General features: G+C 37.6%; 2 protein-coding genes and 1 pseudogene across 4 annotated transcripts; all 3 read right to left on the reverse strand.

Moving 5' to 3' along the window:
• Positions 1-13,785: 13,785 nt before the first annotated feature.
• On the reverse strand, positions 13,786-51,472 carry SAMD13 (sterile alpha motif domain containing 13). Its single transcript, XM_004431545.2, has 3 exons — positions 51,396-51,472; positions 31,884-31,995; positions 13,786-14,916 (listed from the first exon to the last, which is right to left on the reverse strand). Exons 1-3 carry the CDS (start codon positions 51,446-51,448, stop codon positions 14,773-14,775), a joined length of 309 nt encoding a protein of 102 aa, XP_004431602.1. The 5' UTR covers positions 51,449-51,472; the 3' UTR covers positions 13,786-14,772.
• A 32,607-nt stretch (positions 51,473-84,079) lies between these two features.
• On the reverse strand, positions 84,080-84,659 carry LOC101399660 (large ribosomal subunit protein uL6 pseudogene; annotated as a pseudogene).
• A 26,600-nt stretch (positions 84,660-111,259) lies between these two features.
• On the reverse strand, positions 111,260-235,349 carry PRKACB (protein kinase cAMP-activated catalytic subunit beta). Of its 3 annotated transcripts, none has more exons than XM_087448376.1 (10): positions 235,167-235,349; positions 151,691-151,752; positions 149,425-149,553; positions 143,223-143,321; positions 142,133-142,215; positions 139,130-139,256; positions 138,083-138,178; positions 134,775-134,897; positions 121,969-122,133; positions 111,260-114,588 (listed from the first exon to the last, which is right to left on the reverse strand). In XM_087448376.1, exons 1-10 carry the CDS (start codon positions 235,210-235,212, stop codon positions 114,463-114,465), a joined length of 1,056 nt encoding a protein of 351 aa, XP_087304502.1. In that variant the 5' UTR covers positions 235,213-235,349; the 3' UTR covers positions 111,260-114,462. The 3 variants fall into 3 exon arrangements, with proteins under 3 accessions (XP_087304502.1, XP_087304506.1, XP_004431595.1); XM_087448380.1 differs by lacking the exon at positions 235,167-235,349 and adding an exon at positions 212,763-212,781; XM_004431538.3 differs by lacking the exon at positions 235,167-235,349 and adding an exon at positions 180,611-180,809.
• Positions 235,350-273,538: the final 38,189 nt, after the last annotated feature.

Here is a 273,538-nt window from a genome sequence, read left to right on the forward strand (position 1 = left end):
GATACATAGAAATTTCTGTATGTTTGTTAAATGAAATATTCTGCCTTCCTTTCTGTTGTTATTAGATCCAAGTAGAAAGTCATCATTGGATTTTGTGGGTGAGATGAGAGATGGGAGGTCTGAGAGCAGCAAACCCTAGAAGATGCTGGAGGCCATTTACAAGCTAGTCCCTGCTTGGAAAGAACATGAGATAAGAAGAATGAAATAATTTGGTAAAGAGAGTGCTATACTGAGTACTCATGTTACAAAATGTGCTCTACATCGTGTAACTTGCATGGCCAAATGGCTAGTACATTTTATTCCTCTGCTGATTTGGTAATTCCGTTCAAAGAGGAATGTAGAGTCTAATATGATTTTTCCTAAAAAAACAAACAAGCACAACAAAAAACTTACTTAGGCCCTTCTTACCTGACATTCTCTTGGTCATGTAAATTTTAGAAACACTGTGCTTCAGAGAAGAAATCCATGTTAGAGCAGAATCCTTAGCAATTGTGGCTCATTTTATATATATATGCATTTTGCTTCTCCTGAGCTCTTAAAACATTTATTGTAATGGGTTGCAAATGAGCTATTGGATGTTATATCCCAGATGTGTGGCAGGAAAGCTTGTAGTCTGTGAAATTTTGAAGGACAGGTTCCTGTTTTGTGAAGGATGTTTTCTTGTGGTTAGAATTGTAACGATGTGCTGAAAAGCAGGCTTCAGGTTTCGCCTGCTCCTTTCAGGGCTAGCAGAGGAGCAGGCAGGCCTGGTCTGTCAACACCTGTGAGGAATTTGTATGAAAACACTTTGTGGTTTTGTTACGGAAGGCTATGTGGACTCTGTTCCAATCCTCTGGGAAGCAGAGCTGCTCTCACAACACTCGGCCCTCTTCTATCCCCACCCTCACTCCACCCTCATCTCAAAGACTTTCATGGGGGACTAATGCAGGTGATTCCGGCCCATTTACTGCCTGCGAGGCAGTGTGCATGGTACTTCATGGAGCAGCTGTCATTTGGGGCTTGTGGTTTTAGCAGCCAAGATTCTAAAGACTTGTTCCAAATCCTCTAAATTTCATCTCACAATTTTTCATTGAGACGGGCTCAGAAAATGTGTCCTGTCCTTTTTAGAGTGAGACTTAAGCTCATGCCATTCTTTACATTTAGTAACCTGCTTTTTCTCCCTAATATACTAGAAATATTATATTGAGACAGCATTTTACTTGTTTGTCATTGAAACAGAATTTACCTTTTTCAATCACCTGCAAGATTTAACTACAGAAATCTGAACTTCTCTCTAATGTCCTAACACTCTGTCCAGGAAGAGCATTTCCTTTCCTTGAGACTTGGGGCTGAGTAGATTTTGCTTTGTGCAGTCTCCTTTGCAAAACCTTTGTAACTTCTGCTCCCTTACCTGTGTTTATGAGGAAACCAGAGCTTATTTCTAAAGACATGGATTTCCAGCCTTCTAACCAGACACACTGGGTTCTTCCTGCTTCCAAATATTGGAAATCTGTATTTTTCATTGTCTTTGTTCTCATTTCTCTCCGAGTTCAGCTGCCTCTCATTCTTCCCTTTGCCCAGACTCATTCTCAGAAATTCTTAAAGTTTTTGGATCCTATGGAGACCCTATTGAGAATATAATGGCTATGAACCTTCTTCCCAGGAAAATGCTTACTCACATCTCCACAGGTGCCTCAACATCTACTAAGGAAGTAGTTTATACTTAATCCTTAAAGTATGAAGGATTTCAATAGAAATTTAGGATGTAAGGAACATATTCGACCAAACTTAGAAGAAAGATATACTGATCACCTTTACATGAGAAAGGGAAATAAGTGTATTTAGAATAAAAGAGAAAGATTACAGGTATATTAGTTTCCTGAGGCTGCCGTAACAAATCAATACAAACATGGTGGTGTATAATAACCCAAATTTACTCCCTCATTGTTCTGGTGGCTAGACGTCCAAAATCAAGGTGTTGGCAGGGTCGTGCTCCCTTCGAAGGCTCTTAAGGAGATTCTGTTCTTGTTCTTTCAGTTTCTGGTAACTTAAGGGGTTCCTTGGTTATGGCTGTATCACTGCAATCTCTGCCTCTGTTGTCACATTGCCTCTTGGTCGTCTATCAGTTTCCCCTGTGTGACTCTTATAAGGATACTTGTCATTGGATTTAGGGCCCACCTAGATAACCCAAGGTGATCTCCTCATCTTAAGATCCTTGACTTAATGACATCTGCAAAGATCTTTTTTCCACACAAGGTCATATTTACAGGTTCTGGTAATTAGGATATGGACATAGGATCTTGGGAGCCACCATTCAATCCACTGCACCAAGTCAGGGGACAGTGAGCTTTTTGAGGGTAGCTCTTCTGGTCCATATTGGATCTTTAGCTACACACAGGCTACCGTTCCCTTCCCTTCATATCTGGGGAATGGTCACATACCCCTCCCAGTTTGACCAGCTGTCACATAGATGTTTATAAAAGGGTGAAGACCATGGACTTTGGATCTAGATAGCACTAAGTTTTAGATTGGGCTCCACCAATTTCTAGCTGTATGACCTTGGGCAAGTTACCCTAAACTTCATTTCTGTAATTTTGAAATGAGAATAATAATAATACTGCCTACCTCAGAGTAATTGAGGGTTAACTGAGACAATGTGTGCGTGAGTTAGAATGCTCTTGGTTGCAAGTAACTGAATATCCAAGGGAGTCTTAAACTGAAAGGACATCTAATTTACTTAAGAAGTTCAGAGATAAGCTATCTCAGGATTGATTTGGAAACTCAGTGATAGCATCGAGGACTCAGGCTCATTCCATCCTTTGCTCTGCTATCCACACAGTGTGGTACTGTTCCCCCTGTGGCCACAAAATGGGTGGTAAGGCGTCTGTCTGTAGTGCATCACCCAGATCTCCCTTGGGACCAAAGCACTCAGATGCCAGAAGTGTTGGCCTCTGATGGCTTATAGTTGGGTCCCTCTGCAGGAATTGCCCTTGGCTAAAGGACTGTGTCACCCAAGTTTACACCCACTCCTGGGAGCAGCTCACATCCAATGGTAGTCAATGTGGGCAATACAAGGTCCTGACCCCCTGCCTCAATTGGGACAACTCTGCAGGGGGTGTTCCAGCTCCAGAGCTCCTGATTGGCTGAGGCTTCTGCTGCAACTTCATCATAGTTCAACTTCTCCCTCTACCTGGTACTGCTTTCCTCAGTGCTCACAGGCATTGTTCCAGAGAGCAATCCTCAATAAACTTCCTGCATGAAAATCTCAGGGTCTCTCTCACTTTATGTTTCTTAGGGAAGCCAACCTGTGAAACCAGGAGTGATTCTAGAAAGGAGGCTCTAAAGTAGGGTTTTGGGAGCTGAACCACCCACTGGCCAGCTGGTAATGAGCACCTGGAATGTTGTAATCATGTAATTATTAAAAATTACACCAGAGGCTGATTGGGATGGGATACTGGAGGAAGGGAATACAATGGCAGGGGCAATATCTCAGATGCTTGAGCGATTTGGGGAAAATAGTTATTATAAGGACTGTGGAATTTGGATGAGTATTTCTGGGCACCATTAATGCATTAAGAAAGACAATGAAAAGCTGAGGATGATTAATAACCAATATAGCAAGAGGGCCTCCTTGGCAGCATATAAAGAGATTCTACAGCCAGGTGGCAGAAAAAGCTTAGGATCAGGCCCAGGACTTAATTATAGGAATAGCAGTGCTCCAAGGAAGATTGAATTCTCAACCCTGACAGGGTCTGCCACACCAAGGTCGTGGTCCTGATTGATGCCCCTGAAATCTTGAATCCTCAGATTTCCCTGAATTCTCTGGGCCTGCAGAAGTGGCCTACTCTTCACTGTTAAAAGCTAGCACTGCCCCCTTGCTTGAAGATAATGCAGAGGCTTCTGCCTAGCAAGGAAATAGTACCCCCTTGGGAATCTATCCCCACCTCCCCTCCTGACCACCAGACCTATAAATAGGGTCAAGTCACACCACAAACCAGCCAGACACATGCTGGGCCTGCTCAGAGAGGAAGCGGACTACAGACCAAAGGAGTTGCAAAAACTCAGTCAGTATATAGGAGCTGGAGGATTACACGTGGGCCTGGATCCTGAGGGTGCTGGATAAAACCCATCAGATTTTCAAATCAAGGAGGAGGAACAGAGACAGTTTCCATTCACATGGGATGGACTGTTATATACATTTATGGTCTTGCCCTAGGACTAAATTAGCTCTCTGCCCTTTTTGTATATGGGACCTGGACCATCTGGACGTTCTGCAGGACATCACACTGGTCCATTGTATCCGTGATATGTTAATTGGACTGGAAGAGCAAGAAGTGATACTTGTCCTCCGGAGAATGGTAGAGAAATCCCTGAGGGGCCCACCATATTAGTGAGGTTTTTAGGAGTCCAGTGATCTAGGGCAGGGGTTGGCAAACTCTGTCCCACCACTTGTTTTTGCAAATAAAATTTTACTGGAACACAGCCAAGCCATTTGCTTATGTATTGTCTGTGGTTGCCTTCATGCTACAATGGCAGAGTTGAGTAGTTGCAACAGAGACTATTTGGCCCACAAAGCCTAAAATATTTACTCTCTAGTCCTTTATAGAAAAAATTTGATGATCCCTGGTCTAGGGCATTCCAGGAATCTCTTCCAAAATAAAGGACACATTATGTATCTCAAACTTTCTACCACTAAGAAGAAAGCACAATGTCTGGTAGTCTCTAGGTTTTGCAGGCCTCATATTCCACACTTGGGAATACTACTCCAACTCATTTACTGGGTGACAAGGAAGCTTCCAGCTTTGTGTGGGACCAAGAGCAGTAAAAGGCTCTGCAGCAGGCCCAGGCTGGGTGCAAATATTCCTACTGCTTGGAACATATGAATCAGCAAACCCTATGCTATTAGAGGCGTCTCTGATTGGGGAAGATGCTGTGTGGGGCTTATGGCAAGCCCCAATAGGAAAATTAGAACACAGACTCCTAGGGTTCTAAAACAAGGCTGTGCTATCTGTAGCAGAGAATTATTCACCATTTGAAAAATAGCTCCTGGTGTGTTACTGGGTCTTGGTAAAGATAAATGTTTGACTATAGGAAATCAAGGGACTTTGTGGCTGGAGCTGCTCATCATGAGCTGGTTTCTATCAAACCCACCAAGTACTAGAGTCTAGCAGGCCCAGCAGCAATCCACTGTAAGATGGAAATGATAGATCCAGGATCAGGCACAAGTAGGGCTGGAGAGCACAAGAAAGGTACATGGGCTCTGACCTCCATGTTACCCACCACTGTTTCTCCGGCACCTCTCACACTTATGGCCGTAAGAGAAGGGTGGCTCTTATGATGGTGGTGAAGGGAAATCCTCCCAGTGAGGAAAGCTTTAGGAAATGCACCAAAGGGTCATCTACTTTGTGTGGAAACAAAAATAGCCTTAGGTAAGAATATATATAAACTCATGGGCAGTGGCAAATGGCTTGGTTGTTTGGTTAGGCTCCTGGAAAGAGAAAGATTGGCAGATGTGGAGAAGGAAAAGGCTTGTGAGTGGATCTGTGTGTATTAATAATGTTTTTTATTTTCTGTATCTTGTGATGTTTTGACGTCTTGGGAGGCCTTACAGACCCAGGGAGAGACTTCCCTCCCACAGGTAGCTAGTTCCTAAAGATAGAAAACAACTTACTTGGGAGCATGCCTCTCATATGCAAGCCAACCACCTCCTTATCTAACTCTCACACACCAACCCAATATTTCCCCTGCCCTAAGTCAACCCAGGGCCAGGAACCAGACAGTAAGAGACAGGCCCTATGCCCCAAAGCCTGCCAGAATTATTCAAACCAGCTAATCCTAAACTATGTACTCTGCTCTGCCTTGCCTTTCCAGTGGAAACCCCAATAAAGGCTCTGGCCTAGGCTTTCCTCTAGCTTCTGCTTCTGCCTCCTGACCAAACCCTGATGCTTTCCCCTGTGGCTCTGCATGGCACGGTGTGCCCCCTTTTCTCAGGAAATGTAAGTAATTTCTTCTTTCAATGGCATTGATCTCTCTGTGTTGTCACTCAATCATTTTTATAAATTAAGACTTGGGCACAAGTCACTGTGGGAGTGGACATTAAATGTAAATATTATTGTATTGCATAATGTCTACCAAAGGGCATCAACCATGGAAGAGGCACTGACCAATCCAGTAGACAGAATGACTTAGCCACTTGATGTCAGTTACCCTCTGTCATTGGCAATACCAGCACTGCACAATGAGCTCATGAATAGAGTAGCCATGGCGGCAGGGATGGAGGCCATATGTGGGCCCAAAACCATGGGATCCTGTTTTCCATAGCTGATCATAACTGTTGCTAACAGATATCCAACTTTTCAGCAGTAGAGACCAATATCTAGTGAGCCCTTGATACGGCACCAGTCCTTGAGAAGACTAACAGCTACTTGCAAGCAAGTTGAATACATTGGACCCGTTTCACTCTGAAAGAGGCAGTGACTCATCTTAACTAGAACTGATACATATTGTGGGTGTGGGTTTGCCTTTCCTGCTCACAGGGACTCAACTGGCAGCACTGTCCAAGGGTTTACACAATCTTACATAACATTACTGAGACCAAGGGACCAAGAGACCTACTTTAAAGTAAAGGCGATGTGGCAGTCTGTAAATGACCATATGATCCACTGGTCCTATCACATGCTGCACCATCCAGAAGCTGCTGGCCTGATAGAGTGATGGAATGGTTTTTTAAGGGGACAACTGAGGCGCCATCTTGGAGATGATACCATGTGACGATAGGGTACCATCCTCCAGGATGCGGTATATTCCCTAAATACTTAACTCTTATATGGTGCTGTGTCCCCAAAAGGTAGAACACATAAGTCTGGTAACCAAAGGGTAGAAGTAGGAATGGCCCCACTTACCATCATTCCCAGTGACCCACTTGCGAAATTTGTGCTTTTCCATCCCGTTAACTCTAGGCCCTGATTGTGTAGAGGTGTTATTCTTAGAAGGGGGATTCTTCCACCAGAGCACGCAATGAGAGTGATGTAAACTTAAAGCTATAGGGTTGTATAATCAGCAAACTCGATAATTCTCAAAAAACCCCAGCTGTTTCCAGCCTACTGCACAGTCAAGAAAGAATCATAATCAGACTGAAATCTTAGGACATTTATGCAGGGGAAATGACATTGTAGAACACGACAATGTTGTGAGTTATAATTAAATGGGGGAGGGGAGCAGTGACACATATAACTCAAATAATTGAGTTCTTAGAAGATCATAGAAATTCAGCGCTGAAATAAACTTCTAGTTGGATTTGTTTATTTTACATGGGAGGCAGTTAAAACAAGAGAGGTTAAAAGACTTCTACAAGGTCTTACAGATAAATCAGTAGCAGACCTGGGAGTAGAACAGGTCTCCTGACCCCTAGTGCAGTGTCCCTTCCTCCTCCACTGTGGACAAATAGCTCCAGTTTTCCTTTAGACTATGTGTGGATCAGGCCAGTGTTAACTTACTCTGCATTCTGCATGTGCATCATACAGAAGACTGATGAATAACCTACAGGCATTCTGGTGACTGGGAGAAGTCACCTTAGCATTAAAAGTTCATTATGAAATCTGCCAAATAGACAATTAAACAGACTGATGTCAACCTAATTGGCCCAAATTAATGAACGCAGATCTACTCAGATTTTTAAATTTTTATTATTTTATTTTTTGCTGTTTCTGATTGACCCTCACATGTCTTCATTAAAATCACAAAGGTATCAGAGATCTCCCTTTTATTAGTCTCACCATTTTGAACGTCATTGGATGTTCACTTTGGATTAGGGACAGGCTGTATTTAGAATTCACCTAATGCCTCAAACTAACTTCTCTAGGTCTTAGGGGACTAATAAAATTTTTTATGCATTTTGCTCAGCATATTTCCCTTAACTCAGCATAACAGTTTTTCATGGAGTTTAAATAATGCAAGTTTTTTTTCTTTTATGTGCCCTTATGAAGATAAAGCATCTAGAACCACTCAATATCCAAGGACCTAAGAAAGTACATGTTTTATCTTTTAGCAGTATTGTTGTCGTTAGTGCCATTGAGCTGATTCTGACTCCTAGTGACCCTGTGTACAGCAGAGCGGAACTCTGCCTGGTCTTTTTGCCCCATCCTCTCACCTTCTGGTGCTGTATCAGACAATGCTCCCCTGCTATTCACAGGGTTTTCATGGCCAATTTTTTCAGAAGTGGATGGCCAGGTCCTTCTTCCTTGTCTGCCTAGTCTGGAAGCTCTGCTGAAACCTGTGCACCATGAGTGACTCTGCTGGTATTTGAAATACTGGTGGCATGACTTTCAGCATCACAGCAACACATAGTTGCCACAGTATGACAATCAACAGATGGGTGGTGTGATCCCCTGACCAGGAAATGAACCCGTGCCACAGCAGTGAGGACTCCGAATCTTAACCACTAGACCACCAGGCTGGCTCTTAGCAATATTAGAACGCGTCAAATGAGCAGTATTTGGGTTCAGCAGATGTTTGTTAGTTCTGTGACTTGGCTGGACTTGAATCATAGTGATAAAACCATATTTTAATGTACTTTTCATGTTACTGTCATTCAATCCATCAACCTGATGAGCCTGATATTATGGAAGGATTGCTAGCTTCCCTGAAGCATCCATCCTCCTGTCCTTGTTTAGCTGGATACTTGGCTGCCCGAAATAAAATTACAGTTCCGAACATCCCTTGCAGCTAGGAATGGCCAAATGACTAAGTTCTTGTTAAAGGGATGTAAGTGGGAGTGCTGTATGCAACTTCTCATAACAAGTACACTTCTTTCCTTCTTTTTGGCTGGAATACAGTTGTGATAACTGAAGCTTAAGCAGCCATCTTGAACCACATAGGAAGCTATGTGTTGAGGATGGTGGAGCAACATGCTAGGAGAAGACAGGGGCCCAATGATTATGGAGTGGCCATACTAACTCTGATCGACTTACCTTCAGACCTCATGTACATGGCAGAGAAATTCTGTCTTGTCTATGTCACTGTTATTTGGGTTTTTACCTGAAACTAATCCTAACTGATACACTTGAGTGGGACTGTCTTAAGTGAGATGTGCTCTAGGTGTAGATACACAGTGGATTTTGAAGACATATGGAAAAAAGATTGTAAAGCATATCATTAATAATTTTTGTATTGATTAGGTTTTTTTTTTTTTTTTTTAAAGATTTTATTTATTTTATTTTTTCTCCCCAAAGCCCCAGTGGATAGTTGTGTGTCGTAGCTGCACATCCTTCTAGTTGCTGTATGTGGGACTCGGCCTCAGGATGAACGGAGAAGTGGTGCCTCGATGCGCACCCGGGATCCGAACCCGGGCCGCCAGCATCGCAGCGCGCGCACTTAACCGCCAAGCCACAGGGCCGGCCCTATATTGATTAGGTTTTGAAATTGTAATACTTTGGATTTATTGGGTTAAATGTATTATTAAATTTTCCTATTTCTTTTTACTTTTTTAAATGTGACTACCAGAAAATTTTATATTGCATATGGCTCACATTATATTTTGTTTGGACAGTGCCAGGCTAGTGCTGCTTTGCTCTGTCTCTGTATCTACACTAGAGAAGAGATGAGGTGCCTGAGGCTAAGAGGAACCATACAACTTACCCACGTTCCCGTGTGAAGTATATGGTAGACTGGATTCAAGCTCAGATCTATCTGGCACAGCCCCAGTGTTTCCACTCACTGCACCACAGCATATCTCAACTGGTGTCATTGGGTTCTGGCACAGGAGAGAGAATACTGTCCCAAACACTAATGCTTAAAGGTAAGAAATGCTGCTTGCTTGAAGAGTTTTATTGAATTTCCCTCAAAATATGGTTACAATCTCATGAGTTTTATAGTATTACTTTCAAAACGTTTATTTCCCAGCACATAAAAATAGAATGTAATCCACTGAAAAAGAAAAGCAAACAATTTACTCAATGATTCTGCTACGTTTAATTCAGAAAGAACACATTTAACGTGAAAACTTTGCCATAGATACATCCCACAGATGACAGAGCTGGAGACCCTTGTGGCAGATCTTTCCTTGCTTGCTTTATTTGACTCTTCTGGAAGCTTAAGGCCTCTAAGCTCTGTGACCTAAGATGCCCCATGGTGATGCCTGGGTGATAGCATGTGCTACCTTGTGGCATATGTTCCCTTATCTGGTTGTTTGCAGATCTGGCTGCCTGGGCCATGGCCTGCTCCACAGGTAATAAGTATGTTCAGTATTGTTTTCACCTTTACTCCCTGACCTCTTTCCCACCTCTGCTATGATCAAGGTGGTAGGTCTGCCCATGTACTTATTCTGAAGAAGGGGAGCACATTTTCTGTTTGGAGATTGCCTGGCATCCCCAGCTTTCTCGGTTTCTCCCAAAAGACAACTGTAGACAGGAACACCCTGCCTAACTGAGACACAGACATCAACCTAGCTACCTACTGTGGGTAGCCAAAGACCTCTCTTGCTTTACTCGCAGGGTCCTCCATTATTCTGCCCCAGTGCTAGGTTAGATGCAACTTGGATGTGATGATTTTAATCTCTTCCTCTCTGTATAATACTGCCACTACTGGCCAGAAATGGTACCCAGACTACTTAATTGCCTATGGAGCTACAGCATGAAACTAACGAGCTGCTCATTAATGCATCCATTGCTCTCTCCCTCCTTCCTGTGGTTTCTGTTCCTGGTTTAGAAGCACAATTAACAAGTTTTCTCCTCAGAGGCATATCTGTCCTGCAGCCGTCAGCTCTTTGAACATTTAACTTCATCCTCCAAATCATTACAAAAAATACTTAATGGCTCTGTGCCCAGACCTGACCCCTGCAGATCCCATTTGCAATGACCGTCAAAGGCAGATGGATCACCACCAGTAAGTACTTTTTGCATTTGGCTTCCAAATGTGGGAGTGATTGGGCAACTGTGGGTTATTAGGCTTTTCCAAATTAAATTCCTCCAAAGATATATTTCACTAATGGTATGGAAGGACAGTGTGCACCCCTGACAATGTATGCTAAACTCAGAGGGACAAAATCTATGTTCATATAAGATATTTGTTGAGGACAGAATGAAGAGACTGCTATCCGTTGGTCTCTTTTTCCTTCATATTCATCATGTCCACTAAGTATCAAAAATGATGCTCGAATCTGCTGCTCATTCCAATGCGATATACCAGCTTGTTTTCTTTTCAACCTGCAACTCTCGTTCCTGAATTAACTTACTCTAAACAGGCTCTCTGTGTGTTCTTTGCTTTAGATCAGGGGGTCTACAATTCAAATACCTTCAGGGTCCAGACAGCTAATGTAAAAGTGTGAAGTTGCTGGTTGAAAGCTATTAGGGAATGAGAGATTGTAATAAATTAGAGCTTTCGGCCTCACCTGGAAGAATGCAAATGTAGTTATAAAAACACACACATACTGCACTTGCCAAAGGAAAACATGTCAGCTTAGATTCCACTGAAAAGCAACCAGTTTGTGACCTTGCCTTTAAATCAATTCCTTAAACCTCCTTTGTAGAGTCTGAAGCAGAGGTTCAAATGGGGGCTCGGGAGGGGAGGTGGAGTGGCAATTATTGTTTAACATTGCTTGTGATTCTGATATCCTGTCTGCCCCTCTGGTTGAGAATAATCAAATTCAACATTAACCAGTTCTCACATAAAATATATTGGCATGAGGGCATGCTCATTCCCACTTACATTCATGGAGTGCTTCCCCATGTAGCATGTGTATTTGCTACTAGTTGCAGACCCAGATCACATTAATAGAAATCCAGTGTGATCTGAAAAGGAATCAGATGTCTCTGGTTTTTACAGCCGTCTGAAAACAAAGGCTGCCTATCTGCTGAATTTCAAATACTTCCAGCGTCTCTCTAGGGCCTGTTTTGATCACACTGTTTCCCCAGGATTGGGAGTTAGTTGGAGGGGGGAGGACAAAAGTACCTTCAGTTATTGCCATGGCACTCAGGCCTGCCTGTCATAGGCCTTTATTCTGGGTGTAAGAAAGGCGGACTATCTTTAATTTGCTAATTTTGCCTGAAAGCTGTCAACAGAGGGCTGAGGAATGATTTATTCTTCTTGGTTTGATTTTCAATTAAGATATTTTCCTTTCCTTTTTTTTTTTCTTTTTCTGACAAGCATTTGTAGAGCAGTCCAGGTCTAAGGCTTAGTTGAGTTAGGTTGGGGTTAGTCGTGAACAAGGCTTCCAAAGAGTTGTGAAAGGTGACTGTGATAAAACATCCAGAGACCAAAGGGAGTTGGGCCCAAGTTCAAATCTAGAGAAAAACACAATTAAAGACACAGTTTCAGTGTCATTTGCTCCAAGTGTTCAATGATCAGTTGACAGTGGTGACAGGAAGTTGTCCCCTAATATCCCTTCTCCTTTATCTGCAGAATAATGGGACTATTGAGTTTTAGTTGGGCCCATGGGCTCTAAGAAAAAGAACTATTTCAAGCCTCTCTTTCAGCTTAGGTATGGCAATGTGACTGAATTGTGGACAGCAAGATATAAGAGAAAGTAGTACGTACAATTTCTTGGAAGTGTCCTTAAAAAATGGAGGTACGTTCCTCTTTCCTTTTCTTCTCCCCATCAGTTGGAATTCAAGTGGTAATGCCTAAAGCAGCCATCTTGGGCCATGAAATGATGCTGGGAGTGAACAGCATGCATGATGGAGTAAAAGGAAGCATCTGTGTCCCTTACACCATGGAGGGCCATACCATCCCTGGTCCCCCTATCTGGACATGTAAATGAAGACTAGAAAGTTTCTGTCTTATTTACATTGCCTGTCAGAGCGGGGGTGAGGGTGGGGGAGGCAGTTTTTCATCACTCACAGCCAAATCTTTTCCAAAAGGCATCAGGTGGAGGCCAGGGCCAGGGCTTGGACATTCCCCATGCTATCTCTTTGAGGCAGAGAGGCTTCAAACATCATTACTATCTCCCTTGTGGGAAACTCCTCCAGGGAGGTGGATGAAGTTCTTCATTTCATCTTCCTTCTATTGGATCTCCTGTCCCTTCTTTCCCAGCCAGGTCTCCAGCAGGCGCAGTTCTCCCCTTTCATCACCATCACTCCTCACAGTACTTAACTATATTCTGCCTTTTAGTCTTCTTATATGTTTTGTAGACTGTGATAACTTGGGGATGGAAAATGTCTCTTTTGTAACCCCTTCTCCCACTTATCATGCAAAACAAAGCATTACTTAAATTTCAGACACTCCATAAACTCCATAACTGAATTAATTTGGAATGCATTTTTAACCCCACTCATACCGTTTCCTATGTTTTTTTCATTCTCATCTTCAGACTTTGTTCTTTAGAGAAATTATCTCCACAGGGGCCTGAATTATAATACTCTCTAAAATAGTGACTCTTAACTTGAGGAGGAGGAAGAGGAACTTCAGGGAATCCATCAACTCTGCCAAGTTTTGTATGTGGGAAGCCGAGCTTTTGTCTAAAGTGAAGTCCACAGCTTTCATCAGAATTTCAAACAAAAACAAAAACACATAACTTCCACTAGCCTAAAGCATATTAAAAATCTTTGGCTGAAATAATACCTAAAAATGGTTGTTGTGTGGGGGTAAGGGAAGGAACAAGGCCTACTTGGACAATTCAGTTTATAAAGAAGATAAATCCACATATAGATCTATATATTTTCTGTATCTAATGTTTCATTTTGTTTTGTTTTGTTTTTTAAAAGGTTTAACTTTGTCTTCATGGTGTTAAGGAGAGACCTTAATTCTTAATCCTAGCTAAAGACACAACAAAACAGAAAAGATCAAAGATGCACTGGGAATAAACTGAAGCAATGTTTTATTGCGACCACAAAGCACCAATTCAACACGGCATTGACACACAGAGATTGAACAAATGTCTCTTTGAACAGAGATGTAGTAAGCCCACTTTTTCAAGTTCTTAAAAACAAGTACTCAAACCAGGAATCAAACAAAGCATCAGAGCAATTAAAAAAATATTACACCATCATGAAGGAATATATATAAAAATATTCTGTACTAGTAACAAGGCTTTTTGATCTGCAACTCTTGGCAAATTTCTTCAGAAACAAATTATTATAAATACAAACCATGAAGGTGAAAAAATGCTTTCTTCGGAAACAAAGAACCAATTTAAAAGCAAATCTATGCAGAATATACCATCACCCCCTGTGAAATGAATGTGGATGGATATCCCCAATATGCAACAGAGTTTTTCTTTTCAGAGCTACCCTTCTGCTCCTGAAGGGGCCGTGATGCACGTTCATTTCAACCATCGCAGCATATCCCAGTGAAACCTTAATAAGGTCAAGTGAAGGACCCTCTATAAAAAGGGTGTTGGCAATTCCATCCAAACAACACAAGCTCTAGGGAGCAGAAGAATTCAAGGGAGACAGCGGTCCCCTTCTCTTTCCTCCCCCTCCCCAAGTTTTCTTGTTTTTAATCTTCCTACATCTGTAACCAAAAGATGCTCATTCCATTCAATTCTTTTTTAAGGATTTTGGAAAAGCAATCTATGAAAAAAATCCCCTTGGTAGGGAGGGGTGTCTTATCATGTCAAAGATCATTCTATTTGACAAATTCCACAAGGAAAATAATCCCGTCCACATGCTGTCCTTGCTCCTCCTGGCTGAATTCAGGTCAGCCGATGGATTGCCTAGACTATCCAATAGGATAACGTTTCATTTGATTGAAATTCTTTACATATACACATGTATGTATTCTGTTTGCAAAGTTTCATCACATGAAACTAAATTATGTCATTATGTATTTTTTGAGATCTAAGACCCCAATGTGACTGTACTATGAAGAGCTGTTCTTTAAATGCTTTGTCTGCAGAGGTTTTACATGATACTCATAGATTTTCAGAGCAGGCCCCAATTTTAACTGAAGTCCTGTCAACACATCATTTCTTGTCATCAATAGCAGGGATTTTCCATCAATTTCCTATAATGGAAGCAGAGGGTAAAGCCAATGTGTAAGTCCAAAATCTCAAGGATAATGAAGAAAAAAGGAAGTTCAAAGGAAAAAGTCATATTGATTGTCCCCAAGCTAAAAACATTACTTTTTTATTTGTGCCAAAATGGGAAAAATGGAATCTTCTATTTTTATCTTCCATCTTTTACTTTTATTTTTGGATTAGATACAATCTATAGCTGATCTTGTTTTCAAGATCACATCTTAAAAAACTGACAGCAAGCTTGGAGTATGTACCCTTAAGGATCAAAGATGTTGCTTCTGAAAGGAATGATGACACTTTCAATTTATAAAATATATTAAAGTTTATGCAGAATTTTTGTGTACTTAATTCCTAAAACAACTATAAATTAGGATGAGCAGGGATTATCATGTTAATGTTACAGGGAAACCAAGGATCAAGGCAAGAAGTTAACCTGGCCAAAATCAAGAAGTTAGGAAAGGGTGGCAGAGGACTTGAACTCTTATCTGCCTACAGCCAAAGCTGATGTTCTTTTCATAACCCCCTTCTGTTTCTCTTGACACGCAGAAGTAAATATGTGTTGTCTAGATGAACCAATGAGGACTACAGTCTTGGGTTTTCTGAAATCTTGTCAATCACAACGATGGACATTGGCAAAATGACTCACTCTCTGTGAACGTCTTTCCTGCCTTTTAAAAGGAGAACCATCCTGCCATAACTCAAAAATCGACCTCTCACGCTGAGGGCCCTACCACACTTACTCTCAATGGATCCTCAAGATTCCAAATAAGCTAGTGAAAGGCAGAGCTTTGCCCACTGAAAATTCCCTCCCCTGTTCTCCTCAGAGTCCACTCCCTACACCCTTCAGGTAGCCAACCAGGTACGTCACTCCACATACCCTGGAGACTACAAAGCTTTGGGGTGAAATAAAAATGGGCTTCTCATGAAAGAGATAAGGACCCCAAATACAGAAAGTAGTCGGAAACCTTTAGAAAAGAAGCACTGAAGATAATGCTGAATACCACCTTATTTTTGTTATTGTTTATTGTGGGGACAAGCTGAGCTGGTTCTTAGGGAACTTGGGTTCAAGAGATGGACCAGCTGTGCATGCTTGGTAAGCCTCAACACATCTGTTCATGACTTTACCCACATATGTCTATGCCTACCTCCCCCACTGATGGACAGACAAGGGGACCCAGTGTGCAACTGCAGCTACATAAAACTGTGACTCCCTCCCACACCATCCCCAAGAGGGCCATTGCTCCAAACTCTCTCATGTAGTTTGCCAGGCTGTGAAGAAAATGCGCTTTGAATGTCTGAGTATGTGGGAGAAATAGCACTGGGCTAGGGGCTGAAAAAACACCCACTTTGTGGCCTCAGGCAAGTCCCTTCTTCCTCTGTCTGCTCGGTTGGTAATGTGGGGATATTGAGTTTCCGACAGGATTCCATGAGATACCACTCTTGCAAATGCTCCTTGAGCTATAAGTTGTACAATCACTTGTCGTTATTCCTCGACAGGACCATGGCCCTCATTTCACTTGTCAACCACCCTACACGAACCAGAGCAGGAAAAGGAATTACTTCTAATCAGTCTATGTTGTTTTTGAGTTTTAGAAGCCTTTATTTTGTCGACTACTGGAAAACAGAATGGCTCACATTAATTTGTGAGAGACAACTATTCAAAACCATAGCACATAAAAAAGCAGTTGGTTGATATGGCAAGAGTGGGAAATTATTTAAGGACATAGGAATTGACTTTCCAATTCTAAAGTGTCTTTTTCTATTTAGGCAGCTAGTAACCCCAAAGATTGCGCATCATTAAAATCTGTTAAGTATGAGAGTTGGCAAAGGAGCTTTTGACACCTGGCAACCGCAGTAGTAGTTCTGAAGGCATTGTGAGGTCACAGGAATCTGAGTCATAGGTTATTTCAAAGCTCATGCTCTATCTTACCCACTGAGATGAATATTGAGTCACTTGGAATGCCTTAAAAAACAGCAAAGCCCTTCATGCTCCCTCTCTTTCCTTTGCTGTTGTTTGCTTGTACCTAACTTACTACATGTTTTAAACTGGCCTCAGGAAGAGATGACACTGCTTTCATTTCAATACAAGAAAACTTCCTTGACTAACTGAAAGTGAATTTTTTTTTATCTCTGCTGGCAAAAAGTCATTCTATAACTCAGCACTTCTGTCAAAAGCCAAGTAGTCTAGGAAAAATGCTGAAATTCGGATTTTATTTAAGACAAAATGGAAAATCATGTTTCATGCTGCAATTTGATTTTCCCTTTGTTCAGTAGCCACACTGCCATTCACCTCAGACTAGGGTTGGGAAAAAGAAAGCTCCATCTGGAAATCCTCATTTTAAACATTTTGAAATGAATATAATTCATAGATACAACAAAACTTTGCTCTTAACCCATGACTATAGCAACTCAGATGACTGGGAGTGGATATGGCATAACGTGAGCTTCCAAGCTGAGCAAACCGCAGACTGAACTCTGTCTCCACAATGTATTGTGTGACCCTGGGTAAGGGACTTAACTTCCCTGAGCCTCAGTTTCCTCATTTGTAAAATGGAAATAAACCTCTGAAGGATTTTGGAGATTGGAAACGATTCATTCATGTAAGGCACCTAGCACAGTGCCTGACATCTAGGAGGTTCTCAATGACTACTAAGTGGAAATGTATAGGCTCTGAAAGAAACGGGATGTGTTCCAATTCCAAATCCATCTTCTGCTTCCTTTCTGGAAGTGTGCTCCCTGCCCGAATGCTATCCTTTGCCAGAGGGATACAGGTATATTTCTGTTCAAGTTCAGAAAATTCACTGAGATTAAAAAAGTTCAAAGACTACATAAAACATTTATTTCATAAAAATCGCAAACACAGGAAAGTTCTTTAAGAAAGCTAATCATTCGTTATATAACTTCTATAAAAGATTGAGAGGCAAATGAAATGCAAATTTTGCCAGTAGGCATAGTATACTAGAATGGGCAAGAGACTGGAAACTGGAAGACAGGGGTTCTAATGCAGACTCCATCAAGTAACTTTCCACAAGGAACCACCCTCTGGATTCCAGTCTGATTATTAGTATAAATGAAGGGGTTGGAGTGTGACCATATCCAGTCAAACAAACAAAAAAATCCCATGATTTTGTAAGTACATCATGATTAAAGCCAAAACAAAAAAATAATTCACATCTTGGGATCTTGTTTACATTTCTGTGTTAAGGGATAATCATTTGTTAGTTTCAGTGAAAGTTTTTACATTGCTTGTATCTTTTGTCTTCAAGTAAGAGTAACCAAGTACCTGTTGGGCAATAATATTCAAATGTTTGCATACTTAATAAGTTCCAGCAAGTACTCATGCATAGAAGTAAGGTTTACAGATGACAAGTATAAATATCCAATGAGGGTGAGACCCTAGATCTAGAAATAAATGAGTCGTATCCATAGATGTTACAGCTCAGTAGATAAGCATGTGTTTTAGAGTAAGACGCTATTTTACTGCTTATTAGGTGAGGCCTGGGGCAAGTTTCTTAATCTCTCTAAGCCTCATTTCCTTATCTAGATGATGGGGGGAAAGTAGCTACTGTATTTCACTGCTGAGAGGATTATTGAGATAACACATGTGAAGTAGAATTCCTGACGTCTACTGAGCACTCAATAAATGCTAGCTATTAAAAAAAGTATATTAAAAAATCTTAACCCATTTACTTTTAACTCTTTCTCTCTGCCAACATTAATCTACACATAGGTAACTCTTTCAAATGAGCCTAATTGTGAAATGGTCCATTGGAAATGTATGGGAAGAAAGAAGATGAAATAGGAAGAGAAAAAGCAAAGAGAAAAGAGGAGATGGGAAGAGGCTACAAAGAGATAAAGAGTGGCCATCAAGAAAGAGATAACTGGATAATAGCAAGGTACAGAAGGAAAAAAGTCAAAGAGAAGTTAATGGGACTTATGATGGAAGGGTCCTGCAACTGATTCAGAAGGCCATATTTGTGGTGTTGGTCTCTACTGTCCCAAATATAGTGCAGGGGAAAAGAAGGCTCAGTTTAGAACCAGAAGACGGGCTGGAAGCCAAACTCTGCTGCTTCCTAGTTCCTTGTACAAGATCTGGCCCATTACTCCCTTCCTCTGTGAAATGAGAAGTTTGGACTAAGCTGACTTCTGTCCATTTCAGTTCAATACACTCTCAGATTCCAATTCTGTCTTTGATAAGCATCAGACTCACCAGCTTCATAGGAAAGTCTCCTGTGAATGAACACAGCAGCAACTCCATATCAATGATGTAGAGGAATCTGATGAAATAGGCTTTCTTTTTTCACTTCAGTCTTCCTTCCCACATTTTCTAGAACTTTCTTTGTAACAATTCTCTTGCCATTCACTATCTGGCTACAAGTGGTGACCAATCTGAAGTTTCCCATTCCACTGCTTACAAAGGGTACAAATGTCCCAGAGGAAGGTGGACTTGGTCTGGAACCCAGAGATACAAAAGTGGAAAATCCTGTGTCCAATATGGGCATCACATCAAAGAAGGAGGAACAGAATCTCCTGGCCCTACCCACACGGCCAGTGGAAAAATAATCTCCTGAGAAGAGGTCTTCATCTTCAAAGACATTTTGAAAGCCACGGTGTGGCCTCTCAAACCACAGTTCCCCCTTCGAATAGTTTTTGTTTCTGTTGTCTCCATAGCGGTTCCCTCTGGACTTGTCATAGTTGTTGCGTTTCTCAGCATCGGACAAGATCTCATAGGCCTCTGCTACTTGTTTGAATTTCTCCTCAGCTGCCTCCTTGTTTTCTGGGTTCTTGTCTGGGTGCACCTGAAGAGCTAACTGGTGATAAGCCTTCTTAATATCAGAAGAGGAAGCATTTTGAGGCACCCCTAGTACTTTGTAGTAATTCGCCATGTTTCTTTAAAGGAAACAGAGTCTATTCTCTGAAGAATTTCCATGTAACTTTGGAAAGGAAGATGGCGAACTACTCAAATTTACACCAAGACCCTTTGAATCTTATCACATGGTTCTTGGGACAAAGTCCCTTCTGGGGGAGAAATTCCTCTTTGGGGTAGGTATCCTCTACTATGCCCCCACCCCCTCCCTGCCCTCTGCAGCTCACTGTGGGTGGAGTGACTATGAGCTCAACACTATCAGCCAATGACTCTCAGCTGATACTGTGCTTGCCTTGCATTCCTATTGGTGGAAAATTGGTGGTGGATAATATACATATTGGGGACACTTCATCTAGTTTAAAAAAACCAACATTGATAAAGTCTCACTTGCTTATGTTTTTTTTTAGTTTCCCTAGTCTGGGTAGGCATGTCATCCGAAAAGATTCCTTTATGACCAATGTCAAATAGTGTGTTGCCTGTATTTTCTTCTATGAGTTTTATAGTTTCAGGTCTCACCTTTAGGTCTTTGATCCATTTTGAGTTAATTTTTGTGAATGGCGATAGCAGATGCTCCACTTTCATTCTTCTGCATGTGGCTGTCCAGTTTTCCCAACACCATTTATTGAAGAGATTTTCCTTGCTCCATTGTATGTTCTTTGCTCCTTTGTCGAAAATTAGCTGTCTGTATATGTGTGGTTTTATTTCTGGGCTTTCAATTCTGCTCCATTGATCTGTGTGTCTGTTTTTGTACCAGTACCATGCTGTTTTGATTACTATTGCTTTGTAGTATGTTTTGAAGTCAGGGGGATTGTGATACCTCCAGCTTTGTTCTTTTACAGATGGCCAATAGGCACACGAAAAGATGTTCAACATCACTAATCATCAGGAAAATGCAAATCAAAACAACACTAAGATATCACCTCACACCCATTAGAATGGCTATAATCACCAAGACAAAAAACAACAAATGTTGGAGAGGATGTGGAGAAATGGGATCCCTCATACACAGCTGGTGGGAATGCAAACTGGTGCAGCCTCTATGGAAAACAGTACGGAGATTCCTCAAAGAATTAAAAATAGAAATACCCTATAATCCAGCTATCCCACTACTGGGAATCTATCCAACAAACCTGAAATCAAGAATCCAAAGAGGCTTATGCACCCCTATGTTCACTGCAGCATTATTCACTATAGCCAAGAAGTGGAAGCAACCTAAGTGTCCCTCAACTGATGATTGGATCAAGAAGATGTGGTGTATATATATATACAATGGAATACTACTCAGCCATAAAAAAAGACAAAATCATCCCATTTGCAACAACATGGATGGGCCTGGAGGGTATTATGTTAAGTGAAGTAAGCCAGAAAGAGAAAGACAAACACCGTATGATCTCACTCATATGTGGAATATAAACCAACACGTGGACAGAGAAAACTGTATTGTGGCTACCAGGGGCACTGGGGGTAGGGGGTGGGCACAAGGGGTGAAGGGAGACATATATATGGTGATGGACAAACAAAAACGTACAACCCAAAATTTCACGTTATAAACTATTAAAACATCAATTAAAAAAAAACCCAACATTGAGCAGCTTGTTTATAGAGAAACTATTTGTGTTGCTCAAAAAGAAGGCTTTACCTTGTTTGTTAAAGTAACAGAAGAGGGGCCAGCCCAGTGGTGTCACAGTTGGGTTCGTGCATACTGCTTTGGCGGCCCAGGGTTCACCGGTTCGGATCCTGGGCGCAGACCTACTCATTGCCCATCAATCCATGCTGAGGCACGGTCCCATATAGAAGAGCTACAAGTCTACAACTATGATACACAACTATGTACTGGGGCTTTGGGGAGAAAAAAGAAAAAGAGGAAGATTGGCAACAGATGTTAGCGCAGGGCCAACCTCCCTCAAAAAAAAAAAAAAAGTAACAGAAGAAATGGGTCTTGCACTTAAATCAGACAGAAAATCTGTTTTTGGCCCATTGTGGGGGCTAATGCCTTTGGTGATTTAATGGGTATCTCCCCGTGTTATTTAATATTTGCTGCTGGCACAAAGTGGGTAATAAAGGGGTTCTATTACAAAAATAATCTTGTACACATCTCTAAGGAAGGAAAAAGAATGAAAGTCACTTCATCAAATGAAGAAACTGGGTTAGAGATGTCTGCCTAGATTTAAAAAAAGCACAGATTTAAGGAGCAGAATTAGAAATGAAAGCTTTCCATGTACAGTCAGATAAAGCTTCTTCACTTCAGTTGATCTTTTCAAGTTAGCCTTTTTGAAACTCATCTCTGGACTTAAGAACAAAACGAAGTAGTAGCATCACAACAGCAAATGCTTTAAAAAATGGCTTTAAATCTCAAGTGTAGCAAGGGCTGCTGGCTGCTCTTTTTCCAGGACACACAACGACACACTTCCCAGACTTCCTTGCAGTTTGGTGTGGCCATGTGACCATGTTCTGGCCAAGGACATGTGGAGGGACGACGTGCATCTCTTTCAGGTCTGACTCATAAAACCACCAATGTGTGCTCCTCCTTGCTCTTTATCCTTACACCAACCGGATGTCAATGCCCAGATGATTTGAAAGCCTCTGGCTGAAGATGACAGAGTCTCCATCAGGCTGGGTTCTTGAATTACAGTGAAGCAGAACACCGTCACCAACCACCTCGGACTATTTATATGAGAAATAAACTTTTACTGTAATGAAGCCATTATACATGTTTTCATCTACTGTGAGAGCAGGTAGCCTACTCAAATACACCAACAACCATTTCTACAACTTCACCTTCACTTTTAGAACCTACTCCTATAATGCCATCAACCAGAAGAGTCCTCCCTCTACAACACTGAAGCCCAACATCTTATCTTTCACTCCTCACTCCCATTACAGCCACTGTTTTATTTCAACTTCACTTTCTCCAGGGTTATGAGTCCTCTTCAGACTCTTCTTTTGTAGAGTCTGTACCCCCTGGTTGGCCCTGGGAACCATTCTTTTACATGTCCTCTCAAATTGCCCTCTTAGGCTATTAGCTCTCTACTGTGCCCATGCCATAAACACCCATCCAGGAACAGTCTAGCAATCCAGCTTTTCTGACTTCTATACCTGGTGTAGCTGGGAAAAAAATCAAGAAACCATGAAGATGAAGCACTATACATGAGCAGTGTTCCAGTCTCAGCTGGGTCGGTAGAATACCTCAACAGTTCTTTTATTTATCCTGGGTCAGCTGCCTCTCCCATTCCCCTTGGTGGCTATTCTTAACCTTCACTCTCCTCTAGTTCCTTATTAAACCTCTACCCATCCCTGTCCACTCCAAGCAGAAGAGCTTGCCTCTTGTTCAGCAAAGGAAATGGAGGCTGTCAGGAACTCCCTTCACGTCCCTGAGGACAAGGACAATCTTAGCTATATCTGTACACATCCTCACCTATGCCCCCAGAGCATAGGAAGGATAGAGGAAAGACAGGAAAACAGAGAAAGATATCCCTGTCTTGCTCAGAACTAATCCCTTTATATTTTTTTAAAATAAAATAGTTGAATTTTTTTATTCACCAACTTGAAACATCATGTACTTTATGGCTGACATTAAATTTTTAAATTTTATCATGGTAAAATATATATAACATAAAGTAGGCTATATTAACTATTATTAAGTGTACAATTCAGTGGCATTAATTACATTCACAATGTTGTGCAGTCATCGCCACTATCTATTTTTTAAACTCTTCCATCATCCCAAACAGAAATCCCATTAAGCAATAACTCTCCCCTCTCCCTTAGCCCTTGATAACCTCTAATCTACTTTGTACTTCTATGAATTTGCTTATTTTAGATATTTCACATAAATGGAATCATACAATATTTGACTGGCTTATTTCACGTAGCATAATGTTTTCAAGGTTCATCCATGTTATAGCGTGTGTCAGAACTTCATTCCTTTTTATGGCTGAATAATATTCCATTATATACATATGCCACATTTTGTTTATCCATTTATCTGTTCACAGACACTTGAGTTGTTTCCACCTTTTGGTTATTGTGAATAATGCTGCAATGAACATTTGTGTACAAGTATCTGCTTGAGTCCTTCTTTTCAATTCTTTTGTGTGGAATTGCTGGGTCATATGGTAATTCTGTGCTTAACTTTTTGAAGGACTGCCACACTGTTTTCTACAGTGGCTGCACCATTTTACATTCCCACCAGCAATGCGTGAGGGTTCTAATTACTCCTTATCCTCACCCCTCCATACTCTTTTGATATCATTCCTTTCCTTATCCTCAGGGAGTTTGCTTCATTTAACTGTGCTCAATTTCAGTCAATTTTAACCTGTCCAATTCTTCTGGCTACTTTCCTGCATGTAAATAAATTTGAGTGTCTCCTCTCTTAGAAAAGAGCCCTCATCCCTACATGACCCTCCAGCTACTGGTTCTCCCTCCACTTGCCTGCCTCCCACTCATTCGTCAACTTGGAGGAAGGGGTTCTCCACCCCCCACACAGTCATCTATACTCCTCCCCCCACTCCACTGAAATTCCACCGGCATTCACAGACCCCATCGAGCTGCACCTTTTTGAAGTATTTGACCTTGTTGATCATTTCATTCTTCTTGAAGCTCTCCCCTTCATTGTTTCTATACAACCTCTCATTACTGGTTCTCTGCCCACTTCCCTGAATGCTCTTTCTCAGTCGCTTTTGCTCGTTGCCTTTCTTCTCCTAACAATTAAAACTGTGGTGTTCTGCAGGGTGCTGTCCTTGGCCTTTTCCCCTGAAAAGGTGCTGTCCTAAAGGCCTCTCTCATTCCCACCCTCTCCTATGACTGCTGATGATTCTCACATCTCTGTTCCCAGGCCTCAATCTTCCCCTGAGCTGTCTGCTAGATAAATCCGCTTAGATGTATTACAGGCCCTCAAATTTAAGGTGTCCCAAACTGCGCTCATTGTACCCCTTTTAAAACTTACCTCCCTGTTAAACAGACATGCTGGTTGATGGCACTACTTTACAACCACTCAACCTGGAGACTTAGCAGTCACCAAAGCCTCCTCCCGTTCCCACCCGTGAGCAATGAGCTCAGTGGTAGGGCTACAGGAGAGAACTGAGACTGGACAGATCTTCACGCTCCATTGCCAATGATCCACTAAATTCTTTTGACCGTCTTCCCCAGACTTTCTAGTCGATCTCTCCCTTTCCATCTCCAATGGAACGATCACAAAAGCTTTCCTGCCTTCCGTCTCCTTGTCCTCCAAGCCACTCTCCACATGGCCACTAGATCGATCTTTCAAAACCACATCTCATCCTGGCGCTCCCCACTTACTATCTTTCAGTGGCTTCCTAGGGCCTCTCAGGTAAAGTCTCTTTTCTGCCAGCAAACCAGACTGTTATCTGGACCCCTGTTTACCTTTCAGTTGTATCCCTTGGCATTCTCTGCACCACACCTCTTACTCTGAGGTACTTAGAGTTCTCAAGATAAACCATGTTTTTTCATGTCCCCATGCCTTTGTATTTGATCCTCCTTCTGCCTGGAATCTTCTGTGTTTCCTTCAAATGGTTCTCATATCAACAGTGGTTTCAGGTGGTTTTATTAAAGCAAAATAATATTCGTAATAATGAGCATCATTTTACTTTCAGAGTTTTATATTTATCCTAATGAGCATCAGAAAAAGCTGTAACAACTATGGAAACAACTAATCAAGTGAATAAGCCAAAGAAGCACCACATACCTGGCTACCTTATAACTCTTCTCATTCCAACTGAAAGACTTAACCATTTGGGATTTTTGGTTTATATAGAAATCTATTCTACTTCAGTCAAAAATTCAAAAGGTTCTTTCCTTACCGGTTTTGCTTTCAATTCTCTTGGCTATTTTCTCATTGTTAGTATTACCCACTTGCTTTTTAACTCTTTTCTAAATTTTTATGGGCTGGAAGGACACGTTAGCAGAATTTGAGTTGCCACTTCCACTGCTCATTATGCTATAAAATATTTTAAGCATTTCAGAAGCTTTCAACCGTTAAGAAACACCAGATGTCAATGCACTTTGGATAGTTTCAGTACTTGGTATTATAAAATGCTGATAAAGTAATAAAAGTTATTTCCAATTTGTGGGGTTTTAACTCGTCTAATTCAGAGCTGGATTTACCATGAAGCTAATAAAACTCAGGTTTTGCCTTAGCAATATTGTATTCATCATTTTGTAATGTTTTTTCCCCAAGCAGGGCTCTTAGAATTGCATAAGCTTTAGGACCCCCAAAACCTAGATTTGTCCCGGGTCTAATTAGAAATAGCCATCCAGAATGACTACAGTTGAAATCCATCTGACCATGATTTGGGACACATGCTCGGGGCTGCTCTGACTGGCCTCCCCACTTTACTACTCCGTTTGAGGTGGTTAGTGTTACCTGGCAATTTGTAGCACTAAGAAATTTTATTTATATTTATTAAGTCAGTGGATTCAGAAATGTATCAGAAGTTAGCAATAAGCCATCTAAAAAGAAATGCCAAGCTTTGTGTTTCAAATGAATGGCTTAAACAACCAGTTGGTCATTTCAGAGTAAAATACTGTTCTTATACATGTGGTTTGGGGAAAGTGAGAAGATAGAGTAAAATTAATTTGTCACCATGAGTTGCATATTATTTTGTCATGATACTCTGAGAAAAAAATTAACTTAGTGATACATATTGTTCTAGAAACAGAATCACTGATGTCACTCACTTGTAAGTTTGAGGAATCTGAACAATATGAATTATATGACATTGAATGGCAGATCTCTATCTTCCATCTTCTTCATATATATTCTGTGTATATGAGTCAGACAGATAATGACGCAGAAATGAAGTGACTACACTACAATGGGCAGAACTGTCTTTTGACCTGTAGTTAGGGTGAAGTTTGAGTGGTGAAGTTGCTGTACTGGACTGCCAGAATTCCTTAACGGGCAACTAATAGCATTGTCAATAGAGATAGCTTTACACCAGAGAATGATGCTCATTTAGCCTTCAGAGTTTGACAAAATAAACCTCATCCTAAATGTTCTGTGTGAGGAAGGTGGAGATGATTTGAATGAGTTAGTCAAAAGGTTCCCTTTTAAAACTAAAGCTCTTAGGAAAGTAAAATTCCTAAGTACCTTTGATTCTTGAAAACCAGGCAATCCATATTCCTGGGCAAGTGCCAATTTTTTATCATCCAGTTACAAAAATTCAACAGTATATGTACAACATCTCAAGTGGTTTTGTGTCCTATGCTGTGCATTGAAAGCATACTTCATGAGGGCCAGTTCCAAGATATCTCTTGCCTCAAAGCAGGAGCTTGTGCAACATTCTACTTGTTTAACTCAATATTCACTTTATAGAAATCTGAGCCCTAGAAAGGCAAACTCTCCAGGATCATCCAGTGACCATGAGTCAATCAAGAGAAAAGAAGTCACGACTCTCACTCATGCCTTTCACCACAGCCTAAGAGGTCTGTCTGCTAGAGGACACTCGGGAAAACAGCCACCACACCATGGGTCTGTGGGAAAGACAGACAGTACCGACAGTGCTGTAATCACTGCCTCCTGCTCTTATGGGCCAGTGAACCCTCTGGAGCAGGATGTTAATGAGGCCAAGGGGCTGAGGGAGAGCAACATCACTGGTCACAAAAGGGGAATGGCCCGAACAGTAATACAACCCCAAACGTACACACTAAGACACTGGATCACTGCAGGAGTGGGAGGGAGCTGGGCAGGGGCCTAGGCCTTCCCTCTTGACAGTTCTTTTGGCTTGTAGTTGTGGCTCACAGGGAAGGCTCAAAAGAGGTTTGTCAGAAGAAAACTTGGTGGAGATAATTGCACCAGTGGGAAACAATGGAGATAATTGTTATGTGGCAGTGTGCCTGCACAGGGAAAGGAGGTTATGCAAAGATCATCACCTTAAGCCAGCTGCCTCTCCATACCACAGGAACATGGGGCACCATTCCTGCACTTTGGACAAATCTCACTCAGTAGCCTGACATCTTCCAAGGGAGCATGCTACTAGAAAGCCACATCTGAGTCTGGTTGCCACAGCAATAGAATATCTAAAAACATACTCTGAGACCATACCATGAGGACTGATACTCTCCTGAAAGTCGGCCCATCTGATGGTGGATGTGTCTGGCATCAGTGTCAGTGTCTTAGTAAGCTTAGGCTGCTATAACAAGATACCATAGATTGGGTGGCTTAAACAAAACAGACATTTATTTATCACAGTTCTGGAGGCTGGAAGTTCAAGATCACAGTGCCAACGTGGTCGGGTTCTTGGCAAGGGCCTCTTCCTGGCTTGCAGATGGATGCCCTCTTGCTGTATCCTCACATGGCAAAGAGAGAAAGAGCAAGCTCTCTGGTCCCTTCTTTTCAGGGCACTAATCTCATCATAAGGCTTCCACTCTCATGACCTCACCTAAATCTAATTATCTCCCAAAGCCTCCACCTCCTAATACCATCACACTGGGAGTTAGGATTTCAACATACAAATGTTGCCGGGACACAAGTATTTAGTACATGACAGTCAGCCATGAAACTAAGCTCCCCACATCATTGGCAACTGTGCTCCCCTTTCTGGACCTGCCTTTTCTAAGGTGGTTTAGGGGATGCTCTCCATCCCTGTCTCACTTCCATCAAATGGCAGGGCAAAGCCTTCCCTGAGGAAATTTAAGGATGTGGCCATTCTTATTGTTTCTCAGCTGCTGTGACCTGGAAGATGTGCCTGGAAGGGTCAAGTATTTGGGCTGGGGGTGGCCTGCAGTCTTCCCATCTGGGATGAACTTGGTGAGTGACTGCTTGAGATTGCTAAGAAGATCTTGGGAGGTAAACATCGATGGCCTCTGAAGCACGATGACGGAAGAGGTAGGTTAACATGGTAGAAGATCCTGATCCCCAACCCTCAGGAAAACCACAGCAGCTACTTGTCTTATCAGCCTGAGCCTCGCCAGTGGGTCCCTCCTTGCCCTCTACCTCCTTTAGTGAGAAGAGGAAAGGAGAATTTCACAGCAGGAGGAAGATTTGGATCATTTTCAGAGACTAATTCAAGGCAGACTCTTTCCCCCACCCAACCACCTTTCTAGGAGAATGAAGGAACTCGAGCTTCTAGGCCATGCTTGCAAAACTCCAGTCCCCTGGGAATTCATCTCTCAGGCTCCCAACTTGGTGGGCTCAACACAGTAGCAAGATGATGCTCCTCTCCCCCCTTGAAGGACTTCTGAATGAAATGCTTTGGGAGAATTTGTTCCCTTTTGCATCCCAGTATCACTGGTGCCAGAGTGATGTCATCCCTGGGAGAAAGGGCCTGCTCCTGGGCCAAGCTCAGAGCTGGCTAGTTCCATTCGGAGGTCTTGCACAGAATCCGGAAGGCCCAAAGAATAACCCCCTCCCACCAATCTGGGACATCTGCCTCAGAGGAGTGTGAGCCAAAGCTTGATCTGAAAAATGCTTTGGGCAGCTGGGAATTTGGCCAAGAGACCTTTTAGCTAAGTCCTTTTTTTTTTAACCTTTCACAATATTATTTAAATTTAATTTTTGAAGCAAGTTACTCAACTGCAATGACACAAATGGACATTATACCATTAAAAACCAAAATAAAATATGTTCCAGCTGATCGGCCTTCCACTTTCCAACCTGAGCTATTTTGTCCCCACAATTTTACAAAAATTTTCAAATGTAAAGTTGTTAGAATATTATAGTGAAAACCCATATTCCCACCACTTAGATTCTACAATTAACATTTTCTATACTTACTTTATCATATGTCTATCAATCTGCTCATCTCTCTATCCAATTGTCAATCCATGTTTTGATGCATTTCAAAGTAAGTTATATACATCAGTATACTGCTCCCTTAAATACTTCTGTTTGCATACTATTAATTGTTTAATATTTTTTATAGTTCTTTTCCCTTTGAGGTAAAATTTATAGGCTATGTAATGTACAAATCTGAATCATTTGCATATCCCTGTGCATATGCAGTGAGCAATGCATATACCTATAACCCAAATCCTCATCAAGACAGAGAAGACTACCATCACCCAGAAAGCTCCCTCATGGCCCTTCCCAGTCATTCTCCACTCTCACCTATCCAGAGGCAACCACTGTTCTCATTTTTCTCCTGTTCTCAATCTTTATCTAGTATATCTCAACTGCTATGGTCTGAATGTTTGTGTCCTCCCAAAATTCAAATGTTGAAACCTAACCCCCAAGGAGTATTAGGGGTATTAGTAATGGTGTTAGGAGGTGGGGGCTTTGGGAGGTAATTAGGTCATGAGGGCAGAACCCTCATGAATGGACTTCATGCCCTTATAAAAGACGTGCCGGAGAGTTCTCTCATCCCTTCCTTAATGTAAGGACACAGTGAAAAGATGGCTGTCTAGGAAGTGGGCCCTCACCAGACACCCAATCTGATGGCACCTTAATCTTAGACTCCCCAGCCTCTAGAACTGTGAGAAATAAATGTTCATTGTTTGTAAGCCACCCAGTTTATGGTATTTTTGTTATAGAGGCCCGAATGGACTAAGACAGGAACTATTCAGTATGAACTCCTCCATGTAAGGCTTCTCTCACTCAGCATAATGTTTTGAGACTCATCCAAACTGCTGTACATATCAGTAGTTGATTTCTTTTTATTACCAGGTAGGATTCCATTGTACCACCACACCACAGTTGGTATATTCATTCTTCTCTTGATGGACACTTAGACTTCCAGTTTTGGACCATTATGAATAAAGCTACTAAGAACAATTTTACACAAATATTTTGGGGACATATGTTTTCATTTCCCTTGGGTAAATACTCAGGAATGAAATTGCTGGATCATGGGGTAGACGTATGAGTGTTTATTTCACACTCCCACTAACAATGTAGGCGAGTGTGGTTGCTCCACATCCTCACGAACATTTGGATTTATCAATCTTTCTAATTTTAGCTCTTCTGGTGGGTATAAAGTGATTTAAGCTGCTATTTTGGCAAGTTTTCCAAATTAACAAAAAGTATATATGTACAGGGATCAGGTTGAAGGAAATATCTGTCAAAGGAAATCTAGAGATTGGCATATATGATATTAGAAAAGTTCACCTATCCATCCCAGCCTGACAGAATAAGAACTGGCTAAGGGATGTGGAAGAAGCAGCCAAACACATTCTTTAGTTTATAATTCTCTCAATTAAATGATAATATTAGAAAAGTAAGTTTAATGCTTAGAAAACTGCCGACTTCATTGATAGGGAGATAAGAACTATGTTTCCAGACAGGGCTGGTCTGGTGTGGACCATGGGTTCCCCAATTTGCTTCCTCATGGTCACAGCCCCTTGAGCACCATCCCTAGAGAGGGGCCTAGCCTGAAAAATGGAGTCAGGAATCACTAGATGATTGGGAGAGACCCCTTGCTCCTCTCTCCCTCTTTCCAGTACTAACCCTGTTCCTAAGGGAAGGGAATTAACATTGTTTGGGCATCAACACTGTGCCAGGACCTATCCGAGGCTTTGGGCATACATTGTCCGTTAATCCTCACAACACCACCAGTTAGGCATTGATAGTCTCATGTTAGAGATGTGAAACCAAGACTCAGAGAGATGCAGTAACTTTCCTGGGGTCACACAGGGTTAGAAGAACTAGGATTTGACTCTAAATCCTGTGCTCTTTCCACTCTACTTTGTTAAGCACCCAGAAAGCAAACTGGAGGAGGATTAATAGCTCAGTGCTGAGGCCAGTAGTAGATGGTGCTGCACGTCTCTCAGTCAGATTTGTCCCTCCTTTTTCTTTCTTTTCTGTTTTCTGCTTTCTAGTGTGTCTGTGGTGAAGGTGGGGCTCTTCCCTCTTTCAGAAGATGCAGATGGCGATGAGCGTTAGCCCTCCTCTCTGCAGCTGTGCCTGTGTCTTGGGGCTTGGGTTTGTCTCTTGCAGGAAGGAATCATTAGCTTGGCACTTTCGTTCTCCCCTTCCCCACCCCCCTCAGTTTCTTAAGGCCCGGTATGATCAGGAATTGATGTGAGGACATGCAGAGAGCCTCACTGAGCCCTCACTGCTCTCTAGTCCTCCTCCTCCTCACTGTGGGGAGGAGAGGTACTGTGTTCATCACGTGTTTCTCTAGACCCAGTTACCTGCTCCTGAAAAGCACTAGCTTGCTCCTCAAATCCTGCTGTTCGGAAATAGTTGACGACATCCATCACAGCCCAGTCTGCAGGATCGGGGGGCCTCCCATTCTCCATGGAACTGAAAGACACAAATCCAGACAGTTGTCATGGCAGAGCAGGCAAGAGTGTGCAGCCAGGCTCACTATCCGGTCTCCCAGGGGCAGGAATCAGGGCCCTCCCTTCCCTCAGAGGCCCAGATCCCAGTTTACCTCCCTCAGGACCATAATCATTCTTGTGTTTCTTGGGTTCAGAAGATCATTACTCCCACTGGCTCAGTCACTGCTTTCCTAGTAGACCTTTAATATAAAGTCTCAGTTGGTCTAATATAAAGTCTTTCCCATTAGACCTTTAATATAAAGCATTTCCTCATGTACTGCTTTTTAATGCAGAGATATTAAGAGTGTTTCAGTGATTTCTGGCAGCTCACAGCATGATATTCATACTCCTGAGTTAAGAATACCAGGCCCTTCACAATAAGGTCCCAACATACCTCTCTTTTCCCATCTCTGACCACCTTCCCCATCCCCACCCCCACATATCCAGGGCTAAAGCCATTCCCCAATATGCCATGCCCTTTCACAGCTCTGGGCCTTTGCACATGCCGTTCCAGTCACTTCTAACGCCCCCTCATTTGTCTCTACCTGACAAAATCCTCCCATTGCTACCAGTTCAAATGTCCCTCCTCTGTGAGGCATTTTCTGGCTCCACCAGAGAAGTGTTTTAGTTATAACCTCCTCTGAGTTCGAGAACTCCATTCAAACTCCCATTGTAGCACTTTCCACAGTAGATTATATTCTCTGCTTATTGGACAGTCTCTAGACTTTCCACTTAAGTGGGAGATGAGGGCTAGGGATAACAGATTGGGCCTGGGCCATTTCTCATTTTATTATTCCTAGTATCAAGGATGTAGTTAGGAAGTCAGTCAATGTTCAAATGACTAGGTGACGATCAAGCATTTGTCTGAGAGGGTCTATGAGTAACTGGCCTCACTGGATTTAGAGAGGAGGGATAGGAGAAGTGGAATAAAGAATAAAGTTACTGTGGCTCTGCCTCATTTCTGTCTCGCGAGTGGTTGTCTGGATTTCTCTACACCTCATCCAAGGTGATTCTTCCAGAGTGTACATCTTCCAGAGATCACATTGTTCCCCTGCTTAAAATCCTTCAAAGGCTTCCAACTGCCCTTTGGATAAATTCCAAATAGCTTAACTCTGCTTTAGAGATCCTTCAGGACAAAGCCCCCCCCGGCCCTCCAGCTAGGAATACATTGGTGAGCAAACAGACACAGTCCTTACTCTTGCGGACCTATAGCACTATGGGGTAGACAGTGATCAGTAATCACACAACTAAACATGCAGCTGCACATTGTGGTAAGTGGTATGAAGGACAGGCACACTGTCCTGTGACAGTTTAAGGGGCTAGGGGAGGCTTTCTTATGGGTGTTTCTTTTGAGGTTAAGGTGTAGAAAGCAGCCACAAGTTAACTATATGAAGAAGTCAGGTGAAGATTATTCCAGGCTCTGTGGCAGGAATACATACAGCCAAAGGAGCCATGCAGATCTTGGAGGCCATATTAAGGATTCTGGATTTTTGTCTATGAGCAATGGGGACTTGTTAAATGGCCTTGTAATGGGGGTGACCTGATCAGATTCACATTTTGAAAAAGAGAGTGCTGAAGAGGAGCCACAGGGGAAGAAGGGGTGCCAGTGGGAGTTCTATTGTAGTCATCCAAGCAAGAGATCATGGTGACCTAGACTAGAGTGGTGGCTATGGGAAAGGAGAGAAGAGCATGGATTTAAAGGATATTTAACCAATAAAATCAGCATGACTTAGTGGTGGACTAGATATAGAGAATGAAGGAGATGGAAGTATGATGGAACTGGATGGATGGTGGTAACTTCACTTAAATGGTGCCCCCAGGTTTAGTTGGACACACTGAATTTGGGGTAGCATATATATCCAAGTAGAGATTTAATGTGGGACATGAGTCTGGAGTGCAAGCAGATGAGTGGGCTAGAGGTACATGTTTGGGAGACAGAACCATTTAGATGGTAATTGAAACCTTGGGAGAGGTTGAAAAGAGAACTGGGCCTAGAACTAAGCTTGGGGAGATTCAACACTTAGTGAGAGTTGAAAAGATTCATGTTACATTTAATGGAAATGAAATTACCCAGACTTTGGGGATTTCTGAAAGTCTTCAAACATCTCAAAGTCAAGGGTCTAGCTGTACCTCTAGCTCACTCCCCACATAATGTTTTGTATAGAGTAGGAACTTAAAACATTGGATTATAAAAACAAACTTCCAGGGCTGGCCCGGTGGTGTAGTGGTTAAGTTCGCGCACTCCGCTTCGGCGGCCCGGGGTTCATGGGTTCAGATTCCAGGCACAGACCTACGCACCACTTATCAAGCCATGCTGTGGCAGGGTCCCATATAAAGTAGAGGAAGATGGGCACGGATATTAGCCCAGGGCCAATCTTCCTCACCAAAAAGAGGGGGATTGGCAACAGATGTTAGCTCAGGACTAATCTTCCTCACAAAAAACAAACAGAGAAACAACAAAAAACTTCCGTCCTAGCTAAGGAAAAGGGAGTCACTAATCAATGGCACCATGTGATCAATGATTTATCAACAATGCACTTAATTTAAAAACATTTAGAGTCAATGCTTACTTGTTAGAAGTGTTTTCCCTTTTGGGCTTAGAGAGTGTGAATCTATAAACACTGCAAGCCCATGTACATATGCACTCATGTACACGCACACTCGTGCACACACTAGCACCACACAAACACACATACACCCTTTCCCACCATTTAACAGGCAATATACATGGGGAAAAAAACTATTTTTCACCCTAACATTGTTAAACATTAACTATGTATTTTAAAATCAAAGCTAAATGGGTTTTAAAAAAATTATTCACATGCTGGGATTTTCCATCATCCCAGTAACATAAGCAATTGTGAGCTGACACTGGGGACTCCTTAAGGCACCATTTTCCTTCCTTCTCTTTCTTAAGGTGAGCTTGAAGAATATTTGGAAAGGAGCTCATTGTTCTAACAAACCTTCTAAATTTTCTAATCACCTCACTTCTAGCAGTGAGCACAGAGTCCCATCGGATACACCTTGAAGTGCCCCAGAAAACATCTGAATTCATTCTCCCTGTAGCTGAGTTCAATTAGCTGCTTTCCTCATAAAGAATAGTTATCTAATTGTAATAACAAAGTATGCTACATTGTAATTTTAGGATGGGAGGCTTTCCTGATTCTTATTCTGCTGGCATATGATATCATCACTTCCATAATTCTGTAATATTCTTGAGTACTAGCAATGCAGCAGAGAATAAAGACTCTTCAGAACTGCTGGCAGTGTCCCATGAAGAACAGGAGCAACGTGGAACTGGGGGCTCTCTCATAATTAGGGTGAGGGGATCCACGCAGAAGAAACAAGGGGTTAGAAACCAGTCAATGCATTTAATGATTGATCCATCTAAGCTTAAGTCTGATAGCCCAAAAAACAAAATCACTTAGAAGAAAAATCACAACGGTAGACTACTCACATCCTGGGGGGAGAAACCTGTCTCTCTTCATCTCTGTAGCTCTCCAGCACCTAGCACAGCCCTGACTGGTGCACAGACACACAGCAAAGATCTGTGTAACACCCAGAGAGTACTTAGAGTCTACAACACGCTTTTCACACATTACCTATTATCAGCCTCCCAGCTCCTTGTGAACTGGCTACTGCAACCTGTTTTTTTTTAAAGATTTTATTTATTTATTTTTCCCCCAAAGCCCCAGTACATAGTTGTCTGTCATAGCTGCACATCCTTCTAGTTGCTGTATGTGGGATGCGGCCTCAGCATGGCTGGAGGAGTGGTGCCTCGGTGCGCACCCAGGATCCGAACCCGGGCCGCCGGCAGCGGAGAGCACGCAGTTAACCGCTAAGCCACGGGGCCGGCCCTGCAACCTGTTTTTTAGGAAACTTAGGCTCAGAAAGGTTAAGAAACTCACCCCAAATCACATAGTAGATAAAGCCAGGATTGGATTCCATATATGCTTCCCTCCAAATCTGTGCTTTTTCCACTCTACTTTCTCATTGATACAACAAATTACAAAAAGCCTACTGTGTTCACAGTACTGTACTGGATGCAGGGTGATAAGGATAGGACTGCACAGTTCCTGCCCTCAAGGAGCTGGAATCTGGTGAGGGGAAGCAGACACGTAAACAGCTACCTCTGAGTAATACTAGAATTGAGGGGTGAACAAGTGCTACTGAGGACACGAGCGCTGGAGAGCCTGGGTAGTTCTGCCTGACTAGGACACTTGAAGATTTTCAACGGCAATTCTGAAAGGCACCTATCGCTCCAACACACCCTAAGCTGGGCCCTGAGAGGGGATGGCTTGCAGTGGCAGATATATGCAGGCAAATACCGTCACTTCTAAGTTGTTTATGTTAAAGCATGATGGATGATCTTGCTGCCCTTCCAGTGGTTTCAGCAACAGTTTTAAGGAGAAAACTGGAGATGATCCAAGGCAACATGACTGTGAGGCTTGGGGAGGCCAGAGTGTCAAGGCCGGATAAAATTATGAGAAGGTTTGGAGGACGGATTTAAGTGTTACCTTTCCTCACTGGGAAAGCCATACATCTCAAGGACTATCATTTGTAGCCAAACTGAGACACTTTGTTCCTTGCAAATGGACCATTCTCTCCAAATCTTTCCTTATAACTTGCCCATGTCAAATTCCAGAAGGAATTTAAATGGTGCTGTTTAAAACACCTCCCAGATGGTCGTTCCCAAGGTGGCTGCTAATTTTGTACTGATGAAATGAGATGGCAGATAGAAAAGTTCCATTATCATTTGATATTTATTATTCACTATCATCATAGCAAAATGTTTCTTAGAATATAATGTATAAAAATGATAAATTCATGAATATTTTTCCAAGCATGGGATCTTTAAAAAATATATATGTATTTTACCTTATTACAAAAAATTAGCAAGAAATGAAGGGCAGAATTTGTCTATAATCCAATCACTTAATCAAATCAATGCTTCCATTTAACCCAGTCACCTTTTAGTCCCTGTGCATATGGTTAAGTACATCATGTACTGATAAAAATTATATCATGCATGAATAATTCACACTGGGAAATGATTATCCCTTAATTAAACAATCACCTCACTTTTAAAGAGAGCTAGAGAGACACAATCGTGGGGACAGAAATGCAATAAACAACAAATTTGGCAGATATATGCAGATTGAGACCTTATTATGAGTGTTTTCATGTTGGTATAATCACAGTATAATTTTAAGTGCTGGCAGCAAAAGTCTCCATCTTCTCTTTATATATGAGTGAAAGCATGTGGAAACCAGTTAAAACTCTTGCTCTGAATCTATCATGTGTATATTTTATGATACTTATGATATTATAGATTCTGAGGGTTGATCAGACCAAAAAGAAACTCTGGATTAATACAACCCATATGTGATTTCAGAACCCCATTATACTCACTAATTGCACTTCTGCTTTACAGTTCAGAGCAAAAGTTATTTTAGATACTGGTTAATACATTGTGGTGATATATTTATAACATTATTCCTTTTATAAAGCTAATTCTCAATGTTACTTAAGTTTCCACTCAGAAGTGTACTCTAACTTTGTACCGCCTTGATCTTTATAACTTATTTTCAAAATTAAATTAACCGACTCTTTGTCCGTATCTTAAAACAGCCTTTGGCTAAAAGCAATATAATTCTGATTGTAATAAATTAATATTGATCTATTTGCCTATGACATATCTAAGACCTAAGCAGCTAAATGAGCTTTAGTTTTATCTCCATGCCTTTCTCCCTTTCCTTTCATCCTAACATGAGGGATCTGGCTAAAGCCAGGACCAAAAAGAGAAAGGATGATTCAAAGTTTCTTGACAGGACAGTTTTCATTTTTTAGTGTTCAGATAAATAAGAGTTGACTGCATTTAGCTGCAGCATACCCAAACAATGAAAGCACTGAAAAAGCAAATAATTCTTCAAGCCTTCTGTATATTCCAAATTCCTTAGCTTGGCATCAGGGATTTCATTCAAACATAACTTTCCAGGCTTATTTCCCATTCCAAGTTTGTATTGAAACCCAGCTGAGCAACATCCTGCACTCCCCCATATCCACAGCTTTGTTGTACCACTCAAAGCCCTGTCTGTTCGATTTCCAGAGATTAGAACCCTACTCATTTTTTAAAGGTACTGGTCAAATGTCCCCTTCCTAATATCCCCAATCACTCTTTTAAACCAGTCATTAATTGTTTTTAATGGGCCTACCATGAGCCAGGCATTTGATGAGCTTTGGGAACTCAGTCTAGCAAAGGGGAAAATCTCAAGTCCACTGCATGATGAAGAGGGTCATGCGTGGTCCCTGCCTTATTCCGAAAAGTGGTAAAGGAACAGGAGGAACAGATAGATGGAGGAAGGAAGGCACAGAAGTAAAAGTCAGGCTGTGCTGGGTGTGTGGATAAGAGGCTTGGGAGCTGTGAATCAGCAGCAACACCAGGAGCAGGCCCAGGGACAGATGGGCATCTTCCTGCATCATTTCTGTCCTCTGTAGCTCGATGAATTTCCGTTTTTTATTCACTCTCAAATACAATTCATGCCAAGATTCATGCCAAACACAAACATACGAACGTTTCGTATCCTAATCATTAATACTAAAGACAACTGCCTACAGACCATCTGAAGAGCTTTCCCTTGCTGCTCTGAGCCACAGCACAGTGGTCACTATTCCAAAGGTCTTAGACGCGGCTTTATTGCTTAGACAAACTCGGTTTTCCTTCTGTAACATGTCAAAAACTATGTAGAAAACAGCAACCCTTCAAGGCTGCTAATGTATAAAAGATATATAGTACATGTCTATGAATTCTGCTGGCCTTGAGTGAAACTCCCATTGTTTTCATGCTTAAAATATGATGATATGCTTAGCTGACTCTATGGGTTTACACATTTTACTCTTTTGAAACACTATTTGCAATGGGCATAACGGTATAAATCAAAACAGTAAAAGACTCAATTCTAAACCCAAGTTATCATTTAAGAGAATAATCAAGCATTTATCATAAGATCATCTGATAAGAATGAATTGTGTCCCCTCTAAAATTCACATGTTAAAGCCCTAACTCTCAATGTGATTATTTGGAGATGAGGCTTTTAGGAGATAGGGCAATTAAGGTTAAATGAGGTCATAAGGGTGGGGTCTTAATTCCGTAGGACTGGTGGCCTTATAAGAGCAGTGTGCATGCCCCGAGGAAAGGCCATGTGAGGACACAGTGAGAAGGTGGCCATCTACAAGCCAGGAAGAGAGCTCTCTCCAGAAACTGTATCAGCCAGTATCTCAATCTTGGGCTTCCCAGCCTCCAGAACCATGAGAAATAAATTTCTGTTGTTTAAACTACCCAGTGTACAGTATTTTGTTATGGCAGCCTGAGCTGACTAATACACCATATATCAGAATGAACAGACAGCCATAAATATTAAGGAATGAATTTTAGCTTCACCAAGAGAAATAAAACTGTACCAGTTACAAGTATCACTATTAACTCCTATATATTATCTGTATTCAAGAAACCATACAGCACTCTAACTTATCCCTCCAAACATATCTGCAGAAGGGTTACAACATCAGATCCTGATTAGAAAGGTCATTTTTCAGGTTTGAATTAGTGATTCAGTTTACCTCCCCTCCCCTCCTCTCCTCTCTTACTCTCTCTCTCTTTTCTTCCTCCTCTCTTCCTCTTCCTTCCTTCCTTCCTTACACATTATCTGTTAAGGGGTATCTGGTATTTAGCCACCTAAAATGTCTTAGGAGTTTTATTTTATTTTCCCACACTTTTAGTCTAGAGGTATCTTACTATCATGATCACTCCCTGTTCCAGATTGCTGTTCCCTGGAAAGAAGAGCATCCCAGGAATCATCATCCACTGCGTTCAGGTAAGTTGGGCAGTGCAGTTGTGGGGTATGGGAAAGGTGGACGGAACAGATGAGAGGGGCATGACGGGGAGAGAGTACCCAGGAACTACCTAGCAAGCTGGATACAATTCCCTCATTGCTTTTAAAGAACCTGCATCTAAGGACTGCTGATTATTTACGTGACACCACAAAAGGACAGGATTCGGAGTAAATGAATGAAAGCTGAAGCCAGTGATCAGACACACAATTAAGTTGATCAGTTTCCTCTTCCTCCTTCCCTAAGGAGCCAAGCAAGGCTTCGGGGCAACTAACCAAATATCCTGTGAGGTTACTTATTCAACCCTACATGTGATTGCTTCCCTTAGAGACAAACCGATGTGTGGATTGCTGTATATGTAAACGATACTGGATTTTTTTTATGAGTTAAGTAATAGTAGCCACTGTTAATATTCTTTTATGAAAAGTCTCTTTGATACTTCTACAATGAAGTCAGAGTTTTGAAATTCTAGCAATACCAATAATAATTTCCAACTCTACCCTAACATTTTACTTCTACCATTCACCTCCTGATCCCCTAATTCACGTGGGTAAAAATGATAACTTCTTTAACCCAATACTTAGCTTAATAGGTAATATAGTTAACACTATTCAGAGAGGGCTATTTCAAAAGTTAGTATTAATGCAAATATGGTCAATTAATTTATGACAAAGGAGTCAAGAATATACAATGAGGAAAAGACAGTCTCAACAACAAATGGTGTTGGGAAAACTGGACAGCCACATGCAAAAGAATGAAACTAGACCACCATCTTACATCACACATAAAAATTAACTCAAAATGGATTCAAGACTTGAACCTAAGACCTGAAACCATAAGATTCCTAGAAGAAAACATAGGCGGTAAGCTCCTTGACATCAGTCTTGGAGATGATTTTTTGGAACTGACTCCAAAAGCAAAAGCAAATATCAACAAGCGGGACTACATCAAACTAAAAAGTTTCTGCACATCAAAGGAAACCATCAACAAAATGAAAAGGCAACTTACTGAATGGGAGAAAATATTTGCAAACCATATATCTGATAAGAGGTTAACATCCAAAATAAAGAACTCATACAACACAACAGCAAAAAACAATCCAATTAAAAAATGGACAGAGGATCTGAATAGACAGTTTTCCAAAGAAGACATACAGACGGCCAACAGGCACATGAAAAGGTGCTCAACATCACTAACCATCAGGGAAATGAAAATCAAAACCAGAGTGAGATATCACTTCACACCTGTTAGAATGGCTATTATCAAAAAGATAAGAAATAACAAGTGTTGGCAACGATGTGGAGAAAAGAGAACTCTTGTGTACTGTTGGTGGGAATGTAAATTGGTATAGCCACTATGGAAAACAGTAGGAAGGTTCCTCAAAAAATTAAAAATAGAACTACCATATGATCCAGCTATCCCACTTCTGGGATTTATCTGAAGGAAACGAAAATACTAACTTGAAAAGATAAATGCACTCCCATGTTCATTGCAGCATTATTTACAATAGCCAAGACATGAAAGCAACCTAAGTGCCCACTGATGGATGAATGGATTAAAAAAATGTGGTGTACATATACACAATGGAATATTATTCAGCCATAAAAAGAAGGAAATCTTGCCATTTCTGACAACATGGATGGACCCTGAAGGCAATATGCTAAGTAAAATAAGTCAGAGAGAAAAAGACAAATACCATATGATCTCACTTATATGTTGAATCTGAAAATTAAAAAATTTTTAAAAACTCACACTCCTAGATACAGAGAACAGATTGGTGGTTGCCAGAGGTGGGGGCTGGAGGGTAGGCAAAACGGGTGAACGTGATCAAAAGGTACAAACTTCTAGTTATAAAAATAAATAAGTCATGGGGATGTAATATACAGCTTGGTAACTGTAGTTAATAATATTGTATTATATATTTGAAAGTTGCTAAGACAGTAGATCATAGAATTTCTCATTACAAGAAAAAAAATCTTAACTGTATGGTGATAGATGTTAACTAGACTTATCATGGGGAGCATTTCTCAATACGAAGCATTTTGAAATAACAAATCATTATGTTATACACCTGAAACTAATACAATGTTTTATGTCAATTATATCTTAATTTAAAAGTTAGTGTTATAACATTAAAGTGAGGTTAAAACTTTACAACATTCATTACTAAGAAAAGTATCACTTTACTAATTATAAAAGGAATGTTAGTTTCAAAATAAAAAAAATCTTTGCTTCATAATGAAAGAACACTGAACACAAATGCAAAGGAAAATGGTGAGATATACGTGCAAGAAAAGGCATGGCATTAGTAAGAAATAGCTTCTTGTGAAAGTCCTTGCTAAACTCTGTTGCTGTGAACTTTGTATTACAGTAGAGCCTCTCCACTGGAGGGTGAGGGGCCCTGTGGTGGTGGGGGGGAGATAAACCACTTCCTGTTGAAAAGCTGCTAACTTATTGTAAGCATCTATTGTGTGGGAACACTGGTTCCTCCTCTGTCCTACAAGAAAAGGGAAGGGAAAAAAGACCAACTGATGAAAACGGGAGTAAGACTAAGCAAATGGCAAAATAATAATAACAATTGACATTGAATACTTGTGATTTTCACAGATATGCACATACATATAAAATACTTAGAATTTTTTTTGGTATTTAGTAAAAATTCTAACATGGATTTAACATGTCCATAGATCAATGATAAGAGTGTCATGTACCAAGGTTTATGATTAATCCAAAATCTGTGCATCTGAAATCCACAAAAAGAGAATACTATGATCCCATTTGTTCAATAAAAGCTTATTTTATGTGTCTTTTGAATATATATGTATATTCTTGTGTATGTACCCATATATGTGTATATATTCTTGAATACATGTAAATATATGTGTATGTTCTTATGTGACTATGTCTACACGTATATATGGATACAGAGAGTAACTGTTTAGAAGGATATATTCCAAACTATTAAGATGGCTACCTCTTAGTTATTTAGTTAGTTATTTTTAAATTTAGTAAACACCCATGAACCCACGAGGCAAAATAAAAGCTAGAATCTTGGCAATAACTACATCTATCCCATCCCTACCCCCAAGGTAAACACCATCCTCAATCTCCTGTTCATTTAACCTTTCTCCTGGTGCATGTGTGCAAAAGTTTCTCTTAGCTATAAACTTGTGCTATTCAATATGGTAGCCACTAGTCACATGTGGCTATTGAGCATTTAAAATTTGATTGAGGAACTGAATTTTTAATTTTATTTTTTATTTTAATTAATTTAAATTTAAAAACTTGAACTGGTATAAAATATGTTTCTGTTCAACACAACGTCATTGTTTTGGTGTGACTACACTTCACTTGAATGGTTGCATCACCTAGGATACTATCGTTGAATTGACGTTCTCCTATCAGATGCATGTGTCCTCTCTAGTATTACACATAAACACATGGCCAATCTAGTTGGTGTCAACAGACTGATTCAGTTCAAATAACTTTTTCCTATGTGCCCATGTAAAGTTGTAACGTGTTCGATGCAGACAGTCCAAGTTATGAGGATCTCTTTATATGTTGTAATTGGCAATTAAGTTGACATTCTTCCTGTTTTAATTATAATATAATTAAACAATTTTTAGTTAAAAATAAGTATGCACAAATTTTAATATTTAAAAAGGAGGCGGGGCCAGCCTGGTGGCATAGTGGTTAGGTTCACATGCTCCGCTTCAGTGGAGGACTAGGGTTCACAGGTTCGGATCCTGGGCATGGACATACGCACTGCTTGTCAAGCCATGCTGTGGCAGGCATCCCACATGTAGAGTAGAGGAAGATGGGCATGGATGTTAGCCCAGGGCCAATCTTCCTCAGCAAAAAGAGGAGATTGGCAAAGATATTAGCTCAGGGCTAATCTTCTTCACCAAAAAAAAAGGAGGCATACTACTGATGCAGAATCTAGAGGAGATGCAGAAACTAGCACTAGATCCAGAACAGTAAAGAAAAAAGGAGACTGGCTGAAAGTCTACTGGAAATTTTACGATGAATAGCAATTGCAATTTGTTGGAGCAGAGCAAAAGGAAAAAAGCTGTTTGTTGTGTAAAAAAATGATAAAGATAGTAAAATGGACAATATTAAGAGACATTTTCAACAAATACATAGTGAATTTAGTAACTTTCTTCTCAATAATCAAGAAAGAACTGAAGAAATTAGTCACCTGAAATAAAAATTAAATGTCCAACAAAACATTTTGCAGTCATTTTTAAACAGAATCTGAGCTTATAAGTTTGTCCAGCTATAAACGGTTTGGATTCTTGCACAAAAAAGAAAACAATTCTTTCAATAGACATCTTGTTATATTCAGTTTTGTTAGAATATTATGAGAAAAGACTAAAGAGGTATTTCACAAAAAGTGAAAGATTTTTCAACCAAGCCACCAAACAATTGCCCAAGAATACGGATCTTTTTAACACTAAGATCAATAGATTCAAAATTTGAAAAACACAATTACTTTTCTTTAGCTTTAGATGAACAGTGTAATATAAAAGACACCACCCAAGAAATACTTGGAGTATGCTTTGTCTCAAAAGACTTTCAAATTTATGAAGAAATGGTGTCAATTTATGGCTTGAAAAATTGAACTCATAGTTTAAATATTTTTAAATCTTTTACATCTGTCAAAAAGAGTTTCAGCTAGATATGAAAAGATTAAATTCTATTCTGATGGATAGTACTTCAGCCACATTAGCTAAAAAAACTGGATTTAATGTAATTTTAAAATGAGAGACTGATGTTTCCCTTATTGCTTCAAGACAGAGAGAAATTGTGATTTACTTATTAAATATTCTTCTGCTAGTTAAGAAACAAAATCAAGGTCAAACCCAAGTCTCCTGAACCTGACTTGACTCAAAGTTGAAAGCTCATTCCATTGCTTTTCAACGCCATGCTTAATTTCTCCCTGGTCTCCAAATCCAAGCCAGCTTTGCTTCTTTCCTAAAGGAAGACAAATTTTCCCTTCCAACTAATAAACTGGCTGGATTTTTAAAAAGGTTTTTAAAAAATAATAATTTCAGATTTACAAGAAAGTTGCATGAATAGTACAAAAACCCCACATATCTTTCACCCAGATTTCTCCAAATGTTTACACTTTACCACATTTGCTTTATTCTTCCTCTCTTTACGAGCCCCTCCCTTCTAAATAAAGCAAGATGGGGAAGAAGAAAGGAAGAGGAAGCTCCAGATCGAAATTCATGGACTTTTTAGAGTCCATGACTCTAAAATGACCAGTATAAATGTGTAAACTAGTCTGTGACACCTAGAAGCCACCCTGATACACATTCCTCGGTGGAGCTTAGCCTAGAGCAGTGGTTCTCAAATGGGAATGATTCTGTCCCCCAGGGGACATTTGGCAATGTCTGGAGACATGTTTGATTGTCACAACTGGAGAGGTGGTACTTCTGGTATCTAGTGGGTAGAGGCCAGGTATGCTGGTAAACATCCTACAATACACAGTTCACTCCCCCCTTCCCACCAACAAAGAATCATTTGGCCCCAAATGTCAATAGTGCAGAAGTTGAAAACCTTGACCTAGTGCAGTAGTTCTCAGGGCATCAGCATCAATATCACTGGAGAATGTGCTAGAAATGCAAGTTCTCAGGCCCCATCTGAGACTTACTGAAGGAGAAACTCTGGAGGGTGGCCCAGCAATCTATTTTAACACACCTCCAAGTGATGCAAACTCAAGTTTGAGAAATCACTGGCCCAGTGTACTTAGAACTGACTTTAAAATATTCTGTACTTACAAGAAATATGCCATTTTGGAAAGTGAAGTACTGCCTTTGTTAAGTTGTGGTCACATTATTAAACGTTTGCATCCACCTATAAATCTTAAAGACAAAGAAAGACGGGCTTCCATAGCCTCAAGGCAGGGAGAGCCATGCTTGTGGCAAAAGCCACAGAAAGCCACCTTTGACAATCTAGTCGCCCCAGTGGAGAAGAAAGGACTCAGGCTTCCGAGCCAGATTTAAATCTGAATCCCAAACCCACTCACTTACTAGCTACGAACGCTTAGAAGTTCTTTAACCTCCTGGAGCTTCAGTTTTCTTAACTATAAAATGAGAACAATAATACACACCTCAAAATATGGTTGTGAGGATTAACGAGGCTCACACAAAGTGCTAGACACATAGAAGGGACTCCAAAAATAGTAGCCTCGCAAAACTAAAGCTCTGATCTGGAGCATGTGGCCAGTGAACAAAGGCCATTATTCCAGGTTTCTTTGGAAATGACCCTTTGTGACAGTACATTCCTAGTAAAGCAACTATATTTTCCACGCCTGGACCATAAAACGGAAGCGACCGTAAGTCCCAGTTTTGACAGACCTCAGAAACAGCCTGAAGACCTATGTTTTGGGATTCTGATCATAATCTAACTCTACCCAGTATAACAGGTCAGCCGCTAGCCACTTGTGGCTGTATAAATTAACCAGGACTTCTATTTCTGGTCAAGATGGAGCAATGGGGCCCAGATTTATCCTTCTGCCTAAAACAACTAAAAAAGTAGACAAAATATATGAAAGAATGGTCCTCAAGACATTGGACATAGACCATAAAGGACAGTGATCCCTGAGGATGGGGAACAACCAAGCTAAGCTCTGGCCCCTTACTGCCTGAAGAAAGATTTTAGGCTGAGCACAGGGCGGAGTCCTCAAGAGGAGACAGCTGCAGAGAGTGAGCTCTGGAGATCTGCAGAGCTTCTCCTCAAGCTCTCAGCAGAGTACTGATTGATTATCACATACACGTGAGGAAACTAACTGAAGCTGGGGAAAGAACCACAACAGTCCTCGGAGATCAGGCAGGGATGGGAATAGTGCTGTTTCCATCTGCCAGAGAGGAGAACCTCATAATCAGGAGTATTGGTTAGAGTACAAAGACAGGTCTTGCTTCAGTAAAAGGGTCTTGCCTCAGCACTTGATTGTCCTCATGTGTAACCTGTGTTGTGGACAAGAAGCCACTGTCAGGGGAGAATGTGGAGAGATAGAATGGTTTCCTAAAGGCAAAGGTGTCAGACAAGGGTGCATTTTATCTCCTTATCCGTTTAGTCTGTATGCAGAACATATCATATGAAAAGCTGGGCTAGAATCAGATGAAGGAGGAGTGAAAATTGGTGGAAGAAATATCAACAATCTAAGGTATGCAGAAGATACCATCTTCCTGACAGAAAGCAGCAATGACTTGAAACAACTTCTGACAAAAGTAAAAGAAGAAAGTGCCAAAACAGGACTGCATTTGGACATCAAGAAGACAAAATTATGACTACAAAAGAACTACACAGTTTTAACATAGAGAATAAGACACTGAAATTATTAAAGATTTTGTTTACCTTGGTTCAGTTTTCAATTTAAATGAAGACTGCAGCCAAGAAATCAAGTCTCAGAAATCCAAGTCTCAGAAGACTGAGACTTGGAAAGGCAGCAATAAAGAATTAGGAAAGATCATCAAGTGTAAGGAAATTCATTAGAGACCAAGGCCAAGATTATCCACACCCTCGTATTCCCAATTACTATGCACGGGTGCAAAAGCTGAAGAGTGAAGAAGGCTGTTGGGGAAAAAAATTGATTCATTTGAAATACGTTGTTGGAGGAGAGCTCTATGGGTACCCTGGACTGCCAGAAAGATGAACAAGTGAGTCCTAGAGCAAATTAAGCCTGAACTATTGCTGGAGGCAAAAATGATAAAACTGAGGCTGTCCTACTTTGGGCACATCATGAGAAGGCATGATTCTTTGGAAAAGACAATGATGCTGGGAAAAGTCAAAGGCAGTAGGAAAAGAGGAAGACCAAATCTGAGAAGGACTGACTCCATAAAGGAAGCCATAGGCATGAATCTACAGAAGCTGAGTAGGGCTATTGAGGACAGGACATTGTGGACATCACTCATTCACAGGGTTGCCAGGAATCAGAGCCGACTTCATGGCATGTAACAACTTAACTGCATCCCAGGACAAATATCAAGAATATTTATAGGAATACCAAAATATCCAGTACCCAACAAGGTAAAATTTACAATATTTGACATTCAATAAAAAATTACCAGGCGTGCAAAGAAGCAGAAAAATATAACCCCGGATGAGAAGAAAAATCAATCAACTAAAACTGACTGAGAAATGATAGAATCAGTGGACAAGGACACTAAAACAGTTATTATGACTGTATTTCATATGTTCAGAAGCTAGAGGAAAGACTGAATTGTTAATAGAGACATGGAAGATATAAAAAAAGACCCAAATTAAACTTCTAGAGATGAAAACTACATTTTCTTAAAGAAAAATGCATTGGGTGGGATTAACAAGAAATTACACATTTCAGAAGAAAAGATTAGTGAACTTAAAGGTAAAGCAATAGAAACTACCCAAAATGAAACACAGAGAAAAAAGTCTGAAGAAAAAATTAACAGAAGTAATAAGTGACTTTAGCAAGGTTGTAGGATACAAGCTCATTATACAAAAATCAATTGTATTTTTATATAGCAACAAACTATTGGAAATTTAAAAAACAATATCATTTATAATAGCATAAAATTATGAACTACGTAAGGATATACTGAGAAAAGATGTATTAGACCTGGAGACCGAAAACTACAAAACACTGCTGAGAGAAATTAAAGAAGACCGTAGCAAATTGAGAAAAATATTGTGTTAATGGGTTGGAAGACACAATATTGTTAAGATGTCAGTCCTCCCTAAATTGATCTATAATTCAACACAATGCTATTAAATCACCAGTACCCTTTTTTTTTTTTTGCAGAAATTGACAAACTAATTCTAAAAGTCAATAACCTAAGAGAGCCAATACAAGTTTGAAAAAGAAGAACAAATTTGGATGGATAACACTACCTGATTTCAAGATTTATTATAAAGCTATATTTATCAAAACAGTGTTGTATTGGCATAAATATATACAAAAATATCAATGAAATAAAATAGATAAATAAAATAAAATATATGATCAAATATTCTTCAACAAAGTTGCACAAATGATGCTGGAACAATTGGATATACATAGGCAAAAAAACAATCACCACCACTACCACCATCAACAGAAATACTTTAATCCTTATCTCACACTATAAACAAAAATTAACTCAAAAATCATAGTCCCAAATCTAAGAAAACAGAAGAGAAAATCTTTGTGACCTTGGGTTAGGCAAATATTTCTTAGTTATGACACTAAAAGTATTATCCATAAAATAAAAAATTGAAAAACTGGAGTTCATCAAAATTAAAAACTCCTGCATTTTGAAAGACACTGTAGAAAGAATGAAAAGACCAATCACATACTACAAGAAAATGTTTTCAAATCATGTATATGGTAAAGGATTTGTATCCAGAATATATAAAAACTCTCTACAAAATAACATATAAAAAACTACCCCAATAAAAAGATGGGCAAAAGATTTGAACAATACTTGAAAAGATATATGGATGGCAAATAAGCACATGAAAAGATGCTCAACATCATTAATCATTAGGGAAATGAAAATTAAAACCACACCTAATATAATGTCTAACACAAAAAAGACTGATCATATCAAGTTCATGAGGATATAGAACAACTGGAATGCTCACACATTGCTGGTGGGAATGTAAAATGGGACAACCAGTTTGGAAAACAGTTGGGAAGTTTCTTAAAAAGTTGAATATACACCTATCATATAGCCCAGCCACTCCATTCCTAAATATTTATCCAAGAGAGAAGAAAGCATATGTTTACACATAGATCTGTATACAAACGGTCAAAGCAGCTTCATTTGTAACACCTGAAAAATGGAAGCAACCCAAATGTCTATCAACAAGTGGATGGAAACAGTGAACAAATTGTTGCATATTCACACAATGAAATATAACTCAGTAATAAAATGTAATGAACTACCAACACACACTATGACATGGAGAATCACAAATTAATTATCCTGGGTGAAAGAAATCAGACCCCCTTCCTCCCCCCAAAAAAGTACATTCTAAATAATTCCATTTATATAAAATTCTAGAAAAAGTAAACTAACCTATAGTGACAGATGCATCAGTGGTTGCCTGGGGCTTTGGGGTCAGGGAAGAACAGAAGGAAGAGACTGCAAAGGGTTAAGAGGAAGCTTTGGGGATGATGGATATGTTCATTATCTTAACTGTGGTAATGGTTTCACAGGTGTATATAAATGTCAAAACATCACATTTTATACTTTAAACACATACAGTTTATTATATGTCAATTATATTTCAATAAAGCTGTTAACTTTTAAAATTAGCAGTTCAGTTTGTCAGTTACAATTATCCTATTTCAAGTTTTTTATAGCCACATGTGGCTAGTGGCTACCATTTTGGATAGCACAAGTGTAGAACATTTCCATCACTGCTCAAAGTACTACTGGACAGCATGGATCTAATTCAGACATAAAAAAGCATCTGTTTCTTTTAATTGTTCTATATCTACCTACCCCAAACTTTAAGAATGGGATAGGCATGGCAGCACGGAACTGATACATAAATTGCCTGAGAACTTCAAAAAGCAGGTTTTATTAAGTTTATCTTAATGTAACTTTGCTATGAAGCAAAATATACCTTCTATTCATAACATATAGCACCCTGTTTCCTCATTTAGACATCACAGCTTCTATGGATTACATTTAATTAGTTTCCTCCAAAGCTCAAGTTGAGGGCAATTTTAAACTAAGGGACACGGAAAAATGAAACAGATAACACTCTCTTGGAACTTACTTTCTCCTTGTAATCAAAGTGGTTATAGCTTCCATATAACTACTAAATGAGACTAGACATTTGTTTCATATACTCACGGATATCTTATGACTTAATCTGAAATAGGTAGCATATTTCAAAATATGCTACATAATGCAACTGAATTTTCCTATTTAAAAGAATCAAGCATATAACTTACAACAAATATAATTAGAAGTTTCAAATGTGAGAACAGACGTGAAAATAGAATACTATGGTATGCACTGAAACGTTTCACATTCAACAAATGGTTCATAAAATCAGGACAGAGAAGTTGTTCAACTTAATATCCTTACTGAAGCTATTTCCCCCATTACTATAGCTCTCAGTTTTGAGAGAGGTGATTTTATTTAAAAAGACTCGAACTCTGTTTTCTGCCCCCATCCTTGTAGCCTACGGACTTGGAAGGCAGGGTCTATGTTTGCTCGGGGTTTTTGTTTCTGTGTACAGAATGCAGGGCTGAAACCTCAACCGTCCCTGTTCCAAAGCCGTGTACACTAACCCTTTATGCACAGTTTGATATCTGAGTCATCTCTGTCTTTGAAATGAAATATAGAAAAAGGTAACTGGGGCCAGGGGGAGAAGGGAGGCTGGTAGCCAGTGTAGACCAACCCAGACAACCCCCAAACGGTATATTATAGTAGATAAGCAAGAAGTATAAAACTAGAAACCAAGTCCCTGTGTTAGCTGCAGAAGCAGAACTCAGAAGCCAGTTTCACTTACTTTTTTACACCGACAGAGCCATTTTCCTTGTTTTCCATGTCAACAGATAGCATGGGAAGGCTGCAGGGTTCCTTTACTTCAGCAACTAATCAATAAGGGAGAAAAGCTTGTGTTTAATTCTTAGAAAGTGAGAAGAATATATAATCTGAGTCGAACACATAATGGTCCCTTTTACAGCTTCACACCAGTTCACGCATGTTTGTTTAAATCTCCAGTTCCCTCAGCGATTGGAGAGATGTGATTAAACCTAAAGGACTGGAGGAGACGGATTGGGGTACTTTCATCTGTACTGGCACTCCCTGGCTCGACAATAAGCATTTGCAAATGAAGTTGAATCCCCGTTCAAAACAAGTGCTGTGTGAACTGGCACAGCTTTCTCTGGGTGCCAAGCTCTCAAGACATTGCAACTCATAAATGAGTCAAAGTAAAGCAAAACAATCCCCGTTTTCCTGCCCCTTCCCACCACGGGCTGTGATTTCTTTTTTCTTAGTGCATTTGTTTTTCTGTCCACTCCCACTCCTATTATTTTTCCATCACAAAGCAAAAGAGCACTTTAAGCTTTTGTCAGTAAGTATCCCCCTACCTCACATATTCTCAACGAAAACCTCAAAAACCTGTCTGTGAGATGGCCATTCTGAGGTAAAGCTGGAAGCTCACAAAAATGTCAGATAGCCCTTAGCACAGAAAGGTGGTGCTGGGGTGTGTGTGTGTGTGTGTGTGTCTGTGTGTGTGTGTGTGTGTGTGTGTGTGTAACAGAGGGTAGGCAGCTCATTAGATTTACGTAAAAATCACCAAAACATTCAAGGAGATATAGTAGCATCCATCACTTTGTTTTTTGTTTAGTATGATGAGGACTGTAAAAAAATAAAAACCCTCCACAATTAATATACAATTAGCAAGATGAAAAAGCTATCAACAAAACTGCTTTAAAAAACTAGTTCTGAACCGTGCTTGTTCTTCTACAGCTGAAGCCATAAATTAAATACATTTCCTCTCAAATCACTTTCTACTCCGGCACTCCTTCTCTAGGGATTACTCTGACATGACAAGTGCATCATTTAGTATATTCACAAGATTTTATCACTGTTAGAGAAGTAGATGATTAACAAATAATACTGTAAGTGTGGGATAATCTTCACTCCTGATCCACGCACACACACACAAACTTCCAGTTGCTAGACCACTTAGATCATTCATAGAGAAAGCCAACATTTAATAGATAGATAGATATTAACATACATTCGCACACCGTTACAGAGTAGACAGAAGCTAGTGCTGCTGCCCCATGCCAAAAGAATGATTTCACTTCAGTTGGAAACTGTTACACATTCACCATTTTCTAAGCATCTCAGAAAAAACAAAACAAAACAAAACACAATGATACTCTGTAACACCACACTACATTGTCCTATTATTAGTATTATTTTCTTTTTTGTGGAAGAGTAAAAAGAAAACCTACCTAGAAGCAACTAAAACATGTCATATTTTATAGGCTTATCAAGAACAGCCAAAGAAACCCCAATGTTTTCTTTCACAAAGTAGGCTGGCAAAGGAATTCAATAAGGAGGTACAATTTGACACAGTGAAATAAAATCAGGCTGGCTCTCAGCCAACATGACGTTCGGAATCACACACAGGCTGCACCAACTGCCTTCTGGTTCATGGCTGACTTTTTAAAGCTACAGTGTGCCTGTTCACTTTGGCTAACTACCTTCAGAACAATTAATGGAAGTGAATGAATCACAAGTCCCAAACTGCAGAATTCTCCCTGCATCTGTCTTGTACAAAGAAAAACAAGCTGCTATCAATAGCCTCTTATTTTCTCCCTCCCCTTCGTTGTTGCTGCATGATACGTCTTGGCTGTTGTTCTGAGCATGAATGTCATGCTTCAAACTATTTCTTTTTCTCCCCTGTGGGAGAAAAAATAAGAGAAAATAAGAGAAAGAACCCAGTGCTCTTGGGCTACAAACAGCGAACACACAGAAGCTGCAGTTACTCTTTCTTCCTAATAGAGACTTGAGGACAAAGTTCCCAGGGCTGGCTTTTAAGTAATCTCTTTGTGAGAATAAGGAAAACACTGCCCAGCAGAAAATCCTTTTACTTCATTATGCAGGAAGTAACATATTTCAGAGAGGATGCAAAGTAGATGACCAGATCTCCTGAGAACACCCACATTCTTTTATTTTGGCATTCATCCTACCAAAGTCAGCAAAAATTCAAAATGAAACAAATCTTATTTTACAAAACAATTAGTTCTGATTTTAACTGTTTATCCCAGTTGCACAAATAGCATAATTCAACAGATTCAACTAACACTTATTATCTATGAGCACCTGGTACTATATTAGTTACGTATGACAAAGAAGATATTGTGCCAACTCCCAAATTCATAGTATCTCCCACCCACCACCATCCCAAATCCCAATTCAGGAAATTGGGAGGTGGAGTAGAGAGACTGGGCATGATCTTTTAATTGTGACCCTGGTCAATGTCACAGTTCTTTTGCTTGGCTGGGAACCACTGCTGGAGGGAAACATTCGCATTCCACAAACTTGCTGCAGATGCACAGGAAACATACATAGTTGTCATTGAAATAAACACCAATCAACACAGGGCAGAGAATATAGGTCCCCAAGAAGGATCCTAGAAAAAGTCATCTGCTGCTGTAACACTGTGTAGATTTCAGGCAGAATTGAGGAGAAAGCTGCCGGTCTCTCTTTTCTTTAGTAACTTTTAAGGGCACTAGAAGATCAGCAACTATGATTTAAATTTGCAACCTTAATTTCAGTCAAAATTTTTTTCCTTACTTATTCCAGGAATATTAGAAATTTTCAAGTTCTCGAAAGATCATCACTGAGAAAGATTTCAAGTGTTCTCCCTGCCTGGCTTTGCCATTACACCTTGAAAAAGCAAACAATAATAATTTAGGGACAAATTCTAAGTGTTCATATATTTTTGAGCACCATTTTTTGAGCATGAGTCAAACAGGTGGGTCTTTTACAATTGTTGATCAAAATGATGAACTCTTCTGGAGATAGAGAGCTCTTTCACCAACAGATTTCAAACGTTTTTGGACTTAATCTGAAATTTCTGAACTGTTCTCCAATAAAATTCAAATGGAAGGGGGCTGGGCTGTGAGTCCTGGGGGCAAGGGAGGTGGGGGGAGGGTGTCCTGACAGCACTTGTCACACTACCGCTCAGAACAAAATTAGGTTCAGCTCACCACTCTTGAAAGAAGAGGCAAAGGAAATGTAGTTACACCCAACTCTTCCTTAGACACTCACAGGAGGAAGGATTCTGTGAAGTTTCTCCAAGAATTTCTTTCTACATATAGAAAAGGACATCCCCTCCTGTCTTGCCTGCTGTGATCAAAAGTCTGCCTATTAGACAAGGATAAGGGTTTCAGAAGGTGTGTAGGAAATCAATTTCATTTTATAAAAAATGAGCCATAAAGGCATTCTAAATTCTGACAACAGGAGGTTTCACTTATCAGCTAGCTTCTAACTTGGGAATTAATTGACTTCTGTGGGTATAAGTATATACATTAGTACTCACTTCCTCCTCACTCCCTCCAACAAACTATTAACCCTCTTCTCTAATAAAAAAGATGTGTATTTGTGTGTAGCATGTGTATGGTATGTTTGTAGTGTGTAGCATAAATGAAGTATGCGTGTTATGTTTGTGTGAGTGTAATGTGTGTGCTATGTGTGATGTATGTGTGCTTTGTGCGTGTGTTTGTGGTGTGTGTAGTATATGGTATGTGTGTGTTTGTAGAATGTGTAGTGTGCACGGTTGTGTGTGTAGTGTGTAAGTGTAGGGTGAGAGAGAGAGATGCAAACAAACAAGACCTTCTGATCCAGGGTATTATGTGATGTGCTACCACAACTTGGGAAACCCTCGTGTTGGGATTTTGGGGCAAGAATTTCGGGCACACTGAGGAATGGGCTCAGACAGGAGGGGAGATGACGGGTCAGGACGAGTAGGAAACTGGTCAACTGGTGCCTCCGTTCGGCCTCTTTTATTGATCAGCACTCATTCCCCTGAGAAAGCAGACTCGCTCAAAGAGGGCGCCGTCCCCAAACAACCCCCCACTCCTGCCTCCCCATCGGCAATCGCTCCCTAGGAGTGTCCAGCCCGCGTCGCAGAGCAGAGCGCAGACCTGGGTCCACCTGGCTGCAGAAGAAATCTCGAGAAGTAGCCCGAGGGCAGGGCAGCGCTCAATGGGTCCCCTAGGGTGTCTCAAGGGAAAGTGAGGAGTGGAGCCTGGAGAGGGAGCGCTGGAGGCAGGACAGACGACAGGAGAGGGGACACCGGGAAGCCTCTTGACCAGCGGCGCCGTCCGAGAACCAAACGACTCGCTTGTGGCACCGGCGACAGAGGGGAAAGTTTTTGGCTCAGACTTTCAAGAAGAAACCGTTCGACTTCTAGTTTGGGGCTCCCTGAGGGAAGCAGTCTGTGGGAAGGAGAGCGGGGGTCTGGCGCTCGCTGTGCGCCCAGCTGAGCCGTGCCACCACCTCGTCCCATCCTGCAGGCTCCGCCTCGCAGCCCCCGGGGAGCCCCAGCTCCACGCGGGGCCGGGCACGCTTCTGCCCCCAGTTCTACTCTGCGGTGGCAGATTCCACGCTCGTGGTGCAACAAGCTGCAGGGACACAGGACACAGCAGAGACGAGGGAGGGCAGGGTGGTTTTTACTGTGGTTTGCTTCGTTTCCTTTCATCCTGGAGAGGGGAGAGGGCGAGCGCGTTCCTACAGCCCTCGCAGCACGAGCGAACCACTTACCTCCCCGCATGGCCGGCGCCGGGGGCTGTCCCCCGCGCAGCGCTCGGCGGCGCCACGCGCCCAGCCCCAGTGCGGCCGGCGGGCGGGCGCGCGGCACGCCGGGACTTGTAGTCCTCCGCGGGCGGGCGGGGGTCCGAGAGCTGGGGCCAGAAGGGAGAGAGGGAAGCCAGGAAGAGAAGAGAAGGGACCCGGGCAGGGGCCTTGTGAATATAAGGGAGGACGTTTGCAAGAACTTATAACCTCCAGGGAGCCAGAGGGAAGGGATCACTCCAAGAGAGACTTTTAAATTGGGGATTTTCAGGCTAACACCATTTTCTTCCTGTCTTACTGGCTCATGGCAACCCTGATGAAGTTTTAAGCTGGATTTTGGCAGTAACGACAAGTAGAGATTTCCCAGGCCAAGTACATATTTAGGGCCTTACTTCCCTTCGCCCCAAAACACATGGGGCTTTCTCTGCTTGGAGCACCTATTCTGTCGCTCACAGAATAACTCGGTTGAAGCCCCGGGCATGCAAAGGAAGGGTGAATGATACACCTGACATTTGTAGAGCACTCTACAGTTAACAAAGCACTTTTTACTTAATTGCTTCATTATAGTAGAACCATAAAGCCACACTTAGTTAGGCAGAGAAAGACTCAAGATGCACGGAGTTTTTTGTAGCACCCGCGGAGGCTGGAGCCACTCCTCCCTATTCTTGTCCTTCTCCAACCCTTCCCTCAGCAGCTGGGAAGAGATAGTGAGGAGAAGGCGGGCTGAGGACAGATGTGGTGGGCACAGTGAAGGAAGAGGAGCCTGCTGTGAAGGAGTTTCTTGAAATAGCTGATGAATAAGTCCTTACTAAATAGGGAGATAAGTAAAACCAAAAGAAGAGCCTGGGGATTGGAAGAATGAAGTGGGAAGGAAACAGCAGGTGGGATAGGGATAGAGACTGAATTAAAAAGCAAAAACAAACAGAGATTTTAGAAGCCAGATAGACCTGGAATCCTGGTGTTGTCACTTCGAAGCTAGCTCTGTGACCTTAGGTAAATTATTTAAACTCCCCAAACCTCTTTTGCCTCATCTTTAAAATTTAAATAATAATAGTTCCTACTTTATGATGTGGCTGTGCAGATTAAAAGAGATGGGAATCACTTAGTATAAATAATATCATTTATAAATACTATTATTATCTGCAGAAGCTCCTTTTGTGGAAGTATCAAAAGATAAATTGGAGTAAAAGTACCAGTTAGGAGGTTGTGACAATATTCTAAGTTACAGGTGATGATGGCTTGAACTACAGCGATAGAAAGGAAGCAGATCTGAGACACTTCAGAGGGAAAACGGCCAGAGCAGTGCAATCAGTTGGATGTGGGAGTTGAGGAAGAGGGATCAAAGATGGTTGTCAGGTCTAGATTGAGTGAGTGGATGTCATTCACATAAATAGGTATAACTGATGGAATAATAGGTTTTGGAGGAAGATGACTAGTTTGATTTTGAACATATATAACTTGAGGCTTTCTGGGTATGAATGACAAAGTGGCAGCTGGGAGTGTGGATTTTGGATATCATGTGTAGAAATGGAAATTTGAGAGTCAATTACTTAGGAGAGGTAGTTGAAAAATGGAGAGCAAGAGGGAAGGGCAGCAGAGGTGGGCAGGGGGAAATGAGGAGTTAGACAATGACACCAGGCAGGAATTGGGGAAGGGGGAAAAGGAAAGGTACAGGAGTGCAGTGACATGGAAACCAAGGGAGGAAAGAGAAATGAGAAGCTTGTCAATGGGTCAAATACTATAGAGAGGTAGCCAATGGCAACAGAAATGAGGCCACTGGATTTACAGATCAAGAGTCTATTGGGATGGAACTGCCTCCAGGAGTTGTTTTGGCAATTTACCAAAGTGATTTTGCTTGTCCCAGTGATTGCGGAGGGGCAACTACTGGAATGTAGTTGGTGGGGCAGAAGATGCTAGACATCTTGCAATGCCCAGGGCAGTCCTGTGCAGCAAAGAATTGTTTTGCATCCCGTGTGACTTGACTGTCCCACTGCTCATTCACGTAGATGAAAAACCTTTTATATTTGCCTGAGCTTAGAATCTATTTTATATATAAACGTAAAGTTTTTATATAAAATATAAAACTGTTTTTCACACAGTTTTAAGATAGATTGAATTTTCCTATAATGTGGTAAATCAGATGGCAATGCCATTCCTGGAATTTGAATAACCAATACGTCCATTTTGTGGCTGTCCATTTCATGGTGGTTCTACAGACGGGTGCAAGCATCTGACTACTTCATTGTGTCTTTTGGTTTAGGGAAGACTGAGCAGTTCTATATTGAATCACACATTTACTTTTTCCTTTATATTGCAGTTAAGGCATTGCTTTGAATTTTTGTTTTAATTACATGTGTAGGTAACTTATGACTTTCCCTTCACAATGTTAAATAGCATATTACCCCATATTTGTTATTAAAAGGGGAATTAGGATAGACAAGGCTGAGAACCATTTATTCAGTCAGTCAACAAATATCTTTTGAGTGCCTACTCTGTGCTAGGCACTAATCTAGGTCCTTGAGCTACATCAATAAATAAAGCAGAAAAAGTTTACTGCCATCGTGGCGCTTACATTCTAATGTGTGTGTGGGAGAGGCAGACGATAAATAATAAACACTAAGTAAGTAAATTCTATGGTGTATTAGAAGGTGATAAGTATTATGAAAAAATAAAGCAGGATAAAGGAGATTGGGCATGCAGGAGAGAGTGTGGGTTTAAATGTTAAATGTAATGATCAGGGTAAATTTCATTGAGAAGGTGACATTCAAGGAAAGATCTGGAGTTGGTAAGAGAATGGCTTTGTGGACTTCTGAGAGAAGAACATTCCAGGGAGAGAGAACAGGTAGGCATAGACCACAAGGCAAATGTGTGCCTGGAGTTTTCAAGAAACAGCCAGAGTGCCAGTGTGGCTGGATTGGAGAGAGGGGAGGTGAGAAGTAGGAGGAGTGATGATAACCACTGGGTTGGGACGGGTGGGGCAGGGCTTGTAGGGCATTGCAAGGACTTGGCTTTCACGCCAAATGAAGTGGGCAGCTGCTGGAGAGACAGAGGAGTCTCTCTGCTCTTTTTGAGCTGAGGAGTGACATGGTCAGGCATATTTTTAAAGGATTATTCTGGCTGCTCTATTGAGGATAGATCTTAGAGAGCAATAGTGGAAGCCGAATAGGCATGAAGCTATTGCAGTAATCCAGGCAAGAAATAATAGTGGCTTGACCCAGAGTGGTAGCAATGAAATTGATGTGGGAGAGGAATCACAAATTCCAGAGGGCACAGGGGAAGAGCTTCAGGGGTTGGGGAGGACTGGAAGATAGAGACAGATCAGGGGATGTTCGGAGCCTTGTTGGAATGAGACTGCCAGAGAGACCTGGGAGTCTGGGACTTCTTGTGGTGACTGACATAAACAGGGATAAAGGGGATATTGAAATCAGTTCCAGAGGAGGCAAGAAATAAAATTGTAGGGAGGCCATGAGTGTGGGGAGTAGGGGTAAGTGTTTGCGTTCCCTGACACTGTGGATGGAGGTGAAGAGGTCTGAGAATCAGGTGGACTCTTGGTCCATGTTGATGGGATGTTGAAGGCCATGGGAGGGGAGCACACAGTCCCAGGGCAATGCACATTCATGACTCCTGCCAGGAGAGGGGCAGACTTGTTCATGATGCACAGTCTTCTCCCCCTCTGCCCTTGATCTTTTTGATGGAGTTAACTCTTTCAATGGAGCTGAGGATTTGGGGGCAAACTGGTAATTACTCTAAAGTACAAAGGCCCGTAAACAATACTGATTCAATAAAATTTTATCTAGAAAAGGTGGACTTGTAATTGTGGAAATGGAGGATGCGGTAGAGAATTTTGGCAAAGAAGGCCAGGAGAAAGCTGCCCTTAATGTGAAGGGATGCTCTAAGATTGGGGACGGGAAACAACTGTTTGTAAAGTGAAGGGAGGAAGCCATAAGAAACAGAAACATGAAAACTCAGAACAGAGGGGATAGTTGATGGAACAACATTTTAGAGAAGATGGAACTATGAACTGTTTGTTCTTGGAAAGAAGGCAGAACAGTTTTTCCTGTAAGAAAGGAAAGATAATGGAATGATTCAGGAAAATTCTAAAGACATAAGGAGATGGAACATTTAAAAATCTTATTTTTTATTATGAAAACAAACTATGTGGTAACAAATTAAAAGAATGGCAAATTAATAATGAAAAGTGAAAATTCCCAATAAATCCATTCCTGGAATAATCCCTATTAGATGTTTGGTATATATTGTCTAAATTATTTTCCTGTACATATGATTTCTTTTTGTAAATGTTACATGAGTACTTAAAATATTAGTATTTTTTTCTTTGCAGGCTATAAGATTTATATAATAAGCATTTATTGAGCATCTCTTATATAGCAGATATTATCATCAATCTTTTTGATCATACTATTCACATCCTCTATATCCATGTATCTTTTTTCTCTTCTTGATTTTTCAAGAATTGAAAAATATTTACTAAAATCTCCTAACATTTCTTTTATTTTTTCTCTTATTTATTGAAGTTTTGCTTTATGTGTTTTAGTGGTATATTATTTGGCTCATGAAGATTCATACTAGCAATAACTTTATTGTGAGTTGTATTCATGCTATCATAAAGTGACTCTCTGTTCTACTTTTAATCATTTTTTAAAATAGTTTATTTTATCCCACTTGAAATTGTTTTAATTAGATATACTTAATCTTATCTATTATGTCTGTTTACATTTTTATTTATTTATTTATTTATTTTTTGTGAGGAAGATCAGACCTGAGCTAACATCCGTGCTAATCCTCCTCTTTTTGCTGAGGAAGACCGGCTCTGAGCTAACATCTATTGCCAATCCTCCTCCTTTATTTTTTTCCCCAAAGCCCCAGTAGATAGTTGTATGTCATAGTTGCAGATCCTTCTAGTTGCTGTACGTCAGACGTGGCCTCAGCATGGCCGGAGAAGCAGTGTGTCGGTGCGCGCCTGGGATCCGAACCCGGGCCACCAGTAGTGGAGCGCGCGCACTTAACAGCTAAGCCACGGGGCCGGCCCTCTGTTTACATTTTGAATCCTTATTGTTTCTTTGTTTTCTCTTTTGCTTTATAATCTGTTTTCTTTGTTTTTGTTTTATTTTGTTTTTACTTTTATCTTCCTCTGTGTTTTAGTTATCTATTGCTGTGTAACAAACGACCCCAAAACTTAGCAGCTTGAAACAACACGTGTTTTTTATCTCACGCTTTCTGCAGGTCAGGAATCCTGGCATGGCTTAGCTGAGTCTTCTGCTTCAGGATTTTCACGGGGTATAGTCAAGGTGTTGGATTTTTTCAGCTGAAGGCTTGACTTGGGGGGGATCTGCTTTCAAGCTCATCCACATGGTAGTTGGCAAGGTTTAGTTCCAAGAGCCTCAGCTTCCTGCCACATGGGCCTCTCCATAGGGCAACTCACAACGTGGCGGCTGGCTTCCTGGAAGAAAGTATGTGAGAAGAGTCAGAGAAAGAATGCAAGCAAAATATAAGTCAGCCTTTAGCAACCTAATTTTAGAAGTGAAATCCATCATTTTGCCACATTCTCTTTGTTAGAGGCAAGTCATTATGTCCAGCCTACTCATAAGAGCATTGATACTAAGAGGTGGGGACCGTTGGGAGCCACTTTAGAAGGCCACCTACCACACTCTGGCAGGTTGGAAGTTGTAAAATGTATTAAATAGTATGCTTACATTTGTATTTCTCAATTTACCTTTGAAATGAGATAATGATGAAAGATGATGCAATTAATCTACTTAGACTATCTTTTCCTCTCCTCATCTTTCTATTAGTTTGGAGAGAAAATATGACTCTTGTTCCAGTCTATCATCATTAAAATATTATTCTTTATATTATGTTATTTTTATTTTAAGCATTATAACAATTATATTTAGTTTTTATGACTTAGACTACCAGTTATTTAAATATAATTTTACATATAAATAGATTCAAAGCTCATGGTGAAACCTTTTGTACCTCATGACTTTCTCATTTGAATTCATTATTATTACTCATCTGTTCTTTGTCTTGAATTTTTTTCCTGACGGATTTTTCAGAAGTGCATAAATGTTATGTTTCTTGAGTTCTTGCATATTTGAGAAGTTCTTTGTCTTACCATTACACATGAAAGGTGGTTAGACCAAGTGTAGAATTTTTTCCCCTTCAATGTTCATTAACCATTGTTTCATTTTCTTCTCGCATCTACAGTTGCTTGGAATATGTCTAATTTCTTTGTTTTTGAAGATAACCTTTTTCCCTCTGCCTAGATGACTGTAGGATTTTTTTTTTTTTTACAATCCTTGAAGTTATAGAAACAAGTCTTTTTTACATTTTCTTGGAATGTAGTGAGCCCTTTCAAAATGTGATTTTAAGATCTGTTTTATTTCAGAAAATTCCTCTATTATGTAAATTTTTTCAGTCCCATTTATTCATTCACATCTTCAAAGACAGCAGTCATTCATGTCAGTTTTCCATTGTCCACATCTTTCGTCTTTTCTCTGATCACGTTCATTCTCTGTCATTTTCCATTAAATTCTATGTGATTTTTTTTCAGTAGCTTGCCCTCCACATCCAATTTTCTTCAGTTTAAGTTCTACTCCTTGGTGGTTTTAGTGTGATTTTCAGTGATTTAATTTCTTCTCCGTGTTTATTTCCTCTGCTTTTCCAGATTTCTTTTACTGTTGCATGGGTCCCATGCTATTTTTTTCTGACTTTTTTTTTTTAATCTTTGAAGGAAGTCAGTGAAATCTAGTTGATTTGCTCAAGAATAAAGTGAGCGACTGTCTTGCCTCCTCCTCCCTGTTTACCTGCAAAATGTTTGAATCATCCACTTAAAATGTAAACTGGAGACTGGAGTACTAATTGTTGATGGCTCAACAATTAATCAATTAAACAATTATTAACAATTAATAATCTTTGGTCAGTTATTCAGTGATGGATGAGCTGGGACAGGAGGAAAATCTGCTGTGAATGAAGAAATGAGAGAAAAAGAAAGAAAGAGAGGGAGAGGGAGAGAGAGATTTACTTATTTCTTTTTTTTTCCTACTTATTACCTACATTTTTTAACAAAGTATTCGAGTGACTTGTAATAATATAAGAAGCAATTTTAAAAACTATTTAACATCCAAATGAAAATAAAATATCAACACCAGAGGAGAAATAAAACTGCACATATATAGCTGCAGCATTCTACAAAGTTATTAAAATTAAGTTATGGCTGAATTTTTAAGCTTCCTGGCAACCAAAGCAAGAAAAAACACATAATTAGACATATGATTCTCCTTGACTCTATAAGAAAACCTGTAAGTTATTCAGGGGGGAAATTTTTGTAATATTTAGTTCTGAAAAAAAAAACACTAAATGAGGCAGAGTTCTTAATGAATTTGATTAGTTAAGTACAAAAGCGGCATTCATTAAACTATTTCTTATAGCATTGCCTAATGAAACGTGAAAGCCTGCCATCCAATCCTAGTCCAGAGAAAGCAAACTCCTGTGGTTCTAAAACAGTATAACTCAAGCCTATTTGGAAGATAAAAATCTTCTCTTTGGAAGAATACGTAGTATTATTGGGTTGAATTGTGTCCCCCCCAAAAACATGTTGAAGTCTTAATCCCCAGTAGAATAGTATCCCCTTATCTATGGTTTTGCTTTCTGAGATTTCAGTTACCCACGGTCAACTGCAGTCTGAAAATATTACATGGACAATTCCAGAAATAATTCATAAGTTTTAAATTGTGCGTCGTTCTGAGTAGCGTGATGAAATCTTGTGCCATCCCACTCTGTCTGGCTTGGGACATGAATCATCCCTCTGTCCAGTGTATCCACGCTGTATATGCTACCCACCTGTTAGTCACTTAGTAGTCATCTTGGTTATCAGATCGACTGTTATGCTATGTGTTCAAGTAACCCTTATTTTACTTAATAATGGCCCTAAAGTGCAAGAGTAGTGATGCTAGCAATTTGGATATGCCAAAGAGACATTATTGTTGTTAATCTCTTACTATTCCTAATTTATAAATTAAACTTTATCAGGTATGTATATATAGGGAAGAACATAGTATATATAGGGTTCGGTACTATTCGTAGTTTCAGGTACCCACTAGGGGTCTTGAATCGTATCCACTGTGGATAAGGGGGGACTACTGTACCTTAGAATGTAATCTTATTTAGAAATAAAGTCATTGCAGATGTAATTAGTTAAGATGAGGTCATACTGGAGTAGGGGGAGGGCCCTGATCCTATATGACTGGTGTCCTTGTAAGAAGAAGTGAGACACAGAGAGGAAGATGCTATGTGAGGACACAGACACACAGAGGGAAGGTGGAGGTAAAGATTGGAGTTATGCTGCCTCAAGCCAGGTAACATCTGGGGCAACAGGAAGCTGGAAGAGGCAAGGAAGGATCCTCCTATAGACGCGTCACAGGGAGCTTGGCTCTGCCAATGCCTTGATTTCAGACTTCTGGCCTCCGAACTGTGAGATCATAAATTTCTGTTGTTTTAAGGCACCTGGTTTGTGGTACTTTATTCAACAGGCTTAGGAAACTAATACATATAGACTGCATTTCGTTCAACAATGTTTTATAATTGTTAGTTCTCTCAACCAAGATTTGATATGAGTTGGACAGTAGAAAGTTTGATAAGGACCTAAAGTAGGTTTTATGTGCTGATATTGAGAATGGATCCATATGCTTTAAATGAAAAACCTGTAAATATTGGTAATTTAAACATTCCTTGTGAACATTGCCATACCTAAGATTCACACCTGGAATGCTGGCCATCACACCTACATGTAGGAAGGGACAAATATCTACTTGAAAACAAATCCAGATTTGTTGTTGTTGTTTTCTTTTAACAATGTGGGATCTGTTTTGTCACATGAAATAAATGAACATCGCTGAGATGATTTAGTTTAGAAAGTTTACAAAACAGGTGATACCTGTCCCTTACCGCAGGAATTGGACTAACATATGATTACAAGCCATAAATTACTTAGAAAATGCAGGATAATTTTAGTATAGTTGATAAGCCAGGATTTATAACAGTGAATGGTTAGCATATCAAATTGTTGAAACTGCCCCTAATCATTGAAAATTCATCATTGGAATACAGGATACCTACCCGTATGTTCTCTAGAGTGGGAAGGATGTATATACAGATTTTCCAAAAATTGCCTTCCTTCCTTTCTTTATTTATTCCTGTCCAGAGATTTTTGTTTCCAGGTAGATGGTGTTAATAAGCAGAAGTTTGTACAGTCTCATCCCCTTATCCAAAGGTCAAACTTTTGGACATTCTCCAAACACAGCAGCAGTGTAGAGATATGGAAAGGAGGAAGTAGGTCTCCAAGAGTTAGGAATAATCATAAACTCCTTAATTAAAATCATGAAGTTTGCAGTAGAAATATGGCCAACTGGAGACAGATTCACTGACAGGAGAAAGACACACTAAACAGCAGACGTAGGGTGATATTGGTGTACCTACAATAATGGGTGTTATATAGTGAGAGCTTGGCCCATACTGATTGCTGGACCCAGAATCAGACATCTAGGGGCCGGGAAGGATCCAGTGGTAAGTTTCTTATATCCTAAGGTATAAGCAATTTGAAATAATAAAAATATGAAGTAAAAATATGTAGAGGACTTCTCTTACTCTGAAGTGCTTAACATAAGTGATAAAATATATAAATCATCTTTTAAATATGCCGACAAATTTAAAAGTAAAATCTGTGTTTAATATGTTAAAATAAATTATAAAGAAAATAAAAGTGTGAGGAAGGAGAAAGACACTATAAAAATATCTATCATATTTGAAAAAGAACAAAATAGAACTAGAAATGAACAATGAAAATGTTGAAATTAAAAACCCAGTGAAAGAATAACAGCAGAGAAGACCACAGCCGAAGAGAGAATTAGAGAGTGGTAAGTATGGATTGGAGGACCTTACACAGAATCCAGCACAGAGATACAATTGCTGGAAAACATGACAGAGAGGTTAAGAGTCATGGAGGATAGAGTGAGAAGGTTCAATATGTCTCTAATCAGAATTTCAAGAGGAAATAGTAGACGAGAGGACAAAACAATATTTGAAGAGACAATGAATAAGATATTTGTAGAATTGATGGAAAATAACAACCTCGGATTTTAAAATCCAAAGTATCCCCAGTGAGATAAATTGAAACAGACACACAGACACATATGTAAACACGTTATAAAACTTCAGAATGCCAAAGACAAAGAGAAGATATTAAAATTAGCCAAAGAAAAATTTTTACCAATTTACCAAAGAAAAAAATTACCAATAAAGGAATGTTAATGAGACAGCCAAATTCTCAGCAACAAAAATGGAAGACAAAAGATTGTGGAAAAATATGTTTAATGTGCTGAGGGATAGTAACACTCAAATAGAATTATTTACCCACTAAGACTCTTGGTCAGAATAAGTTAGATTATGCTATGGTAACAAATTAACTCTGAAGCCTCCTGACTTAACAAAAGTTTATCTCTCACATTACGTATCCAGTATAAGTCAGAGGGTGCTCTGCTCCACGCACTCACTCAGGGACTCAGGCTGACAGAAACTCTGCTCTTTGTAGCTGCATTACCCAGAGCTACATGACCAATGAGGTCATTTCAGGAGGGAAAGAGGGACATAGAGTAACACAGATTCTAACTGTTTTTGTCTAGAAGTGAAGCATGTCACTTCTAGTCATGGTCCATTGGCCAGAATGAGTCACAAAATTCCAAAGTAACTGCAAGAGATATTGAAAAACGAAGAGAATGACGTGGATATTTGGCAAGTACTAACTTTCCCCACCACAACTATTTTTCAAAATGGGGATGAAAGAGAGGTAGTTTAGATAAACAAACACTGATAAAGTTTAACATCAATAAAGTCTTAATAAAGGAACTTCTAAGGATGTCTTCAAGAAGAAAGATGATCTGAGAAGGAAAGTCTGAGTGACAAAAACTAGTGTTGAGTAAAGAAAAAGGCAAACTGTTGGGTAAATCTGAACAATACAGAATAGCACAAATAATAAAGTAGAACTTGTAGAGTTAAAAAATAATAACTTTTGGGCTAGGCTGGTGGCGGAGTGGTGAAGTTCGTACACTCCGCTTCGGCGGCCCAGGGTTCATGGGTTCAGATCCCGGGTGCGGACATACACGCCGCTCATCAAGACATACTGTGGTGGTGTCCCACATACAAAAAAATGGAGGATGATTGGTACAGATGTTAGCTCAGGGCCAATCTTCCTCACCAAAAATAAAAAATAAAAAAAATAATAGCTTTTTAGGCGGAAATGATGATGGGGGTTAAAACATTCTTAGATCCTTGCATATTTGAGAAAGTTGTAAAGAGTAGAATTTCTTAGGCTAAGTATGCATGTTTTGATTTCAAAGGAACTAGTTAAAGAATAGAAGTAAAGCCTATAATTCCAAAACCAGAGGAGGGAAAAATTTGGAATTAAGAAATTGAGTCAATTAAAAAAGGCAAAAAGGAGAAAAAAGAAAGAGAAAAGTCAGAATAGAAAATTTAAAAATTGATGATAAAAGTAAATTAAAATTTATCAAAAAAGTAAAATGGACTAAACTTCCATTGAAAGGGAGGTTGTGAGATTGGATTCAAAAAATCAAAATCTGTGTATGTGCTGTTTACAAGAGACACACTTAAAACATAAATAAAGAAGAGTTGAAAGTAAAAGGATAAAAAAGATATTTTAGGCAAATGTTAACCAAAAAAAGTTGGAGTATATATATCATATAAAATAGATTTTAGGGCAAAACATCTTGATAGACAAAGGAGATCATTGAATAATGACAAAAGGTTTAATTCACCAGGAGGAAAAAATGATTCTAAATTTTTCATACCTGATAACGTAGCTTCAATATCATAAAAGGAAATTTGACATAATTACAAGAAGAAATTGTCAAATTCTCCACTACAAGGAATCATTTAAATGTATGTATCTCAGTAATTGATATATAAAATATACCAAAAATAAGGATATGATTAATTTAAACAATGTAGAAAGCTTGACCTACTGAATATATAGAACCCTGAACTCCAAATTAAAATATACAAATTAGTTTTGGTCATGCATGGAACATTACAATAACTTATCATGAATTAGGCCATAAAGCAAGGATCAACCAATTTCAAGGAATTTGTTTTTAAGCAGATTATATTTTCTGACCACAATTCAATTAATATAGATATTATTAACTAAAAGATAATATTAGAGAATATTCATTTAGAAAATTGAAAAACACACTTCCAAATAACTCATTAATCAAGGAGTAAGTCACAATGGAAAATAGAAAATCTTTAAATTTGAACAATAATAAAACTCAAAAACTTTACAAACTTTACCAAAACTTAAATGCAGTTAAAGAGAGCTTAGAGGGAAATGTAAGCCGTGAGTGCTTATATTAAAAACTAAGAAAGGCTGAAAATTATTGAGCTAAGCATCCATTAGAAATTATAAAAAATAACAATAGAATGAATTTAAAGAGGGCAGAAGAGAGGAAATAATAAGGATAAGTACAGAAATTAATGTAAGAGAAAACAAAGATAAAATAAGGAAAATTAACAGTGCTGAAAGTTAGGTTTTTGAAGAGGTGAATAAAATCAACAAACCTCTAGCCTGATTAATCTAGGGGGAAATAAAAGAAAGCAGAAATAAAAAATTCTAGGAATTTTAAAAGTGCAGAGATGGGGGCTGGCCCCATGTCTGAGTGGTTAAAGTTCCACACGTTCCGCTTCGTTGGCCCAGGTTTACAGGTTTAGATCCCAGGCTCGGACCTACACCACTCGTCAGCCATGCTGTGGCAGTGACCCATATACAAAATAGAGGAAGATTGGCGCAAATGTTAGCTCAGGGCTAATATTCCTCAAGCAAAAAAAAAAAAGGGGAAGATTGGCAACGGATGTTAGCTCGGGGCTAATCTTCCTCAGCAAAAAAAAAGTAGCGATGTAAAAAATTGGTAAACTCCTAAAGTTTTAGACAAAAACATCAAATTACTAGAAAAATGCAACTTACCAAAACTGACTCAGGAAGAAATAGAGACTCTGAATAGTTTTAAAGCCTTTAAAAATATTGTTTCAGCAATTTTCAAATCTTATCACAAAGAAAAGCCTAGGCCTCGGTGGCTTTATGAGTGAATATTATTAACAAACATTTGAGGAACATAATTTCAATCTAAGACATACTCTTTCAAAGAATAGAAAAGTAAAAAAATATCCCAATAAAGAATATGTTGGCTTCATTATATGGAAAAAAAAAACCTATATGTTTTATGTAATAAACCATACAAAGATAATATGAGTGATAAAAATTATAAATCAATATGACTTATGAACATAGATGCAAAACCTGCTAAAAAATTTTTAAAAATTAATCTAGCAATGCATAAAAGATAATACATTATGACAAATTGAGTTTATTCTCAGAATACAGAGTAGTTTAACTTTAGAAAAATCAGTTAATGTAATTCACAAAATTACAGATTAACGGAGAATAAACACATGGTCATCTCAATAGTTGCAGACAAATCGTTCTATAAAATTTAATATTTATTTATTTTAAAACAAACAAGCAAACAAACAAAATCTCTTAGCTAACTAGGAATAAAAGTTAAATTCCTTAAGATAATAAAGAATATTTACCAAAAACTCACAATAACAATTTTACTCACTGATGAAAGATTAGAAGCATTCCTTTAGTAATCAGTAAGAAGTCAGGAATGCCTGCTAAGGCTCCATCTAGCCAACACACACTGGAAGTCTTAGCTACACAGTAAAAAAAGAAAAGGAACAACAAGTTTAAGAAAAACATTGCCATTACTTATAGATGATGTGATTATCCACATAAAAAAGTCAAAAATCTATGGAAAATTATTAAAGTTAATCATAGAATTTGGTAGATACAAGATTACTATCAATTACATTTGTACTCACCATCAAAAGAGTAAGAAAATGTACTTGTGACAGTATATCATTTGCAAGTACAACAAAAATGCACAGTACCTAGGAGTAGATCTCAACAAATATATGCAAGACTTTTATGAAACAATTATATAATTTTATTGAAAGACATTTAAAAAAAATTCTATATAAATATATACCATGTTCATGAACAGGGGTATTTATTATCGTAAAGATTTCAATTCTACCACAAATAATGTGTGCAGTCACAGTGTAGTTCTAATAAAAATCTCAACAGGGTATTTTAAGAAACTTGTCAGCTGAGTCTGAAATGTATGGAGACATAAAGGATAAAGAATATCTAAGATACTCTGGAAGAAGAACAAGGATAATAGAGATTTGTCTTCTCAAATGTCAGGATGTATTACAAAGGTATTGCAGTGAAGACACTGTGATATTGGCATAGGGAAAGATAAATGGGCCAACAGAACGTAACAGAGAGCCCCAAAACAGAGCTGGCATGTGTGAGAACTTGATATGCGATAGAAATGGCATTGCAGATAAGTGTAATTGGCACTGGGACAATTGGTTTTCCTTGTGGGGGAAAAATGCCATATAATTGGTTCTTTGCCTGACGTGATACCAAAAAGCATCTATATCAGGTGGATTAAAGACATAATGTGAAAGGAAAAACTTTTTTGGAAGAAAATATAGGAGACTTTCTTTCTGCCAACAGCATAAGAAACAATTTTCTAAACAAGACACAAAAATGTGATTTATAAAGAAAAGTATGTGAGAAATTTGAGCACAATAAAATCAGAAACGTTGGTTCATCAGAAAATACCACAAATGAGGAGAAAATATTTGTAGGACACTTAACTGACAAAATACTAATATTCAGAAGAATAAAGAATCTCTACAAATTTCGAGAAAAAAGCTAGCAACCAAATAGAAAAAGAAGCATTTCACAGAAGAGGAAACCCATATGGCCAACAGACATACTGAACTATTCAATCTCAATATTGGGAATATAGAAATTCAAACTCTGAGATACAGTTTTATACCCACCAGATTGGCAAAATCTTAGAAGTCTGAGCAGGCTGTGTTGGAGCAATCGGAACTCTTTTATTTGGAGTGAGTGTAAATTTTATGATTATTTTGGAAAATAATTTGGCATTATCAATTAAAGTTGAAAACCCACATACCCTATTATTCAGTAATTCCACACCTAGTTTTATCCCTGTGGTAGACAGAATAACGTCCCCCCCACCCCAAGATGCCCACATCCTAATCCTCAGAACTGGTGAATGCCGTTACATGGCAAAGGAGAAGTAAGGTTGAAGATGGAATGAAGGTTGCTCATCAGCTGATCTTAAAATGAGGAGATTATCCTAGATTATCCAGGTGGGACCAATAATCACAAGGGTCCTTAAAAGTGGAAGAGGGAGGCAGAAGAGTCAGAACCAAAAGACGGCATCATAAGAAAGACTTGACCAGCCATTGCTGGCTTTGAAGATGGAAGGGGCTATGAACCAAGGAATGTGGGCAGTAGCTAGAAGCCAGAAAAGGCAAGAAAATAGATTCTCCCCTAGAGCCCCCAGAAAGGAATACAGCCCTGCCGACACCTTGATTTTAGCCCAGTGAGACCCATTTCAGACTTCTGACCTCCAGAACTGTAAGATAACAATTTTTTTGTTGTTTCAAGCCACTGAACAACTAAATTTGAGGTTATTTGTTACAACAGCAATAGGAAACTAATACAGTATTCTAGAGAAACTCTTGCATAATGACGACAGGAGGCAGAAGCCAGACTATATATAGCAGCATTGTTCAAAGTTACAAAAAAACTGGAAATAACCCAAATCTTCATGGTTAAGAGAGCAGATCCATAGGTACTATGGAATAGTAGTACAATGGAGTAATATACATCAGAGAAATAAAAATAAACCACAGGCACATGGATCAACATAACATTGAGTGAAAAAGCAAGTGGCAGGGAAACACATGTATTGGAATATCATTCATATAAAATTCAAAAAATTAAAAGCCCAATATGCTGCTTAAAGATACATAATGATTCATGCCATATAAATGAAAGTAAAGGAGTGATATTATCATCGTGGTTGCCTCTGCTGGGGAAGGAAGGGTGTGCAGAGTGGAAAGGGGCACTGTCTTAGTCGTTTGGGCTGCTATAACAAAATACCATAACCTAGGTGGCTTTCTCACAGTTCGGGAGGCTATAAGTCCAAGATCAACGGCTGGCAAACTGGGTGTCTGCTGAGGGCCCATTCCTGGTTCCTAAACAGCTGTCTTCTGGCTTTGTCCTCACATGGCAGAAGGGAAGGGAGCTCTCTTGGCCCTCTTGCTCTTTATAAGGGCATTAATCACCTCCCAAAGGCCCTACCTCCAAATACCATCACCTTCAGGCTTAGGATTTCAATATGTGAATTTTGGGGAGACACAAATATTCGGACCCTAGCAGGCACATAGGGAGCTACAGTGGCGTTGGCAATGCTCTGGAATGGTGATTTCACTGGGTTTGTCATTATGCTTAGTAACATACATATATATTGCATTTGTTATTTTTGTAAGCATCAAATATTTCATATTTTAAGAAATAGATGGGAATAAAAAGAAAAAAACTCTAAATGGGACCAGAATGTGGCTTTGTCTTACAGTGCTTGAAATAATTAGCTGAGCTCTCCAAGGTATTACAATTGACCTTGATGCTCAAGTGAGTGATAAATATGTTATTTTTACATAAACTCTGTAACTAGGAATTACTATGAGCCCATTTGACTTAACGACAGCTGATTCCTGTCCATAGAGTCAGAGCCAAGAAGTCAATAAAGGTGGCCATCTCATGGAGAGTGGCTTGGAAGCCAAATAGCCTTCCTAGCACCAACTCCACTCATCAATACTGGTCAACAGTAATGAGTGATTGATCTGTCCAGGCACTTTCTAACCACATACCATCCTCATAGCAATGCTTTGAGGCAGGTACTATTATTATTCCAATTTTACAGATGGGCAAACTGAGGTCCACAGTGGTTGAATACCTTGCCCAAGATCACCCAGCTAGGAGGTAGTAGAGTTCTGATTCAAACACAGACAGTGTGAGTCCAGAGCCAAGGCTCTTATCCATCACTCTATTCTTCATCTCAATTGTTCTTCAACTTTATTGTATATAAGAATTTACAGAGGCACTGGATTAGAATGTAAGTTCTTCTGACCTAATTGCTCTGAAGTTGGTCTTTAAATGAGCCCTGAAATTCACCTTATCAGCTGGCACCTTAAGCGTTTGAAACTAGTTTGACTTCTGTCCAATTTACCCTTCTCAAAAATCTGATCATACCTCTCCTCTGCTGGTTGCTTATGTGGGATGTGGCCTCAGCATGGCCGGAGAAGTGGTGCATCGGTGCGCACCCGGGATCCGAACCCGGGCCGCCAGTAGTGGAGCGCGCGCACTTAACCATTAAGTCACAGGGCCGGCCCTACACACAATGTTTCTAATTCCCCATATGAGTCCAGAAGATACCTATTCAGCTGCATTAAGGTTGAGGAAACTGAGGTTTAGAGAGTGAGTTGGCAAGTCTGTGGTCATATCATTATAACGGCAGCATCACACTCAAATCTTATTTGGTTCTGTCTCCCCAGCACTTGGCATTAGTGATGACACTTTCCTGGTTAAATGGATGTGGATGGACGGATGGCCTGGCTTGCCACAGAACCAGGTTTAGAAGAAAGAAAAACAAAGCCAAATTTGTAGTCAGAGTGCAAAGACTTGCACTCGAGCTCTGCCTCTGCCTCTGCCTCTGCCTAGCTGCTAAGATAGGCGAGTTCCTGAACGCTGTGCGTGTCCAGAGGTGATTAGTATGGCAAGTGGGCTTCTGGGTGGGGGAAGAACTTGGCACTAGAAGCTGCAGATCAACAGGGAAGACAGAAAGAGAGCCTTAACCCAGAGGCAGGGTACCCAGTGGTGCAAGTTTCTTTGCAGAGGAACTATGCTGTCGTGCAATCTTTATCTTAGTTCCTCAGATGGGGAGATAGCGATTCGCTATCTCTGTGTGCAGCTGTGACCAGAGATTGATGTGGCCTTGGTCTCAGTGAGTGGCATGCACACCACCTGACCTTTGGTTCGTGTCCAAGGCTACTGTTTTCTGAAAATAGAAGCTGATACTGCCTCTGACTCAGTCCATTTCACCTCATGTTTTTTCTGGTATATTTGTCCTAACCCGTCTCTGATTCCTTGCTACATGCCAGATTTGCAAAATTTGTAAAATTTGTTTTGTTACTGAGAGATTTAAACTTTCTTTTATTAATTCCTGGAAGTTGGTGTCATGTGAACCAGAGGAAATATATATCTTGTTTATCTTGCCTCTCTAATGGTAGACAGGTTACGGGGCCTCCTTTACTCTCAGTCCTTTGAATAAGGTAACTAAAGCCATTCCCTTGGGGTCCAACCACCTCAGTTGTGGGGGGTGAGGGTCTACTTCTGGATTCGGCTTCTTAACTTTCTGTGACTTGCTGAGCCCCTCTTAACTCCCCCCCAAGAGCTCCTCTCCACCCTCTTTCCTTTACTAGCTTCTCTTTAAGCGACTGCTTCACGAGGCCTTCTCTGTAGCCCACGTAACCGGAAGTGGTAATGCTGCAAATTCTGAGCTCCTGCAAAGGCTCCTTCTGTGTTCTGGCCAGGTGGTCCCCAGTCTCCACCTAGCACCTCTACAGAGAAGCCCTGAGTAGGATTCTGCTTCCCCATCCTCCACCCACCTTCTCCACCCCCAAACTTGACAATGAGACTTAAACAGTGGGATGATCACTTTTCAGCTCTTTTTGTATTTTCATCAACTGGTTAGGCTCTGGGCATTGAATTCTCTATGACACAAACTCTCTTATTTGTATGTAAGTCTGTCTCCTTCTCCCTGACTTACTGTCTCAATCACTATTGTGTTGATTGGCTTAACAGTGGAACCTGTTCTATTGTCGGCCTCTAACTCTCTTTTCTCTCTGACAAGAAAATCAGGGAGATGCGGCAGGCAGGTACCTGGTACATTCAGTGACTAACTTTATTCTCTCTCCTCTTTTACATTTAGTGTTTTTATTATGAAAGTAATACACGCTCAACATCAGTAAAGAATCCAGACCTGTAAGAATTTCCCAGTCTCATCTCCCACTAAGAGTGTGGTAAGTATTCTTCCAGTTATTCTCTAGGCACTAAAAATAAAATGAAATAAGATAAAATAAAAGAAAAATCACACAAACATACACACAAAATGCACTTTATATAGACATATAGAAGGCTCCCAACTATACTATTCTGCAATTTGACTTTTCTCATTAAATAATCTCTGTGATCATTTTCTATGCCAGTATATTTGTTTATCTATCATTCTTGGTCTATCATACTTACAGAACACTTTTATTAGTCAGAACACTCTGGCTGCAAGTTACAGAAACCCAACTCAAACTATCTCAAAAAAGACAATTTACTGGTTCACAAGAGTGGGGGGAAGGAAGGTAAGACTGGCCTCAAGAAGGGATGTGTCCAGGGACCCAATGGTGTCATCAGGATACCTTCTCCTTCCATTGCTCAGCACAGACGCTCTCTTTTGGCCTCATTCTTTCCTAGAGCAAAGTGAACTTTCTGGCTTACATCATCCCAGATCTGCTGATTGAGTAACCTGAGCATATTACTCTGCCCCTGTAACCTGCAGCTCTGTCGTGTGAGCAGACGTGCCTGGGATCACTCTCTCAGCATCCCCCTGTGGTCCAGACAGACTCATGCCAGGTGTGGAATCTGGAGGTCCAGGCAGCAGAGTTTCCCACTGCTCCAATGCAGGTCCCTGCAGGTGCAGAAGGCGTACTCCTCCCGGGAGAGGAACACCAACACATCCTTGAAGGCCCCCTGAGGGCAGCATCTTGGAGTCCATCTCCTCTTACCTGGGCCTGCTCCCAGGGAGCTGATGCTGGGCCTTCATTTTATTGAGTGCACTTTTGAGGGTAGAGGAAGAGCTACCTGGACTACAAATCCTTGACTGAGTGTCTCTCTCAACAACGAGCAGCTCAGGACTCTCCCACCCTGTTTCTGGGACCGAGGCTTCTCTTCCTCCCAGGAATCCCCAGAGTTATGACTCCTTATTCCAAAATTATGGTTCAGAAGCCCTAACACACTAGTGCCCACGGGTGGATCTTTCTTAAAATAAAGATTCCTGGGCCCTAACCCCTGAGACAGAACCAGTAGATCTAGAGTAAGGCCCAGGAATCTATACTTTTTAAAAGCAACACAGTTGATTTTATGATCAGACAGGTGTGGGAAGGACAGACATGTAAATCATCTGGCATAATTCTCTTTGTTTGACTTCACCTTTCCACAGGGCGGCAGCTGGGTAGGTGTTGGCCCCTTTTCTGTGGCATACATGACCAGCCTTGGCCCAGGGTGTCCCAGTGCCCCCCTGACTTTTACCCAAGTCACTTATTTTTAGTTCTAAGAGAGGTCTACGATGGAATGTTCTTCCTAAGTAGGGGGAGATCTAGGTTTTGCTAGTCCTGAAGCTTATACAGTTTGGAGAGGCCCTCCTTCAGGAAAGGAGCATAAGTATGAAAACAAAATTCAGTACGGCACATTGGAAGAGTTCCCCGCAAGTGAAGGACCCTACAGCTTAGACTTCATCACCTTCACGGCAGTTCTGCCTCTGAGCAGTGTTCTCATTCGGGAGCAAATCAAAAGAGCTCTGTTGCTCAAATTATCGACACTTTCCATATATATTAGATGAATTGAATTTCTGAAAAGAAAAAGAAAGCCCACAAAAATAGATCAATTTGGCCTGGAAGAGTCTCAAGCTGAGTTTTTCACCACGACACGGTCCATAGTGTTTGTTCGTTGCTGAGTTTACTTATTTCCTATATTCCCTGAAATTGTGGGAAGAGCAACATGGTTCCTGTACAGCCCGCCTCCCATGACCTTTCTGACCACACGTCTTACATTTTCCTCCTCGTTGGCTCCTCTTCAACCACCCTGGGTTTCCCTGAGCGGGCCTAGCATGCTCTCGCCTTAGGGTCTCTGCATTGGGCTTCCTCTTCCTGAAATGTTTTTTTTTCCATTCCTGAATTCACGGAGCCCCTTTACCAAGTTATTTTTCTCCATAGCATATGTCACCGTGTAACATACTATATATGTTTTGTATTTATTTATTTACTTACTTATTTATTTATTTTGCTGAGGGAGATTCACCCTGAGCTAACATCTGCCGCCAATCTTCCTCTTTTTTGTATGTGAGCCACAGCCACAGTATGGCCACTGACATACAAGTGGTGCATGTCCACACCTGGGAACCGAACCTGGGCCACCGAAGTGGAGTGCACCAAACTTAACCACCTGGCCACTGGGGCTGGCCCTGTGTTTATTTTGTTTATTGTCTAACTTCCTCTCTATAATCCACGAGGGCAGGGGATTTTGTTTAAAGCTGTGCTCCCAGCTTCTAGAACTATGCTTGGAACCTAGTGGGTGCTCAAAAAATGTTGAGCGAGATACTGAATAAATTTTAACCAGCCATTTAATTTTACAGGTGAACAAGCGGAGGATAAGTGGCTCTTCCAGGGTCTCGCAGCAGGTTAGGGGCAGAGCAGATGTAGCATCAGTAAGATCAAATCCTATTGGCCAGAAATGCAGGTGCCATCACTCAGGTCACAGCCCTTCCCTTATATTTGTGTTTCTTCGCTGGACTCTGACCATATTTTTATGCCTCTTTTAAGCCCTGTACTTAAGGAAAGTTGCATCCACTCCAGAAATGTATTCCACCTTAGTCATCACACCCGGGAGATGACCTGCAACATTCTTTGTTGCTCCGAGGATAAGCCTTTGCAATTTTTTTTTTCTAGACAGGAATTCTAGATCTGCCTGGATCTATGGAAACTAATGACATTTCATCAGGAAAAAAGATTGCTTGAAGGAAGCCATTACCTTTGATTATTTAAAAAAAATGTTTACATTATAGCCTAAAGAATTTAAACTAGTTCATTTACTTGACTAACCAACACATATTCATTGAGCACCAAAATATGCCAGGCATTGTTTTAGCCCTGGGAACAAACAGATGAATGTGACATGATTTTCAAGTGTGTATGTATTGGGGGGCAGGAGGGGGCAAGGTTAACAAACAAATACAGGGTGTATTAGTTTCCCATTGCTGCTGTAACCAGTGAACACAAACTTAGTGGCTTAAAATAATAAGCATTTTTTCTCTTACATTGGGAGATCAGAAATCCAAAATGGATCTTATTTGGCTAAAATCAAGATACCAGGAGGCTGTGTCCCTTCTGGATGCTCTAGAGGAGTATCCATTTGGCTGCCTTTTTCAGCTTTTAGTGGCTGTCTGTATTCCTGGCTTGTGGCCTCTTCATCCATCTTCAGAGTACATCATTCCAGTCTCTGTTCCCATCATCACATCACCTTCTCCCCTCACTCTGACTCCTCCTGGGTCCCTCTTATATGATTTTAGTGATGATATTAACCCATACAGATAATCCAGGATTGTCTCCCCATCTCAAGATCCTTAACTTAATCACACTTGCAAAGTCCCTTTTGCCATATAAGGTAACATTTAAGGTTCTGGGGATTAGGACATGGACATCTTTGGGGGACCATTATTCAGACTACCACACAGGACAATGTGTCAAGAGTTACAATGGAGATAAGTACCAGATGCTACGTAAGACAATGTAAGACAAATGACAGATCAGACAGGGTGTGGAGGAGGAGTGGGACAACCTTATAGAGTAAGTGACTTTTTAGCTGAGGCTTACATGGTGGCAATGGATGGTAGGTATGTACTGTGTATAAAGGAATGTGCAAGGGAAAGGTGGTATAGATGAAGATGACTTTGCATTACTTATCTTTTGCTGCATAACAAATTACTCGAAAATTTAGCAATTTACAATAAATGCCTGAGATCTCACACAGTTCCTGAAGGTCATAAATCTGGGAGATTAACTGGACAGTCCTGCCTATGGTGTCTCATGAAGTTGCTCTCAAGTGTTGGCTGGGGCTGCAGTCATCTGAAGGGGCTGGAGAAGCAGCATCCAAACTCACTCACAGGACTGTCAGCAGGAGGTGTCTGTCCCTCACCCTACGGGCCTCTCCATACTGTTACTCGCCTGACATGGCAGCTGGCTTCCCGGAGGGTGAGTAATCCAGGAGAGAGAGACAGTCCAAGAGAGAAGCCTCAGTCATTTATAACCTAATCTTGGAAGTGACATACCACCACTTCTGCCATTCTGTTTGTCACCCAGACCAACTCTGGTACAATGTGGGAGAAAACTACACAAGGGTATGAACACCACTAGATGGGGATCACTGGGGACCATCTTGAAGTCTGGCTTCCACAATATTCTTGAGATTACAAGAGTTTCCATTGCTGGAATGCAGGGCAATCATGAAAGATTGGCAGGGATGAGGTTGGCATGGGAAGGGAGAGCTAGAGCATAGAGGGCCCATATACTTGGCCAGGGAATTTGAAGATAATCCTTTTATTGATAGAGACCTATTGCAGGGGCTTAGTCAGAGAAGTGATATAACCAAATTGCTCTTTAGAATGATCACTGTGTGTGTGGTAAGGGTGGAGCAGAGGGCAAAGAGTTTAGGGAGAAAAAGCAGCTAAGAAGCTATTGCATTAGTGTGGGAGAGAGAGGATGAGGCTTGACATAAGGCAATAGTGGTCAAGGAGTGCCGAGGATGACGGGTTCAGGGCACATTCAGGAGGTGAAGGTTAGGGAGGCGGAGGGTGGGGGAAGGCCTCAGGGTGAGTCAGGCTGCTGCTTTGCAGGAGGGATAGGCAACATTAGATGAACAAAGAAAGAGGGACATGATTGACATGAGAGTCAAAAAGAGTTAAGATGCTTAAATTTGAATATATTGAGTTTGAGCTGCCTATGGACATTCAGGTGTAGAGACAACTAATGAGTAGTTAGAATGTAATAAGTTTAGACCAACTACAGCCAATCCTTTTAAGCATTTCTCAGGAGATACTGTGCACTCTGGCCAGAGGACAGCTCTTTTCAGTCTGTGTGGTGATACGGCCCAGCCTAAGCTAAGGCATTTTCTAGATGCCATCTTATTATCTTCATCCTTGTAGCTACTGTTTTTGAATGCCACGCTCTGAGCTGTATACCACACTCTGTGCTATGCACCTTGCATTCAGTTATATCATTTCATCTTCACACTAACCCAGTGAGATATGTAATGCTGTTATTTCCCTTATACAGATGAAGAAACTGAAGTAGGTACTGCTATGATCTCATTTTACAGATGAGGAAACAATCTTAGTGTCAATAACATTGCTCAAGGTTATGTAGTGAGTACGTGGTGGACATAGGTCTCAAATCCAGATTTTTTGACTGCAGGCCCTGTGCCCTCAATTGAACAGCCACCTCCAGTGTGCTTTATAGAATTAGAGACACTTTCCCTCAGGGCTGGGGTGACGTGGAGGATGGTTTATGACATGACGTGTGGGAAACAGCAAATAAGGCAGGAAGAAGATCAGGAATCCACATAGGCAGTGTGTGAGAAAGGATCAAATACCCTCTTCCTGGCAAATAGAGACTTTGGCACATTCGCCATGTTTGCTAGCTTTTTACTGGAACTCTCTTCCAGTTTTTTGCTGTTTCTGAAAAATATGTAAGGAATTGCTTTCATTCACTTAAAAAATTGTTCATTTTCTTATCACAGGAAAGTACAGTGTCCTACGTTAGCCAGATGGCCTTTGAAACCTAAGACGGGTGCAGAGGGAGCTTTACTGCAGTGCATTTTCATTAGGAAGGAGAAAGGGGTGGGTGGATAAAGGATGTCAGACAGATCATGTCTTCCCCTTAAAGAGGGTTCCCATAACAGCAGCTAATTGATCTGGAAATAGCTACCAGTCATTTCTTTATGTAAAACTCTAACTGAAAAAAAAAAAGGTTCCCACGTCTAACGTTATACCACGGAATTTAAGAGGAGATAAAGGGAATGGCAGTCACGCCCAGCTTTGAAATGCTCCTAGGCCGTTCAATGTCCTAGAGAAGATCCGACCTCTGGATCTCAGGCTTCCTGCACTTCAGTGTGAGAGCACGGAATCCCACCCACAGCAAGAGAAACTTCACAGCTTCTGTGCAGTTGTGTGGAATTTCCCCAAGAAAGCAAAAGACAAGCCTAAATATAGGCCTTCACCTTGAAATGCCATAAAGCTAATAAAATCAGGGCATGGTGGGTTATGATAGGTTGGTTTGCAATGCTCCCACGTCACGTTTTACGTGAGTTTCCAAGCAACAGAGCTTATTGAAACTACAGATGTAAGGAAGTGAGTGATGAGCCCAGAGGGCTGGGCTGTGGAAATGCCCAGAGAATTGCTTGTCCCATCTCCCTGACCTGGCTCCCTCCCCACCTTCCTGCCTCTCCACCCCACCCCCTCAGAACCTGGTGAAATCCGAGGCACATGGTAGCTGTTCACTCAGGACTCATGTTCTTGCCTTCCTTGATACCTGGTCATACCTCATACCTTTCTGTCTTGATTTATCTAGAACCATCCAATGTTAGTAGGAAAATAGGTTCCATCCTAATTTCCTTTGATATTTGTTAGTTAGCTAAATGAAGCAGCTCAGTATTTGGGGGAGTCGTAAGTCATTATCCAACTTTTGGGGCACAACTCTCCCTGTTGAGTATAGAATCTTAGAATCTCTGGTTCTAGTCTTGGGTTTCAAAACATTAGCATTCAATTAAAACTAATTTAATTACAATTCATCAACTGAGTTTTCTTTCTCAACTCATTTTAATACGTAATGCTTTTTACTTCTAATTTTTATTTTTCTGTTCTATGAAATGTATATTAAATAAAGAAAAGAAAATTATGAAACTTCTCCAGTCTGGGTTAACAATTAATATGGTACTTAGGTGCCTATCAATATAATTTTTTGTATTGATGTTATAAAAACGCGTAACTTCACACAAATGGGCTAAGGAAAGCAAAAGCTCTCTAAAGACTGCCCAACAGGAAACTAATCCACAGCCCAGAGGGCCCCACAATAATAAAGTCAAATGCTGACTATATGAAGATTTATATGACATGTTAGCACAATATTATGACAAACTGTATTACTAAGTCAGTCACGGGACATCAGAAGGAAGTCAGACCACGGACAAATTCAGCCTTCAGTCTGAAACTCCTCCACCTGCCACAATCCACAGAAACCTTTCAGGTGCTGGATGGTCAGTGCGTACTGGACGTTAAGATTGGGACATGAGCAAATGTTGGCTGAATAAGACCTTAGTAACAATTTTCTGTTTTCACAGCTTGTTCGAGTTCTCTATGATTGTCTTCGTAATTCCATTGTCATAAATTTTGCCCATTGAAGAAATCATGTTATGATATTACTGAAATGGACATTGTTCAAGAGGTTTTCAGAGAACTAAAATTCCAAAAATGTATTTTAGGGTAGAATCTGATGTGTTTGGTGTTCTGACCCCTTCTCAGGGATGCATCTAGCTGTCTCTAGGGAGAGGAGGTACCCCATACCCACATGTGGTAGGAATACTCAGGCTAGTGCTCCGTGCTTCTGACAAGCCCCAGCACCTTACTCTGACTCCAGTTTAACTCCTATCTTCTCCCCTTGGTTTGTCTTCTTATTAGTTCTTCCAATTTAGGAGCTCTATTCCAACTGATGGGCTCCCTTCTTCTTCCTTCTTCCACAGCCTCTGTCTATTTTGTCTCCTATTCTTTGATCTGGTGCTTGTTTCAAACACCAATCTTGGTAACTGACCTCTCCTGCTCAGCCCAGGATCCCTCCTGCAGTATACCCCTAGGGACACTGCTGCAGTGGGCTGCTGGCCCTGCCCCATGAGGCCCACCTCAGTGTATCAGGGAGACCTCAGCTGGCTCCTGAATTTCTTTAAAGACTTTTCATTTTTTCAGAGTAGTTTCAGGTTCACAGCAACATTTAGAGCAAGGTACAGAGATTTCCCATATACCTTTCTGCCTCCATGTATACACAGCCTCCCCTATTGTCAACATCCTCCACCAGAGAGGTGCATTTGTTACAATTGACGAATGTACACTGACACATCAGAATCGCTCAAAGTCCGTGGTTTACATGAGGGTTTACTTTTGGTGTTGTACACTCTACAGGTTTGGACAAACGTATAACGACATGTATTGCACAGAGTGTTTTCACTGCCCTAAAAATCCTCCATGATCTACCTATTCATCCCTTTCTCCTCACTAACCTTTGGCAAGTACCGTATCCATCACTTTGCCTTTTCCAGAATGTCATATAGTCGGAATCATACAGTATGTAGCCTTTTCAGATTGGCTTCTTTCACTTAGCAATATGCATGTAAGTTTCCTCCATGTCTTTTCATAGCTTGATAGCTCATTTCTTTTTAGTGCTCAATAGCATTCCACTGTCTGGATGTACCACAGTTTATTTATCCATTCACCTACTGCAGGACATCTTGGTTGCTTCCAAGTTTTGGCAATTATGACAAAAACTGCCATAAAATCCACGTGCAGGTTTTTGTGTGGACATAAGTTTACAATACCTTTGGGTAAACACCAAGGAGCATGATTGCTGGATCATATGGTAAGAGGATGTTTAGTTTTGCAAGAAATTGCCAAACTGTATTCCAAAGTGACTGTACGTTTTGCATTCCCACCCACAATGTATGAGAGTTCCTGTTGCTCTACATCCTTGTCAGCATTTGGTGTTGTCAGTGTTGTGGATTTTTGCCATTCTAACAGGTGTATGGTGGTATCTCATTGTGGTTTTAATTTGCATTTCCCTGATGACGTATGATGTGGAGCATCTTGTCATGTGCTTTTTGTTTTCAATACAGGGCTTTTATTTCATCTTTAAAATATTACTGATAGGTCTTAGGAATCATCCAGCATCTTGTTTTTGCAGCCGGACAATTTAGAACTTATCAGCTTGCTAAACTGTTCCTTTTTCGGATTCACAGATGCCATCCAAAATTTTTCTGATGTCCTTGTTTTTAACTGTTGTGGCTTGCTGATCAAAGCAACTGAATTTAATGTAAGTTCAATGTCATTTCCTTCAAGAATTAACTCATCTTTCTGGGTTTGAGATACCGAACAAGCAACACCTGGCCTCATCCAAACCCTGTAGATGTATTTTTCACCCAAGAAAATTTTGCATTTCAACAACAGACCTGTTCTCTGGAATAACAACATTGATGGGGAAGTGAGCATACACAGACCTCATCTTATCATGGAAGCCCAGTGTAACACCCTGGATCGTGTTCTGTACATGACACAGATGGTGATGGCGCTACCCAGTTCCTTTGTATTTCGCCACCATTTGTCAACCCAGAGCCTCTCTTTTTCTTTCCAAGGAGACTGAGATCTACCTTGATGCGACTGAAGTCCTTCTGCAGGGTTCTTCTGGGGCCCTTCACAATATCTGTGTGTCCCTTCAGAGTGATGCGGACGTAGTCTTGAATGTCAACAGTCTGATTGCTGAGAACGGTTTTCATTCTCACAGTAGATACAACAAAGAGCTTATGTGCTTGTTTGCCATCTGTATATCTTTGGTGAGATGTCTGTTAAGGTCTTTGGCTCATTTGTAATTGGGCTGTTCATTTCCTTATCGTTAGATTTTAAGAGTTCTCTGTATATTTTGGATAACAGTCTTTTATCAGATGTGTTTTTTGCAAAGATATGCTCCCAGTCTCTGCATTCTCTTCTCATTCTCTTGACACTGTCTTTCACAGAGCAGAAGTTTTTAATTCTAATGAAGTGCAGCTTATCAATTATTTCTTTCATGGATTGTGCCTTTGGTTTGTATCTGAGTCATTGCCAAACCCTGGGTCATCTAGATTTTCTCCTATGTTATCTTCTAGGAGTTTTATAGTTTCGTGTTTTACATTTAGGTCTATGATCTATTTTAAGTTAATTTTTTGAAGGGTGTAAGGTCTGTGTCTAGATTAATTTCCGGGTAGTGCAAGTACCTTATAACAACAAAATAATCCCAATTCCTCCCTCTCTTCCCTTGTGTCATTGTTGTCATTCATTTTACTTATATATAAACATACCTAAGCATATATATGTACACATATACACGTCCATAGGTAAATACATAAGTATATATAATCAAATACATTGTTGTTATTATTTTGAACAAACTATATTGTTAGATCAATTAAAAATAAGAAAAATAAAAGTTTTTATTTTACCTTCCCTATCCCTTCTTCAATGCTCTTTCTTTCTTTATGTAGAGTTTCTGACCTATCTTATTTTCCTTCTCTCTAAAGAACTTCTTTTAACATTTCTTGCAAGGCAGGTCTACTGGCAACACATTCTCTCAATTTCTGTTTGTCTGAGAAAATCCTTATTTCTCCTTCAGTTTTGAAGGATAATTTTAAAGCGTACAGAATTCTAGGATGGTGGATTTTTCTTTCGATATTTCACTCCACTCTCCTCTTTCTTGCATGATTTCTGAGAAGTCAAATATAATTCTTATCTTTGTTCCTCTGTAGGTAAGATGTTTTTTGCCTCTGACTTCTTTCAAGATTTTTTCTTTTTTTAATTTTATTTATCTATTTTTTTCCCCCAAAGCCCCAGTAGATAGTTTATGTCATAGCTGCACATCCTTCTAGTTGCTGTATGTGGGACACAGCCTCAGCATGGCCTGAGAAGCAGTGTGTTGGTGCGCGCCCGGGATCTGAACCCGGGCCGCCAGCAGCGGAGTGCACGCACTTAACCGCTAAGCCACGGGGCCGGCCCTCAAGATTTTTTCTTCATTTTTGATTTTCTGTCAATTAAAAATGGTAGGTCCAGGTGTATTTTTTTTTTCTTTTTCATTTATCCTGCTTAGTGTTCTCTGAGTTTCCTGGATCTGTGGTTTGGTGTCTGACATTAACTTGAGAACTTCTCAGTCATTATTGTTTCAAATGTTTCTTCTGTTCCTTTCTCAATTTCTTCTCCTTCTGGTATGCCCATTACATGTATGTTACACGTTTTATAATTGTCCCACAGTCCTTGGGTGTTCTCTTCTATTTTTTTTTTTTCAGTCTTTGTTCTTTGTTTTTCAGTTTTGGAAGTTTCTATTGAGATATCCTTAAGTTCAGAGATTCTTTCCTCAGCTATATCCAGTCTACTAACAAGCCCCTCAAAGGCATTCTTCATTTCTGTTACAGTGTTTTTGATCTCTAGTATTTCTTTTTGGTTCTTTCTTAGGATTTCCTTCTCTGCTTACATTGCCCATCTGTTCTTGCATACTGTCTACTTTACCCATTACAGCCCTTAGCCTATTAATCATAGTTGTTTTAAATTCCTGGTCTGATAATTCCAACATCCCTGCCATATCTGATTCTGATGTTTGCTCTGTCTCTTCAAAAACAATTATTTTTTGCCTTTTAGAATGCCTTGTAATTTTTTCTTGATAACTGGACATGATGTACCAGGTAAAAGGAACTTCTGTAAATGGGCCTTTAGTGATGTGGTGGTGAGGTGTGGGGAGAGGGGGAGAGTTCTGGAGTCCTATGATTAGGTCTCAGTCTCTTAGTGAGCCTATGCCTCTGGACTTTGAATTTGACAAGTATTTCTCAGATTTTTTTTCTCCCCCCTTAGGTGGGACAGGATGGGCTGGAGTTGGGTATTTCCCTTCTCCCAGGCCAGGTAGGCTCAGATAATACCTCAGCAGGTTAGGCTATGGTTAACTAGTTTCCCCTGAGGGCAGGCCTTGTTAAGAACAGAGTACTCTGGAGTATTTCAAATGGTTCCTTTTCCCCTCCGCCTGCCAGAAGCCAGTGGGGATGCTTCTTAGATATTTACTATGAGAACCCCGTCAAGTTCTTGGAGGTAAAACTCACAAAAGATTGGGACCCTCCCCAAGACTGGGTGCCCCTGGAGTTTTTAACTCTCAGGCTTGTCCACATTGAGTCTTTTTTTTAATTCGTTAATTACAGTTCAGGTTTTCCTACCCCAGCACTGGTTCCCGCAGCAGCTGCCACTGAAGAGCCTCTGCTTTGCTAAGCTGTATTTGCCTTACTTGACTCCCTGTATCTGCCTGTCTGTTTCTCCAACATTAGGGGCAGTAGTTTGCCCTGTGTCCTCCCCTCTCTTATGAATCCAAGAAAAGTTGTTTATTTTTTAGTCCATTCAGCTTATTACTTGTGGTTAGGACCACGTGACGATTTCTAAGCTCCTTACATGTGGAACTGGAAACCATGCTCCTGAGTTTCTTGTCTGGCTCTAGGCATTTATGAATCTCCAGATTATCTGGGTTCCCAGATGAGACATAGCATGTGCTGTAAGTGGTCTTCCACCTAACCAGCCAGGCCCAGGAAAAGCACACATATGCAAGACAGTGTTCCCTGCTCGGAAAATAGGATGAGGTCCTGCCTGCAACAATACCTATGTATATACAGTATGGTCCAGACAATGAATGCTCACCTGGCCAGTCACCAGTTCTGTGAGCCTTGATAAAGAAACTCACATTCCCAGAAAACTCCCAAGCTTTGTCATTTATATTCCCCTTTACTCCCCATAGGTCCTTTTAATCTTAATCCTTTTAAGATTTCACTGCTCGTGGGCTTCTTGGGTGACACAGGAGTCAACTGCTTGGATACGTGATCCCTGATCAGATGCCTCCTCTGTTGTCATGAGCATGCTGACCGAGAGAATGCGAGAATGCGGGCCCAGTACTGCTGCATATTCTTATTCTATTTTTTTCCCAAGAAAAAATGGAAAAATGATTATTTTTTATTGTGGTAAAATACACATAACATAAAATGACCAGCTTAACCATTTAAGTGTACAGTTCAGTGGCATTAAGTACATTCACTTTGTTATGCAATCATCACCACCATCCATCTCCAGAACTTTTTCATCTTCCCTAACTCAAACTCCATATCCATTAAACATCAATTCCTCATTCCTGCCTCTCCCCAGCTCCTGGTAACCACCATTCTACTTTCTGTCTCTATGAATTTACTACTCTAAGAACCTCGTATAGGTGGAATCATACCGTATTTGGCATTTTTGTGACTGGCTTGTTTCAACTCAGCATAATGTCTTCCAAGTTCATCCCTGTTGTAGCATGTGTCAGAATTTCCTTCCTTTTTAAGGCTAATATTCCATTGTATGTATATACCACACTTATCTCTTTATATCTCTCATTAGACATTTGAGTTGCTTCCACTTTTTGGCTGTTGTGAATAATGCTCTGTGAACATGGGTGTACAAATATCTGTTCAAGTCCTTGCTTTCAGTTATTTTGGGTATACACCCAGGATTGGAATTACTGTATCATATGGTAATTCTATTTTAAATTTTTCTGAGGAATTGCCATGCTGTTACCTCAATGGCATTTTTATTACCCTATTTTACGTTCCCTTCAGCAGTGCACAAGGGCTCCAATTTCTTCACCTGCTAACCAACACCTGTTCTTTTCGTCTCTTTCTTTCTTTTATTTTTTTTGATAATAGCTATCCTAATGGGTGTGAAGTGGTATCTCGTGGTTTTGATTTGCATTTCCCTCATGATTAGTGATGTTGAGCATCTTTTCATGTGCTTATTGACCATTTGTATATCTTCTTTGGAGAAATGTCTATTCAAGTCTTTTGCCCATTTTCTGATTGGGTTGTTTTTGAGTTGGGTCAGAAATATGATTTTCTTAATGGTCTTAACCAAATGTTAAATATTTGTTGCTAGGTAAACATTGTTAAGAATACCATGGGGAAAAAAGAACTATGGAGGTCAAACAAATCCCATCAGCTGGGTGGCTCTGGCCCAAGTGCTCTAGTTCACCGCCTCTGAGTGGATGGTACGGGTGGTTCTAAGGGTGTTGCCCAGAAAACAAAGCATGATGGGAAGGACCAAATGAAGGGCATTCAGTGTTTAACGCATGTAGTGCTTTCCAAAGTCCCATTTTCTTCCCTTTTATTACCAAAGCCAAAATTCATATGCCTTACCTGTACTCACCATAGCAATGAAAGCAAATTACATATTTGACTTTATCTAAGGGAGGGCCTCGCCTGGTGAGGAGTCAGAGGAAACTTCCCCGTAACTGAATGTGAGGCGGTAAAGACCTTTGTCCCATTGTACAAGTTTTCACCGAAGAATAATCCTTTGTAAAATGTCTGTTGACTCACTCAGTTTACAGGAGGAGAAAACGGCACATTGATATGAAAGTATATTAACTAGATAACTCAAGGAGACGGCGACTGACCTTCATGCTGGTCTCTTCCGGGACTGCTGGGAAAGGTGCTGGAGTGGGCTCAGTGGAAACATCCTGGACTATCTCGCTGTGTGACCTTCTGCTCTGAGCTCTGTTTCTTCCCCTATAAAATGGGCTTAATGCCTCCCTGGAGGGGCTTTTGGAAGGAGCAAAAGATTTTTTTTTTTAAAGTGGAAGTGCTTTTTAATGTAATGTTCTATGCAGCACTAACTTTTAAACTCTCATTTTTCTGGGTCCTCCTAGTCCTGGGGACAAGCGTGGGAGTGGATGATGCTCGCAATGGTGTTTGGTCTGGGCCTCCCTGAGTGCTATAACTGAAGCACCAAGCCCCCTGGACCTTGCCCTTTGAAGGCCAATGATGTTTTTTCCTGCTGTAATCATTATTGTCTTTGACACTTTCCACTTGGCAGCCTGCGTGACTCCCCCTGACTTCCTTGGAGGCCACAGCTGTCCCTCTCCAACACATCCCTGGCAAAGACACTGCTGTGGTGAGCCAGGGTGGCCCCTGTGCCCTGTGACCCACACCACGGCAAGCTCAGTACTTGCTCCTGAACCTCCTGTCTTCACCTGCTTGGGGTTGAGAAGTATTCCCCCATCAAGCTAGCGAGGGTCCTCCAAGCCAAAGTCTCAGAAACTCAGGCAGATTACAGGCTCTTTAAAGGAGGAAAACAATCTCACAGCCCCTGAGAATACATCTGAGGACCTCCAGGAATCTTTGGATGCCAGTTTGGGGAGCAGCATTCTAGGATACCCAGTGATGAGAAACAGGAGGGCATGTGACAGACAAATACATGGCCTTTACACACCCCAGACCCTCTCCTCGCTAGCTGTGTCACCTTGGGCAAGTTTATCAGTGTCTTGAGGTTCAATATTGTCTTCTATAAAATTAGGGTAGTAATACCCATCTTATCAACATGATAAGAGGGCTAAATGAGATATTAAGCTTAAAGTGACTGGCATTTGGGGGGAGCTTAACAAAAGTTAGTTCTTCAACAGCTTAGAGGTAAAGAAAAGTAGCAGGGACAAGGCCATGAAGCGTTTACCAGGTGCCAGCCAGAGCTGCAGTCACACATTCTTCATCTCCAAGGAGCCAGGGTCCAGGAGGGGTCCAAGACAGGGCATCCTCGTGCCACCCAGTGAGTTTCCTGTTCTTAGTGGGTGGTTTCCTGAGATATGGGAGGATTGTGTCGCCTAATGTCAGTGTCATACAGGCCCACCCTCTGTCCTTCTTCAGCTCATCTCCTGAGAGGCTTAGGAGCCCTTGTACAAACACAACTCCTGGGGGGCTGCCTGATAGCTGACTTATCCCCAAATGGGTAGGAAGATTGGGGTCCTCACTGTGCCTTTCTACACAAAGGCCATAGCTATCATTGTTCAGGGCTGAACCTGTGGAGAAAATTGTATAACTGCAGATTAAGGCCATGACAAATTCACAGTTTTCAAAATCTGTTAATTCTTAACGATCCTTTTGTCATGGGTCAGCTCCTTCTCCTATTTCTCTCAGCTGCTCTTCCAAACCTTAACCTTCTCCACAAGTCTCCTAACTTAGCTCTGCACCCACCCCCTCTGCACATGCACTGGCCTCCACTTTCCGAGAAAACCCAGGCTGCTAGGTATGGACTTTCCCATTCTCACTCTTCATCTTCAGAGTTGTCTCCTTTGGCACCTATCCTTCCCCACTCCCCTCCAGCCTGACAGATGAGAAGCATTTCCTTCTATCTAGGGGCAGTCCCTCTGGAGTGGACTCCTGTTCCTTATGCCCCCCAAGTGTCCCTTCTTCTGGCCAAGAAGCCCAAATTGCCTTGTTGGAACCATCCTCTTCCATTCGTAGTCCATGTGGTTGAGTTGACATCAACCCCACCCCAACTCCTGCTCCAGAGGTGGACATGTGACCAGTTTGGGCCAATCGAAATACCCCATCTCCCTGACCACAGTTAACCGGTCAGAATGGACACATGACTGAAACCTGGGTCAATCAGAGTCAATCCAGAGACTCTCGGCAGAGCCATTGATAAGTAGGCTATTTATTTATTTATTTATTTATTTATTTTGAGGAAGATCAGCCCTGAGCTAACATCCATGCTAATCCTCCTCTTTTTGCTGAGGAAGACCAGCCCTGAGCTAACATCTATTGCCAATCCTCCTCCTTTTTTTCCTCAAAGCCCCAGCAGATAGTTGTATGTCATAGCTGCACATCCTTCTAGTTGCTGTATGTGGGATGCGGCCTCAGCATGGCCGGAGAAGCGGTGCGTGGTGCATGGCCGGGATCCGAACCCTGGGCAGCCAGTAGCAGGGCATGCGCACTTAACCGCTAAGCCACGGGGCCGGCCCTGTAGGCTATTTATTTTACTGAGACTGTGGGCCTCAAGGACCATAGAATGATGGAGATAGTGAGCACCATCTTTGCGACCACATGGGTGCAGACTGCCTGAGAAAAGTGAAACTGAGAGAGAGAGAGAGAGAGAGAGAGAGAATCCTGACAACATTTCGTTGAGTCTTTGGAGGCAACAAAGCCTGGATTTTTTTCGGTTGCATAAGTTAGTCAGTTCTCTTTTTCTCTTAAGCTTGTTGGGTTTCTGTCACTCACAACCTAAGAGGACTGAAAATACAGTCTCTTCTAGACTGTAAATATCACTAGGACAGGACTGTGTCTGTGTCTATGTTGTTCATTCCCAGCGCTTAGGACTGTCCCTGGCACATAGGAGTCCTTGATGAATCTTGATGACCAGCTCGACCTGTGACTAACGTTGATGATCCCGTCTCTTCACCTCACCTCCATCTTTGTTCCTTTATCATGTTCTTTCCTGTGTTTTAAGCCTCTCCATTCCTCAGAGAGTATATACATTCAACTCCCCCTAGTCCTAAAAACTAAAACCAAGCACGTAACAACAAAACAAAAATCTTCCTTCATTATAGCCTTTCTTTCTAGCACCTTGACCTACTTTCCTATCTCTTTTGCGCTTTTCAAAAGCATGTTCTTAACTCATTGCACCTAGCTTCTGTCCCAACTATTTCAGTGTTGTCACAGTCGTTCCTGACATCACTGACGTGAAAGCACAGAGTCAGCACTCTCCGTCAACCGCTCTGATTACTGTAGACACAGTCCATTGATCCCTCTCCTTTCTAGGAGGTAGGACGTCCCTCAGAATCTCCCAGACTCCACCCTCTGGATATCAGCTTGTGGTTCTTCCTTTTGCCCAAAAGTCCTGCTTGAATTCTAGCCTTCCATTAACAGAGCATTGGGAATTCTTTTCTTGCATTGGAACTGCAGCAGCACAACACTCTCTCTCCTGGGCCTTGGTAATTTGCCCCAGGTGTCAAAGTAGATCAGGCCTCTGTCTTCCAGTGTCCAGGGCCCACATCAATGTCATGTTTTGACATTCAGGGTTATACCAAGTGGAGGATGGTCATCGTGGCTCAGCCCTCCCCCAAGGCTGGCAATCTTGGCTCAGTAATTTTCAGAGGCCAGTCTAACTAGGTCAGCCCTTTAGGTATTGAACTGGGAATATTCTCTGCAACATCCATGATTAGGTTTGAGATGGAGTTCATTTTTTCTGGACTAGTGTACTATTACCAAAGGCCATTTCAGGAAAGGGACCCTGAAAGGAAGTGCCTGTCACAACCATCTAGGAGTCCCTCTGGGGATTAATCCTGGCTGGTTCTGATGACCTGAGAAGTAATGGAGGATTCCAGGTATCTAAGTAGAAAATTACGACTTCACCCATTTAACAAGTGAATGTGCATAAATGACCTGAATTATTTAATTTATAGAGGCTTAGGGATAAATGGTCTCTGCCCATCCTGCTAGCTTTGGAAAACCACAGAGTCCTGCAGTGGCTACATCCATTTCATTTATCCATTCAGCAAATATTTGGCAAGCACCTACCGCCTGCAAGGAGTTTATTATCCACATAGGGACAAAAATCATGCAGATAAATAGCTTTAATAAAATGTGCCATTAAATTTCAAATGGGTTTTCTTCTGTTAAAAGGCCATAAGGAGCCTTAAGAGTAAGAGTTAAGTCAACAAATATGAAGTGCTCACTTCATCTAGTCAAACACTGAATGAGATATTCAGTGATGGCAAAACGTGGCTGCATGTCAGAGTCTAGAGCAGTAGCCTGGGGTGGACCCCGGGAACCGGTATTTCTAACAATGTCCCTGAGTGATCCTGATGTGCCCCTAGGTTTGGATACCACTGACACCTTCACCCTTTGCCTTCAGAACTGGACCTGATATCTCGGTGTCATTTGATGGTACCTCCTTCTTGAAAATGGGTCATCTCTTGATTCTCTGACTGTACTCTTTCTGGTTCTTGACCTTTCTGTTTTTTCTCAGTCTATTTCGCTGGCTGCTCCTTTTCTACCAGCCATGTATTAGTTTTCTGTGGTTATCGTAACAAATTACCTCAAACTTAGCTGGCTTGAACTGACACAGATTTATTATCTTATATTTCTGTGGGTCAGAAGTCCAACATGGTCTCACTGGGCTAAAACCTAGGTGCTGGCAGGGCTTCATTCCTTTCTGGAGACTCGAGGGGAGAATGTGTTTCCTTGTTCTTCTACCGTCAAAGCCAACGTGGTCGAGCCTCCCTCGCGTTGCATTATTCTGACCATGCTTCTGTAGTCACGTCTCTCCTTCTGACAGTCCTCTTCTTCCTTCCTCTTCCACTTTTAAGGACTCTTCCATTCCTCCATCTTCAAAACCAGCAACATGGAGCTGAGTCCTCATGCTGCATCTCTCTGACCTCCTCTTCTGTCTCTCTCTCCCACTTTTAAAGACTTTTGTGATTATATTGGGCCCCCCAGGGTAATCCCGGCTACTCTCCCTGTTTTAAGGTCAGCTGATGAGCAAGCTTAATTCCATCAGCTACCACTTTGCCATCTACCCTGACCTCTTCACAGGTCCCAGGGAGTTGTGTGTGGATGTCTTGGGGGCTATAATTCCACCGCTGCAGGCCCCTTTATTGCGGTTGTTCTCCACCCTCTCTTTGCAAACTCAGGCTTTCAGGGGCCAAACAGCCTGTGTAAGGGAGTGAAGCTGGCGGGGGAGACAGAAGTGGAGAGCTGGAGGCCCCTTTTAAAGGGGCTGTGGCTGACCAGCCCTGGCCATTTTTCCTATGTGAGAATGTGGGTCCAGCACTGCCAGATCTTCTGATTTTTCAGAAAAGCCAAAACTTTAGATTTTATTTCTTTGTTATACCCCCCAACTTTTAAATGTTGGCAATGAATTTAAATATTTAAAAGCATTACACAAGCCAAACCAAACACATCTACTGCTGTATTCAGCCTTGAGGTGTCCATTTGTAACCTCTGCTCTGTAGGTTCCTCCTGGAAATAAGCTTGCCATTCCTAAAGATTCAACTACCACCTGTATTATGCACGATGACTCTCAAACTTGTATGTCCATCCAGACCTTTCTGATGAGCTGAAAACAACATTTTCAGTGTTCTCAGTAGCCACACCAACTTATAACCTCCCTACACAAATCTGCTTCTCAAGCCTGAAATCTGGGGGTCCCTCACTTCCCAATCCAATGGTCACCAAGTCCTGCAATCTGTCCGCTCCTTTGCACTTTACTTGGGGCCTTGATTGCCTCTTTACTGGATTATTTTAACACTCTTTTTACTCATCTCTTAGGACCCACTCTTCTTCCTGATTCCAGCCTCAGTTCTAAAATACAATTATGATCACACTGTCTTTCTCTTCTACTTCACATCCTTCAGTGCTTTCCAATTACCTACAGGATGAAGTCCAAAGTCCTTAGTATGGCATTCCACGCCTCTGAGGATATGACCCCACATTATCTCTCCAACCTCATTTCTTACCACTTTCTCCTTGCTGTCTGGTATTCCAGTATCACAGAACATTCATTGTACTTCCCTGAATCCATAATATGGTTTAACACTTGCTGTTCCCTTTGACTGGAATGCCCTTCTGCATTGATATACCTGGAGACCACTCACCCTTAAACCAAAGCTCAGGGCTTACTTTCTTGGCTAAATGTTCCCTGACTCCTTCCCCTCAGCCGTTCGGTGGCCCTTCCTCCTGGCTATCACTGTGCTTTGCTTATGCATTTCTTGCTCCTGTCTCACGTGACTTTATTTATTCACTTATCTGAATCCCATCTTTGTGTCTTATCATCTTTGTGTCACAAATACTTAATACAGGGCCCTCACAGCAGACACGCCTAATAATATTTCTGAATGAACAAATGAATGAATGAAGGAGTCACGCTAGACAGATGGCATCTGTCCTATTTATGATCAAAATTACCCCCAAGGAGTTGTAATTCTTTGATGAGATTCTCATTCCTCTCTCCAAATAAGTTTCTATCTTCCGCCAGCTGCCGAAGCTCTTTGAATGCTTTAAAATGCAGAATTCAAAATTGGCTGCCAAGAAATGCCACTTCGTTTCCTTTCTAGAATAACATAATTTTCCCCATGACCCAGACAAAATAGCAACCCTTGGCTAATGTATCATAAAAAGGGGATTTTTCAGGGAAAAGGGGTTAAGTAGAGCGGAATTTATCTTTGCTCCTTTCCACAGTGTTCTCTAGGCGTTCCTGTCCAGTGTGAAGACTCTTTCCTGTCTAGACACACAGGGGACGGCCACTCCAGGTCAGGCTTTTAATCCCATGGTGACCCCACCTCAGGAAGTGCCAGGACCCTGTGAACCTCGCTGGTTCCTGTAATATAGGCATGGATCCAGGGAAGGACCACAATTTACAAGGCATTTCTCTCTCAGACAGAGAGCAGATTAGTCATCTTTCTAAAAATGGAAGGAGCAGGCACAAAGGGGCACTTATCTTCACCGGGAGCCCAGCCAGCAAAGCCCGTAGACTGACTGGAAGTGTTGGGCTGAAGATCAGCCTCAAGGGCAGTCCCATGGTCTCTAACAATCTGCCCAACTGTAGTAGGACAGACGCCAGGGGCAGAAGAGAGGAACCAGACATCACCTTTTTGATACCTGAGATTTTCTCTCCTCCTGTGTCCCTGGGTACATCACTTCCTCCTGCTCCTTGAATGAAAGGGAGAAGGGGGGACAGAATTAACATCCACTGCATACCTACCGTGAGCTAGGAAGTGTGTCAGATGCCTTTCTTTTTTAACTTGTTTTAATTTTATTTGCATTCTTAAATGTCCATTTTGCAAGTGAGGAGGCTGAGGATCAGCCAGGCCAAGTAACATGCTTGATTCTACACAACTAGTAAATGAGAGAGCTGAGTTGTTATTACGGGTAAATGTTATGAAGCCCATACTTGTTCTGACTATATTGCTGCTGTTATAGAAAAAGAGCTATAAAATCTAGTTTTTGTGCTTGTGTACCAGAATTGACGGCTTATGTTAGCCCATCCAGTTTATGGTCTTCTTGGGCTAATGTGTCCAGAGTGTTCTCAGGCCAACATTCGGGTAATCAATCAACACATATTATGTGAAGGGAACTGCCAGGTTGATCCAAAGAGGCGTAAGATGCAGCTCCTGCCTGCCAGGACTTACAGGCTGTCTGGTGAGATGCAGAAAGCAAGGAGTAATATTAGAGCCCTGTGATGATATAGGAGCTGCTACAAGTAAGCAGGTCAGCAATTCTGGACATTTCTATCACGACACCCACAATGGTGATGAGCTCATGGGTGACACAGTTCCCTGGCTGTTTCTGGGACAATAGCTATCACGTCTCCTCTTTTGCCCACTCAAGAAAGTGTGTTAGACTAAAAGTAATTGGGAGAATGTTGTTAAAGGGATTACTCGAATCAAGGAGGATCTTTGGTATTTTAATTACTAGTAACTAAATACCAGCTGCAGTCTCACAACAGATGACGGTACATCCGTGTGTTCGGAGCTACTGTGCCTGCGAATCAGTGCAGGGGACAATGTCTAATGTGGACAAAACAGGCTGTGAGCTGAGGGGAAGGGGAACTTGACAGGGCTGGAGCAGGCTGGGTGTCTTACAAGAAAGAGCGAATGACAGAGATTCGTGCCTAACGTCGTGCCTGACATGTGGAGGAGCTTAACGAATGGATTGAATTGAAAAATGCAGGGCACGCAAGGGCCTCATGCCAAAGAGATGCAGATGCCGACCAGTCACAGCCAAGGTCCAGCTCAAGGCGGGACCCCATCTCCCCACTGCAAGGAGGACACACAGGTACACCCTCCTCCATCCCACCTGCGGACTCGTCATCTCGGGCAGAGAATCAGGTGGAGAGGGGTACTCTCTGAGAGACTGAATATCTTCTAAAGAAAGCGCTTGATTTATCAGACTGGATTATGCTTTAAATGGAACAGCATAAAAACTATTTCCTCCCTTAGCCAGAGGGCTTGGGAAGGGCTTAATAAGGGGTAAAGTAAAGGAGCTACATATTCCCCATCCTAAGTGGAGTGTGAAATAAATTTTGTGACTCTATTACATTTATATTGCTATTTGCTGCTTTTTCAATTTTAGACAGTATCTTTTACCACCTCATGTCACTTTCACCCTTTTCATCCTAATTTTTGGTAGTTAATAACACTATCTTCAGTTCTTCTATTGGTACCTTTGTGTAACTTCAAATTATATACTTCAAATCTTTCTTTCTTGTTCCATCAACTTTCCACGATGTCCGAGTTCCCATTTTGTAAGATAACGACACTCTTCCATCCACTACTCCCTCTACCTTCTAATTTCGGCCCTGTGGATGGATAATTAACGTTTATTTTCTGTTCTCTAACCAGAATCGAGTCTTATTTTACACTATATGTAGGTTGATTCTAAAAGGTTGAGAATCAAATATAAACTTATGCTACTTTGGCGGCTGGCCTGGTGGCGTAGCGGTTAAGTTTTCTTGCTCCAATTCAGCTGCCTTGGGTTCGCAGGTTCGATCCCCGGTGTGGACCTACACACCGCTTGTCAAGCCATGCTGTGTTGGCGTCCCATATAAAGCAGAGGAAGATGGGCATGGACGTTAGCCCAGGGCCAATCTTCCTCAACAAAAAGAAGAGGATTGGCAAAAGATGTTAGTTCAGGGCTAATCTTCCTCACAAAAATAAATTAATTAATTGATTTATGCTACTTTGACTCTGAACTACTTTTCCCTGCAGAGGCACGTGTTAGTGTCAGGACCCCTGTGTCTCTAGGAGGCCATTAGCACTCTGGAACAAATTACTATAAGCTCAGTGGCCTACCAAACAACACAGTTGCTTAGTGGCTTACTAAAACAATGCAAATCTATAGTTTTGGAAGCCAGAGGTCCTCCATGGGTCTCATTGGGCTAAAATCAAGGTGTCAGCAGGGCTGGTTCCTTCTGGAGGCTCTAGGGGGAGAATTTGTTTCCTTGCCTTTTCCAGCTACTAAAGGTCACCTTCATTCCTTGGCTCATGGCACCTTCCTCCATTTTTAAAGCAGGTACCATTGCATTTCTCTCATCCTTCTTCCATCATCACATTTCTCTCTGACTGTAGCCTGGAAAGGTTCTCTGTTATTAAGGGCTCATATGATTAGGTTGGGCCTACCTGGATAATCCAGGATAATCTCCCCATCTCAAATTCCACAATCTTAATCACATCTGTAAAACCCCTTTTGCTGTGTAAGGTAACATATACACAGGTTCCAAGGATTAGGGCATGGACATCTTTTGAGGAGTCATTATTCTGCTTACTACACAAAATAAAATATTCCTTGTGTTGAGAAAAAATGGATTCTACTTCTTATACTCCATCGATTGCTCAAAATTCACACCACATTTTAATGTGCTTCATTTTTGGACAGCGATTTTCTTATTTAGGTTTTTTGTTGTTTTTAGTGGAGTATTCGTTTTTCTTTTTTAACTTCTTTAGATGAAGTATATTTTCTCTTCACTATGTCCTTAGTATCTTCCTGCTTTTTGCCTCCATCCTATGTATTACTAAGATCCATCAATTTTTTTGTGTGTGTTTGAGGAGATCAGCCCTGCGCTAAAATCTGCCAATTCTCCTCTCTTTTTGCCAAGGAAGACTGGCCCTGTGCTAACATCCGTGTCCATCTTCCTCCACTTTATATGGGACGCCGCCACAGCATGGCTTGACAAGCGGTGCATCCGTGTGCGCCTGGGACCCGAACCGGCCAAGCCCGGACCGCTGCAGCAGAGCGCGCGCACTTAACTGCTTGCACCACCGGGCCAGCCCAATCGATTTTTTTTTATGCCATTTTTTTGGAGCTCACCAAATTCTTGTTCTAGTTTGGGACCAATTGCTTTCTAGGCCTACTGTTCTGTTTTCACCTGGGATTTCTTGTCCTCGAACTCCTGGTTTGATCCCACCATTTCTTATATTCCACAACAACATATTCATTGTTTTTTCACCCTAATTTTCAAGCAACTTCCCATGAAACAACGCATGGGAGATAACCTCTCTGAGTTATTATATGTGAAAAATGACCTTCCCCAATCCTTTACATTGTTTTGTCATCTTGTATTCACTTGCATTACTTTGATTCTGATTTCTAATAGGATTAGGCTTTCTAAAAAAAATTGCCATTTATATTTTTTCTATGAGCTACTCATATATTTTTTCTGACTTTAGTTGGATTGTCTTTCGCTTGAGCTATTTTTATGTACAGTGGAGATTAATCCTTTGTAGCACATATTGCAAAATTTTCTTCTAGAATATTATTTATTTTTTTATTCTGTTTGTGGAGCTTGTTGCTTCATACATTTTAAACTCGTGGCTTAAATTTATATAAAGTATTCAGTCTTTTCCTTTATGCCTTCAGGATTTTGGGTGTTTAGAAAGACTTACATATTCTAAGTTATACAGATGTTAATCTGATTTTTTTCTAATAAACGTACTTCTATTGTTTATGCTTCATTTTGAATCCATCTGGAATTTGATTCTATGTTTGCTATAATTTGTTAAAATTTTCAGATGGATAGCCAGTTGTCTCAACACCATTTATATATTAGTTCATCTTTTCTGTCCCTGCTTTGAAATGTAATCTGCATCAGATTATAAACTCCTGTATATTCTTGCGACTATTTCTGAACTGTTGTTTTCTATTGGTTTATTTGTCTGGCCCCTCACCAGGATCATATCATTTTAATTACAGTAGCTTTATACAGTCTTTAGACATGCAGGACAACTTACCTCTTCTTCTTATTTTACAAAATCGTCTTGCAGAATTTTATATATGTACTTTTTCCTGTACTTTTTCAATCTGAAAACTCATGTTTCTTCAATTCTGGAAAATTCTCAGTCATTGTTTCTCCAAAAATTGAGTATCTACTACACTCTCTTTGATATATTTTGGATCTTTTCATTTTATCCTACAAGTCTCATAAACTTTTACACATTTTTCATCTCTCTGTGCCACATTCTGAATTATTTATTCAGTTCTTTCCAATTTTCGAATTCTCTCTTCATCTGTGTGTAGGTTACTATGCAATAGTCTTCTGTTTCTCTCCGCAATGGCTATATGTTTTGTTTCTAGAATTTTCATTTGGTTCTTCTCCTGATCTTCTCATTTCTTAAAATTTAATTTTTGAAGATAGATTACTTAGTTTTTTGTTTTATTCCTCCAGTTCTTGGAGTGCTAATTCCCATTTTGTTGTATTTGCCAACTCTGCTTCGTGACAGTTGATTTCCTCACCTGATTTGTAACTTTTTGACATCATTTTTAGATTTTTTTCCAGGGAGAATATTGGGTTGTGGAGGTGTCACCATCATATGGCTTTGCATTTGTGTCTGACAAAGGAGTTTAACCAGTCCTGGACAAGTTTCTCTGTTAATTCCTCTGCTTGTGTTTCCACACCACACATTGTGACCTCACATTTGTCACACATTGTGACCTCACATTTGTCACACATTGTGACCTCACATTTGGAGATGTGATATTTCAAAGTGTCTTTTTTTTTTCTAGGTGTCCCCGCAAATGACAAGTTTTCCTCCTCACATTGGCCAGAGATGGAGGTTGGAGTTATTCTAGTCCCTTTTCATAGATGTTTCGTCTTTAGGCTCTAGGTTTAATGCAGAAGTGTCTGCTACTCTCCTTGTATGTGCCCAAGGCCCCACCTCCTCTCCTGACCCTAGTGGGCAATAAAATGCCAACTGCCAGTCCCTAGGCCTCCAGCTAGTCCCCTCTTCCCATGAGAACCATAGCATCAGCTCCTGCAGGCACCAGGCTGTGAGCTCCCTCTTCATTTCCAGCTCCTGGGTATTTCTTTTATTTTATTTTGAAGTTGTCCAAGATTTTGAGCTACTGTTTTATTTTGCTTAACATTTCTATGTGTTTATCAATTAAGAGAGGCATTTCCACATTGGCTCAGTCCAGAAGTGTCATTTCACAGATTTACTATGTACATTTGGTGAGGATTTTCCCAGGAATCTCATGATAGTCTTTGTTTTTTTCCACTAATTATTCTGCAATATTTAAGACATACAAAAATGTATAAAAATGTATAAAAAGGAAACACTGATAATACAGAAGCCCCAGTGTTCGCCTCCTGAGTTTCATCTCCATCCTTTGTGTCATCCCTACCCCAGAGGTAACCGTTGTCCTGAATTTGGTGTTTATCATTTCCATGCACTCTTTCAATTTTATGAATAATAATATTAGCCAATGAGCACACACAATGTTTCAGGCCCTCTTCTAAAGGCTTTAAAAGTGCTAAATTTTCATAAAATCTTCTATGTGATGGGTAATATTATTATAATTATTATCATCCCCATTTTACTACATCCCAGAGGGGTTAGGTAACTCTCCCAGAGACACACAGTTGGTACGGGTGTGTATTTTGAACCCAGTTAGTTAGTCTGGCTTCATAATCTTTGCTATTAACCAGTATGCTGAGATATATATGTATGTAGAACTTTGTGTAAGCTGTATCATACTTACAGACTTTTCTGCAATTACCTTTTTCCACTCAGTTTTATTTTTCTGAAGTTCATCCGTGTTGATGTTTGTAGCTCAAATTCATTTTCTTTCCTGCATAGAATTCAATCATGTGAATTTACCTCTACTTATTTATTCATTCTCATTTTGAGGATACTTAGACTCCTTTCAGTTTTTTTGCTATTACAAGTAATCTTGCAGTGAATATTTTTTATACATATCTTCTAATGAACAAATGAGTTTCTCCAGGCTGTACTGCTGTGAGTGACACTGATGGTCACTGGGCATGCACACAGGCAATTGTACTAGATGTTTCCAGGCTCGCCTTCTATAATGGTTGACCAGTTCACATTTCCATCAGCAGTGTATGAGTTTTGATTGCTTCACATTTTTGCCACAATTATATTTTTAGCTTCTAGTTTTTGCCCAGATGATGTGTACGCAATAGAGTCTTATTGTGATTTTAACCATTACAGTCCTAACACTTTCTGAGGGTGGGCCTGCTCCAGTTATCTATTGTTGCGTAACAAATACCTCCAATTTACCCTCCTAAAACAGTTTATCGAGTTCAGAGATTTCATGGATCACAAATTCAAACAGGTAAGAGCAGAAATGACTTGTGTCCACACCACAATGTCGGGGCCTCAGGTGGGAACACTAAGCAGCCGGGAGTGAGTCTGTGGAGGGGGCTGCTGTCACCTGGAGGCATCTTTACTCACATGTCTGGTCGTGATACTGGCTATTGATTCAGACTTCAGGTGAAGATACTGACTCAATTATCTAAATGTAGCCTCTACAGGTGGCCTGGGCTTTCTCGCTGAGGGCTCTCAGGATAGTTGAGCTTCTTACATGGTGACTCAGGCCTCCAAATTAGAGCATCTCAGTAAACAAGATAGAAGCCGTGTCACCTTTTATGACCCAGCCCTAGAAGTCATACACTGTCACTTCTATTGCACGATGTTTTTTAGAAACAAGTCACTAAAGTCAGGACAGGACTCCTCAATGGGAGGAATGTCAAAGAATTTGTGAACGTGTCTAGAACAGCCGTAATGCCCCACAAGTGCTGTTTGGTCATTTTCTACAAAATAGCATTCAGTTACTAGGGTGTAGCTTGTTTTGAATAATACTTTACATTAATTACATGTTATTGTTAAATTTCACATTTTGTTAGAAATATATTAATGTCTCCAAAAAGTTTATTGAAGGATAAAAGTAGTAATGAAAATGACAAAATAAATACTTTATCTCATAATAATTTTAAAATCTTAAATAGTGAAGTAGATTCCAGTGAGAATACTAATTGTGAATCTATGTATTGGGACAAATAAATCTCTGAATTTGATGATTTCCTACAAGCAGAAGAAAAACAAAAATGGGAAGAAGGAAGAACCAGAAATCTTTGAAAGTAGAGTTTTGTAGGATTGCTCACTCTTTTGCCCCTAGCTCAGGATGTTGTTTATTAGAATAGTTTCTTAATCAGTGGTATGGTACCTGAGACGTTTTTACACTAGCACTCTGATAAATTAATAAAGTTTTTCCAGAACACACAAAATAATTCTTTTCCATACAAAATTGTAGGTTTTTGTTGTTGAAGACGTAGAAGAGATTTCAGTGAACATCAGCTTTTCTCCTGTCTCACCAGCGCAGCTTTCTTTGGAGAACTGCCCCTCCCCCAATCCATGGAATTCCAGTGAGGCTGTCAATCATGTATATATCCCCTTGCCCAGGCACAGAAGTAGGCTCTGACTCAGGCTGGACCAAAGAGCTCCCTTTGGGGATTGACATAGTACACAAGAGACCTTCTCCTTCATCTGGGACCATAATCTCTTTTGAAAGTGCAAGCCCGGAGTGGCTGGTGGTTTTATTTTCTGCCCCATGGAGAGTGCCTATTGAGGATGAAGTCAATTCTGAGGAAAGCAGAGCCAAGAGGGAGAGAGAGAGAGGCAGTTTTGAGGATGTAGTTTGATCTTTTAGACCTTATTATGAAGGAAGTCCACCCTAGGACTTCCTGGTTATAGGAGTTCACTGCTTCCCTCTTTTGCTAAAGCGTTGTGTGGTCCGTCATTTGCTAGTGAGAGAGTCTTGACTGCTACCAATTCCAAAAGTACAAAAGTGAGGTTCTTAGTCTCCTCCTCATAGCAAAAATTGGTACCAGTCACCCTATTATTAAGAAGTGTGCAAACAAGCCCCCAATAAATGACAAGTATGTATGGAGGGAGAGGAAAAGGAGAAAAAAAAGTCAGTGGCATACAATCTAGAACAGCTTAGGTAAGACCACTGAAGAGTAGATTCTACGTTGGGTTTTAGGTGTTGAGTGTGTGTGAAGGAGATGTGCTCAGCAGCTTTTCACTTCTTTACCACATGGTCGAAAACTTCTGTTTGGTTAGTGATTATTTTCTGAGCCACCATATAGACGGGAATGAGGTTATTCACAGGTCAGTAAGCAACAAAGGACACTGCTACTTGAGTGAAAGAGGCTTTTTCTGGAAGCCAGTAACCACGTGATTTATTCCCAGAGTACAGTCTGCACTTAACTCAGCTATGTGCTTCCTGACTTTGACTTAGTGTTACAGAAAATAGTAAAAAGCTTAATAACAAGTTGGTTATGGTCATTGAGTATGAGTTTTCAGCATAGTGTGTGAAGAAATGGGCAGTGAAGGGTCTTTTTTCTACATGACAGTGGTCTGGCTGTTAAAGGGAAGGGCACTCGCTCACGAGCTTGGGAAAAAAGGAATGAGATGAAAACATTTCTTATGATAATGTTGCAGAGGCCATTTCAGTGATATCTGAAATTAACATATCACTTAATATCTTAATTTAATTTGGTGCCTTGTTCAAAAGCATTATCAGTGATCTAATGAGCATCTCATTTTCAATTTTGAAAGGAAGGGATTGGGATTTCTTAAGAAGACTGAACTCTGGTGAAAATGGCTTAATTGCTAAGAGTAAGTCTCATAATATTTTATCATCTTTTTAATAAATAAAGATATCAATGCTCTGTTAGTAGGCATATTTATTTTTGATTAATTACTCTATCATTATAAACAGTGCAAGCAATTCAGTAAAGTACAAAGGAGAAATTATAAAATAACCCCAAATCCCATACCATCAGTAACATTATTCCAGGCTTCTCCCTACGCGCATATTGAGACAGAAGGCTAGAGAGAGAGAGGTACATAATTAGACAGCACTCAATTTATAAAAATTGTGTCATACTTTTTAATAGAAAGTCTTCAATTTAATTTTACTTATATTATAAAATTCAATTTACCAGAAGAAACTGAAATGAAAGTAAATGTAATTGAGTTTAACACAAGAAAAAGAAGTTGAAGTGAAAATGAAAATGATAAATGTTCCTTCCACACGAAAGAATTACAAAATTATAAAAAATCATTGAGAAGTTACTTGAGTCATTATCTTATTTCACCACATGTACTAATTTTAGATTCTATTAGTTGACTTCCTGCCATAAAAAGCAAGAAATTACCAGTCTCACTTCCTTTCCCACCTTCTAATTTTGTTAGTTATCTCAATCTAATTTTGCCAAGGTTTAAAACATTGACATTTGGTTCTATAATTGTAATTACTGTGGTTGCTGATGATTAGCATGACATTTAGACAGATTTGATGTTCACCACAGGATTTTTTTCACTGCTTCTCCATTATTAAGTTCTTTATTTTGATTTATACACCCAGTTGGATCTGAAGGGCACATAGGTTTTCTATTTCTTTTGGTTGTTCAGAGGGACCTGTCTTGTGCCTTTAAATTAAATGCAACTTGGCTGTATAATACTCTGGCTCATACTTTTTTTCCCCTAGAACTTTATAGCCATTGCGTAATTGTCTTTTGGCACTGAGTATTATTGTGGAGACATCTGAGGCCAGCCTGATTCTGCCCTCACCTTGGAGGTGACTTGAATTTTATGCATAAAATTTTAATTATTGAAGTTCAAAACCTTCGCCAGGATATGGCTTGGTGTAGAAAGCTCATGTTAATTTTTCCTGAAAAAACGGTATCTTCTTTTAACAGGAAAATTCAATTTTTCCTTCATTTCAGCAAAAAGTTTCTGTTTGATATATTTGAATAATTTTTCTGTTTCATTCATTAGTTTCTTAATTCAGGGATGCCAATAGTGGATCACCTTTTTTCTCAATATCAATGACCATCTCTGAATTTTCTTTAATCTCTTTTTCTTTTGCGTTCATTGTAATTATCTCACTGTAACAAACATCTTTTCTGTATGTTGGTAAGTCTGTGGCTTCAGCCCACTTGCCACTGTGTATTTCCATTCTTTCTGGTCTGTGGAGATGTTTATCTTGTTTTGAGTGCAATCTATGTCCTTAAAGATATTTCAAAATATATTCTATCATTTCTACGAAATGTTTGGGGAAGGAGTGTGGGAGAAGAAAAAGAGGGTTGCCTGTTTTTCAAGTTCCAGCCTGACCTGAATTCTCTTCTAATTTTTAAAAGCTCTTCTGTGTCTATCTCATTTCTTATTCCTAATGATGTTTATTTATTTAATTATTTTTTTAAAATCTTTTTTTTCTTTCCTTTAGACCTCCCAGAAGCTATTTCTTCTTTCTAGGACCATTTTCCTTCTTCTTGAGATACATTTTTAGAAGTTCCTTAGAGAGTATTTGTGGGTAGAAAATTTACCATCATTGTTTCTTCTCTTACAGTGATTGCTGCATCACCTTTGTTCTTTCCTCTATTACTGTGGCGACTAGGATCCTTCAGTGCAATGTTAAGAGTGGTGATAATGGGAACGACAATCAGGGTGCAGTCAGGAAAATAGAAACCATTCTAGGTATTTCAACGGAGAAAATTTAGTAGAAGAAATTGGTTACACAGGTGATAAAGAATAGAGAGTCAAAAAGCTGCACTTCAAAAACAAAAATAAGTACCAGTTATATTATTACTAAAAAGTTAATAAAACTAGCCAAAAATAAAGACAAATATTAGGATGGTGAGGTGACCCAAAGATGAGCAACAGCAGGGAGCTCTATCAGCCCTAGGACTGGAGGCAAAAAGGAGCTGGGGTTCACAGAGCTCAGGAATGATGGCTACCTGGTGGAACATGGAACCATGACAGTGACCAGGAACTGGGACAATGGAGACTCAGGGGATGGTACAGATCTTAGAGAGAGAGAGAAGGAATGCTCTGATTATACTTTTCTGCTACCCTCCAGTCTTTCACATCACTTCCCACTGGCCAGTCCTATCTGGATGCCAGAGGCTAGGGAGCCTGGGAATCAGAGTCCCCCCTTTACAGTGAAACAGTAGTTTGCCTAGGTATATAAGTCTAAGTTAAAAAAATCATTCATAACTTTGAAGCTGTTACTTTTCCATTTTTCTGTCTCCTCGCTTCAGAAATTTAGACAATAATCCTGTCTCCTGAAGCTAACTTCCCATGTCTCTTAACTTTTCTCTCATGTTTTTCTATCTCTATGTTTTGAATACTAATTTTGAGAGATTTCCTAGACTCTATCTTCCAGGTCACTAACCTTCTAGTATAATCATATCTAGTCTAAAATTTATTTTCTTTTCATAATTGCTTTTTAAAATCATCTTTATGAAAGTATAAATGTACTCATTGTATTTCATACTCAAAGTATGAAATGTACTCTTTTTAAGTATACAGTTCAAATTTTTTTTTTCTTAAGATTTCATAGGGGCCAGCTCAGTGGCATAGTTGTTAAGTTCACACACTCTGCTTTGACAGCCCGGAGTTCACAGGTTCAGATCCTGGACACGGACATACGCACAGCTTATCAAGCCATGCTGCGGCAGGCATCCCATATATAAAGTGGAGGAAGATGGGCACGGGTGTTAGCCCAGGGCCAATCTTCCTCAGCAAAAAAGAGGAAGATTGGCAACAGATGTTAGCTCATGGCTAACCTTCCTCACCAAAAGAAAAAAAATTAAAAAAAGATTTCATAGTTTTTATTTATTTATTTATTTTTGCTGGGAAAGATTTGCCCTAAGCTAACATCTGTTGCCAATCTCCTTTTTTTTTCCCCTCCCCAAAGCCCCAGTATATAGTTGTATATTCTAGTTGTAAGTCCTTCTATTCTTCTATGTGAGCTGCCACCATGGCATGGCTACTGACAGATGAGCGGTGTGGTTCCATGCTTGGGAACCAAATCCAGGCCGCCAAAGCGGAGCATGCCAAACTTTAACCACTAGGCCATCAGGGCTGGCTCCAGTTCAATGAGTTTTGACAAATGTATACAATCAAAATGCTTTTTAGATGCAGTCATGTTGCTACTTGTATCAGTAGCTTGTTCCTTTTTATTGGTGAGTAGTATTCCATTGTATGGATATAGTACCATTTGTTGATCCATTCACCTCTTGCTGGACATTTGAATTGTTTTCACTTTGTAACTGTTATAAAGTTGTTGTGAACATTCATGTCTTTGTGTGGACATATGTTTTCATTATCTTGGGTAAATAACTAGAATGGCTAGTTATATGATAAGTGAACGATTAACTTTATGACAAACTGCCAAACTGTTTTCCAAAGTGGTTGTGCCATTTTATATTTCCACCGGCAATGCATGACAGTTCCAGTTGCTCTACATCCTTACCAACACTTGGTATTATCAGTGTTTTAAATTTTAGTCATTCTATTGGTGTGTAGTACTATCAAATTATGGTTTTAATTTGCAATTTGCTGATGAATAGTGATGTTGAGTATCTTTCAAGGCACTCAGAACTGATATTGCTACTCAAGTTCTGGGACAATGTACTTAAACATTCACTGCATGCTAAGCACTACTCTTCAAGAAAATCTCAGTTTAAGCCTCTGTTCTCTTTGAATTGTGAAAAGATTGCCTCTACTCCCAGGTTTCAGATAATCATATTTTCCACCTAAAATGACATACATTTTAAGTGCGGTAGGCAGAAAACTGTCTTCCCTTGGCCCCAAAGATGTCCATGTCCAAATCCCCAGAACATGTAAATGTGTTACATGGCAAAGGGGAAGTAAGGTTGGAGATGGAATTAAGGTTGCTCCTCTGCTGATCTTAAAATAGGGAAGGCATCCTGGATTACCCAGGTGGGCTCAATATAATCACAAGAGTCTTTAAAAGTGAAAGAAGGAAGCAGAAGAGGAGATCAGAAGGATGCAGCATGAGAAGGACTTGGCCCTAATGTTGCTGGCTTTGAAGATGGAGGAATGGGGTCATGAATCAAGGAAAGTGAGCAGCCTCTAGAAGTTAGAAAAGGCAAGGAAACAGACTCTCCCCTAGAGCCTCTAGAAAGGAATGCAGCCCTGCTGATACCTTGATTTTAACCCAATGAGACTCATTTCTGATGTCAGACTTCCAGAACTGTAAGACAATAAATTTGTGTTGTTTTAAGTCACTAAGTTTGTGGTCATTTGTTACAGTAGCAATAGAAAATTAACATATTAAGGTAATCATTTGCTGTGAGCATTACTAACCCTGAATAATCAGATGACAAACCAACTGGGGTTTCCTCCCCAACCCTTTATCCCCATTCCCACTTTCCTTTGGCCATTTCATTAACATCACCATTAAGAGATGGGCAGACACTCTAAACTCAGTGAGTCTGGTGTGTTCAGTTTTATGCTATGTTAGCACTGCTTCAAGAGGATAGCTTGATGCTAAGGGTAAGTCTGACTGGGAGATAGGAGTGGTTTCAGTTGCCTATGCTTTCCCCTACTTTCAGCAGCTGCTGTTTCCTGTTTCCTGCTTGTATTCCAGGAAAAAATAAAAATAAGATAGCAAGTGCATTGAGGTTTATGACCACACTGACATGCTTTTTTTTTCCCCCCACTCATGGTAAGTTAGTTCAGTTTGGGCCAAGTATAAAGCATTTGAAGGGAGATCAATGCAAGCCTTTCACCATGGGAATACAGTATGCACCATGGGAGTACACTCAGTGGGTACTAGTTTGCTAGGGCTGCCATAACAAAGTACCACAGACTGGGTGACTTAAACAATAAATTTATTTTCTTACAGTTCTGGAGGCTAGAAATCCAAGATCAAGGTGTCAGCAGAGATGCTTTCTGGTGAGGCCTCTCTCCTTGGCTCGTAGATGGCCGTCTTCCTTTTATGTCTTCACATGGTCTTCCCTTGGTCTGTGTGTTCTCTATGATCCTAATCTCCTCTTCTTGTATGTTCACCAGTCATACTGGATTAGGGCCAATCCATATGACCTCATTTTACCTTAATTATCTCTTTTTAAAGGCCATACCTTCACATACAGTCATTTTCTGAGGTACCAGGGGTTAGGACTTCAACATATGAAAGTTGGTGGGACACCAAGCAGAGGGCACACAGGCTATTAAAGACGGTATATAAAAAATGTTCAGGAAAGCTAAAACGAAAGTACTTAACTTCACATCCAATATTTGTGCATAAGAGAAAATTTAAATGGATTTCAAATGATGATAGTTCTGGAGTAAAGATATGCCCAGATTTTTATAATTAGTTATATAAAGAAATGAGAAAGCAGGAATTTATATCAAGCCCTGACAATGATAAAATGAAGCAAGCACTGGTAGAAAAATAGTAAGCACCATGTTATAAAATGCATCAATATTTATGAATGTTTGCAGTAACAATCATAGCAATAAAAAAATGGTAAGCTATTATAAAAATTACCTAAAAAATTATTTCCTGAGGTCAAGGACAACTATAGAAACATACGCTAATCAACCTGGCTAAAACCAGAAGAGATAATGTGAACCCAAAAACGCTTCTGAAGAAACAAGTATAAACGCATAGTGCACTGTTACCACATGAGGATGGGGCTCTTGCAATGTCAATACTTTAAATATGAATATTTTCAACATTATGTTAAGAGTAATTTGGACTGACAGCATGAGGAAGAAGTAGAAACACTTTTTAGAAACTATGGAATGCATCCAGTAGTTTCTCAGTAAACACCCAGTTGGAGCGGACTGGTGGACACTCCTCTTCCTATGGCTCTGTTCTCACTACCAAAAGACCAACCCAAATACATAAAGACTAGGGATCTAGAAGCATCAGTAGTATCTGCAGAAAATAAATCAGGAGAGAAGGGCACCAAATAGAATTCAAGACTCAATAAATTGTTTTATCCTTTGAAGATACTTTAATTTTGCAGTTACTGATTCATTAAAAAACACAGTTGTTTTCAGCATTTCCTAGCTACAGTAGTGCATAGGAAATTCCATTCTAAACAAAGAAGTAATTAATGAAATAACAACACACCTTAACATTTTACATTGATAGGTTACAGTTTACAAGGTGCTTTCACATACATTATTTCACTTGATTCTTACAACAAGCAGAAAAAACAGTCAGTGGGAAAGAAAAATGATTTTTTTTTTAGGCTTACAATGAGTATTTTCAGGCCAATGGGCAGTCAATACAAGAACATATCAAAAACAAGACAGCAATACCCACAAGCCACAATATCTTTTTTGGTAGGCTGACAGTTTGATATCAATTGGAAATTTAGCATCAGTGAAGGAATTAGAACAGACACGAGGTTCTCATGATATTCAAAGAACTGTAAGAACACTGTAAGAGATAAGGAGAAGAAAGATTCCCTAAAATATCGCCTTACCGAGACTTAAAGCTCGTTATCCCTTCAAAATGTCAAATAAAAAGAATCTTGTCTGACATGTGGAAGTTAGAAGGGACCTTAGGAACTAGGAGAACCGAGGCCAAGGTCATGCTGCCAATGACACACCAGGCCTGAACCTCAGACGTCTTGACTTTCAGTCTAGGGCTCCTTCCTCCACAATGCCATCTCCTTATTATTAACTGAGTTAAAACCTAATTTCTTCTGTTTCGAATAATGCAATCTAAGGTTAAATACTGATTCATTCCACTTATTTCTAATTCAAGTTTTTATCTTGTTCTTGGCTAAATTGTGGCTGAAACTGGGAGTTCTATATGATTTTAAGATATTCTAATTCAGTGTACTTGATTGATCGGAAATAGACTCCTTTGATATATTTGAAAGCTTGCTCGTGTCTTTTAAATGCAGAGTAAAATGGAATGGCTAAATAGCCCTCAAAACCAATGTATGCCTAGGAGTCACTTACCTAGGCAGATTCTACAGCAAGTTGTGCTGGGCAGTAGTAGTTTCATAAAAAAAAAAAAACTTTTTCATTACTTTTAAAATTACTTTTTAATTACTGAAAACTAAAATGTAATAATCAAATTGTCATCCCCTTGATTTATTAAAATAATTTTACAATAATATACAACAAAGCTACTATAGAATTTATAGCATACATAAAGAATACAATGATCAGCATGTTCTTGGGTCTAAATGAAATACAAAAAAACTAATTAAAATATTTTATACAAATGATGTTTTAAATTTATTAACATGATCATATATTTTTGTTACATAAAACTTGCTACAGCAAAGTATTTCATATTTTTCTTGCACATTTTAAATATAGGTGGACCAACTGAAATCAGTATCAGCTTTTAAGTGACATAATCATGCAGAAACACTTGACAACTAAAAGAAATACAGATTGATGCAGAGAAAGTCTCAGACAGGCTTTTACAAGGTCTTCAAAGGTTTTACAAAGGTGTGGTACAGATGAAAAGAAGGAGAGTCAGTGACCTACCTGCACCAATAATGAAGCAAATAGAATGCTTATGGACATTAAGATCAGTTTGATTAAAAACAACTCATATGCATGTAAATTGATCATAAAAAAATGAACACAGTTTATTTTCAACTATTTTGGTGTGTTTTTTTAAGATGGGTCACTGACACACAGAGATAAAACCAGATGGGAAAATTTAAAAGAAAGGAAAAAAATATTTAAAAAACTGAGTTAAGCCATAGATTCTCAACAAACACTGAACTAAATGTGCAAAAGTGCTTGAAATTTCCACGACAGCAATGTTGTTAAAAGTCAGTTGGCAAAAAAGTATAAAAAAAACAAACTCAAATACTAAAATTGTATCTGCATGATCATACATTCTGCTTACTGAAAGAAAAGAGGTTAGAAATTATGACATGTCTAAAAATATCACACCTCAAAATTAAAAAGCAGTAGTGGCAGTTTTATAAACTTTGTCCCTTTCCTCTTGATGAGGCATAGGATGAGAGCCGAGGTCACCACAGGGCCTCTCCCTTAGGCTGACAATACAGTACACCAGAATAATAACCTGGCAACAACTTCTTTTGTTCTTAACTGTGACAAAACAAAGTAAAGCAAAACAAACAAAAAACCTTATTTAAATAAGTGTGCGTCTATATTGTTTACAAGAATCAAGCCATTTGCTTGATTTAGCAAAGTATTTGTCCACGTTACTGTTCTTTTTAGTTGGTTTCTTTTCCTTTAAAAAGTTTACAATGAGGACTATTTGAGAAACTTAAAAATTTGCCACTTGTATTAGTCATGTTCTATTAAAATACTGGCTAAAACCCTTAAGGAAGAGTTAAGGTTTAGAAATCTTAGAACTCTTCTCTAATACCTACAGAAATGCTGGTACCAAGTGAGAGAATCGGGGTGATGATGATCCATATCATTAGTTTTTCCTGTGAATGAGACATCTGTCACACTGCACAGGCTGGTCACTTAGCTACTCAAGGGGAGAATGATATAAAAGGAGGTGAAAGGAAATAGAATCTCTGATCTATAGGAATCCAAATTGCTGGGTTTAGCTACTCTATATTAGTCTATCCAAATTTATTGCCAGAACAATGAGTTCTAAGAAACTTATTGTTTTAATCTGTATACATTTCCTTGGTGATAAGACATTCTATCTTCAAAAAGTGTCAAGAGTTTTGGCAAAACTGAGTCTGAGCTACTCAAAGTGAAAATAATTATTAGAAAGTATCCTCAAGCCATTGACCAACATAAATATTGGCAAGAACTACTAAAAGCAACACTTATCCTATCCTTCAAATACCACATAACACTGCCCATCTGAAACACCAACAAAATAAAATGAAGCACTGTCTGGAGAAAAACTAATGAAAATGAAAAAGGAAGAAATAGGTGTGGGAGGAGAGGAGAAAGACAAACCAAAGAGAAGCAGGAAAGTGTCTAGTTCCGTGTTACGACACAGACAACACTTGCTTAGCAGTGCCTGGTGACACAGGTGGATGCAGAGTGCACACAAAGATGGCGGCAGTAAAGACCTCACTCAGTCGTTGGAATGAAGGAACTAGGTAACTGCTTCAACAAGGACGGTCTCAGCTCCACCTTATCTCTCAACAGAGTGCAAAGACTGAGTGTGAGCTCTGATGTCATCTTGTTGCTCATCTTCAAAATTCACAAAATTCTTTTGCACATTTTTCTGTTATAGAGACACGGATATCTTCTTCTTCATAGTCATCAAAGTTGCTGGTATCTCCAGAGCCTCTGAACTTTGGTATGAATGGAGCTTCAACCTATAATTGAGATAGAGAGAAAAATAAGTGTGATATTGTGATTTATAATAGGAAATATATATTTGGTCTTCATCCCAGGCACAGAGCTCCTAAAACCCTTGGATTTCCCAAGTGTTGAGAGTGGTAAAAGTGCCCTTTGTTATATTAATGAGGTGACTTTTGGAAAGTCCCTAGGTAACCTAAGGGGTGGGGGTTGGTTGCCAGGGGAACCAACCATGTGATCAGAGGTTGGAACCATCAGTCCCACCTCCTTATCCCCAGGGAGGAGAGAGGGGCTGGAGATTGAGTTCAACCACCAATAGCCAATGATTTAAATGATCATGCCTACACAGTGAAGCCTCCATAAAACACAAAAGGATGGGGTTTGGAGAGCTTCCAGGTTGTTGAACACATCTGGATTTGGGGAGAATGCCATGCGTGGAGAGAGCAGGAAGCTTTGAGCCCCTTCCCACATACATTGCCCTATGCATCTCCTCCATCTGGTAAACCAGTAATCCAGTATGTAAAGTTTCTCAGTTCTGTGAGCCGCTCTAGCAAATTAATCGAACCCCAGGAGGAGTTTGTGGGAACCTCCAATGATACTGGTTAGTCAGGAGCACAGGTGACAGACTGGACTTGGGACTGGTGTCTGAAGTGGTGGTGATGGGGGAGTAGTCTTGTAGCACTGAGCCCTTAACCTATGGGATCTGATGCTGTCTCCAGGCAGATTGTATCAGAATCGAGTTAGGCACCTGGCGGTGTGCAAAAAAACACACGTATTGAAACAAGAAAAAGAAAAAACAAATGCCTGCAAGTTTCCAAACATTAAGGGAAATAAATTCCCACTACTACTACACGGTGGCATCTTTAAATGCCCTTAATGCCCTTCTAAATTGCTAGAAGCAGCAGCAAACAGTAGGTTTGATATTAATCTCAACATTTTCATTCAAGAAACAGTCAAGCCAACACAATATATTAGAGATTTCTAGGATAATTAATTATTGGTATGAAAGGGCTGGCACTTAAGGTTACAGAACTCCAGTTTTTCCTTTATCCAGTATTTTCTTTATTTCTAAAGCCTTTGTTTTCTATTCCTTTTTCCTTAATTCATTTCTCTTTAGGTTATAAATAACTCTTTGACTTACTTTTAACCTCCTTTTTTAAATTCCCAAGTTTATTTTGTTTAAAATATCTAGGAATCAAAACTTTCTGGGAAGTTGGAAAGAAACATACCTCTTTTAGAATTACAGAATTGTTCAATTCTGAACACCTTTTCCCTTGGATCCTAAAAATAACATGTCTTTCCATTAATTAAAATATGGTCTTTATAAAGATTATGTGCTGTACAGAATACGTTTGAGGAATAGATCTTAAAAACTAAAAAAACAATACCAAAACAGCATTTATACTGTTTACAAACAACTATGCGTATGGTTCTTTCATTTCCTCCTCAATAAAACAGTGTGAGAGAGGCAGGGCAGGTATCCTTATTCCATTTTATAGATTATAAAACAGAAAGTTTACCAAATTCACATGACTAATAAGCGGCTAAAGCAGGTTTCAAATTCATGATTCTCCGTTTCCGGTCCAGAGCTCTTTCTAATACCTACGCCAGTGGTCTCCAAAGTGTTTTGACTTATATGCCTTTTAGTAAAACATTTTTGAGTATACATCACCAATATATGTGTAGTTATTCATTTATAAATTATACATATGACTATACTGTTATACGATATACATAGAAACAAGAAATTTAAAAAGAATAAGGTAAAAAATAAGTAGGAATGGAAAGTCTAATAGCATCTTTTTGTTTGCCAGCTGGTTGCCTGGCAGGCCCTGCTGTTTTTTGCACCATGCAGAAGGATGAGCTAAGCAGACAGTCGCCTCATGCCTAGCCAGGCAGCAATTTAGGATCACCCTATTGGAACAATCATCTCTAGAGAATGACTGTACAGTTTAAGCTGTCCAAACCACTTTCTTCTGGTTCTCGTCTTTCTGCTAGATGCCTTTGGCTATTTTATTGTTCATGAGCACTCAGTTAGAGAACAAAAAAGACTATGAAAGCTATTCACATTTACTATCATTTTTGTACTGCTGTGCACAGTTATAATTGAGATGATATTAAAACAAATGGCTACATTAGAGTACTGAATTTTGCTATTAGTAAATTATCCAGGTATCCCCAAGTCCATTTGTGTTGATAATCAAGATTTGCTGTCGACCAATCTGCCCAATATTACAACCTGTTGATTATAGTGCACTACTTCTTGGCAGATGAGCTATTTACTACCTGGGTTAAGTCAGGCCCTTTGGAAAGCACATGAACTCTAAAGGAGCAGTAGCAGTTCAGTTCGATCCCATTTTAAGAATAATCGTTAAAAATACAATAGATGATATGGATAGATTAGTAAATGTTTGCTAAGTAACAGAAAAAATTTTTATTTCTAAATATAAATATGAAAAGATTCAAAATAGATCATAAATCTTTAAAATACTAATAGAATGAACAAACCTCAGGCAACTCCAATAAATACATCTAAATATAGCATTAATTAACAATAAATATAATAATAAAGATAATATAAACAGTGATCATTACAAAGGGATAAGGATGATTTTATAGAAAAATATAAATTTCTAAAATTGACGTAAGAGGAGGCAGAAACTTGAAAAGACCAATATCCAAAGAAGAATTAGTTTGTTAAAATTTCCAAGGAATAAATATAGTAGTTTCTCCTTATCTGTGGGAGATACCAAGACCCCCAGTGGATGCCTGAAACTGCAGATAGCGCCAAACTCTATATATACAGTGTTTTTCCTGTACATACATACCTATGATAGTTTAACTTACAAATTAGGCATAGTAAGAGATTAACAACAATAATTAATAACAAAATATAAAATATATCTTAGCAACCTCAGCATATGATTTTTTTTTCCTTATTAAGTCGAGAACTTTCACCTTTTCACTTAAAGGAAGCACTTCTCAGCTTCTTTTTGGCATATCTGAATTTCCAGCATCACTGCTCTAGAGCTCTGGGGCCATCATTAAGTAAAATAAGGGTTACTTGAACATAAGCACTGCAATACTGTGACAGTTGATCTGATAACTGAGACGGCTACTAAGTGACTAACGAGCAGGTAGCGTGTATAGTGTGGATCTGCTGGACAACGGGAGGATTCACATCCCTGGGCAGGTGAAGCAAGACAGCTAGAGATTTCATCACGCTACTCAGAATGGCCCGCAATTTAGAACTTATGAACTGTTTATTTCTGGAATATCTTCAGACCACAGTTGATCACAGGTAACTGAAACTGTGGAAAGCAAAACCATGGAGAAGGGGGGACTACTGTACTGTACTACTTGTACTGTACAGTACAAGATAATTCCTATATTTCTTAAATTTCCCAAAGAATAAAAAACATGGAAATTTTCCAGACTCATTTTATGAATTCACATAATCTCAACTCCAGAAAAACAAAAATTACAGGGAAATAGAACTTAAGACTATGGAAGTAAAAATCTTTAAATAAAATTTTAGCAAATTGATTTCAGGCAGATATTAAAATAATAATACCCCATGATTAAATGGTGTTCACTTCAGGCATGTGAGGATATCTCACTGATATAATTCATCATACTAATATGTCAAAGATGATAAAATACAGTATACTGCGAATTAAGGATATTTCCTTAACCCGATCAAGAATATTCATCCAAGACACATAGCTAACTTCATATCTGATGATAAAACATGAAAGCATTCTCATTCAAAACAGGAACAAGACAAGACAACTCAACAGCCCTACTGTTTTGAAATATTATTCGAGACATTCCAGCATGCATAATAAAACAAAACGGAAATAAAAGATATAAATATTGAAAAAGAAGAGGCAAATGATACCTCTGCCCCCTGTGATTATCTGTCAATAAAATTCAAGGGAATCACTGAAAAACCTATGGAAATCGATAACAGAATTTAGTAAGGTGGCCAATTACAATATAAGCATAGAGATCATAGGTTTTCCCCTATGTTCTACTACAATGGGAAAGCAAAGACATTCATAATAGCAACCAAAATATAAATTTAAGGAATAACTTTAAGAAAGAAAGTGGACCTGTATGGGGAAGGGGTCCCTAAAACTTTACTGAATGACAGAAAATATTTGAATAAATGTAGAAACATAACATGCTTATTATGAAGAATTCTCAAGATCTTGGTTCTTTTCTACTTAAGAAATAGAAATATATGTTAATATATATATTAATACAGTATATATAATATATATATACAGTATATAAATATACTGTAATCCCAACTAAGAGCCCCAAATACAACATAAATATTTGGAAAGACCAATAAACAGGGGAGTTATTGTTTAATGGGTACAGAGTTTCAGTTTTGTAAGATGAAAAGATTTCTGGAGATGGATGGTGGTGATGGTTGCACAACAACATGAATATACTTAATACCATGGAACTGTACACTTACAAATGGTCAAGATAGTAAATTTTCTGTTATGTGTATTTTACCACAATAAAAAACTGGAAAAAATATTGAATTATGTATTCTTTTTCATGAATATCTATAAGAATTCCACATATTAAATATATAAGTATTTTGAAAATTGAAAAAAAAATACTTTACAAAGCTACATAAATGGTGTACAGTACAAGAATAGATAAAAAGAACTCATGGGCCAGCCCTGGTGGCCGAGTGGTGAAGTTCAGCGCACTCCACTTCAGCGGCCCGTGTTCAGCTCCCAGGTGTGGCCCTACACCACTCATCTATCAGTGGCCATGCTGTGGTGGCAGCTCACATAAAAAAAATCGAAGAAGACTGGCAACAGATGTTAGCTCAGGGTGAATCTTCCTCAGCAAAAAAAAAAAAAAAAAAAAAAGAACTCATAAAAAATATAGTTCAGAAACAGACTGACGTATACAGCAACTTAGTATTAGTAAAGGTGGAATTTCAAATAAGGGGCCAAATAATTATTATTCAACAAGTACTGAGAGGATAATTGGCTAATTATTAAAACAATGACAACAAAAAGAAGTTGAGATCAAAAAAGCACTAAAAGAAAATATAGATTAAATAAGTCACCCAAACAAAACAGTCAGTAGGTAGTAATTGTGATATAACAGTCGGAAGCTGAGGGGAAAGTGCAGGGTTGGAGGAAGTAGATCTTAGGTGGTTACTGAAGTCACGGAAATGGACTGCAGTGACGGAGAGCACAGAAAATAGAGTTAATATGTCAAATGTTAACAGAGGTGCTATCTGGATGCTGGGATTACGATGATTTCAAATTTATTTACTTAACATATTACCTGATTATAACTACACGAAACATACCTCAACCAGAAAGAAAAATAGAGCCTGGACCAATCTATGTGATCTTTCTTCACAAACTGGTCTTCCTTCTGCACTGTCTGCCTCAATCCAAATTTTAAGGATGAGAAAACTGATGCTTTAAAGGGTTAAATAATTTGCTCAAGATCACACTGCTAATGGTTGGTTGATCTGGGATTCAGACCAATGTCTACCTAACCCCTGCTCTTTCTTTGCTGCCTTTTGAGGCAAAAATGCTCAAAGCATAAAAGTTAAGCAGATGATATGTAAAACCTATGAAAATTTTATGAAACAATGTATTATTGAGTGGTTTGGGGCTTCATTTTAACAACCACGGTAAAAGGTCTTTAAAGGGGTAATGTGATCCTGGAATTGGGAATTTGAAGAACCTGGAACCAAATATAGGCGTTATTTAGCAGCTGTATGATTATGTTTAAAGCAGTTAACCTTTTTCAGCTGATTTTCTTATCAGAAAAGTGCGGAAAATGGTACCACTGATCGATAGGATTACTTCAAAGATTAAAATGAGAAGTTACAGAGTTACTTATATTAATTATAAAGGACTGCATTGGTGCTAGGAAATGTATAAAAATATGAAAATATGAGGTGTTTATTTATGAGATCTAAAAGTCTATTTTAAATTGCTAAGGGCCTTGTTCTTGACTATACAACATATCCAGCATCATGTTTCATGAATTTAATGGTTAGAGAGTTTCTGAAGCCCTCTTAAGAGATACAGAGGCTATAGAACACTCACATTGTTTTGGTCTTGGTATATTTTCTATTTGTTGCATTCTAAAATTCTTTTAATGCTTTGTTTTTATAATCTTTTATAAAAGATATAAATTAGAAAAACTGTCCTATTAATACTTTTAGAGTATTTACATTTTTTTCTCTAAGGAAATTCACTCATATGGCTGCACAGCATTATTAAATATGGCAAGTCTCGGAAACATTAGAAGTTTTGGTTTTATGTAAAAAAAGAAAAAATTAAATATATTCAAGATAAAAACACTTTATTCATACAAATTATTTTTAACTTGGTATTTAAGAAGCAATAGAAGAGATAAAAGTAATTCAGGCACAGCAAAATCTTTTCTTAAATGTCTCAATTTATTACAAAGGTGAAATGATAAAGACTAAAATATATCTGATGAATCTGGCAATTATACATTATTAAACCTGACTTTGTGCCAATTCTGGGTAGGAGAATCGATTTGTTTACATACTGTCTTTCTAATGTGGCTTCACATCAGTTTTGAAATGCAAACCCTTAGGATATTGTCTAATATATAATTACCATGGTATTGTGAAGAGTAACAGGCATAGGTAGGAAAAATTTGACAAGGAAAACATTTTAGATTGATGGTCAAAATAGAAATGCATGCTTTCTCTTTTATGAAGGAGAAAACTTTTTTTTTTGCTAAGGAAGATTGGCCCTGAGCTAACATCTGTTGCCAATCCTCCTCTTTCTGCTTGAGGAAGATTCACCCTGAGCTAATACTTGTGCCAATCTTCCTCTATTTTTTCTTTTTTTTTTTTTTGCGATGAAGGTCTTTTTGCTGAGGAAGATTGACCCTCAGCTAACATCCGTGCCCATCTTCCTCTACTTTATATGGGACGCCGCCACAGCATGGCTTGACAAGCGGTGCGTTGGTCCACACCTGGGATCCGAACCTGCGAACCCTGGGGCCGCTGAAGCAGAGCATGCAAACTTAACTGCTATGCCAGCCCCAATCCTCCTCTATTTTGTATGTGGGTCGCAGCCACAGCATGGCCACGGAGGAATGGTGTAGGTCTGCGCCCAGGAACCAAACCTGGGCTGCCAAAGTGGAGCACGCCAAACTTAACCACTAGGCCATGGGGCTGACCCCGAGAAAACTTATTTTTAAATTGTGGGCTATAAAGGTCCTAAATTTAAGTCCTGCATAGGATCAATTCAAAAGGTAAAAAAATTAAAATCGCGTGTTAACTTGAAAATCTCTCTACTACACGTAATTTAAACACCAACTTTTAAAAAGTTTTGAAATTAAAGAAAGAAAAGGCTCACCTTCCTCTGGTAAATTGCAATCCAATCTGTTGTGGCAAACCACTTGTGAGTTTTTATGTCACTCACACCATTCTTTAGATTGCCAAACCGCTTCGTCAAATCCACCTGCAGCAGGTTCCTTAGAAGGTCCTTGAGATCTGAACTGAAGTGTGATGGGAATCGGACCTGCACAAACACACCACGTGGTAAAACACACATCCCAAGAGTCATGATATTTCTGTTTTTATTTCAGAAAGGGTTATTTTTTAAGGTGATAGGTCATTATATAAACAAAAATACGTAGTGATGACCTTCAAGTATTTTTAACTACACACTTTCGTCCCCATAGTAGTCTTTTTTTTTAATTTTATTTATTTATTTATTTTTTCCCCCAAAGCCCCAGTAGATAGTCGTATGTCACAGCTGCACATCCTTCTAGTTGCTGTATGTGGGACACGGCCTCAGCATGGCCGGAGAAGCGGTGCGTCGGTGCGCGCCCGGGATCCGAACCCCGGCCGCCAGCAGCTGAGCGCGTGCACTAAACCGCTAAGCCATGGGGCCGGCCCCCCCATAGTAGTCTTAAAGAAGAGAATTATTTGGGTCAACGAACTAAAACTGTTCTCTTAGGGCCTTGTTTTGGTCATGAGCCCTCTTTAAGAACATTGATCCCTCTCCAGAAAAATGTGCATACAGACAGAAGTTTTACAGCAATGTCAGAAGGTTCACCCATCTTCTAGAGAGACTCCTTGGATCCCATATTGCAAATCTCTGTCTTAGAGACATACAAATCTAAACTTGTAATTTAAATAGAAAAAGCAGCATATGAAAGATATCAGTATGCACATTTCGAAAAGAGATTATCAAAAAGGAAGTCTAAAAATAATTATAAAAACCCACACTGCCTTCACAGCATAGGAAACCACTTTTCATTTATTAGTGGATTATTTTTAAGCTTAATTCTGCTATTATGTAACAGTATAAAAATGATTTAGATTGGCTTAAAAGCATTTTCCACCCCTCAAATTGTGAAGACTTTACAATTAGTTGACTGGCCTCCAGCCTTAAAAATAAACAAAAAACCCAAAATAACTGAAGATGTTATCTATTAGGCAATCAATAAAATAAAGCACCATTCATAGAGACCTAGGTCTATTTTTTATTTGGTTTTGTTTAAACACATTCTTCTCCTCTAACTCTCTACTCCAACCTAACTCCCAGTTCTCACCCTTTCATTAATATGGATGCTGAAAAATTAAAATGGGTTCCACTAAGAGATGAAATGAGAAGGAATAGCTGCATCTATGCCTCCTTACACTTTTCTCTCATTACTACCACCCTCTCCACGATCCTTTTCAACTCATGTTCAATTATCTCCACTGCCTTCTTCCCCATCACACACACAGGTATGTATGTGCAAATATCTATGTGTGTATGCACATGTGCACTTTCATTCTAACCCCATTTTCCTATTATGTACACCTAGGCGCCACTTCATGTTCCCACCCCCACTAAACACAAACACTATTCTCTGGATTATCACGGCCACAACTTCAAACTGACAATAGACCCCTAAAGAAAAAATGCTTTAAAGGGTTAACACATCCATTTCTGAACTCCTCGCATTCTTAGTTTGGTTCTTTACAAGTGCCACCATCACCTATAACTTGCACAGTGCATCATTACATTATCTCAGTTGATCTTCACAATGCATTCATTCATGTAACTATGCTGTAGTATTCGTGCATATCTGTCTCCCCCAGACTGTGAGCTTCTGGAGGGAAGGTACTGTGTCATTTTTGTGGTTTTATATCCAGAATTTCTGAGATCATTTCAAATAATGTAGTTCATCCATTTGACAATTACTTATTGAGTACCTACTATGTACCAGGCACTGTTCTAGGTGCTGGACATACATCAGCAAGCAAAAACAGACAAAGTCTCTGATTTCATGGAGCTTACATCCTACCTGAATATGACATACTTGGTGAATATGGTATTAACTCTATTCTGAAGACGGAGAAACTAAGATTCAAGGACTTTATATAACTTACCCAACCATTAGACTACAAAGTGGCAGAGCTGGGACTAGAAATCTAGTCTTATGATTCCTAGCCTCATGAATTTTGCTCTTTATTACACTGTCTTCAAACATAGAACTCCTTAATTTACATTCTTTCTGACTTTCAAAAAGCTCAACATACTTGACATACATTTTCATGTTCTCAAAGTAGAAGTTAAATCATTAGCATGCAAAACTAGATTCCATGGCAATTCATAACCATAGTCTTCTGACTGCCACTGTCACACTACTCTGTAAATGAATGTTTCTCAAAGTGTGGTCCTGGGACCCACTTTCATCAGAATCAACTAGGAGAATACAGGATAAAAATGCAGATTCCTGGGGTTTACTTCGGATGATGGGGGCATTGGGCCTGAAAATCTGAGCTTCTAGCTCCAAGTGATTCATATGTACGTGAAAGCTCGAGAAGCACTATTTGCAACTCTACTCACTACTTTATGCAGAAGTTTACATTTCCTGCTAGTGACAGATCAAAAAAATCTTACTGTAAATAATAAGCTAAAATTATCATTATACCAAAGGAAAACTAATACTGTGTCAAGCAACTAAAGACTATTTGAAGGTTGAAATGACCAGGATTTGGGGTCAAGTCATATAAATTAGCAACTAAAAGCCTCATTTGTGCAAAGCCTGGATTGTCACAGATTCTAAGAGGTTTTATGTTCTACAAGAAAGAAGACATGTGAACTACCACCTTCTCTAGTTTTTACTTCTGACACAATGGTTTATTAAAAGTTAGGCACTGTGCTAAACAGTTTATATGCACTGATTCATAAAATCCAAACCAGAACACTGAGGTAAGTACGATTATTGTCTCCATTTTGTAGGTGATGCAACTGACATTGACAGAGGTTAAGTAACATGCCCAAGATTACAGAGCTAATAAGCAGTAGAGCTGTATTCCAAGCCAGGTACTCTGACTCCAAGTAATAAAATTTTAATTATTCTATACTATTTCCATGATCCAATAATCACACCATAGTTATTGTCAGGAACCTTATAAAGACCGAAATTTTCATCTTAAAAATATTTGCTGCACATTTCCTCATTTATCCCAGTTAGAATAAAAACTAGAGAATACGGGGTATTCAAAAGACACATTGTTTACCTGAAAAATAACACAACTTATTTACATAGTGGTTATATTCTAACTTGGTTTAGATTCCAAAGCAATAACTTATTTGAAGTAGACCAGTCTTAGTTTAGAATGAACTAAGAATCAATTATATTGATTATAATCAATATAATGTGTCAGTTATTCTCCCTTTCAGGATGTTCAGAACAGTAGACAGTAATGTACTACATACAAGTTATCTTCTGAATTCAGGTAATGTGCAATGCAATGCATGAAGAATATACATGCTTAAATAAAGTAGCTATTTACTTGGGAATGTAGATAAAGTGATGGTCTTGAATTAGTTAATGTGTGTGTGTATCTGTTTAATCTTCCAAACAGAGATTTTCAAATGGGGAGTGGTAGTGGGGAGTTGTGAAAGTAGAGATCAGAATCATCTGGGAAGCTTTTCAAATTATAGACATATCCTCTTCACTTCCACATCACACCCTCTTCTTCCCCAGAGATTCTGATAGGTAGCCCACTCTCTCATAGTAAGCCTTGTTAAGGATGAGAATTGTCATATCCTTAACGTATACCGCAGGAGAAATAATGAGAATCATTATGAAAGTACTTTTTCCATGACTGTTCTGAAACATAATAAGAAACATAGTTTTTTTTGTTGATTGAACTTTCTAAAGAGCCATGATGATTCATCAAACTGAAATGAGCAAAAACCAGAAAATAAACAAAATTGTGTTGTAAATACCATTGTTTATAGTATATTAACCTATAAACACCAAAGATTTCTATAATGGAAGAAATGACTAATTTTCCCTTCAAAACTATATCAAGAAGGGTAGTCTTTCTATCACTATTATCAGTTATAAGTGCCACAGAATGTGAAATCAGAATCCTAGAATATTGGAGCTAGAGTAAGCTTAATTTAGTCTAAACCTTCATTTTAAAGATAAGGAACCTAAGCTCCAGTGTGGCTACCAACCCAGTCAGTTTCATTTTTGGGAAAATAACTTAATCCTCTTGACTCCTACATCTTTCTGCCAGTCCATGATAGGGCAAATAATGTGAAAGTAGCTATAAATAGCTAAATATGGAAAAGAGACAGTCTAAACCCATTAAACCATTAGATCTGAGAGATAAGGTTATTGGAAACTGGCATTATTTAATGTGAAAAAGGTGTTTCTACAACATGAAAGACGTATTTGTGAATATACACTTCCTAAAATGTTTATTTGGTCTTTTTTCCCCTAATATTTCCTATTTAGGACTCTTTTCCAACTTTTAGAGACCAAGTTACTTTTGAGTTTCCTAATGAATATTCTTGAGAATATATCTATTTCTATAGTATAGATACACAGAACAAGCTTTCACTATATGGTGTGTATCAAAATCATCTGTGATAATTTAAAAAATACAGACGTTTGGAATAAACGAAAGACCAACTGAATCAGTATTTCCGAGAGCAGATATCCACTTCATGAAAGCTTCACAAACACAGACACCACAACTGATTTGCTGTACCCAGCACTGGCCTGGCATATATTATGAGCTCAATAAATATTTAATGAATGCATGAATTCAAATTTGACAAATACTAATTGAACACCTATATGCTAGGCACTGATGTACTTGGGATATACTAGTAGACAAAATAAGATGATTCCTGCCTTCACAGAGTTTACATTCTAGGGAGGAAGACAAATGATAAATAATAATTTATCAACAAGAGTGATCCTTTAAAAATGCTGTCATCCTATCATTCCTCACAAACCCTTGCATTGTAAGGTCTTTGATTTTTACTCCAAAGAAAATGGGGAATCATTGCAAGGTTCTGAAAGGAATATCAGGATCTGATTTAACATTGTGTGTGTGTGTGTGTGTGTGCTGAGGAAGATTCGCCTTGAGCTAACATCTGTTGCCAATCTTCTTCTATTTTGTATGTGAGCCGCAGCCACAGCATGGCCATTGATAGAGGAGTGGTATAGGTCTGTGCCTGGAAACCAAACCCGGGCCGCCAAAGCGGAGCGCACCGAACTTAACCACTAGCCTACTGGGGCTGATTTAACATTTTTAAAGAACCACTCTAGTGACTCAAAAGAGAGCAGGATCAGTGGAGGTGGTAAGAAGTGGCTGAATTCTGCATATATTCTTTTTTTTTTTTTTTTGATCTTCTGAGGAAGGTCAGCCCTGAGCTAACATCCATGCCAATCCTCCTCTTTTTGCTGAGGAAGACCGGCCCTGAGCTAACATCTATTGCCAATCCTCCTCCTTTTTTTTTTCTTCCCCTTTTCTCCCCAAAGCCCCAGTAGATAGTTGTATGTCATAGCTGCACATCCTTCTAGTTGCTGTATATGGGATGCCGCCTCAGCATGGCTGGACAAGCGGTGCGTCGGTGTGCGCCTGGATCCGAACCCGGGCTGCCAGTTCGGAGCATGTGCACTTAACTGCTAAGCCATGGGGCCAGCCCCTTGCATATATTCTAAAGATAGAGCCAAAATGGTTTTCCTGTGCATTAGATGTGGGGTGAGGATTCCAGGGTGTTTCGGCCTGAGTAACTGAAAGGATGGTGTTGTCATCAACTGAGATGAGAAAGGCAGTGGGAGGAACAGACTTGCTAGGGAAGACAAAAATTTGTTAGTTTTAGACAGGTTGAATTTGAGATATTTTTTGACATCTGAGTGGAGATCTCAGCTAGGAAGTTGGATACAAGAGACTGCAACTCAAGAGTCAGATATAGACTGAAAAAATGAATTTGGGAGTTGTCAGCCGGCATTTAAAGTCATGAGACTGGATAAGACCACCAATGGAGGAAGTACAGATAAAGAAAAGAAGAGGACCAAGCCAAGAAGATTGAGAAGGAAAGATCAGTAAAGCAGGAATAAAACTAAGATTGTGAAGAGTCATTGAAGCCAAGTGAAGGAATAATAAATGAACCACTGAACTAGATTCTATTTCTTGCTTTGCCACAAACTGTTTTTTATTTTTGGGCAATTCTGAGTCTTGATTTACCTACATAAGGGATAAAGGAATTAAACTAAATAAAATCGAACATTCTGGCCGTCTCAAAAATTCTACCAAGCTATTTCTTTAAGTAGAAAGAATACCTGGGTTCCAATTCCAACTGCAGTTACATAATACTCTATGCTTTTTACCTTTCTGAGTCTCAGTTACCTCATTTATAAAATGATGAGAGTATATGTCATCCGGCAGGTGTGTAAAGAAATCAGGTAATTTTTATGAAACTGCCTTGCATCATGCCTGGTATCTTGTAGGCATTAATTCAATACCATTTTTATTTTTTCAACCTTTCCATTAGAGTAATATTTTGATGATCTGAAGCTGAATTTCTGAATCCAAGAAGGAACTTGGAAGTTAGCAATATCCATTATTATGTTTCCAGACTACCCAAGGACAGTTTGTGCTAGAAAAGTCATTTGGAGAGTGCAAGAAGTTCCTCCTTTCTTCTTGTATCATGCTCCACCTGTTAAGTTATAGAACAAACACTTTCTTATTTTCTTACGGTACTTAAATTTGATAGAGCAAGGGAGAAAATGGACAACTATAACCGTGTTTTATAAGGACAGCATTGTGGATATAGCTATCTAAAACAACTTTGTCAAATTATGTAATATGTTAAACCAACTATGAAATTCACTCTGAATGAGCAAACTCAACAGAATATTTGTTCTGCTTTCAGTCCCAATTATAAAGTCTTGTACATTTTGGTTTTAGGAATGACTATTTTCTAAAAATTTAAGAGGAAGTTACATCTAATAAGCAAATCTGTTCATGTTGGTATGGTATCCATACTAGGTGATTTAAATTCACTAACTGGTTTTCTGAGTTTTTTTTTTAATTTTAGAAATAAAATAAGATCAAAATCAAATTTGTCTACACTCAGCTTAATCACAGAAACTACAAAGCTGATCTTTGAAGAAGGAAAAATTTTTACTGCTATTCTTCTCTAATTGACAGGGGAAAAGACCATTTAACGAATAACATGATTTCTTATGCATTGGGATAATATTTACTGAGCTTAAATGACTCAAAAGAATTTGCACACAGCCAACAAACAATAATCTGTTAATTTCTGTCCACAGCATGTTAGAATAAATTTTAAGAAATTATGTCTCTAAATTAGGTACAGTTCTAAGAAATCTATAATCCCAGTAAAAAATTTATCTAGCAAAAATGAACATATACATTAGTTAATTTTTCAAAAGGCATAACAACTTTTCATATATTAGGCTTTCTGTAGATATGGTGCCAAGCTCCACACTGCCTCATAGGACCTAGGAAAACTGTAATCAACCTAGATCCTATATATAAAAAGAAAGATCTAGGACATTAAAAAAAAATACTTATAAATATTAGTACCATGACTGTGGGCTCTCTGATCTGTTCTCTTACCTATGTAGAAACAGAGGTAGCTATAACAAATCCAGATGGTTGCAGAGGGCTATTACCCACCCCATCTTCATTCCCTCCCCTGCAAAACAAGTTGCAGTCATTTGCCCATAGGATCGCTAGAGTAAGGACTGTCTCAAAGCAGAGATTAAGAAGAACTTTAAATGATCACAGCAAGGTGTTAAAAAACAGCCATGGGTTTTATGCAAATGGTAAAACTGCTTTTGTATTTTATGAAAATGACTACTGAGTACTCTAAGTCTCTTTAACTATAGCCATAGCTAAACAGAAAATGGCATTTTAATTTTCCCAAAAGGAGTAACAATGGCATTTTAGAAAAAGTGTAGTGGTATATCTGCATACGTGTATGTTATTTAGGAAAGAGAACATATGCAGAAGAGAGATGATGCAGCAGGCCTGAGACTGCTACCCTTAAGGAAGACTGCTACCCTGCTAGCAAGTTTGGCCCTTGACTGGTATCTGGGAACTGAAATGGTAACAGTTCCTCACACTGATATGAAACTTTCCCTAAATGATATGAGTGGCTCACTGTACCTGAACTGTTTGTACAAACAATATGGTTTATGCTAAACATCTACTTTTGTTCTGGGAGTCTGGGATTTTGGTATGTGCTAGGGTACATATGTGATCCCAATAAAATCCTTGGGCATGAGTCTCTAATGAGCTTCCCTGATGAACAACATAGCACCCATGTCGTCACAGTTTGTTGCTGGAGGAATTAAGTACATCCCCTGTGACTCTACTGGGAGGACTCTTGGAAGCTTGTGCCTGGTTTCCTCTGGACATGGCCCCATGTGCCTTCTCCCTTTGCTGATTTTGCTTTACATCCTTCCTTGTAAGGTACCTTACCATGAAGGTACATGTTACAGCATAAGGTATTTGTTCCTTGAGTATCTGCTGAACTCTGTCAGTCTTCCTAGTGAATCACCTAACCTGGGAATGGTCTTGGGGACCCTGGACACAGAGGGGAACATCCATCTGGATGCTAATCAATTACCCTTCATGTGAATGTGAATTTCCCTTCAGGAAAAAAGTAATAGACTCTTTGATCATTCTATGTATATGTATGTTTACAACTTTATATTTTGTATAGTGTCTCAGTGCACAGTTTTGGTGCTCATTAAAAGTGGAATAATATTTACTTTATATATAATGAAGCTAAGACTTTTTTAAATTAAATAAGGACTCTACAGTTATGATTTCCACAACAGCTGTTACTTGACTGCCTTATTTGCAAGTATCATTTTTGAACACAATATTAACTTTTATATTCCCAAGAGTAATGCAGCCAGATAGAGTTGCTGTGGAAACCATAAGCGATTCTTGTCTTAGAGTATATGGCACTGAGGTATGAAATCTAAACACTATATAAAGAAACTCAGCATATGTATTGCTAGGATGAGGCATAGTTAATGCAGGAATTATAAGACTTTTCTGTCAACTATGCATTTCTAAACCTGAACCTTAATACTGCATGAATAATTTGACATTTAAATACCACCTCCTCTGTTTTGTAAAAGGCAAAATATGTGTAGGAGAGAATCTAACAAGCTGATTGATCATCTATCTGTGCATTTGAAAATACCAGCTTGAGTTAAAATACTGTAATAGAGAAAGTACTTAACAATCAAATGTTCAAATATACGTACTTTAGTGAATTAGTAACTTCGTCAAATATTTTATTTTAACTTTGATAAGTCACTGATACCTATAATCTTTACAACATGATCTCAGGATGGAAAATATAATCAATATAAATGTTGTTGCATAAAATAATAACATGCTTTTAAAAAAATCAGAAAAAGCAATTCTGAATGAAAAGTATACTTTTAAATGATATATTGTATCACTAAACCATTAAAAATTTTAAATACAAACATAGCATCTCTAAGACCAAAATTGGACTTCTAATGATTTGAACAACTAAAAAAATTTAAAAACTAGTCAGTCTCCAATTTGGCTTTTGCTACGGATGAGAGAGATAATAATATTTTTATAATGTGGACAGAGATACATTCTAGTTTGGATGTGAGTGTTGAAACAGATGGTTTTATTAAGAAAAGGTGAATATGATTTATGTTCACATAACACAGATCCTAGAGATCACTTAACAGCAATGTTCTGCTTTCATGAGTTACACTTTAAATGAGTAAATGGAACAAGGGATGAAAATAACTTTATATCCAACATGGAAAGAGATAATCTGGCACATTTAGTTAAAAAAAATAATACCTCAAACACTTTATCATATTTCCATACAAATGAAGAAAAAAAGCAGACATCATAATATGATAAAATTTTATGTGTACTTTTCTAAAGTAACTAGGATTTAAACTGTGAAGATTTTAGAATATATGAAGATTTAAATTTTAAGCTAATATTGGATCTAAATGTTAAAGCTTAATATGAAATAAAAATGTTTCATAAACAGCTGAAAAAAATTTTATACAATGTAGAATGACTGGCAAACGAAGGCCAATTCATACAGATAAAGATACATTCATTTTAACCAAAGCAATTTTTCTAAGCAAATGAAATTTAGTTATGACAGCATGCTTGTCAGAAAATTTGATTCCTTTTATGAAATTAACTAAAGATTTAGGTACTTTGTAACTACTTTGTAATTAAATTATTTGAAATTATTACTAGAATTTCTGCATTCTTAGTCTTTGTATTAGTAAAATACTGTAGTCCCCCCTCATCCACAAGGGATACATTTGAAGACCCCCATTGGATGTCTGAAATTGTGGATGGTACTGAATCCTAAATATACTATGTTTTTTCCTATACATACATAACTATGATAAAGTTTAACTTATAAATTGGGCACAGAAAGAGATTAAGTATAATAACCAATAATAAAATAGAACACTTATAACAATATATTGTAATAAAAGTTATGTGAACGTGGTCTCTCTCTCAAAATATCTTACTGTACTGCACTCCCCCTTCTTGTGATATGTGAGACGACACAATGCCTACATGATGAGATGGAGAGAGGTGAGTGATGTAGGCATTGTGGCGTAGTGTTAGGCTACTACTGATCTTCTGACAGGATGTCAGAAGAAAGATCATCTGTTTCCTGACCGTGGTTGACTACAGTAACAGAAACCACAGAAAGTGCAACTGCAGGTAAGGGGGGACTATGTGCTTCTCCCATTCAGTGATTTTAAAGCATTTTAGTCTCTCATCATTCTTCATATGACCTTCCATTCTCATTCTCTCTTGAGATTTTATATAATCACTTCTCAAATTCTTTTTTTTTTTTTTTTTGGTGAGGAAGATCAGCCCTGTGGTAACATCTGCCAATTCTCCTCTTTTTGCTGAGGAAGACTGGCCCTGGGCTAACATCTGTGCCCTTCTTCCCCCACTTTATACGGGATGCCGCCACAGCATGGCTTGCCAAGCAGTGCGTCGGTACGCGCCCGGGATCTGATCCGGCGAACCCCGGGCCGCCGCAGTGGAGCACGCGCACTTAACCGCTTGCGCCACCGGGCCGGCCCCTCAAATTCTTAAAAATGAACCACTGTCTTGTCTATTAATTTTCTTGATGTTTTGTTTTGCTCATCTCAAAAGTTCTTTTACTGTGACTTTAATATCTGCTACGTGAAAACGATTACAATGATAAGAAACCTCAAGCCTAGAGATCTACAAATGTAATGGGGGCAGCAGCAATACCTAATGACTTAAAAATTTCATTCTGCCTTTCTGTATTACCTTAGTGTAAATCTTTCAACACCTGGCTTAGTTATCTGTAAGAGGTATTTATTTTTCACCTTTGACATATATATATTCTTTAGTTAGTCCCCTAATTTGTGAATACTGCCATAACATAAAACTTTCCCCATAAAATGCAGTAAAATGTAACTGAAAATCTTGTGATCCCTGTAGACTGCATATGTACTAGGAGATATGGAACAATACTGTATTGCGATGTGGATTCTAGGTGGCTAAATAGACTCATTCTAATGGTGTCTTGTTCCTACAGCTCAGCTATGCAGCACTCATGATTTAAATTTGGGTGTTGGTAAAAATGCTAAATTACTATATTACGGACCTTTAGGGTACCTTCTGAATAGCTGACAGTATAAATTTTAAGTTCATGGATGCTGAGGGTCAGCTTTCACACAAAATGTAGAGCATGAACATGGATGAAATATAAAGAAAGATTTTTCCTTTATCTCCTTCCAGATTCTTTAGGTTGATTAGGCTAATCCCTGTCAAAGGTCACAAAAGACAAAAAAGTCAGCTACATCACACCTCAGGGTAATGTCATATCAAGACTGATGCTCTATTTTCTGGCCATATTCTAAATGGAGCTGTAAAAAAAAAAAAAAAGACACTAACACAGCGTACAACACGTAGGAATAGGAGAAAGGGAAAATATCCCTTCCTATAAACTCTATCATAAATGCACAGAGGGCCTCTTTGAAATTTTCAAAAGTCTACTCTTTCTTTGCTACACAGTGGGAAGAATTAGACTCATCTCTATTAAATTTGACTGTAGTATTTTTAAAAAAGATTTGAGATATGACTGAAGGAAGAATGAACGGTTGACTTTAAACAAAATACTTTTGGAAACAAAATTAGGGATTATAAATGCAAAAGAAGGAAGGTTTATGGAGTAATTACAAAATGTAAAGTACTGTGATTTATCGTAAATCTGTTCACGTCAGAGAAAAATTAATGTTATTTCCATATTTGCTAAAGATCAATGGCAATTATAATCACAATCAATATGAACAATTGTTTACATCATTTCTACGAATTTCCGTCTTAAAAAGGAATTATCTATTTTATATTTACTTCCAATTTTGTGGCGTTTGACATAATTCAAACAAGAAGTCTCTCCTGAAAAAGCAAGGGCACATAAAAACAGCTCCTAAAACTTCTCTCAAAGAATATATCCACATAAAATAACTAACAATTTTTATTTATTTGAAGGAATACTGAGATTTAGGGCTATGATCCTGTGTTTTGTAAGAGATAAAAAAAGAAAATTGCTTTACTATTTTGCTAATTTGTTTGCAAAACTGCCCTTTTTTCTTAAGAGACTTAATGATTTAATATTTATGCTGTTCTCTTAAATGAATGCTAGATACAAGGGCAGTAACTATAGATATTTCTGTATTTTTCTCAATTTAGGGTACTATTCTGATGACATCAAATGGTTTCAATCTACAAAGCTTAAAATTCATTATAGAAATAAGGAATAATAGAGGAATAATAAAATGTATTACTTACCTTTCCAGAAACAATCTTTTCATAAATTTGAATTGGTTGGTCTGCAAAGAATGGGGGGTAGCCAGCTGCCATTTCATAGATTAACACTCCTAATGCCCACCAATCCACTGCCTTATTGTAACCCTAAGATAAACCAACACCGAATGTCAATTACTACTTAATGGACTCAGAAGAGAATGAAGTCACAGATGATTTGAAAATGATCTTCAAGTATACGAAATTTTTTAAAAAGCAGTTACTAAGCAGCTATTCAGGATAGAATAAAAAATGAACAAAACGTATCAGGTCAGATTTGAATTAGACAAAGGGGAGAATTTCCAGATATTGGAGTAGAATATTAGGAAATATTATTAAATCTTCTTCCTAAAATCATTAAGAATATTATAGACAATAAAATATCCTCTATTTAATCAGGATAATCTAGTTGTTGCTCAATAATAGGAAGGGAGTTGGACCAAATTACCTCTTAAAATCCATTCTAGGTCCATAATCTTATGAATCAAGTTTTCTAGAGCATAGTTAGAAAGGTCAAAAGTTTTGAAACAAAATACTAGATATTGGACTTCATAGTAAATAGTGGAGTTGACGACAAAATACTCTATATCGCTGGTGTTAGGAGGGTGAATATACTAGGGATAATCCTATCCACTTCACAGGATCTTATGAAAGCTAAAAGTTTAATTTGGAACCTAAAAAATGTAAATACTGAATATTTGAAGTATACATATTGTATAATAGTATAAATATTGAAGTATACTTTAGCAATCTACTGTTTTGCTTCTCATGTCTAAAAGGTATACAGGAAAGATAACCAATTCATGGGGATTTGTGAGGACTTTATCAAATGAAAGGAAATAATGTGTATAAAAGGCACATGGCAAACCAAATGTACAATTTTAAGGTTATTTTTAATTGTTTTTTTTTTCACATTAAGCTACTCAAATTAAGATTTAGAAGTATTCATAAGAAAATAAATAAGAATAAAATATTAGCATGTTTAGATAAAGTTTGTTTCCACCTATAATGTGTCAATTGGCACAGAAGATTATAGAAAAGAACAATACCCCACTTGGTCACGGAGAGAAGCAAGCTGAACCTTTGCCAGATCTTTTGGTCTGCCCTCCAGTGTATCCTCTAATTACCTTCACGACTCCCCACATTCCAACCTTCTGTCAAACTTTTAGCTTTGCAAACTATCTCCAAATTGCTAGCTAAAATATAATACTATAATACAGAAATTTTCTTTTTTTCCTGCTTCTGTCTGTTTTTTAAAAGGAAGAGACTAGTATAATAGGAATAGCACTTTGTGCTAATAGAAATGGGCATCAACTTTGCTTTAGTTCTTTTAATTCAACTCATTAGTAATGTCATTCATTACATTATTTTTACTATAACGAAAGCATGTAATGTTGAACCAGATCCTTTTACTAAACTTTGGTTTCTATGTTTCAGATTGTGTGCTAATGTTTATAATAGATATGCCAGATACATTTAATATCCTAGGTACAGACAATTAAAACAAATCAATAAGAAAAACAATTACAATAGATAAATAGGCAAAGGACATGAACTAATAATTCCTACACACACACAATGAAATACCAAATGACTATTAGACATTAAAAAAATAATCTAATAATCAAAGACATGAGACTTAATGAGATATCATTTATTGTCTATTCAAGTAGTAATGATTTTTAAAATAAGAATACCCAATGCTGGAGAGTATAATGAAACAGGTACTCTCCTACACTGCCAACTGCCAGTAGGAGTGTAAAATGTTACAATCTTTTCGGAAAGCACTTTGGGAATATGTATGGAGAGCCTTAAAAAAACATTCATATCCTTTGACCCAGTAATTCCACTTCTGGGAATCTATCCTAAAAAAATTACCTGAAATGCAGAAAAAGCTTACTATACAAAGATGTTTATCACAGTTATTTATAACAGCAAAAAAAAAAAAAAAAAATCTGAATATTCAACAATAGAAGAATAGCAAAATACTTTATTTTGCAAATAAGCCATTACGATGATGTTTGCATGCTTATTATTATTCAAGTGAAAAAAGCTGAATACAAAAATGGTAAAATTCACTATATCTCAACTATGATAACATGCATAAAAATTATATTTAAATGTTAAAAAAAAGGCTGCCTCTAGGTAGTGAGATTGTAGGTGTTTTGGATTATTTCTTTATATTTTTCTACATTTTTCCAAATTTTATACAATGAACATCTATTACTTTTACAATATATATACGTTTTTTAAAGTTTTGGTGCTTATTCTGTCATTAGATTATTTGCTAAGTGTACTTACAGAAGAAGAAATGTGTTAACAGCAATGATATTTACACTGTAAAAGACTAAAAAGTTATAGATGATTTAAATTATGAGACGAAAGCTGAAAGAAATCTTTCATTTTATTCTAACACTGCTATGGGGGTAGTTATCCAGTTTGTAAATACTGAGGCACATGTCCCCCTTTCTCTTTCCTTGCTCCCCTTTGCGCCCAGTTATTGTCAGTTCTGCTTTCTAGCTTTCTCCACCAAGGGATGGCAGTGCAAAGGAAAACAGAAGTGAAACCATCCTTGTAGCTAGGATTACAAATTTCTCTCACTACATTTTCACTGTTTGGAAAAGTAGAACTGTCTTCAATGAAACTAAAACCACTCAATTGCTGTAATATTCCTATTTTTAAACTAAAATTTAAAAAAATCACTACATTTCTTTCATTTAAGTGGTAAAGTTAAAACAAAGGAAGAATTGACAACTAGTACATGACATCTTTAGATTTGCCTCTCAGCATATCCCAGAGTAAGGCTTCCCTACCCTCCCGTTATTGGGCATGATTATGAAAAGGCTATGCTTCTGCCTTCAAAACATGGATCTTTTTTTTTTCTTTTCTTTTTTTTTGTTTCTATATGAGATGAGGGATGTTAACTAAACCTAGTGTGGTAATCATTTCACAATATATGTAAATTAAGCCATCATGCTGTACACCTTAAACTTATACAGTGATGTAAGTCAATTATTTCTCAATAAAACTGAAAGAAACAAAAAACATAGATCTAGAGGTCAGATTTATTCACACTATTTCTCTTAGATCCAGAGTTAAAATTGCCAGAAGTTATGGGATTAGTGGTAGAGTCTAAATAATAATTCTTTTAGTAAAAATGCACAAATAGATTTAAATTCACAATTTAGATGAAATAAAAATATAAAATTAGATCAATAAACTATTTTTATAAAAGTCTTCAATGATGCATGCCTTATATTTCTACTTCCTACATAATGACATCTTAAACATACCTTGCTGAGGATTATTTCTGGAGCCAAATATTCTGGAGTGCCACATAATGTCCAAGTTCTGCCTTTAACTCTTTTGGCAAACCCAAAGTCTGTGACCTATAAAAGAAAAAAAATACTTGTGAACATCTATTATTTCACAATAAATGTATTTATCGTACTAAAGTTGAAAACTAAAAATCAGAGTTAAAATTAAAACTATGAAAAAAATTAAGTCAATGTAACTGAGACTAATCCATGAAAGCCATTATTTAGTGAATGAAGGTTAAAACAACCATGCTGGTGAACCTTTCCCTGACTCAAACAAAGAAACAAATGAACAATAACAAAAAAAGGTAAAAATGAATAGTTTTAATAAAAATGAAGCTATGCTACAAGTGTTCCTTAAGTCCAGCATGTCCTCTGCCATTAATTACATCATCAGAAGTGCAGAAGCATCAACAGGAGAATCTACTGATAGCTGTGTAAGAAGGATGCTCTGACTCTATTAATAGTGGAAATGGAAAGAAAACACCGCCACCAGTCCAGTATTGGTAGCCAGGGCTCCTTTGGCAGCTGCACTGTAATGTTAAGGAGCAAGGACTCTGGGTACAGACTGTCTGGATTCAAATTCTGACTCTTACCATTTACTGCCCATGTGACCTTGCTGTGTCTTAGTTTTATTAGCCTTAAAACGAGGGTAACAACAGTACTTACACTTCATAAGGTTATCAGGATTAAAAGAGATGATAAATGTAAAACACTTAGAATAATGCTTGGCACTAAATGAGAGCTCATAGATTTAGCTATTATATATATTTCTTTATATAGGAGCCCGTGTTCAGTTCACAACTACAGATTATGGGAGATATAAACAGGTTCTACCTTTGATGAGATTTTTGGTTCTCTGTAATAGTGGCAGAACTACAAGCTCAACTGAAACTATTATGAAGAAGTAACTGTCTCCCTCAAAGAAAAAAATCCAATATTGGTAGTTGGGGTTAAATACTCATACAAATTCTTACTTAGTATTTTCTCAAATATATTATACATAATGTGTTCAAGTCATACCTGGATATAACCTTGGTGGTCAATTAGGAGATTTTCAGGTTTTAGATCTCTGTAGATGAGGTCTAGTGAATGGAGGTACTCAAATGTTAGCACTATCTGAGCTGCATAGAACCGCGCGTGGGGTTCACTACAAAGAAACAAAACATTGATTTTCTGTAAAATGGGTTAACACATAGGAATTAGTAGATTATACAAAAAATTTAATATGAGGTAGAGGTATTTGGGGAGCAAAAAATATTTTTCTTTTAAACATATGTAAAGAATCTTGTTAGTTTCCAAATATTTACTAAATTTCTAAATTGTCTTCAAATAATGTTTTGATATGCTTAGGGGGCAGCATATGGTGAAGAAAAACATAACTCTAAAATAGTCATTTTATTTTAAATTATTATTGCCCATATTAGAAAATACTGATGTTTTTATAATTATGTCTGATCTCAAGAATGACTGAAAAGCAAATGTGCCAGGTAGATTGTCTCTTGGGCCATTGTTACTGTTGATAGACTCCATCTACCTTTCTCACAAACTTCAAATGCTTAAAGAATTTCACTACACAAAAGCTCTTTAACTGCATTAATCTGCAAATTAATGCCATTTTACCCAGGCTGTTCCTATTACAAAAATGATATACGCTCATTACAGAAAAAGTATCATAAAATATTGATGAAGAATAAAGAATGGCCATAATCCCATCCAGAAACCAGAGATACAACTCTGGTGTCTGAATTTCCAAATTTTCTACTATGCATGTTTACACAGACACGTGAACATAGATATAATCTATACATCTGTGTAAACATGCACAGTTCTTGCACGCACAGATTAGATCAATCAATAGATCAGTGTAATTCTGATGCCATATTCTGAGTATTGCTCCAAAGAATGTTATGATTTTCTAATTTGAGTTTCTATTTCATCTTCTATTGTATACACTGAATTCTGCTAATCTGCCTGATAAATTGCAATGACTTTCAGATCTGTGTCCTCGATGAACAACATTAACTATGAATAGAATTTCCCTCAAGATGGTTGGCGTGAGTTTGATCTGGTAGCAACAGAAATAGAAATTCCAAAAAAGATTATATCTGCTGCTCCTTTTGCTTGTCACTATATTTCCTAGGTCCTAGTCTGATACACAGCAGATGTTCAGCAAATATTTGTTGAATGAAGGAATATGTAAAGAAAAATACTTTCTGGCGGCAATATTTTATAATACCCTTACAGTTTCAGCCCCATCTGAACGCTGTAAAATCTATACCATATATTGTATGACAAGGAATGAGAGGAACATTGTAAGGGAAGATTGAAAGAATCATCCTGGTCATTGAAACATTTATTCCTAACCTTGGAAATGTTTGACCTGGGAGGTCTCCTCCTATTTTCTCCATGCATCTGTACATATAAGATGCACTTAGCATCTTATAAATAAATAGAAATTTATCATAATACATATAAATATAAATAAATACAAATTTATCATCATAAACATAAGATGCACTCAACATTTTATATTGATTTCCACACTCTGGTGTTTGATTGGAGAAACACAAACATCTATGATTTATGATCAAACTGTTGAAAGGTGAAAGCAAAATACTCTACAGGAAGATTTAATGCTGTAGCAGCTTTAAGTCTAGACAGTTGGTGTTTAAGTAGAGAATCATAATGACTCCACTCATTTTGATTAAAGCCATACTTGACAATAATAGTATTCTTGCTGTCTCAAAGTTTCTAAGATGGGAGTTAGCAACGTTTCAAGTGTACATGTAGTATGTGTGAAAGGTTAGAAAAGACAGTGTCTCTGAATTATTTCAATCAACTCGCTTTCCCCCTAGTACCACGTCAAAAGAAATAGAGTGTGGGGAGTTGCAAAGGAACGAAGTTAGTAATTATAGAAAATGGACAAAATACTTTTTGAAGACAGGTTTAGGTGTAGTAATATAGTGTAAAACTTTGAATTATCATAGGGCAATATGAGGATTCTGGGCATGCTTGGATAAGGGGTGGTAGGAAAGAGGACAATAGGAGGTGAAAGAAAATCATTAAAGATAAACAGAAGTTACTTTGCATTAGTACAGTGCCTGACACATATTAGGTACCCTATACATATTAGGTCAATAAATGAATTTTGGCTTAGGCCTCAGGTAACTAAAATAACTCCAATGTTGGCCAATTACTGAATATGATCTCACGATAATCTATTATCATCTTTTTATGAATCGAATTACCATCATCAGTCCTGTTTGAACTCTTACTTACGTTTTAATTATGCCAATATAGAATGTGCTGAATGAAGCTGGACCTGCTCTTGGTTTCAGCTTCATTCTACTAATGATTATTAATGAATAGTAGTAGCTTACAAACTATTACACACAGTTAATGCTAACAGAATCTATAACCTATTTCAATACCTGTGTGACCTTATTAGTAATAACCTAATGATAAGGTGCAAACTTTTTTTTTTTTGTGAGCAAGATCAGCCCTGAGCTAACATCCATGCTAATCCTCCTCTTTTTGCTGAGGAAGACCAGCCCTGAGCTAACGTCTATTGCCAATCCTCCTCCTTTTTTTTTTCCCTTTTTCTCCCCAAAGCCCCAGTAGATAGTTGTATGTTATAGCTGCACATCCTGCTAGTCGCTGTATGTGGGACGCGGCCTCAGCATGGCCGGAGAAGTCGGTGCTCAGAGTTGTATTATTAATATTTGTTCAATAAATACTAATATGTTTAAATTTAATTAATTTTTGTATTATCTGGAAAGTCTTCAAATTATGGACCCTCACAATACCTACCGATGGTAGAATATTTACGTTGGTATCACGGTACTTTGATTTTTAAAACTCAGTATGGTGTGGCCTCATTAATGTTTCCATGTAATTCTTTGTATAGCTAAAATATTACTAAATTAAGGGAAGTAAATTTTAAGCACTGACAAAAATTTGAAAATTTGGATTAAAACAAATACACAGCATATAAAGATGTGAAGAGGGTAAAGTATTGGTTACCTGAACCTTCCAATTCTTCTTAGATGTGAAAACATTTCACCCCCAGGGACATATTCCATAACCATGTATAAATTAGAATTATCCTATGAACAAATAAAAGGCATAAATAAATAAAAATTATGAAACCTAGATTATTTCTCAAGAAAATATTTTAAGATAATACCATATTCAATTAGAAAAAGACAAATACAAAAATCCATCTGACAGATCACTAACATTGGGAAATAGAGAATAAATGGAAAATGCTCTAACTTTTCTACATTGGGAAACATATTTTTTCTCCTAGTATTCTTGCCACAGATTAGTCTGGGATTTTTGCTATTCCTGCTCTGCAGGGAACACTTAACTCTTGAACAATTAAACACTGCAGCAATGACAATGCTGCCGTGTATGCAAAGGAATAAAAAAGTTAAAAAAAAATATATGTAAGTTAGAATATTTACATTTTATGTACTAAATTAGGTCAGAGAGATTAACGATTTTTAACATCATCCTAAATACACAGGTCTTAATTTGATTTAAAAACAAAGGTTAAAATATTTCATATAGGTCAATATTGCAGAGAGATGCCAAGTATTACTCCAAAGAGCTGAAAAGCTGCCAATTTAAAGAATAAATCTTCTGCAACTGTATGAGACACTTGAGCAGAGGGCCAAAGACTGTTCTGCCTCATATAAATGAAAAGACTAGAGCACAAATTACTGAGTAAAAGAAGATGGTGAGATTGTGGCAAAAAAGGTTCAAGAGAAGAAAAAGGTATGCGGGTGTATTCAAGTGCATGAGTATAAGAACTGCTTAATAAGACATCATTATGGATTTTGACAAAGTGAAATATTTGAATTTATAGTACTATCTCATGAAAAAGTACACATTACCTTTAACAATTTCCCCAGGGAGAACAAAACCTTTTCAAATGTTACCTAAGTTTATAAGTACAATGGGATTTAATTACATAAAATCTAAATGTATTACTTTTTTGTTTATTCATATTCTCCAGGTTTATCATCTGGTTTAGAATACTCTTATAGCTTCGTATTTTAAAAAATATATAAGGTTGAAAAGATTTTATTTGGATATTAGTAAAATTTACCTTAAAAGAATACTCCAGTCGAACAAGAAAAGGAAAATTCACTGCCTGTAATATTCTTTTCTCATTCAAAGTATGCTCTATTTGCTTCAGTTTAACAACCTGTAATTAAAGGAAATATATTTAAGGTATTTGAACAAAACTTAAAAGTTACTATAATTTTAAAAGAAAAAATAAAATGTTTTTCACATAATATTGAACTTGGATAAGCAAAATTGCTAGAGTTAGATAAGGATGATAATAGTAACTACCAACTAGGCTTATCAGATTCAAATGAAAAACCTAACAGAGGATTTAAAACTTGGTCTTAAGAAGGTCAACTATAATTTTCAGTCAAGAAGCAAGAGCTAAGAAGAAATAGACTCATAATAAATTACTTTAAAAATTAATATGTGAAAATACTTAGCTCCTAATAACTTATAGTCCACTAAAGGAGCTGGCACAAATCACTGCAATAAGTAGATATTGATTTTAAATCTTCAGAAGATAAAAAAGGAAATAAAAGATTAAAGAAAAGCCAATAATTGAAAAACAGTGGATAAAAATGAACAATCTGTTCATTTCATAATACCTGAATAAATATAAGAACAAATCCTAAAAATTCAACTTGCATAGCCACAAAAGAGAATACACAAAATATTGGCAAAAAACAACTGTCTTTATAACAAATAGGTCATTTATGATTAACCAAGCTTCCTCTGGATTGTCTACTCAATGAAGTACATAGCAGGGGAAAGCAACTTATCTTGACTTCATCAAGATTGTGATTCTAACCCACATGTGATTTTATTTTTAATTTAAGAAAAGGTGACCTTTCAACTCTCAGGATTTCACTTTTTCTTCTGTAACATGAAATGGTTGGATCACTACTGTCTACATTCTAACTAGTTACAGAACCAATTAGTCCATACCTATCACTGTAAATTAAATAACATTAGCTGGAGAATTACTGTTGCTTTGTGTTTACTTTTTTAAAAATAGACTATTTTTTAGCAGTTTCAGGTTCACAGTAGAATTGAGCAGAAGGTACAGAGACTTCCCATATACCTCCTGTCCCTACACATGCACAGCCTCCCCTATTATCAACATTCCCCACCAGAGTGGTACATTTGTTATAATCAATGAACCTACACTGACACATCGTTATCACTTGGAGTCCATAGTTTACATTAGGGTTTACTCTTGGTGTTGTACATTCTATGGGTTTGGATAAATGTATAATGACATGTACCCACCATTGTAATATCACACAGAGTAGTTTCATTGCCCTAAAAACCCTCTGTGCTCCACTTATTCATCCCTCCCTCCCCACTAACCCCAGGCAACCGCTGATCTTTTCACTGTCTCCACAGCTACGCCTTTTCCAGAATGTCATATAGTTGGAATCACAGAGTATGTAGCTTTTTCAGATTGGCTTCTTTCACTTATTAATATGCATTTAAGTTTCCTCCATGTCTTTTCACAGCTTAGTAGCTCATTCCTTTTTAGTGCTGAATAATACTCCATTGTCTGGATGTACCACAGTATTTACTTTTGCATATTATGACATAGCAGGTTTTTAGTAAGGCATAGACAATGTGTTACCTCATGAAATAAGTAATGAAAACTGCAACAGAGAGGTTTTCTGCATTACAGCCCTAAGCCAACCACTTGTGTGTGGGGGGCATAATAATTAAAAATAGAAATGAATTCAAGATATATGAAGTGGCAAAGCAAATATGCTTAGTTAATTTTTAATTAACTTAATTTAAAATTAATTAATTAAAATCTAATTTACTTTTAAATGTGTATATCTACTACATATAAGGCATAATAATAAGTGCAATAGAGATAAAGACAAGAAAGTGTCCGCCTTCATGCTGTATAAAATCTATTTGGAAGTATGATGTATGAATATGTGAATAGCAATATACGAATAATCGCCAAATGAGAGTTATGATGTCATAAGTGTTAGAGGAGAAAATATTTACATTAGGCTTAGTACATAATCTTTCTGAGGCTCAGATTCTTCATCTATAAAATGCACTGTGTGGCACAATGCATGTCAAGGGATTTACATAGTGCCTGGCACAAAGTAAAACCTCAAAAAACTGTCAACTGTCATTATAATCTATTAAAAAGGTGAGAAATCAGCTGGGTCTTAAAGATGGATAGATAACAAAGGTTAGAAAATGATAGAGGAGACAGTGTAGTCAGGGTTAATATAAAGAACCATTAGCTGAAGTGGGAAAATATACCAAGGTAAATGTGAGTGCTAGTCCCATTTGGCTACAGCTTAGGACAGTGCTTCTCAAAATGTGGTAATGAAGTATTCCTAAATGGCATAAAAAAATTAACAAGTACCCCTGGAGATGTAGTCCATATTTTATTTTCAAAATTCATATATTTTTATATTCTTAATATTTCTGTTGGTTTCAATATATATATTTAAAAGCACTTATAAATGATTAGATATCAGCTGTTTTTTTTTTAGCTAACCACTTGAGGAGTTATTAATTAGGAAGACAGGCCATATATCATCATATACTCCCCTGCACCACCCAACACAGCACTATATACTCCTGTGGGTCAAGTTTCAATCAGAAAAGTAGAGAATAGAGGACATGTAGGGAATCGTGTGAGATAAGACTACAGTGGAGTTTGGAAGAAAATTATGAAGAGTTTGAAAGTAGGCTGCAGAGTTCTGACATCATTGAATAAACATCAGGAAGCTTTCTGAGTGAGTGAGTGAAATGATATGATACGGTAAGAAAAGATGGTGAATTAGGAGAAAGTGAAAGGTCTGGGGCTGTGGAAAATAACTAAGATGTTATTGTGAAAGCCCAGTTGACAAAATGAGAGATCAAACCAGGTGATGGTACAAAGAATCTTAGGGGTAACAATACATTTTAAAGGAAAAATTAACAAAAAATATAGGCACAGAAATCAGACAAACCTGGGTCAATTCTTGGTTCATCTTACCAGCTGCCTGACTTTGGAAAAATTACTTCAGTAGAGAGGTTATTGGCTTAAAAGGAGATTAACGTCACACAAAGTTGCTGTGAAAATTCACTGATACAATAAATATAAAGTGCCTAGCAATGCTTGACACAGAGTATGGAATAAAGAAAAGTGATTTTCTTTAATTTTTTTTTCACTTTCCTTAGTCTCCCAAGGGTTAAAAATTGCAGATGTTATCAGTTATTTAATCCTTAGTGTATATGTGTTTCCCCAGCTAGACAGCAAAATTCTTACAGATAGAGAACATGTCTTATTAATTGCACCAACCCTGACCCTTTCTCTTTCTACCTCCCCTTTCCTCCACTAACCAAGTAGTATACCTGACATATACTACGTGCTCTACAAATGTATACGATTGAATCAAATTCAATGGAATTCAGTTTTTGTTCCTCTTCAGCCAATTTTCATTCAGTACCTCAATAAGGAAGATGTGAAATAGTCTAAAACTTGCTTAGGAGATTAATAATGAAAGAGGTCATCTGGTACACCTTGTTATTACTAGTCATTTCCTTAATTTCTGCACTAATTTTCTTCCTCTCACCCCAAACACTCTAAGACAGGAGAAGCCAAAAAGAGTTAATTGAAAGATTTGTGACTTTATTAACAGAAAAGAAGGTTATTATGGAGTGTTACTACCTAGCTTTAGCAAATTAAAGCAAATAAACTTGAAAAAATTCAGAATATAAAGTCTTAAAGTCTTTGTTCTAATTATGAGTGGATCCAGAACATTGCCATAGTAGAAATGACCTCAAATGGCAGCTATTCTTCGGGAAATACTCTTTTGCCATAACTTACCCATGAGGTAACCTTCTCAGTAACTTATTTAACAAGGCACTGTCTTACCAAAAAAGGAATTTAAAACTTCTTCCCTAAATACTTTAAAGCATAAAATGGCATTTTGTAATCCTTTTGTATTTTATGACTAAAACACATTCTATTAATTCCTTAAGAAAAATAACATGAAATATTAGGGGCTTTTGAGATAATAACATTTTAATGACAGGTTTAATCAAAAATATAAATTTGAAGCATTCTGTTGTTGTTGTGCCACCAACACAAGTATACAAGTCACTTACCCTCTCTGAGACCCAATTACCTCAGCTAGAAAATTGGGGCAGGAAGTAGTTGATCTCTAAGAGCTTCATGCTCAGATTGTACAAATTAGGAGTGTAGAGCTCAAGGGTGTTGAAGGCTGGATAAGCATACACAGGGAGAGGGTACAGAACAATGAAACGAGAAGAGGGGATTATCCAGTGATTGAGACTGGCATTCTTTAAAGAGTAGACAGAAGGAAAAAAATAAAACAAAACAGGAAAAGGCACATAAAAAGGAAGAACCCAAAGAGGCAGGAGCATAATCAGAAGAACATGGGGATCCAGAAGTCCAGGGACAAAACAGTTTCAAGGGAGTGGTCAGCACAGTCAAAGGCTCCAATAAAGTCACATAGGAGGAGCAAAAAGAGTCCACTGAACTTGGTGATTAGGCCACTGGATTGGTAACCCTTGGCAGAGCCATTTCAGTGGACTAGCAAGAGGCTGGAGATAAACAAGGAGGCAGCTAATTTGTGGGATGGAGAATTAATAGGAAGGGAGTTAGTGGACAGAGCGATTATTTTTCAAGAAGCATGGTTAGAAAAGATATATGAAAGAGGGTAGTAGACAAAGATGCACACTTAAATGTGTGTATGAGTGTATTTAATTTTAGAGAGACTTAAGCTATTACTCCTTTTTGTGTTACAGGTTAGTTTTCGTTTTTGTTTTTTTTTTAATGACTTCTCACTTTTTTTTTTTTTAAGGAAGATTAGCCCTGTGCTAACATCTGTTGCCAATCTTTTTTTTTTTTCTCTTCAAAGCCCCAGGACACAGTTGTATATCATAGTTGTAGAGTTGTAGCTCTTCTATATAGGACACCGCCTCAGCACGGCTTGATGAGCAGTGAGTAGGTCCGCGCACAGGATCCAAACTGGCAAACCCCGGGCCACCGAAGCAGAACACGCGAACTTAACTGCTATGCCACTGGGCTGGTCCCTGGTTTTTGTTTTAAAGTAGACATTGGACTGCAACCCCAGGCCATTCTAATGCTATGCTGTCCAATATGGTAGCCACTAGCCACATGTGGTTAACACTTGAAATGTGGCTAATCCAAATGGAGGGGAGTACTGTAAGTGTAAAATATACATCAGATTTTGAAGACTTGGTATGAAAAAAAGGTAAAATATCTCAGTAATTCTTATATTAATTACATGTTGCAATAATATTTTGGATATATTGGGCTAAATAAAATCTATTATTAAAATTAATTTCAACTATATCTTTCTACTTTTTTTAATGTGGTTACTAGAAAATTTAAAATTATATATGTGGTTCACATTATATTTCTATTGGACAGCACTAGTCTAGCCATTATCTATAACCCTGACTACTAGTTTAGTACTGTTTCCTTCACATTTTCCTATCTATATCCCAGTAAGCCCAAATGTCATTCTCGGGAACATAATATCTATAAGATAATAAATCAAGATTTGCCATTTTTCTTTTACTTAACTGTAAGTGATTGCTAGGAAAACAGAAGCTTAATATTTAAAGCATGAATAATTCAGACACTGTGATTCATTAGATACACTAATATGTGATAAATACTTAAATTTTGTTTTTTATTTTAATTAATTTTTTATTGAGATATGTGACATATAACATTATATTAGTTTCAGGTGTACAACATAACGATTTGACATTTTTTATAGTATGTAGGTTTTCAAATTTTTCCCTACTTTAACTGCATTTTAAATGAAGCAAACTCAATCACGTTAAACAAGAGGGCTTCTACAGTCAATTAAATGTCATAAAATAAAATCATTCAATTTCTGTTACCTTAATCTAAGAATCAAGGAATTGATTCCTGTATTTTTCCACAAGGCAGAATGTAGTAGAGAAGCCTATTCTTTATATGTTGAATTCAATATTTTGTTAGTGAACATACACATACCTTTTATGTATAAGTAATTATTGAAATAATAATGTACCTCCATAAACTAAAACTATTAACTATGTATCATATAGTCAACAATAAATAAGAATGCAAATTAAATGCAACAATAAAATTATTTGAAGGTGTCAATGGTAAGTCATTTTATTGCATCTATTTAATAATCTAGCCGATAAAACTGAAGTTTACCCTTCAGGCAAATAACCACAAATACACTGACCTTCTGCTTATCCAAGATCTTCATGGCATAATACTGTTCAGTGGCTTTATGTTTCACCAACATGACTCTTCCAAATGAACCTGTTCCAAGGGTTTTTTTCCTTTCAAAATCCTCCAGCCCGGCATTATTCTACATATACATGAAAAAATAAAATAAATTTTAAAATTAGAATTTCTCATAAGACTATGATAACTGTAATAGATTTAGTGATATATAATGCAAATAGATAATTTAATTTATAATTATCCATTTAAAAACAATACAACAAGACCATTGAGAGTCCAGGTTACTGGCTCTATTTTTCCCTTTGAATAAGAAAAGATCTAATATTTGAGAAGAGAATTATATTGCAAAACAAAGCATAATAGTAATGGGAGGAAATAAAAGCCTCTGTTGAAATATTAAACGTCATATTCCAACATGAATTCCTAGTATTAAACTTCTAATAAATTATTTCCATATTTTAATAATTACAAACTGACCAGAAGTACACTGACAAAGATAATCATGGAAGCCATTCAGTATTAGTGCACTTGCAAATAATTGTAATGAATAGATAAGCTGAGCGATCACAGTCCTTCACTAGAGTTACCTCAGAAGAAAGCACTGTTTTACTTCATTTCTATCTTTATATGAGCTTACAGAACTAGATAATAACAGCATGAGAGATCCTAATGGTTTTCTCTCTCTGATGTTATAATAACCCAGTATTACCTAAAATAATAACAATAAGGAAAGAAGAGTTCCTCGTTCCCACAAAGATAACCAAAGTCAGAGTCCCAGAACAATAATCAGTCTCTTTTTCTTTTTGAACAGATGCTTTGTTATGAACAAACATCTTTGTTTGACTATAATATAGAAGCAAAGAATTGGAGGCATCAATCTATTGAATTTGTTGCTGCCACAACAAAATGAAAATTACTAGGAATAAATTATGTGCTAAATAGTAATTGCTGACCCATTTGTTTAATAAGTTTTCATTACAAAGATCTCCACCAAAATCTTGGAAAAAATATTTCTAAGGGTCAGGCTGTATAGTGTTTAGCTTGAGAAAAATGTAATGCAATATGATTCTTATATAAGTGAGGAATCTGGCTAGCTACTGGAGTTTGCTGTAGTTGGATTTAATCTCTATTGCAAATGAAACCTTGACTTTGGAGACACATCATAGCTTCTTGTTGAACCATACAGAGAGAGCAAGCAATTCTAAGTTTTTACTTATGAAACTCGTTTTCACCATATTTTAATTTCATAGTTCCAATAATTCTAAACTGTCATGAGGTTCTATATTAATGAAGAAAGAAAAAGTCATTATAATTCTAATTGACTTATTTAATTTTATGGATTAATATTTCATTTTTGGTTTTACGAACATAGACGGATTGAATGTTTAATATAGTTGCCAACTAAATAATGGAAACAAACTTTATTAATAGCCAACAGAATATCTCTTTTTGCTTGTCATGGGTTTTTATACAAATATGCCACCTTCCTCACCTCCCTTAATGATTCATGTTAGATGTCTAACTTTTTGTAATCACTAGAGTGACTATGTTTTAAATTACAGGTCATGCTCTAAATCTTGGTAATGATGGCATCTTCATAAAACATAATATTTATTTAGAATTAAATAATTTTTAGTGAAAAAAATACCTGAGATAAAGATTTCTGTGCTAGGAAAAAAGATTTTCAAAATTTAATCTACTATTAAGTTCATTAATTATTTATAACTTCAAAAAGAAATTTTTTGGCAAGTATAGATGGCTCATTTTTTACACAGTTTTTAGATCTTAGTTAAGATCTAAAGTACTTAAATTATATAGAACTTACTCCATCAAAATGTTTATGAATTGATCCCTGTGTACCTGGTATGTTGCCAATAGCCAAGTATTTGTGATTAAGAACTTGAAACTGCATAATAGGATCCCTACTGTTGTAATTAATAAAAATAATAAATATGCTATCAAAGGCATAAATCAAAATTACTATAATATTAGCATCAAGAGTTTGTAGTAGCTTGGAATTACTATCAAAATTTATAATTAGGTATTATACTGAAAATTAGTTCCTTCTCCAACTGAAGTATACATAAAATTATTTATTAATAAATCAAAACAATGTTATGGCAAAATTCTCATGCTAAGCCTACATTTATTAATGCTACTTGAAAATTAAAGTTTCTGAAGTAGTAAATTACTTAGGCAAGAATCATGATTTTACTTAACACAGGATTTTTAAATTGTAAAAAATTTTAAATATTCCTTACCGGAGCAGGATTTTCCCATTTTTTTAAAAAGTCTTCTTTGGCTTTGGCTAGAAACTCTTTCACTGAAAATATATTAAAAAAAACAAATTTTGTCTTGTAAGAACATTTATATTACATATAAATATACTTGCTTAAAAAACACAGACATGTCAACTGTGGTTGCCATGAAACGTGTATTCACAACCATAATACACTAGAGAGCTTTTTAGTTTCTCTAAACAAGAAGCAAACATTTTCTCACATTTCTGAGAATCTCTAATACTGTTCTATATGAAGACCACTTTGATAATTTCAAATCTAATAATAAAAACATTGTTCCTGAAAACATACCTGGAAATAATATTAAAAAAATTTTTTTAAATATAAATAAGCCAGCAGTGATATTAACAGAGCCTTTAAACATAAGAACTGAAAACATCTGGAGAATGTGAATCTGTTGATTTGTGGGGTTTCAAAAATAACTGACTTTGATAAAGGGCTGTTTTCAGGTATAAGGATTTATGTTATTAGATTTGTACCCTCTTTACTAAACATAGAGAGGAAAGGGGAAAAAAAACCCAGATTAACACATAAAGGATATCCACGAAGACTTTAAAACAAAACAGAACAAAACATCACAAACAAAAAACCCAAAGAGCTTAAAATCTCATTCTAAATTGGAGCAAAACTAAATGTCTAAATACCTAATTTAAAATGTACACTAAAGTAAAGCAAGTCAAAACCAGATGTTTATATGGTGATCAATAACAGCCACATTATTTTAAAGAGCTGTGTTTTGAAGTTTTAGATTTGTTAAATGATGAATCATTTAAAAGCATTCCTCTTTTTCATTGTCTTTCACAAAGTTATTAACAATGACTTCTGTTTACAAGACTTCAGGTGTTTAAAAACAAATAATAGGAAAAAAATTCCAGAGACTTTAAATAGCATAAACAAAATGTGTTTTTGTTCCTATAGTTAGGTATGAGAGCAAAACCTGACTATATTTGAAGTAATTATTTTAGTCTTTCTTTTTGCTCAAAGTTCCCAATATTTCTCTGATATCTGAATCTATAAAGAAGAAAATAGGATTTAAATAATGTTAAAATAGTAAAAGGCTAGACAAAGTGAACTTAGAAGGGAACACTGGCATTTATTTCAGAAATATTAAGAGTGATGATGATGATGATGATGAAAAGACAGAATTAAAAGTGGAAGCGAGGGGCTCACAAATTCTTTAATAAGATCATATAATCATGTAGTAGTATTAAAGTGAGGCATTTTAAGATACACATTATTTTTTTCCTCCTTTATCCCTAGTGAAGTACCTTTGGCAAAACACTGTTACTAACCAAAAAGGCTGTTGGCATTCTAAACGTTTTGAGATTTCAAAGTGGTGATGACAGGCACCAAGTGCAGACATCAGTTTTTCAGTAACACTAGAGTGTGCATTTCTGAAGACACTATTTTACTACTTTTATATAAACTGTCACTTGTATTTGCTGTAAAATATTCTCAAAATACCCATTTTAGAAAATTTGAGAGCAACAGTTTTTAAAATTAGAATCTTTCCATTGTAAGAAAATCTCATACACCAAAACAATGAATCAAATAATTGCACATAATTATGCAAATATGATCCAGTTCCTCCCAGGTGGATTTGGAGGTGTAAAATTCTTATATTTTCTTCGAGTTGAGGATAGTTCAAGTCATCTTACTTCTACAAGTTAATGTACTAGTTACAACTGAAGAAGAGTAGTTTTATAAGCAAGATTTTTTTTTTTTTTGCATGGAGCAGACATATCTGTACACGGCATTGACTTAGAAGTGACAGCTATGAAATAAATTTAAAACGTAATTTATTGCTAACTGCAACTGTGGGCTTTAAGAGACAACTTGTGATTTCCAAAATATACCTCTGATTTCTTTTGAAAAATATTTTTAGTTATCTTCTATTTCTAGAATTTGCACATCAAGTTGCAGTATAAACTCCCCAGATGCCTGAATGCATATAGATAATTTGGAGACAATAAAGACAATCAGGGAAAGAAAAAAACATCCCTAACATCCTGTTTCAGCTTCTCTTGTCACTTCCTGCTAAGTGGATCTGGAGTTAAGAAAAAAGTAACTGGTCAAAGGAAGGTTGGCAGTATCTGCCAAAGATGGTAAATTGAAAGAAAATATCCTTTTTCCCACTTGGTGAATGAGCTGGAGGAAAATTTTCAAATGCTAATTTCACTCACTAATAAGATATTCAGGAAATTCTTTGAAATATTCTCTGTACTCATCAATATTCCGAGTTTACTGTCAAGCAACACTGTAGAAAGTAAAGAACAGTTCTCATAAAGGTCTTATCTGAAAATTATCAGAAATGGGTATGAATCAAAGATATTAAATTTTGTGAATTATTTCAACAAATAAAGAGATTCCCTTTTAGAGTAAGGATAAGCATTAATTATAATGTCATTAAATAGTTCCATGAAGAAAATTCTGTTCCTGAAACACTTTTTTGTCATATAAGTATGTGTATATATATATATATATATATATATATATATATATACACACACACCTACACATGAAATCTCTAGTTTATATGTGCACTATTTAGATGCAAAGATGAACATATTTAACTCTTTGTAAAAATATAAGTTAACCAAAATATACATCTTATAAATACATACACCAAAAAAAAATACTTCACAACATGCTAGATTATGAATAATTCTAAAACAACAGATAATCCACAACCACACATATTTGCTTTGAATTTTATTATTTTTAGACAGTAGTGAATTTAACTTTCAAAATGTTTTTCTCTGGTTATTTTAAAATTTTTTATCCACCCACGTAAGGTGTTGGTAGCTAATTAATAAAATAAGTGGTAGGAGAGAGAGCCAAATTCAAACACATCAGCATATTCAATCCAGAGTTCCCTATAAAGCATATACTTGAAGTTCTCAATTTTTTGGTTTTCTTGTTGTGTTCTAGTATATAAGCCATATCTATGTTTAACCATTTAAACCATTGTGATATCCTGAAACAGCCACAGGTTTTGGAGCTTAGCACGTCTGAGTTAGAGTATCGGCTCTAATACTTCTTAGCTATGTGATCATGGGTACCTATCTACAAAGCACCAAAGAGTGATTAGCAACTCTCCTTAGGAAAAAATATCTCAATGAAGGATTTTTCTGCAAATATATTTTGTTCTGTACTGGGCAGTAATGGATCAAACTAGGTACTACAAAAATGAGAAGGACACACCAAAAACTAACTCAATTTCTTCCCAGGTCTATACATTTCAGTTATATTTATTTTCCAAATAAATTTATGTTCTCATCAGTTGGTATCATTTAAAGGGTCTATCACATTGCATTGTAAAGAAATGAGTGTACCAAAGGAATCTATATGTTCACCCAGGATTGGCTTGTAGGAATGTTTATCCACATTTATGAGATGAAGAAAGAAGAAACAAAGTGACAATTTTTATGCATTTCCACAAATACATTAAAAAAAACTTAATTCTTATCAGTCTCAAAATATTTCTGAATATGTTTATACACAGGACATAGTTTAAAAATTAGATTACAAAGTTCATTTTAAACATTACGAAAATTTATTAAAGATTCAAGTATGGCATATCTTTATTCCATGTTATTCAGATAATTCTACAATGAATAAGAATGTTTCACTAATTACATTTAGTAAATTTATTTATTAGCCATTTTTGGGTTTTGTGTTAGGTAAGCTAGATTACTGTTTATTATAAAAAGAGCGTGTTGTTAGTTATAGCATGCCATTATCCATTACTTAAAAGAGGTTATCATTCATGTTTTGTAAGAAGAGGTTAGAAACTATTCCTATACAGATTACAACTACTCCAGATGTTGAGTTCTCCAGTCTCTTTGTAATGAGATAAATGTCACCGCCCACTTTTACACCTCTTTTACAATAAAAGCACAATTTCACTTAACTTTTATTTAATGAATGTCAGAAAAACAGACAGGAAACAAACAGAAAATAGAAGAAAATAGAATATAAACTTCCTAGGGTAAATACCCAATTAAAATATTTGCTGTTTTTATTCAAAATTTACAACAGTATATTTGCTTTCAAAAACCAACCATTAACCTGGATTATCTAACTTAAGTGGTGTGTGTTAATCTGTCTTCCGCTACCCCGTACAACTCCCCCTACTTCACAGTGCTATATTTGTTGTTTCTAAAATATCACACAAGGAACTGCAATATACATCATTTCTATAGATAAAACCCAACGTAAAACTAAACAAGCCATTTCCTCCATCAACTAAAATATTTTATTAACTCAGCCTACTTTATAAAAATATAACTTTATGAGGAGCATAACAACTTGCAAACAACCAAATAAAAAGTTTTAAAGGTAACATTTGTTTTATTAAAAAGTAGTTGGCCTACCAGATACTTCTGAGGAGGAGCAAGCTTGTATCCAAAAAATAAATTAAACAATGATTAAATGACACTCATAAATACAACATATTAGCATGAAATCACGTATACACATTTTCTCAGAATTTTATGTACAGAAATAAAACATTAATGTAGAAACAATTATCTGACTGCACATATACAAATAGGACATTTTAAAATTAAATGGTAAAGAAATAAAATCAATAATTATTGTTTAGTGCCAAAATCAACACCATTCTAATTCTCATTAAAACAACAACTAACAAAAACTTTAACTCCGCATAGCAATAGTGCTAATAATACTAAGTAGCATATATTGAAATATATATCCTATAACTGTTGTAATACCATTTCTGGACTTCTGATGTTTATTCAAAACTCTACTGTAGGAAAGATACTCTGAATTATAGCACTTTGCTAACTCCCTTCTGAAAGACATTAGTGTCTTTCAGGCATTTTACTTCTTTGGTGCTGGTTTAACAATCTTTTCAACAACATTTAGTGAGCACTGTTTAGTAGTGCCAGAAACTGAGCCAGACTTTGGGAACACCACAAAGAACAAATATATCTCCACTAATGGGGAGATGAGAAGCTAATGGGGAGATAGATGAACCATCATAATGGAAAGCGACAAGGACTACAACTAAGGAAATTATAAGGTGCTATGTGAGCTTGAAAGAGAAAATTCTTGGGTAGTAAGGTAAGGCTATTTATAATAGAAGACAGAGCATTTGTGCCAAATCTTTAAGAATTAAGACTTCCTCTGGCAGATGAACTTGAGGAAGGAGACATTCTAGGCTGGGATGATCTTGTATAAAAGGCATAGAGGAAGGAGCATGGTTTATCCAGGAAATGGCAACTGACTTGTAATTGCTGCAGCAAAGGGTATAAGTGTACAGCAGCAGTGGGAGGTGAGGTGTATGGGCAAGAAGGTGTTCAATCATGGACTAATTGTTTGCCATGGTGACACTGTCCCATGTGTGGAAGGCACAGGAGTACACTGAGTTATTCACAATTACTAGACTCTACTTCTTTTGGGAAATAGGAAGCAAGTTCACTTGCTAAGGAGGAGGGGAGCCAGATAGAGTAAGGAGGGATAACGGTAGGGATTAGAGGCCTGAATATTTTAAACTTTGATAGCTATCTATGTAGGGAATAAAAGAGGGGCTATTCCTCTAAAGTTTTCTATTACGGAAAGAGCAAGTATTAGGTACTAAACACAATTAGATGTTTCTTAATAGTACCTTTTTTTGTAATAATAGTTTAAAATGTTTTTACTGAACAGATTATAATTCATGGGCCCCCTAATCTCTTTGTAATTAAACTTTTTCATCTTCCTCCTTTACCTTAATAAAGAAATTATTGTATTTAAGACTTATTTAGTGTGTATCAGAAAGCACAAAACAAGATGGAAACTAAGGTAAAATATCCATGGAAATGCCAAGTTCTATCAACAAATACAACAGAACGGTACAATCACTTCCAAGACTTCTGGAAAGTATAAATCTAGTAGAGTGTAAGAGTCGGTCCTCTGTCACCCCTATGTCAAACACCCACCCCCTTAGAGCTCTATATTTGTTATTTCTAAGAATACTACCCCCTACACATACACACCCTACTACAAATATTTTCAATAAACTAAATATAAAACATTCTACTTGCCACAAAATAACTCATAAAAATCCAACTTATAGCAACAAAGCAACAGAATTATTCTGTAAAAAGTGGTTTCCTACCAGATGCTTCTGATGATTTGCGTGCTTGATCAAAAAGAATAAATTAAACAGATTAAATAACATAAAATAACATACCCCCAAGAAGTTACCCATCCATATATGTTCATTAGTATATTTACACATAGAAACAGAAAGACAAATACTTGAACATACATATTCAACAGTGTTTTATATAAGGATTATAACAAATTCTTTGGATACATATATTTCATAATCAACCAAAACCCTACTCTGGAAATGTTAATGAAATATCATATTCTATCCTCTTAATCTGGAGAGTAATTGCGTTCACTTTGCTGAAGAGACCCTTTATTTGCTTCACCATATTCAAGCTTTGTTCATTGAAAGCAAATTCACTGTAACCTTAAAAATGATAGTGGGTATGAAAAACAACTTTAATTACTACAAATTGTATTTGTGCAAGTACAGTGATGGGACTATGCCTACTTAGATTTTCTAAGGTATCAGTCTTGCACAAAGTCACACATGAATGACTGTTTGGAAATTTAACAGGCAATAAAAGCTACATTTCCTATTGCGATATTTACTTTACTCTTCTTTCCTCTCCTTATGCTTTTTTATTAGTTAATTCTTTATCAAGTCTTGGTTACAAGTGAACAGTATAACTGACTAACTCTTTCACTAAAATGTTAAAAAAATTAAAAATATATTTAAATAATCAAATAATAGAAAGAACACATTAACTTATTTGACTAGTATCTACATGGACAGATGGATACACTATGAATCTACATAGTGGGATCATTCACAACTAATGACATATACTTGCTTTCTCTCCCAACTAGCTCTCTATCTAGGGATGCTGTGGATTTTCTAGGCCGTATAAGCTGTGTTTGACTGGAGATGTTCCCTAGAGGATTTTGTAATAAACCCTTAAACTAAATTTATAGTCATAAAACTAATGACCCAGGCAATCTTTGAAATGCACTTTACTTCCTTAATTGTTCACTGAGGCTTGTTCTTGGAGGAATATTATATCTACCACGATCACATGCTAAAGATTTTCCATTTGATTCTGAACTCAAATATTCTGTCCTGTTACCAGACATGTAGAGCTAGGAGTGGATCCCTAGATGACAGGGTATGAACATTTTCAACTTAACTATATAGTAATAAGTGGCTCAATAAATGGTTGTGCCAATTACACTGCCACCATATCCCTGATGACCCATATCCTTGACAAAATGTGTTACTCTTAGACTTTCTAATTTTTGATAATCTAATGAGTATGAAATCATATTTTCTCGTTAAAGACTAGTAAATATCTCAGAATTTTATAATTTTTTCCCTTAAAAGTCTTAGCACTCTTTTACTAGATTTATTCCTAGGTTCTTTAGAGCTTTGGTTGCTATTGTAAAAGGGATAATTTTAAAACTTACCATTTGTTGCTGATGTATAGCACATAGTTGATATTTACATATTGATCTTATCTGGCAATCTTGCCAGACTCTCTTATTAATTCTAAAATAACACTGGTACATTCTCTTGAATTTTCTATGTAGGCAATCACATATCATCTGTAAATAACGATAATTTTGTTCTCTCCATCTTTTTCTTGTCTTACTGTGCAGGTTATGACTAACAGTGCAATATTGTACAGAAACAGACAATGAGCATCCTTTTCCTGTTCCTAACTTCAGAGAAAATGTTTCTAACTAATTTTCTTTTCCCATACTTTATTTGTAAAGCTATCCTAGACTCAATAAATAAATTTAAGAATATCTCCTCTTTTTCAATTCTTTGGAAGATTTTGTACAAGACTGAAATTTTTATTCTTTGAATATTTCTTAAAACTTGACTGTAAAACTGTCCAGTTCTAATTTTGTTAAGTTTTGAATAAAGATTTTAACTATGATTAAATCTTAAATAGGTATAGTTCTATCAGTTCTTTATAAGTCTTTCCATGAACTAACGTACGGCTCTGAGGTGACTTTATTTTTCTATTTCACTGATTTTTGCTCATGTCTTTATTAGTTTTTCTTCTTTTGATTAACCATGCTGTACTTTCTCTAACTTGTTTACTTGAATGCTCTCATCATGAATGTCTTTCTCCCTGCCTAATATAAGCATTTAAAAATATGTCTCTAAATCCACTTTAGCTGCATCCCACAAGTTTTGATACATATTTGAACTTTTAAATTTATATTAGGAGTTAATTCTTGACCTGAGAGTTATTTGGACTTTTAAAATCCCCAAATATAACACTTGTGTGTTAATTTATTTAATTAGTCTTTTATTATTGACTAAACTTAATTGCTTTGTGGTCAGAGACCACAGCATATATATCAATTCTTTAAAATATTTTGAATATGTTCAGTTGTAAAATCAATTTTCTAACTGTTCCATATATTTGTGTATTCTTTAATTACTAGCTGAGAATTCTCTCTATATATCTATAAATCTTATATATTTACAACTTCTCCTTCTAAATGGGTCAATTTTGTTTTATATACTTTGAGGCTCTGTTAGAGGTGCACACAACTTTTTTCTCTTATTTTATATTTCTTTTAATGTGGTTATTAATTTTAAATGGTAGCCTGTATGTGACAATTCGACTTGCTGACATTCTTGAGAAGGTCTAATTCTGTTGTATCTGCTGAATATCATTTGTAGTAGATTTGTTTGTGTGTGTGCATGTATCTATTGTGATTTTGGATTGTGAACTCCAAGTTCAGTGAGGCTTTATCTGTAAGAAACCTGCAGGGCTTAACTTGAGGATATGTTTTGTATTAGCTTCTGCCTGGCATCCAGTGGATGTTACTAGCCTGGGACTCTTAGCAATAATGTATTTTATCTTATTGGCCATTCATAGACCACACAATTAATATAGATTAAAACCTGAAATCTACTGGAGGAGAAGCAGTTGATTACAAATTCTCAAGAGAGGCATCCCACACACACACACACACCCCTCCCCCATCCCCAGGAACAGAAGCCAAGAAATACAAGCTTCCTTCTTTTCTCCCTGTGTCAGCACAGAGGTTTTATTTTCTAATCTATGCTTTCACTGAGGTTTCAATCCTTTGAGGATTCAGGCTTTATATAGGAGTCTAAGAAATCTCAAATTGCATGGATCAAAAAACTTGTCTTCTGTCTCTGTGAGGCCATTTAAACTGAAAGCCCTTTGGTTACTGAGGTATGGATATCTCCTCAGAGTAGTCAACATTTGCTCCCCCTTACAACCCTGATTTTCATTTACCACTTCACTTTTTGCACACTGAGGATTTCTATTGTATTCTTGTAAGTTCAGGTATTCATTCAAAGGGATGCTTGTCATATTTTATTTAGCATTTGTAGGTGCTGCTGCATCTTCATTAATTTTTGCTTTAGAAGAATTTTCAAATTATCTAGTCTCCAATTTTTGGATTTTTTTTCTTTATAAGACAAGCTTTGTGTTAAGTTGTAAGATGCAAAGAGACCTGGATGTTTGTGGAATTCATTTTTTATCCTTGAAATTCAAAACTTCCATCAGGATATATTTAGGTGTTGGTGTTTTTGTTAATCTTTGTCAAAATACAATGAGCTCTTTCAATCTACAGATTCAGGTTTTCTTCAACTAAGCAGTTTTTCTGAATCATATTTTTTACTATTGCTTTTGTTCTATTAGTCATTATCTGTTCTGAGGGAATGCTATTCATTCAATTTGTAGAGTTTCCTACTTTTATCTAACATACTTTTCACCTCATAATTTTTATCCTGTCCATTTCGCCTACATTCTGGTAGGTTTTATCAAGCTAGTTCTTTACATCATTAATTTACTTTCCTGCAGTGATTATTTTGCTCTTTACTACTTCTAATGCAGCTTTATATTCTGCAAATGCCAGGTTCATTTTCTCATAACCTTTCCTTATCATATCATTGTTGCTTCTTTTCTATTCCTACCTCTCAGCCAGTTCTCTATTCATCCTAGCCTCTTGTTTTATCTTCTTATCTTTTGTTTTATTTCATAGATTCCACGTTCCCTTGAAATTTTTAAGAATTCAACACAGATGCTATCCATAATGGCTTATTTTTAAACCCCCCCGCACTCCCCACACAAATATTTTCTATCAAAAGTTCACTGCCTTCCTCTTGAAGGCTGTGATTTTATCTTGTAATCATGCATAATCTCTTTTATAGGTTCCATGTTGTTGTTTTTCTTGTTTATTCATTCATGAACAATGAGAAGCCTTTCAAAACTTTACAAATGACCCCAAATAAGGTGGATTCTCTCACTTCCTATTTGGGTGTGTTAGAATCAACTTCTCAGATCTTTTAGTTGATACATATTTGCATTATCAGTTAAATAATCTAATCACTTTCACAAATAGGAATAGAGCCAGGACTATGGGGTTTCTTGCTGGTGGTGATGCCCACCACTTCAGGGAAGAGCCCTGTCATATCTGGAAGAAGAAAAGCCACTTTTTCAACTTGAAATAGCCTAACAAATTCTTGGTTGTCCCACTAGAACTGTTTTAGAATGCAAGTAATCAGCAGTGTTGGATGTTCCACTCATCTCCTACACAGTCCTTCTTATAAGCCTCATCCTTCCAAGTTAATGAGGGTGAAACTATTATTTCTTTTCCATGAAGGCAAGCTACTCAAAGTAAAACTGTTAGTTAAACTTTGGAGTCTGATATTCAATCTGACACTGTACATTTCTGGGCAAATACCCTTCCTTAATTCCAGGACTGATACACTGTTTTTCCAGTTTTGTGTTCTTATATTTTCAACCTAGAAAATACAGATCTAGAAAGGGGAATTAATTAAACGCTTGTGCTCAAGACTGTAACTTTCCTGTAACTCATAACAGTTTAATGCCTTCTTTGAAGACTCTCCCTCAACCACAGCTCGGCCAATCAGTGTTCTCATCTGGGATTTTGATATAATGATGCTAGTTATGTTCCGATAAGCAAATGAACCAAAAAAATCAAAACACATGACTGATATTTTTCACTGATAACGTAAGAAAAGCATTCAAATATGTAAAAAATGGATAATTTTTAGTCATTCATTTATTCTACAAGAATTTAAGAGTTCATTACTATGTTTGGGGCACTGGGGTAACTACTGGAAACACACAAATGAACACGGCACTATGTTTGACTTACGGAGTTCAAAGGCTGGAGACTGGCAACTGACATGTCAATATATACTTTCAATATAATATAAATAATTGTTATAGTTTACAAGTTTGCTTTGGGAGTGTGGGGATGGGGGGAATCATCTAATGCTATAGGGTCAATGATGGAGGCACTGAAAAGCATAGCTGGTTTTCAGAATTTTTATAATAAAAGATATAAATATGACAAGGTAGCAAGGAATAATATGTAGTATAGTATGGTTAGATAAGAATTTTATGAGAGATGCAAATAAAGCCAGAAAGGTAGGTCATTAATCTTGTATGCCTACTAAGGAGTTTAACCTTTACCTTAGAGACAATAAGGAGTATCTAAAAGTTTTCATGTTGGGTTAAGAAATGGGCATATTTGCATTTTTAAAATGGTAGCATGGAAAATGGTCTGGAGGAATATAAAACTGGAAGCTGAGAGACCAGTGAAGCAGTTATTGCAATAGGGTTGAGAAGATATACAATGCTTGATCTAAAAGCATTCCCAGTGTCAGTGAGACTGGAGAAAACTGAGTGATTTCTGAGACATTTCTGATGTAGAATCAACAGAAATTAATGACTGTGTGCATGTCTTGGGGGTAAAAGAACAAGTTAGGAATGACTACAAGGTTTCTGTTTTAAGTTCCTGTATGGGCAGTGGGATCATTAACAGAAATGAGAATCATTGAAAAAGGAGCAGATTTGGAATGGAGAGAGAAAATTCACTTTTGAATAGAACGTTCAGGTAACAACTGAAGATGTGGGCATGGATGAGATCATTCAGAGAGAATGTAGCATTAAAGAGGGCCAAAGACAGATTCCCGGACAAAATTCACATTTAATAGGTATGAAGGAGAAAAGGAGTAGCTTTTTAACTAGAAAAGTACCACATACACATAAATACCACATGTATAGCTACAGAGCTAGAAAAAAAGGTCTAGGATTTGCTTACTTTTACAAATAAAACCACAGTTCATTTGTAATTTTCCACATTTTGAAATGGCTAAGGCATTTAAACACTTATGATATGAGTAAAATTAGTTGAAATTGGACAATCTTGAAAAAGTCAGAATGTCTAGTTGGGATTACTATGATTCCGGTGGTATAAAAGGCTAAAAGGGCAGGCTAATACGATCAAATATATCAAATACTATCTGAATAATCCACAGATTTCTTGAAAGAAAAATAAAGCAATAGGGAAGCAGCAACAATTTTCTTCAGCTAAAACCAACACATCCAATTGTAAAACCTCTAGAACACCACAGTGGTTACCTAAAGATTCTGTTATATACCAAACTTCCAAAGAGAAAACACACTTTGGCTGGATTCAAAGAAATCTAATATTTTAAGTATAATAATCGGGTATATTCAGTTTTGATATCCATAGACATCCTAAGGAATGTTAACATGTTGGTTTTGTAATATTAGCCCAAATTTAAAACACTAGATCAGAAAGATGTATCTACTAACAGGAAAATAACAATAACGATTCTTAATATCTTGCACGTAAAAATGTTCTTTTAATGTCTAATATCATCCTACAAACAAATATCTAACAGTGTTGAGGTTTACGTTATATGGCAAGATAAAAAACATTTATTGGCAATAATGAGGTGATATCCAGTTATAGAATAAAGGTTCATCTATTTTGAATTCTATAATTATACAGCAAAAATCCAACGCTCAGGTTCTGAATTCCAATTCCAAATCTTTTAAGTGCAAATTACAGGCTTTTACGTTGTAAGAAAAACCATATAACACTTCTCCTAAAAATGTATCTGATTCAAAGGTTAGCTTATAAACATCCTCATTTCAGTTGAGTAAAAAGATGCTAATGGATTATGCTCTAAGCAAATATTTCTCACTCCAACAACAGGATATCTATTTTTAGCTGCAGGTTTGGCTTAAAGTGAACAGCTTTTACTCTGTGATAAACTGCAGTATATACTGTAGTATATTTTCTCAAAAAACATTTTTGGAAATGTTTATAAAAACTAAATCATATTATAAAAACAAAAGGAAACTAATTATCACAAAAGTACTTACTCCAACAAATTATTTCCCCCCAAATAATTCTTTCTGGAAAATTTTAACAAAGCCTCCAAAACCAAAATGCATGTATTTATTTCATTATTGAATCCTTATTTCTCAATGAATTATAGTTAAAAAAACCAGTAAATCAACAAAATTTTGGCAGCATCTTATTCAAGATTAGTATTTTTTAATACAATTAAAGAGAAGCTAACAAAAATTAATAGTAAAATGACAAAGCCAATAAAAGGAAAGTTTAATTATTTTCAGGATCAGATACTAAAAAAACCTCCTCTCTTATCATGGTGGGTCTTTTACACACTAATTTATAACACAATTAATAACAACAGTATCTAATGAATACAATAAATCAAACCATAAAGAAAATTAGAAGCTGATTATCGGTATTGACTATTAATAGTGGTATTAATTACTCACAGTTCTTAATGGATTTTAAAAGCAAATTACTATGATGCCTAAATGCAAAAGCATCAACAGAAAATGTAATTCACTGCAGCTTTGGCTTTACAACTGCCCCTTTAAAAATATTTTTTCTTCTTATAGTTAAATATTTTTAAAAAATATATAGCTGCAGAGTCTCAGAGAGCATACTTACCACTCATGACGAAAAGCAACCTTTCCAAAACATATTGCTCAAAACAACAATCCAACAGCAAAGGGAGTTATGCTAATCTCTAGAGGTAGAAGAACCGATGGTGTAAACACATACACTGGAACATGCAGCGCACAGAAAATGAGAGCTTTCTTTTGTTTTAAAAAGAAAAGCCCCTAGAAGCAAAGCATAACTGCCCAGCATAAGATATCACTAGTAAACATGAGATTAATGCCAAAGATGTGTATAACTAGATTTAATTTCTTTCAATCTAGTTATCCTAGCTTCCTTCAAATACCACTAGAACAACTCAAAATGGCAGGGATAAAATGTTCGAACCAGGATGTATAAGATGTTCTCAATTATATCAGCATGAGTTGTTACCACGGCAACATTAGACCAGAATTATCGGTTCACTTGTAACCAAGGAGTAGCTTTTCTAAAGGTTTAATCAACCAAGACAAATAAAATACCTTTTTATTTTAGAGCCACATGATTTTAAAATTACCACGTTTCTTAAATTTAAGCACATATTTATCCTTTTAACATCTTTCAAAGATATAAAAAAATTCCTGTTTTCTTCAAATACTCACACAATCCCATGTTGAACCTGGCAAGGAACAAACAGCAGAATGATTGCACCTAAACGTCTTTCAATTACACCAGCTCTTACTGCTAGCTGCGGACCTCACTGATATTAAAATGCTGTGTGCTGTTGCTAGTGACTATTGGCGATGAATCTTATTGCCCAGATCGCTGATAGCTTTCATTTTTCATGAGCCAGAAAGCTATACTGCAGCACAAATGTTAACCATTTAAACATTCTGTATTATGGAAGAGATAAAATACAATACTATATATATCTTTATTTATAAAAGAGAATCACAGAATAACTTATTTATAAAATTCCATTAAATTCAGCATTATAAACAGTAACAGATGCCACTTACGTGGTTTTCAAAAGAGAGGACTACACAAAAAAGTTACTGGCAATCATTGTTGAAGTGTAAAATTCCTTACATCAAACAGGATTAAATGACAGACTGTATAGCAAGGTAGGCAGACTGGATGGCATGGTGAACAGACTGCTTTGATTTCCAGAGACCCCAAATTTGTACCAAAATGATACAAAGGAGCTATAGAATAGTGCCTTGTTAAGTGGAACTTCAGCAAGTGAACTTGCCCTTTTAGAAGTTGCCAGGTGAGATATGATTTCCAGTGATGGGGGAATGAGTAAGTCAGCAAATCTTCTTCTAAAGAAACAACTATGAAGCTGGACAAAACTGTCAAAAACAATGACTTCATGGCTCTGGAAATCTAGCAATCACCAATAACAAATTGAGAAGCATTTATTCATGAAAAAATGTGGAACTTTGCATAAGAAGAGTGGGAGTCTTTGGTGTTCTTGCTTGGTGCTGTTCCTATTCCCCCACAGCTCAGTTAGCGCAGTACTTCCATCAGGGTGGGGCTGGCCATGACAACTAGCAGCTTTGCTGCCAGAAAGGGCTGACTTGATTGGGAGAGGAGGCCCACACAATTGATGCTGTCAACCAAAAAAGCAAACTGTAGGAAATGAACAGGGAAAGTGTCCAGCTTTGCTCATCTAAAGTTGTGGCCTTGGCAGGGGTGAGCAGCAGACTGGTGGTCTAGCAAGAAATTTAACATAGGAAATGGAAATGAGAGAGGCAGAGAGGGTCTAGATAAGCTCTTCGCATATTCCTGGCTGACTAGAAAGCCATTCCCACAGGGGAGACCCAAGAAGACCCAGTGGAAATTTAAACCTGATAGAAACCTGAAAACTGCCTGAACATTGAATGTGGTCCCCAACCCACAAACAGCTCCATCAGTCCAAACTAGCTGAAAGTGTTTGAGCACAAACTCTGATCAATCATGAATAATAACTAAGCTATGCAGACACAGGGTAATTCCTAGCAGAGAAATCAGCAGCCAGACACCATGAGGGATACAGTCCATAGACTAAGGCAAAGGAAGTTATTAAAACAAAACAAAACATAAAGAAAAACAATTTTCAGGGAGGAAAAAAAATTAGAATCCATAGCTGCTACAAAAACATTTTAAAAAGTCCATTTCTTAACAAAAACATTATGTAATCCATAATGAAGAAAAAAGGCAGTCAACAGAAAATGTCTCTGAATGGGCCCAGATACAGGATTTAGCAGACTAAAGACTTCAAAACAGCTATTCCAAGTATATCAAAATAGTAAAAGGAAATTGTGTTTAAAGAATTGAAGGAAAATATAATGGCAATGATACAACAAAAAATTTTCAATATAGAAAGAGAAACTATTTAAAACAGAAAAATTATAGACTTGGCAAGTATGATAACCAAAACTTAAAAACTCACTACATAGGCCCAAGAGCAGATTTGAGGAGGGCAACGTGACGACAGATCAATAGAAATCATCCAATCTGAAGACTACAGAGAACAAAAGATAGGAGAAAAATGAACAGAGCCTTAGAAACCTGTGGGATATCAAGGGTACCAACAAACATGTAATGGGAATCCTAAAAGTAGATGAGAGAGACAAAAGGCAAAGAAAAAATATTTAAAGAAATAATGGTTGAAAATGTCCCAATTTGATGGAAAACATTAACCTGCAGATCCAAGAAGTTCAAGTAATGCCACGCAGAATAAATCCAATGAGATCCATACCTAGACATATCATACTCAAGTTGTTGAAAGACAAAGACAAAATTGTGAAAGCAGCAAGAGAAAAATGACTAATCATGTACAGGGAAAAAGCATACAATTAATGATGACTTCTTACCAAAAATAAGAGAGGCCAGAAGGCAGTGGAATGATATATTCAAAGTGCTAAAGGATAAAGAAACGAACCTCTTCACAACAATTCTCTTTCTTGGAACACTATTCTCCAAAAACAAAGGTGAAATAAAGACATTCCCAAATAAACAACAACTGAGGATACTTCTTGCAAGCAGAAATACTTAAGGACATCCTTCAAGCTGCAAGGAAATGACACTAGACAACACTGAAACTAACAAGAAGAAATGAAGAATACTATAAATGGTAAATACATAAGTAAAAGACTATATAAATACAAATTTTTCTGCTTTTGTCTCTTAATTTCTTTAAAGGACTTAAAATTGTATGAAGCAATAATTATAACACTGCATTGCTGTGTTTATAAAAATATATATGTAATATATGGGAAAATAACACAAAGTTGGAGAAGAAATGGAGCTATATTGGATCAAAGTAGCTATATTTTACTAGAATTAAGTCAGTACCATCCTGAAGTAGATTGTGATTAGATAAAATACATATTATAACCCCTAAATCACTATTAAGAAAATATCTTTTAAAAATTAGGCTACAAAATCAAAGAGGAATTAAAATTGCACTCTATAAATATTTGTTTTACACAAAAGAAGGAAGAAAGGAATAACAATAACAACAAAAACTATAAGACATATAGAAAACAAACAGCACAATGGAAGATCACACAGTAAACCCAATCATATCAATAATTACATTAAATGTGAATGGAATAAACCCAGAGCAAAATGCAGAAATTGCCAGACTGGATAAAAGAGCAAGGTCCAACTACATGCTGTCTACAAGAGCCAAACATTAGACTTAGAGAAATAAATAGGTTGAAAGTAAAAGGAGAGAAAAGGATATATCACACAAACAGTTAACTATGACAGCTGGAGAATCTGTATCAGTGTCAGACAAAATTGACTTTAAGACAATAAATATTACTAGAGACAAAAAAACATTTCATAATGATAAAAGGTTCAATTCATCTGGAAGATTTAACAGTTAGAAACGTATATGCACTGAACAAGAGAGCACCCAAAACACTAAAACAAAAATGATAGAATTGAAAGAACTAGATAATTCAACAATTATAGTTGGAGATTTCAATATTCCTCTCTCAATAATTCAAGGAAAAACTAGACAGAAAATCAGCAAGGATACAGAAAACTTAAATAATACCATCAAAACTTGACATTTATAAAATTCAGCACCTAACATCAAAAGAATGCCCATTCTTTTCAAGCACATGTGGAAATTCTCCATATTAATCATATATGTTAAGCAATATAACAAATATCAATTAATTTGAAAAGATTGAAAAATCATTCAAAATATGTTCTCTGATCACAGCAGAAATAAATTAGGAATCAACAACAGAGAGAAATTTGGGAAATCCTAAAATATTTGGATTTAAATCACAAAGAAATCTCATGGTAAATTACAAAATATTTTGAACTAAAAGGAAACAAACCTACCATAAATCAACATTTATGAGATATAGATAAAGCAGCACTTAGAGAGAAACTCATCACTTTAAACATCTATATTAGAAAAGAAGAAAGGTCTCAAATCAATAATTTAAGCTTCCACCTTAAGAAACTCAAGAAAGAAGAGAAAATTAAACCAAAACCAAAAAAAGAAGATCAGAGAAGAATTCAATGAAATAGAAAATAGAAAAACAATAAAGAAAATGAATGAAAACAAAAATCTTACTGATAAATCTTTAGCTAGACTGCCCCAAAATTAAAACTAAACAAAACAGAGAAGATAGTAATTAAAATCAGGAATAAAAAGATATCACCAATGATGCCAGAGAAAATAAAAGGATTATAAGAGAATACTATAAACAACTTTATGCCAATTATATTTAAGATAACTTAGACGAAATGGACAAATTCATAGAAGACATAAATTACCAAAACTAACTCAAGAAGAAACAGAAAATCTGAAAAGACCTATAAGCAAAGAAAAATATTGAATTAGTAGTTAAAATTTTTCCCACAAAAACTCAGGTCCAGATGGCTTCACTGGGGAATTCTATGAAACATTCAAAGATATAATACCAATCCTACACAAACTTTTTCAGACTATAGAAGAATGATGTAATATTTCCCAACTTATTCTATGAGGCCTGATACCAAAGCTAGACAAAGATCAAAAATTACAGACCAATATCCATCACAATGCAAAAATCTTTATCAAAATATTAGCATATCTAAACCAGCAGTAAATAAAAAAGATTATACACCATGACCATGTAGGATTTATCCCAGGAAGGCAAGGTTGGTTCAACATTGAAAATCAATTAATAAAATATACCATATTAATAAAAGATAAAACTACATAATCATCTCAATATATATAGAAGAAGCATTACACAAAATCCAACACCTTCAACAAACTAGGACTGGAAGGAAACTTCCTCAAGTTGATAAAGGGCATGTGTTGTGAGTTGTGGGTGGTACCCTATAGCTTACATCACATATAATGGTAAAAGACAGAATGCTTTCCCCCTAAGACTGGGAATAAGGCAAGGATGTCTGCACTCACCACTTCTATGCAATTTTGTACTGGGGTTTCTACCCAGTGCAATGAGGCAAGAAAAGGCATACACATTGATAAGAAAGACAGAAAACTGTCTTTATTTGCAGACAAACATGATTCTATATGTAGAAAATTCCAAGGAATCTACCAAGAAAGTACTAGAACTAATAAATAAGTTTATCAACATCATAGGATATGAGATCAATATACAAAAGTCAATAGCATTTTAATACACTAGGAACAAACAATCCAAAAATGAAATTAAGAAATAGCTTCATTCCAAATAGTATTAACAGAAATAAAATGCTTAGGAATCGATTTAACAGGACTTGCTCACTAAAAAATAGAAAACACTGCACAGAAATTAAAGAACATCTAAATGAATGCAGAGATATTTCAGGTTCATGGATTGCAAGACTCAATATTGTTAAGACGGCAATTCTCCAAAAAACTAATCTACAGATTCAATATAATCTCTACGAAAATCTCAGCTCTCCAAAAAACTAATCTACAGATTCAATATAATCTCTATGAAAATTCCAGCAGGGTTTTCTTTAGAAACTGACAAGCTGATGCTAAAATTTATATAGAAATTCAAAGGACCCAGAACAGCCAAAAAAATTTTGGAAAAGAACAAAGTTAGAGGATTTACACTACTTGATTTCAAAACTTATTTTAAAGTTACAGTAACCAAGACAGTGTGGTATTGGCATAAGGATAGACATATAGATTATTGGGCCAAAACTGAGAATTTGGAAGTGAACCCTTACATTTACGGTCAATTGATTTTTGACAAAGGTTCCAAGATAATTCAATGGAGAAAGAAAAGTCTTTTCAACAAATGGTGCAGTAAAAATTGGATATCCATATGAAGGAAAAAATAACTTCACTCCATACCTCACACCATACACAAAACAACGCAAAAAACATATTTCTAGATAAAATATAGAATAAAGACCTTCATTAGCTTGCGTTAGACAAAGATTTCTTAAGATTTGGCACCAAAGTACAATCCATAAAGGAAAAAAATGATAAATTGAACTTCATTAAAATTACAAACTTTTGCTTTTCAAAGACATCATTTAAGAAAATAAGACAAGCCACAGACTGGGAAAAAATTTGCAAATTACATATTTGGTAAAGAACTTGTGTTCAGAATATATGAAGAATTTTTAAGACTTGATAATAAGAAGACCAAAAAAACCTCAATTTTGAAAGTGGACAAAAGATTTGAAAATACATTCCACTCAAGAAAAAATATGATCAACTTATAAAAACATGAAAATATGCTCAACATCATCAATCATTGGGGAAATACAAACTGAAACCACAATGAAATACCAATTCACACATACCAGAATGGCTATAATCAAAAAGACTGATGATACCAACTATTAACAAGGATGTAAAGAAACTGTAACCCTCGTATATTGTTGGTGGGAATGTAAATGCCACAGCCACTGAAGAAAACAATTTGGAAGGTTCTTAAAAAGATAAACATAAACTTACCATACGACCCAGCAATTCTACTCTTAGATATCTATTCAAGTTAAACAAAAGCATATGTCCACTCAGTCTTGTATGCAAATGTTTATGGCAAGATTATCAAAATAACCAAAAACTGGAAACAATTCCAATGTTCACAAATTGCTGAATGGATAAACAGAATGCGTTATATCCATAGAACATAGTATAATTCAGAAATAAAAAAGACCCAACTATTGATATGTTCTGTAACATAGATGAACCTCAAAAATGTTATTCTAAGTGCAAGAAGCCAGAAACAATAGATTACGTATTGTATAATTCCATTTCTATAAAATGTCCAGACAAGGAAATCTGTAGAGATAGAAAACAGATCAGTGTTTGTCTAAGGTTGAAGTGAAAGTGGGGATTGATTGCAAAAGCGTACAGAAGAACTTTTTGGGGTGATGGAAATATTTTAAAACTCAACTGTGGTGATGGCTGCACAACTCTATAAATTTATTTTTTTTTATTTTTATTTTTTATAATTTTATTTATTTATTTTTCCCCCAAAGCCCCAGTAGATAGTTGTATGCCATAGTTGCACATCCTTCTAGTTGCTGTATGTGGGACGCGGCCCCAGCATGGCCGGAGAAGCGGTGCGTCGGTGCGCGCCCGGGATCCGAACCCGGGCCGCCAGCAGCGGAGCGCGCGCACTTAACCCCTAAGCCACGGGGCCGGCCCTATAAATTTATTAATAAACACTGAACTGTACATTTATGAGTGAGTTTTCTGGTACGTAAATTATACTTTGATTTTTAAAAAAGTTGTCAAGTGCTTCTCTACCTAAGTAGAGACAGTCTGCTTGAAGCAGATCTTCTTTGCTTTGGGAGAATCACCTCAGTGGACAACATAATTACGTAAATGTAAGGCTGGTAGGCATCCATTACATTGGGGAAATGATGTTAACAAAAGCCTTTGGAGATTGGTAAAGGCTGTTCCTTCTCAATACCCTATGGTAAACAGAGCTAATTAAAAGCAAGGAGGTATGTAGATCTGCATTAAAAATAAAACAGGAATTCTGAAAGGGAGGGATCAAAACCTAGAACCCATTCTTGCTTGCTAAGGTTCAGAATCACCAGAATTTCTTTCACGAATTTTAGTGACAGTATCTGTGGTCCAAGAGTAGAAAGGCACACTAAAGAAGCTTTACCAAAGAAGAAAGGAGAATCTGGATTGGTGACCTAGGCTCAACATTAGAGGCCAGGAAGGTAAAACAATAAAAGTAGTGAAAGTTACAGCAAATCAGACAGTATAAATCCTGAGTAAAGAGGATAGTTCTTCAGCGCTGCCCATTTGTTCTCATATGGGAATGAGAGGCCACTGAAATGAGTTTTTCTAACAGTTCAAGAATATAAAAGTCCAGATATTAATATGAAATTTCCTGGTTTAAAATCATTATATTTTATATTTATATATAAAATAATGGTATTAAATTTAATTATTTTAAAAATACAATGAGAATTAAACAAAACATATCTGTGAGCTACACTGGGTCACAGACAACCAGTTTCCTATGACTGGACAAGATGTTCAAGAAAGGAAGGCTGCTTTCGGTACAACGTGGGGATGGGCTGAAAGCACCTTCTCACGCATTCAGCCCGGCGTGGAAGCCAGGATTACTACGCATGAGTATACATTAAAGAAACTAAATCCTGTGATATAACACTTGAATGTGCATAACACTGGAAAGGGTGGATCATCCTCCCATTAAGAACTTCTAAAGTCTCCACAGGGATCAATGGCATCACGTCAACAACAAGGATACATCAAATTGTTTGGGACCAGTTTTAAACCATGAAACTGTAGCAATGGCAAAATCAACAGCAGCTGAAAATGAGATCGATTGCTTATATATTAATCAAAATACCCATCTCTTTCTTCATCCAACCTTTGGCAAGAAGGTTAGCCTCTCTGGAATGAGTCAACTTCCAGAAGTTTAGCAATACTTGAAGGCAGCTGGAAGAAGACTCCAAGAAAAGAGCTACTTAGAAGTCCTGCTAATTTGAATAGATGGGTGCAATGTGCTTAGAACAATGCATAGTAAATAAATCTTTTATGTGATAATGTATTTGACAGTTTTCCACCCAGGGAATGTGGGAGTGAAGTGGTAGGAGTCACTGTTATATTGCACAATCAGAATTATGGGATGTACTTTATAATACAACCGAATCTCCAACTCAACTAGATTATATTATGTTGATTACCAAGGAACATCTAAGGATAATGCTTTATTCAGCAACTAAAAAATGTCTCTCAGACCATTTGCTACTACTAATTGATCAATTTTGAAGGGTGGGAAAATTCTGATAAATACTAATAATAAAGGAGAAAATAAAGCATGCTTGCCGTACCAAAAAATTATACTAGGAAATTTAAACATGTCTTCACTTAATAGTGAAACAAATTTAACTCCAAAAGGATATCTTTATATGTATATGTGGGATGCAATTAATTTAATACAAAAGCCCTATAATGGTCACAACAGTTCTTTAAATCTGTCCTATAAAATATAAAAATAATATTAGGCACAAAAATTTAGCTACAAGGATGTTTTTATATAATACCAAAAAGTTAAAAACAATCTAGATGGCCTGTGGGTTAAATAAACAGTGGGGTATCCTTATAACTGAATACAAAACAGCCATCTTAAAAGATATTGTAAAACTCTTTATGATAAGGAAAAATGTTATGAAACACTGTGTACTGGAAGATCTAAATTTAGGGGCTGGTGGAAATTTGTGTATCTATGCACAAAATAGACTATATATACAAAAATGTTAATAGTAGTTATCTTTTAGTAGGATTGTGTGTGATTTTTACTTTTTTCTTTGTTCTTTTCTGTGGATTGCAAATTTTCTTCAATGAAGATAAATTATTTCCTAAACAGATTAAAATGTTATTAGGGAAAAAGTGCTTCTCAAACATTAATGTGCATATGAATCAGCTGGGTAATCTTGTTAAACTACAGATTCTGACTCAGTAGGTCTAGATGGGGTCTGAGATTCTTCCTTTTTAACAAGCTCCCAGGTGATGCTAATGCTGCTGGACTGGGACCACACTTTAAGTAGCAAGATACTACCTGGAGTATATACTTGATCTTCCTTCTTCTCTAACCACGTAGCATGACTATTCTTGCAAAACACAAATAAGTACAAGATCCTCATTATGTTATTACACTTGATATAGTACTTGGCATAGCTAAATAGCCCATGGAAACATTTTCTAACTTCAAATAATTTAATATCCCCAATACTTAGTGTTACTATAAAGTTTGCTGATTACTCAAAATCTTATAAATAATCATGATAAAAATACACAGGTAACCTTGAAAAGTTTAATGCCTCTGAAATGAGGTATTTAGCAGGGTCAGGTCAGCATTTTACTGCTTTTGGTTAACGGCCATAAACCTTTTAAATAAATTGCAAAGATCACAACAGAACAAAAACGTGCTGGGTATTTATCCAAAGAACTTGAAAACAACAATGCGTAAAGATACATGCACCCCTGTGCTCATTGCATCGTTATTCACAATAGCCAAGACTTAGAAGCAACCTAAGTGCCCATCAAGGGATGAATGGATAAAGAAGATGTGGTATATATACACAATGGAATACTACTCAGCCATAAGAAACGATGAAATCCAGCCATTTGTGACAACATGGATGGACAGTGAGGGTATTATGCAAAGTGAAATAAGTCAGAGGGAGAAGGTCAAATACCGTATGATTTCCTTCATTAAGTAGTAGATAATAACAACAATAAACAAACACATAGAGACAGAGATTGGATTGGTGGTTACCAGAGGGGAAGTGGGGAGGGAGGAGGGCAAAAGGGATAATTCGGCATATGTGTGTGGTGATGGGTTGTAATTAGTATTTTGGTGGTGAACATGATGTAATCTATGCAGAAATAGAAGTATAATGTACACCTGAAATTTATACAACGTTATAAACCAATGTTACTGCAATAAACAAAAATTTAAAAATAAAATAAAATAAAAGATGATTTTAGGTCAAAAAAAAAAGTTAGTGTAAGACTGTAGTGATATTTAATGTTAATTTAACAAACAACTCAACATTTAAACATTTATTGAGAACTATGCTGGCAATACCAAAATAAATTGACAGATTCTACGCCTTATAGGAGTTCAAAGTCAAATAGGGGAGATAGGGAACTTAAGGACTAATGTAATATAATTTAATACTATAAAATAAGCCATAATAGAAGTGTGTATATGGTTATATAAGAACATAGGAAGAGATCATGACTTCTCGTAAGGATGAAGAACAGAGGAATACAATGCTTTGGTGATTTTCTCACAAAGATAATATTTGAGCAGAGTCTTAAAGTATGAGCAAATCTCACCCTTGGTAGAAGTAGGGAAAGGGAATTCCAGGCAGAAGGAACATCTTAAATAAGCACTGTTATTATAAAGGGAATCCATTGTCTGACTATTCGTTGCCATGTTCACTTAGTGACCAAAAGTGTTAGTTCCAATCAAGCGCCCAGCTCAAAGAGAAAATGTACAGTAGCTATATATATTTCCCTGTAATAGAATAAGCAAGTTAACTTCTCCTGTATTACGTTAGTTAAAATTCTTTGGGCTCTTTTATCAAAGGTTGCATTATATATTATTTTCCACTTTAAAAAAAAACTGCACTGGCTCCCCACTGTCTATTAGAATACAGTCCAAACTTCTAAATATCTAATAGAAAGCTTTCAAAGATCAGATCCACAGACTACCCTTCCAGACAATATCTTACTATATCTTTTAAGTAAATCCTAAATTCTCTTATTTTCACATATTTTAGTATGTTATTTTCTTATAATAAAGTAACCTTTTCCTCTTTCTCTGTGTTTCAAAATTCAAAATTCTTGAAGACCCCATCTTCTCTTTAGTGTTGATTTCTTCTTATACTGCTCCCACAGCAAGGTACTTTTATACATTTTTAAGCAACCATTTCACTATGCCTTGAATATTACATGTATGTTTGCTCTTCCTACTCTTGTTCTTGAGGGTAAGAACTAGATCTTATTTTTCCCAGAGCCTTGTTTACAGACTATGATATAATAAATCCTCGAAAAAGTTTGCCAAATGAATAAAAACTGATTACTACCAAGAAGTTTATGGAACAGTCGCAGATGGAAAAAGTAGATAAAAAGATAATGTGGAGGGTCTTCTAGCTTAGAAGTTACAATGTAAGATTCAGTGGACTAAGAAACCAAGGAAGTAAACTGTCTTACGGATTGTATGAGCTTTGGAAAGGTAAGACTGACTAGATCAAGTGGTCTATTATAACGACTTTAGCTATATGATTCTACCTGAAGAAATCCATATACAAAATCGCTCATTTCTTCAACATAGTATTTAAATCTACTATTCACTAATATGAATTTGTATCTGCCAAAGAAATAGCCTGTCAATTCATGGGAAAGCAGGATAGGTAAAGTGGTAGTATTCACCTATTCAGTCCTTAAAATGTTATAATTGGACATTCGTTAAGTGTATAAAGTCCAAGATTTAAAACATGTAAAACTTCAACCCAGTTCAGCATTGTATAACTCAACACACCATTTATGATCAAAGAAAGATTTAAAAGCTAACCATAATAAATTTGTCAGAAAGAGAACTCAACGAACTTCAATATTCACATTTATTCCAAGTCAGAACAAAAAGAATTCCTCCATGTTTTTTTTTTAACTTCATGTACTTAAACGTGTATGGAATCAGCTGTTAAATATTTATGTTATCAAACAGGAATTCCTGTTACTTAATTTAGTACTAAAAGATGAAACACATTTAAAGCTCTGGGAACCACTAACTGGCCTTTTTTCTGTATTCCTATATTTAATGTCACTGGAAAAGAAATAAAGTTGGATTAAAACTTGTTACATTTCATACATGCCTAAATTGGTAATTAATCTTTACTCACAGTTCATGAATCTAATTTTTAAAAAATTACATGTGGTTTTTGTGCTTAGTTGATTTCTTAAAATAGCACTTTTGGCACAAGCATATTTAGAGCGTTTATTATTAGGAGATATTACATTCCTTTTTCTTGCTAAACAAGTCATGGAAGTAAACCGCTTTAAGTAGCTTTGAAGAATGTAGGTTGTATGAAAACATATCAAAACTCCTTCCATAACTCAATTTATAAATGAATAAAAATTTGTGTTTTAACCATAAAAATAAACCTTGGAATTCTGAAACAACAGTGTTCCTCTCTTTCTGTTGTATCAGCGTTTTCTCCTGTATATCAACACATTCCGTAATAGGAAACTAGAGCTCCAAGCTTACCATATGTATTACTACATATATAAAATTATTGTGCATATTTTGATATTTTGGGGATATGAAAGAGAGAAGACAGTGGAAGAATACCTGATTAATGTAACATTCAGTTACTCTTTAAGAATTTCTTATATATCATGCCTATTATGCAATGGCTACAAGGGTTGCACCTAATTTTACTTGTGTACAATGATCCTACTTATTTTATTTTCTGATATCACAATAAAGAAAAATGTTAACAGCATTTTATCAGTCTGTTTTTTCCCAAAGAAATCATGGCTCATGATATTATCTTCCATTGCTAGATTTTAAAGTGTTTCAGAAAACATCACAGGCCCCATATATTTTAAAAATGGTGGGCGTATAGTTCAAACATAACTTTTAATTATTAAAAGCCCATGATATTCATTCATTTGAGATATATTTACTAAACACCCACTATGTGGAGGAACAGGTATTAATGAAACAGAAACTAATTCAGTATTGTCTTCATTCCTCACTAAACTTTTAATTAAAAGATCTTTGAAATGCATAAAAACGATTTCCAAAAGGCCTTAAGAGACTGCAATTTAACAGAATAGGGCAAGTAGAATGAATAACAAACTTTTGTTGCAAGGTAAATTTTAATAATGTACTATTACTTCAATATTCAACAGTTCATTAAGTTGAAGATATTTGAGATTCCTCATCCATTAACTTGCTACATAGTTAAGGATTAATTATAAATAATCAAAACCTTTAGAGTAAAAAAAAAATTTGTAGAAGTACACATTCTTTCCTTTCTTCCTAAAATAGCTTGAAGAAGGTAAAAAAATTCTGATGCCGAAAAGAAATAATTCAAATAAGCTTCTATAGAACTATGAAGGTGCTGCATAAAACAAGGAGTAAATTTTGTAAACCATTCTTGTTTGGTTTTGTTTTTTTAAACTGAGTTTTCTTCCTTAACTGCTATGGAATATATAAATGGAAAGAGGCAAAACCTAGTGCAATTTGATAATCAAACACACCATAAAGGGCAAGAGTACCAAGGGTAACTCTATTATTGCTTTCATCAGAGTGACAAAAATATCTTGGGGAGGATCCAAGGTGAGATGTGGAATGGAGGTACTGGTATTGTTTATACGTGAAATTTATCTTTTAAAGGGCATGTCACCAAAAATAATTACATATCACCATTTTAGCAAAGCAGTAAGTCCAAACATCTTAACATGCCTGAAAAGAATGTGATGCATGCATAAACAACTTTTTCCCCCTTTAACCATAATTATAAATAATATAAAATATAATTATAAAAGCTTTTGTTATTTATAATGTTACAAATATAAGATTTCCCATAGAATAATCATACTATGCTTTTATATTAGAAAATTCTGCTTGTAAAACTAAAGTAACTTTCAAACATAAATTTAAAAATAAAAGATGGCAAACAAAAATTTAATTATAAATTCAAGAGTCTTCTCGCCCCTTTTGAATTTTAAGGCTTATAAATCCAAGACATTTTAAAAAGTAAACTGATCATTGTTTCTAAAATTTAGGCTGTTTTATATAAAAACAAAAAACAGTAACACACTAGAAATGATATAAGAATTTTGTAGAAAATTTTCCTACTGATATTCAACTTAGTCATGATATAAAACAAAACAATGAACTACATGATTCAGCTCAACTTATAACCAAGTTTTTGCAGAATTTTTTCAACTTCATCTTGCAAAATGTCCTTGTGCAAATCATAAAAAGACAAACAAAACACAGTTCTTTATGTTTGATTCTAAAACTCCAATTAGCATTTGAGCTTCTAGTTATAACATATCATTTAAAAAAAAAAAAAACAACTTACTTGATCTGTCCCATAAGGCAGTATGTTCAGAGAAATGAAAGCTGTCATTTTCCAGAGCTGTTTTCTGATCATGTACAAAACTTTTAGAGTGTCTATGAAATAATCGGTTAGCAAAACCTTCCAATTTCTGAAGAGCAGTTGTACCTGTATACTGGTTACAGGGTAGTTCTCTGTAAGTTGCCATTCATGTGCATTTACACTTTATTTAAAGCAACTGAAAATATTTCCAGAAGGAGCGCAACAACTTCTTACACAGAAGCTAAGAGCTATGCATGTGTCAAACTTCCTGTTTGCAGAGTATTCAAACCACTACTGCTGTTCTGTTTCCTGTTAATATAAAACAGCACATTGCTAAGCCTGTCTTAGCAAAACTCTTCATCTCAACTAGAGATGGGATTTTAAAGACTTGCAGTATCAGCCTAAAAGGCTCTATGTTTAAGAGTGTTTTAATATTAATATACAGGTTAATGAGGGACTTAAATATAAAGCTTTATATATATAGTAGGCTGAAAATTAAAAAAAAGGAAAACTAGTTAAACGTATTACAATCCTATGCAAACAACTGAAGGCCAAACCACTCTCCAAATATGTTAAAAAGGTGTTTTTTCCAGGAAATTAGCTAATATATAGTTTTTATGAATCCTTATAAGAAGGCAACATTTCATCAAAAACTCTTGCAAAACAAATTCATAACACATATGTTTTAACTAAGAAAAAAATCTGAACTACCCTATCTTAAAAAAAAGAACTGAATGTTGCTAACTCACTGACTTCAGTCTAATATATACAGGAACTTCAAAAATTTAGCATGTCAGTATTGCTTATCAAATTTATAATCTGCTGACAAGTGCCTATCAGCAGTACCTTTTAAAACATTCTAAAATTTGAAAAAAAGAATAAAAAGTAAGATTTAAAATTATATAAAATCAGCTACGGCAAGAAATTTCAATTGAGAGGAAAAAAAATCCTTCTAGTTGACTGAGACATGTTAATTTTTCAAACTTAACATTCAGGACTACTTCTTACCTGATCCTTGATTTAGGGGTCTCAAAAACAGCTCCTTTGATTAAAAGTAAGTAAAATTTGCCATTGTCCTTTTGGAGGAAAAAAGTAACTCATGACATTTAACAATGATTGACTACTTGCCTTTTGACACTAATTAAAGGATAATCTTTTAAAGGGCATGTCCCAAAAATATGTGGTTTTCTCTTTGGAAGTTCTAAATAAAAAAATAAAAGGAAGGGAGGGAGGGAGGGAGGGAGGAAGGAAGGAAGGATTTTTTTAAAAAAATCTATCAAAAAAATATCTCAGTCTAAATTTCCTGCCAAATGCTTGACAAATACAAGAAATAGGAACAAGAAGGACAAATAGAATCAATAGGAATGATAATGTAATCAAATTAGGACAACACACACATACACACACACACAAAGGAAACACTAATGAATTTTGCCAAGTAACAGCTCATTTGTATACACTTTCTTTTGTGTAATAAAATTAATATCAATCTAAACAAATAGGCAACAGTATCTATAAGACTAAACTTCTTAAATTTGTAGTTTTCTGTATAAATGTGTATATAATAATAGGTAATTTGTTTATTAACATCTGACAGTGCTTTATACAAAACAGACAAGTGTGTGCAGTCTTTAATAAACATCTACAGAGCATGGACTGACTCTGTATGGGCAAAAGTGGATAAAATTCCTAAATTCTTTGACTTGCTCTCTTGGGAGAAATTCTATTCATCCTCAAGGTTCACTGCAAATGTCACCTCTTCACTCAAGTTTCCCACATACTTCCTAGAAAAATAAACTGTTCTCTCCTGTTTTCATTTGTAGTCACAGTTATAATTTTATGTTAAAATTTGCTGTTTGTAAATTTATGTCTCAAATTGTGAGTTACTTGCATTTACAAATGCAATGTGTGTATTACATACTCAATAAATATATGTTGAAGAAAGCATTCATTTTTAACAAAGGTCTAAGTAGAATCATCAAACACTTGAAAATGTTTTAATTTTATGATAGGACCATAATTGTAAATTATCCAACAAGCACCAAGTTGTTCATATATAGAGACAACAGTAATAGAAGTAATGTCATTGAACTCCTTTTTCTCTATATTCAGTTACTAGATTTTATTCATCTTTGAGTTTCATTTTTATTAATGCAAATGTAGATTTCTAAAATAACTTGTTTTCCCTGCTTCTAGTCACTCCTTTCAATCACTCATCTCTGATATATTAATCTCCCCGAATATTATACTCATGGTATTCCCTTGCCAAATGCACCAACTAATCCTAACATTTCAGCCCCACCATTTTCATTTTTAACACGTCTAGCCAACTTGTATTCAATGTTGCTTGAGTTTAGTACAGATATTCCAGATTCCTAACTAGAACACTAAGATTAATTTATTTAAAATAATGCATAAGCCTTACAACAAAATTACTAAAGCAAAAAAAGAGAGAGAGAGAAAAAAAAGTAAGCTTCACTAGATGAGTATCTAGAAAACATCACATTTGAAATCTGTACTTTTTTCAATAAAAAATTTGTTACAAAGTCCTTATAAGAAGGAGAATCTTTCTACTTTCCTCAGAGCAATGTTTCTATACATGGTAATGTGACCAGGAAGCTGTTGCTATGGAATTACTTAGGCGATTTGATTTTTATTAAAAAGAACTCTACTGGCATCTACTGCTAGAAAGAAACAACTACAGCTTCAACTAAAACTACGAATTCCTTCACAATTCAAATTCATCTTAAGAAGTATACTGCTTGTTATTCTTCCTGATGGTATTTTCAGAATTTGAATTTACATTAAGACGTCTAGCCATGTACCCAAAATTTGCTATAATAGCATATCTTATATACTATTAATAGTTTAATTAATGTATGATAAAACTAGAAAGTAATCAACTTTGAGGTTATCAAGTCCTTACTATTCATTCTGCATTAATTTTAGAAATTATAACAATTTTCTGAGTTGAACCTCCTTTGATTGCCATAAGATACCACAAAATTGTGGTTTATTTCTTATATTTAATAACAGTAATGATACCTTACATTTACCAAGCACTTTACAAGACATAAAATGATTTCCATTGGCTCATCAGATCTTTACAAATGAAGCAAACAGGACAGGTATTATTATCCCCTACTTTAAGATGAGAAAACAAACTCATAAACATTAAATGACTTGTCCAAAGTCACCTAGGTCTTCCAGCTTCTGGATCAGGGCTCCTTTGTACTGCACAACGATTTACCACAAGAAGTAAAGATTTTTTCAAATGCAGTATTTTCCAAACAAGGGTGGGGAGGTGGGGATACAAGGAAAGTTGGAGGTGGGATTGGTTCTTGGATACACTGTGGAGAGTCTGAGAATCTGCTACGAGAATGGTTTCGTTCAGATGGTCACTTTATAGCCACGCAATTTCACTGTCCACATTTATGTTTACAATCATGTTAGGGTCAAGTAGAACTATGTACTTTAGAGTTTGAAGGTTAAATAAAAGAAAAACATGGATGTATATTTGATACGTAAATGATGCATTTGCTTCATGTGGAGGGTAAATGATATGACCATGACCCCTACTATTCAAATAAAGGTTTTAGGGTAATAATTCTGCCTTTCCCAAAATGTTATAAATGGATTCATACCTTTTATAAACGGATTCAACCTTTTAAGACTGGCTTCTTTCATTTAGTATAGTGTAGCAATTGGGGTTCATCCATGCTGTGTGTTTCAACAGTTCACTCATTTTTATTGCTTAATAGTATTCCACTGTATGGATCTACCACAATTTATATATTCACTCATAATTGAATTGCCTTCGCACCTTTTTAAAAAATCAATTAACCATATTTGTGTAGGTCTATTCTGGACTCTCTATTCTGTTACACTAATCCATCTGTTTGCTGTGCCAATTCTCTCATCAATACTATACTGTGTTGGCTACTGGTTTTCTAGTAAGTCTTAAATCTGATAATATAAATCTTAATTTTTTTTTCTAAATTGTTTTGGCTATTATAGTTTCTCTACTTTTCCATTTAATTTTAAAAGTTTGTCTGTGTCTACAAAAATAATCTTGTTGAAACTTGACTGAGATTATTGGGAAAAATGACATCTTAACTACATTGAGTCTTTCAATCCACGATCATAGTATGTCTCTTCATTTACTTGGGTCTCTGATTTCTTTCAACAGTGCTTTACAGTTTTCAGCATACAGATCCTGCACATATTAGACTTACACCTAAGTATTTATTATTTTTTAATTGGAGCTATTGTAAATGGTACTTTAAAAGATGTTTACAATTGCTCATTGCTAGTATATAGAAATATGACTTATTTTTATATATTAACCTTGTATACTGCAACCTTGCTAAACTCACTTATTAGTTTTAGGAGTCTTTTTTTTTTCTTTTTTTTTTTTTTGTGAGGAAGATTAGCCCTGAGCTAACATCTGTTGCCAATCCTCCTCTTTTTGCTGAGGAAGATTGGCCCTGGGCTAACATCCGTGCCCATCTTCCTCTACTTTATATGGGAGGCTGCCACAGCATGGCTTGACAAGCGGTGTGTCAGTGCCCGCCTGGGATCCGAACCTGCGAACCCTTGCAGTGGAGCACGCACACTTAACAGCAATGCCACCGGGCTGGCCCCAGGAGTCTTTTCCTTTTTATACATTTCTTGGGATTTTCTATGTAGACAATCATGTCAGCTTTCAACAGATACAGTTTATTTCTTCCTTTTTAATCTCTTTTATTAGCTTTTCTTGCCACATTGCACTGGCTAGGACTGCCAGTAACATGTTGAACAAGAGTGGTGAGAGTAGACATCCTTGACTTATTCCCAATCTTAGGAAGAAAGTGTTCAGGTTTTCATCATTAATTATGATGTCAGCTGTAGACATTTTTTTGTATATGCATCTTATTGAGATAAGGAAGTTTCCTTGTATTCCTAGTTAGCTGAACATTTTTATCTTAGAGGGATGTTGAATTTTATCTAATAGTTTTTCAGCATCTGTTGATATGACCATATGGTTTTACTTCTTTAGTCTGTTAATATGGTAGATTACAGTCACTGATTAATTTTCAAATATTGAACCAGCCTTGAATTCCCAGGATAAATACTTCTTGGTCTTGATGGACTCTTCTTTTTATATATTGCTGGATTCAACTTACTAATATTTTATTGAAGACTTCTGTGTATATATTTACAAGAGATATTGTTTGAAGTTTTATTTTCATGTACTGTCTTTGCATGATTTTGATATCAGGTTAAGGATGGTCTCATAAAATAAGTTGGGAAGTATTCTGTCTTTTATTTTCTGAAAGAGATTTCAGAGAACTGGTATGATTTCTTCCTTCAATATTTGGTAGAATTTGTCAGGAAAACTATCTGGGCTAGGCGTTCTTTTTTGGAAGGCTACAAATACTAATTCAATTTCTTCAATCGATATAGTACTATTCAGTTATTTATTTCATCTTTAATAAATATTGGTAGTTTATGTCACTCAAGAAATGGTCTATTTCAACTAAATTGCCAAATTTATGTAAATAGAGTTGCTTCTAATATCCCCTTATTACCCTTTTAATGTTTGTGGCATCTGTAGTTATATCTCTTCTTTCATTCCTGATATTGGTAATTTTGTCTTTTCTCATTTTTCTTGGTCAGTCTGGCTAAAGGATTCTAAGTTTTACTTACTTTTTCAAAGAACCACCTTTTGTTTTCATTGATTTTCCATATGATTTTTTGTTTTTTGTTTTTCTTTTTGAGGAAGATTAACTCTGAGCTAACATCTGTTGCCAATCCTCCTCTTTTTTGCTGAGGAAGATTGGTCCTGGGCTAACTTCCGTGCCCATCTTCCTCTAGTTTATATGGGACGCCGCCACAGCACAGCTTGATAAGCGGTGCATAGATCCGTGCCCGAGATCCAAACCTGCAAACTCCGGGCTGCTGAAGCAGGGCATGCAAACTTAACTGCTATGCCACCAGGCCAACGACTTTTCTGTTTTTTTATTGATGCCTGCTCTTATCTTTTTTTTTCTTCCCTCTACTTTCTTTGGATTTATTTTGCTGTTTTTCTAGTTTCATAATGTGAGAACTTAGATCACTACATTAAGACTTTTCTTCTTTTCTAATACTTTCTAATAATTTCTAATTCTTCTGAACAATGATTTAGGTTCATCTGACAAATTCTGACATACTGTATTTTCATTTTCATTCAGTTCAAAATATTTTCTAATTTCCCTTAAGACTTTATATTTGATCATATATTTAGAAGTGTGTTGTTTAAATTTCCAAGTATCTGAGGTTTTCCCAATATCATTGTTATTGATTTGTATTTAATTCCACTATAGTCAGAGAACATATTTTGTATGATTTTTAATTCTTTTAAACTTAAGGTTGGTCTTATGACCCAGGATATGGTCTTTGATAGTGAATGTGCCATGTACATTTGAAAAGAGTGTCTTCTGTTGTTGTTAAGTAGAGTATACCATAAATGTCAATTAGGTCTATTTGGTTGATGGTATTGTTCAGGTCTTCCATATCCTTCTGGATTTTCTGTTTAATTGTTCTACAGATTACTGAGAGATGATTATAGAAGTCTTCAAGTTTGTAAGTTTTTCTATTTCTCTCTTTTCAGCTACATCACAGTTTTTGCTTCATGCATTTTGAAGCTCTGTTATTAGGTTCATATGCATTTAGGACTGTTCTGTCTTCTGACTGAATTGACAGTTTTAGTATTATAAATGTCCCTCTTAATCCTGGCTAATCTTCCTTATTCTGAAGCTGACTTTGTATGATATTAATACAGCCACTACAGCTTTCATTTGATAATGTTTGTATGGCATATCTGCCCTCCTCTCCATTCTTTTGCTTTTAAACACTCTATATCAGTGTATTTAAAATAGACTTCTTATACACAGCACATAGCTGGGTCTTGTTTAGACCATTTATACTTGTTAATGTAGTTATTGATATAATTGGATTTAGGTCTATTATTTTATTTTTTTTATGTTTGTCCCCTACTTTTTAAAAGGGCTTTAATGAATACAGTTAACTACAATAAACCAAAAATATTTGAAGTGTAGAATTTGATGTTTTGATATATGAATGCAATTGTGAAACCATCACCCCATCATGATAATGAACACATCCATCACACCCAAAACTTTTCTCATGCTCTTCATAATCTCTCCCTCCTGCCATTCTAAATCCCCAGGCAACTGATACTTTCTGACAATACAGATAATCTGCATTTTCAAGATTTTTATATAAAATGGAACTCTTTTTGTTAAAATAAACTTTATTTTAGAAAAGTTTTAGAATTACAGAAAATTTGCAAAGATAGTACAGAGTTGCCATATACCCAACACCCACTTTCCACTATATTAACATCTTACATTAGTATGGTAGATTTGTACAATTAATGAACCAATCAATATTATATTATTGTTAACTAAAGTCTATTTATTCAGAGTTCTTTAGTTTTTACCTAATGTCCTTTTTCTGTTCCAGGATCCCATCCACGATACCACATTACATTTAGTACTCATGCCTCCTTAGGCTCTTCTTGGCTGTGATGGTTTCGCAGGTTTTCCTCGTTTTGATGACCTTGACAATTTTGAGGAGTATTGGTCAGGTATGTTGTAGAGTGTCCCTCAACTGGTATTTCTGAGGTGTTTGTTTCATGATTAGATGGGGTTAGGGGGTTACTGAGAAGAGGTCAACAGAAGTAAAGTATCATTTATTTATCACATTATATCAAGGGTATATCCTGTCAACATGACATCACTGTGGATGCCAACTTTGATCACCTGGTTGAGGTAGTTTGTCAGGTGTCTCCACTGTAGAGTTACTCCCCCCCCCCCTCTATACTGTACTCTTTGGAATGAAGCCAGTATGCCCAGTGCACACTTAAGGTATGGGGAGTAAGAGTGGACTTCCTCTGCCTGGGCAATGTGTCTCTTTTCTCCCATTTATTTATTTATTCAATTATTTATTTACATCTATTCTATTGGAAACTCTTTCAATTGCTTCCTATGTCCCTCTGATATACAATTCTGTGTATGTGTGTGCGTGTGCATGCACGTGCATACATGTGTGTTTGAGCACTTCCTTTCTAGCACTATAAAATGGCGCAAGCTCATTTTCTATACTTCCTGCCCCAGTTCTAGAATCAGCCATTTCTCCAAGGAGCCCTAGTTCCTTTTATTGGAGAATGGTATTAGAAACCAAGACACAGGAACTAGGTGTGCTTACTGCTACCAGGTGTTGTTGCTTCTAGGCCCTCTCAGCTGACAGAGCAAAGAAATGTATGTGTATACATACCCATATCCATTAAGTATTTCTATATGTAAGCACCTGTGTCTATTATAAGGCAAATATGAGTTCTTCCTGGTATCTCCAACTCTGATTTATTACTGCATGATTCATTTTAGCTTCCTCCCCTTGCTAATCTGAAAATTCCCACTCAACAGTGAGAAACCTGGCTTCCACCATCTACCATCCACTTACTTACTTGTTCAATTTCAGTATACACATATAGCAATAACAGAATTGTTAACCTGGTACATTTAACAATTTTATCCCTGTGGGAAACAACTTTATCAACTAGAGTACAATACTATGTAGTTTCTTTTGCCTCTAGTCTTACAGACCCCACTTATTTCCAAATTTACTTAGGTCAGCACCTTCTGCCTTATCTTCAGTGAGATTGTTTCATACATTTGTAATACAGTTAGATTGTTTTGTCACATTCTGCATTTCATTCTGGGATCCCTCAACCTTCCAAATGATTTTTTTGGAAATTAAGCTTCACTCTTTGTACCACAGTGTTTGAACAAATGCATAATGTCATGTATGCACAATTATGTATCATACAGAATAGTTTACCACCTTAGTAAATCCCCTGTGCTTCCCTGATCCTTGACACCTACTGACCTTTTTACCATTGCTAGAGTTTTGCCTTTTCCAGAATGTCACATAATTGGAATCACAGTACACAGACTTTTCAGACTGTGTCTATCACTTAGCAATATGCATTTAAAAATCATGCATGTCTTTTTGTGGCTTTATAGCTCATTTCTTTTTATCACTGAATAATATTCCATTGTATTCCACTGTACCACAGTTTGTTTATCCATTCACCTACTGAAGGACATTTTGGTTGCTTCTAATTTTTGGCAATTAAGAATAAAGCTGCTGGGCCGGCCCTGTGGCTTAGCGGTTAAGTGCACGCGCTCCGCTACTGGCGGCCCGGGTTCGGATCCCGGGCGCGCACGGACGCACCGCTTCTCCGGCCACGCTGAGGCCGCGTCGCACATACAGCAACTAGAAGGATGTGCAACTACGGCATACAACTATCTACTGGGGCTTTGGGGGGAAAAAGAAAGGAAGGAGGGAAGAAGGGAAGGAGGGAAGGAGGGAAGGAAGGAAGGAAGGAAGGAAGGAAGGAAGGAAGGAAGGAAGGAAGGAAAGAATAAAGCTGCTATAAACTTTCATGTGCAGATTTTTGTATGGACATAGTTTTTAAACCAGTGGAGTAAATTCCCAGAAATGTGATTACTGGATTGTATGGCAAGACTATGTTTAGCTTTGCAAGAAATTGCCAATATGTCTTCTAAAGTGGCTGTACCATTTTTTACTACCACCAGCAATAAAAAAGAGTTCCTGTGGCTCTGCATCCTTTTTAGCAATTGACAGTTTTTTGTGTGTTTTAATTTTAGCCATTCTAAAATATGTACAGATTTTCCCCAATAGCCAAAAGTTCACTTTACGCCACTTTGCTTTTACAAAAGAACTACATTAGTACCTGTTTTTGCTAATCCAAAGAAATCAAAAGAGGAATTTTGCTTTTACAAAAAAAAGGTGAGAAGTGAAAATAGTGTTCAGCATTTGTTTCGCAGCAAGCCATTACAGGGGCTAAACAATCAAGCATGCTGTCATATTTCAAGCCTTCCACATCAGCCACAGCAGCAACCAAACTTCGATCTTTGACACTGAGGCAGGCAGACATAGGAGAAGGTGTAGACGTTGGTGACCCGCCTGCCCTGATGGATTCAGACGACGACGATGAGATGTTAATAGGTGACCCTCTTCCTCTCTCTCCTACACTCGTCTCCTGTACCTCCCAGCATCCCAACCTCCGATGACTCAGCCTAAGACTCCATCATCACCACGACCACCTCTCAGCCTTCCAGTGTGCTCGCTGTCTTCCCAATTCTGGTAAGTGAAACTACACTGTGCAGGCACTATTTCTACTTTATATAGGCTGTGTATTTATCATACCTTTCCTGCTTTTACTATATGTTAGTGTTATTTTTCATTTGTGTGTTATCTGGTATGATTCAGTAGGTTACTTTTTGGGTCTGAGAATGCTCAAAAAATTTTCCCATACAAATTAATGGTAATGGCTTCTTAGCTTCATGCCATTTTGGCTTAAAAAAGTTTTCATAGGAACACTCTACTTTTGGATAGTGGGGGAAATCTGTATAGAAGTATCTCATTGTTGTTTAAATTTGCAATTCCCTTATGACAAATGATATTGAGCATCTTTTCATATGCCTATTTGCCATCAGTATCTTTAGCAAGATGTCTGTTCAGATCTTTTGCTCACTTTTTAATTGGATTGTTTGTTATCTTATAATTGAGTTTTATTTGGTAGAATTCACCAGTGAATTCATCTGGTAATGACACTTCATCTTTTGGAAATTATTTATTAACTATAATTTTCAAATTGATTCATTTTTTAATAGATTTACACCTATTCAGATTATCTACTTCTACTTGTGTGAGTTTTGATAATTTATGTCTTTCAAGAAATTGGTCCATTCATCTAAGTATCAAATTTGTGGGTCTAGAGTTTTTCATAGTATTCCTTTATTACGTATTTTTGTGTGTGTGTGTGATGAAGATCAGCCCTGAGCTAACATCCATGCTAATCCTCCTCTTTTTGCTGAGGAAGACCAGCTCTGAGCTAACATCTATTGCCAATCCTCCTCCTTTTTTTTTCCCCCAAAGCCCCAGTAGATAGTTGTATGTCCTAGCTGCACATGCTTCTAGTTGCTGTATGTGGGACACGGCCTCAGCGTGGCCGGAGAAGCGGTGCATCGGTGCGCGCCCGGGGTCCGAACCCGGGCTGCCAGTAGCAGAGCGCATGTACTTAACCGCTAAGCCATGGGGCCAGCCCCTCCTTTATTACCTTTTAATGCCCATAGGGGCTATAGTGATGGTCTAGCTTTCATTTCGGATAGTGGTAATTTATGTCTTCTATCTTTTTTTCTTGATTAGCCTGGCTAGATGTTTATCAATTTCATCGATCTTTTCATATAACAAACTTCTGGGGTTTTTTTGATTTTCTTATTGTTTTCCTATTTTCAGTTTCATTAATTTCTGCTCTAACTTGCGTTCTTTTCTTTCACTTACATTGAGCTTAAATTGCTTTTCTTCCTCTAGTTTCCTAAGGCAGAACCTTATGTTACTGATTTTAGATATTTCTTCTTGTCCAGTGCATGCATTTAAGGTAATAAATTGCCCTCTCAGCAGTGCTTTTACTAAATTACAAAAATTGAGATAAATTGTATTTTCATTATCATTTAGTTCAAAGTATTTTTAAATTTCTCGAGACTTCTTCTTTGACTCATGTGTTATCTAGAAGTGTGTTTAATTAATTTCCAAATATTTGGGGATTTTTCCAGTTTACTTTCTGTTATTATTTCTAATTTAATTCCATTGTGATCTGTGAATATACTTTGCATGAGTACTATTTTTTTTAACTTAAGTTGTGGCTTATGGCCCATAATGTGATCCATCTTGGTGAAAGTTCCATGCAAGTTGCAAAAATGTATATTCTGCTGTTGTTTGTTGAATAGAATATTCTATAAATGTTAACTAGATCAAGTTGACTGATAGTGTTGTTCAGGTCATCTACATACTTACTGATTTTCTGCCTGCTTGATCGATCAGTTATTGAAAGAGGAGTGTTGAAGTCTCCAACTATAATAGTGGATTTGACTATTTCTCCTTTCAATTCTATCAGCTTTTGCGTCATGTGTTTTGACACTCTGTTGTTAAGTGCATATGTTTAGGATTGTTAAGTCTTCTTGGAGAACTGACCACCAAATCATTATGTAAAGTCCCTTTTTATCACTCATAATTTTCATTGTTCTGAAATCTGCTTTGTCTGAAATTAATACAGCTACTCCAGCCTCCTCTTGGTTAGTGATAGCATGGTATATCTTTCTCCATCCCTTTCCTTTTTACTTTTTTTTTTTAACACCTTATTTATTTATTTATTTTTTTCCCCCAAAGCCCCAGTAGATAGTTGTATGTCATAGCTGCACATCCTTCTAGTTGCTGTATGTGGGACGCGGCCTCAGCATGGCCGGAGAAGCGGTGCGTTGGTGCACGCCTGGGATCCGAACCCGGGCCGCCAGCAGCGGAGCGCGTGCACTTAACCGCTAAGCCATGGGGCCGGCCCCTTACCTGATTCTTCATATTTAAAGTGGGTTTCTTACAGACAACACATAGCTAGGTCTTTTTTTTTTTTCCACTCTGACTATCTCTGTCTTTTAATTGGTGTATTTACACCATTCACATTTAAATTGACTATTGACACCGATTAATATCCACCATGTCTGTTACTGTTTTCTACTCATTGCATTTATTTTCTTTTTTCCCCTATTTTTCTGCCTCTTCTGATTTTGACATTTTATATGATCCTATTTAATATCCTCTCAACGTATCAATTATACTTCTTTTTAGAAATTTTTTCATGGTTTTCCTGTTTTATTTCTAACTAATCTAAGTCCACCTTTAAACAGCACTATACTGCTTCACTTGCAGTGCAGGTACCTTATAACAGAGTATTCCCAAGAGGTTCTCTCTGCTTACATTACTCATGTATTCTGGCATATTGCCTATTTTTTCATTATAGTCCTTAACATATTAATCATAGTTACTTAAAATTCCCTGACTGATAATTCCAATATCTGTAATATCTGAGCTTAGTTTTGATGCTTGGCTTGTCTCGACTGTTTTTTCTTGCCTTTAGGCATAACTTCTAATTTTTTGTTGAAAGTTCACTGTGTAGCATTAAGTAATAGGAACAGAGGTAAATAGGCATTTACTGCGTGAATTTGTTAATCTGGCCAGGAGGTGGGCTGTGTTTAATGTTTGCTACAGGTGGCAGAACCTTCAAGTTCCTCTGGTATCCTTGTTTTGTCTCCCTTATTGACTCTGGGCTGCCCTCAGTACTCCTCCTCAGAGGCCAAGCAGCTCTTTCAGCTGTAATTCATTGTTATTATACTGGAGCCCTGTCATATATCTGCATATTTGCATACTGGTTTTTTCTCTTTTGGTGTTGGTATGAGGGTAAGATGTGGGGGAGTAAAAGCATTCTATACTTTTAGGATTAAATCTCAACTTTTTACTTGGCCTATTTCTCTGGGCTGTGCCCCTCACAGCCAGTGGTATAGCTTCTTTCTTCCTTAAGTTGACTAGAGGGGGTTGGAGTAGGAGGGATGCCCTCCCCAAACTGGGATAGGGCTCTGGTAATATCTTTTCTCCCATAGAGCAGACCTTTGCTGGAGAACGCTCTGGGCATATTTCACAACAATTACCCTTCCCTCCTCACAAGGGGACCTTTCCCAGTATCTTCATCTTGAGAACCTACTGGGGTTCCTGGAGGTAAAAACCATGAAAGTATGGGGGCCTCCCTAAGACTGTCGCTCCCAGGAGTTTCACACACTCATGCAAGTGCATACTCAGCCTCCAGCAACTTGTCAAAATTATCATTTAAATATTCCTACTAATTTATGGCTCCAATGGCTTCCACTGTAGGTAAGCAGATCTCTGCTGTGACTCTGGATTTGCCTGTTTCTCCAGATTTCAGGCTAGCGGTTGCTCTTGTAAGAACAGGAGTGATGACTTCTAGGTTTGTTTTACGTCACAGCTGAAACCGGAAGTCTCTTCCCTCTGTTTTTCATTCCTCTGTTTCCCAATTCCTGCCTTCTTTTAGATTACCTGAATATCTGCATATTTGTATAGTGGATTTTTTCTTCTTTGTTGTTGTTTTAGAGATTATGATATACAGATGTCACTTTTCACAGTCTTAGAATTAAAATTTTACCACTTCAAGTGAAATTTATAAACCTTACAAACATTTGGTTCCCTTTAAATTCTTTCCCCTTTATATTGTAGCTGTTATGTATATATATCTACATACATTGGAAACCCCACGAGCCAATGTTATAATTTTTTATTTCAACCATCATACATATTTTAATGAACCTAAGAGGAGAAAAATAGCCTGTTATATTTACCCAGATATTTACCATTTCTGTTGCTCTTCTTTCCTTTATGAAGTTCCAGATTTCACTCTGGTATCATTTATTTTCTGCCTGAATAACTTCCTTTAGCATTTCTTTTAGAGCAGGACTGCTGGTGATTGATTATCTTTGGTTTTCAGTAATTTAATTATGATGTATTTGGGTGTGGTTTTCTTGGGATTCACTGAGCTTCCTGAATTTGCAAATTTATATGTTTTGCCAAATTTGGGGAGTTTCCAGCCATTATGTCTTCCTTTTTTTTTCCTGCATTAATCTCTTTCCTCTCATACTATGATGTCAATGACATTTATATTAGATGTTTTTATATTGTCCCACAGGTTTCTAAGGATCGGTTCTTTTTTTTTATTATTGTTTTTCTGTTGTTTATATTAGAAAATTTCTTCTGATCTTCTATATTAATTCACTAACTCTGTTCTCTGTCATCTCATTCACAGAGTTTTAGGTACCTGTACAGTCCCTGATGCTCCCACCACGGCCATAAGAGCACAGTTTCAGGAGTGTGTCTTACCTGAGGCAGGACCAGGAGAGAAAAAAAAATAGGATTTCCCTCACTTTTTCCTTCCTGCAGGGGCTTCTCTTCCAGGGCCTCTAATCAGAAAAAGATGGCTTCTCTTACGGCACTTTCTATCTATATCCATTGCCCAGATCTGGGATTCAGACTGCTTTGAGGCTAAGCTGAATTGTGAATCCCACTGGAGATGTGGGAGGAGACAGAAAAACAAGGAAATTCACTACTGTATCTTCCTTCGAGTCTGGATTTCCATGCCCAATTTGCTTGCTATTATTTACTTTTCAAATTCTTCCCACGGCTACTTCATGTGTTCTGTTCAAGGATTTTAGGTGTAATGAGTGGAAGATATAGGGTGATGTGCACTTACTCCATCCTAATTGGAACGAGAAACCTATTTCACTATTTTTTATTTTAACAATTTCATGATAGATTTATAAATAAAAATTTTAAAAGATATGACTTTCAATATGCTCCACCTTGATCTGTGTAAAATTGATACGTCTCTAAATAAATCCACAGTAATGTTGTAGTACTTTTGTCACAGTACTTTATGTGACAAAAAAGTTATATGCACACATTTCTTTGAAAAACATAATTTTTATATAAAATATAATGGTTACTACTAATAAAAATGGTACCATTATTAATATGAAATTGACTTTCACACTTGGTAAAGTGATACATTTTCAAACATATAAACAAATTTTCATAATCACACTCCATATTTTTATCCTTAGACTCTCCATAATGCCTAAAATAATACATAGTAATAAATCTCAAAGTATAACAATCTAAAAAAGTTTATAATCTTGCTAAGTATTAAGGAATAAGTTAAATTAATACAAGATACAAAAATAGTATTTTACTATTCCACATCGAAAGAGAAATGAAAGTTTATTTCAATCTTAAAATTCTACTGTAAGAATATACAATTGCTCAAAACATATGTTCCACATCGAAAAATAAATATTCTGTAATTTTTTCTTTCAAGATTTTAAACTGCTTTATTCAGACGTTTGAGTCTGGAGTACACTGTCCAATATGGTACTCACTGGCAACATGTGGTTATTCAAATTAAAACTTGACAAAATTGGAAATTCTATTTCTTAATCACATTAGCCATATTTCAGGTGCTCAACAGCCACATGTGGCTAGTGGCTACCTTTTAGGCAGCACAGATACAGAACATTTCCATTATCACAGAAAGTTCTATTGGACAGAACTAGGCAATAGGAGCATCCAAAATTTTACGGAAGCACAGTCCCTGAGATATCTATGGGCCATAACTGTGTTAGCTCTTATTAGTTTATGCTTATGGTAAAAAAAAAAAAAAAAAAAAAAAAGAAATTTTTTTTTTTTAAAAATATAAACTTCTTATTTTAAATTTCCCAGTTACAACTATTTTTAGAAGTTACTGTATATTATTACTTATTAAATCTGTGATTTCATCAAGCCATACATTTGATTCAGGGCTTATCAAGGAGATACAAAATGATTTAAATTTTAAAAATACTAGGGGAAAAAACCCATAATGACAGAGGCTTGCTTGATAAATACCCAGGATCCAAACAGATAGGAAAAAAATGTTGTTGAAGGTTGTATTATCTTGGCTGATTATCCATTTAATAACTGAATGATGATACGTATATTGATAATACAAAACTGCTGACAGATATTACTTGTCTTAAAACAGTGTTGAGTAGATGACTTGAAGAGAATACTGTAGATGGGAAGAACTGTGGAGATTGGTATTCAAGTTAGTTATTTCTATGACTTAACTGGCTCCTTGTGCAGTGAGTACTTTAAAGAACCTAGGATTTGTTATGCTTGCTGATAGATGGGTTTATGACACTTTTTAACTAATCAGTTATCTCATTATATAATCCCTGGTTTTCTCTTCTGCAAAATAAGATCATTATACCTTCCCTAACTATATCACTGGTTTCATGTGTAACTCAAATAAGATGATGTAAGTGAAACTGCTTTGTAAATTATAAATATTATGAAAATGCAGACTGGCATTACATTAACATATCTGATTATTAACAACAGGGTTATTATTTATTTAAATCAGATTAAAGAAATTCAAAGTATACTTCAATATCATTTTTTAAAGTCTAAACACTGGAAGCATCCAAACAACCAAATTCTTCAAACAAGATTTTTTTAAATTACTCTGTTGTAATATTTGAGTGTGTCTATGAGAAAGTGCTGGGTGTGCCATAACAGTCCATTTATGCAATTTGGACAGAATGCTATAGATCTGAATGGACGATTCCACTGACATCAAGGCAATATTGCTCTTAAAGTATGAAAGATGTCAGTCCTGTGTCCCACACTGTCTAATAAACCTTGTATGCCAAAACATTTTTTAAAATTGTACTTTTTAACAGGTAAAGTACTTACATTATGGAAACAATTTTAATGAAAAATAGATTAGATTATGAACAGTCCTGGGCAAAGCCTTTTTTTTGCATAATGAAAAATTTTGCAAATCAGTTTTCTTTAAATAAAAAATTCCAATTTAATATATATTTGTCTTTAACATAATTTGATGATATAAGAATAGGAAATATTAAATTTTATTCAAAACATAAAATGTATTCACTGGAAGCACCTTTAACAAACTAGTAAATCTCCAGATAGGAAAATAGTCAATACAGACAATTCAATGTGTTATTAAAACAACTTTTCAAAAGTCAGACTCCAACAAGGAATAAGAACTAAATTTGCTGTCCATAGCTATCAAATATAAGAAAAACAAAATGAAAAAAACCACAAAATTATCATTTATATCATAGTCAGACACAGTAAACTAGTTTAGTAAGACATTAGAAATAATTAAACATTTATGGCAAATGAATAATTGTTCTGAACTCATGCTGTTTACCTAATTAAATGCAACTACTGGTAATACTAGTAGGTAAATTAATATCATTCTGGAAAGATAGATTTTTAAATACTTATACAGTTGAGCATACTTCCTCCAGAGTTTCATACAACAGCATTTTTGTGTTCAGTTTTTGTTCTTCCTTCCAACAAATAAAGGCTTTAGAATACCTAGCTCCATGTCTTACAGGTATTTTTAAGAGACAGGGGAAAATTAGCATGCTTACTAATGACATGTTTAAACCAACAATGCGCCTGGTTTCACATTTGTTTGATGGATCACTATTTTCTAATTGTTCAACTTAGCAGCTTAGTCTACTCTTTTGGTTTTCCTCCCTTACATGTCTTCATCTCATGTGTGAAAAGTACACATTCTATGATGGATCTGCGATAACATACACAGTGGAATTTATTCCACTTCTCCACATTCACTCAAATAGGACATATTGGTCATGTATTGAACAGCGAATATTTTATTCCTTAGAAGAATGGTAGATATTTCCAAAAATGAATTAGCTTTATTAACTTTCCAGAAAATGTTTTTGGTATTGGTGCAATACACTCATTTAGAGGCTTGACTTAAGCAAGTTACGTTCCAAAGAACTTAACATATTCCAACGGACCTGGATTTGTTTTTACCTAGTCAACAAAGAAATAGAGAATATACAACCACCTATAAATATGTACTGAGTATCTGTATGTCCAAGTATTGAATTATAGAGAATATAAAATAACTACGTAAAAGAAACTACCCGAGGAATTTAAAAGTCAAGAAAAATCTAGTAATATTTACTATCTGTAAAACTCAAGATTTATATGGCATATAATTATATACATAACTATAGAATAGAGGCAAAATTTTCCATATAGTTAACTTTTTACAGCTTAAGATAACAATTTTTTAACAAAATAACCCTTCTGATACATTAACCCAAACATGTTTGTGAAATACTTCTCACATACCAAGGAACTCCAGCCACCTGATCTATATGGAAGACACCACAGCAAATATAAAAATAAAGTTCGACCACTTTAGAACTCTAACATCCCTATTAGTATTTTCTGCTTAAGGGACTTTAAAGGGCTAAAGGGACTTTAAAGCACCAAAAGACCATAAAGAACAGAAAGGGGAGTTCAACGTATACTAGGTATTGAGGAAATGGAATGGAATATGTGAAAGTTGGGACGGGTCTTGGAGGACAGGTAGTATTTAGATAGACCAGAAAAAATAACATGGTAATTCAAGAAGATAAAACTAGATGAATGAAGATTTAGAGGTAAAGATAAATATGACATTTTCTATTCTCCCCATTCACTCTCCTTTTCAGATTAAGAAATGTAACAAAGGAAATAAGAGAAGATATGATAGCAAGTAACTTGCAGGGAGAGGGCTATTTTATATATAGGGTGGTCAAAAATGTCTGAGAAACATGTTTTTTTTTTTGAGTTGTCAAGACCTGAAGTATAAAGAAAAGGAGCAAGTTGAGGGATGATGGAAGAAGAGTATGCCAGGCAGAAGGAACAGTGAATTAAAGACCTTGAGAAAGGAATGAGGCAGAAACAATATGACAACTGGGCAGAAAATGGATTTGGAAATGGTCTGAGTAGGTTCAGGGTAAGAGTGGAAGAAGGGAAAACAGTTGAGACTACTGGAACAGTGCAGGCAAGAGACAGTTGCCACTTGAATTAGATGGTAGAGAGAGAGAGAAATCGACAAATTTCATATATATTTTGGAGATTTGCTGATAGATTGAACCTAGAGAATGAAGAAAAGAAAGTTATCAAAAATAATACCTATGTTTTTGGCTTGAGCATCTGGATAAACAGTGATGCCAATTACCAAATGGGAGAAGGGTAAAGAAGGAAGAGGTTGGAAGGATGTTGTAATAAAGAAAGATTTTGTTGGACATATTTATTAGACATCATATTGGAGATTTCAAAAAGAGAGGTGGATACGAATCGGGAACATATCATTGCATTCTAAATTTTATTTTAATCATACGCATATCTGTTATCAACTGTTTTATATTTCTGGTTGTCCAGGGGAAGAAAGAATGGCCTAAATTTATTTTAAATATTAAATAAATCCCCTCAGCAGTTACTGTGAGTCTGATATGCAAAACAAAGGTCATAGTCTCTCCGTACTTCCTCTTCTCTCCAAACTCCCAATGTCTTAGTTCCGACTCTCATCACATTTGTCATATTACTAAAACATAATATTTCTAAAACACAATCCTATGTAATTCTAAAGAAAAATTCAAGTGACTTCCCATGGCCTACAAAGTCCAAACCCTTAGCACAGTAATCAAGGACCTTTGCCAACCTTAAACAGGCCTCCATTTAGCTCCATTTCACTAATTTATATCAAAAACAGTAATAATACTAACTTAACTGCCACTTGTTGAGTACAACACGCCCTTTCTTCACTCTATGCCTTTGCACGTACAATCTCCCACTTTGGTTCAAAACCCTACTTGAAAGTTAAACAACGGATTTGTGATAGGCAGAATGCCCACTCCTTCAATTTGTTCTATCTATTCCCTGGAACCTGTATATATGTTACAATATATGGCTAACGGGATTCTGCAGATATAATTAAGGTTACTAATTAAAGACCTTAAGATAGATTCTTGTGGATTATCTAGGTGGACCCAATCTAATCACATTAGCTCTTAAAAGCAAAGAACTTTTTCCAGTTTGAAGCAGGAGAACCAGGGCAAGAGGTTGTCAGATTCCAAGCAGGAAAAGAAATCAACGCATGATTGCTGGCTCTGAGAATATAGAGTCCACTTGAAAGGACCAGAGAGACGCATCTAGGAGCTAAGGGCGGACCCCAGATGACAGCCAGCAAGAAAACAGAGACCTCAGTCCTATAACCACAAGGAACTGAATTCTGCCAAAAATATGAATGAGCTTGGAAATGGATTCTGCCCCAGAAACTCAAGGTAAGAGCCTGCAAGAATTCTGACCTATAAAATTGTGAGATAATAAATGAGTGTTGTTTTAAATTGCTTAATTTATGGTAATTTGTTATGGCAGCAATAGAAAATTAATACAAGACTTAAATGTAATAAGATGACAGGGGTGGCGAAAGTAGGATTCTATTTCCAGAGTACTAAAATATACGAAATATGAAAATATGAAACTTTTAATCATGGTTGATGCAGGCACTCTCTCCCTCTAGTCCTTTATGTTGATAAGAACCTTCCCATTGACTCACTAGCCAGGATGATAGCCAGGCAGCCCGATATCTAAATCTCCATGGAGGGACTTTCTAAAGACCTGAAACAGAAGTGAAGAAGATGAAACTTATCCCTCAACTCCCACTACCACTGCACTCACATGAGAGTCCTCATCAGTGTAGATAAGGACAAGCTCCAGGCCTCAGGTATCTGACTGCCAGTGTGGTAGGTCTGGCTCCACAGAATAGCGAGGTGAATGTAGGGGGCTATAGACTCAGATAGCAACATTGCAAATACCCACCCAGAAAAAGAGTTTACCTTCACCCAGAATTACCATGGTGGAAGCCTAGTCTTCCCCGCTAAAATACAAACACTTGAAAACCTCATTCTTCAGGCGATATGTGACAAAACATTCTGGTAATACAGTAATACAGTAGTACTAATACGAAATGTGAGAATAAAAGGTAATACAGTAGTACTAATACGAAATGTGAGAATGTATAGATAAACCAGTAGCCAAAAAGCAAGCATAAAAGTTCCATTTATGTAAGATGACTTTCTCCTGGTAAATTCCTACTTGTGACTCAAAGTCTTGCTCGATGTTATTCTCTGCTCTTGCTCCTAAAATATATTAACACCCATTTATTGTACTGACCACACTGTAAAATAATTACATGCTTATACTTCTAACTCTTCTTGTGAGCTTCTCCCATTATTTTCCACCTCTAAAATCTAACACAATGGAGATCATATAATAAGCACTCAATAAATGTTTTTGAATTAATTTTTCAGAGACATAGCTCTTTTATGAAATAATTTTAGGTTCCTCAAGTCAAAGATGAGTCACAGACAGAAACAGAGGGCCTTCAGTAGGCTCCAGGATATCACATATATTTCTACACTACTTTAGGAGGCTCTGCATTTCCACTATCTTCAATTTCTCTATTTTAATTTAATATTGGATATAAAACTGTAAGAAAAATATAAAACCTATGGTCTAGGATATTTTGGAATCTATTTACTTATAAAATATATAAAAACATGTAATATATTCTAAATGTTGTAAGATTGATGATAGTGCTAATTTATTATATGTCGGATATTATTCCAAGTGTTTTACATGAAGTAAATACATTTATTTCTCACAACAACCTACCTTTAAAATGAGTATTCTTATCTCATCTTCCAAAGGCACAGAGAGGTAAAGTATGTTGTAAAAGTTCACAAAATTTCAATATTCTATGTTCTATTTTAATTCCTTCTCCCTACCTCCCTGCAAGAAGTATATCACGCTTACTTTAAATGAATTACATTTTCAGAAGTTTTAAGCCTTTACCAAAATCTTTTTTGAATAAATAAAAATACACTGAAGAGTCACAAAACCAAGGATATAAAGTACTAAGATGTCATTAACATACATATGGTTTCTCCTTTTGTTTTAGAGCTCCAATTAGTGATTATTGAACCCAACATTAGTTTCTCTATAAGAACTTAGCAGTTATTGCAGAAACTTTCATTTCTGTATAACTCTCCAAATAATTTTCTTATTGTGACTGTGATAAATAGCTAACAAACTTGATATAGTTTTAATATCAAGTAATATCTGAAGAAACTTTAGTATCGTGGAAAAGCCAAAAGTAGTTATAACCACATACTGTTAGAGGAAACAATCCCACACATCATCATGTGGTATCCATTTCAACAAACTCTGACACATTCTAGAACCAAGAAATAAATGTGAGCCTAAGGCACTAGAATTACATTATAGCTTAAACTGACTCCATCTGAAATCTCCCAGGCCCCAAAATAAATGATCCGATGCGAACCACAGCAGGAAGTTAGATGACACTTAGTTCATAGCACTATAAGATATAGAGTCAGCCAGAAGGTGGCAGAATGGGGCTATTTAGGCTTCACATACAAATCCAGAAAAATCTTTTATTGTCATTACCTTAGATTTTAGCATTATACAAAAAACACAATTTTAGATCCTTATACAAATAATATTTTTATGTACTAGATATATGCAAGAGCATTATTTCATGTATACAAATCAAACTATAAAATTCCCACATAAACCACCACATTAGAAACTAATCCCCATTCTCCTTCTCTGATAAATCTTCCCTATTTACACAAACCTATGAAAAAAAATGAAGTCCTCCAAAGTCCCCCATCCTATTCCAATATTACATTTGAATTCACTAACAATTTAATGAAGAATTACTGTAAATGTCACATTATGTAATATATTTAATTTCCTAAGTTCAATCATAGTTACTATATACTAATGGCAAAGTAAAATCTTTCGTAAAATCTCATATAACTTTAAAGAAAACAGTTGTTTTTATATTGGGTTTTAAAATGGGGTTTAGACACTATGGTTTAATATATGGCAGAGTAACCATATTATTCTTCATATTACATTTGAATGTTTACAATGGATCTGTTTACTTTTGCACTCCTGGTACCTCTCATAGGACCTAAAACACATAAATCCTCAAAAACCATTTGCTCAACTGAGTAAAGGATTTCAAGGAGAAAACTGAGGGTTAAAAGCAATTAAGCAGATACCTAAGACACCATCTGTATTAAATGGTTCTCTTTATTTTTCCACCAGGTAAACAGCACCCTCAAACTGAACACAAAACATCAGGGGCTAATTCCCCGCAAGTAGGGACTAGGCCACCTACAGAGACAAACTAAGAGATCCAGATCATAATGCCAGATGTGCCAACATTAGCCAATTTACATCAGAGGCAGAGCTTGAAGAGTCCTGGAGAGAAATGCTGTGGAGCGAGCAGTGAGGTGGGCAACACCATTTAAGGGAGGAGATGCTTCACCCTCACTTCACATCAAATGAGGGGCTTCTAGGAAACCACTCAGAGATTTGACATGTATCCTACCCTCTAGAGTCCGCAGGAGTTAGAGGCTGTTTCAGGGGACTCACCAAATGTAGGTACTAAATAGTGCATGAAGCCACCTCGGCCCAGTGGCAGACTAGAGCTGTATGGAGAGGGAGCTCCACTTGCAGTGGCAGGGAAAATGCATCTATATCCTATGGACCCCAGGAAAAGGAGTGTGGACAAGGGAGTCATAAGTGGCCAGCCAGAGGAGAGGCATTCCCTCATAAGGAGAACTGAAATCCGAGGTCCACAGCAGATTTACCGTGAAGCTAAAGAGAAGCTTAAATTTCAGAAACCCTCAGGTACTGGGGAAAATTCTAACACCCTGGGAGAGACTCTAGAATTGTGTTCACAAGGATATATGCCTTTGTAAGATTTGCAAAAGTAAGATATTTTAACTACAATTGGTTAAAACTGCTGTCTCTTTCCATTCCAACTTCCCCTCCTTCACACTTCCCATTATGTCAGATGTTAAGGGAGTGGCTGCAGGCATTTTAGAGACTTTGCTAAGGGGAAATTGAGATAGGAATATGCCACTTTAGCTGCAATTGGGAGGAAGTTTTGAAATCTGTCAATAAAAAAGAAATTACAGACTCCTGATTTAAACCTATATGAAGAATACCTTTTTCATCTTTAAATTTATGTATTAAAAAACCATCATAAATTTAGATAAAAACATAATGGAATATGAATCAGAGATGAAAAAGAGCCATGAAATTAATAAAAATTTTTCTTATGTAGAAAAGTGAATCACAACAAAAAACTTTCCAGATCATACAAAAGCACTAAGTTATTAAAAAGAAAAAATTCTAAATAAAAAAATGAATAGGTGCTTTGTTTCATAATCATATTAATGAAGATAATATGAATATTACAAAAAGATTTTTAAATTTCTTACTGATCTGACAAAAAACACTAACATTGACAGAGATACATAAAACTCATAATAGCCAGTACAATGAGGACACTGAAGACAAAATGATTAATGAATACTGTTAATTCAAAAACTATTTAACATTAATTATTGCCAAGAAAACCTGAAATGTCCTGAAATCTTGTAGCTCATATATGAAAGAAATATGTCAGCCACTAGTACATAGTGGTGTTTCTTTAACCATAGAAAACAGACTTGGGAACCAGAGGAGAGAGGTGGGAGTGGTAGACCTCACTACTCTATTCCATTGAATCTAAGACTCGCAGCAGTAAGAATCATTATTTTATGTACCACTAAGAAAGAAAAAATGGGAAAAGTGCAGCAATTTAACTACGAGATAATACTTTATTGGTTACAATTTTTATTTTTCTTTAAGAGAACTATTTTAGACCTATCTAGTCATAGCTATCTTATATCACTTGTGCACGCATAAAATGAACACAAACAAAACAACTGGTTAAGGAATTCCTAAATCTCCTTCACATTCAGAGTCTGACTCTTCAGAATCATTTTTTGACTCATAGTCATTATTGTGTGTTTCTACATAATTATTGTCCTTTATGACATCAAGAATATTGTTGATGCAGTAGTTCTTGAAGTGCTCTACTACCACCTCCTAGATTTTCTTCCAAGCTGCTGATATCCATTTTGATGTCTGTGCATGCGTAGACAATAATAAGTATGTCATAAGTACTTCCTGACTGACAGTAACAACTAGATGCCACCAAGTTTAGGAAGCATTCTAATTTCAGTGACACTAAAATGTGAAAAAAGTATGTACAGCAGTCCCCTCTAATCCGAGGTTTCACTTTCTGCAGTTTCAGTTACCCAAGGTCAACCACGGTCCAAAAATATTAAATGGAAAATTCCAGAAATAAAGAATTCACAAGTTTTAAATTTCATACCGTTCTGAGCAGCATGATGAAATCTCCTGCTGCCTGGCTCTGTCCCACTCCATCCCGCCTGGGTGGTGAATCATCCTAGCGTATCCACGCTGTATACACTACCTGCCCATTAGTCACTTAGCAGCTGTCTAGGTTATCAGATCGACTGTCATGGTATCGCAGTGCTTGTGTCCAAGTAACCCTTATTTTACTCGATGATGGCCCCAAAGCACAAGAGCAGTGATGCTGGCAATTTGGATATGCCAGAGAGAAGCCATAAAGGGCTTCCTTTAAGCTGAAAGGTGCAAGTTCTCAACTTAATAAGGAAAGAAAAAAAAATTGTATACTGAGGTTGCTAAAATCTATGATAAGAGTGAATCTTCTTTCCACGAAATTGTGAAGAATGAAAAAGAAATTCGTGCTAGTTTTTGCTGTCGCATCTCAAACTGTAAAAGTTACGGCAACAGCGCATGACAAGTACTTACTTAAGATGGAAAAGGCATTAAATTTGTGGGTGGAAGACATGAACAGAAAATGTATTCTGACTGACGGCAGCGTGTCATGCCAGAAATCATTGGGCCTATACACAAAGACTTCAGCAAGGACCCCCTGAAACAAGTGACACCAAGCCATTTACTCCAAGTAAAGGATTGCTACACAGATTCAGCAATAGGTTTGGACTGAAAGAGACTGGGGCCACAATTCACAACTGTTCTATTTTATTATTAGTTATCGTTGTTAATCTCCTACTGTGCCTAATTTATAAATTAAACTTTATCATAGGTATGTATGTATTGGAAAAGACAATATATTCAGGGCTTGATACTATCCGTGGTTTCAGGCATCCACTGGGGGTCTTGGAACAATTCCCCGTGGATAACGCAGGACTACTGTATACTAGAATTAACGAAATATAGTATCTTACTTAATTATCCACTTGAAAAATGTTTGCTTCCTGTCCCTGTGATTTTGGACTCTGATGATTTAGAAATTCTAGTACCCATAGAAGGGATACTTCTACCATGGGGGCTAACTTTGAACTCCTTGAATTGGAAGCCAAGAGTGGCAGCTGGGTATTCTGGTCTTCTCATTGCACTGAAATAACAGGCAAAAAAGGGGAGTTATTATTTTTGTTTGGGTGATTAATCCTGGTTATCCGGGAGACATAGGTTCTTGCTATAAAATGAGGGCAGGGAAGAACAGGACTGGAAGCTAGGATATCTTGTGGGGTGCCTTCTGGTAATTTCCACATTGAGTGGGGCAAAACAGGTTACTTCAGCAATCCAATATAGGAAACACTACCAGGGTCTCAGCAACTCAAGAATGACAGTCTGAACTACTACCCTGAAATAGAACCTCTTCTAGCTTATATGCTGGCAGACGGAACATGGAATAAGCAATAGAGAGGTTATATATGTATAATACCAACTTCCAGACAGAACAAGGACCATAGCAACTACCCATTAAATACTACCTTTCTCTGCTATGTGTGTGCATATGTACATGTACGTATATATAAACACATTAGTTTCCCTCTTCCTTTCTCCAATAATCTTTTTTCTTTTTTTTTTTTCTGGTGAGGAAGGTTAGCCCTGAGCTAACATCTATTGCCAATCCTCCTCTTTTTGCTAAGGAGACTGGCCCTGGGCTAACATCCATGCCCATCTTCCTCTACTGTATATGTGGGACGCCTGCCACAGCATGGCTTGATAAGTGGTGTGTAGGTACACACCTGGGATCTGAGCCTGCAAACTCCAGGCTGCCGAAGCAGAGCGTTAACTTAACCACTACACCACCGGGCCAGCCCCTCCAATAATTTTATATAAGGTGTGATAGAGGTGGCTAACTATAATTTAGCACCAGGGCAACAGAAAATCACCATGATATTATGGCTAAATGAGTAACATCCAGAGACTGATACAGGAACTGACGGAATTTTGAGTCTCTGCCGTTGGGTGGAAGTTGAGTTTGTTTTCATTTATGTAAATGATAGTAGCATTAAATCAGATGTAGTATATTGTGATTGTCACTGTTGTTTGGACACGTTAGTAGAAGGGTATATGTAGGTGATGAGTAGCCAAAGGAGTGGATCATGTTGGATGTTGCAAATTGGTTCATTCAACGTTCTTTCCACTCTATAATAGTAGCAGAGGCTGGAAAGCTATAAAATATATTCCCTTTTTCGATCCTTTCCTTCTATAATAGCTGGAAAGCTGTAAAATATGTTTCCTAGACTCCCTATACCTAACGTATGGGATGCAAATAAAGTTCTCCCCGTTAGATGCACTTCTATGATATTTGGAAGGTAGAAGTGGGGTCCTTTTTTGTATATTTCTGATGGCGAGCATGGTCATGGAAAGAAGTGCTTTCCCAGAAGCACTACTTCAGTGACTTCCAGCTCCAGCTTCTGACCATGAAAAATATCACATCAACACTATAAGACATATAATACCATATCAATACCATAAAGACAGAGGTGGAGAGACAAAAAGAAAAACACAGAAGGAGAGAGAGAGAATGACAGATAAATTTAATGATATCATCTGAGGTCCTGGATATTGCTTACAGCCAGTTTCACCACTTGAATTTTCAAGTTACTTTAGAAAATTAATTTTCTTTATGTTTCAATCAGTTTGAATTAGGGTTCCGCCTCTTGCAACTGAAAGAAACTCATTTAACACATATTCCAAAAACCAGTATAATTTTTTAGATTATCTCACTTTTTACATAAATCAACTATTTTCTATACATAAACTATTTTAAGAGCTGCTATGTAATAAGAGAAATAAGCTCCCACTTTACTCAACTGAAGAAGTGAATATCATTATAAGTAGTTTGAAAAACAGTGTCAAATTTTATAAGCAAGATTACTGTTGAATAAGAAATAAAAGAGGATGGCAAGTGTGTCACAAGTGGGAATAAGATGTTCAAAGCATTATAATCTGGAAAGTTCATTAATAACATTATGGCCCCTGCCAATGAAATATCATGATCCATAAGTGCCCTGTGTTTCCAGGCAGAGTCCTAGGTTCTCCTGCTGTAGCCACTGACATTCTCTTCCAAAGGTCACTGACCTTGATGGTGAGCTGCTCCTACTGCTGTCCTCAGGTCTTCTTGGGGCTCAAAGGGTTATCACCGCCATTTTTCAGACTTTTTTTTCATTTTCACTTCCCCCCCCCAATTTTACATTAGGTAACCAAAGAAAAGGATGGCTCTTTGCTATTTGTTTCTTAGATTTTGGTTTCTTTTCATAGCCTTATTCTTGCTACCCAGAAATACCACTATTAATATTTTGGAATATTTGCTTCAAGTCATTTTTCTGATTATACTATTAAAAATTATATAATTTTGAATACAGCAATATTTAGAAATTAGAATGTTACGTACAATACTAACAACCCTCCTGATCTCTACCCTCATCCTGATTCTTCTGCTCTGCTCCCCAGAAGCAACTACTATTCTAAATTTGCTTGTAGCCTTCAAATCTCTTTTTTATATTTTTACATACACATATTTCCAAAGAAAACATATATACTAGTTTTTTTTTTAATATACCTGAATGGTATCATGCTCTATATATCCTTTTGCAAGTTACTTTTTTCAAAAGCACCTTATTTTCTTTTTTTTTTTTTTTTATTTTTTTTTTTTTAAAGATTTTATTTATTTAATTTTTCCCCCCAAAGCCCCAGTAGATAGTTGTATGTCATAGCTGCACATCCTTCTAGTTGCTGTATGTGGGACTCGGCCTCAGGATGGACGGAGAAGTGGTGCCTCGATGCGCACCCGGGATCCGAACCCGGGCCACCAGCATTGCAGCGCGCGCACTTAACCACCAAGCCACAGGGCCGGCCCTGCACCTTATTTTCTTTAGCTGTTTCTCTACTGATGGGCATTTACATTATTTCCAGTTTCCATTATTACAAAGAATGTGTTGATGAACATCTGTCTCCCTCTCTCTCTCTCTCTGTGCCCGTGTTTTTGTGTGTGTGTGTGTTTTCCATTTTCTTTATTTCTCCTAAAGTCATGATATGCCTCTAGTCATAATTTCTTACAGCTATCCTTCATACAAGTGTTGGCTTACCATCTCAGGCTACAATGTTTATAAAGTCCCTGCTATTAATCATTTTTAACAGTTTTACTAATATATAATTTACATATATAAAATTAACCAGTTTTAAATGTACAATTCAGTGAGGTTTTTAAAGTAAATTTATAGAGTTGTGCAATCATCACCACTACTTAATTTTAGAACACTTTCCATCACCCCAAAAGGAACCTCATGCCCATTTGCAGCTACTCTCCATTCCCACCACTAGCCCTGGACAACCACTAATCTACTTTCCATTTCTACAGATTTGTCTTTCTTTTTTATATAAATGAAATCACACAATATGCAGTCTTCTGTGTTTCACTTCTTCCATTTAGCATAACGTTGCTGAGGTTCATCCATGTTGTAGCGTACATTAATACTTCATTACTTTTTATTGCTGAACAGTATTCCATTGTATTGATATACCACATTCTGTTTTGCCAGTTGAATTTTTTCCACTTTATGGCTATTACGAATAATGCTGCTATGAACATTCATGTACAAGTTGTTGTGTGGACATAAGGTTTTATTTCTCTTGGATAAATCTCTAGAAGTAAAATTGCTGGCTATGGTAATTTGATGCTTAACATTCTGAGAAATGCCAAACTGTTTCCAAAGTGGCTGCACCATTTTACATTTCCACCAGCAATATATGAGGGTTCCAGTTTCTTCACATCCTTGCCAATACTTGTCTTTTCTTTCTTTTTTAAATACATACTTGGTTTTGCACACGTATAACTGCTTCTATTCAGAAGATACCTAACAGGCAAATGCCTGGGTCACAGTTTATACTCATTTTCAGTTTTAATATATACGACCAACTCATCTCAGGAGTGGCTATCCCAATTTACACTCAACCTGCTTGCCATACATGATACTGTGCGACTCATTCATCTTAGCTAATCTGGTGAATGAAAAGAGGCATCTCATTTTAAATCACATTGCACTGATTACTAGTGAAGTAAAATATCTTTTCCTATGTCAATTGATCATCTGAATCTCACCTTCAGTAATTTACCTATTCATATTCTTTACTATATTTTTCTTCCTTTCTCATTTTTTATCCTTTTGTTGACTTATAAAATGTTTTTTATTCTGGACATTAATCCAGTCAGTTTTATGCACCAAAAATATTTCCTGTCAATCTCTTAATGAATTTTGAGCACTATCTTTCAGTCAGAGTTTTTCTATGCAAAAACATTTCTCTGAACTATCAATTAGAGTCTCATGCTCCTTGATTCCTGTGCCTAAGAGCTTAATTATCCATCCTAAGAGTACTTTTCCTTGGTTTCTTGGGAGCTCTATGAAATACATATACAAATAAGACCTCTAGCTGCCGTTTCTGGGAGGATATATGAATCAGGATCCCGCCTTAGGACATGTACTAGTCAGGTTGTTAGTTATTTAAAAAAAAAAACTGATGTTAGTTAATTTAAGCAGAAAGTGAATTTATTAGATGAGTACATTACAGAATTGTTAGGAAGACTGGAAAACCAGGTTAAGGCAGAAATCAAAGGAGGCAAGCCACAGTTGAGAAGAAATCCACTTAGGACACTGTCTTCTCTGAAATGGATACTTACCTCCAATTCTGATGGCAATGCCACCAATGGATATTCATTGCTGCACCACTATATTCTCAATTCTGCAAAATAATCTTCATGTGATCTTGTGTCTTGAGTCAAGTTCACAAGATTCACTTGCAATATTAGTTTCTTATTAAGACATTGCTTCTAATATAACAAGTAAACCCTGGCCTAAAGTTGAAGTACATAGTTGTAATTATCTCCAGGGACATAATTAGTCTTCTTTACTACCAAGCAGAAGTATTTTAATGGCTATCTTCCCAATCTTATATTAGAAATAAATACAAAACAGAAACTGTAAGCAGCAGTTGGCACATCATTGTAATAGGGTCAGTAGAGAATTTTTACAATAATTTTTAGATATATCTAAGTTGTTATAGCTAGATTTAAAATAAGCATCTCTAACAAAACTATTTCAGATCTATCCTCTTTTGCCTATCCAGAAACTGTATTCATTTACTCATCAAATATTTCCTGAGTGCCTAAATGTGACAAGCACAGTACTATATGCTATATTTCAATGATGAGCAAAAACAGACATTATAATTCAGTGGGAAAGACTGTACCATAAAAAAAAGTGGCATGACTGTATGAAAACATATAACAGGAGATCTTAATCTAGTGTGGGAAGATCAGAGAACACCTTCCTGAAACACGATTGAAATGAAATGTTAGGCTGTGACCAAGGGTTAATTAGGCAAAGGGAGAAGAGATAAAGAGATTTCCAGACCGGGAACAGTATGCCTAAAGGCCTTATGAAAAAAAAGCATGGGAGTGAATTTCAAAAATTACAGCTTAAAAAAAAGGCATACTTACCAAGTAAAATATGATCAAGAAATTCGTAATTATGTATGGGCACTATTTATACCCTTGGTTAATTCCTTTGAGATGTTTCTATAAAATCAAATAATGGAAGAAGAGATCAGGCACAGTAAATCTTCAATAATCCATACTAATGGAAGATATTAATACAGATAATCCCAAGCAGGAAACAGCAGATGAAATAATTTTGATTTAGTTTTTAATTAACCCAATACATTTTTCCCACAGTAGTTTGATTTGTTTTGCTCAAACTAATAAAAAATTGATTTGTAATATCTTAATAAACATTAGCTGGCAGTACAGAAAGAATTATTTCCTGTTGGGGCAGACTTCTGAACACTACAACTTTGGGTGTTAAAGTCAGTAACAATGCCAATGCAATCATAGGAATAACAATGTCTTATTGTGTCTTAAAAAGCACTGTACCGAGTGATAGGAAGGAAACCAAACAAGACAAAGGGGCCAAATCATGAGGACTTATATGCCATGCTAAGAATAGATTCTATCCTATACACAATAGAGCCCAACAAAAATAATTTTAAGCAGGGAGTAACCAGATCAGATTTGGGAGATGGCTAAGAAAATTTAAGGTAGGGAGACTGGTTAAACAACTATTTTAGATATCCTTGAAAGGGAAGATAAAGATCTGAACTAAGCTAGAAGCAGTGAAATTGGAAATGAAGGGGCAAATCATTGATAAGACCCAGTCGCCAATGAGTGGTAGGGGATAAGGAAAATGAAAGAATCTAGAATGACTCCCAGACTTCTGGCTTACATGACTAGGGAAGAATAGCCTCTATTTTTACCAAATAGAGGATACAGATTTAGGAAAAAGATAATTTCCTCAATTTGACTTTCCAGGGAACGTAATAATCCAGTAAAAATTAGATATGCCTGGAGAACAGAAGAGAGATATGTGTTGGTCACAAAGATAAGAAGTAATAGGAAGTGGCGGTACTTGAAGTAATTGAGTGGATGGATGATGCACTTGGGGAAACACTACAGAGCAGGGAAACCGTATTACAGAGTAAAGAAGAAAGCTCACAAATAGAAACAGGTCTACGATTACTGATGATGCTTGCCAGAGCAGGTAGGAATAAGAATCAAGCTAAGAGGACTGGAAGTGTAAACAGAAAAAAAGAAAGTGGAAGCTATGAAATTAGCCTATTAGCTAAGAAGTTTGGTTTTGAAGGGAATTTGAGAAAAAGAAGACAATATAGCATAGACAGAGTAAGTTTACATTTTCATATTATTTTTGTAATGGGAAAAACTTGAAAATACATATACATATATTTATATATACATACACACACACACATATATACACAAGGGAAAGAAGAGAGCAGAATGGAAGAGTTGAAAATATCAGTAGGCTTTTTAAATCATGACACCAAAGACAAAAACCATTAAATATCAATTTGATTACAAAAAAACTTAAATTTTTATAAAATTGAAAGATAAATAGGAAAAGTTTGTAACATAGATAGCCAGAAAAAGGTTAATAATGGTAATAAATAAAGACATTCACAAATATTTCAACAGAAATATGAGCACAGGATGAGAACAAGTTATTTATTAAAAATATAAAAATTACCAGTGAACATAATGTTCAATATTTGTTGGAAATAAATAAGTTTAAATTAAAAATATAAGATGCTGGGGCCAGCCTGGTGGCGTAGCAGTTAAGTTCGCAAGCTCTGCTTCCGCTGCCCATGGTTCAAGGGTTTAGATCCCAGGCGTGGACCTACACATCGCTCATCAAGCCATGCTGTGGCGGCATCCCACATACAAAATAGAGGAAGATTGGCACAGATGTTAGCTCAGCGACAATCTTCCTCATGCAAAAAGAGGAAGATTGGTAATGGATGTTAGCTCAGGGCCAATCGTCCTCACTAAAAATAAATAAATAAATAAATAAGATGCTATCTTTTGCGGAGTAACTAAAGTTGTAAAAGCTATAATAATTCATTCTTGTAATGTTTCAGTGAAACAAACACTAATGTTATTTGTACAATTATGTGCAGGGGAAACATGTATCAGAAGTTGTAAAAAATAAATCTACAAGAATATTAGTCTCAGCACTGTTTATATTTTTTCACAAAAAGAATGGAAACAACTTAACTGCCCAACAACAGGAGCTTCCTTTTAAAAAAGATAGTACATATCCATACAATGGAACACAATGTAGTCATAAAAATGTTTAGTCCAGAATGGCTAAAGCAAAAAAGAAAGGAAAAACCAAAAGTTGCTGACAACGTGGAACAATGAGAACTCATACAATGTTGGTAGTAGTGCAAATTGGTATAACCACTTTAGAAAACTATTTGACTTATCTATTAAAGCTGAATGTCCACAACTAGGTATATACTCAACAGAAATGTATACATATGTTCACCAAAATACATGTACCAGAATATTTATAGCAGTACTATTTACAATAGCCTCAAAATGGAAACTTATCACATCCAACCGCAGAATGAATAAACCGTGATATACTCAAAAAAATGGAATACTATACAGCAAAGAGAATGGACAATTTCCAACTATACTCAACAATAGGGATGAATCCTACAAACTGTCAGGCAAAAGAAGCCAGACACAAAAGAATACATACTGTATGATTACATTTATAAAGCAGGCAAAACTAATCAATCCTATTGGAAATAGAGAGAATGCTCACTGTTGAAGTGGAGAGTTAAAAAATTAGTTCTATACATATTACTATTTTAATAAATTTAACATACTGAGTGTAAAAAAAAAATTCCCTACAGAATAATATGTGACTGCATGGAAAAATTCATGATGTAAAAATGAAAAACACCAGTATTAAGTCAATATGTATAATATGGATGGCAGGTTAGGATAATGGTTAAAAGTGCAGGCTCTAAAGTCAAGACTACCTGGATTTGAATCCTAGTTACGTGATCTTGGGCAAATACTTAACAGCCTCCGTCTCTTCACCTGCAAATGGGGTTAATAAAAGTACAGACCTCTTTGGGTTGGGAGGTGGATTAAATAAAATAAACCAGATTAAAGCACTTATAATAGTGCCTGACACATAATAAGCACTATACTATTATCACTGTAATATCATTTTTGTTAAAACTCACCCATATATTTTTAAAAAGAATGTACTGAAGAAAAAATGCTAACAGTGGTTACCTGAGAATGGTGGTTTTCTGGTCGAGATTTTTCTTACACATAACTAATGATGAGTGAAAAATTTCACCTTCTTAATAGTTATTTGGAAAATTCCTTTGTTGAGAAAAAATCATTTGATAAACTCACTCTAGGTTAAAAGAAGCATCAGTGCTTCAATATCAGATTGGGTTTTCTGTGAAAGAGAGAAGTTTCTCTGCATAATAAGGAGGTAGGAAGGAACTGGATGTTCCAGAAGAAAATATCCAGAAGGGAGAAGCAACCAAGGTGGAATTCTGTTCTAGAGAATGGTCCAGAAAGAAGACCTCTAATTAATACAACAATCAGAAGGACATTTGAGAAAGCGTTAACGTCTCATGAGGACTACGTTGCTTACCTTTTGGTATATTATATAAATTCTCCTGAATTTCCTTTAAAATTTTTTTAGTCAGTTGTCCTTTGCTAACTAAATGCTTTTAAGTGAGGGATTTCTTTTATGAAATGCTCAGAGAAGGTCCCACTTGAGATTTTTTTAAACTAAGGAATAGTACGCAGATATATCTCAGATTATATAATTACTCTAGAATTAAGTCAGAGAAGTATGCTAACCATAGCTGTCCAACTATTAGATGCAAGCCAGGGAATAAAGCTGAATTACATGAAAAACCTGTAGGTGCAGACAGGGTCGCTAACAATGGAAAAGGAGTTCTAGATGGTCCTCAGGAAAGAATGATGACACAGGCAGTTTAAAATGTGATTGAAAGCAATGGTTCTTACAATCTCTGTGAAGTTGGGCAGGTGATAGAATTTTTCTGTATTTCAGTTCTTTCATTTGTGTTTCAGTTGTCTATTGCTATGTAACAAACACCAAAACTTAGTGTTAAAACAATAACCCACAATTTGGCTTACAATTCTGTGGTTCAGAATTTGGACAAGGTACAGTAGAAATTGTTCATCTCTGTTCCACAAGGTCTGGGGTCTGAGTCGGGTGGCTCAAACAGCTGGAGGATGGCTGCAACAGCCCGACTGAGATCATACATCTGGCATCTATCTCACTTCTCACTGTTGGCTGAGTCACTTACTCATCTGGCTTCAGCTGAAGGCTGGGCTGACAAAGGTCCAAGAAAGCTTCACTTACTTGTCTAGTGCCTAGGTGCTACTACTTCACCAATCTCCCTCTCTCTCACTCTCACTCTCCTCTCTCTAAGTGGCTAGTTGGGCTTCTAACAGCACGCTGGGCTCAGAATAGGCAGACTTCTTACATAGCAGCTGGCTTCTATAAGAGCAGAGGCTATTCTCTAAGGCATAAGCCTGGAACTGAACCAACATCACATCCACCATATTTTATTGGTTAAATAATCACAACGCCATCCTAGTTTTAAAGGGGTGAAAAAATCAGCTATGCCTCTGGATGGAAAGGGTGGTTAAAAGTATGCAGCCATGTTTACTCTGTCACAGTCTACCCTCTGGCCACATATTATTTACACTCCTCCATTTTCAAAATATACTCAACCCCTCCCAAGCCCCCCAAAAGTCTCATTCCATTACAATATTAGCTCAAAGTCCAAGATCTCATCTAAATCAAGTGCAGATGTAGACGAGGATCCTCAGATCCCGTTTCGTGGTTGCAGCTCCTCAAGTACAATTCTTCTAATCTAAAGACCTGTGAACTAAAGATACAAGTTATCTGCCCAACACATACCCAATATACAATGGTGAGGAAGGAACAGGAAAACTGCAATGTAGACTCCCATTCAAAAAGGGAGAAAACAGGAGGCACATGACAGTCATTGGTCAATAGCAATTCTGAAATCCAGTTGGGCACATGTCCCCAGGTTCTTGATTAGTCCTGGGAGTGGTTCTCCAGGTCTCTTAGCTCTACTCTCTGGCTTCTTGTCTGCATCCTGAGTCATCCTTCACTTTCCATAAGAAATGGGCTACATTTAGAGCTGAAGAGCTTCTCAGCCCGCTTCCTTTCCATAGAAGATTGAAGGCTCAGAGGCTTCTTTTCACTATGAACTCTCTCTGCCCCTTTCAATCTAAGAGATACAATTCCTTTTAAAATTCTGTGGGTTTCTTATTATTAAACTATAATCAACTCCAATAGACAAAAGCCACATTCGAATTTTTCCTGAGAGGTCCTTCTCTACTTTGGGCTTCATCTAATGCTGCTATGGGACAATGTCCTCAAGATTTCTAGAAACACCAACTGTCTAATTGAGAGGGTCTGTGAGACACACACTTAAGATTCTTATAAGCCTGTTTAGTCTAGCTGAAGGTCTATGACGGATCACTTTAAATCGTCTATGTCTTAGTAAAGGATCTTACAGCATTTTAAATTTTATTTATCAAAAGAGGATAAAAAGGTCAAGATACAAATAAGAATTAACAAAAAATGATATATAACTGCAGGCTGCTCTGTGAAACCCTCCTTCTTGCACCTAGGAATCTGGAGAGAGAATTCTTTTATTAAACAATAACTATCTGTTAATGATGTAGGCCAATGCTCTTTGTATTTAGAAAGATTAAATTTCTGTTAGAATTCGATGCTAAATTCCTGTTTGAATTTCAGTGAATTCAGAAAAAGGTTCTATACTATATTAGTCCCTTGCCATGTAAACAGTGCTTAATTTTATGCTCAAATATAGCAACTAGCCCCAGCATATGTTTTCTGGTTCAACCATTTCCCTACCTTTTATTTTGAGGCTCTTTTTTATTTTTAAAATTTTGCTTTAAAGGTAATATGGTTTATGTATATGCCTTCTACTGCAAAACAGCCAATATCTCTCATGGCTGTGGTAATGGGGGTGGGGTGGAGTGGTTGAGGAGGTGGCAGGAGTGATCAATAAATAAATGAAGGTTGAAAAGAAAATAGAAAGTTCTATTCCTGGCTTGGGAAAATGAAAAGCCCCTCCCCTACCCCAGGTTTGAAAAAAAAAGATATCTGTGATGATCAGTTTTATGTATCAACTTGGCTAGGGTATGTATAGTCTTCAGTTATTCAATCAAACGCTAATCTAGGTGTTGCTGTGAAGGTATTTTGTAGAAGTGATTAAAGTCCATAATCAGTTTACTTTAAGTAAAGATTATCCTAGATAATCTGGGTGGGTCTGATTCAATCAGTTGAAAGGCCTTAAGAGCAGAACTGAAGCTTCCCTGAAGAAGAAATTCAGCTTGTGGACTGCAGCTTCAGCCTGTGCCTGAGAGTTCCAGTTTGCCCTTCCTGACTGCCTGCCCTATGGGTTTTGGACTTGCCTAGCCAGCCCCCACAATCGGTAAGTCAATTCCTTGCAATATATCTCTTAATATATATCCTACTGAATCTGTTTCTCTGGTGTAACCCTGACTGATACACTGCCTTTAGATAATGAGTTTTCTACCACTGGAAAGGTTATTATGAAAGATAAGTAAATGAAGTAAATTTACAAATTTTTAGAAAAATAGCCGATATGGTATGGTGGTTAAGAACATAAACTCTAGAGTCAGACTGCCTGGGTTCAAATCCCAGCTTCACTACTTACTAACCATGTGGCTTTGGACAAGTTACTTAACCTCCCTGTGCCTAAATTTCCTCTTGCATAAAATAAGAACAACCATAGTTCCTACCTCAAAGGGTTGTGAAGATTAAATGTTAGCATACATGTAGCACTGACAACAGTGCCTGGGTCATAGGAAAAGCTAAGTAATATTCTAAAAAAGGTGATAGCGAGGTAGATAGATCTTCTAAGGACCCTTCAGATTCTAAGACAGTTTCAAATACACAATTTATTTTTTTTCTTAGGAAGATTGGCCCTGAGCTAACATCTCTTGCCAATCTTCCTCTTTTTGCTTGAGGAAGAGTGGCCCTGAGCTAACACCTGTGCCAAACTTCCACTATCTTGTATGTGGGATGTCGCCACGAATGGTGTGTAGGTCCGTACCCGGGATCTGAACCCCTGAACCCCAGGCCACTGAAGCAGAGCATGCGAACTTAACCATTACGACACTGGGCCAGCCCCCAAATGCACAATTTTTAAAAGAAAAATATCTCATCATGTTAGGGGAGTGGTATAATGAGTAGAGGGCCTAGAATCAGACTGATTAAGTCTGTAGCACACATAGCTCTGCCACTGAGCTAAGTGTGTGACCTTGTTTAACTTCTCTAAGCCTTAGTTTTCTTCTTAGAAAAAATGATGATAATAATAGTATCTACTACATAGGGTTACTGTGAGAAATAAATGATATAAGCTGCTTTATGTATTTGTAAAGTTGTGATGGATAACTCTAAAACTTTCCCCTGAATTTTTATATCTTTTTATTCTTGATGCCTGATGTTATGAATATAAATCAGCTCGTTATAATCTAATATAACATTACTCCAGTAGATTAATTTGCTGTTTCTAGTTGTCCACTGACTGGTGATTCAGACTTGTTAAAAAATGTGCCCAATCTATACACATAGTGGTTAAGGATTTCCTTTAAAAACTATAGCTACTATTTACTGCTCATCTTCTAGGTGCCCAGAGAAACACATCACATACAATTTCAAAATCTCACAACTCAGCACTATCTCCATTTTGCAGATGAAAAAAGATTTTGAAAGTAACTGTGTGAGCTGACACAAATACCCTGTAACATCTATTATTGCTTCTTTAAGAACACTTTTATTACTTTCTGGATCTCAGTGTGCTACAGACACCAGGTTATTAATATTAAGTGCCCAGGTAAGTAACCTCTGATCACATAAGTAGCTAGCTTTTAAATTCTCACAGGATATTCAATTAATTTATTTAAAGGAGGGGGGCAATTCAATTCCTTTCTCAATTAGATAAATTTATATTTGCTGTTAATAAAAGCTATATTTCCACAGAGAATAAGAACATATTCCCATTTAACTATGCAAGTAGGATTTTTTTTTTTTTTTTTTTTTTTGCTGAGGAAGATTCGCCCTGAGCTAACATCTGTTGCCAATCTTCCTCTTTTTTTGCTTGAGGAAGATTAGCCCTGAGCTAACATCTATTGCCAATTTTCCTCTATTTTGTATGTGGATGGCCGCCACAGCATGGCTGATGAGTAGCGTAGGTCCGCACCCGGGATCCAAACACGCGAACCCAGGCCACCAAAGTGGAGCATGCCAAACTTAACCACTATGTCACAGGGCTGGCGCCAAGCACGCATATTTCTAAATTCAAGTAGAGATACATATCTAAACTGAAGTATATGTTAATCTACAGAATATATAAACCAACATGATACTACTTTGTCTTTGGCTATACACCATTAATTGAAAACTCATGCCAATAAAATATGTTTAAGGGGCTGGCCCGGTGGCGTAGTGGTTGGGTTCGCACGCCCTGCTTCGGTGGCCTGGGGTGCATGGATTCAGATCCTGGGTGTGGACCTACAGGCCACTTATCAGGTCATGCTGTGGTGGCGTCCCACCTGCAAAGTGAAGGAGGACTGGCACAGATGTTGGCTCAGGGCCAATCTTCCTCACCACCCCCAAAAATGTTTAATAGACTGTATTTTTATCTGAAAATTATATTGTTAAGTCATATTTAAGTACTTTGCTAAGCTTTGTAATAGAATTTTTAAACAGGTATATGTATGAGTATATTATATTTATCACTACAAATAAAATTGGGATACTTGTAGTTCATTTAATATATATGTTCATTTAATACGTATATACTCCAATCTTTCTAATTGAATATCTATATTCATTTAATATGTACATTCCCACCCTACCCTACCTTAGACACTCACCCCAAAGATTATACCCTAGACCTACACCATTTCATTCTATCCTCTCTCTGACGACCATCTATCTATCTTTTTAGCTCACTCCCTTAATATCTCCACTCCAACAATCTTTGGACCTTATTAAGATCTCCAAACCTTTTCACTATACTTCATACCCTAATATTCTCTTTTTCCTTCTTAAAAAGCATAAAATTTCAAGGCCAAGCATTATAATCACCTCGTTGCATATACTTTCAGCCACTTGCTCCCCTCTCATTTTAACATTTTTATATTGTTACATACTGAAATACTTATAGGCAGACTACAACTTTTAAACAAGTTGTATTCTAAAAGCTGAACTACATTAAATGTATCATGTTCTCTGTATCATGAATGTAAGTAGCTATAAGATAGCAAGAAAAGAAAAGAGAACACTTTCTCCCTTTTTTTTCTTTCTTGTCCTGGCCTCAGGTTTTACCCAATACACATTTAAATTACCTGCTTGGCCACCAAAGGCAACTGAAATGGCCACATGTACTATAAATCATAGGCCAGTTCACTTTAGTAGGTGAGAGATGAAAAAGGGAAGGAAGAGAATATAGAGTCAAATAGCAAAACAGAAAGTTAAAGAAAAGGGGGTGCACATTTTAAAACAAATGAGAAGACAGGCTAAACATAAAAGGGAAGAATACACAATAGCATAAGGTTCCTGGGAAAGCAGGAAGGCATGGGATCCAAAGTAATGATAGAGGGACTGGCCTTGCAGAGAAAGATGTATAATGCGGTGGTTTTTAAAACATCAAAAAATTCTTTGAACTCCTTCCATCAAAGGGTAGAATCTAGTTCATCTTCTTTTGAGTATGGACTCATCTAAGTGACTCACTTCTAATGAACAGAATGCAGCAGAAGTGACACTGCTTGACTTCTGAGGCTAGGTTATAAAAGGTGACACAACTACCACCTGGCTCTCTCCTCTCCCTTGGAACTCAGCCACCATGTAATAAGAAAGTCCAAGCCACATGTAGAGGCCATGTGTAGGTGTTCAAGCTGCAAGTCCCAGCTAAGGTTCCAACTACCTACAGCCAGCACAAGGAGACATGTGAATGAGCAAGTCCTTAGGCGATTCTAGGCCCCAGCCTTTCAGCTGAGCTAGCTGCTGTCAAATAGAGAAGAGATAAGATGTCACTGTAAAGCTCTGCCCAAATTGCACTTTCCTAAGCAAAATAAATGTTGTCATTGCTTTAAGTCACTAAATATAGGAGTGATATATGATGTAACAACAGATAAATGTGACAGACAACTCCTCCATTATAACAGAATAACAAGATAGATCAAGTTAAAATACAGGAAGCGTGGATGTTTGATAGAAAGAAGTTGAAGGGATTCTTGTCTGATACCTTTTATTTTCTTTGTTAAATATGAGGCTAGATGATCACTTAGAATGAGAGAGATGATGGGGATTTCAGAAGTATAAAGACAAGAGAATGAAAAAGAAATGTGAAGAATGAGAGACAGAGTTGATCAGAGAAATGTGGTAGAATTGTCAAGTCATGTTGACAGCTCATTTGAGGTTCAATTTATGGTGCCCTTCTATGTGGCTTTTGCCATTAATGCTTAGCTCTTGGCTGAAAGCACTGAGAAAACAAAAATCAGTTAGATTTTTGTCAGCAAGATGTGATAAAAAGACTAAAGTGCAGGGCCAGCCTGGTGGCACAGTGGTTAAGTTCATGCACGCCACTTCAGCAACCAGGGGTTTGCAGGTTTGGTTCCCGGGTGCAGACCTATGCACCGCTTGTCAAGCCATGCTTTGGCACGGGTCCCACATAAAAAACAGAGAAAGATGGGCACAGATGTTAGCTTAGGGCCAATCTTTCTCAGCAAATAGAGGAGGATTGGCAGTGGATATTAGCTCAGGGCTAATCTTCCTCACCAAAAATAATAATAATAATAATTAATTAATTAAAAAAAAAAGACTAAAGTGCAAAGGATTTGGGGAACCACATAACCTAAACTGGTTAAGAAGGAAAATGAAGACATGGGAGGGCTAATGGATGAATGAATGAGAGGTTCTGGTGAATGATCATAGTGGGAATATTTAAAAAGCAAGCAAAAAGGAGAGGACATTGTGATGGAGAATGACATGCCTACACTGGTGACTCTTGAGCAGTTAATGAATATGATAAGGTTCTTGGTGAGACTGGCTATCTGAAATGAAGTGAGGAGAAGAGGATAGGAGATAATGTGGTGTAGGAACTGACATGCAATGGTAATGGATGGGTTATCCACATAGAACTGGAAGCCACTATGGATGAAAGCAGGGCTTAGAGTATAGAGAAAAACTGTGAGCCAGGTGCCAAAGTTTTTAATGAATAAAGAGAAGTGAGCAAGAGACTGGTAAATGACAGCAACATGGATGGGGAACATAGTGGTAAAGCTGAATGGTCTAGGCCTGTTCTTGGTCTGTTCAGCCCGCACAACAAAATGCCAAAAACTGGGTGGCTTATAAACAACAGAAACTTCTCCCAGTTCTGAAGGCTGGAAGTTCAAGATCATGTTGCTGGCATATTAGGTGTCTGGTGAGAGCCCTTTTCCTCTTTGGCAGCTGTCTTCTCGCTGTAACCTCACATAGCAGAAGGGGCAAGGGAGCTCTCTCGGGCCTCCTTTATAAGTGCATTGGGCCGGCCCCGTGGCTTAGCGGTTAAGTGCGCACGCTCTGCTGCTGGCGGCCTGGGTTCGGATCCCGGGCGCACACCGACGCACCGCTTCTCTGGCCATGCTGAGGCCGTGTCCCACATACAGCAACTAGAAGGATGTGCAACTATGACATACAACTCTCCACTGGGGCTTTGGGGGAAAAATAAATAAATAAAATATAAGTGCACTAATCCCATTCATAAGGGCTCTGCCCTCATGACCTAATCATCTCTCAGAAGTCCCACTTTCTAATACCATCATCTTGGGGGTTAGGATTTCAATATATGAATTTTGGGGAGACACAAACATTCAAACCATAGCAGATCTCAAATGAGCAGAGATTTTTCAAGAGTTGGGAGTATAATAGTTTTTCCTAATCCAATGTCTTCCTACCTAAAGCCTGAGACCAATCTTTCCCTACTAATGTGATATAATTTTGATATATAAATGTCAAATAAACTACCATGTGCTAAGAAGATAGGGAAAGAGGTATCCTCTTATCAAGTAAATCAACTACTATGCCCAAATAGTCAATCTATTATAGAGAAAGTACCTGCCAACTAGGGGGAGGGGTACAAACACTTCTAAAAGAGGCTTGAATTTTTAATCCATTTAACTATCCATGATTTTAGCTTCCACTATGAGCCAGGAACTGTGCCAAATTCTAGGGATTAAAACACTAAACAAGATCGATACTGTCTCTGCCCTTACAGATCACAATGTGTAGTGGGAGAAACAGCTGAGAAATCAATGTTAGTGTAAGTGCTACAATTACAGATGTAAACATCTCCAAAATGGACTCAAAGCCAGTTTATTTCAGTTAGTTATAGTCTATTTCCCAAGATGATCTCAGAAATTCTATACTTATTCCTATATAAACTACTATGTTTACTAGTATCACTCTCAGAAACCTGTGCATCATTGTAAATTTTACAATAAATATCTGTATATCTCTGTCTCCCAGCTTAAGGACAGGAACCAAATCTTGCCTTTATTTGCATATTTGCATTTACAGACTAGCACAGTGCCTGGTACAAAGTAGGCACTCAATAAGTACTGATTGAGAATGACTAAATGACTGAATGAATGACAAATTCTGTTACGTCTCCGTGTCACCCTATCAGTTGAACTATGGCTTATTTAGGAACCTCAAGACTATAGCCTAAAGAAGGAATCATATTCTTCCCCAGTTTCACCTTTCATGGCTCCTACTTAACTACAGAGCTGAGCTAGGACTGGATTGGAGGTATTAAATTATCAGCAGAACTGGATCCTACAAAAGAAGCTAAGTAATATCTGTACATTCTCTAAAGTTTGTGGCTCATATACCACAATGATCTGCTGATGCTATACAGTCATCTACTTAAGAATAATAGGGTATAGAAATAGAATATTCATTTTATTAAGTAGGACCCTAAAATAATGAGATCTCAAGACAATATCTTTAATTTTTTGAAGACAAAGTCCGGATAGAGAATAGAGATTTGTCAAGGACTTAAAGGTTTAGATTCAACAGTTGCCTTACAAGAAAACAAAAGTTTCAGAAGTCACTGAAAAGTTAACATTATATGAATAGTAGGCAACAAGGAACACCTTAAACCACGGCCATAAAGCCTGGGACTCTACACTCAGATAAAGATATGGCATCTACATTGGATTTTCTAAGGCAGCCCTAATGTCAAATGTGCTAGTGCATCATTCATCATTGTGAATCATCAATTATTGCCTTTCTCTCTTTAAAAGAGTCCCATATTTGATTTGGAAACATCCACACAGACACAGAGCATTACTGAATCTAATTTACATTACAACCAAAAAGTAAAAAACTTAAATGTTACTACAGGAAACATCCTATATTATACTTCCTACAAAATTCTTATGATTGTGCTTTTACTTCTTTAAATCTTCCACTAAACTACTTAAAGGCAACTCTTTATCTCCCAGAAATAAAAAAATTAATTAAATGAATGGATGAATTGTAACAGATTAAAATAGAAAAATTTAAGCTATACCTTCATATCAATTTAAGTAATTTAAGATATACCTTCATTATCAGCAGAAACAATTTATTATTTGCATATAGTAATAAACCTCAATATTATCAAGAAAAAGGTCTATTTCTTAATATTGATGATTCTTTTGGAAGTTATAAGGGGCTGAAGGGGTTACAAAACCTATAAAAAGAGTAAAAAGGCATTAAAATTTTCTAGTAATTTTTAAATTACTAAAAATACTATCTGAATTTATAGGCACAAATGTTTTTTACCTCTAAACATAAATGATTACCAATTATATATTTATTCTCTAAGCCTAGTATGTCAAGGTTTTATTATACTTCCTTTTATTTGCTCTACAACTAGCTTTTATAAGTTTTGAGGAATAGCCTATGAGTTCTACTGTTTCAAATTTAGGTGAACAATCCCAGATTTTCTCTGTCTATACTACTTGATTCATACACTTCACTCATGTAGCCCTAATCTTTCTAGATTGAAGACTTCTGGTTTTTTTAGTTTATTCTCATACAACAGGCCTTCCATTCTCTTACTCCTATTAGCCGCCCCTAATCTTAACTTTCTCTGGTTCTACTACATACAAAACATTACAAACACACGGTATGCTAAGGGTTTTACATTAAGAGTAGAATGTTTTATTTTCAAACACTCTCCTGATGACCAACATTTAGATGGTCCCTTTACCTGTAGTAGAACACGGGAATATCTTCAAAGATCAATACAGTGATTCATAAATTTGTTTCTTAGGTCAAAATTCTGAGACTATTATTTTTTTTTTAATAATTTTATTTATTTATTTATTTTTTCCCCCAAAGCCCCAGTAGATAGTTGTATGTCATAGCTGCACATCCTTCTAGTTGCTGTATGTGGGACTCGGCCTCAGCACAGCCGGAGAAGCGGTGCGTCGGTGCACGCCCGGGATCCGAACCCGGGCCGCCAGCAGCGGAGCGGCCGCACTTAACCGCTAAGCCACGGGGCCGGCCCCCAGAGACTATTATTTTTTAAGTACAGATCAGAAATCTTCCCTAAATACAGTACCTTATATTTGCTCACATTGAGGCTCATTCACCACTTCTCTACTCACATAATTTTGTGAGAACCTTTTATAATTTATTCCCAAGTCTTGCTACTTTTTTTGTTTTTTGTGTGTGTGTGTGTAAGAGAGGAAGATCAGCCCTGAGCTAACATCCATGCCAATCCTCCTCTTTTTGCTGAGGAAGACTGGCCGTGAGCTAACATCCACACCAATCTTCCTCCACTTTATGTGGGTCGCCGCCACAGCATGCCCTGACAAAGCAGCGTGTCGGTGCGCGCCCGGGATCCGAACCCGGGCCACCAGCAGCAGAGCACGCGCACTTAACCCCTCGCTACTTTTTAAATGTACATTCTTTTAATAAATACATTGGAATCATTGGATTATGAAGCTAGAAGAGACCACAGCCTCATTACCAAATCTATCCTTTTGAGAAGCATAGCTTGAAAACATTAAAACACTTGTCCAAAGTGAAGTAATAGAATGCACTAGGAAACAGAATTTAGATTTTTCTTATTCTAAGTTCATGTTCTTACTATTAAATTACATCTTAACTTTTTAGTATCTATTTTAAAGGACTCTGGGGAAGAAAACTGATATTTACTTAGTACAGTTTATGCTGGTAGTATATTTTACATGTTCTTTCCACTATCCACATGACCTTACAAAGCTCAATAGCTTAATTTAAAAAGTAATATTTTATCTGACTTTAAATTATTTTTTCTTTAAAGTTACACTCTTCTCATCAGTGCTTTGGCTTTTACTCTTTTCAAAACAAAAAAGGTAAAATTTTAGCAGCTATAGTTCTTAATTTATATAAGTTATGTCAGATGATATAGTTCTATAGTTTCTAAACAGCTGGCCTTAAAAGGCGAGCAAAATGAGGATGAAATGTGGAAAAGATCCCTTGACCATCCGAGGTCGTTTATTTCACCCATAGCTGGAAGAATAAAAGACAATTCACATATAAAACAACCAATCAAATATCATTTCTCATAGACATCCAGAGTTCAGTACGCCCCCCAAATCTGCTCCTCCCCTTGTTTCACTTCCTGACTCCATTACAGCACCACAACCCATCGACCAAGAAAGAGAAGATAAAACTTGGGAGTTATTTCCAACACCTTTCTCCTCATTCCTCAAATGGTATCAGTAAAGTACAGTCTGCTCATTTTTATTTTCCAAATTTCTCACGTCAGATCCTTTCCTGCATCCCTCCCTCTACCACCTTGATTCAGACCCTCAAAGTCCCTCACTTGAGTGAAGGTGTCTTCTAATTGATCTTCCTGCCTCCACTCCACTTGTTCCACAGTGACTTGTCTTCACATCACCACCAATGTAACCTCTCTAAAACCCAAATTTTATCATGTCTCTCCCTTATTTCAAAGTCTACAATAGCTCCCTAATGTCTACAGGATAAAATTCAAACTCTTTCCATTATATGGCCTCTGTCCATTTCTTCAGTCTCATCTCTCATTATATAATCTCCCCTCTTCCCTAGCACCTAGTCCATCCTCTATCATTTAGTCATAATGTACAATTTACTTCCTTTTCCTGAATATGCCATGCTATTTCACTCCTCTGCATCTTTGCTCATGCTGTGCTCCCTCTACTCAGAACACACTTCCTCCTGTAATCCCACTATTGAACATTCACCATTTTCAATGCTCAACTCAAGACTCATCTCCTCTTTGAAGTCCTTTTTGAAGCTCACCCTCCCCGCCCCAGTGTAAATGACCACACTTTCCGATGGTTCCCTCACTGTTATGAAAGCATTTGTAACAGGTTTTTTTCCCATTAATTTGTTGACATGTCTATCGCCCCCTTCTGGAACACAGGCACTCTGGAGCAGATACTGTGTCCTATTCAATCTTTATTCCCGTAGTCTTGCTTAGAGTCTATCACATACTAGGAGCTCAATTATGTGTAACGAATGAATAAATGAACAAACAAAGAAAAGAACATATAGGATACTCTTGAAGGACTATTTTTTAAATTAAGATAAAATACTCAAAAATAATATGGTACTGACCTAGGTATATTTACTTCCCATAAATTCCACAAGTAGGTTTTCTAATTAACATAATTTTTTTCATTAAGAACTTAAGATTTATTCCTCTGAGGAAATTTGGTCACATATGTGTACTTACATTTATTACCACCTATATATATAGACAATTTTGTAAATTATACTAATTGTTTTATTTTATTAATTTAATGGAATATCAAAATGATTTATGGTCAACTCCTGACTATCTGACAGCATCTTAAAAGCTGTGCTGGCTTACCTAGGATCTTTTCACGTGCTGCTTCTGCCACTCAGCCATGGCTTACTTTTCTAAGCTGGCTTTCACACCGGCAGGCAACAATCTGTCTATACCCTAAGTGGAGGACACTGACCAACAGAATGGGAAAAAAGGTTCCTGAACATGAGATAATTTTGTACAGTAGATAATCTGCACAAAATGAATCACAGAATCACAGAACTGGATGAGATAATATGTATTTATCATCCAAAGAGTGTTGCTGTTTGACTTTTCTTTTTCTTTATTTTTTAACCCAAAAAAGACTATTCCCAAGTACTTCTGCCAATCCACTGAATAGGAACAAATATCTGCTACAGATTTTCCTTTTTAAAAAAGTCTGATGCAGAGAAAGACAAACACTGTATGACTTCACTCAAATGTGGCATATAAACTAACACACGGACAAAGAGAACAGTTTGGTGGTTACCAGGGGGAAGGGGGTTTGGGGGTGGCCACCAGGGGTGAAGGGGCACATTTATATGGTGACCGACAAATAATAATGTACAACTGCAATCTCACAATGTTATAAACTATTACATCAATCAAAAAATTTTTTTAAAAAATCCTATCAAAAAAAGTCTGATAATTGAAAGGTTTAAAGACATGTGCAAGATATGAGATCACTAAATTTGTTCCTAATCAACACTTAAATCTAAAAAAATTTTCAATAAAAATATATTCACTGAGATTCAGTATTAAAAACTACAAAATTTTAATTCTAGTAGAGCCCAATAAGGAAATTAACTTTGTAGTTAACTTTACAGATTATAAACAAATTACTGCACTATAATAATCTGTTCACTAACTTTATAAATGTTTATTCAGAGGAAATGTTGAAGAAATAAGTTAATTCCTAGGATAAGAAAAGATACATCCAGCATTTTGTTCATCTACATATCTTTGTGAGGATCCACAAATTGCCAAGGTGACAGAAAGACAGATTGACATTTTTATTATATGTAAAGACAGCTATGTTCTAAACCTGTGCTGTCCAATACACCAAACACTAATACTCACATGTAAGTTAAAAATTCAGTTCCTCAGCCCCCCGGTCACATTTCGAGTCCTCAATAGCCATGCGCAGCTAGTGGCTATCACGTTAGACGACACAGACAGGAACATTTCCATCACAGCAGAAAGTCTGACTGGATAGCGCTATTCTAAACGATGGTAAAATGCAAATTTCTAAATACTTTTTAAATGGCAATACAAGTTCAAATAGTAATTTTTTGGTTGGCTATTTAACAGGAAGAGAAGGCATACATTTATGAATGAGAAAAAATAATTAAATAAAAATAGTAATGAAGGCTTTAAGTATATAAAATTAACTTTATATGACTTAATTTGAAATTATACTATATTGAATCTGAAAAGACTTTCAAGGTAATTTAATCCTTCATCCTCATTTGACAGATGAGAAAAGTGAACCTAGAGAATGCTACAAGAAAAAAATAACTCTCTCATTTAAGATATTTAATGTATCCAAATAAAGTCACTATAGAAAACAACCAAGATTTTCTATAACAATAAATTGAAACAAAGTAAAGTCTAAGCTATTCTATTTGTCTTAGAATCAGCTGTTTCATTGGATACAGAGGCTAGCACAGTGGTTAGGATTTCAGTTTCTGGGGTTAGGCTGCCTAGGTTCAAATGTGGCTCCTTGACTTACCAGCTGTGCAAGCTTAGACAAGTTGTTTAGGCTCCCTGAGCCTCCATTTCCTATCTATAAAATGGAGAAATAACTAAACTACTTCACAGAGTTGAAAATATTAAGTGAAATAACGCATGCAAAGCACTTAGAGAACCTGGCACATAGTAAGCCTTCAAAAAATGCTGGTTGAGGGGCCAGCCCAGTGGTGCAAGCGGGTAAGTGCGTGCGTTCTGCTTTGGCGGCCCGGGGTTCACAGGTTCGGATTCCGGGCGTGCACCGATGCACTGCTTGTCAAGCCATGCTGTGGCAGCATCCCGTATAAAGTAGAGGAAGATGGGCACAGATGTTGGCTCAGGGCCAGTCTTCCTCAGCAAAAAAAAAAGGAGGATTGGCATCAGATGTTAGCTCAGGGCTGATCCTCCTCACCAAAAAAAAAATATATATATATATGCTAGTTGTTATAAAACTTGCATTTTGCTTGAACCTAGTCCACTAGTGACTTTCTCTGATTAATTTCTATTCACCTTCAAGTTCTTAAGACAGAAATACACTCTGAAAAACATTCAAAGATCATTACATAAATACTAGGTGACATGGTGGCTCTACCACTTGCAGTCATGGGAGAATCTGCATCCAAATCTCTACCAACACTTCATCCAAAGGCCTCAACACCTTTGCCACGAGAGTGTAATGCACTGCCCCATAGGCAACCTGTGGGGTCTAATTTTTTTTTTTAATGAAATGAACAAGAAAAACCCTTCCATGTTAAAATAAATGGCATGTGTTTTTTATGTTGGTGACTGTACGTAAAGTAAAAAGTGGGAGACGGGATAAGTAAACAATTTTCAATGACAAGAGTTTAAAACTTCTCAGAGTATTATATATTCACTTATATTTCTAAAACTTTATGCTTTTGTTTGTTAGCTGAAGTTTAAATAACTACATTCAAATTTTGAAACTCATATATTTTTTAAAGTAATTTTTAAAAAATACACAGAACAGTTAGGTATTGTAAAGGTAAGAGTTGTTTTTTCATTAAGTTTTAAGGCATTTCAATACAATTTCATGGTTCACTACAGAACAACAAGTACCCAACTTAATATTATCTCCAGAAACTGTGGAGGAGAGAATGGAATCTCCCTAGTTTTCAAGTCTTAACCCAGAAAATGTTTTAAGAGTAGCAGGATAGGTATCAATACAGTACAACATAGGCACCAAAGCTAACCAAGACCCTTCTCACATATCTTTATGTCCAGCTTCATTCTGCTGGAATATTTTTAGAACTAAGCTCCAGAGTCACCTGTACAAGACATTCCCTAACCAAACTTCAAATCCTAATCGACCTGATATTTTTTCATCAGCTTTTCAAATCAAACATTTTCCTATTGCTAGTTTTCAGAGTTCTAACTTCACTTTCCATAATGTTAGTTAGCATTTACCATATTTTACTTTTCAATTAACTTTTATATGTACATTTTCTCTCTCACACTAGATGGTAAATTTCTTGAGCTTTTACTTATAGGGTCTCCAACTGATACTAACACACTTGGTAGACATTTTGAAAATATATGTATTAATTGATTATTTAATGATGCAGAATGGAGTCAGGGCACCAGATTCTATTCTTTACTCTGATATCATTAATAGCATGATCTCAACTCCAGCTTCTTCAGAGGTCAGGCTTTTTGGCTTTGAAATGAAATGACTACACAGGCTGATCTCTAAGATCACTTATATTTCTAAAAGTTTATGCTTTTATGTATCAGCTGAAGTGTAAATGACTACATTTAAATTTTGAAAGGCATATATTTTCAAGAGTAATTTTTAAAAAATACACAGAACAGTTAGGTATGTAATGGTAAAAGTTGTTCTTTCATTAACTTTTACAATATATCAATAATATTTCTTTGTTAACTACTGTAGAACAGCAGCAGCACCACCTAATAACATTGCTCCAAATGAAATTACAAACTGATCAACATACGACATTTCAAATAATTGTCCCTATGGAACATCACTTGCTATTTTCTTTTATCACTTCACAACATCTACTCAAACTATTATAATGACCTTCAGTTTCCATAAATAAATTTACATAAAAAGCTGGCAAACATACTTAAGAACTAGGCTGTCACTAATAGTTAAAGCTTAGGAAAGAATTTATTCATAGTAATAATTTAAATATATTTAGGTAAAGATTTAAAGTTTCCATTCTGTTTTCTGTAAATATTCCAAGATTATCCCATAGCTATCAGCTTTAAATTAATATTGTCTGGGGGAAATTGGTTTCGTAACTTAATAATGCAAATATATAGATCACAGAAGAATCTACTATTATTATTAAAAATATAAACACTGTACAGGCCAGCACTTGCTAATGAAAATCTCTGATGTGATTCAATTACCAGGCACACTCTTTTGTAACACAATTAGCACATGTTTTAGCTTTAAGCTAATACAGCTTGAAGTTAAAAGGGAAAATGACAATTTACCAGGCACAAATAATTCTTTGCATTTTCCTCATTTTTTATACCTTCTGTACAGTTAGTTACCACATCTGTGCAATTAAAAAAAAAGAGCAAAAAGTTCTACCTCCACAGTGGTTTTTTAAAATCTCCATAGCACATATTAAAATATGTTCATTGATAATCTGTATGACAGTATATCAAACTTTTCTGGAGCTCCTGAAAATTAACACCAAAACCTTAGTGATGAAACATAAACCATATAATCTGGTTTCACTATTCATCTTAAACAAAATGAATGCCTAAATCTTTCCAAATAGATTCGGCTTTACTAATACAGAAAAAAGCTATTTCCTTTATGCTAAATTACAAAATTGGCCTAAAACATGTTACAAATATAGAAACATTAAAAGATACTATTTAAACAAACTAAAATAAATCATCAGGCATTCTCTCAAGTGCTGAGATGTAATTTACTCATGGTGATATATAACAAATACTATTTGTTATTTGGTCATTCTGAATTACAAAATCTAAGAGGAACCTGACAAAAGCAAACCAATTTTTCCTTCATAACCATCTGATTTTATTTATTTATAAAACCATATAGCCATCGAGAAATTCAATTTTCATGATGTCTTACTGTTTGGTGTAAAGTGAGGAGTGCCTGCACTTTCAGCTCTCAGAAGAAATCCACCGTATTCTGGAAGCACTTCAAACTCTATGCGACCTTTAACTTTTACAGACATTGTTGCAGAGTCTTGAATGTTTCAAGAAAAGACAAACCTGCCTTGCTTTTTTTTTTTCTCTAATGGATAAAGTTACTGTTTAGTCTTATTATATTTTCCATTCCTAATCTGAAGAGATGGAGGATCTCTAAAACACAGCTGCCCACTCAGGATTCACCTGCGGAGAGCCAGACGAGCAGCCCTTCACCTCGTAGGAAGGTTGGGTTGGACCCAAGTGATGGAGGGAAAAGAGCCAACTGTGCCCACAGCACTACCTGTGGCTCCCAAAGAGGGGATGGGAAGGTGGGAAAGGAAGAAAGCGAGGTACAAGAGACTTCTTTATCCGGACCATATTTGGGGAAGTCTTCCAGAATGTGAGAGTCCCCCTCGCTCTAGTGAGGAGCGGGGCGCGCTCCTCTCGCCCGTTCTCTCCATCCGGCCCTTTGCGCTCAGCCCTCAGCGGGAGTCGGGGGAAGGAGGGCGGGGGAGGAGGAAGGCGGCCGGTCCCCAGGGCCCCCTGGAGCGGCTCCCGGCGGCCCCTGCGAGGCCTGGACCATGCCCGCGGCCTCGGGGCTGCGACCCAGAGGGGCGCTCGGTGCCCCGCGCCGCCCGCCCGCCCGGCGGGTCCCCAGACCCGGCCCTTCACTCACCGCTCTCCACCTCGCTGCCTTTCTTGGCGGTCGCCGCGTTCCCCATGGCTGGGGCGACGGAAAGAAGGGGTCAGGGAGGGGAAGGGGGGCTGGGGCCGTCCCCGGCGCTCCACGGGCTGAGGCAACTCCCGCTTCTGCACGGGTCAGCGCGGGGAGTGCTCCCGGAGCTGGTCCGCGAGTGCCAGCGGGAGGAGCGGGCCGGTTCCGAGGGCAGGGCTTCAGCGAACTCCTCAGCCCCGGCGACGGCCCGGGTGGCGGCGGCAGGGGCAGCGGCGGCGGCGGCGGCGGCGGCGGCGGCGGCGGCGGCGGCGGCGGCGGCGGCGGCGGCGGCGGCGGCGGCGGCGGCGGCGGCGGCGGCGGGCAGACACTCCCCCTTCCCCCGCCCCGCCCTCCCTGCGCGCCCCCGGCAGCCGCGCGCCCCGGGCCCGGCCCGGTCCCCTCCGCGGGCGGGCGCGCGCGCCGGAAGTGACGTGCTGCCCCGGGACGCCGACGGCCGACCGAGGGGGGTCGACCTGGGGGAGGAGGACCCGGTGGCCCGGACAGGCTCGTCCGGGGCCCCGCCGAGCCGGATCTTGTCGCGCAGGCCGGCGCTCGGTTGCCATCCCCGAGATATGGGAGACGGCGTGGGGACCGTTAGCTTGAGGAACTCGTCGTCTCTCAGCCTGGCGTCCCCAGTGCCCTGGAGCGGGGCCCCGGGAGGCCATGCGGGGGTCGGGAGCTTTCCTTGTGCCCCGCATCGCGGCGGCTCTCTCTGCAAGGCTGCCTGCTCCCCACAGCCCCGGCCGGAGAGAACCGCTCGATCGGGCAGGAGATCGTGCAGGGGACATCCTTGCTTCTCGCCTCGGGACCGTGAGGACTGGTCAGCACCAGCCGCGGACCATCCTGGCCCTAATCCCGGCCGTGGTTCGGTGCCTCTTTGTCTCGCAGATGCAGGTATTCGCCGAGCCCACCACGGCGTCCTCCGGGTTCTTAGGCACCAGTCACAAGCCCTTTGATGTTTCCAGGGCAGTTTTCACTCCTTGGTTTTGCGGGATCGCTCTCCCAGTTTTTGTCAGACATCCCAGGAGGCGATAAAGGAAAACGTTACTGTTTCTGCAGAATGTCTATTGACGTGCGGCCTTGTATGTAGCAGCTTTCTGTGTAGATGTCAAAATAAATGCATTCCCAATTAGTAGTTGCGTTTTTATTAACAGACATCTTAGAGCACTTGAATTTGCGAATACTTTACTTATCGAGAAATTTATGTGGCACTCTAGTATTTTTTTGTTGCATGTTCTTTTCAACTTTGCACTGTGATTTTATTCCAAATTTAGCGTAGAAAGACTGTAACTGCCCGAGGGGCTGAGATCACATAAATGTATTTTGTGTCTCCAAGGCGCTAGGCACAGTAGACGTGTAATGGATACCTGTTGACTTGCAAGTAAGCCGAAGAAATTTATGAGAAATTAAAAAAAAAAATCTTTCAATAGTGACAAAAACAAGTAGTAACTAGATGTTTCTTAGTAAGTTCTTCCTACTATTTCTTATTACCAGTAAGAATTATTTCTTATTAATTTTTGTTAAATTAACTTAAACATTTATATCATGTATACTGTGTTCCAAGTACTATACGAATAGTGATTCATTTGATTCTCAGGAACCCTATGAGATATATAGTTTTAGGGTCATTATTTAACTTATGAGCAAACTGAGGCACAGAGAAGTTAAGCAGCTTACCCTAGGTTACACAGCTATAATCTGGTGGAAGCAGGATTTACATTTAATTAGTTAATTTATTTATTTATTTATTTTTGCTGAGGAAGATTAGCCCTGCGCTAACATCTGTTGCCGTTCCCCCTCTTTTTTTTGCTTGAGAAAGATTAGCCCTGAGCTAACATCTGTGCCAGTCTTCCTCTACTTTATATGTGGGTTGCTGCTACAGTGTGGCTGACGGGCGGTGTAGGTCTGAGCTGGGGATCCCAACCCACAAATTGGGTCGTGCAAGAGGAGCCCACGAGCTTAGCCAAGGCAGGGGCCTGGTTTGAACCTAGGTACTTGGGCTCCAAAGTCTGATCTTTTGTCCATAATGTTTCTCAGAAGCCTGTGGATGTTGTGGTAAATTGGTTTCTCTCCATTTGAAATCCCATTGACTTGAAAAGATACATGCACAATGAGTTTACTTCATGGGCAGATTCATTATGTTGTTTTCTTGGTTTCCATTAAATCCAAGAAATATGAAAATAATAGAGAAGGAAGGATTTGGACTAGATGTTGTGAGGTTTTGTGTCTGTTCAACAATGTTGCAACAATCTAATATCCTCCCAATCACGTTTAGTTTTGTGTTATAATTGTGATGTTTTGCCTTACATATATAGAAAGTTCAAAAAACAGCATTAAGCCACATACATACCAAATCAAAGATAATTTTTTGATATAGTTTATTCTGGAGGGAATCCTTCTGGAATCATGGAATGCTTATACTGCCCTCACTGGGGTGAGTTGTAAAATGTATGCTTTTTTAGAGACCCGCTTTAATAATAAAAGGGTGGTTATATGCATAATTTGTCCCTTTCCTTAACGTGATTTTGAATTCTAGGTCTCTAATAAGAGGGCAGCCATCTGTTTAGTAAATCATTAATTTGCAAAGGAGAGAGTTGACAGCTATTACAGAGTTAGTTACATCATAACTACATCCTGGAAAATTAATAAGCCAAAAGTTCAGTTTTAGAAAATTTCTCCGTTTCTCTCTCAATTTAACTTTATCATTGGTTAAGAAAGTAAATTAATTGTTGATAAAGAAAAAAATGATCAACAACTGGAAATATCTATTTTGTTATTTTTCTTTTTTTCTTACACTATTATTTCTGTTTCCTATATTAGTTTACACTGCTGCTCTGATTCAAGGGAGATTATACTTTAAGTGTAATTTCATAAATAGTTTTCGTTAGTTAATATTCACAATCGTTTAGTTGTAATTATACAAGTTGCTTGGAAAAGAGTTCTCTATAGGAATCCATTGTTTATGTAGCATCTATAAGACTATGTTTCAAGAATTGGTTTTTTTTACATTATAGAAGGGGCAGAAATTTCATTAAGTGTCCTGTTATTCTTGGATGATTGGAGCTAGCATGGGGCAATTGCTATCCTTTGCCATAATGACTTGGCTGTAACCTAGACAAGTACAAAGGTAGAACTATATCTTGTTTCCCTAGGAAAGCAGACACAGTAAGAAGGGAGTCGTACAGAGACAAGACTTTGAGTCCCCTTCCATATAATAGTTTATCTGAGAACATGCAGCACTGCGTAGCAGGGACAATTATACAGTGGTAGTTGCTTTGGAAATAATTATCCTTACATTTTCTAGTATTTTATAAAAACCTTTTACATGCTATTATTTAATCTGATCCCCACATCAAACCTACATAAGCAAGACAGATTATATTAGTCCTGTTTTACAAATGAGGAAAACAAAATTTCAAAGAAGTAAAGTAAGTAGGCCAAGGTCACTCAATGGTAAGTGGCAGAGCACTAGATTATATACCGTCACAGTGTGAGACAAATGTAATCTCAGCCCTCCTTAAGATTAGGTTTTATTATCTCCATTTTGCAGATGAGAAAACTAAGGCTTAGGAACAAAGAGCCTTGGCCGCCTTCTTCCTAGAGTCACCTCTTCACTCAGAAGTGAGAAAGTGGGGAAAAAATTAGTAAATTGTTATTCCTATTTATTTTGTAACTTTTGCTTATAATATCAACTTGATTTCCAAGTTCTTTTAAAGTAAAGCACCCTCAGAAACAATGTACTTTAGAAATACTTGTTTTTCCTTTACAATCACCGGGACAGAGAAGCTTAAATTGATAATTATTAGAAAATACGACCAAGTCATTTTGTTTTTAGATTGCTTTTTACTTCAAATAAGTGCAAGTGAGAATTTGTTTAACCATCATAAGATTATGATTATTTTGAATAACTAGTAATCCACAGAGTCTAATATTTCATTATTGTGCAGTATTGTATATCATAAACCAAATTAAATATCAGGAAAAGGACAATAATACTTCTGAAATGAGGAAGTAATTTTCTAGTTAATAAATTACAAATATGATAATTGTTCAAATGATTCTAGTACAGTACAAAGTTTTCTTGAGCATTGATCTTTGTTCAATAACAAATTTATTATCTGAAGTTTGGTATTCATCCTTTTGAGTATTCCTTTACAGATGAGGAGAATAAAATAGTTGACTGTGGTTAAATAACATGCTCAAAGTCAATGAAAACGAGCTAGTTCAGAGTGGAATTGTAGTTTATCGCCTGCGTAGGACTGGAATACAAACTGAAAACATTAAGGAAAAAATAGACAACGTGGAAGGGAGAACAAAACCAACAACTTTTTTTCCTTTCTTAATATGTAATACACTATCCCAGAAAAGGTATATGTTTGTTTTGGATATTCTGATTTTTCTGTTGTGTTTTGTCAAAACTATGGCTAGATGTCTGCTATTTCAATTTTGTGCTATGCATTTTTTGACAGTACCTGTAGATCAAAAATAACACCTAAATTTACAAAAGAGTTGCTCCTTTATGAAATCACCAAACAGATGGGGCAAGAGCTTTCATGAAATCTCAGCTTTTACAGTTGAAGCCCATCTCTGACCAAAGTGAATCAGGCCCACTAATTAAAACTGTATTCATATTATTGATAGTAACGAACCAGAATGGTGTGTAGTGAAGTAGAAAGGGTTTGAGCTTTGTAGTCAGAAAATATGGGTTCATGTTCTGGTATGGCCACTATCTGTGACCTTCACATAAATTACTTAATTTCCCTTGGCCTTAGTTTCCCAAAGTGTGAAGTTATGGATTTAATTAAATCATCTATAAAAAGCACCTGGGATAACTTGTTACATAATAGGCACTTAATAAATGTAACCCTGCGCACCCCCCCATAACATTCTATGTTTTCTTGAATTTACGTTTTAACAACAATCATTCAACAAATATGATTACAAAAAATTTAATGAGTTCCTACTATATGCAAAGCATGATGGGGGTACAAAAATGGATAAAATTTGTTCCTTGCCCTCAAGTAGTTTTTGTGTAAGGCAAGACGGACATGTAAGTAAGTATGCAAAATAAGACTAATTAACTTTGTACTATGGTATAAATATAAACAAATCACTGAGGAAATGGCAAGTGCTGTTAACTCATCAACCACACAGAGAATTTAGTAGTGGATTTGCTGTTAAACAGGTAGGGAGGAACATTGAGAACTAGAACAGCGTGAGCAGAGGCTTGCATGACAATTACCCCTAGATCATACCAGATCAGGTGTTATGGAAGGATGTTGTAAGAGCTGCAACCTTCCCACTGGAATGGAAGCTATTTTGTCATCACTATAGCTCCTGTATCCAGAGTGATGTCTGGAAAAAAGTAGTTGCTCAAGAAATGCTGTTGAATGAGTGAATAAGTGAATGAATGGTAGTTTCAGACTAGATACACTTATTTGGGGAAGCCTTAGAAGCCATTTGAGAAATGTGGGCTTTGTTCACTATGCAGTAGAGAACATGGAAGATATTTAAAGAAAGGAGTAATATAATCCCACATTTTATTAGTAAGCTAACTTTGATAGCAGTGTGATGGATATATATTTCAAGCAGACTTGTAAGGTAGCTGTTGTGATAGAATAATGACGTGAAGTCATTGGGTGGTGAAAAAGTGGTGAAAGAGAAAAGAAAGGATGCATGTGAGACATTTGAATGTAAGATCAATAGGATTTAGTAACTATTAGGGCTCTTGAGCATAATACAAGTGATAGAAGCCTTGTATTAAGCCCAATTCAAACTAGCTTAAGAAAAAAATAAGTAGAATTTATTGGGTCAAAGAACTGGAAAGTCTAGATTAGACATGGCTTTAGGCTTAGACAGCTCCAAGAGTTCAAGGCTGTGTATCTCCACCTGTCCGCCCTAATTCTATTTATATATTGACTGTATTCTGCTAAACAGTCTCTCTCCGCATGACAGATTTACAACCTCCCAGCTTAGTAACTTAAAGAACAATGTCTTCTCTTTCCCAATATCCATATATTAAAAATATATTACACATATTTGTTGCGTATGGATCATATGACCATTCCTGTGAAGAGACAAGTCAAGGTACCATGACTGATACAGAATGAGAGAAGTACAATTTCTAGAATAAATTGTCATATAGGGTAGACAAAAACAACACTTGCTCAATACAGTGAAAATAAGAAATACTTAAAGCTCTCAATCAATCTTCCATCGTGGGTGACTGAATAACAGAGGTCAGGAATGAAGGAGAGAAAACTAGTTTTTAAGTTAATGAGAGATGTGTGACGGGTCATACTAAGTTTGAGTTGGTAGTGTGACATCTATACGGAGATGATAAATAGGCAAATGTAGAGTTCGATCAATACGGGAGTTGTGAATTCAGCATGAAGATGAGAGTCAAAGCCACAGCTCTGAATGAAATCTCACAGAAAACGTAAAGAAAAAAAAAAAAAAGGCAGCTACGAATAGGCAGTTAACAAAACAAAGAAGAAAGCGGACTCGAGTCCTGAAAGGAGACTGGTGTGGTAAGAGCCTGGAGTGGTCAGACCAGTCGAAAGAGAACCAGAAAGTGCAGTCACAGAGGTCAAGAAAGAAAGAGGAGTATCAGTTTGATTGACTGCGTGCTAGAAATGGACTTGAAGTAATATAAGCAAAACAGAAATTTATTGGAAGAATATACAGATTTTGTAGAAAGGAAAAGAAAGCTGCAGAACCAGGTGTGGCACACTCAGGAACCAGGCAGCTCCAAAGAGTCGAAATAGTAGTTGCTGCTTGACATTTTCCCCTGAAATAGCCAACGAAACAACAAAAACATATACTGTTTTCAGTCCTGTTCCTTTTCCCACAATTCTCCTTCTAAGGAGAGAACTCAGTAGGCCTACCTTGGGTTAAGTTTCTGCTTCTTACTCAGAACAAGGAAACGGATTAGCAGTCCCATGAGACTCATGGGTGAGGAAGCAGAAATTTCCCAGTGCCAAAAAAAGATGGAATAGAAGTGGAGCACTCAATCAAACAACAGTGACCACCACAGCGGATTTAACAGTGTTACTGAAGACAAGTGTTTCTCTTCAGTGGGCCTGTAACAGACTACCCTTTCTCCCCTCCTAAAAATGTGGTGGACTTGGTTATAACATCACAGATTTTCTTTTTTTTGGTTAAATATATCAGAAATATTCTGTTATCTGATGTGGTAGGCAGAATAATGCCCTCCACAAAGACGTCCATGTCTTAATTACCAGAATCTGTGAGTGTTTGCTCGCATGACAAAGGGAAATTAAGGCTGTAGGTGGAATTAAGGCTGTTAATTAGCTGACATTAAAATGAGGATATTATCAGGGGCCGGCCGGGTGGCATAGCGGTTAAGTGCACGAGCTCCGCTTTGGCGGCCCAGGGTTCACAGGTTCGGTTCCCCGGGCGCGCACAGACACACCGCTTGTCAAGCCATGCTGTGTCGGGGTCCCATATAAAGTAGAGGAAAACAGGCAGTGATGTCGGCCAAGGGCCAATCTTCCTCTGCAAAAAGAGGAGGATTGGCAACAGATGTTAGCTTAAGGCTAATCTTCCTCACAAAAACAAAATAGGGAGATTGTCCTGGACAATCCCGGTGGGCCCAGTGTAGTCACAAGGGTCCTTAAAAGTGGAAGAGGGAAGCAGAAGATGACAGAGTGATGTGACGCCACTGCTGGCTTTGAAGATGGAGGAAGGGAGCCAAGAGCCAAGGAATGTGGGCAGCCTCCAGCAGCTGGAAAGAGCAAGGAAACAGATTCTCTCCTAGAGTCTCCAGAAAGGAAGACAGCCCTGCTGACACCTTGATTTTAGCCCAGTGAGATCTAGTTCAAATTTCTAATCAACTGAACTATATGATTTTGTGATGTTTTAAGCCACTAAGTTTAGGGTAATTTGTTACAGCAGCAATAGAAAACTAATACACACGCCTTTGTTTTAAAAATAAACAGAGTTAGGTTAAGTAATTTGCTAAATTGTCTGAGGCAAAGCCAGGAGTGAAATCCAGGCTCTAGATTCCCAAGCCAGTGTTCATGGCACTTCACACAGGTATGTCAGAAATTCTTCCCACTAAAACGCGTTATTTGGAAACACTGATTTCCTGGAAACAGTATAAAGAAGGAAAAGAAACTTTAATTTTCTTTTAAATTATTCTGTTAAATAACTATTGAGTGTCCAATTAAAGAGAATGAAGTTAAATATAATTTCTTAGTTTTTCTGATCTGGAAGTTGAAAGGATTATTTAAATAATATCTGTGGAATGTGGCAGAACCATGGTAGAAAATTAAGGTGATTTTTATTTCTTTTCTTTTTTCTTTAAATCTGGCAACTACTTTCTTATCAATGTTCATTTCTAAATGTTTTATTGTATATTATATACTACTTATAACCACAATTATTCTCTAAGAAAAATGATGAATCTTGCTAAATAAAAGGTGCTGAGTAACTATGATAGATTAGGAGTGGCTAGAGAGAGCTGAATTGCTCAGTCTAATTAAGGGAGAATTCAAAATTCCAGAGTAATCCAGGAGGCAGGGAGTGAGGAAAAGAGACAGGAAGGGAAGAATTAGCGCGATGTCAGGAGACTGGTGTTTTTATATAGAGTGGTGCAGACAACGGCAGCTAAAATTAACATGTGATTCCAAGTTGTTTCCTGTGTAGCATTTAAGGTAGCTCCCAAATCTTTAATTAAAGTTTTGCTACATGCAACAGCTTTGTATTTGTGGTTGCTCCGAAGGAAATGATAGTGTATAAAGGACCATTTTTGCCTTTGACTTAAAATTATGGTGGAGAAGTGAATAGAAGAAAGAATTATAGAACAAAGAAAAATTCCTCACAGGCAGGGAATCAGAGCCAGAGGGGTCCATGAAAATATAAGCCCATCAGAAATTTGTTTAAAATCATAAGGATAGCTTTGGATACTAAAATCCATGTAACAGGGATTTGAATCAACTTTTTGTAGCAAGTTAAGTAGCTGGATGGGCTACAAAACCACCACCACCAACAGCAACAATTATAATCATACCAAAATATATAGAATGTTCTCTATGTACCAGGCTCTGCACTGAACTTTCTAAATATATTACTTCATGTAATTCACATAGCAATCCTATGAAGCAGGAACTATTATAGTCTTATTTCACAAGATGAGCATGAGGAGAAGCCCAAGATTTTACACCTAGGAAATGAAGAATTAGATGTACTTCATTTGAATCCAGGTCGATCTCATTCCAGAACTTTAATCAATAAAATCAGCATTTCCAAAAGTCTAGTCCAGACCATCTACATTAATATGATTAGGGACTGCTTGTTTTAGAAATGGAGATTCCTGGACCCGATCCAAGCCTATTAAATCAGAATCTTTTGTCTGAGTTCTAGTTAATCTGCCTCTTTACAGAGTGTGATCCTCGTCTGTGTGTGTATAATCCTTATGTGTTTAAGTGTTATCCTTACGCACACTTAAATTTGAGAACTGCTACCCTATTGTGTTGCATTCAAAGTATTAAATGCCCCAGATTAACAGTCCTAACAAAAGGTTGGTCAGGCAACTGTTGAGAATACTTAGGATAGTACTAGACTTCTGGTATTAGTACTGAAAATTTATCTAGTAAATTCATTCTTTGCTATCTACTTATACACATATACAGTATGGGGGAATCAGTGAGAAGAGGGCTGAAGATGGAAAACTAAAAATTATTGAGTCTTACTTTAGGCTATATACTATGCAAGGCACCTACATTAACTCATTTAATCTCAAATAATTATCCAAGCTACCCACCCCCTTGACTTCCAGATAATAGAGAGCTCCAGGTCTTCAGATTTCTTTTGTGTGGATAAAAGCATTAGCCTTGCAACCAGTCTCCTACCCCCTGTCTCCCATCCCTTCTATTAAGTATTCTTAAATTGTGAAACAGAGAATACCTAATAAAGAGTGTGTAAAATATAAATGTACAAATTCAATAATAATAATGATAATAAACCAAAATTTAAAGGTACCAATATCCAGGCCAGTAACAAAATATTACCATACTTCAGATGCATCCAGTGAGACCCTCTCATTCATTACCCCATCCAAAGATAAACAGTACCCTGAATTAATCATTCTCTTGCTTTCCTTTATAGTTATTGTGGGGTTTTTGCTTTTATTTTGCTACCTAAGCCTATAGGTCTTAAAATACACTCTTCAGTTTTGCCTGCTTTTGAAATCTGTAAGAATTCTTCTGTAACTTGCCTCTTTGGTTCTCAATGTTTTTGAGGTATAATAATGCTGATGTATGTACTATAGTTCATTCATTTTACATGTTTATAATATGTTATGAATATACTGTTGTATAAATATACCATCAATTATATACCATTATACTGTTAATGGATATTTGTACTGTTTCTATAATTTTTTGAACAATGTCACAATAAGTATTCTTGTTTATAAACACACACATTCAACAATTTATTTAGGTATATAGCTAATAGTGGAATTGTGGGGTTGTAGAATTTAAACATGTTCAATTTTCCTGGGTAATAGCAAACTGTTTTCAAAAATGGTTGTACCGATTTATATCCACATCCTATTATTCCACATCCTCACATACACTTACTTTTGTCTAACTTTTCAGTTTTAACCAATCTGGAAAGTGCTTCTAATTTTTATACCAAAGAAATTGAATGTAATGTCATATGTTTGAGAACCACTTATGCATCCTCTTATGTGAAATTTCTGTTCATTTACTTTAACCCACTTTTCTATTGAGTTATTAACCTTTCTCATTGATTTTTAGGGGCTCTGCATGTTTATTGAATCCTCCCTCATTCTTTGTAATCTATAAGTGTGGCAATTATCTTCTCTTCATTCATGGTTTGATTTTTTACTTTATGGTATTTTTTATGTATTTAATTTTTTATCAGCTTTATTGAAGATTAATTGACATGTAATAAACTGTACATACTTAAGTGTACAGTAAATTTTTAAAAAATGTAACACACACACCCATGAGGCCATCACCACAATCATGATAATAAACATCCTCATCACCTTCAAAAGTTTCCTCGTGCTTCTTTGTAATCTTTCCCACGTGCCCCTCTTTGCCCACCTATTTCCAGGCAATGATTTACCTGCTTTCTGTCATGTATATTAGTTTGCATTTCATAGAATTTTACATAATGTTCTCATGCAGTATATCCTCTTTTTTTGTCTGACTACTTTCACTTAGTGTAATAATTTTTAGATTAATCCATGTTGTTTCATGTATCAACAGTTGATTTTTATTGCTGAGGAGTATTCTATTGTATGGCTATGTTTACACCTATTGATCAGCTTTTATGTTGTTTCCAATTTTTGGCTAGTACAATAAGGCTACTATGAATATTTGCTTACAAGTCTTCGTATGGACATATGCTTTCACTTATCTTGGGTAAATACATAGGAATAGAATGGCTAAATCCTATGGGACATATATGATTTTTATAGAAACTACCAAATTGTTTTCCTAAGATAGTCTACCATTTTACATTCCAAATAGCATTGTATGAGGGTTTCAGTTGCTTCACATTAGCACTTGAGTATAGTCAATCTTTTTAATTTTGGACATTCTAACAAAATATATAGTAATATCTTATTGTAGTTATAATTTACATTTACCTAATGACTATTAGTGTCGAATATCTCTTCATGTGCTTGTTTGCCATCCATATATCTTTTTTGGAAAAAATGTCTGTTCAAACCTTTTGTCCACTTTTTATTGTTTTTTTCCCTTTTTTGTTGCATTTTGAGAATTCTTTATATATTTTGAATATGTCTTTAATCAGATATGTTTTTACAAATATATTCCTTCAGTCTGTGGTTTGTCTTTTCATTCTATTAACAGTGTATTTCAAAGTAAAAAAGTACTTAATTTTTTTGTGTGTGTGTGAGGAAGATCGGCCCTGAGCTAACATCTGCCAATCCTCCTCTTTTTTTGCTGAGGAAGATTGGCCCTGGGCTAACATCCATGCCCATCTTCCTCCACTTTATATGGGACACCGCCACAGCATGGCTTGACAAGCAACGCATCAGTGCGCGACCAGGATCCGAACCGCTGAACCCCGGGCCGCTGCAGCAGAGAGTGTGCACTTAACCGCTTGTGCCACCAGGCTGGCCCCAAGAAGTACTTAATTTTCATAAAGTCCAACTAATCAATTTTTTTCTTTTTTGAATCATGCCTTTGGTGTCATATCTAACAAATTTTTGCCTAACCCTCGGTCACAAACTCCAAGCACATATGGTTTCACTGCTGAATTCTACAAAACATTTAAGAAAGAAAGAATACCAATTCTACACAAAATCTTCCAGAACATTGAAGAGGAGGGAATACTTCTCATTTCACTCCATGGGGCCAGCATTACTCTAATACCAAAACCAGACAAAGACATTATAAGAAAAGAAAACTATGGACCAATATCAATCATTGACATCCATGCAAAAATTGTACATGAAATTTTAACAAATCAAATCCAACAATATATGAAAGGGACAACACATCATGGCCAGGTGGGGCTTATCCCGGAAATGCAAGGTTGTCTTAACATTTGAAAATCAATTAATGTAATTCACTATATTAACACAGTAAAAAATAGTAAACATATAATCATCTTAACAGATGTAGAAAATCATTTGACAAAATCCAACTTCCATTCCTGATTGGGGGGAAAAAAGCCTCTCAGCAAACTAGGACTTTTCTTCCCTAAAGTCGGAAATGTGGTAAGGATAGGTGCTCTCACCTCTTCCACTCAACGTGGTACTGGAGGTTCTAGCTAGTGCAATTAGGCAAGAAAAATAAATAAAAACCATCCAGATTGGAAAGAAAGAAGTAATATTTTGTTCATTTGCAGAAGATTGTCTATGTAGAAAATACAATGGAATTTATAAAAAAGATTTTAGAACTAACAAATGAGTTAAGCAAGGTTGCATGACAGGTCATTATTTTGTAATTAATTGCATTTTTTTATTTTAGTAATAAACAATTGGAAATTAAATTTTTTTAAATACAATTTACAATAACATAAAATATGTGAAATGCTTAGGAATAAATCTGACAAAAGATGTGCAAGACCTATAAACTGAAACCTGTAAAACATTGCTGCAAGAAGCTAAAGAAGAACTAAATAAATGGAGAAATATACCATGTTCATGGATCAGAAGACTCAACTTTGTTAAGATGTCAATTCACCCCAAAATTCATTTATAGATTCAATGCAATTTCATGCAAAATTACAGCAGGTTTTTTATAAAATTGACAGGCTGATTCTAAAATTCATATGGAAATACAAAGAACTTGGAATAGCTAAAAGAACTTTGAAAAAGGAGAACCAAGTTGGGAGACTTATGCCTTCTGACTTAAAGATTTATTATAAAACTACAGTGTATTAGAGTTCTCCAGAGAAACAGAATTAATAGAATATATATATGGAGATTTATTATAGGAACTGGCTCACACAGTTCTGGAAGCCAAGAAGTCCCGCGATAGCCATCTGCAAGCTAGAGAACCAAGAAAGCTGGTGGTATTATTCAGTCTGTGTCTGAAGGCCTGAGAACCAAGAAAGCCAATATGGTGTGAATCCAGGTCCACAGGCCTGAGAACAAGGAGCTCTGGCATCTGAGGGCAGGAGAAAATGGACGTCCCAGCTCAAGGAAAGAGAATTCACCCTTCCTCTGTCTTTTTGTTTTATTCGGGCCTTCAATGGACTGGATGATGCCCACTCACATTAGTGAGAGCAGATATTCTTTACTCAGTCTACTGATTCAAATGCTAATCTCTTCTGGAAATACCCTCACAGACACACCCAGAAATAATGTTTTACCAGCTATCTGGGCATCCCTTAGCCCAGTCAAGTTGAAACATAAAATTAACTATCACATACAGTAATCATCAGAAGGTGCTATTGGTGTAAAGATAGACAAGTAGATCAATGGGACAGAATGGAGAATCTAGAGAGAAAACTATAAATATATTTTCAGTTGGTTCTCGACCAAGGTGCAAAAAGTTTAAGTTACATATTCAGTGGGAAAGATAGCCTTTAAACAAATGGTTCCACAAAAATTAGATATCCATATTTAAAAAGACCTTTGATCCACATGTCAAATAGAAAAATTAACTCAAAATGTATCATATACATAAATTTAAAACCTAAAACTATGAGATTTTTTAAATTTTGTTATTAATTTCTAGTATTGTTGCATTGTTGTCAGAGTACATTCCCTATTTCACTCTTTGAATTTGTTTAGATGGACTTTATGGCCAGTTACATGGTAAAATTTTGTACATGTTACAAATCTGCATGAAAAGAAGTCTTCCATTAATAAGCAGGAAAATCACTTCCATGGCAGTATCTCCTACTGTCAGCCCTGAGCTGTGCCTGGATTCCTCATTGTCTTAGTGAAGAAAGTATCCTCTGAGATCTCCCATTAAGTAGAGTCAGACGGTGCATTCTCCAGTCTGATGTTAAACATCTATTCAAAATTCTCACATCTGGAGACTTCTGAGCCTTTCTTTAATACTATTCCAAACGATTTCTAGTATCCTCACTTCATTTATGTAGGCGTCATCATGTCCAAGCTTCAAAATGCCATCTCAAACCATATTAGGACTGGCTTCAGAATGTTGAATCACAGCATGGGAGGATGTTCCCCATGTCGATAAAATTTGCCCTATCTAGTCTTATATTTCCCCACCTTCACTGCCACCAATCTACTCCCACAGGTGTTCCCCTAGTTCCTGCAAGTACAATCATGCATCAAATGATGACAGAGATACATTCTGAGAAATGCGTTGTTAGGCGATTTCATCATTGTGCAATCAAAGAGTGTACTTACACCAACCTAGATGGTATAGCCTACTATACACCTAGGCTATGTGGTACTAATCTCATGGGACCACCATAAGTATATGCAGTCCGTCGTTGACCGAAACGTCATTATGCAGTACATGACTGTACTTCTTAGCCAGAACCTGAAACTCCTTTTGTGTGTAAGGTGCAGACAATTCTTGTTATTTGAGATAGGTATGTTCTATAAAGTCACCGAACCATTACTTCTAGGGTAAATACAGGGTTAGATTTCTGCCAACCTCGGTTCACAACATTTTCCCAAACTCATCAATACACAACCTTGTTTTCTATGGGTTTCTGTTTAAAGACACCTTATTTAATATATACTGTTGATTCATTAGCATGGAACTCACAGCCAACAGCACCATAACTCATGCCTGAATGAAGCTTATCTAACACACATATTTTCTCTGTAAAGCACATCACAGCTTTCTTACACTTAAGAACACTAAACAGCATTTCAGAACTACCCTTGGAGGCCATTTTAAACAGCAAAATCGCCATCAAAAAGCAGAAAAATGTGAAAAATGTGGCATTAAATAGACTGGAAAAGGACACAATTAGAGTACGAGAGCTGAAACAAGAATGCAGATCGTGACCTTGTTTGACCTCAGTTGGGTATGTGTGCAACAAGCAGCCCGAAGTTTTTGCAGCTATGTATATAACCACAAATGACCACGAAGGTGCTGAGTATTGATTTTGGGGTCACAAACACATTTTAGCGAGTAGGAAAATTTGCAAATATGGGGTCCACAAATAATCAGGATCAACTGTATTTCCTCCTCAAGCAGGGACTACATCTCCCTGTTCAAGGCAGTGAGGAGTGGACAAGGTAGATCTTGAAGATGACAAGCATTATCTTTGAGGCACATGTCTCAAGTGAGGTTCTTGCAAGATTTTTAGCTAAGGGGAGGCTGCTCTCTTCTAACAACGGGCAGGGGTCTGTTCTGCTGTTCAGAGTTTTCTGGTAGTATTAGTGCGAGGCTTGCCTATGGGTCTTAGGATTCGGTCGTTTTCCTATCAGAGCCCTGTCTTTAACATTGAAAACCTGGAAAGGTTGGGCATTCCATCTTTATCATAGCACTGACACTCTTACATACAGATCTTGAGTCTAATTTTCATATCCTGCAGGAGATAGGATCACCTTAAATACTACTATTGAGTCCCAAAAATGTGGATTAACAGTTGGATGATCTGAGCTTGTCTTCTTCTTCCTCAAGGCTTCTAAAATAGTTCATGAAAGCCTGCAGCAACTCCACAATCCTTATAATTATCATTGTTCCCATATCTTTCATATGCCATGGTTGTCCTATAGCCCAAAGCTTTATCGTTCATCTTCACCCATCCCAATCCCAATCTAACACAGATAAGAAAGAATATCCAGCAAAATTCTAAAATGAAAAGTAATGAGAAAGAACCAGCTTTCTTTACTAGATGTTAAAATATATTTTAAAGCCAAGGTGGAGTGACATCAGCATCTTGGTGGCATAAGACACCACTCAATTTTATCCCCCCACCCCAACAACAAATATTAGGCATCCATCCATGAATAGAAGTGCCTTTGTGGGAGCTGTGTGATCCAGCACAATATGCCAAGGGATCTGGAAAGAATCTCACCCACCCATGCATTGTGTAATAGGCAGACAGACCTCAGACCTGGCTGTGGACACTGAAGTGATCTGTGAACCAGCTCCAGCCCCTCTCAACCACAGTCCAGGAGCCACTGAAGAACACTGACTTAGACAATCATCCATAGATAAGAGAGCCATTGCTGAAGTCCAGGTTTCTAGAGAAGAGGACCTAGCACTCTGTTGGAGCAGAAAAAAATGAGTTTGGACACAATGGAGTAGGTAAGAGGAACAGTTTGACTTTACCTGAGTCACTGCTCCCTCAAGGTGGCATAGGTTAAGGCCAAGAGAGATCTTCCTTGGCCCATGATTTCACCTGTGGGGGAAAGAGAGCATGTGTGAGTGAGCACCCAACTCCCCTAGCTATATGGATGGTGCCAAAGACATTCATTTCTCTCTCTCCATCCAGAGTACTAAGTAAAAAGCTCCATGACTTGGGGGTAGGAAGAGTCTGGGGAAGTGGCACATAGGACTTTTGTAGGGCATTAAATGGACAAGGATCCTACAAACTGTTTGGTGGACTCCATCAAAAAGCCCATCCATGAACTGGTGGGAAAGCCCCACTTGTGTATCTCCTTAATTGGCCCACGGGCAACCCCAGCACCTGGTATGTCACACACACACACACACACACACACACACACACTTTGTGGCTGACACCCTATGCATGCTGCCAAAGGCAGCAACAACAGCGAGCTTTAGAAGACAGCTATTGAGCATGTACAGATAGCAGGCCTGAATCTGTGGGACAGTGAGAGACCACAAACTTTAGCTGTAGCACCACTTTTGTGAAAACAAAACAGAGGCTGTCAGCATTAAGCCTGGTGCACTGTAAGATCAAGAGAAGACATACAAGCTTAAGAATTCTGCCACAAGAGGGAGCAAGAAGCATGGAGCAGGTGTACCCATAGAAAGTCTGAGAAAGCCTCAGAATCTCTGGCAAGGCTAATGAAATCTTCCCTGAAGGCAGTTAGTAAAGACTGGAGGAGGTGACTGCTACTTCAAATGCAAAGACAGCAATGAGAAACTCCAATGAACATGAAAATCAAAGAAATATGACACCATCAAAGGATCTCAGTAATCTTCCAGTAACCCAACCCAAAGACATAGTGCTCTTTCTTTACCGAATAAAGAATTCAAAATAGCTTTTTAAAGGAAACTCAATGAGCCACAAGAAAATACAGAAAGACAATTCAACAAAATCAGGAAAACAATACATGAACAAAATGAGAAGTTTAACAAAGAGATAGGAATTATACGAAAGAACCAAAATGAAATTCTGGAGCTAAAGAATTCAACGAATGAAGTGAAAAAAAAAAAAAAAAAAGCAACAGAGAGCATCCACAGCAGACTTGATCAAGCAGAAGAAAGAATCAGTGAGATTGAAGACAGGAACTTAGAAACTATTCAGTCAGAGGAGAACAAAGAAAAAACAATGAAAAAGAGTGAAAAAAGCCTATGTGCATCTATAGGACACAATGAAAAGGACCAATCTGTGAATCATTAGAGAAGAGAAGAAGGAGGCAGAAAGCTTATTTAAAGAAATAATGACTGAGAACTTCCCATGAAGTTTGTAGGTCACCAAACAAAATCAACTTAAGAGATCTTAAGTTAAGACACATTGTAATAAAACTGTCAAAAATCAAAGACCGAGAATCTTAAAAGCAGCAAGAGAAAAGCTTGTAATTTACAAGGGAACCCGCATAAGTGAATTTCTCAGCAGAAACCTTACAGACCAGGAGAGAGTGGGATGATATATTCCAAGTACTGAAAGAAAAAAACTGCTACCTAAGAAAGCTGTCCTTCAGAAAGGAAGGAGAGAGAAAGACTTTCCCAGGCAAGCAAAAGCTGAGGGAATTCACTACCACTAGACCTGCCTTACAAGAAATGCTGAAAGGAGTTCTTCAAGCTGAAGTGAAAGGACACTAATTAATAACATGAAAACATTTGAAAATATGCAATACTGGTAAAGGTAAGTATATAGTCAAATACAAAATACTCCAATACTGTAATATGGTAGTGTGTTAACTCTAGTATAAGGTTAAAGGACAAGAATTTTAAAAGTAACTATTTTTACAATAATTTGTTAATGAATACACAATATAAAAAGAGGAAAATTGTAACATCGAAAATCATAGAAAGGAGGAGTAAAAGGTAAAGTTTTTGTAGGCAATCAAAGTTAAGTTGTTATCAGTGTAAAATAGACTGTTACATCTGTAAGATGTCTTATGTAAGCCTCATAGCAACTACAAAGCAAAAACCTACAGGAGATTCACTAAAGATAAAGAGATGGGAATCAAAGCATACCACTATGGCAAATCATCAATTCACAAAGGAAGGCAGCAAGAAAGGGAGAAAGGAGCAAGGGAACTGCAAAATAGACAGAAAACAATCAATAAGATGGCATTAGTAAGTCCTTATCTAGCAATAATTACTCTAAATGTAAATGGATTGAATTCTCTAATCAAAAAGCACAGAGTAGCTTGATGGATAAAAAACTGAGACCCAACAATATGCTGCCTACAGGAGACTGACTTCAGCTTTAAAGACATATAGGTTCAAAGTGAAGGATTGGAAAGAGATATTCCATGCAAATGGAAACGAAAAGAAAGCAGAGGAGCTATACTTATACCAGACAAAACAGACTTTAAGCCAAATACAGTAACTAGAGACAAAGGAGGTCATTATATAATGACAAAGGGGTCAATTTATTAAGAAGATATAACAATCATAAATATATATGCACCCAACATTGGAACACCTAAATATATTGAGCAAATACTAACAGATTTGAAGGGAGAAATAGACAACAGTACCCTAATAGTAGGGGACTTCAATACCCCACTTTCAACAATGGAGAGATCATCTAGACAGAAAATTAACAAAGAAATATTAGGAATTGAACCATATGTTAAACCAAATCGACCTAACAGACATATATAGAACATTCCATCCAATAGCAACAGAATACACATTCTTTTCAAGTGCACATAGAACATTCTCCAGGATAGATCATATGATCAATCACAAAACAAGTCCTAGAAAATTTAAGAAGGTTGGACTCATACCAAGTATCTCTTCTGATCACAATGGTATGAAACTAGAAATTAATAATAGGATTTGCTGATGAATTGGTTGTGTGATGCAAGAGGAAGAATGGAATCAAGTAAGACACACAGTTTTTTAGCCAGAGCAACTCAAAGAATGAAATTTGACATTTATTAAGGTAAGGGAAGAGAGTAGGAGCAGATTTGGTGGGGATTGAGGAGAGTGGAAATCAAGAGCTTGGTTTTGGACACATTAAGTTTGGAGATGATCATGAAACATCCAAGTATAGATGTCAAGGAGACAACTGGAAAGATGATTCTGGAGCTCAGGTGAGAGATTGGAGATAAAATTGTTCCTAGTGTACAGGTCTCTTAGGGGACATTTTCATCACACCCAAGAATCTGCCACAAGTTCCCTGAAACACTTGTCTAAAAGACATTTAAAGAGACATCTCAGTGCATGCTGCACCCAAAATTAATGTCTCACCCTCAAACTCTGTCACCAGACCAAAATTTCTCTCTCTCTCTCTCTTTCTCTCTACTCTCTGCTCTCTTCTCTCTTTCTTTATTCCTTCACATCTGCTGTACTCCTTAGGATATAAAAAGAAAGTTTGGGTCCTGCTTTCTGATTATTCAAGAAGAGGTAACCACTGGTCCTAAAAACTGGAGTCATGTCTTTCCCATTGATCAATACTTCCTCAAAGGGGGCTGGATCGGAACTAGCATGACACCTATCAAGAAGAATAGAGACAAGAAAAGGCAAACAGTAAATTTTTTAGAAGAATGTAAACCTACCAAAGACCTACACGTAACCTCTGACATATATTATTCATCCACTGAAACTACTAAGATTAAATTCTCATGCCATTAGTATTCCACTGATTCCTCTTTCAATACTTCTATTGTGATCCAATTAAACTTCACTTTACTTTGGTAAATACAGCTAGAATTTTAGTAGATATTGTGTCAAGAAATAATCTATCATAGTAAGAAAATTGATAATATAGTTAAATACAAAGTTTACCTTACATTCCCAATGAGATTGCTTAAGTAATCTTTCCTTATGGTCTGAATCAATGGCTTGACCAAATTCTTATTATTTACTTTAGCTCAGAATTTAAAACACTTTTATCAAAAATGTCTCCTTTTACTTAAGCCAGGACACTACAGTAAAGACAAGAAATTTATAAATGTAATGTGATACTCCCTTGCTTAATTACCTCTAATCTTTTCTCACTGGTTATAGAATAAACTCCAAATTCCATACTTTCATTTCAGCTGCACAGGAATGTTAGTTTTTGGTGCTCCACAGAGAAGAAGACTCAAGAATGATGATTTGAAATGGCTAGAGGACATGATTACGTAGGAGGATATTTTCAGTGGAGGGAACAATCTGAATGAAGATTCACAAGCAGACGTATCCAGGACTGGAGTGCAGAACCTGGGCTAGTATACAGGAGAAAGTTGGATGAGGTGAAATTCTGGAGGGCCGCTAAGGCTGTTATTAGGAATTTTAATTGGATTAGACTGGTATTTGGAGACTATTTTATGGCATCTGAAAAGGAGAATATGATAATAAAAATTCTTCTTTTATTAATAAAAATATGATTCATACTAAAATGTGCAGGTTAGGTTGGTCCAGAGACGGTACTATCTTTTTGAGGCTTCTAATTAGTAAAGAAAATCAGAAACACCAGGAAAAGTTTGTAGTTGATTTAATGGCATCTATCTATTTCTTTTGATTAATACTGCAGTTCTGATGGAAATGAGAAGCCTCATATATTGTCTCAGCAAGAGAACACACAGAACACGATAGTGAACAATCAATATAAGGTCTTTCCTGGACCCATGTCCTTGTGTCCCTTTAAACATTTTCTTTGAAGCTTAAAAATAAGAATAAAGGTTGATTTTTCACCCTCCTTGTGGTGTGTGTATATGTGTGCATGTCTGCATCTGTGTCTGATACTAGGTTTTGAAGACAATTACAAGGGCAAGAAAGTTTTTATTTTTTGGCTTTAGTTAGCCTAGGTACTGGTTAAAGGTACTAGGTCAGATGTACCTTTAGGTACATCTGATGTACCAACTAGGACAAATGCATTTGAAGCTCTCCTTGCTATTACATTAGCTAATTTATGGCAACTTGCATTTTCATAATACATTCAAGGACTTTGATATAATGATGAAAAATAGTTTCTGAATGGAAATAAAATTGCTATATTCCTCGGGCTTAACGAAGTCAAGGGTCTTCTTCAATTAAAGATGCACTATTTACCATAAAGAAGATCCAGAAGGAGAGTTTTGTGATTCCTTTGAAACACTATGTCTAACTTCTGAATTCTAAGATTATGTTTTTTTAGTTTTAGAAAAATACATCAAAAAACAAGTATGTAACATATAGTTTATCTTTTCTTCTAAAAATATCAAAAGATTCCATTTTTATCTTTAGAGAATAAAAGTTTGGCCCAAATAATTGTGAAAAATAAAAAAATAATCTCTGTACTTCAAGAGGATCTGAATAAATCCAAAATTCATGATTTTCCTCTAGAAATATCAAGGCAAGGAAAAGTGTGAAGATACCAACATGTCTGGAAAATTATTCTTTAATTAAAGGGAAACATGTCTTAGGAAGGGCATTATGTGGGGCTGGCCCCGTGGCTTAGCGGTTAAGTGCTTCGCTACTGGCGGCCCGGGTTCGGATCCCAGGCACTCACTGATGCACTGCTTGTCCGGCCATGCTGAGGCAGCATCCCACATACAGCAACTAGAAGGATGTGCAACTATGACGTACAACTATCTACTGGGGCTTTGGGGAGAAAAAGGGAAAAAAAAGGAGGAGGACTGGCAATAGATGTTAGCTCAGGGCCAGTCTTCCTCATAAATAAAAAAAAAGAAAGAGCATTATGTTAATTTTCTCAATACAGAATCAGTGACTGTTTAAAAATATTTTATGAAATACAGACAATTAAGCCTGGTTCATGCATTTTTAGTTCACGCATCCTCTTAAGACGGTATTTTGCTACAACTACATTTCTGGGATAGCAGATGGATGACCATGAGGTAGAATATGGGCCATGACCTAAAAAAGCAGAATAAAATCCGGAAGGCTAGGTTAAGTAGTCTGTAAAAGTAAGTCTTTGAAAACACACACTCATGGGCCATGTCTAGTTCTGGAATTTCAAGTCTACTAAAAAGAGAGAGTGAAGAGGGAAATGTGCAGATGACTAGAGTATAGATATAGAGGTGGAACACTAGAGAAAAAGAGCCAGTCTTGTGCCAGATCAGATGCTCTGTATTTCTATTTCATCAACTTTCTAGCCTTCATTTCCCTCATCAGTAAAATGGGGGAAATTAGTGCCTATTTTGCGGTATTGCTCTGAAGGTCAAAATGGGATAAATCATGTGAAGTACTTAGCACACCATATGATGCAAAGCAAAAGCTAAATAAAAATGTGGATCACCTCTTGCCAGCATTGTCAAAGCTTCTGTATCAGACAGGGTTGATTCAGAGAAGAAAAGCTACTATGAGTTATACAGTATAAGGGACTTATTATATGGATTAGACATTACGCAAATGTACGAGCTAGTCAGGAAGTCTATGCCAGACTGTATGGCCTTTGCCCCCGGGGCTGAGCCTAAAGTCTTTATACGTTAGCTGGGCTGGCAGTTCAAGAGAGCTGGATGAGAACTGGGGGAGAGCAAGGACAAAATAGAACTTGCCATGATAAGTGGAACCCTTAAGAACAAATTGAATTCCATGAGGACAACTAGAACCAATTTCACATATACCTGGCCCAGGACACTAAGAAGAGATGTAGGGAGAGCTGGAGAAGCTGTGGGCCCCAGTGGTAACCCACAGCAACCAAGTTAACTAGAAGATCAGCAATAAGTGTGAGCTGCCACACTGCCTGGCACCCTACACCAAATTTTAGAACAAAAACAGCAGCTTTAAAAAATTTTCCACCTTAAAAATTTTGAGCAAATTTTTTTTGTGGCCAACCCTAACCTGGGACTACACAGGAAAGGAAATTATGGAAAACATTCAGTTTGGCTAAGCCGAAGCAGTAAAAAGCCACCACAGTTCACCTCCTGTCGACTTATCTGTACACACTTCTTTAGCGTGTACACTTCTTAGTGTGGCATCTGTACACACACAGTTTATACTTAATATTCAAATCAAGATGACAGCAAAATCAAGCTTCCTTCTAACAGGATGCAAATATCCCTTTTATAACCAAAATCAGGCAAACCCTCTCTCCAAAGAGGATACAAATTCCCTTTATACATTCTGGATCATGTTCCTTCTTCTTCTAAGTGAATCACACACACTTTTGGCAGCCTGTAATCTAAAATTTGAGATATCAGGTCAACTATTATTAACACATCTATGTTAGATGATAGGGGAATGGAGAGGGGGAAAGATCGATTAATATGTTCACAAACATTCACATCAATATAATGAAGAAATACTCATTACAGTGTTTGTTTCTACAACTGGTCACATAGTTGTAGCTGGTATCTAGAATCACCTCTTTTTGCTAGCTATTTGTCTTCAATAAGTACCTTGGCTGGTCATGATTCCTTTGGTGGGTGATTCAAACTTTCCTTTCTGAAGGGTCTGGATCATTAGCATCCCCACCTACATTGGGTTGCAGTTTTCCAGTGTTTTATTTAAAACAGCTTTGTTGAGGTATAATTTACATGCCATAAATTTCACTCATTTTATGTATACAATTCAATGATTTTTAGTAAATTTACAGAGTTGTTTAATCATCATCACAATTCAGTTTTAGACCATTTCCATAATTCCAGAGAGATCCCTCATGTCCTGTTGGAAACAATCCCCATTCCCACCCTCAGGGCCAGGCAACTACTAATCTACTTTCTGGCTCTTACAGATTTGACTTCTCTGGACATTTCATATAAATGACATCATACAATATGTGATCTTTTGCATCTAGCATCTTCGAATTAGTATAATGTTTTTGAGGATCATCCATGTTGTAGTATTTTTCAGTAGTTCTTTCCTTTGACTTATATCACAGGACATGAAAGCATTATGAGTTGCTCCCTGTCATCTCCTGCATTCCAGAAATGCTCTTCCTTACCCCATTGTATAGCAGCAACACAATGTGCCCCTGATAGTCAGAATCAATCACTCCAGAAATACATTTAAGTCTTTCTTGTAGAGCTTTTATTAACTTTTTTACATGACTTAAAATATGGAGGATAATTTGACAAGCGTATATAGAGATGCATATTTTCTCTTTTTACACAGACACTTCCCTTTGTGATCCTTTATGAAAATTTTTACTTCCTGTCTCCATGACTTTGAGCTCTGCTGGTCTAGAGTTGGTGGAGGTGGGATGGCCACAGGAGCCCAGGAACTCTAAGCTGATTGGAAATGACTGTTCTCTTTGCACAACAACATAGTCATAAGGCAACATAATCACAAGGCAACGTATGTTGCCTTATGACAACATAGTCATAAGGCAAATAAAGATGTTATTTAAAGTTTTTGCATATTATTTATCATGATTTAAAAAAATATTGCAATAAAATATCATTGATATTGATTACTAAGTTTTTGGTACCACCTTAAATTTTGTACCCTAGATGAGTGCATCACTCATCTCATCCTAATCCTGGCCCTGATTAGAGGTAATATTGAGAGGAAACATTTCCATTTCAACTAGTTGAATCTAAAACCTAAAAATTCCTAAAAATGGGAGAGAGAGCATCATATACTGGTCTCTGATTTAGAACATATACTGCATCCTACAGGACATTATCCCAGCCTTACAAGGTGTTGCCACCTAGCAGATGCTTTAACTGAGTCTTCAAAAGGCTATTCCAACATTCCATCACGCTAGTTACTTCAGGGTGATGGAGTACATGATAAGACCAGTGAATTCCATGTGGCCCATTGCCACACTTCATTTGCTATAAAATGAGCTCCTTGGTGAGAAGCAATGTTGTATAAAATATGATGACGGTGAATAAGGCATTCTTTAAGTTCATAGATGGTGGCTTTGGCAAAAGCGCTGTAGGCAGGGAAGGCAAATCCACACCCAGAGTAAGTGTCTATTATAATGAGAACAAAGTGCTCCATCTTCCATGACAGAAATAAACAATATGATCAATCAGGAGGTTCTCTGATTTCCCTGAGGAATGGTCCCATATGGGAGCTCAATGTTAGTCTCCGATGTTGGTAGGTTACTAAGCCAGCTCAGCCTTGGTGACTGGAAGTCCATGTTGCTAAGCAAATATATAACCTCCATACCTGCTGCCTTGGACAGTTTGTCATGTTTGTATTGGGCAAGGATGAGGTAGCTTGGGAAAGAGGTTGACTGATGTCGTAGAGTTGGTCATCATGTCCATTTGATTATTAAAAGCTTTTTCTGATGAGCTTGTTCTTTAATGAGAATTTACCTGGGATACAATACTTTTGCTTTCAGAGACATTTGTCCACATATCTTTTTTCCAGATCTCCTTGTCACCAGTTTTCCAGTTGCATTGCTACCAATTTTCTGACCATCCAGTCGTTAGCCACTGTCTATGACTTAGAGTAGATTGCTACCTTTGGTATTCCATGAAAAATGAACAACCAGATACACTGGTTAAAGTTCTGCCCACCGTAAGGATTTCTCTTCAAGGCCACTCCAGTGTAGGGCTATAGTGCTGCAGAAGTCCACAGTCCACTTTTGTATAGTGTCAACATATCATGCAGAACCATACGTAAATCGAACTCTTTTCTTCCTAAATCAACTGGATACAGGGAACACCCCATAAGAGGAAAGAGGAACTGTAACAGGAATAGGACCTGTGGGTACCTGGGCTATTTGCTCACTTACTTGTACCTTCAGGACTTTCTCAAGACCAGTTTCATACATACCACTTCTGTTTTATGACGGAGTGCTATTGTGCACACCCAACATTATGATTTGGTGGATTAAACAACACTTGGTTCATGATGGGCCACTCAGGTTGGACATTACTTTATGGCCCATGGTAAGTCAGTGTTCCATCTCTACTAGAGCCCAGTAACAAACCAAATGCTGTTTCTTTGAACAAGCATAGTTATATGCCGAGAGTGGCATAGCTATGCTCCAAAATCTTAAATGTCAACCTTGTAATTCACTTATGGTCACCTGTTAAAGGCTCCATACAGCATCCCTGTCTGCCACATACACTTTAAGAACCATCACACCTGCTGGGTCTTATGACCCAAATGGCAGAGCAGCTTGCATGGCAGCCTGACCTATTCCAGAGTCTTCATTTCTTCTGCACCCCACTCAAATTTGACAACTTTTCCAATTACTCAATAAATAGCTGAGCATAGCACACCCAAATGAGTACATGTAAGTACTACCTCCAAATTCCAAAGAGGCTCACTAATTGTTATACTTCTTTCTTAGTAGTGAGAGGGCCAGATACAACAACTTGTCCTTCACCTTGGAAGAGATAGCTTAATATGTCCCAGGCCACTGGAACCCTTGAAATTTACGAAGTGTCATCCCTCTGAATTTTTCTATGTGTTTAAAGCAGTTACATGGTGTATTGTGTCTATTTTTCTATGTTTCTATGTGTTTAAAGCAGGTACATGGTGTATTCCATGTCAGGTTAATCCATCATATTTACCACATTTCTATTATTTGGGAATTTTTTCCTTTCCTTGAAATTATTTTCTTTGCTCCTAAATTCTCCATCCACTGGCCTAATATTCATTGCCTCAGGCAGATACAATTCTACAACAAAGAAGTATGTAGAGATGTTAAGTGGAATTTTTTAAACATTCAGCAGGCATCACAGTCTGTTACCAAAGAGCTTTTGATTTGCAAGGGCTAGGCCTTCAGAGGAAGTTGTCTTTTTCTGATTTCTAAGAAGATTTGGCTCGGATCATCAAAGCCAGAGCCTGCAGGACTAGAGCACAGATATTATAAAAGATAAATGTTGAGTAGGGCAGAATACAGAATATGATATTAGCCCCTCAGAAGAAGGACAGAAAATAATCGACAATTAAAAAGTCAGTGTATCTACAATGGAGTCACTGTAGCAGGAGGCAAGGGAACCCTGTAGCAAAAGCTACAGGTAGACCACCCACGATGGGAGACCAGATGGAGAATACAGCTAAGTCTCAAAGAACCAGCAAGCCTGTGAGAGCCAAGGTGATGCCTTGGGTAATCATCAGTCCTACTCACTCCCAGATATCAAACAACAATCTACATCATCAGTGGGGAGGCAAATAAGGACCAGAGGGCATCAAGAGAGTCAGAAGCCCCTCTTCTACTGTAATAATAATGGCTAACATTCACTGAGTGTTTACTATGTGCTAGAAACTGTTCTAAGCATTCACATGCTTTATCTCATTTACTTCTAACAACAATCTATGAGGTTGGTAGTCTTATTATCTCTATTTTAAAGATGCAGCAATGAGGTACAGAAAATTTAAGGTCAAATGGCTAGAATTTGGTAGATTCAGAGTTTTATTTCCTTTGTATCCAAACACCACTGAAGGGAGAAAAGTGAGGAGAAAATCCTTGAAATCAGTGAAAAGCCGGATGGAGATTTGAACTTGAAAATGACTCAATTTACATCCTGAAGAAAATTGCCACAAATTGTCAGGGTTCTGCAGAGAAACAGAGCACACACACACATACACAAAATATATTTACATATATATATCATATATATATCATATATATATATATTTAAAGAGATTTAGTATAAGAAATTGACTTATGCAATTATGGAGGCTGAGAAGTTCTACAATATGCTGTCTGCAATAGGAAATAGGGAAGCTAGTGGTTTGGTTCCAGAGTCAAAGGCCTGAAAATCAGGAGAGCTGATGGTGTAAGTCGCAGTCAAAAGGCAAGGGAAGACTGATGTCCCAGCTCAGTAGTCAAGCATAGAGAGCAAATTCTCCCTTCCCTGCCTTGTGTTCTAGTTGGCATCCAACAGATTGAGTGAGGTCCACCTGCGTTGAAGAGGGCACTCTGCTTTACTCAGTCTACCAATTCAAAAGTTAATCTCATCTAACAACACCCTCACGTAGGTGCCCAGAACTGTTTTACCAGCTATCTGGGCATCACTTAGCCCAGTCAAATTGACACATAAAATTGACCATCACAAGTCCACCCCTTATCAATTTGGCACCCATACACATCTCCTTAAATCATACTTGATCTCCAAATAAAGACAACACAAGGTCATAATTCTGCCTAACATGATACCACTATCCTGTATACAACTGAAAATGTACTAAGTCCTCCCTCAGAAAAGGAGGTAAAGTCCTTGAGTGATGTTTACTCTTCTGCTTAATATCCCATAACTTAATACTACAACATAAGATTAACAATACTTAAATACTGTGATAATAAGTCAATATATCTCATGTTACATGATAAGGGAATAAGAGAAGGAAGAAAACAGAGATATTTGCTTAATATATATATTAATACACACACACACACACACACACAAACATATTCCGAACAAAAGAAGGAGGAATACTCATAACAATTACAGTCCCCATTTCTTTAACTGGTCACACGGTCGTAGCTAGTATTTATAACTACCTTCTTCCACTACCCATTCTGTGTTCCCTACCTTCTTCCACTACCCATTCTGTGTTCCCTTTGTCTTCAGCAAGCACCTCAGCTGGCCGTGGTTCTTTCCCTGGTGGAGTGACCCAAACTTTCCTTCTTGAGGGATCTGGGCCATTAGTAGTTCTATCTGGATTGGATTGTTGTGGTTTTCCATTGACCTTAATCACAGGACATGGTAATACTAAAAGATATCCCAATGGATCTTTTGTACTCCAGACACTCTTCCTTATCTCGACTGTGGAATCACAGCCCAGTTTCCCCTGAGTAGTCAGGATCAATCACTCTAGCCAGCACAGTAACTTCCTTCTTTGCTTGTTGATTCAGAGGCATGAGGAGTCCAAATTGGTTGGGCGGCAGTCTTAACTTTCAGTTCAATAAAATCATTGTGTATCTCCTGGTGAAAGCATGCCTCCCTTTGGAATTAAGACCTCTAGGCCAGCAAAGCATAAGGTCGTGGGAACAGGAAGCAAAAATTTTGTCTTGTGGTCACTAGGGGTAATAGTGAGTTGTGCCACTCCCATTTCTATCCCTTGATTCCGGGATCTCTAAATTCTAGCTTTGGGAGACACAGCACCACATATTGGATGCTGATTCAAAGCATAGACAGCCTTCTGGAGAACCTCGCCCCAGCCCTACAAGGTGTTGCCACCTAGCTGGCATGATAACTGAGTTTTCAAAAGGCCGTTTCACTGTTCTATCAAGCCAGCTGCTTCAGGATGGTGTGGATCATGATACAAACCAGTGAATTCCATGAGCATAGGCCCATTGCCACGCTTCTTCTTCTGTGAAGTGAGTTCCTCAATCAAAAGCAATGCTGTGGGGAGTACCATGATGGTGGACGAGGCATTCTGTAAGCCCACAGATGGTAGTTTTGGCACAAGTGTTGTGTGCGGGGAAGGCAAATTTGTATCCAGAGTAAGTGTCTGTGCCAGTAAGAACAAAACGATGGAAGCAGTCCAATGTAATCAACCTGTCACCAGTTGGCTGACTGATCACCCCGGGGAATGGTGCCATATGGAGGGCTCAGTGTTGGTCTCTGCTGCTGGCAGATTGAGCGCTCAGCAGTGGTCATAGCCAGGTGAGCCTTAGTGAGTCGAAGTCCATGTTGCTGAGCCCATGCATAACCTTCATCCCTGCCATCATGGCCACTTTGTTCATGAGCCCATTGAGTGATGCAGACGCGGCTGGGGAAAGAGGCTGATTGATAGCCACAGAATGAGTCATCCTATCCATTTGATTACTAAAATCCTCCTCTGCTGAGGTCGTCTTGTAGTGAGCATTCATATGGGACACAAATACACAAGAGATTTCCCTTCACCACTCTCCTTTGAGGATGTACCTGAGACAGGGCTATAGTGCTACAGCTGTCTACTCTCAGGTGGTACCTGCATATCCTGCAGAAACATCTATACACCAGGCCCCAGTCTTTTCTTCCTCTATCAACTTATTACAGAATTCCTCATGAGGCCATAGGTACAGACTGGGAGGGAGAAGGCAGTGTAGTAGGAGTGGGGACTATGGGCACTTGGGCCAGTTCTTCGTGTAACTTGCTCCTTTGTGTAACCTGCTCAGGCCCAGTTACATGTATACTACTTCCGTTTGATGATGGAGTGCGCTGCTGTGCACATCCACTTTTATGGTTCAGTGCATCAGACAACACCCAGTTAATGATGGGCAACTCAGGTCTCATTGTAACTCGATGGCACAAGATTAAGCTTTCAGTCTCTACTAAGGCCCAGTAGCAGGCCAATAGCTGTTTCTCAAAAGGAAAGAAGTTAGCTGTGGATGATAGCAGGGCTTTGCTCCAAAATTTTAAGGGCTTGTGCTGCTATTCAAGTATGGGGACCTGCCAAAGCCTCCAAACAGCATCCCTATCTGCCACTGGAACTCCAAGCACCATTGGATCTGCTGGATCATACGGCCCTAGTGGCACAGCAGCCTGAAGCTGTTGCAGAGCCTTCTTCTGTTCTGGATCCCATTCAAATCTAGCAGCTTTTCATGTCACATGGTAAATAGGTCAGAGTAACACAGCCAAATAAGGAATATGTTGCTTCCGAAATCCAAAGAGACCCACTAGGCATTGTGACTCTTTTTTGGTCATAGAAGGAACCAGAGGCAAGAACTTATCTTCACCTTAGAAGGGATATCCTGACATGCTCCACACCACTGCTCCCCTAGAAATTTCATTGAGTTAGAAGATCCCTGAATTTTCATTTGATTTATTTCCCATCCTCTGTCATGCAAATGTCTTACTAATTATTTTAGAGTAGTTGTTACTTCTTACTCACTAGGTCCGATCAGCATAATGTCATCAATGTAATGGACCAGTGTGATATGTGGAAGGGAAAGGAGATCAAGATCCCTGCGAACGAAATTATGACATAGCGCTGGGGAGTCAATCTACCCCTAAGGTAGAACAGGAAACTTGTAGTGCTGGCCTTAACAGCTGAAAGCAAACTGTTTCTGGTGGGCCTTACTGACAGAGGTGGCAAAAAAAGGCATTTGCCAGATCAATAGCTGCATATCAGGTACCAGAGGACGTGTTAATTTGCTCATGTAATGAAACCATGTCTGGTACATCGGCTGCTATTGGCATCATCACCTGGTTAAGCTTACAATAATCCACTGTAGTTCTCTAAGATCCATCTGTCTCTTCACAGGCCACATAGGCAAGTTGAATGAGGATGTGGTGGGCATCACCACCCCTGCATCCTTCAGGTTCTTGATGGTGGCAGTAATCTCTGCAGTATTGGTGTTGCTTTGGTTTACTATTTTCCTAGGTAGAGGCAGTTCTAGAAGCTTCTACTTGGCCTTTCCCACCATAATAGTCTTCATTCCACAGGTCAGGGAACCGATGTGTTATAATATTGAAGTGGAAAGATTAAGTATTTTCTTCTACTGAGCATAAATGGGAGGGTCATGAGCAAGCTAAATTCAGTTACAAAGAAATAAAGGTTGTTATACTGCTGCTCATTTGTAGTATGACTATAAATTTCACACTTCTATACACAAAAACCTCTAGCATGTAGTAATTATGCTATAAATGTTTACCGTTGTTGTTATTAACATACTCTCATGCAAATTTCCATGGTTCTCTACCCAGAGGTCCTGTTCCAAAATTCTAGGTTTCTGCTTTCTCCCAGGGACCTCTCCCAGCACTGAAATTTTTCAGTGCTGCTGTAGTTTTCTGACACTCGTCGCTTGCCTTGAAATGCACACTTTTGGCCCTCGCTGCTGCCACTTGCCTACTACTAAGGTGTGTTAGTCTGCTTGGGCTGCCATAACAAAATACCAGAGACTGGGAGGCTCCAACAACAGAAATTTATTTTCTCACAGTCCTGGAGGCTAGAAGTCCAAGATCAAGGTTCCAGCCAATTTGGTTTCTGGTAAAGGCCCTCTTCCCGGCTTACAGATAGCAAACTTTTCGCTATTTCTTCACATGGCCTTTCCTTGGTCCATGGAGAGAAAGAGAAAGAGAGAGAGGGAGAGAGGGAGAGGACGAAGGAGAGAGGGAGAGGGAGAGAGAGCAAGAGAGAATTCTCTGATATCTCTTCTTCTAAGGACACTAATCCTATTGGGTCAGAGCCTCCTTCTTTTGACCTCATTTAACCTGTGTTACTTCCTTAGAGGCCCCACAGACACACTGGGAACTGGAGGTTAGAGCTTCAATATATGAATTTTTAGCGGGACACAGACATTCAGTCCATAACAGTCCTCATCCCTGCCTGCTGCTCCAGTCTCCCCTGGATTACTTCCTTTGCCCTGGGAGTCCCTAAATTTGCTTGGCTATGGCCATTTGTTTTTTAGGCTAACCATTCAAATCGGGCAAAATATTCCTCTCCATCTTTTCCTTATTCCCAAGTTAAAGCTATCAACCAGTTAACAACAAATGCTGTTAAGTTATTCCATTTAATTCCATTTAATATTTTGTCAGCTCCTATCAGAGAATGGCATTTTTAAGTGGAAAGGCATAAAATAAAAATTTAATTCATTAGTATAGAGTTTTAAAAAATCAAATTTTTTCAAAGTTATTAGAATAAATTATTAGGGGAGTGAGGGTGGGGGCTTACCTAGCCTTCTTACCTGTCTCAGGTAACTGAGTAATAAAGAAGCCACTGGTAGTCCTAACTTATTTTAATTTACCTGACCTTACTTCTTTCTCTCCCATACCCACCACTCTCTACTGTCTCTCTGTGCTGTCTACACACACTTATACACACACCAGAAAAAGAAGAAGAATAGGCTCTCAACAGTCCTTTTTGGTAAATATTATAGACGTGGGAATTGAGTCTCAAATAGCATTTTTTTAAGTTAAAGACTTTATTTTTTTTAGAACAGTTTTAGGTTCACAGCAAAATTGAGAGGAAGGTACAGAGATTTCCTCTATACTCCTTGTCCCCACACACGTATAGCATAGTCCATTATCAACATCCCCCACCAGAGGAGTACTTTTTTTTTTTTTTTGCTAAGGAAGATTTCCCCTGAGCTAACATCTATCACCAATCTTCCTCTTTTTCCTTGAGGAAGATTTGCCCTGAACTAACATCTGTGGCCATTTTTCCTCTATTTTGCACGTGGGACGCTGCCACAGCATAGCCGATGAGTGCTGTAGGTCCACGTCCAGGAACTGAATGTGCAAACCCGGGCCGCCGAAGTGGAGAGTGCCGAACCCAACAACTAGGCAACCGGGCTGGCCCCTAGGAGTACATATTTTAAAATTGATAAATCTACATTGACACATCATAATCATCCAAAGTCCATAGTTTACATTAGGGTTCACTCTTGGTGTTGTACATTCTATGAGTTTGGACAAATCTACAATGACATATAGCCATCATTATAGTATCACACAGAGTAGTTTCCCTGCCCTAAAAAATCCTCTGTGCTCTGCCTATTCATCCCTCCCTCAACCCCAGTCCCTGGCAACCACTGATCTTTTCATTGTCTCCATAGTTTTACTTTTACTAGGATGTCATATAGTTTGAACCATACACTACATAGCCTTTTCAGATTGGTTTCTTTCACTTTAGTAATATGCATTTAAGGTTCCTCCATGTCTTTTCATGGCTTGATAGCTCATTTCTCTTTAGTGCTGAATAATATTCCATTGTCTGGATGTACCACAGTTTATTTATCCATTCACCTATTGAAGGACATCTCGGTTGCTTCCAAGTTTTGGCAATTATGAATAAAGCTGCTATAAACAGCCACGTGAAGGTTTTGTATGGACATAAGTTTTCAACTCGTTTGGGTAAATACCAAGGAGCACAATTGCTGGATCATTTGGTAAGAGTGTGTTTAGTTTTGTAAGAAAAACCAAGCTGTTCCAAAGTGGCCGTGCAATTTTGCCTTCCCACCAGCAGTGAATGAGGATTCTTGTTGCTCCACATCCTCACCAGTATTTGGTGCTGTCAGCGTTCCAGATATTGGCCATTTAAGTAGATTTGTACTGGTATCTCGTCGTTGTTTTAATTTTCATTTCTCTGATGACATATGACATGGAACATCTTTTCATATGCTTACTTGCCATATATATATCTTCTTTTGTGGGGTTTCAGTTAAGTTTCAGTTTGGCCCATTATGTAATAAGGTTGCTTGTTTTCTTATTGTTGAATTTTAAGAATTCTTTATGTATTTTGGATACCAGTCCTTCATCAGATGTGTCTTTTGCAAATATTTTCTCCCAGTCCGTGGCTTCTCTTCTCATTCTCTTGACAGTGTCTTTCACAGAGCAGAAGTCCAGCTTCCCAATTATTTCTTTCATGGATTGTGCCTTTGGTGTCATATCTAAAAAGTCATTGCCATATCCAAGGTCATGTAGGTTTTCTCCTATGTTATCTTCTAGGAGTTTTGCATTTTACATTTAGCTCTATTATCCATTATGAATTAATTTTTGTGAAGGGTGTAAAGTCTGTGTCTAGATTCGTTTTGTTGTTGTTGTTTTTGCATGTGGATATCCAGTTGTGCCAGTAAAATAAATATTTTTAAAAGGGAAACATGTTTAAGAGGCAAAGCCAACAAGGCTGGGAAGAAGGGCAATGATTTTGTTAGAGGTGGCAGCAGCTGATCCAGGCCCCTAAGAGGTGGGGCAGAGATTGACAGCAGCAGCACCACAGCAGAGGAAAACTAAAGGGCGAGAACCACCAGGGCCTGCTAAGACACGGGCAGGATTTGGCAGCAGAGCCTTGATTTGTTCTGGAGCAATTATCACTAAAGAATGTTATCCTTGGCTATTGGTTTTGTAATGTTTTATTTGAAATAGTACTTTTGTTATATTCATGATTTTAGAGTTTTAAGAAATTAATATTTTGACCCAAACCATAAAACTTTACTGAGTTTGCTATATGTAAGCTCTAGAAGCAGACAGATCTGTATTTGAATCCCAGCTCTTTCCCTTATTAGCTGTGCCGCTTTGGACAAGCTATTTAACCTCCTAAGCCCCAATTTCCTCATATATAAAATGAGGATAATAATAGTACATAGTTCACAGGGCTGTGATAAGCATGAAACTAGATAATGTATGTGCGATGATTAGCACGGTGTCTGGTATGTAGTAAGCACGTGTGCACACAACTATAAGCACATAGCTGTAAAGTTCAAGGGATAAAAATTTAAATTTGGTACTATCCCTAATGGGGATGCTTACAGACATATCAATAAATAACTATGATGCAGTGTGGTAAATGGTTAATAGAATATCTAAAAGTGCCGAGGTAAACAAAAAAGGGAGAAAGTAATTGTGTAGGGAAGTTGGAGAATAAATATAAAAACTAGATGATTTTTTAGTTAGAACTGAGTGAGAAGTATGTCTGTCTAAGGAGAACATGTTGATTAAGATTATTTAGGCAGCGAAATCAAAGGCAAGAAGTCCTGAGAGTTAGCTGAATCCATCGAAGTGGTTTTGTGATAAATGCAAAAATCTCATCCATATCCAGTATTATAACCTTATTCATATTTACAACTCAGTTTTTTTGTGTTTCTTTCTATTTCCTAAAGTTAAATTTTACTTAAAAAGAAAAACCTCTTTCCATAATGTGATGTAGCTGTCAAAAAATTTATATGATTTTATTTGAATTAGTAGAAATGCAGAGTCCAGAAAAAGGGAGATGATAGGCTCTCTCTATTCTGCACCAAGTGTCAAAATATACTTTCATTACTGTAGTGAGTTCTGAGTGCAAACATTAAGAGGGACAATGCAAACTGTAGTGCTTTCGGATGAGAACAACCACTATAGTGATGAGGAATTTAAATTATGATCTATGACAAACATTGGAATGATCCAGAAATGATTAGCCTAGAGGAGAGCAGACAGAGAGGAGAAGCATATGGCGACAGAGAGTAGAATTAGAACCACTGGCTATACAAAGTTAAGGAAAAACTAAATTCCACTAAATGTAATGAAGAACTTTCTAACACATAAAGCTGTCTCAAATGATGTGGGCCACCTCGGGAAGGAGTGAGTTTCTACGAGTAGAGTTGTTTAAGCAGAAGTTTGTCAGGGATATCATATAGAATACTCAAGCACTATGTAGGGAATCAGCTAAATGATGCTAGGGTGCCTTCCAAACCTGAGACTTTTGAGAGTCAATGTCCCTTCTTTGAATTTTGAAGATATGTGCTAAAAGCCCACTATGATGCATATGGAAGCCAATCAAAGATGCTTAAATGAATTTGGATAAGAACGTGTAAATAATCCACATTGGTGGATTCCAATAATCCATATTGGTGGAATATGGAGCAGGAAAATATCTGATGGTATCAGACCACTTTGCTAGATATGCTCGAGTTACAGACATCCCCAAAATCTTGGTGGCTCACTACAAGAAAGATTTCTTCCTTACTCTCATTACATGTTAGCTGAAGACTGACTAAAATCTGGACCACATCCTCTAATCTTGGAGCCCAGGCTGAAAAAGAAGCCTGTATCTAGACATTGTTGGAATTGTGGAACCAAATGAATGCTCTTAAAACCTCTGCTTACAGTTGGCATCATCATTTCCACTCCATTTTGTTGGTCATAGTAAGACATATGGCTAAGCCAGCCATCAAAAGGGCAGGAAGGATGGTTGGAAAGGGAGGAAATATTTTGGCTACATTTTTTTTTTTTAAATATTTTTTATTTATTTTATTTTTTCCCCCCAAAGCCCCAGTAGATAGTTGTATGTCATAGCTGCACATCCTTCTAGTTGCTGTATGTGGGACTCGGCCTCAGGATGGATGGAGAAGTGGTGCCTCGATGCACACCCGGGATCCGAACCCGGGCCACCAGCATCGCAGCGCGCACTTAACCACCAAGCCACAGGGCCGGCCTTGGCTACATTTAAATGTACTACATCAAGTCTTATAGTCATGGTTCAACGTTTGACAATTCCACATAGTGAAATAAATGACTTCTAGGGAGTAAGAAAAACCTTTTTATATAGCGTCTATTTTGGAAGTGCTTTTTCCTACCAAAAGATAAAGTAATCGAAAAATCTACTACCTACTTCACTGCAGAAGGAGAAAATGGAACTCCCAGGCATTCATAGCAGGTATATTTGCAGAGTTGCAGGAAAAAGGCATCTCATATTTCCTCATTGACTGTGAAGAAACTTGTAGGAATATAAATATCCATAGCTACCTAAATATAGTTGATAAAGCCCTTGTGCTTCAAATGTGAAATTTTGAATAATTAATCACAGAGATGGAGAATTCTCTGTAAGTCCGTTACCAGAACTGCTTGGATGATGAAAAATATGACCTTGTTTCATGTGAGGACTGCACAGCTGGGCAGAGGAGCTGATGGTGGAATTGGACCAGAATGAAAGACATAAGAAGAGGGAAGATTTCTAAGGGTCTTTTATATCAAACTAAGTTGTCTGGACTTACTTTGGAGGCTATGGAGAGCTAATGAAGACTTTTAAGCAGGCAAGAGGCAGGATCAAAACCACTCAGACAATCATATGGAGGATGGATTGAAAAGGGGACAAAATTCAAGGCAAGACTAGGTAACTATTAGAATTAGAGTAATGTTGGCTGGAAGTGAAAGGCCCTGAAACTAGGCCGGGAGCAGGAGTAATAAAAAAGTGAGAACAAATGGAAAACTATTACAAAGATAAAAAGAATACGACTTGGTGACTGTTGGATAAGAAGGCTGAATGAGAAGGAGGACTCGGATGATTGTCAAATATTGGGCTTGGTGC

The sequence above is a fragment of the Ceratotherium simum genome, chromosome 2, assembly GCF_057802395.1.
Source record: "Ceratotherium simum simum isolate JZ-2026a chromosome 2, ASM5780239v1, whole genome shotgun sequence".
In the NCBI taxonomy this organism is placed as follows: Eukaryota; Metazoa; Chordata; class Mammalia; order Perissodactyla; family Rhinocerotidae; genus Ceratotherium; species Ceratotherium simum.

Excerpts from the sequence above, each read along its gene's own strand:
- PRKACB (XM_004431538.3), bottom strand. The coding sequence starts at position 180,794 with ATGGCAACTTACAGAGAACTACCCTGTAACCAGTATACAGGTACAACT. Across the intron at positions 149,554-151,690 it reads AATGGGAAAATCCTGCTCCG|AATAATGCCGGGCTGGAGGA; the intron begins GTAAGGAATATT and ends ATGTATATGTAG. Across the intron at positions 134,898-138,082 it reads CAGAAATAATCCTCAGCAAG|GGTTACAATAAGGCAGTGGA; the intron begins GTATGTTTAAGA and ends GGTTTATCTTAG.
- SAMD13 (XM_004431545.2), bottom strand. The coding sequence starts at position 51,448 with ATGCTATCTGTTGACATGGAAAACAAGGAAAATGGCTCTGTCGGTGTA. Across the intron at positions 31,996-51,395 it reads GGCTCTGTCGGTGTAAAAAA|TTCCATGGAGAATGGGAGGC; the intron begins GTAAGTGAAACT and ends TGTGTCTTTCAG. Across the intron at positions 14,917-31,883 it reads CTAGTGCTTTTCAGGAGCAG|GAAATTGATGGAAAATCCCT; the intron begins GTAACTGGGTCT and ends CTTCCATTATAG.